Source organism: Lepidochelys olivacea (assembly GCF_965140295.1).
Source record: "Lepidochelys olivacea isolate rLepOli2 genome assembly, chromosome: 6".
NCBI lineage: Eukaryota > Metazoa > Chordata > Testudines > Cheloniidae > Lepidochelys > Lepidochelys olivacea.
Window position 1 is genome coordinate 28,074,210 of NC_140416.1, and position 267,169 is coordinate 28,341,378.

The following is a 267,169-nucleotide window of genomic DNA, read 5'->3' on the forward strand; positions in this document are numbered from 1 at the left end:
TGTTTGGCTGTGCTTTTCCATGAATTTTCTCCCTTTGTACGATGCCCGACTATAAATGGGTCCTGGCTCGCCACTGCACCTATACTATTATTTCTCCTCTACCCGGTCAGCGCTGAAGCGTCTTTATTCCTTCTACCAGCTTTTACTGACTAGTTGCACTCCCAAAGAGTTGGATGTAGTCCAAAACACTCTTCTGCCTGTGCGATACTGGGAGTATGCCTACATTGCAATAAAATACCTGCAGCTGGCCCATATCAGCCGACTTGGGCTTGCAGAGCTCAGACTTGTGGGGCTATAAAATTGCAGTGTAGACAAATTTGTCTTGAATTCACCAACTTATTCCAGTCACACACAAAAAATCTGGGGAAAAAAATCAATTTTTTTTTCATTTTGACACTTTGAAATTAAATGTTTCAGTTTTTCGATTCAAAACAAATTTGCTTGAAATTTAATTCAATTTCATGAAAAAAAATTACAGAAAGCTCAAATTAAAAACAAATATTTTCCTTCAGGTAAAAAACCTTTTGTTCAATCTGAAACAAAATTTTATTTTTTTAACTCCTCAATTCACCAAAAATTTTGGAAAATGTTTGTTTCAGTCAACCTGAAACCAATTTTTTTTTAAATTTTCAGAACAGCCACAGAGATGACCAAAAAATCAGTTATTCACACAGTTCTACTTCATGTGATTCTGGCAATGTAAATTCCACGTGTACCCATGTTAGACTGACAAAGTAGCGCAAAGTGGTGTCCGTGCACATGAGAAATGGACTTCTTTAATTTTTATTGATAGCTATTTTTGGTGCTTATATAAACATCCCTGTGGCCTTACACAGGCATAACATGTACCAGTGAATTCTGTCCCCTCTTGGATGTGACACGTTTTTCAGCAGAACAATGGCATGCAGTTTGTACCTATCCATTTTGAATGCAGCTGTTGACTTGAACACTTTATGGGACAAATTTTACTCTTAGCTACACGAATGCAAATACAGAATAACTGACATTAACTAGAGCCAAAGAAGAGAGATTTACAACAATGGGATAGAGCAGAATTTGGCCCTTTATATGCAATTTTGGATTATAAAGATAAATAACATCTTAATAGGATCCCTGTAGTAAACTCTAATATCCTATGTGTTGCTATCAAGTTAAATGGTTTACACCAGGAATGATGATTTCACCATTTAATGTGTCAGTTCAAATATGTATTTACTTTTAGTGAGGAAAGTGCCAAAGTCACTGGTATAATACAATGAAGCCTTTACAACAGACCAATCCTTACAGTGCACGGTCACGTCTTAAAGGACCGCCTCAAAAAAGTCATGGTATACTAAGCAGAAGTAATCTCCACTCATATAAGAAAAGCATCTCTGTAAAGCATCTGATTTTTGTCTGAACTTTGAGTGGTTGCTTAAAGCAGCGGTCACTGTACGTATGCTAATATTTATAAAAAACATGTTAACCTTCATCCAGGATAAATACATGGTTGACCTAAGACATCACCATGAAGATGTCAGCAAATAAACTTCTTCTGTGCTCCTACACATCTGGAAACGAGCTGGACTTTGTCATACATAGGATGAAAGGTGGAAGCATCTTTCATCAAAACTGGGACGATGATGACAATTTAGCACTTGCACAGTGCCGTTCATTCAAATCTCAAAACACTAACAAATATTAATGGATTAAGCCTCAGAACACTTCTGTGAGGTAAATTCAGGAAGTAGGGTTTCTCTTTCCTTTTTTTTTTTTTTTTTTTTGCAGAGGTCCTAGCACCAGATAGTTGCCTACCACAAATTATTCAGAACAGTATTCACAAACAACCACAAAACGTCAAAAACACAAATCTTCCTGAGTTACTATAGAGATGTAGAAGCAAAAAGACTCCCATGACATCCTGGCTGAAAAATTTCGAAGTTCAAACATTTTTGATGAAAAAATTCCCATTTTTCAGTCAATTCTACCCTCTATGTAAACATCTACAAATGGAATTTTCTTCTGCCAACTTTGAGAGAATTTTAAAATTCCACCCTACATTTTAAAGAAAAATGACAAGCTAGGAAAACAGAATAACTCAAGGTTCAGTCAGAGTTATAATCTGTTTACTAGTTTTTTTAAAAAATATGCACACATACTTTCAAACAAGTATTGGCTTGAATCACTAAAAATATGTTGGGGCTTATGCACTACGGGAATTCACGTACAACTATGGAATGCAAGGAAAACGGATTTGTGTGACATGCTAAGTTATTTGTGGATATCTAAACATTTTGTACAGAATCAGGTATATTTCTGTACATATTTTTACAAACTATCATTTTCCAGGATTTTTTAATTTCACATAATTAAAATAGGGGAAAAATGACCTGTAACTATATATTCTGTAAAGGACCACATTTTTTAAACAGCCTAAATCAACTCTCAAAAAATCTCAGAATTCAGTCTTGAAAATGTGGCTATTTGATTTCTTACATACCTTCAGTATCTAATCCTGTGCAGATATTTCCACAGTTCTGTTTATAAAAAAAAAAAAGTAGGACCAGATCTTCAACATATCAGCAAATCAGCATAACTCAATGGAGACTTGGGAATTTTGTGCCCAGAGGGTACTGTTTCTATTGTATTCAAGTTTATTTTTGCATTTTTAAGAATCAATTTTTGTGAAATGAGTGCATTAAGCTAATAAATCTTTTGGACAACTTAATAGTACTGTAATTACAAAGAAATAGTGATAAAATGTCATAACATTTAAAATCAAGGGATGAAATTCTCCCTAGTTATCATGCTGCAATCTCATCACACCAGTGTAATCAAGAAGAAAATCTGGCCCCAAATCTAACATGACAATAGTTATAATCATAATTTTCTGATTTGTTGACATGTCCATAAGTATTGCAGAAAAACGGGGGGGGAAGGAGGGGGTTGATTACTTGCTCAAACCACTGATACAAGATTGCTTTTTCTGTTCCTTTTTCTCTACATACCAGACCTTAGTTTTAAAATAAATTAATCATAAAAATAATATTGTTAGAACTACATCATTCTGCATGTGTTATTTCAATTGCTTTGGAGGCTACACTTAGTCATTTATACAAAGCTCTCTTCCATATTTGTGCACAGCAAAAAGGAATCCACAAGTCTAGGCTTTACCAACTGCTGGAAATCTGAATCCTCAAGGCCATCAGGACTCATAACTGCTAGTCTTCGTAATGCTGCCTGTCAGAAACAATGACAGTACAATTAAGGATTAGTAAATTCTTCACTTTGAGTCCATAACATATTGGTGAGCACTATAATGGTCAATACTTGAAACTGACCCCTGTGCACAGAGCCAGCATAGGACCTATGTACTAGACTGAATTGTCCACTCATCCAGTTAAATCTCCCTCTCAATTTGATTATGAAGCTGTTCTTTTGAATGCATTGACTGAATGCATGACCTTAATGCATGACCTGTTGCGACACCTTTGGCAAGTCATTTCACTTTCTGTACCTTTGTTTCCCCTCCCTATTGACAGCCAGTAGCCCACTGGGCATCAATCATTTTATGAAATATATGTATAGATATTTAAGGAGTTGTGAGACTGTACTGAATATTATGTTCTTAAGGCTGGTAACCAGGAGTTGACATGTCTCAGACAGGTTCCTTTCAAGCAGGAGGCAACAGACACTCCCGCTGCCAGGAGCCCTAGGCCCTTTTAAATTGCTTGGCCCCGGGGCAGCTGCCCCTTTTGTCTCCCCCCGCCATGCATATCAGTGGCCCTGCCGGTACATTGCTCAATGTTGGCTGTGTACTGGCCCGTACCAGTGGCCACTTTCTTACCGGTATGCCGTACTGGCCCATACCAGCTTACTTTCACCTCTGATTGTACGTCTCACGCTGGATGCCTGTTTGCATAGCAAGCCAAATGCTCATCAAGAGATTGTGAAATCTTCAAGAGAGGAAACTTACAGGATGAAATAAATAGCATGAGGAGATCCTCTTTACGAGTAAATACAATGGATTACTGTGATATATCGGGGTGCTCAGAAGTACACCCTGGATCCTTGACTCAGGAGTAAGCTAACAGCATGTTTGTCTTATGAATGGAGGATCACAGCCAATTTGGATGTAAGACACAAAGGACTTTAGGCGAGATTTCTCTACATGAGAAAAGAGTACCTACTTAATTAAGTCTAGGTTTTAGAATGCATGTTATGGTTTTGTTTTATATGTAACTATTTGTTTCCAATACTTCTACTTGCTGTCACTTGAATCTCTATCCTTAGTTAATAACTTCTACTTGTTTTCACTATAACCATATCTAAATTATGTGTGTTAAGTGGACTGGCAAACTGAGGCAATCTGTGACTACTGTGAGTATCCAGTGGACCAGGGGCAGGGCACTCCAGAGAGACACTCAGCAGGCTCAGGGGTTGGAGTGAGTCTATCACCAACAGACAGAGTGGCCAGTGGAACTGGGGAGCTGACCCCCAGCAGGCATAGACAAGGCTTCCTCACACTACAGTCAGGTGATAGAAAGGTGCCTCACAACCCTGGGTACCCCAGGAAGTGTGACAAAGCCTTATTGAAGAACCAGCCCTTGCATTTAGATGTGAACATGGCCTAGTTGGAACTCAGTCTGCTCTTGACCTCTAAGGCATTCCATAGTCATGTTTATCTCACTGAAGGTGCCCTGCCCCCATGCGCAAGAGTCTTATTCTGCACTTTGACAGTACACATTCTGGCTTCATATTTACCGAAGAAGAGAGCTGACGGTATTGAACCCTGTCCATTCAATATGTAAATACTCTGTCAGGATTCATTCTGATATACCTTAGAGGAATGAATGAAGCTAATATAGTGCTGGCATTTCCTTCTCCTGACAGGTCCTGTAAGCAGCACCTTACAGAATCAATGGCAGTGAGGAGGTCCAGTAATATCTATTACACACAAAAACTATATTAAAGAAAAGTTAAAGTTGCCAAGTAACCACTCAAAAGGGGTCTTGTAGAAAAAAATAGTATACGATCATGTAATTAAAAACCATATCATAATGCCTACACACAAGGGCGCTGTTCAAGATTGTACATGTAACTTTAAATTTTGGCATTTCCTAACTTTTAAGTACTTGACTTTGCAACCTTAAATGTTCTTTAAACATACTTTTTGTGAGTGATTTTCTGGGTTTTTAAAAAAGCAAACTGAAAATACAGAAATTCCATCATGTGGAATCATACCGGCCCCTAGAGGCATCATTAGCAGAGTTCAATCCTTTAGATCCACTGCCCAGACTTCTGGCACTTGGCTAATAAAGTAACTGATAGCAGTAGCAAGTTGTCATCCTTTACTTATACAAGCCACTAGTGGGGGACGAGACACACTTTGTGGATTTCATGGATATCTGTCAACAGCAGAGGAAGGTTCAGACTCAGGAATCTTGGGTTCGATTCCTGGTGATGGAAAGAAATGTACTCTAGTTCGTACAGAGTCTTCTGCTTCTGTTCCTCACAAGCCTGACCCAGTGTGTCCACATCCTCTCCAGCCTGCCCCCGTGCCAGTCCTGTCTCTCAACCCCCTGGGAATCCTCATCCTAGTTCCAGTCTCTTTGCCCAATCAGTACAAATTTTCCACCCCTTCAGGCTCCTCTCAAATGGTTAAGCTTTGCCTAAGTTATAAGCACCTGAAAAGAGGTCTTATGACGGAAAGTGTCAGGCAACCTTAACTATAGGCTTTGCTACCAGCTCCACTTATGATGGAGGTTTGAACTCTATCCAAAGGAAGTCAGAGCCAGGAGAAAGGATTGTCTTTGCACCATGTCCTATTCCAATGTTTGACTGTGAGTGATCTAGGAAACTGGAGGAGGTTAGAAGCCATTGGATGAGTTTTAAAATACAATGAGAATCAACCAACTCCCAGTGTGAAATTAAATAGGTCACGACTGTAACGTCACTGAGGATGAAGAGGACACAAACCCACTAGTCAAATCTTCCAGGTCTTCTCATTCCCAGGGACAGTAAGTCTGTCCATCGAGCTCCTCTGGCCAGAGCACAGCCCTTCCTCACCCTTCTGGTCCCAGCCAGGAACTGACCTGTGCAAGCCCTACGATTCCTTTTATTTGAGCCTGTTAGGCTCTGACTTCTTCAGTGCAGCCTTTCAGACAGCCCTAGAGGACCCACCTTCATTTTTCCTTTCCTGGGCAGTGTGTGTAGGAGTGCAGGGCCTCGAGCAGAGGGCCTTGAAGGGACTGGTACACCCTATCACTGTGTGCCAATCTTGATTTTAATGGGAATTAAGGTACTCAGCACTGGGCCCAAGATAGGAAGGGATGAGTCTGACATGTAATTTACAACAAACTTGTGTTACTTACACACACTGAAATCCCACTGAAACTAATAGGATTTTTGCATTTTTCAGGAGAGATAAAGGATGGCTTAAGTGCACCTACCAGACAAGCCACTAGAACAGAATCACTGTTATTTCTTTCAGTGGGTGATCTGCAGAGTTCTATAAGGCGAGGAATACCTAAAATAGTAAAAAAGAATGAAGATAAACAAGGTTTGTTGCTATCTAAAACTTGCCATTTTGACACCAAAAATCAGCCTGGTGGATTCTTTTGTTTTATCTGTCTCATTTAATACAATTATGAATGAATACAACTGCTATACAAGACGTATAGAAGGAACTCTGCACACATGCATTAGAACGAGCTGTGCTCTTTAAAATTGCCAGTTAGATAACGGCAAAGCATAAACAATACATTGTTTTTACCCTCTACTGCTCTTTTACAATGAATAGAGCTGACCTAAAAAAAAATCCTTCCTATCCATCATCCCCCAACTCCCCAAAACAGACATGTTTTTTCCTCAATTTTTAAATTTGAAAAATCTGGTACCTACTGTCTCTCTTTGCTGGAGGATCCTACTAGTCACACATGTATGAGGTTTTAAGTTGAGGAGAGAGTAGATTCTGCATCTTCAAGTGTCACAGCAACAGCTAGTCACTGTAAAAGCTCTGTATCCCCATCCCCTCCATCTCTAGCTATGTGTAGGAGGAAGCTGCACCTCAGTTTCCACTGAAAAATTAGCCATAAATTCATTTAGCACATTCTCCACATCCACTGTCAGGACAGACTGTGCAGGAAACCTCGTGGTCTGTAGAGCGCAACCATTAACAAGTGATATCAGAGAGCCTCTCTCCTTGCTAAACCAGCAAAAGCCTCTGCTGCCCTAGTCTCAGCTGGAATTCATTCTCTCCATATTTTACTGTCTGCCACTAGGTTAGCATTAAATTCTTACAGCTGAGTTTTATGGCTGCATGTGCCACTTCAGGATCTCGGCTGAGCCGTGCCAGAGTAACGGCAGATTTCTGCTGAACTCGCTCACAAGCAGTGACTTCTGCTGAATTCCCAGAAGATGATCTCTCAAAGAGCATTTCCATTAAAAGCTGAACACCTACAAAGAAGTTGTAAACTCCCATTAGTTTAATAGAGGATTTTACTCAGGATTTTACTCAGAATGTCAATAATCTGTATACTTCTGTCTATGTATTTATTGTTACCTACATCTATTATTTAATATTATTGATATATATTTTTGTTAGAACATTTACATAATTTACAAAAATATTAATTGCTTCCAATTAGAATCAGAGCTAGAAACCAAAGTTGAGAAGACAGCCCATCCAAGATCTTCCAATTCCAAAGACTCTTCTCTCATCAGTATCTCTGGTTTCTAACCAACTGCTACCATATTATACAGACATAGGAAACTATTATGCACACGTTGTATCTCACCCGTTCTCACAAGCCTAGAGGCAGCTGCCTTGGTCTTAGCTTCCAACAAGAGGGAAATATGCAGACTTTACTGTACCACTGACACACTTTGGTTAAGTAAGTCTACGTTTTACATGGACATGTGCCAGAACTAAATTGATCACTTACTTGCATCTTCTCACTGGCTAAGAGGGAAGGCTAGATGGCACAGTGTTCTAATGCATTAACATTTTAACACCCTGGTCTGGGTCCAAATAAGGTTTACTCATCACAAATGAAGTGAACATGTGTGGTCTCTCCTTAGATTATAGTGGATGTCCATGCACATCCCCAAACTGCCTCACAATTTATTGAAACCGGCAGTGTCAATTCAGCAAGGACCTGATCCTGCAAGATGCTAGGTGCCCTCCACTCCCACTGGGCTTGCTTCTCCTCTGTCACTCATTTGGCATTGGTGTAACTCCACTGACTTCCATAAAGTTCCTCCTGATTTATACCAATCTGAGTGAGAAGAGAATCAGACCTATTGTTTTCAGTGGCAGTGGAGAGTGCGCATCACTTCTCAGAAGGACTCAGCACCTTGTAGGATTTGATTCTACGAGGAGTAGACTGAAATAGTGGGTCTGTATTTAGTAACGATGAAGCTGTAATAACAAACTGTTTAGAGGATGCCTAATTGAAAATGCATGAATTTACACACAGCATGACCCTAATATATAGTGTAATCAATACACAAGAAAACCTTGTTGTAAGGCAGTTTTACTTCACACTCTCTCTCTCTCTCTCACACACACACACACACACACATGACACAAACACAAAAAAGTAAGGAAATGAAAACCTAAGCCTCCTATGTGTCCATGGACCCTCCTGAATCCAGGTTAGTTTGTGCCAATCCTCCATCAGTCAGGTCTGTGTGCACAACACTTTCAGCTATAACGTGAGAAAACTAAAAATTACCCTAAACTAATTATATTTAGCAAACAGATCATTGCATCATTTCTCCTCAGAATCCACGTCTACAAAGTTTTGTGTAAACAAAAAATGATTTTAAGAGTATTAGTCAACACTGAAAAAGTAGGCCTGCTAAATAAATGTTTCAGCCACAACTCAAATTCAAACCCTTTCTATTAAAAACATATTAAGCAAAACCAAACTAAACTTCATGGGACAGAAAAAGCTGTATGAAACTTCACTGATTAGCCATGTACTTTTAGAGAACAACAGGAATTTATACCCCATTTTAAGATCATATAATCATAAATATAGAGCTGCTACCAGGTACCACCATAAAATCAGTTAGATCTGCTATTTCCTTATCCACAGGACTGTTCTCTTGCCCTTACATTCTCCTATAATACCTTGGGGTTTTTTAACCTTTCCTCATCTGTCAAGTTTTCTAAACCATTTATCATGTGTGTTGCTCTCCTCTGGACTCTGTCCACTGTCCTTTTGTTCACATCTTTCCTAAAGTGTGATTCCCAGAACTGGACACAGTACTCCTTAGCAGAACAATTATCTTCTGTGTCTTAAATATGACACTGCACCTCAGAATGATATTAGCCTTTTTTGCAACTGCAACATGTTTTTGACTCATTCAATTTGTGCTCCACTAACAACCCCAAATCCTTTTCAACAGTAGTACTGCCTAGCCTATTCCCCCATTTTGTAATTGGGCGTTTGATTTTTCCTTCTTAACGGAAGCACTTTATTGAATTTCTTCTTGTTAAATTCAGACCAATTCTCAAGGTTGTTTTGAATTCCAATCCTGTCTTCCAACGTATTTGCAACCACTCCCAGCTTCTTGGTGTCATCTACAAATTTTATAAGCATATTCTCCATTCCATTATCCAAGTCATTAATGAAAATATTGACTAGTACTGGACCCAAGAATGACCCCTGTTGCACCCCATTAGATATCCCTCCCAGTTTGACAGCAAACCATTAACTACTTTTGAGTGGTCCTTCCACCAGTTGTGCATCCATCTTACAGTAATTAGACCACATTTCCTTAGTTTGCTTATGAGAGAATGTCATGTGGGACAGTCAAAAGCCTTACTAAAAATCCAAAGATATCAAGTCTAGTGCTTCCAACCTATCTCTAGGCCAGTAAATCTGTCATAGAAGGAAATTAAGTTGGTGTGGAATGATTTGTCCTTGACAAAGCTAAGCTGGTTATTCCTTATAACGTTATAATCCTCTAGGTGCACACAACTCGATTGTTTAATAAGTTGTTCCAGTATCTTTCCAAATATTAAAGTTAGGCAGACTGGTCTAATTCCTTGGGTCCTCTTTGTTCCTCTTTTTAAAGGCAGGCCCTATATTTGCCTTTCTCCAGTCCTCTGGGAGCTCACCCATCCTCCATGACGTCTCAAAAAAAATGCTAATAATCCTGAGACTGCTTCAGCTAGTTAAGTATTCTGACTACTTCATTTCATCAGGGCCTGCTGACTTGAATGTATCCAAATACATTTATACAAATAGCCTTTAACCCGTTCTTGCCTCATTACGTTCCTTCCCCATTTTTCTTAACATTAATTACACTGGAATATCTAGTAACAATTAACCTTTTTAGTGGAGACTGAAGCAAAACAGGCATTAAACACCCCAATCTTTTTGATATCACTTAGTAACTTTCCTTCCGCACTAAGTATACCTACCACTACGGTTACATTTTCTTCCCATGAGACCTTACCTACCAGTTCTCTGAGTTTGTTAGTCTGCTTTTATTTTTGAAATCCATTGTCCTGATTCTGCTGTGCTTTCCTTAGAATAATGAAACCTATCATTTCATGATGACTTTCACCCAAACTGCCTTCCACCTTCAGATCTGCAACCAATTCCTCCTTGTTGATCAGAATCAAATCTAAAATGTACATTTCCCAAATAATGAAGTTTTGCCAAAAATAATCGTTAAAGGGCTATGGGAAAGCATTGCTGCTGCTGTTTGTACATTTTGGAGCAGTAATGTCTTGTTATGGCATTGTACAGTTTGAATGAAACAATGCAAAATGCAGGATGCTAATGTGCAAAGTTTAATACATAGATGATGTAATCTGATTTATGAGAATCACAGGTCTTCTCAAACATCTTAAGTCTTAATTTACAGAAACAAATGTTACTATCAAAATGCTTCAGATTGCCTCAGCATACAGCTGTGGGTAATGACGTGAACTATAAATATGAAATCAGCAGGATGGCTATATATTTGAAGTCTTCTAAATCATTTTGTAGAACGGCAGCATATTTCAATTACAAGGCCATTCCGAGACCTCACTTTGTATCCCCCATCAACCTGTATTGGCCAGCAGATGCAGATTCCACTAAGAATTATAGCAAACAACAGGCTTCATTTGCATTGGATCGCATCCGTAGATCATGTTGCCCTGTGATTAACACAGGTCACCTCTCAAGCTCTCTCCTTTTCTCATGTGCATTCTATACATACAAATACAGCATTAACTTAGCTTAAATACATACCATTTCCTTGAATTATTTCTGAAGCACACTGGTCCAGCACAGACATGTTTGCTAATATTGTCACAACCTGCATTAATGAGAGAGGAGAACATAAAATATAATGTTACAATTCAGAAATGATAAATATACTCAATAAGATAGTATAACAACCGGAACAATAGAGTAGAATCAAAAACTATCCTTGTGGGCTGACATTTTATTATCACTTCTCCATACTCTGAGGTTGCTTCAACTTCACTCAGCTGTTAATAACATTCAAGAGTAGCTGGAGTGTAGTGGCACTCCAATTATGTCTCCTTTCCCCCAGCCATGCCACCAACATGTACTGGGGGTTGCCAGATGGAGGTTGTGGATGGTTGGTGGTAAGATTTGCATGCTTTATGGAAGCCTCTTTATGCTGCTAAATCATCATAAAGAGGCTGAAGGGCTACAAACAATTGGGCCTCTAGCAGTGTTCATTTGGGTACAAATCCTGAATTCCATACTCAAATTCAGACAAAACTCCCATTGAGTAACTACTAAGAACTTCAGTGTATATCCAAGCAATACTACTACTTAGAAGTCAGTTTTAATCTTCAAAGCATGATAGAAACACTGATTAATCCTCTTAACCCCTTTGGGAGGTTGGTATTTTGGGCCCTGATTCTGGAAAGCATACCTATTCAAGGACAACACATATATTTAAGTCAATGGGATTTTGCACCTGCTCAAGTGTTGTCCTGAACAGAGATGGACTTAAACACCTGCTTAAATGTTTTCCTGAATTGGTGCCATAGTCGCATTTTGCAGCTGAGGAAACAAATGAAGGATCTGATTGGCAGAGCTGCTGAGCAACTACAATAAGAGTTGTGGGTCTTCAGTGCTTCTTAATCAAGTATTCACACCCTACACATTATTACAATAATCTTTATGCAAAATATGCCTCGGGAAGCATCATTTAAAAACTGGTAACACTGATTAATATTCTTCTGTAAAGTATGTACAAAATGCATATTAAGAGTTCTGAACATAAACTGAAATTATGACTACAATGCGTTTACCAGACAAGTCTGGGGATTGAGTAAACCAGTTTCTCAAAGACAAAGGAAAAGCTTACGCCTCCTTCCAGGTGTCAAAGTTGATTAGCTTCACCTGCCAAGTGGTCATTCTTTGGCAAGGAAGAGGGGCAGGAACAGAGAGATCTGCGTTTTAGCAATCAATAACATGGAACCTGTTTTGCCACAAGACTCCATGTCTCCATCCTCACAGCTGGAATGAACTTTATCTAGGGTAACCCTCAGAAAATGCCTTTCAAAGGGTGACTGAACTATAAAACTGAGGGGCAAAAACACCCCAAGCTATCACTCCCTCCCTTTCACCTAAGAACACAAAGGAAGCAGCCCTTTGACTTTGCATGGGGATTCTGATCTGAGAGTTTGGGTCAATGTTGGTGGGAACATACGGTAAGGATTTTTTACCTTGAGCCAAATCTAACTTTTTAAAGTTTTAGCTACTAGAAAGCGTTTTATCCTTATTTCTCTTGTAATCACTTCTGACTTTAATACCTTAGACTTGCACATCCTTAAAATCTCTTTGTAGTTCAATACATTTTTTTAATCAAAACTAATCTTGTGTTGTAGTTAAACCGAACTGTTAGGGTAACTCCAGTTAAAGTAGCAAACTGTTGAATGTTGACTGTTTACAGGGACAACAGACCTCTCATATCTGAACTACCCTGGAGAGGACTGTACAGTGCAGAATACATGTTTGGGGGAAATTAGAGAACAGAGAGTGCATTGGGTCACCCTGCAAGTAGCAACCAAGGCTGGTGGAAGCCAGAGTGTGACTGGAGTGTTGCTGACAGACTGCTGGGTCAGAACTACTGGACCAGGGCTTTGGCTACACACACACACACACACACACATTCAGTCATGTGTGACCTGCATCCTGTTTGTGAGAGGCCCAGGTTGGGAGCTACAACAGCAAAGCATTGTGAAGCAGCCCTGGTTTCAGGGCAGGTGCTGACCACCCTCACTGGTATGGATTGCACCCTGAAATGTGACAGAAATTAGGGACCTGACTGGCAGAGCTGCTAAGCAATCACAGTAGGAGTTGTGGGTCTTCAGTGCTTCTCAAAATCAGGTCCAAAGCAACTTCTCTTTGGCCATACAATGACTTATCGATAGAAATTGGATTAGAACTCAGAAACAGCTAACTCCTAATCCCATACTCAATCAACTATACTATACTGGTCTTGATGATGCAGCGCTTCAGGGTCACATGCAAAGATATTGTTATTTAACATTCACATAACTCCCTGCATATCTTGCTGCATGCAAAGAACCACACATGTTGTTGACATTACTGTGTAAAGGGATTGTGAATAACCATTATTATATGTAAATTCCAAAACAAAACAAATAAATAATTGTACTAAAAGGATTTTTTGTTCTCTTTTTTCCTTATTCTAACTTGATGCTGTTGATCTGCTTGAGGAATAATGGACTGAAGGAGGACAGATTTGGCTAACAGCTTTTAGTTGTAGGATTTGTGTTCGCAAACAAACAAACTTCCTTGACAGATGTAAGCAAGCATGTGAACAAATTACCATTAATGTTGATCTCACTCTGCCATTATAGTAACAAAGGTGACTAATTTTTGGTGCTCTGACATAAAGGTCTTCCACTTTCCAAGGCAGTGTTACAGTGTCATCTCTCTGAATAAATTCATTTACTTAGGATGCAAATGAGCTGATGAATCTCTAAAGAGTGACAGGTAGAAAAATGGAAACTCAATATATGTCTAGGTATTTATTCCATGTTAATTATTAACAGAGTTTCAAGCAGCGTGTATATATTTTTTCATTCTAAATTATATCCTGTTAATGAAAATTACTTCCTCTATGCAGAGTCAGTACCCCATGTGGCTCTCTAAGTGATAGATGAATTCAATTAACCACAATTTGAATACATGCCAATTATTTCACGGCTTCAAGTTATTTTATCTAATAAGTATTTTTATATATAAAAATGTTTTGTGTATCTTTCTATACAAGAAATGATTTGAGTAAGGGGTGTATTTGGGCTCGATCAAGATAGCTCTGCTTTCCTTGATTATACAGGACTGCATATTTTTGAGAGATATTTGTGCACTGGACAAAAAGGGTTAAATTACCCCTGTGCAGAGGGTTATGCAGAGGCTTATGCATCACTCAGGCCCAACTAGAGCCTTATTTGAAGGTCTTAAGTAGTGTTAAAGGCACTTAAGCTTTAGAGTAAAGACCAAACTATGAATCTTCAACTCAACTGTTATTTCCAACTTAACATACAGACATGAAATCCAGAAGCCCACCAAAGGTCCAGACAGATGTCTGACCGCCTTTGAAAGGAAAGGCCTTTGAAAAATACTAGGTATTATACTAAATTAATTTATAACAAATAAAAAGAATGCCCCAACCCTTTATCATGAAAATTTTCCAGAAAAAAGAAAAAGCTGGAACTATCTGGGACATGCGTTAAGCATGAAGCCAGAGCACCTAGCATGGCAGGCATGCCATTGTGCAGCTGTAAGAACATGACAAAGGGGCCAGCTGAAAAAAATCTCTTCATTAAACGCTAGCCAGAGAGGGAAAACTTACAGGATTTATCATCATAGAGGACATGGTGCAGGATAGATGGATGGTGGTGCTTTGTTTATGCTCTAAGCACCATCTGACAGCATGAGAAGAATTCAAATTATTTCACTCAAAGTGAGCAGAATTTTTCAGTGGAAAAATGTGTCATACCTTTTTGTAATGTAAACTACATACACAAGCAACACAGAATACAGGTTAACTGGGAGAAGATGCTACTCTAAGTGTTTGTACTTATTCTTAAAAATCATACACTTTTTGGGATGACCAGTTTAGTACAAGTAAAACTCCTCTCTCTCATATCAAGATTCATAGAATGGAGACACGCTGTAATGCAGGCCAAAGTCCAAGGACAATGTAAACACTAAAAATGCACTTTCCAGGTGAAAACAAAATTCTATCTGTAGATGCAGCCTAATTATCATTTTGAGGAAAATGCTCTTTTTCATAGACTCATAGAAATGTAGGCTGGAAGGGACCTCAAGTAGTCAACCAGTCCAGACCCCTGCACTAAGATAGGACCAAGTAAACCCTGACAAATCCAACCTTTTCTTAAAAGCCTCCAATGATGGGGATTCCACAGTCTCCCTGGGAAGCATACTGCAGAGTTTAACTACTCTTATAGTTAGAAAGTTTTTCCTAATATCGAACCTAAATCTCCTTTGCTGCAAATTTGAAATTTGTCTGGATCCTTTAGCAACGAATGAATTCTGTGTCATAGGACAGTACAAGATTAGGATATCTATGAAAATGGAACACAGACCACATTCTCACTATCTGCCAATGCTCGAGATCTATAGGACCATTGGAAAAGTCACAGCTCAAGCCAATCAGGATTTCCAGTACTGCAGTGTAATTCCTAGACATAATATCTCTAGGAAAGCTGTCAATAAACATAGCAACCTCAACCATAAGGTGTGGGGGAAGGGTACTGGCCACAAAATACAGTCTTTGTTCATTGGCCTTAGAATACTCCCATGTCTAGAGGAAGTCACATTTCTCTGAACCTTTTTTGGATTCTCTTGATAGGAAGGACTGAGTCACTCAGAGAATCAAAGAATTGATAATGGAATAGCTATACCATTTCACCTCAGAGTCACCTGTTAAAATCCAGTGCAGTGCTGTTGTGACTGGAAATTGTTACTACCCAATGGCTATCCAGTGATATCTATGTTGAGTTCATGAAAAGGCAGCTGCATCAACAAAACCTCTACCACAATTGATAGCAATGACACCCTTATTAGCATTCTCTGCAAAGTGGCCATGAATGTTCAGGAAAGAAAACCATGTCAACTCCTAGTTGTGGGCCTTCCAGATTAAGGCTGGGGCATACTGGTGGAGCAGAGTGCAAGAGCTTGCATTATCACTCCCCAGTAAGTCGTTCTTTGGTGACTAAAGATGTAAACTCAAGTCCTCAGACAAATCTACTCATTTCTAGACCAAAGTAACTGGGTTGTGTTTTGCATAAACTTCAGGTAATAGCACCCAAGACTCTTGTCTTCCCCACCCCTTACTATAGATACAAGTTAAATTTTTAGTGATGGGCGCAACACATACATGCAAAAACATATTCACAGTTATTGCTGCAGCAGCTGAAATGTTATCTGAATTTTTAATAGATCACCAAGCATACACTTGGCATAGTATGGATTTTAGAGCAAAACTAAAAAGAACAGGAAAAAAAAAGACCAATACTCTCTCTCATTGACTCAGGAACCATTATTCTGTATCAAATTCTCTCACCATTGGGAACACTAACTCATCTTCCATAGAGTAGCGGGGGGGGGGGGTGGAGGGGGGATGAATTATTTATATACTTCCTGGTAGAGAGAAAAATCAGCAGCAGTGTTTGGATATCTGAAAAGTATCTCAAGGATTTCAAATGGAATTTATCTTTGCTCAGAATTTTTGTGGTTTTTTAGCATATCACCATTAGAGCAGTGGAGGGCTGCTACCAAGAACAACCATCTAGCTCCCAGTGAAGCTCTACCCAGTATAAACAGGTATCTGACATTCTTCACTAAGCCTTTACAATTGCACTACTTTGCCCACAAAGTAGTGGCCACAACAATAAATCATAGATTGGGGAGAGGATTTAAGACAGGTCTTTTACAATGATAATTCCTATTCCCTATGCGCTCTAAATTAAGCTGGGGAGTGGGAAGTGGCACCCAGACAGCAAAATCAGGTAAAGGGAAAGATGGTTTACAGCCACATCTCCACTGGGCCCAAGACCTGCTCCTCAGTTCCTAAATTTCAGCCAACTTCACACTTCATCAATTCCTTAGACGTATTCGAGTATCCAAACACTAGGGTTCTCATTACCATTGTTCCTACACATGATGCAAATCATATTTGTTTCTTTCTTATCAGTAGTTGGTATTTTAATGAGTAGCAGCAGTTACAGTACATGCTCAGATTTAGGGATGGGCAAAGTAGCTTGGATAAGATAAGAATCAAGCCAAACTAGAACTGAACCAACAAAAAAAAAATGTCTGGAGGTTTGAAGCCAATGGGTTACCCTGCTTTGGGATTTTCAAACACACCTCTGAATTGCCTGGGTTGGGCTGGAAGCAGAAGCACTAAAATACCCTGAGAAAGGATATTTTCATGCTGTAGCCACTCTACCTACACTAGGAATTTCTGAAAATTCCTAGAGACCCTCTTCTCAGGTGATTTCCAGCTTTTCAAATGGAACAGACTGGGATAAGAATCTGAATAAGCATCCCAGCTTCTGAAAGATTATCCAAATCTCTGAAGCGTTTTACATCTGTCTATCACTAATTTTGATTGGAAACTATTTCTGAAGGGCTCATAGTTCAGAAAGAAACTTGACTTCACGTGGCAACTTAGTATTTCAGGCCAAATTTGATTTAAATCGGTTGCACAATTTTTAAGTTCTAGAAGTAGAAAGAAAAGGAAAGAAAAAAAGTAAGAGAAAGAGGTTTTGTGGTTTAAGATTCTTTTAGATGCTCCTATAGATCAAAAACAGCTTCATGTTTCAAAATGAAATTCGGAAGCAATTAGTCCACAAATTGAATAAAGACTTTTGCATGCTTTTTTCCCTTAAAACCAATTTAAACAGTTAAAATCTTGAGGTAAGAACAGCAAGTAATCCACATGTGCTGTTAACTACTTTTCATATTGTATTGTTCTTTGCATTTATTAACAGTCTCTCTTTGGTCAAAAATTCAGTCTTTACACTGTCTCTTCTGATGTATTTCCCCCTTTTGCATTTGCTATGTATACCTCCGCTTCAACAGTTTATTTTAGCTCAAAATCACAGTGTCAGGCAACAGGAAGCTATGTGAGCCTCCACCCTGAGACATTGTCTCAAAATACTGATACAGTCATTAATTTTAGGTATCATTTAACAATTACTTCAAACATAATGGTGATGAGCACCCTAGAAATACAGATCAGACTGACAGATAAACTGATCAGCAAGTATTTGTACCACTTACATGAAATCTGAGTTGTGTCACAGGCTGTCAACTACTGAATAAGATTCTCATTTAGTTTTAATACTATGGGGCTATGCCTTGGTGCAGGGGGATCAAAATTTTACTTGTTATTTTGAAATTATAATGGTGTAGTCTATAGCACGATCATCATAGAATCGGTGAGATATAATGAACACGGAGCCCCACCATGACACTTTTACAAAGACACTTTTCTGAACAGAAATTTAAGCACTTCCCTTAAAAAGTCCTGATCCAAAGCACCTAAGTACATCAATAGTCCCATTGACTCCAATGGAATTCCTCACATGCTTAAAAGTTATGTGAGTTCATGCTTTGCCAGACTGAGGCCTAAAAGCTAATTTTCAGTGATGCTGAGCACTCAGAACTCTGGGTGCTTAGCACCACTGTAAAAAAACAGGCTCTAAACAAATGTATTAGTGACTTAGGAGGTCTACAGTGTATTTTAAAAACTCTATAGGAAGTCTCTTCTCTTTAAATCTTATATAGCTTAATAATAATAAATATATGTTTCATATCTTTACAAGTGTTGCCACATCACGTTAGTCTTATGGATTTATAAAATTAACCTCTCAATATCTCACAGCACATATACAAAATCTAATAGAAGCCATCTAAATTGACAAGGACCTCACAGATATAAGAACCAGCTAGACAGCTATGTCACCTACATTTTTTAGTTTTAATATTAATTGGCAGCATTTGTATCATTACATCTTACAGTAAACAAAAACTGCTTTCTGTACTGCAAAAAAGAGTTTTTAACTCCCCCCCCCCCCCCAAAAAAAAAGAATAGTCTAACCAACCACAACTTCTACTGAATTTGTAAAAGATGAACTCCCCCTTTTGTCTTTTTTGTGGTCTGGTTGACACTGAAATATGGAATGATATTAAATCATGTTTTCTTAGTGTCAGTGGTCCATTACAGAAATAAAACACTTCTGGGAAATCAATCTTCTGTAAAGAAAAAATTGATTGAAATTTGAGGAAACTATTAAGTTAATTAAGGGTCTTTAAAGAAATTTTCATCAGATATGTTGAATGGAGAAGCATCATCTTGAAGAAATTATATTGCAAGGAGACAAATAGCCACAATGGACTATGATAATGTGTCTTCTTTTAAATAACAAATGTTGATTTATTAGCATGTTTAACCAATAGTGAACAAAGGTATCAAATTGTATTTGCATTATAACTAGGACCAGATGGAAAATTCATTTACAGGCTAAAAAGGTAATACAAAGTGAATGTCCTCATTGTAAACCCAAAGTGTGTTAAAAGGACTAAATGGCCAGAAGGTTTATTCACTGTTTGGGAAAACTCAGTCCCAAATGGAGACTAAAGGCTACCCAGCGGAGATGATGTGTGGGACAGGCGGGGTCAGGTGCCTACTTGGCATGCTCATACAGACTGAGCATGCTCAGTAACATCTGCTGAAGCTGCTGCCCTCTCTCTGTCCCCCCACTATTGGCAGTTACTGGTCAGTTCTGCTGCCTAGAAATTCCAACTATCAGAAACAGTGAAGATGCTAGCAAGGGAAAGATGAAGAAATAGAGGGAGAGTGAACAGGCATTAGAGGGCAATAGAGGTACATTTTGGGATCCAGTGGAATAAAGGATATCCTCCCAGTTGTGCCCTGCTCTTCAATTATCAGTATCCTAGTTTTATGAGTCCTGCCCTGTAGAGGTGAAAGTCATGATCTTTGTTGTTACTAAGGTCACTGTGTTTCATAAACTTTTACTGATACTGCTGATATATGGAGAGAAATTCAAACTCAAAATGAAAATGACCAAATCATTAAACTGAGTGGCAAAGAAGATCAATATGGAACTGTTAATCTTCTTAGTTAATTACTCCTTTAAGGCTGATTCATCGCTAAGTAAAATTAATTTCTGCTACACATTCTGAGTGTGAATATTGTTTCACTTAAATGAATCAAATAAAGATAAGCCAGAGAGAGTTTGCAAAGTTCCAGACACCCGTCTCCAGGGATAAAGGCATGTCTGGCCATTTGCAAGAAGCAATATGGAGTTTTTAATTTACGTACGGAAATAAAGAAATCTAATAAACATCAAAGCAAAATCAACCTATGTCAAGGTTCCTCCCCCACTCTGAACTCTAGGGTACAGATGTGGGGACCTGCATGAAAAACCTCCTAAGCTTACCTTTACCAGCTTAGGTCAAAACTTCCCCAAGGTACAAAATATTACCCCCGTTATCCTTGGAATGGCCGCTACCACCACCAAACTAATACTGGTTACTGGGGAAGAGCTGTTTGGACGCGTCCTTCCCCCCAAAATACTTCCCAAAACCTTGCACCCCACTTCCTGGACAAGGTTTGGTAAAAAGCCTCACCAATTTGTCTAGGTGACTACAGACCCAGACCCTTGGATCTTAAGAACAATGAACAATCCTCCCAACACTTGCACCCCCCCTTTCCTGGGAAATGTTGGATAAAAAGCCTCACCAATTTGCATAGGTGACCACAAACCCAAACCCTTGGATCTGAGAACAATGAAAAAGCATTCAGTGTTTTACAAGAAGACTTTTAATAAAAAATAGAAGTAAATAGAAATAAAGAAATTCCCCCTGTAAAATCAGGATGGTATATATCTTACAGGGTAATTAGATTCAAAAACATAGAGAACCCCTCTAGGCAAAACCTTAAGTTACAAAAAAGATACACAGACAGAAATAGTTATTCTATTCAGCACAATTCTTTTCTCAGCCATTTAAAGAAATCATAATCTAACACATACCTAGCTAGATTACTTACTAAAAGTTCTAAGACTCCATTCCTGTTCTGTCCCCGGCCAAGACGACTACAGACAGACACACAAACCCTTTGTTTCTCTCCCTCCTCCCAGCTTTTGAAAGTATCTTGTCTCCTCATTGGTCATTTTGGTCAGGTGCCAGCGAGGTTACCTTTAGCTTCTTAACCCTTTACAGGTGAGAGGAGCTTTCCCCTGGCCAGGAGGGATTTCAAAGGGGTTTACCCTTCCCTTTATATTTATGACACGCCCCCCAAATCTCAGCTAGGGTGAAACACTGGCTGGGATTTCTTCCTGGAGCTCTAGGAAAACAGAGTTAATAAGACACATGCATCTCTAAATATACTACCAAGTACATAAAGACTAACAATATTTTCCACATCTCAAGGACGATTTTAACCAGTTGATTCTGGGAAACTTTCACGGGAGAGTGCATCAGCCACTTTGTTAGAAGCTCCTAAGATGTGTTGGATGTCGAAATCAAAATCTTGGAGAGCTAAACTCCACCGAAGAAGTTTTCTGTTAGTTTCTTTGACGGTGTGAAGCCACTTTAGTGCAGCATGGTCGGTTTGCAGGTGGAAACGCCGTCCCCAAACATATGGGCGTAGCTTTTCCAGAGCGTAGACAATGGCATAACATTCTTTTTCAGTGACTGACCAGTTGCTTTCCCTCTCAGACAGTTTTTTGCTGAGAAACACTACAGGATGGAATTCTTGATCAGGTCCTTTCTGCATTAAAACTGCTCCCACACCACGCTCGGATGCATCTGTGGTTACTAGGAACGGTTTGTCAAAGTCTGGGGCCCTTAGTACAGGGTCAGACATGAGTGTCGCTTTAAGCTTGTTAAAGGCCTTCTGACACTTTCCGGTCCACTGAACAGCATTTGGCTGTTTCTTTTTGGTTAGGTCTGTCAGTGGGGCAGCGATTTGGCTGTAGTGCGGTACAAATCGTCTGTAATAACCGGCCAAGCCTAAGAAGGATTGAACCTGTTTCTTTGACTTTGGGACAGGCCACTTTTGGATAGCATCCACTTTGGCCTGTAGGGGGCTGATAGTTCCTTGACCCACCTGGTGTCCAAGGTAAGTCACTCTGTTTAGGCCTATTTGACACTTCTTAGCCTTAACAGTTAGTCCTGCCTCCCTTATGCGCTCAAGGACTTTTTGTAGATGTTCCAGGTGGTCTGCCCAGGAATCCGAAAATATGGCCACATCGTCAAGGTAGGCGACTGCATATTCTCCTAATCCCGCTAGGAGACCATCTACAAGTCTTTGGAAAGTGGCGGGTGCATTTCGCAGCCCGAAAGGGAGTACATTAAATTCATACAGCCCGAGATGTGTGATGAAGGCTGACCTTTCCTTGGCAGATTCATCTAGCGGTACCTGCCAGTACCCCTTGGTTAAGTCCAAGGTAGAGATGAACTGGGCCCTTCCCAGTTTCTCTAATAGTTCATCTGTGTGTGGCATGGGATAGTTGTCTGGGCGAGTTACAGCATTTAGCTTACGGTAGTCCACGCAAAAACGTATTTCCCCATCTGGTTTGGGAACTAGAACCACTGGAGATGCCCATGCACTTTCAGAGGGGCGGATTACACCCATCTGTAACATATCCTGGATCTCCCGTTCTATAGCAGTTTTAGCTTGAGGAGACACCCGGTAAGGTTGGACCCTAATTGGGTGAGCATTACCTGTGTCAATGGAGTGGTATGCCCGTTCAGTCAGTCCTGGGGTGGCTGAGAACGTTGGCGCGTAGCTAGTGCACAGCTCCTGGATCTGCTGTCGCTGCATACGCCCAAGGGTCATGGAGAGGTTCACCTCTTCCACACCACCAGCACATTTCCCTTCGTAATAGACACCTTCAGGCCACTCAGCGTCGTCTCCTCCCTGGGCTGTAAACTGACAAACCTTTAATTCTCTGGAATAAAAGGGCTTTAGAGAATTAATATGATACACCTTAGGCTTTCGGTTGGAGGTGGGGAATGCTATGAGATAATTAACAGCTCCCAGGCGCTCCTGGACCACGAATGGCCCTTCCCACGATGCTTCCATTTTATGGGCCTGGAGCGCCTTTAAGACCATGACCTGGTCTCCTACTTTGAAGGAACGCTCTCTGGCATGTTTATCATACCAGGCTTTTTGCTCTTTTTGAGCATCCTGTAAGTTTTCTCTAGCAAGGGCTAAAGAGGTTCGGAGGGTGTTTTGTAGGTTGGTTACAAAGTCCAGAATGTTAGTTCCTGGAGAAGGTGTAAATCCCTCCCATTGCTGCTTCACCAACTGCAATGGCCCCTTAACCTCACGGCCATATACAAGTTCAAATGGGGAAAACCCTAAACTGGGATGTGGTACAGCTCTGTAGGCAAAGAGCAACTGCTGCAATACTAGGTCCCAATCATTGGAGTGCTCATTTACGAATTTACGTATCATGGCCCCCAAAGTTCCATTAAACTTCTCCACCATGCCATTTGTTTGATGATGGTAAGGAGTGGCAACCAAGTGATTTACCCCATGAGCTTCCCAAAGGTTTTTCATAGTTCCTGCCAGGAAATTAGTCCCTGCATCTGTGAGGATGTCGGAGGGCCAACCTACCCTGGCAAAAATGTCTGCTAGTGCCTGGCACACACTTTTAGCCCTGGTGTTGCTTAGAGCTACTGCTTCCGGCCATCGGGTGGCAAAATCCATGAAAGTCAGTATGTACTGCTTTCCTCTGGGTGTCTTTTTCGGAAAAGGACCCAGAATATCCACAGCTACTCGCTGAAATGGAACTTCAATGATGGGGAGTGGCTGGAGAGGAGCTTTGACCTGGTCTTGGGGTTTTCCCACTCTTTGGCACACCTCACAAGACTGGACATAGGTAGAAACATCCTTGCCCATTCCCTCCCAGTGGAATGACCCCCCCAAACGGTCTTTGGTCCTGTTCACCCCAGCATGGCCACTAGGGTGATCATGGGCTAAGCTCAAGAGCTTGGCCCGGTATTTAGTTGGAACTACCAACTGTCTCTGAGGATGCCAGTCTTCCTGGTGTCCCCCAGAAAGAGTTTCCTTGTATAAAAGTCCTCTTTCTACAACAAACCTGGATCGATTAGAAGAGCTGAGAGGCGGTGGGTTGCTCCGTGCCGCCGTCCAAGCTCTCTGGAGGCTTTCATCTGCTTCCTGTTCGGTCTGGAACTGTTCCCTTGATGCTGGAGACATCAGTTCCTCATGGGATTGTGGACCTAGGCTTGGTCCCTCTGGAAGCGATATAGGGGATGGAGCTGTTTCTGTTGACTGTGAACCGCTCTCCGCTGGTGCACTATGTTGGGATTCAGGCTCCGGCTGAGCCTCTTGTGTAGGGTTATCGGCTGCTGCCAGTTCAGGTTCGGTGGGGCCCTCTGGTGTTGAGGTTGCAAGTACTGGATTCAGTGCTGACACGGGGTCTGGTGTTGGTTGTTTGGCTGGTTCCGGTTCTGGGACTGGTTCCGTCTGGGTCTCTGGGACTGGATCCACTACTGCTGTTGCAGACATTGGCCTGGGGTCCAGGTCCATCACCTCTGACTGGGTCCTGATAGAAGTTTCCGGAACAGAGCTAGGCCTCACGGCTTGTTTAGCCTGGTTGCGGGTGACCATTCCCACCCTCTTGGCCTGCTTCACATGATTGGCCAAGTCTTCCCCCAACAGCATGGGGATGGGATAATCATCATAGACTGCAAAAGTCCACATTCCTGACCAGCCCTTGTACTGGACAGGCAACTTGGCTGTAGGCAAATTGAAAGAGTTGGACTTGAAGGGTTGAATCATCACTTGGATCTCTGGGTTGATTAAATTGGGGTCCACTAAGGAAGCATGGATAGCTGACACTTGTGCTCCGGTGTCCCTCCACGCGGTGACCTTCTTCCCGCCCACACTCACAGTTTCCCTCCGCTCCAAGGGTATCTGGGAGGTATCTGGGCCTGTGGACCTCTGGTGTGATTCCGGTGCAATGAACTGTAATCTGTTGGGGTTCTTGGGGCAGTTGGCCTTTACATGCCCCAGCTCGTTACACTTAAAACATCGTCCAGCTGACGGGTCACTGGGGCGAGGAGGGTTGCTGGAGAACGGGGTGGTGGGACGATAAGGGGTCTGGAGGGTTCTTTGGGAGGTAGGTGGGGCTTTGGGCGGCCCCCGGTAATAGGGTGTGGTCTGGGGTGGTCCCTTCTGGTCTCCGCTCCAACTGCGACCAGTTTTCTTCTTCTCTGCCACCTCCACCCATCTGGCTCCAATCTCTCCTGCCTCAATTACAGTTTTGGGTTTCCCATCTAGGATGTATCTTTCTATTTCCTCAGGAACACCCTCTAAGAATTGTTCCATTTGCATTAGGAAGGGCAAATTTACTGGAGATTCAACACTTGCTCCTGATATCCAGGCATCCCAATGTTTTACAATGTGGTAGGCATGTCGGGTAAATGACATGTCTGGTTTCCACCTTAGGGCTCTGAACCTCCGACGAGACTGCTCGGGTGTTATCCCCATTCTGACTCTCGCCTTGGATTTAAACAGTTCATACTTGTTCATGTGTTCTTTAGGCATTTCAGCTGCCACCTCAGCTAAGGGTCCACTGAGCTGCGGCCTCAGCTCTACCATGTATTGGTCAGTAGAGATGTTGTACCCAAGGCAGGCCCTTTCGAAGTTTTCTAAGAAGGCCTCAGTATCATCACCTGCCTTGTAGGTGGGGAACTTTCTGGGATGGGAAGTGGTACCTGGAGAAGGATTGCTAGGGTTTGTTGGTATATTCTGCTGGGCCTTTATCCTCTCCATCTCCTCCACATGCTTCCTCTCTTTTTCCCTCTCCTCCTCCACATGCTTCCTCTCTTTTTCCCTCTCCTCCTCCACATGCTTCCTCTCTTTTTCCCTCTCCTCCTCCACATGCTTCCTTGCCTCCATTTCCCTCTTGTGGGCAGCCTCTTGGTGTTGTTCTGCCTCCCTTTCTTGTTCCTTCTTCAGCTGCATGAGTTCTATCTGTCTTTCATGTTCCCTTTGTTTTTCCTCAGCCTGAAATTTGGCTAATTCCAGCTGTAGTCGAGCTGAGGATTTGGCCATTCTAACCTCTCTGTTTTTAACTAACTTTACACCCGAGGTTTAGAAATAAACAAACAAAACTTGGCTGTAAAATTTTGCTGTGCTGGAATAGAATACCTATTCTCTGATAGTGATTGTCAGCCTACAGAAAAAGACAATTCCCTTGTCTCTGCTCTGGGCCCAAATTAAAGCAAAAAACCTCCAACTACTTGGAAACCTGCTTACCCAGCCCAAAGAAGAAAAAAATTTCTTTTCAAACCTGTGCTCCTTGTAAAACAAAAAAAAAAAAAATCAAAATCCAAAAAAAAAACCCTGCCACTTTTGTCTCCAGGCAAATGGGTAGAGCACACACCCCCTATTTACTTTTAGGAAGAAAAGAGAAAAAAAAAAAAAACCTCTGGGTTGGAAGACTGTGAATTTCCCTGCAGGAGTTAAGTACCCTGCCTCCAGGCAAAGAAAATCTGCAATTCACAAGATAATCCCCTTTTGTCTCTGCTTGGCCACAAAGCAGAGAGAAACCAAGCTGCTTTCAGTTTCAAAGCTGCCTTCTGGACTTCCTAAAAATTCCTTTTTAAAAACTGTATTTCTAGTTCAAAAAATCTCAACTGGATCTCAAAATGATTTCAGGTTAATCCCACCACTGTGCCACCATGTCAAGGTTCCTCCCCCACTCTGAACTCTAGGGTACAGATGTGGGGACCTGCATGAAAAACCTCCTAAGCTTATAATTACCAGCTTAGGTCAAAACTTCCCCAAGGTACAAAATATTACCCCCGTTATCCTTGGAATGGCCGCTACCACCACCAAACTAATACTGGTTACTGGGGAAGAGCTGTTTGGACGCGTCCTTCCCCCCAAAATACTTCCCAAAACCTTGCACCCCACTTCCTGGACAAGGTTTGGTAAAAAGCCTCACCAATTTGTCTAGGTGACTACAGACCCAGACCCTTGGATCTTAAGAACAATGAACAATCCTCCCAACACTTGCACCCCCCCTTTCCTGGGAAATGTTGGATAAAAAGCCTCACCAATTTGCATAGGTGACCACAAACCCAAACCCTTGGATCTGAGAACAATGAAAAAGCATTCAGTGTTTTACAAGAAGACTTTTAATAAAAAATAGAAGTAAATAGAAATAAAGAAATTCCCCCTGTAAAATCAGGATGGTATATATCTTACAGGGTAATTAGATTCAAAAACATAGAGAACCCCTCTAGGCAAAACCTTAAGTTACAAAAAAGATACACAGACAGAAATAGTTATTCTATTCAGCACAATTCTTTTCTCAGCCATTTAAAGAAATCATAATCTAACACATACCTAGCTAGATTACTTACTAAAAGTTCTAAGACTCCATTCCTGTTCTGTCCCCGGCCAAGACGACTACAGACAGACACACAAACCCTTTGTTTCTCTCCCTCCTCCCAGCTTTTGAAAGTATCTTGTCTCCTCATTGGTCATTTTGGTCAGGTGCCAGCGAGGTTACCTTTAGCTTCTTAACCCTTTACAGGTGAGAGGAGCTTTCCCCTGGCCAGGAGGGATTTCAAAGGGGTTTACCCTTCCCTTTATATTTATGACAACCTACCTGGAGGCAGCAAATGGAGAGCTTCCCCTCTCCCCCGCCCTGTCAAAGGCTGACAGCAGGTATTGCTTTTGAGGTATCAGACTTATGGAGCAAGACCTTTTAGACAATTAAGAGGTGCATCAAGAGGTCCTAAGAAACCTCTAAAAAAATAGGAGTGAATTTCCTCTGGTGCCTGGTACTATATGAAGGAATATTCAATACTATATGAGCCAGCACAGAATGTTTGGTATTTAGGACACAACATAGGATGGGTTTCAGAGTAGCAGCCGTGTTAGTCTCTAAGGTGCCACCAGTACTCCTTTTCTTTTAAACATAGGATGGGGATCCCTTTCCCTTCCAGACCTAAAAGAATAGAGAAGAAGCAGGGCACAGCTGTGTGTATGACAGTCGTTTGCCTTTTATCATCTTACTGGTTAGTAAAGGGCAGTGTCACAGCAGCAGGTGGAGACAGGAGATGTTGTAGCAGATGGTCTCAGGGAGATGCGAGAGGAATTCTTCTGGGAACCATAAGACTCAGCATGAGAGATTAAGACAAAATAAACACCTGACCTCTGGAGTAAAGGAGACACTTAATACTTCTATTTACTTATAGTTTTCCACAATCTATATTAATATTTTAAAGAAATAAATGACACAGGACTAGCCTGTAACTAGGACTGGAAGACAGTGTAGAGGTGTAGAAATCCCCCTTACTTGCCCACCTAGGCAACCTGGACTTTTCGTCTGAGTGACTAGAAGTAAGCATGATGCATGCATGCTTACTTCCTCCCTGGAGAAGGTGGGCAGGGGAATGGAGTGCGGGCAATGCCAAGCCTCTCAATTGCTGGCCAGAGTAGCTGAATGAGTGGGAGTAGTAATTTATTGGTTTCTATACCAGCAGTAAATTACTACTCTGCTGGGAGCAAGAAAGTCGCAGGAGTGGAATTGTGACTCAGAGAGGGACTAGGGAATTTTCAGAGTTTATACAGCACCCATTGCCCACAGCAGTGCTTGAGGTCACCAGTTAGCCATATGTTGTGATATTTATTTACAGGGAAAAGGTGCCGTGAAATATCAAAACTCTGCAGCAGTTTGAGATCTATTATATTGTTTGAAATCTATTTTTATTGTTTCCTGCCAGACTGGAGAGAACCAGAAGGAAGAAGCACTCTTATGTATTTGTGACTGCATCATTTTAGGTCTTACAAATTTATAACTACTCTAAAACCCATAGCATATCTTTATCATTTCCAGTTTCTACAGTAGACAAGTAGCTGCACTTTCTGCATCAGTTGACAGGCAAGGGCAGAGTCAGCATGGAGTAATAACAAATAAAAATTGGATATAAATATACATATATATATAAATATAGTATAGATATAAATATAAAAAATATAGTATTTTCCATCCATAGATGCTATACACCAATGAGTAAATACTGTTTGCCCCACTTTACAGATGGTGAAAGAGAAGCACAGAGAAGTTAAATTATTTGCCCAAGGTGACATCAAACAGATGGCAGTCAGGAATAGATCCCAGGGCTGAAATTATGGCCCTAGTGAAGTCAATGGAAGTTTTACGACTGATTTCAGCAGGGCCAGGATTTTGCCCCAGGTCCTCTGACTCTGTCTAGTGCCTTATACGCTGGAACATGCTGCCTGTCTTGCATGCTTCTAACTTCCAAGTACTGGATAATGACCATTTTGGCTGAGAGAGGACCTGTGGAGTTTAAGTCTCCATTGTTTTGACTCCACTGTGCTTGCCAAAGCTGATTTTCACACACAATTATATTCTTACATAACTATATTTTGACACTCCATGAAAAACTTATCCACCTCTTTTTTCAACGTTCAAACAACATAATTTGGCATGGAAGTGCAGAGATGTGCAGGTGTATTAAAAAAGGGGGGGGAGGGGTGGCTCCTGCAGGGAAATTATGGTCTCTTATAGAAAACTAATTAGGACACCAGTAATATAATGCATTGCTAGAGTTCCCCTGACTTGTGGCCTTGCTCTTACTTTTATATCTATTATTGGCACCCACTGCCTCTTGTTTAATTTCCTAAGTATTTTGTGGAATTTAATTACCATAATTTATCATCTTTTTCTTTGTTAATAGACACCAGAGATTACCTCACCACTCACTATGCAGCAAGGCATATGAATTCGTTTTCTTAATGTGAGTCCTGTCACTACTATAAGCGACAGTGTTATGCCAGAACATTTAGTGTATTATATTATCCAGTCACAGAGCGTATTTGGACAACTCTGGGTAAAGGAACTTTCCACCCCAGATAGTACTTCGCACAGCCTAAGAAATAGTAGAAAAAGGGACATCAAAAACCAAAAGTCATAAAAGCAAGAAAGTTCAGATCTATCTGTAATTTTTATGTAGACTCTCATATTAACAGATAGTTTAAAAGATCTTCGGTACATAACTTTTACCACCCCAGTGTAGAAGGGTAGGGGCATACTACCCAGTACTTATGCACAGTGTATGACAGGATATTGGCATCCAGAGAAAATGTGGCTGATCATATGCTTAAACATAGACTTTCATATTGTCGGAAGGATTGGTCCCCTCCCTGCTTTGATCATACAAGGAACAGGAGGAAACTATGGTCCGCTGGACTGAATACAGCCTGGGAGAGTTGGGAGACCTGATTTCTATTCCTTACTATGCTACTATCTGGCTGTGTGACACTGAGCAAGTGACTTAGCCCAACATGTTAAAACATGGGTGTCTCAAGTAGGGCAGGAGCTTTTCCTTCCTACCCCAGTCCTTCTCTAGCAGAGACACTACACTAGCGGTTGTGATGCAGCAGGGCAGGGGATCTTTTGTCCTGTCTCAGCCAGGACCCCAATAAGATACCACACCATCAGAGGCAACAGTGGCAGGGGGAGACCTATGTTTCTTGCCCCCACCTTTTCTCTGACAACACCACCAAAGCCTCAGGGTGGAGATCAAGGCTTCGCAGCCTCCCTTCCCCCTTATACCATTTTATCTTGTTCTCTCTCCACGATTTTTAACGCAGTTCTGTCAAACTAAGGTGGAAGGGCACCCGGTACAGAGAACAATGCTTCACTGCCCAAATTCCTCCATCTCAAGTCCCCTGTTCTTAATAATTCTCAGGCAAACATATCCGGGGACCCATGCTGGCTTCCAAGTACAAGGCCATCTGGTCAGCAGCTTGAGAAAAAAAGCTGGTAAAGCCACCAATCTGATGATACTGAGCAGAACCTAGATGAGGAGTTCACAGGAAAGAATGAACCAGCTGATATTCAAGAAGCTCTGATTATAAAAAAGAATTTCTGATGCAGTAATAAAGGGTGACATTTTCAAGGGAGCCTAATGGAGTTAGACACTCAACTCCTACTGGCTTTTATTGGGAGCTAGGCACTTAACTTTTAGATCCGTTTGAAAAACCTCATCCTAAAGGCCTGGGTCATAATGTAACATCTGCCTCTCCTCTACTTTTGACCCTAAAATTACTGGGGGAGGGAGTTTCCCCCTAAGGGCAACACAACAGGAAAGCTTAGTAAATGGCCTGAGTGAGTAGAGGAGGAAGGGGGAAAAAATCTAGAAACTAGAGGAAGAGAGGCTATGATTTACTCAAAGCCTGCAACATCTCCAGCAAGAAGCTGCAAAAATGTGAAAACATCAGGATTATGTGGAAAACAGGAGGAACAGCTAGCTAACTGTGGGTCTCCAGGACTGAGTCAAAGGCCCTCCCCCATCCCATATACATTTGGGGAACATGGCTTACTGAGATATTAAACTTGGAATGCAAACATAACTGCTTTAAAATTGAGAGGTTCACTGCACATTAAGTCTTTGTACCCCTGGATAACGAAAGACCAAAAGCTGTTAGACTGCATTTCCACAACTTCACAGGTAAGGTGAGAATGCTAGCATCACTGAGGAGACAAGACAAGTGGGAATTCAGAAGGAACAGATTTCTTTTTTATTTTTCTCCCCATGTACAGAATGAAAGGAGTCCCTGAGCCACAAAAGTTTCAATTACACCTTCCTGTATCTGACAGTGCTAAAGATTCATGAAGACAACATGGTGCACATATTGCACAAACACAGCAGAGTACCAGTTTTCTCTGACAGGAGGAGCCTGAGGTCCCTGAACATGAAGAATCTTGATACTTACTAAACAGTCATTGGTATCTATATTAACACCAGTGCCAATTTTATAACGGTTCTTAATGAAAAGGTAGACGCTAATGCATACAAGCTCTCTTGGTCTTACTTGAGAGGTACAGTAGTTTTCTTTCTCCTTCTTAATGTAATGCTTTATCCCACTTCTAGTTTTGGGATAAGAGAAACAGGGAATTTTGTTCTGAGTGGTGGGATGGATCAACTTCTGCATAGCTCCTGATTGGATACCTGTGAACCAGTCCTTTGGGCCCCAGGAAGTGGTTTCTTCTTGGCATCCCCTGATAGTTGTGCAGAAATGCTGTTTTTTGATCTATGGAGCTTTCTTATGAGACAGGAAATAGAAATCCTTTTTTTCTTTCTTTCTTCTTTTTTTTTTTTTTTGGAGAAGTGGAGACCTGTTTTGCGCTTCAGAGACTCTTAATGCTTTAAAGCAGTGGTTCCCAAACCTGGGACGTTTGTTCAGCGAAAGCCCCTGGTGGGCCCGGCCAGTTTGTTTACCTGCCACGTCCACAGGTTCAGCCGATCACGGCTCCCACTGGCTGCAGTTCGCTATGCCCGGCCCATGGGGGCTGCGGGAAGTGGCACGGGCCAAGGGACGTACTTTGCTGCAGCCCCCGCAGTTCCTTTTCAGTTATTGCTAGAGGGAGGTTACTTCTCTAGACACTCTATCCTGTTCTTTACTAGAATTTATCCATGTAGCTTCTTGCCATTGGGGGTGATTTTAATGGCATAATGTTAACTTCATTGTATCGGTTTTATAGGTGGGGAGACTAAGGTACAGTGAGGTACATGACATGCCCAAGTTCACAAAGACTTAGTGATTCGCTCAAGACATAGGTCTGTGCACAGCTGGGAATATCATCCAGCGTTCCTGGCTCTCAGGGGTCAGACCATATGACTGGAGAATTGCTAATATAGTCTCTATTTTTAAGAAGGAGGGTGGGGAAGTGTTCCAGAAAACAACAGGACTGTTAGCTTGACTTCAATTTTATGCAAGGTCTTGGAACAAAATTTTGAAAGCAAAAGTAGTTAATGACATAGAAGTAAATGGTAATTGCGATAAAAAATAACATGGCTTTACAAAAGGTAGATCATGCAAGACCAACATGATCTGCTTTGAGAAGAGAACTGATTTTTTAGACAAAAGAAATAAAGTAGATCGAATATATCTGGATTTCAGTAAGGGATTTGATACAGGCACTTATTAGTTAAATTGGAGAAGAGGGGGATTAATATGAGAATTGAAAGCTGGAAAAGGAACCTGTTAAAGGAGAAACTACAGTGGGTCATACTGAAAGGTGAATGGTTAGGCTGGAGAGGAGTTATTAGTGGAGTTCCTCTGGGATCAGTCTTGGGACCAATCTTATTTAACATATTTATTAACGAGCAGGGCCGGCTCTAGGTTTTTTGCAGCCCCAAGCGGAATGCCACCGAAGCAACAACAAAAAAGGGGGGGGGGCTCGGAATGCCGCCCTTTGAAAAGTGCCACCCCAATCACATGCTTGGTTTGCTGGTGCCTAGCTCCGGCCCTGTTAATGAGCTTGGCACAGAAAGTGGGAGTCTGCTAATAAAATTTGCAAATGACACAAAATTGGGAGGTATTGCCAGTATGGAGGAGGACTGGAGTATCATACAAGATGATCTGGATGACCTTGAAAACTGGAGTAATAAAAATGGGGTGAAATTTAATAGTGCAAAGTCATGCACTTAGAGACGAATAAGAATTTTTGCTATAAGCTGGTGACTCAATAGTTGGAAATGACAGAGGAGGAGAAAGACCTGGGGGTTTTGGTTCATCACAGGATGATTACGAGCTGCCAATGTGATGCAGCTATGAAAAAGGCTAATGCAGTTCTAGGATGTATCAGGCGAGGTACTTCCAGTGAAGACATGGAAGTGTTAGAACCATTATATAAGGCACTAGTGAGACCTCATTTGGAATACTGTGTGCTGTTTTGGTCTCCCATGTTTAAGAAAGATTAATTCAAACTGGAACAGGTGCAAAGAAGGGCTACTAGGATGATCTGAGGAATGAAAAACCTACCTTCAGAGAGGAAATTCAAAGAGTTTGGCTTGTTTGGCCTAACCAAAAGAAGGCTGGGGGGAGATGCATTGCTCTCTATAAATACATCAGAGGGATAAATACCTCCGAGGGAAAGGAGTTATTTAAGGTAAGCGCTAATGTATACCCAAGAACAAATGGATATAAACTGTCCATCAACCAGTTTATATTCCCATCATCACAGCATCTGGGCATATGACAAATTAAAACCAAGCAACATATTCTATTAAACTGCCATAATAGAACAAACATCCCACTTACAACACTACTAATGTCACCAGTATAAGATAACCTCTTGTGTCAAACAAATGCCTATTCAGAAGCCATGGTTGAGCTCTTCCCTAAAGGCTGCATGTAGCAAGGGACAGCTGCCAATACAGTGTCACAGGGCCATTAGGTAGATGGGTCTTCCACTGATCCCCCTGAACCCATACAGATCCTTGGGGCTCTGTTGCCTGGGAAAGGGTAGGCACAAACACCATCCTCTCTAGCAGAGCAACTGGAATGAAAACTACCATGAGAACCTTCTGGAGATTTCCTCCACTTTAGCCCTCCTGTTGTGGGTTGTCCCCAGAGGAATGGTGAACCAGCCCTAAATTCCCATTGCAAATTGAGCCATTCTGACAAAGGGAAGCTAGTAAGTTCTGAATATCCAAAAGGCAACATAAGTAGCAGTAATATAAAGCCTCCAGTCCTATAGTAATTAACACGGAAAGGATCATATTGCTAAAATTGCTTGACCGCATAAACATGCTTCTATTTTTTTTAAAAAAAAAAGATAAGATCAACAGCAAATCAGGCTCACCCTAGGCACCAACCCAGAAACAGGTCCTAGCAGCATGATCTTCAGTTACACAACCTACTGCTACCTAGCAAATGTATAACGGTAAAACCCAGACACCTACTCCTTCCAGTCTATGTACCAGTCCTCCTTGAGCATTGCTGCTTCGCACCCCTGTCCTTCTTGCAACTACGAATGAGATAAATGGGTTGATGTGATCTAACCTCCTGCACATTTTCCAAGGGTCAGGCATTCAAAAGTTTCCTGTTACTTTAGTTAAGATGTCCTTTAATGGAAGTTAGCAAGTTGCAAGAGAATAGGAATGAGCTTATTGGCTAACACAATAATTGTAGGTTTCAGAGTAACACCCATGTTAGTCTGTATTCGCAAAAAGAAAAGGAGTACTTGTGGCACCTTAGAGACTAACCAATTTATTTGAGCATAAGCTTTCGTGAGCTACAGCTCACTTCATCGGATGCATACTGTGGAAAATACAGAAGATTGTAATTTAAAACTTTTAACAGCTGCACTGCTACTATGAAGAAAATGGCCAGTCTGGCTCCCAAAGTCAATAGTGACTTTACCACTGAATTCAAAGGGAGCAGAATTGTGTCCACTGGAAGGAAGAGACAGAGGACAAAGAATCAGAGCGTATATGAAAGAAAGAGCGAGAGCACACAAATTACATATAGTAAATAATGGGCATAAAGTAAGCCAAACACCACGGCCTAGATCCTCAGGGGCACCAGAGCAGTGCTTGGCATGACAGAGTAGGGAAGGGACATCTGTGGCTTTTTACATTTTACCCTACCTTTCTACCATCATTCTCAATTCTTTCTGGCGATGGCAAAATGGCCACAGGTGCAAGTCAGAGCAGCCTCAGTGATCACTTGTCTTACCCCAACGGATGATGTCTACTTTGGAGCCTCTCCAGCAGCCAGGGTCACTGGAGAACACGGGGCTCCTACTGTGCCCCTCCCATCCCAAGTACAATCTGGAACACTCCTACACTGGGTGGCAAAGGGCTGACTATGTCATCCCAATCCTGAGCTGCTGTTTTTACCCAGGTGGAAGTCACCTTTGTGCTGCTGCAGTGGCATGAAGGAGACTGACTTAATAGGGGCTGAGGATCTGGCCCCATTGCTGTATCTAGATTCCCCACAAAAGGTAGACAGCTGATGAGGTTAGTGCCTCATCCTCTACCACACTGGCTAGCAGAGCTGACAGGCTCAAAACAGGATATAATTCTGCACTCTCTTTACATGAGTAATAGTGAGTGCATCCCTGAAAATTGGGAGCTCTAAAAAGTATTTTCTCTTATTGAGGCTGAATTCATACTACAGCTCTCACTTAAACAGTACCCTTCTAGAACTACACTAATGCAGGCCAGTGACTCATGGGCACATATGAGCTCTTTGTGATTAATTATGCATAACACATTTCTTTGCATTTAACTCTTTAGATTTCTTTAATGAAAAAGAAAAAAACAACTTCACTTGTTTAAACTACTTGCTACTCATCTAGGACTTGATCCAAAGCCCATTACATGAATTAGGCACTTATTCAGCCAGTAGAACTAGTAAACTCCTTTACATCTCAATCCTACAAACACTTACATGCATGCTTAACTTCATGTAGGTGAATAATTAGGACTACATGCATGCAGAAAGTCAAGCATGCACAAAAGTGCTTGAAGGATTTGAGCCTTAAAGAGCTGCACACAGAGGTGCTATGCATTTATGTTTAAATGATGGCCTGAAGGCTTAAGGAGATTTTCTATTAAATTTTCTAATAACCATAATTTTCTTAAATCAAAACATATGTTTTTCACACTAGGCAAAGGCCCCTTTGAATATATAATCTTCACTGGGCAAATATAAAACCTCAGCCATTTTTGATAAAGTCATGTTCAAAATAACTTTGTTCAATATTGTTCAAATTACACAGAGAGAGGAAAAAGAGAAAAAATTCGGCAGAAACCAAGCATGGAAAATATGGGACCAAAAAGTTTTGAATATATCAAGAACTGGATATTAGAATTGCAACTATTGTGCCACTTTATAACAGGAACTGCCACTGACTGCTACAGTCATGTGTAAACATAACGTTTTGTTCAGAAACCACTCACCTGATCTCGAGAATATGGAGTATCCACTATCTGCTTGTCAGCACAAGCTGCTAGAAGAATTTTCATTGCATTCAAGTGAAGCAACATCTCGCAAGCCATTGTGTCAAAAAAAGTAATATTGGCAAGAGCTGCTGAAGCCAGAAGGAAAACTTCACCAGATGAGGCCTCTTGGCACAATTCTAGAAATGCAGAAAATAATTTAATTAATATAAATCAGTTACTCCTCAGCATGAAAAGATTTGTATAGGAGTTAAATATTCCTCTGAAATTAATATTAGACATTTCCACTTGCATTTTTGCAGACTGGACTGAAGCAGGTATAGATGGCAAGATAAATCTAGACTACAAGTCTCTGGGAGCATTCACTTAATTAGTGACCTAGGCTATCACACTTAACTTTCTCCATTGGATGTTGTTCAAGATAAATGTTATATTCCTAAACAAAATGAGATGCAGTCAGCAGATGGGTAAAACTAATGGATCCATGCGAATAAAATTCTGCAATTTATCTTACTGTTTCTAAAACTTTTTTATAATCTCAGACTACCCTGTATATTTTTAAATTTTGCAGACCTCTTAAAAAATGCTGCAGACACAGCTATTACCATCATAACCTCCTAAGTGCCTTTTAATTCCTGTACACATTTACTTGAACTAGGTCTGAGTCATCCAGCAATTTGATTTCAGTGCGTTTTAAAAATTAAAAATAAGAAGCGAGAGTCACTCAATTACTCAGCTATAAATATTACAAGGAAATTGATGACTGGATAGTGAAAAGGCTTTCCCAAATTTGAGTCATTCTATTCCTAAAGCTTATATTGCTTAGGCTTGGTGCATCTTATCATGCCTCATCTGATGATTTGGTGGTGGCAATAAAGGAAATAGCCCTGTCCTCAGTGACTCTGCCCTCAGGAACACAGATTCATTTTGGCATATTCCTGGCTGGCCATGATTGCTAGGCTTAAACACTGCTTGACGGGTAGCAAGCTAGCTCAACAAATGGAGTATAAATTGGAAATTGACAGCTGAGGAAGCTGGATTACCTTGCTCTTTATCCCCACATACTCATGCATTTCCCTCCCCTACCACTACCACCACCACCCCCAACACACACCCCAACACACACACTGTACCAGTTCCAGGGCAAGTGTACTATGGGCTTCTAATCTTCAGACATGATGCTGAGGCCCAGTCTTGAAAAGTACACTGAACAGTAGAAAGTATCAAATAAGGTCTAGCAGATTTCGTACTCACTGGATTGGACAAGATAGTATGATTGCCATATCTGAGATCTAAAATAACTTTCCACATCTGGCATATTAAACCAACCCCAGGGACAGGTGTCTTTCAGCTTCCTCTGCTCAACAGGCCAACGTTTTGTAAGGACTGTTCACTTACAAATTCAACAAAATCCAAAGTCCAAAATACAACAGCTCTGATTGGAGCATCCTTGGGTGGTGCCCTGTAACTCCATTTCAGGCTGGGATTGGGTAAATTAGAGGTGGAATAGACTGGGTATTGATGACATACTGGGCACAAGAAGCAGCCCCCCTCAGAATGCCTAACACCGCCTCATTACAAAAGGGCTGCTGGGTAGAAGAGAGGTGTGTAGCATAGTGTGCCACAGCTGGGGAGGATCAGAGCACAGAGGTGCCTGTAGGCATAGTAGACCTACTTTTAATTAATGGAAATTGCAAGATGACAGTCTGCAGGGTAACAGTTGATGGTTAATAATTATATTCACAGGTTGAAACATTTTATTCAGTATTAAATCAGACTGTTAACTCCAGATTTGTGAGTGTTCTGTATTTACAACATCTGGGCAGTGGTAATGGTCATTTCATCCGTACAGTGTTTGTGAATGTGGAATGCCTGGGCAGAGTGGCAGCTAGGTGGATAGATCAAGGTTGATAAAAATATGGAGTGATTCTGATGTCGGTTTCATTCTAGCCACTTGGACAGATTATGATGTACAGGCTTTTGTGAAGGAGTTGCAATGACTTCCAAGTATGGAATGTGACAGACCTGCTTAAGAGTATGTCACTTATCAGTAGCAGATAAAAGGTCCATTAGCCTAGTTGGTTGCTTGAGCTCAGTGGGATAGAGCAGAGACCTATGTATCTATTCTGCAGGTCTTGCATATACAGTTAGCTGATGATTCTGGTATCTGTAAGTGTATGTAACTATGGATTGTTAAAGTATTTATATCTCTAATATGGAGGGAGTGGAGGAAGCACTTATTTGGCAGACTCTTGTACTGGAAGAGGCTAGAAAACAGCATTAAAAACTAAAGGTTACCCTACCTAGCAATGACTAAATACAGATATGAATGATGTCTCAGACCATAATACTAGCTTCTTAATTTACAAGAATGTTATCATTAACGCCAGATAAAGGCAAACCCCAGTCACGTGCTGTAGCAAATCATTGTTGACTGGAGGATGCATTTTGGTCTTCATCATTAAGTTGTACTTGTCACCACTACATTCCACCTCTTGCGTTAGCATGCACTGATATCCTAATGAAATGGCCACTTTTTAATGCACAAGAACAAGTCATACAGTAATTTTTGTATAAAGTATCATACAGTTGTAGAAAACTAATGGGGTTGATTCTCCACTCACTTTCACCAGTTTTACACTGATAGCTCTCCACTGACTTCTGTATTGTTACTCCTGATTTATACCAGCGTAGGTGAGATGATAACCAGGCACATGGTTTTAGGCCTCAAATGGCTACTATTTTCACAAATAAATTGTATTTGAACTTTGGCTACAAGTCAAGAATGTTAGACTTGTTAGACTATCGAAGAATTTCCAACTTCAGGATTTAAAACAACTGACCTATTCCACATAGATTTCTACTGTGGAACATTATAGTGGCAAGAAAGGCAAATACTCCTTCGAGAACATTGCTAATGGAGGAAAGTTTGTCTTTAATCGTAAGTTTTTTTCTTCTTTTCCAGTGAGTCCAAGAAAGGCTTAAAACAAACCCTGTATACTTACTGACAAGTGCTGTGACAATTTCCTCCATATTCTCCAGAAAGCTGCTGAGATGCTGAGTGAAAGTGAGATGTGGAGATGTGATTTGTGCTATTACCGCTGCTGCTTCTGCACGAGTGGCTTCAGAATGGGTACTATCTGTGAGAATGTCAGCCAAGCACAATATCCCGTCGACCTGTGGGGGAGGAGGGGGGAAACAGTTGGATACAGGCTAACCAATAAAGACAAATATTTTCACAGCCAAATTAGGATTTACATGTGTGCATTGTATACTACTTATAAAACTACTGAACTGATTTGTTTTCAAAATTGGCTTGAACCTTAGGACTCAATGACATATACCAAACAAAAAGCTAATAGATTCAGCCTTTTTAAAAATTGAGGGCAACATAAAAAAAAATATGCTCAGAATGCACAGGGGTTGGGGTGGGGAAAGTGTTTCTTCCCCATCCCCAAGCTTTTATAACTCAAAATGACTGAGTTGATTTTGCTCAAACATAACAAAAATGTTTTGGCAGAGACGAAGCATGGAAAATCCTACTCTAAATAAGAATTTGTTTGTCAAAGTAAACAGATATTATGTCACAGTCTCATCTAAGTAGGGTGACCAGATGTCCCATTTTTAAAGGGACAGTCCCGTTTTTGGGGATTTTTTCTTATATAGGCGCCTATTACCCTCTACCCCCTGTCCTGTTTTTTCACAGTTGCTATCTGGTCACCCTATATCTAAGTCCCTGTTTGCGCATGTCACTTCACTCAACTTACCCAGGTTTCAGAGTAGCAGCCGTGTTAGTCTGTATTTGCAAAAAGAAAAGGAGGACTTGTGGCACCTTAGAGACTAACCAATTTATTAGAGCATAAGCTTTCGTGAGCTACAGCTCACTTCCCCAGTCTTGCAATGAGCTCCACATGGGTGGAACCTTGAGCCAATACAGGATGAAGGCCTGTCAGCCTCGAGCCATGACAGAAACAAGATTGTTGTAGACCAGCAGTTTCTGGGAAGCTAACACAAGTATAGCATAGGCACATGCTGTCTCAAACCAGAGCTATAGCTATTAGCCTCTTACAAGTTTTGAAAAGTAAAGCAAAACAAAGCAAAGATTTGTACATCCTTGTAGATCTGGAATGACTGATATCTTCAAATTATGTTCCTTTTAGCAGGCATAAACATACACACATACATACATATACACTCTGTGGAATAGTGTCTCCTGTTGCGTTTCAGTGTGTAACAGGGCATGATGTAAAACAGCCAACACAATGTGACAGCTTATATTGTAAAAAAAAAAAAAATACCTATTACCCAGATAACAACAGGTAAGAGCGATGAAAGACCTATGGACTATGTCATAATCAATGTATTTGTAGACCTGTACAATTTGTTTTCTGACTGTGCTACATATTCCTGAATAATTCACCACATTGCCATGAGGTAGGTAGATGTGCTATTAAGGCCGTTTTACATGTGTGAACACAGAAATTGTACACAATGATCCAGATTTTGCTATCCATTAATCCATGTAAAACCAGAGGAATTCCATCAATCTCAGAGTTGCACACAAATCTCAGTAATTGACAGTAGAATTAGGCCCTACAGTTAAAAAGTATTACCCCTTTGGTAAGCTTTGTTTGGAAGCTCTTCTAAAATCTAATTTTTTTCTATTTGCTTCTTCCCATGATTTCTGTTCTCTATCAGCTCATGGTAGTTGGACAGATTTTATAACTCGCTTTTACAGACCTCCGTCCAGAAGGAAGATTCAGAGGAGAACCAATTTCTTGCTCAAAATTTAAGTGGAGCTGGAATCAGCATTATAAATAGAAGGGGTAGTTTATACAATACCCTGTACTAAATATTTGATATCTCCACTTTATGGGAAAGACCCCCTCTTTAATAGTCTCCCAAATATTGTGTGTGATCCAGATGCTTGTCAGCTCCCAGTTAGACTACTGCAGATTAGTACGACTGCCCTGAAGAAGCTTGTGCAGTAGCCTGCAGCACTCCTATTAACAAACAAAGGCAGATGTAAGCACATCATGCCAATACTTGGAACTCTAATGGCTGCCTAGTCCTTCCTGCACTGAATTTAAGATTCTAGTCTACAAGGCACTTGGCTGGGTCTAAGATACCTCAAAAATCTACCTTTTCATGACCCTCTAAGGCAGCTATGATCCAGAGAGACCCTTGCACTAGACTAGCTCCCGGATAAGACTCTGATATGTTGGGCTCTAATGCTGAAAATGCTCTAAGATCTTTAAAATTCTACCAGAGGACATTAGATTGAGTCCAAGCCTGACTATCAAAGAGCTGAGTCCTGCATTTAGGCCTAAACATAAAGCCTCACCCCAGTATAGCATCTTCTGGGAACAACCCACTGTTTCTAAAATTGAAGGAGAACGATAAGGGGGGGAAGGGAAAAAAAGAAAGAAAAAACAAGTATAACCCTTCCTTTCCATCCTCCCAATCCGTATTTGTGAGAGATTGGGAGGACTCAGTTAATATCTTATGATCTTCCACTAATGTCTTCACTTCCTAGGTGATGATAAATTGTTAATTTTGGGGCAAAATGAGTCCCTGGGGGAGTCCTTTTATCGCTTTATTTTAAAATGTGTTGTGGAGCTCCTAGAGGAAATGACAGGAGCTTATTCTTATAAGCGTGTGGATAAATAGAACAAACCCACATCAAAAACAAACAAAGAGGCACACTAGCATCAAGGGAAGCTTTGGGAATTTTGCCATGTAGGGCACACTTAATGCTCTCTCTAATTATTAGGCGGTACTTGAAGACTGCACCAGAGAGGTGCCTTAGATTTTGGATGTGTTGTTCTTCTGATTAGTCCCTCAACAACCCAATTTAGCACTTTTCAGAGGTATCAAGGTGCAGAAAAGATCTGAGCATCCTGTAGCATAGTCAGGAAGAATCTAGCCCCACCAAACAATGCCAGGAATGGCTTCCTGAGTGTCCTATGAAGTTCTGAGGACTGGCCATATGTAGTAAAGCAGTCAAGGCAGAACAACCTACCTACCTTGGGCTTCTGGGGAACCTACATGGACTTGTCAAATGCATTCACCGATCAAGCAATTTAGGCTTGTGGAGCTGTCTCATTCTCTCCACCCAGTCAATGTTTCCTTAAACCTTGCGCATTTTTAATGTTCAGTCATTCATCTCTAAATGGTTTGTTTAAAGCTTCCCTTGTTCCCATTTTAGTTATTTATTAATATACAATGCCAGGTTACCTTAAATGTCCCCATGGGATATAAATTAAGTTGCATGGTAAGCAATGGCAATTTCTGTACTCTAGAAGATCTATCAGATTCCTGGGAACAGGAATTACTGCCTTGAATATCAGTCATTGGGATGTACTTTTTAAAGAGAAATATATTCAACGGGATCCCTATTAACATCAGGAAATACAACCAAGGAAATAACATCTCTTTGGGTTTTTTCCTAGTGATTACAAATGGTGTTTCGACTAGATACTCAAAATAATGACAGGAAGAGATGAATTGCTTTTCAATGTTAAATTTTTTTTGACAAGCTTTCAACATTAATCTACCTAAAGCAAGATATTTTCCTTCTAGTTATGGCAGAATTCTAAACTTGAAACTGGGGATTCACAGAACTCATTTAGCTCCAAGGTGTATTAATAGAACTCTGTCAAAAATTAGTATGTCCTCACAAATTGATTTACTAGCCAATGTGTGCTAGACATCATCATGAGCAAAAAAAACCCAACCTACTTTGTCATCCTGAAGCCTTCCAGTATCACACCTTGTTTGGGGTGAAAAAAATGCTAATAATGATAGTCAGTTGAAAACAAATTATATATATTTCAAGACATTCAAAAAATACTGCAGTAGGGACTTGCTCAAACATTAGGTAACAGGTTACACAGACTTTCACCTCTAAAGTCACTGGTTCAAACCAAACCTAGGTCAATAATGACCAAGGTCATGACCTGTTGACTGTTATTCAACTACCTATGCAGAAGGACTTCAGTGCAATTGTTAATAGAGAGGAATCCTCATTCCCAAAACTGCCATCACAACACATGGCACTAAATTGCACCCTTGCTGACAGTCTCAGCAGAAAGGCCCAGGACTGAATGGGGATGAATACCTTGAATGAGAGTGAACCTCCCAGCTGCTGCTTGTGCATACTTTATGAATAAAGGATTTGTTTCCTGTTGTTTCATTCTAATAACTTTCCTGAGCACAATGTACATTTTAAAAGAAAAATAAATTCATATACTCAAATATGTTGAGATCTTAGGTTACATATAAACAGCAAAGCCGTATGAAAATCATTTAGAAAACTGACTCAGAAGAGCTAAAATAGAACTAAATACACAACATCAATCCACATAGAACTGCTGCTTAGAATATACATATAATTACATAATTTACACTGTAAATGTATACAGATGCAATGCATGAGCATGCAGTGAACACAACTGCAAGGGAGTGTTTATTTTCACCACTGAGGAGAGAGACACAGACAGACAGACAGGACCATGCATGAGTTATCAGACATCTCCATTCATGAAGAGACAGAATTCACAGGCAAGTAGGGATTATAAAGCTATATTATCAAGAAGATCTGGCCACCTCTCAGAAAGCTGTGACAGAACTGTAGCCTCTCAATGCTGGCTTCCCTGTAATAATTGGACTAAATAATAAAGCGCCAAAAATTTGAACCATAGATGCCTAGATATCAATTTAGAGCCTACCTTTAAACACTCAGGTTTGAAAAATATGGCTATATACACATCAGAATGGCATTGTAAGGATTAATTAGTGTCTATACTATGCACTGAAGTATTATTAACCACTAATTTCTATTTTCCCTAAGTAAAATTCAGAATAAAACTCACTATAACCAGAGTTTCAAAATAATCAGTCTACCTCTTTCATGGTTCCACTTTTCAATTCTCCCCCATTGTTTCTGAACAGCCAGGCTTCCCATCATCAACTGTGGCTGTCAGGAACTGCAGCAGGATCTGTCTTTGCCCCTGCTACTGTGTGGCCTTCAAAAGGTATGTCCTTGCACCATGCAATTGCAGATGGACTCCACATACCCACAAGAGTTGCAGGGCTCTAACAGGACTCATTTTCTTTCCCCTGCCTCTCATTGCTCTGAGAGTGAGTAGAAAGGGGAATATGTAAAGTCCCTATTTCCATTTTATTGCTTTACTCAGAGCCATGGCCACAGATCTCAGAGACCCAACACTTTCTGTGCTCAAGGGCTGGCAAGTCCAGGTATCCAGAAGAATGAACCACAATCACCAGAGCCTAACTACTTATACATTGTCCTTCTATTCATTGAGCAAGTAGGTGGCATCAAGTGTGGGAATACGAACACAGTGGCTAAGGAATTTTTACGACCAGTATTTTACATTTAATTCCCATGTCTTTGCAAGGCATATACATTTTGTATCACTAAAATGCAGCAACCAAGCAGCCTGCAACACACAGTAGAGGTGGGGAAAGCAGATCAAGGGCATAAGGACAAATCTCCTACTATTACAAATCATGATATGGAGTATTTTATGTCTCCATTGCCCAGACAGCAACTTGCATCTTGGTGTCTTAACCAGAAGTTCTCCCCTACCCCCAACACAGGAAACTTCATGTAACTAAACTGATCTTCCTTGGAAACATATGCTGACTCAGCCATAACAGAAATTGAACCTGTGATTCCATTGAGTCTAAATTTTGCAAACCTAAGGATTAGACCACCAACCCATCCACAGGGGCACGATTTCCTAGGCAGTGTAATACCCCATTCCCTCCAACATACTTTAGGTCCATTTCTCCAGTGACTTGCATCTTGTATAGTCATTTACACCCATGCAAGGTAGGTGTAAAATGCTACCACTTGTCTGAGTGGAGAACTGTGATCTGAAAGAAAAAAGAAAAGGGAAAGTGCCAGAGACTCCATGAAGTCCCCTAGAGACTTCACTTCTGCTATCCATTATATGGGGGAAATGCTCAGATAGTTTTGCAGTAAAAAACCCTAAGACAGATTGCCTATTTGACTTAGTTGTCTATCAGTCTGTGTTTATACTGACTTGGTGCAGGAGCAAAGGACTATGCAAGCTACAAGACAAATGGAGAATCAACCCATAGTGTGTAAAAGATGTATCCAATTGAACGATTAGAGCTTCTGCCCAGTACTTGCTGTTTATACCTAAACGCCAGTATCAAAATATAAAGGACAAATGGCCATCCCTCGGTCTGCTAACGACTTTTGCTTTCATACTTTTGATATGCTGAGTTGCTGTAGTTGGAAAAGGGGACTTGATTTAATAGTGAAAATAATATAAGAAGGATATATCCTGGCTGGCCCATAAAAAGATACGCTTGGTATTTTAGACTCATAAAAGGCAGGTTAGTCATCTTTATTTTTTCTTTTCCAATGATGCAATAGGCCAGCAAATTTAGCCTAAGATCTGCTTGATGCAGTTTTGGCAACGATTTAAAAAAAAAAAAAAAAAGCTCCAGCAAGCAACACCATTTATAAGTGTCCAATAATAAATTTTAAAATGACAAGAGAACAATCTAATAAAAGCACTTAAACATCCAAAAAGAAACTGCTGCTCAAAGCATTTATATAATTAGCTTTTACACTGAAAGGAACTTTGGATAGCTGCCCTGTTTTCTGTTCTGGTGAGGTAATCAGATAAATGTCAAATTCACTCATCACCTTGGCAATACAAAAGAATGGGTCAGAGCCATAACACAAACAAAGGAATTCTATGAATGCAACAAGATTCTGCAGAGACTTTGCATTTGAGGAATGTTATTTGATAACCACTTTATTATATGCATTATTGATATTTCAATATTGATTATTGGAAAAGCACAGGGAGCTTGAATTTGTAAGGGCACAACCTTATTATGTAAAGTTAACTGGTGTAACAGATATGGATGGGAGACTGATTTCATGCACAGATGTCTTCTGGACAGAAATGATTCCCATTTATCACAAGAGGAGTGAAAAAAATGTAGCCTTGTCCAGTGGCGCTGGAACAATTTTTATAGCGAGGGTGCTGAGAGCCATTGAACTAAACTGTATATCTTGCATATGATGGAAACCACTTCAAGCCAGGGGGTGCAGCAGCACCCTAATTCCAGCACTTATGGCCTTGTCCTCTCATCATTTAATGTTTCTGAGAGAACAATGTTTATTGAAGATAGGGTTCTGTAAAAGCAATTGGACTGGCTCTGGTGAAATCCTGGCATTTAATGAGGTGGCTAATATGGAATGTCGGAAAAATTACATTTATGACCTCCTGATTTGGAGTATTATGTACAATGAAGTCTTAACCTTTAAAGTATTGTATCTTCTGTAGCAAGATCCTGAAGCAAAATAATCTCATCTTCACTTCAACCCATACTGGAAAACAAGAGCCCTTCTACCTTTATATCCATCCTCTACCCCACAAGTGCACTGCAACAGGCCTTTTCCAGAGAGCTGATCACCTGACACTCCCTGCCCATCCTCCACTGACACCTAATTGATTTCTACTTACAGTTCAGTTTCCATGTTGGTTTCTCCCCATTCCCTGACCTGAGCTCCCAATGTGATTCACTTTCCCCATGCTGGTTCTCAATCTGAGAAGGTGAAGGAGAAAGATCCTTAATAGGTATCAAGCACTTTCCCATAGACTCCCATAGTCAGCTCCCCTGGATATGCTAGCTAGGATATAGGTTCTGCTGGGGAGAAGCAGCAGTTTAAAGAATTTCTTCCCTATACTCCAGCAGAGGAGAGGCACAGCCTCACTGGAGGAGCTGTGCTGCCAAGGGAGGAAATGTTGTTTGACCAAAGGGTGCTCTTACTGTGAAAACGGACAAGAGGAAGGGCAGTGGGATTAGAAGCATGAAGGGGAGAGAAACAAGGGGTGTGGGGAAATGCTCCAAGTTGTGTTCCACCCTTCACAGGGTGGATGTCCCACATTTTGGGGTTGAAAGTGGAGACTGCATCCCATAGTGCAACATTGGGAGGAATGGGGAAAAAATATCAAAGTTGACTTTGAGGTGAACTTGGTTTTTCTTTCTTCCACCCTTACTATGTATTAGTGTTTAGCACCTGCAATTTGAAGCCAGAACACAATAGCTGGGAGCTACAGGTAATGAGATGAACACTATGGCAGCTGAGAAACTAAAAAGCAATGCATTCAGTATCAAGGCAGAATAGCTGAAAGCTACAGACCTGGATTACAACTCGAACATAAACCATACTGAAAAATTATTGTGGTAGGAGGGGAAGGGGGAAATGATCACATTTGCCTTTGTGCAGAAGAAAAATATGTCTCAGTCATTAGCTCCACACTCTTGTAACAGACCACACTACATTTTCAAAACTACAGTATGAAACATTAAATGAGCTTCCACTGTATTGCAACTGTTCAAAATGGAATACAGTGGTATACAATATATCCTTATTTCAATGAATGGATATTTAGGAGCATGAATCCCTGATCATCAAGATGGAACTATATCCTATAATTATAATCCTATAATGCTTCATCTTTACTGTCTATGGATTTTTTTAAACTCATCTTGCACTTTTTAAATGCAAAAGGCCTACATTTTTGCCTACAATTTCCACTTAAAAATTATGAAATTAGACAAAAAATAATTCCACCTTCCGTATAGCACTATTTCATATTTCAGCAGTTGCCAGTTTGAGCTGCTGTCCAGATCCTCAACAGGTGTCAGCTGGCATAGCTCCACTGACGTTGCGGGAGCTCTGCTTATTTACACCAGCTAAAAATCTGGTTCACCGTTATTAACCCAAGAGGATACAGAGTAAAGGCTAAATACAATTGTTACCATTAAAATACCATGCCAAGAAATTAGCACTAGGAACATAGGACTGGAAGGAACTTTCTGGGTCACCGAGTCCAGTCGCCTTCTATCATGGGCAACCTAATCATATAATCATGTTTGTAACCTTAGCAAGCCATATTTACAGCAGTGTTTGTGATATTCCATTAGTTTACCCTATTTTAAGTATAGGGAATACCATGCTAACACTATCTAGTAGTAAATAAAAGTTGCAACGACAGGGGTTCTGGAACAATTTTAATAATTTTAATTAGAGTTTAATAACTCTAAGCCCTGTATATAATGGAAACCACTACAAGCCAGGGGGTGCAGCAGCACCCCCAACACCCCTAGTTTCAGCACCTATGTGCATGGATTTTTATTGCTACAACTGAACAAAGAGGCCATGGGAATTAATTGTACATAACCCATTCTTTTTACAGTAAGGGATGGTGTGGAACTTCATTTAGGCTGATCAGCATCAATGCATATAAACCTAGGGGATTTCAAATTGCTGGCAAGTGTCATCATATTTTGTTTCAATTGGCAACTGATGATTGAGCCCATATTGTTCTCAAAACCAGCCTGGAGTTTTGAATTGTCCTCCCTCCGAAGGTGACAGCATTATTTAAGGGATATTTATTCCTCACTATGCTTAGCCAATGAAAGGTCTTGGTTTTGGGGTGTTCCCTCCCCTCCCCAAAAAAATGAAAAAAAATGAGAGAAGAGAAGATCTGCTCCACTATCTGAGGAATACTGTCATATGGTATGTCAATGAAAGATCTTAGCCTTATTGCACAGGACAAATGGACAATTGACTGAAAGCTGCCTTTAAACACACAGCATGAAATTTTGTTTCATTCAAAAAATGGCTATCCCTAATGCAGCAGGTCTTGCAATAATAGTGAGGGAAGAAACCAAAACCAACCGTTAACAGGAAGGGTCTTGTGTTTCATTTCTGATGGCAAGGGCTTTGTTGGACCCCTTCTATTATTTCATAGAAGTGTGGCATCAAAGTTTTGGGCTCATTGGGACCAAGAGGTAAAGAACAGGTTGAGTCCTAACCCTCAGATACCATAGATATACTAATCATGGCAATCAACTCATATTCCCTGGTCTTCGGTATTTAGGGATGAACTAGGCTGGTCACAGATAAAAGCACCCTGATTACTTGTAAAACATTGGGATCAACAGAAATTACGCTGTTTTAGGCCCAAGCGTACCTTCTTGTGCAGACAGGAAAGAGAAGGTCCAGCAAACTTCCACAAGGCTCATGTCAGCAGTTTCCTTCAACTCTTCTCTTCAAGGATAAAGGGCTTAGATAAGAGACAGGGTACACAGCCACACAGATCCCAAGAATCTATATGAGGAAGGGAACACACAATCTTACAGAGTGTTCTCCTCTTTACTGCTTCTCTGATTTGCCTCAGCAAACCAAATCAGGACCCATGCTGCTATTGGCCAAGCACCTTACACCTACACAACCCCTTAAGGCACAAGGCCAAAGTTAACGTGGCTTCAGGCCATGCTATTTTAAAATGCATTATCCAGTGTCACAGGAGAAGAGAATGCCAAGGAGAAAGGCATCCGTCTCTTTTTGCTACACCCCTTGCAGAGACCCAGCTCTTCAATACATCCATAGTGTGGGTGCTGTGGGTTTCAAGGAGGGCTGGGGGGACAGTGCTATGGGGCCAACGTCCACCCCACCCAGCCAGAATCCATCCTTCTTCTGCTTGATTACTATGCTATTATAGCTGGTATTAAGTGTTTGTCATATTGGATTCTTAGGTTGTATCTATAACATTGGAAGGAAAACTATTGAAGAACAGTGACTGCTCTGCATAGGGCTCAGTACTGATGGGACAACATTTTTAAATGTTTCCCAGTTTGTACTCGGGCAGTATTTTGTCAGCAGTGTACTTCCTGCTCTTTATCAGTGGCCTGGTTCTCCCCCTCTGTGTCCCTCCTAGCCAAGATGGCTGTTTAAAAACAGCAGCAACAATATGTGTCAGCTGGAACTCATGTGGGTCAGCTGTAGGGTCAGGGGCTTGTGCAATGGGGATCACTATTTTTGTCTGCGTATGATAACGTTTGGGGTTGAGATTTCCCAGACTATTTGAGGGCTGATTGAAACCAAGTCAAAAGGCTTCTATCTCATCTAGCCCTAGAGTTCTCTGGCTTAATACGCTGGTTTATTTTTAAAATTGTAGAAATCTATATTCTATTTGTAGCCATCTCTGATGTCTGCATTACAGATTCCACAAATTATGGTCCTGTTTCTTTTAAATAATGAATAAGGCTTTACATTTTATACTCTGGGTCTGCATTTCATTAAAATGAAGCCACAAAAAGAAAAAAAATGGACTGAGCAATATAAGAGGAGAGAAATGGTCACATAAGATATAATAATGCTGAACAAGTTGCTGGGACCCCGAAACCTGGGTTTAAACAAGGACTGTACATTAGCAGTTGCCATGTAGCCCTCATTTTTATTTACCCTGGGGAATCACAGTCTGAGACAAAAACTACTCTGATATACAAACAAGAGGTCTAGGCCTATGCATAGCACGGCACTCTTGGAAATGAGATGTGTTCACTGAAAAACATGTTCCAATCATCTAGTTTTAAATAAATAACGTCATAGGCACTTGATTGCATGAGGACACATTATCAAACACCTGGTGCCTGGCATTTAGAAACAAGAGCCTTATTTCAATACATTTGATTACTTTGTATTTTTTGGTTGAGTCTTTTGGAGTGACACTGGATTTTATGCTCAAAAAGTGCCTGTCAATGTATTCCCAGTAAGAAAAAAAAATTCATAGAGGACTCTTCTGGTGTATTACAATGATGAGAAGCCTTCCCCTCTCTCCACCAATCCAACCAAGAGCTGGACTCAGGGCACAATCAAAGACGCAGTGATTATCAATGAATTTAACTCTTCATATTCCCTTTTCCCTCGCAGAAAATATCTGACATACTTTTGTTGTAGCTTTAGATTGAGTACATTCAGGCTTCTGACAAGGGAATTAAACACATACATTCAAATCTTTCGTTGGGTTAGGGAGGATCCTTGGATAATTTGAAAAAATAAAGTGAGTAGTAAATAGTAGTACACCTACATGTACCAAACAAACCCACATTAAGGTCAAGTCCTCACACAGACCAAGAGAAACATATACAATTAAGTAAAAGCTGACAAATCCATCCTTAAACCAGAACATTATGCCACAGGGGTTGTGGCAGGAAGCACAAGCGATACTTTAGAATAAGCAGTGCAGGCGTATGCAAGGTATAAACACCACAGGTTGCTGCTTTACTCACTGCAAGTTTAGGGCTCCAATCCTGTAAATGTACGTGTATGGGCAGGCGATTACACAGCTCATTTTCCTGGACGTAAATTGTTCATGAACCAATCCCATTTTCTATTAACGAATGAACTATTCATAAGTATTTGCCAAACACCTCTTCAAATGTTTCCCATTTTAAGGTAGTCACTAATTTTAGTCTAAAAGTTAGCTACATCCTTTGCAAATTTGTGTCTCTCCCCCAGCTCCCACACAGACACTTTTATTGTTGAAAGTTATTTGCATCAGAATCATAAAACTCAGGTTAGAAAAAGGGTTGTTTACACTAAAGGAAGGAATCCCACAGCATCTTCAGCTTCCTGCATGAACCATAATTGGTGTCCCTCATTTTCACTCTTGTCACACATGGTGTTCCTAATTTGGGCCTTGGCAGAAGTGCTTCTAAACTGCATATCTCCCTGACTGGATGAGTTCCATCAAAAAGTTGCATCTGACAACTAGACCACTTTTTTAGTGGAGTGCATGTGCAGTAATCAGATGCAAAGTAACAATCTGATATTTTCTTTAAGTAGTAGTCAGCGAGTATATAGAGCACCCATCATTCAAAATGAGATTTTAAAAATATGCATAAGTGATATAACCCATAGTATGGGTTCAAAAACATGCCTATATTCCCTTTTTAAAGCAAAGTTTATTTTTGAATTATAAAACCACCACTAGGCATCAAGAATTAATAAAATTCTGTTTGTTCAGGTCATACCTTAAAAATGGCCTTGCAATTAATTTAGCAAATTGATTTAAATAAGTTTGGCTCCAGGCCTGAGCCTGCGCGTGCCAGGTTTCATCTGCAGAGAATTTTTACAGCTAAGTTGTAAAGACTTAAGATAATGGTTTACAGAAGAAACATTCACAGCACCTTAACCATAAAACTTCTCGTGGATAACTTTATAAAAGAGTTTGTGTTGTAATAATGACAAGGGACATGACCGCTTTATTATGACGACAACAACAATTCACTACGTAGCAAAAGGTTAGACCTCTAGCTGGTATATGTCAGTGTAACTCCATTGACTTCACTGGAGTCAGGCTGACTTAAACTAGCTGAAGAATCTTCTCTTTACGGGTAAGAAGATCCTTTTTGTCGCCTACAAATACTAGTTTATATCATGGCAGTTACACCAAAATATTTTAATTTGGTTAAAATAGAGATTCAAGCTTAAATTCAGCTGTTTACACAAGCATCCATCTGGACGAACATTTGGAGACATGCTATGAACCATCAGATGAAATTATTTCACAGCAATATCACTTAGAAATTACCTGATATTTCTCCTTTGTAGAACAAATGCTGAATATGACAGGGATGTAGTTTTTGTGTTGGAAGCAAGGATATTGCTGAGAGGCTAGAATGATGAAGTCATTATACCAGCTGAATATTTCCTCTTCCTTCCTTCAGTACTGTTTGCCTACTAACTGCTGCCCTGAGGATGCTTTCCTATATCGGAACCTTGATGGATAAGAAAACAATCAATCCATCCACTGGATCATGGTATACACACGAGAGGTCTAGTCAGGTACCTGATGAATCTGCTTATGGCTGACAAGCCCAATCTGAGAGCGACATAGCTTGTTACATGTTTCACAGATCCACATGTTGTCTGAGTTGGAATCCAAAATTACAGTATGCTGCTTTCTTGTTTCTCTATTTGCTTCCATCGGCTGGTCAAAGCTTCATGTTGAGCTGCACCTTGTGCCAGATATTCCCTCCAGATTGGACAGGATTCTGTGTGGACCTCCAAGCTGTCTACATTGCAGTTGAATGACTTCATATCATTTTTATAAAGGGCTACCTCACTTTCTAGAGCCATCATGAATCTTGCTGTACAAAAATATTCTTGGGGATATGGTCTCTTCCCATTCTTCTAACACGATTGAGCCATCACAACCTCCTCTTCTTAATAGTGGTTTCTAAATGCGTCAGTCCTGCGCACTCCAGCACCTTTACATTTGGTATTTTGTCCTCCCACTTTATTTTTAGGATCTTGCACAGGTATCTCATAGGGAAGCTGTTCAGTCTCCTGATGTGCCTAGCATATGTAGTCCACATTGCTGAACCATAAAGCAAGGAGGACAGCACACAAAAGTTTCAGATTTGCCTCTTCACCTTAGTCAATAGTTTGATGTTATTCCATACACATTTCTGAAATAGCCTGAAATTCTTAGCTGCTTTTTCAACTCTGTTAGTCAGTTCAATCTGAAAAAGTCAAGATTCCTTCAGATTGTAGAACCCAAGTAGCAAAAGCTGTTAACAACTCCAAGAGATTTACACTCCTGAGTAGTGTCAGACATTGGTTCTTTCACCACTTGGTACATGATTACAGTCTTCTTGAAACTAATTGTCAACCTGAAGCTTTTTCATGACACAGAAAAACTGCCCAAAGAGATTTTGCAGAGAAGATTCACTGTGGGCAAGACAGACTGCAGTCATCCGGAAACAGGAAATCTCTCAGAACCAGATTTTTTACCTTGGTTTTCCATCTAAACCTTACGATGTTGAACAATCCTCCAGCTAGTGTGGTGCAAAGATAAAGCCAACATTGCTGTCCTTAAATATGTGAAGAAGCAGGAATGAAAAGTAGACACTAAGGAGTACAGGGGCTATGACACACCCATTGCACCCCATTGTTGATATCAAAGGCATTTGATTCTTTGTTTTCATACACTTCAATTGCCTTCATACCATTGATGTAATGACCAAATGATGTTCAGTTTGGGGAGACAACCCAGCTTCTTCAGAACAGTAAAAAGGCCCTGTCTATTGACCATATCAAAGGCCTTCATCAGATCGCTGTACAGTGGTGTTAATTTTTCTTTACACTTCCCTTGTAGCTGCTTGACCAAAAATCTATCAATGGTAGAGTGTCCTGAGTGAAAACCACACTAACTTTCGGGATAGATTCTTTCACCTAGAGATTGCAGCGTAAGGAGCATAATGCAAGTGGTGACAACATTTCCAATGATGTTCCACTGGGAAATACCTCTATAGTTGTCTCAGTTGCTTATATTCCCCTTGTGTTTACATAATTGTATAAACCAAGCATCTTTGAAATCTTGCAGTACCACTACCTCTTCCCAACAAAGTAATGTCACTTCATGGAGCTTTTGGAGTAGTTAGTTGTTGGCACATTTGTAGATTTCAACAGGCAAGTAGTCATTACTGGATACCTTGTTTCCAGGAATAGCTTTCTACAAATTTTCTAATGCAGGCTCATTATCCAGATCCATCAGAACTTCAAAATGTGGTAATGCTTCAAGTTCTTCATGTTTGATTTCAGTGTCACTGGAGTGTAGAATTCCATAGTGTTCAGTCCAATGCTTGAGTTTTTGTTTATCGGTGAGGATATTTCTGTTTAAGTCTTTCAGTGGAGATGTTTTCTTCTTTACTAGACCAATTGCTTGTTTAATGCCTTCATACATTCTGGAGCTATCACATACATCAGCTACTTTCTGAATATCATAACAGAGTTTCAACCAAAAATCTTGGGCATACCTCCTGGCCTCCTTTTGCATTTCTCTTTGAGCCTCTCTCAAATTTTCCAGGGTTACAATGTTGGGAGATTTCTTTTAGATGGTTAGTGCTGTCCTTTTGTTCTAAACCAGTGATAGAAGGGTTCCAGAGTACTCTTCAAACCAGTCAGCATTTTTCTTACATTTTTTTGCCAAACACTGTTACAGCAGCATTGTACATGTTGGTTTTTAAGCTTTCCCAAGCCTCGGTTGCTGAGTTTTTAGGTAAAAATCTTACTTTCACAACTTCTTCATGGAATAGCTGCATCCCTCTACATCTTAGTTTGGCTGATATCAATCTGAAGGCAACTGGTAGTTTTACTATGATGGATTTTTTGGCATCGATTCTGACTTTGCAGCAGACTAAGGCATGATCACTGTCACAGTCAGCACTGTGATAAAACCTCCATGGTGCAAGACTTTTCAGGTTGCACCTGGTAAGTTCTAGATCTAATTGGTGCCAGTCTCCTGACCTTGGATGTTTCCACAATGTCTTTCTTATGTTTCTCCCAGCGAAGTTGGTGTTGGTAACACATAGATTTTGACTTGCACAGAGTTCTAACACGCGCTGGCCATTTTCATTCATTTTACCAATTCCATGTTTGCCCAGAATACCAGGCCAATTCTCAAAACTGCATCCAACTCTTGCATTAAAGTCACCAAGTATTATAATGGTCTAATTTCTGTGAGTTCTCAATCACTTCAAGCCATTGGTAGTGAATGTTCTTATCTTCATTGCTAGCTTGAAGGACAGGCACATAGACACTAAACAACATGATGAAACCATTCTGTGTGTGCACTCTGAGCATCATAGGTTCAGTAGATAGAGCATTGGAGCTTTCACAGGAAGATAGTAAGCTGTTTCTAACAGCAAAACCTATTCCCTGTTCTCTCCTTTCTCCTACTGGTTTCCCATGCCAGAATATGGTGTAACCATTCTCTTGGATAGAACCTGTATCAGAAACTCTGCTCTCAGATAATGCACCAAGGTCAGAGTCCAACAAATTTGTAGTTTAGTTGTGCCATAGTTTGGAAATCAGAGTCAGAATCAAATGCAGGGGTCAGGGTCTGAACAGTCCAACCTCCAAGTCGCTTTATTTCACTTTGGCCAGGATAGATCGGGTTGGAGCACAGCTTTTTTGGCCCACTTTTTCTAGGATGCCTTAGTAGCTGCCTCCGGTCTTTTATGCCCTTTACGGAGTCCTATGACCATCACACCAAGACCTTTGATGTGTACGCCTAGACAAAAGGATGGTGGAGTGAAGTCTGCCCTAGATCTACCATTCCCTTTAAGACCATTTAGACAGAGTCCAAAGGCCAGACCGAGTCAAGACATTCAGTGCCTCAATGGTCATAGCTTCTGTTGGTGCTGACTGCCTAATGCCTCAGCAACACGGCTTTTTTGTCAGGATGATGTCCCTTAGCCTTGCTCCAACCAAGGAATACCCACAAGGCAGTGCGGGCTAGGATTTTAAGGTGCCCTATACTCGCCTTACTCTGAAGGTTGCAACATTGTGGCACTTTATAGAAGCTACCCCACCATGAGTAGCCCCATGGCATTGCCACTAGGCCCTCCAGTCAGATGCATAACCAGGAGGGTATGGGGTCAGGCATAAGCACACGCTTAAGTGCTTTCCCAAATTGTGTCCCAAGTTTATCATCCTCTCCAGGCAGCAAGAAGCAGACATGGCTCCAAATGTGATCACAACTCTCTGATAATATGACAGTTCAGATCTGGACTCAAATCAAAATTTTGCAACTAAGGCTCATTTCGGTAAGATAGTAACAGGCAAGAACACCAAACTGGAAGCCACTCAGACTTTGGGGAAGTTCAGATAGGGATCAGAACAATAGCTCAGGATCTTCTCTGACTAAAAAATATTTCATGTAGCAATATCTTGCAATTCAGTGTTGTTTATGCTATTAGTAGTGAAATTAAAACCTCATCAACTTCATCATATTTTAGCTGATCAGCAGCATGAATCTGAGACTGAGCATGGTGTTGAGATAACCCTAAATTCTAATCCCCATTCTGCCAGTTACTCACTGCATGGCTTTATGGAAATCATTTAACTAATCCATGTCTCAGTTTACCCATTTTTAAAATGGGGATAATACTTGCTTTCCTACCTGACAGGGCATGTTGTGAGGATTAGGTAGTTAGCAGCTGTAAAGTGCTAAATACGATTACTCAATGGGAATGGGCAAACATCAACATTTCAGTTAAAATAAGTTGAAAAACATATGACTCCTTATCCAAAGTATTTTCATCTCTTGAGTCAGCAAAACTGGTCTGGAAATCTCACATAATCAGAGGTTCACTGAAAGATTTTTGTATTCCTTCCTTCTGGCCAGGTCATAATATCATAAGACCAGCCTCTCGTAGGGTATTTCTGCACTTCTCCTTACAGACTCTGAGTCCAGCGGAGTGCAGAACTATATGAAAACAAAACATACACGTTTCAAAATCTTAAATAACTTCAAACCTCAAAGTGTTTGAATGTGAGTTCCATTTGCATCCTGGCAAAGATTAAAGCCAAGTCTTAATTTAGGTCAACCAGTTCATCCATTCCTAGTTTAATGTTTAGCACTTTTTAATGAGGGGCTTTGATCCTGTAAGTTTTTTTTTTTTTGTAAGCAGAGTCTTACACCACTGTTGGTCACCTTTGAAATCAAAAAAGCTCTGCCCAGATGTATGGGTTCCAGAATGCAGAGCAGCTTGTAGGATCAGGATCTGTTTGTTTATTGTGTTCTGGAGGGGGAGAGTGATAACATTTTAGTAAAGACAGAAATGATATTAGAAATGGTTGAAAACATAGGGAAAAATTAACAAAAAAATTTAAATTAAACATTTTAAACAAAAACTTTTTACAATGAAAAAAGTTTCTGATCCGCTATAGAGCTGGATGAAAAGTGGGGAAAAATGGTAATGAAAAGTCTCAAAATAGGTTTCCAATCTTTTGTTGAAAAGTTTTGACAGAACGTTTCCAACCAGCTCTAGTTACAGTACACTCTAGTTTCAGGGAATTACAGCTGTTTGTGATTTTGTATCATTGTTTAATGGCCCAGCAGGTGGGGCTAAAACATTTACTGCCTACGTGTGTGTCTCAGACAAAGTGCAGCACATGAATGAAGGCTGAGATAATATCAGGGGGTGATATTCCCCCCATGCAGCAGGCCAGTCTTTGCACTGCTCCATCCCATTTAAGCCCTATCTTCACCCAGGGTGAATTTCACTTAGCTAAAGCACTGTAAACAGATCTCTCTCCATAACTTGTACTCCTTTCCAATGTTTCAACTATAAATATTACATTTAATAAAAAAGCACTGAAGATTTGAAATGAATAGTTTAGCGTCTGAACGAAAGCCCACTGAAGCTAATGAGAAGGTTTCCATCGCCTTGCAGAACAAGCAGTCATTTAAAAAGCAAGCAGAGTGGTAGGCAAAATCCTCCTGTCTTTTTGAAAAGTGATTTAAAAAAAAATTTCCTGCCATGGATAGTAACCAAAAAAAATTACATTTATAACTCATTGGTTCCTTAAGGATAAAGGTTGTTGAATGTTTTACTTACCATATTTCCTCAAGCATAGTTCTTACATTGGCTAATTTTTTTTTAACTTTATTGTGTGGAAGTAATTAAACTCTGTACATTCCACTGTGAATCATCATTAGTTTGACCTCTTTCTGCTTAGCATGAAGGCATCCAACGTCTAGTTCATGGGCCATCAAAATGCATGGCCGCAGCTGCCCTTGTCTTTAGCAAGGAGATCTATGCCCCACCAATATGGTTAGTTACATGCCTTTAGTGTTCCACCTCGGTCTAAACAACCTGGTTTGCCAAGGTCCACTGGCTCTGAACTGCGCCTTTGTATTAAAGATGAAGGCTGATGCAGTCTGCTCCATTTTATGCAAAATATCTGTGGCCTTTCTGCTACTTGGAAAATGTTGATGTGGCCCTTATAGGAATGTCTACACTGAGCAAGTCTCCCAGCCCTGGCAGACAGATTTGCAGTAACAAGGGTTCGAGCAGTGTGGAAGGTCAGGCTCTCAAGCCCATCTGACCTCCCCTAGGCTTGAGAACCCAAGAGGGAACATTCACATTGCTACTTTCAGGGCACTTGCGCTAGCTGGGCTCAAGCTAGTCTTTTTACCCAGACTGGGAGGCTCGCTCTGAGCTGCAGTGTTGACATACCCTAAGGGTCTGATCTTGCCCAGTGGAGCGGATGGGAGCTGATTTCAATGGGCAAAGAATCAAGCCCTAATTGAGTAAAATTTGGGTTCCCCTGTAGCAACGCTGAACATCTTCTATTCTGTAGCCACATTATTCTCTCCATGTACTGTAACTTCCATCAGCATGTATGATTACTCAGAGGTACGATTTTTTTTTTTTTGGAGGGGTGGCTCACTGAAATGTCAGATTTTCCTCACAGGCCCCCAAAAACCTGTGTGTGCCCCTAAAGACATGGATCATCTTTTTGTTCATTGTTCTAGGTGCTGTACACAGAGGTCTGTGGTTAGGGTTCCTTGGTGCTACCAGTGGTGCCAGAATGGGGTGGGGGGCCAGGAGGCCGTGGCCCCATCACTTTTAGAAGTGGAAGGGTATACCTTCCCTCTCACTTTTTATGGTCCATAAGGGTGAGCAACAGGGGAAGGAGTGGAGAGGAGCAAACAGGGATGGCCCCTCAGGGGGAGAAGGGACAGTACAAGGGTGGGGGCTTGAGAAGAAAGGGCAGCATGGCCACAGTTCAGGTGCCAGTGGCCTCCTCTTCCCCGCCCCTCCAGTTTTAGGGAGTTTCTGTCATTCCTGAGTGTTACCACAACACAAACAAACAGCAGTGGTAGTCACAGAATCCCTTGCACTCATTTCTTACTTTGTTTTCTTCTCAGTGACTCTCTTCCTGAAGATCTGTGGAACAAATTTGGCTGACATGACATAGAAAATATTGGTATCAAGACTATGCACCTCATCAGCATTTTTATTGACTGGGCGTCTGCCAGACCCAGAATTACTAGGTCTTCCTTTGCATTTGCAGCATTTGGCCATTAAACCTTCACAGATTTTGATAGGTGCCCCCCCACTTTTTCTGGCACAGCTTATGCAACTCTTGCAAATTGCATCCACAGGGTTTCAGGCCCAAAGCTAATACATACACTAATGACACTATTCAGACATCAGAAAGGTGGTCGATGGTTTTCCACACTACCTTTTTTTTAGCAGAAACATCTTTTAACTACCACTTATTGCTCTTTAAAACATCCTTTGTCTTTTCCTCACCCTCAGAAACACACAACCCTTACACACAGAAGGTGAGAGAGCTGCATACATTGATAGGGAAGGCATGATCTGGCTCTGTTTTTGCACACCTACAAAATGCTTCCCCCCCAAGAAAGTGTACTGGTGAATGCCATTATCTGCACCACACTTGCAGACTCGGGTTTGCAATTGAACAGTGGGTGCACTCGTGTTCTCCTTTTGAACATTTGGCCCAACATATGCTTTTTACAAATTGCTCAGTTTTTCCAGGGTATGGTTTTCTTTCACCCAACTTTAAAATCTTAATCTATTTAAATTACAGAGTCTTTACATGCTTCCCTGTCACACACTACCCCTTCCTCTGGGTTCAGATGGTTTTCCCATGGTAGGATTATTGGACAGAGGATGTGGAAAAAGCTAATGTAATCAATGCTTTTTTTGCCTCTGCCTTCACGAACAAGGTCAGCTCCCAGACTACTGCACTGGGCAGCACAGCATGGGGAGGAGGTGACCAACCCTCTGTGGAGAAAGAAGTGGTTCGGGACTATTTAGAAAAGCTGGACGAGCACAAATCCATGGGGCCGGATGCGTTGCATCCGAGAGTGCTAAAGGAGTTGACGGATGTGATTGCAGAGCCATTGGCCATTATCATTGAAAACTCATGGCGATCAGGGGAAGTCCTGGACGACTGAAAAAAGGCTTATGTAGTGCCCATCTTTAAAAAAGGGAAGAAGGAGGATCCTGTGAACTACAGGCCAGTCAGCTTGACCTCAGTCCCTGGAAAAATCGTGGAGCAGGTCCTCAGGAATCAATTCTGAAGCACTTAGAGGAGAGGAAAGTGATCAGGAACAGTCAGCATGGATTCACCAAGGGCAAGTCATGCCTGACTAATCTAATTGCCTTCTATGATGAGATAACTGGCTCTGTGGATGAGGGGAAAGCGGTGGACGTGTTGTTCCTTGACTTTAGCAAAGCTTTTGACACGGTCTCCCACAGTGTTCTTGCCAGCAAGTTAAAGAAGTATGGGCTGGATGAATGGACTATAAGGTGGATAGAAAGTTGGCTAGATTGTCTGGCTCAACGGGTAGTGATCAATGGCTCTGCATCTAGTTGGCAGCCGGTATCAAGTGGAGTGCCCCAAGGGTCAGTCCTGGGGCCGGTTTTGTTCAATATCTTCATTAATGATCTGGAGGATGGTGTGGATTGCACCCTCAGCAAGTTTGCAGATGACACTGAACTGGGAGGAGAGGTAGATACACTGGAGGGTAGAGATAGGATACGGAGGGACCTAGACAAATTAGAGGATTGGGCCAAAAGAAATCTGATGAGGTTCAACAAGGACAAGTGCAGAGTCCTGCACTTAGGACAGAAGAACCCCATGTACCGCTACAGACTAGGGACCGAATGGCTAGGCAGCAGTTCTGCAGAAAAGGACCTAGGGATTACAGTGAATGAGATCGTTCCCCTCTATTCGACATTGGTGAGGCCTCATCTGGAGTACTGTGTCCAGTTTTGGACCCGACACTACAAGGATGTGGAAAAAACTGGAAAACGTCCAGCAGAGGGCAACAAAAATTATTAGGGGACTGGAACCCAGGACTTATGAGGAGAGGCTGAGGGAACTGGGATTGTTTAGTCTGCGGAAGAGAAGAATGAGGGGGAATTTGATAGCTGCTTTCAACTACCTGAAAGGGGGTTCCAAAGAGGATGGAACTAGACTGTTCTCAGTGGTAGCAGATGACAGAACAAGGAGTAATGGTCTCAAGTTGCAGTGGGGGAGGTTTAGGTTGGATATTAGGAAAAACTTTTTCACTAGGAGGATAGGTAACACATTCCAGTGTTTCACCAGGGAGGTGGTGGAATCTCCCTCCTTAGAAGTTTTTAAGGTCTGGCTTGACAAAGCCCTGGTTGGGATGATTTAGTTGGGGATTGGTCCTGCTTTGAGCAGGGGGTTGGACTAGATGACCTCCTGAGGTCCCTTCCAACCCTGATATCTATGATTCTATGACTATCCAGACTGGCTTTCTTTCTGAATTGGATTTCTGGAGTTTTGTAACTTTTATGCTATCGAAAAGCTACAGCCCACTCAAAATCACTTTCTTCTCCATTATCAACATCAGCATCTTCCATAGGTTATGTCTTTTTTTCTGTGAAAAAAATCAATTATAATTATGTGAGTGTGCCTCAATTACCTGCCCTTTGTCAGGAAGTCACTTCATCCGCTTAACTGGAGTTTCGCTTCCCAATGCCTCCTCATACAAGCTGCCCTAGGTCCTGCTGTGTGGGATCTACACTGTACAAGAGGCTTTGCATACAAACACATCGACTGTCCACCATTTTGAATAGCCTGTACACAAAGGGAGTCCTTACAGCACAGTCAATGGGGTGTGTTAAAAATGAGATAAGAGCTTCTTCCCTGTTGAAAAGAGAAGTCTTACAGTGTAGGGAAATGGAATGAAGGGCGATCAGCATTCAGGATAATGGTCCTTACCCCATATGACATCAACTTTACCTATGGCACAATTACTGTGGTAAAACCAATACAAGTAAAGACTGAGACAGTGCCTTTTGATATAACTCAGTAGGCACCGACCTCTCTGAGGCACAATTCCTCAGAGAGATTCCTCAGTTGTAGGGTGGGGAGAGAAGGGGGAGAGAAGGGATATATTACAGCCCATGGAAGGATGAAATATACTCCCTACAACTCCTCCAGCTAACTCAACTGGTCAGACCATGGGGCGGGCGTGGGGGGGCGAGGGGAGAAGGAGGAGGAAGAGGAGAAATGGCCTCATCCACTCCCCACCCAGTTGCTTCTGGGTGGGAGCATCTGATGTGCAGCTACAGTTCTCTCCCAAATGCAGCGACTGTGATGTGAGCAACCCTAATGTGGGCACAGAAAAGGGCCAGTATCCTCCCGCACAACCACATTAGGAATAGTCATTGTTTGCAATAGGCTGTATAACACTTACATAGCTCTAACACACACAACTCCTTTTCTTCTTCCCCTGGGATATTTTTTAAATCTGGGATGCAATGTTGTCTTGTGGTTAGATCAGGAAACTAGGAGTCTATTCCTTGTAGACTTGGAGTCTGTCATTGACTTGTTGTGGTTCTCTTATCCTCTCTCGGCTTGATTTCTGTCTCTCCCCCCATCAGTGCTCAAGCTGTATATTGGGTATAATATTTACTCTCCTCCATATAGTGCTTTGACATCCTTTGATAAATAGCACTATATTGGTGTGATTACAAACAGTAATTTCTGCAAAAAAAATGTAAGGCCAAATTCTGCCATTCTTCCACACTTGGTAGTATCTTACAGTGAGTGCAGTCTTGCTGACTTCAGTGCGACTACTTGCAAAGTAAAATATTACTCAGTGTAAGAGTGGCAGAATATAGCACATAATAAATGGTCTTACATTTTCAGAACTACCCTACATGCTACTCCCTGAAGACCAGACAAATTCTCCCACCACCCATCACATATTAAAATTTGCTGCATCTGAAGACAGCATAAATTTGCCTAAACTTATCAGCCATGTTTTCAGACATCCTTACCAATTGCAAAGCAATTACGCTTTCCTGCATCTAGCCACTGCTGGGGTCAGCAATGTTTACATGAGAAATAATTTCCACATGCCCCTTCAGAATGAAATGTGGTAAATAAAGAGTCCTAAATCTGTTAACAGAGTGAAATGAAATTTCCTCTAACTCAGAACAACAGAAGTTGTCATGGTCAGTGATGAGCTAAGTTAACAGCTCCCACCTTCTCTCTATTCATATTTCTGTTATAAGTTTGAGGTACAGAAGTGCTGTAATTAGCCCCTCTTAGATACTCCTGGGAGGAGTATCCTTGCTATAAACTGACTGCAATGACTGGGAAATGATCAGGGCCAGGGAGGATATTACATTTAGTAAATACACGTGAAGATAACACGGTTTATGTCATGCACAGGTGAAAACATTAGGGCCCACAGTTTGTCTAGGATGCTATTCTGAGGTCACACATCCATCATACTGTTCGGAATTTGTCAGCCAGAGTTAACTACGACACAGTTAGGGAGAGTCTAGCCACTAGCAAACCCAATATGCTCAAATAAATTGGTTAGTCTCTAAGGTGCCACAAGTACTCCTTTTCTTTTTTCAAATACAGACTAACACGGCTGTTACTCTGAAACCTGTCAATAGATTTTATGTTTCTTGAAATTAGGGTGATTACTTTTGCTTTATTGATTTGTCTTTTCTGATCTTTATATACTATTCTTTCTAAACTGGACGTGGCATTAGTTTTGAATTAAATAGAAAAAAAAGGTAGGGTTTGGGAACCTGCTATTTAGTTTTAAAGGGATGTTAAGTGCCTAAACACAAAAAAGGAAAGGCCACCGTGCTAGAGCCAGAACAAAGGGATAGCAGTGCACCTCTTAAATGTAAATGTGTACTGTGCCTTTAAATGGTTTGGGGTATAGCTGGAGACAGTGGGTCAGCTCCACTGTTGTTTGGGCACTGAGGTCAGTGCAAGAGCAGAGGGGAGTCTGGTTGCACATGCCCTAGAATGAGGATACTGGTCAGGGCAACTTGAAGACTGCTTCATCTCACTAGATCATTGCTTGAAAATATAACAGCAGTAAGGAATCACTGGGGTGTAAAGATGCCCTGACCTTACCGCTTCCTGTCTCCAGCCCACCCCAGAATGCTCCAATACACCTCTCATCCTGGCTGCTGCTGCAGGAGCTATGTATGCTCTAAAGAGGCACTGGCACAAAGGGGCTATAGGGAAGGGATGGATTCTCCCTAGAGCATTTCTGAACATATATGGATAATGAGATTCAACCTGCTCATATTGAAAGAAATGGGAGTTTTCCTATTGATTTCAACAAGAGCAGGACAAGGCCTATGCTAGATAATTGATTAGTATACGAGCAATAGCACAAACTATTTTGGCTATCTAACCCTCTTTAAGGGAGAAGGATGGAGACTTTTAGAGTACTGCATTGAGATTACACACAAAGCGAGGTTAGATTGATGTACTGTTAAATATAGATTGTAATGAAATAGATACTCTAAGTTTAAATTCAACTCTTTTGAAAGAGGTTTTCTTGTTTACACAAATCTTTTTTTTTTTTAAATCAATTGAGTCCCAAAACGTTTCTTTCTGGTAAACAGATATATGACTTGGGTCAAGATGCAAAACTGTTCTGCAAGTTGGAAGATAAGAGTTGTATGTCAATAAATGAGTCACTACAGCCTTGATTCAGGAAAACACTTAAACACATGCTTAAATACTGCCTTGAACAGGGATGCTTTCCTGAACTGGGGCCTATGGTTACAAATCCAGAGTACATTTAGGGGGGGAAAAGCAGGGAGAAAGTAATTATAAACTGAGCAACTATCATAATTTCAGTCTCCACTGGGTGACACTGTTGCACAATCCAAGGTATGTGCTATGATACAGGAAACACAATTAACAAAAATGACGTGCAAAGTTTAAGTAGTTGTATTTCTGGCCGTTTGAATTTTCAAACTAATCACTCATTTACTTCATACACCCCTATAATATCACAAGACAATCATTTTAGGTAGGAATTACTCCCATCCAAAGCGAGAATAATTTCCCCTGGAGCAGCTGCAAGTGAAGGGTTTGTTCAGCAACCTTAACAATTGCTAAGACAAGTAAGACTCCTTTTCCTACTGTACACAACATTCCTTCCTGTCGGATAGAAGACTTGTCTCACATGATTTCATGGGATTCTTGCTCCACGTTTGATCATAGGCTTGATCGATGCTCACTTTTTCTACCCCTTATGATCCACCTTCTTTAAACTCTCCAAGGATGATCAACCTGCCTTGCTTCTAATATCAGCCTGTGATAATTATGTTTACTTAATGCAGGGCCAGATTTACTTCAGCAATTATGGCTAGAACCTTGCCACAAACCCACCTACTGGGCTTTAATATATTCACTCATTCACCTAGTCTGGTCCTCAATTCTTGCATCTAACTGAAAGGGCTGTACATTTATAATGCCAATGCACTGCAATGTCCATTTCTCATGAATCCTTTGAAGTTTAATGTGAAGTAAATATTAGTTTTATGGAGTGAATTTAATTTATAAAGTTGACTTAATGGCTTGTGGGTGTCAAGCACTTGATGAATATCAGGCTTCATTCAGCTGCCTCAAGTTGCAGACCCCCCAAAAAATCACCAGTCACTTTTGAAAATCTTAGCCAAAGTATAGAATACCCTCTGCTCCTTGTCATATTCCTTCAAGGTTTTTATATTCCCTATTCCCTCAACCTTTTTTGACAACTATGCATCAAGATTTATTTTTTCCACTTTGTGTCAGGGAAGCTCTTAACAGCTTGCACTATACTTATACAACATTCACACAGGAAGAAGGAGAATATTGCTGTTATATTATATGGTGATCTTACAGCTGCCTCTCTCAATTGGTGTCATTTGGCCAAATTGTTCTCTAAATTACACCAGTATAATCCTATTAATTTCAAAGAGAACTTGGTTCAGGTCCTGCAGACAGTGAAGCTATGGTACAGGAGCCTCCCTTAATAATGGCTTATCTTTTCTATCATTCACTCATCCCTCCCATGTGAGGATTGCCTTGGCTACTAGAAGACCATCAGCCACCCTCAGGCCCAGATTTGTAAAGGTATTTAGACTTTGCTACACTCAGTGTTGCAATGCCTAACCGATTTAGGAGCCTAAATCCCAGTTTCAAACATTTAACCACTTGGGAGTCTAAATCCCATCAACTGGGGCATTAAATAGCAAAGAAATTCCTACAGAGACTGACCTTCAAAGTTATCTCAATCTGCAAATCAAAACTGTTTGATAAGACTCTTATGGTTGCAATAGTTGATCAAAGATTTCTTTAAAAAGGGAGACATTGTAAGTGACTATGCCAGCATTAGGTGTGTGATACTGAGGAGGGGAGGAGAATACATAGTAGGTCTGGTGGAGAACACCATTAAAGCAGAGAAGAAGCTATGGTAGGAAAAAACTGCAATAGGAAGTGGTGGAACCCAGAACAAGGAGTTAGGGATGTGTGGTGGCTAGACCCCTAGATGACCAGCTGTATTGAATCTGAAACAAATCCCCAGTTTCTGTACAACCAGCTGAGACGTTCTAGTTTTGAGGGACATTGCCAGTCTTTGAATCCCAAGTTGGCATAAGCCTGCAGCAGCAGGAAAGCCTAACACACTGAAATACTGCTCATCTCTGTGTCTGAGAAACTCTCAAGAGGCTGTATTTATTTAAAAGAAAGCAGATGATTTTCTTGGGCCAGGCAAAACTGCTGGGCTTGTGAGGTGCTACTGTGGGCTGACCCACAGAAGACAAAAATATTTTAGTAGAAAACAAAGACAGGAACAACAAACACTACTATTCAGCCACTCTTCTTCAGACCCTGCAACAGAGTTCCATGTTCCAAGTCTCTGTCCTAGGTTCTCAAACTGTGTCTGCAGGCCACTAGTGACCCATGGAAAAGCGGACATCAGATGTATGGTTCCCTCTTTTTATTCCCAGTAGCTAAATCACATTTAAAAACAGCTACAAGATAGACAATTGCTTACATATTATTTAGTGGAATTGCTACAGGGATATTAGGTGTACATGAATGGGGGTGGAAGGCTCACGCAGTGGAAGGCTCACAGGTGGAAGGGGAATTGGTCCACAAGTCAATGTATGTACTATGAACAATTACAGAATCCCTGTGCTTCCATTAACAGCCAGCACTGAAACAACAGCTTGAGATTGGCTTCTTTATACAGCAGGGCTGAAGTCATATGGTCTTTAGTCCTACTTTTAAGGATAAAAATTTTCTGGATACTTTTCTATTCCTGCACAGTGTAGAATCTACTTGCCTTTTGACAATAATCTAAAATACTCCGTCAAAGGGATATTGTTTTAATTTCAAAATTATTTCCCTTGTATAAAAATAGGCAGACTGCCACACAGACCTTTAACCACTAAAAAACCAGCCCACCTGTTTATTCACATGTTAAGCTTTTCTCTTTTTTTCCCCTCCTATAATTTTGCATATTGGAGACTCCGTTGAGAAATGTAGGACCACTAAATATGATCTATTTCAATTCAGAACCAGTGTGGTCTGCAATGCTGCCCCCACTGTAAACTAAGACTTACAAGTCAGTAGGCATCATGGGACGATACCACTTTTAGGAGGGCCCTTGTAAATGCCACTTAGAGATTCAAGATTTAAAAAAAATAAGGGTCTAAGCCTATTTTTACAGTTACCTGTTTTTAGGGAGTAGCAGTGTCAACCTACTCTAGGGAGTAAGGGCATCCAGGATACTGGTGTTCACAGACTCTGAAGTTAGTTGAGTAGGCCCCATCCTATGCCTGGGCAACCAGTCACCCATGGGAAATTCTGCTTTCAGTTACACTGCTGAAGATTCCTTCCCTGTTCGCAGAGGTCATGGAAAGGCTTCTGGGGGGAACATCTTCTACCCCTTCCTCACTGGGCTGAAGCTAGAAGATGGTCTGCTGGATGGCAGAAAGTTTTCAACCCCCACTTTTACACTAGGCCTAAGGGAAGGCTGCAAGAGATCTCCTTCTCCTGCCATTTTCCCCTCTGAGACATGGTCTTATGCCATAATGTAGTAATCATAATTCAGTTGAGATATTTGTATCCAAGAGTTGTAACCTGGTGGAATCTCTACCCAGCTCCACACAGAAGCTACCTACTGTAATAAAAAAATCACCCCTTTCTGCGGTCCAGATGATCACCAAAAAGCAAATTCAAGACCACCACCACTTAAAGCCCCAAGCATGATCCTGGCTCCTTCTAGAGTCCCAGTGCCTGAGCCTCCTTTCCAGGCATGGCAGCTCCTTCTTGCAGAAAGCTATTCCCACCTCTTATTTTCAGGGTCACTGAGCCACATCTGGCTCAGCAGGTCAGCTCTAATAAACCTGTTCCAACTCCTACTAATGGGATGGGACAGGAAGAGGATTTTGCCATTCAGTTACCAATGTCCAAATATCACCTGAAAAGTTGGAAACCCACCCACCCCATATATAAATATGCTTCTGATTCAAATGTTAGCTTATTTGCCTATCCCTAAGTATGACAGAGGGACAGGCTGGCTGGAATCTGAGGCAGGCTCACTGGGAAATAAATGTTAAAGAAAGACAACACTGAGAAGGAAAGGAACAGTCAGAGAGCTGTAACGGTACAGGGCTGTAAAGGTAGGCAGGCTAGAGATGCATGGCAGGGTAGATCTATGAATATTTCTGTCAAATGCTTCACTTTGCGAAAACAAAGTTATTTTATGTCATTTAAAAATAGTTTAGTATTGAGATATTCTTGAAGAAACTCTTTTTAAAAAAAACCCCACACACATGAAAGTTTTAGAACGTCAGGCAAATTGCCACATCTGAGTGGTTTCCTGCAAACAAACCTGACTGAACAACCTTAAGCTGTGCACGTAAACAAGCCTCCACATCTGCTATCACCACCTGTATATTAACTTCAACCACTTTGAGAAATATGACTTTGTGCATATCCCAATGGTTGGTTGGTTGGTTGGTTGGTTGGTTAGGAGGTGTTGGTTGCTGTTGTTTCTCTTTTGCAGTGAGCTCTGAAAAAACTCTAGACCCATTGTAAGAATTAGCAGTTAGCTCAGTGTAGTCAGTCAGAACTCCCTGGAACTGAGAGGGGGGGAAAGCACTGAAGTAACTTTATACATGCACAGCACTATTAGAAGGGAAAGACAAAGCGTAAGTGTCAGTGAGATTAGTCACCTCGCTGCCCTCTGCCTCCAATACAGAATCTGTTGTGGGCGGCAGGGAATGGGGAAGAAAGATTTAATTCCTCTGTCTCTATGAGGAAGTATTTTCAATCCTTCCCACCCCACCCATTCTGGTTGCAATTGACTAATGAACATTTCAACATGTGTGTGCAGCATGCCAGCGTAGATGCTACATGCTAATGTTTCCTGATGATAGAGGGACAGAAAGTACCCAGGAGAGTTAAGAAAGCTGTTCTTTTCATAGATCTCTTTTCAATTCCTTTTCTTCCTTGTTTCTTTCCCCTGTGTGTGCGGGGGAGGGGAAATGTTTGGACTTGCTGCTCTAAATCTCCCTCTTCCTGCATTCTTTTTAAATGTCTCCATTGATTTTCATTAAACTATGCCCTCAGCTTAGAAGCTGACCAAGCTTCTCTCCCTCTCTCTCATTTTAAAAGTGAGCTTGCTTGCTAGGTGCATTTTCCGTAACTGAAATACTAATCTATCATTAGCCATGTAACCATCTGATTTCCTATATGCTTTTCATTGATCATTTATAGACCTGATTATCATTTTATGGATTACTATAAATCCCTAAATAATAAACATTGTCTGGTGACTTCAAGTTATTTTTCATCTACAATATTCTGTTAACATCCTGACTTTTGATTAATAAATCTACAGCTATTTGAAATGCTTCAAATGAAGTATTTAGTACAGTATAAAATTAATAAATAGCATGAAATACTAATTTAGCAGACTGCAAAAACTGAGCGTAACCTATAACTAGAAGTACCAATGCATTGTGTGTGCCTGTCTCCTGCACAGATCCCCAAACTGAGATTTGTGGGAGTGGCAATCCACGTTGCAATTCCAATTTTATTTTAAAGAACAAACTGTACACAATGTTAAGCATTTTACAACATATAACAGCATGAATTTCGCAAGCTTAAGTTCCATTATTGTTGTATTAAGACATATTTTCAATTTCTAAAAAAAAAAACAATTTTCAGATTGCCTGATTTGTACCTTATAAATCAAAAGTTCATACACAATTGACAAACTGCAGTGGTGCAGAACAAGAAGGCAATCAAAACATTACACCTTACAGAGTGGCCACTGAGGGGACTGCAGCAGCTCTGCTGCACAGATGAATTGCCATGGTGTAGCTACAACATCAGCTCTTTAGCTACATTATTGCCATGCTAGAGTAGACATAGCTGAACTCAAGATAGAACCATAGTGAGGCTTGCTCTGAGCAAATGCAACACCTGTGCACTGCTACAGGATGAGGTGTGTTGAGCATGGCAGGTGCTTACAATGCCAGTTTTCTAATCTAAGGTAGACTAGGCTTTACTGAACCTGGCAGAACCCAAACCAGATGAAGCTCACCTGGTTTCATTACAAAACTTTTGCACAACCTTTAATGTAGCACCCATGCTATCTACCATCACCCAATGGTGTGCTTGAACAACATGTGTCTTGCAAAACAGAGAAAAGGGTTAATGATGAATATTTGAGTTTCTTGCTTTGTGAAATTTATTACAATCCAAGGGTCCAATCCTACAAACATTTATACATGTGTCAAACTTTAGATACATGAATAATCCTATTGAATTCAATGGAGGTATTCACATGCTCAAAGCTAAGCACATGTGCAAGTGTTTGCAGAATCAGGACCTAGCTTATCTAAATGGTGATCTACTGGCAAAAAACAAATCATGCCCTATAACGGCAGGTGTTCACTAGTTTATAAGATTAGATTTAATGTCCTATTTTGCCATATCTGTCCACATAATCATCTCTAGTGGTATTCATGCTAGCACCCCTCTCCTGCTTCTAAAAATCTGTAATTGAAATTAGTTACTTAATGGAATAGGGATAATAGCAGTGGCCTCAGCCCAGGAAGGTACTATATAGGTTTCCCTACATAGATCTGGCAAAGTCCTTCAATCCTAACCTAACAGGCACTTCCCTTCCCCCCCCTCCCCCCCCCGCCCCCGACATCAATGTATCCTGGACAAGGCTGTCAAGTATGCACTGTATTTTCCTGACATGATCAAAAAGGTATTCCCATAAATCTGATTACTTTTCATCAATTATAACCAGTACTAGGATTTGAACAGATTAAAAGATTACACAAATTTACTGCCAAATTTCATCCCTTTTACCATGCTTGTAAGGTGGAAATGTTAAATGATTCAGTACGTGAATTTCACTATAATTGTAACCCAATCAGCAAACTTCATACTCTAAGTACAACACAAACTTTGCAGTTACTTAAACAGTCCTATTGTTCTTGCATGAAAACTTGTTGAATGGAGATGAATATACTAATAATGCACAGATAGTCATGTAATCACAAGATAAAAGTGTAGCCACCAAATAACGTGTATGAAGCCAAAAGGAAAAACGGCAATCCCTGGAGTCACTCTTAGACAGGATTTAATGAATTTTGCTGGGGCTTTGACAAAGATGGAATTTGCCAAAGCCAGCACATTTTTCACTGCCAATTAATTAAAACGGCCTTATTGAGAAGCACACTCCTATAAATCAGATCTGCGAGTCTAGAACTTTACATTATCTAATTGTGCCATGAACTCAGATGTTGAAATAGATTTGCCTGGCTGCCACGCAGCTTTTGGAAACATTATTCCCCCTAACTATTGCTTAATGTTCGTCTGCCATTTTGTTGCTACAACAATCTTCTCGGTGACCTATAAAATTAAACAATGGCAACTGTGACATTTATTTACCAGCTCTAGATGGAAAGGACAAAGTGTAAGCGAACTGTTTGAATTGTTTGAGCTTGTCTCATTTTCACAGAAGAGGTCATTCTCCTCACTCATGATTAGATGAACAGAAGTGTCTTTATCTGCTCCTAATTATTATTCGTAACTTCATCAAAAATTATTACAAAGCCCAGCTATCAACCGACCGAGCTAAGGAAATGGGGCCAATGCCATGTCAGCCCTATTTGCTGCAAAATAAAGAACAATGTGCAAACTAGAAATAGAAAATACAATCTGAGATGACATTTTAGCCAGAGGGCATTCATTAGGTTATGAAGAGAATGTGTGGATTAAATCCCCTTTCTCTAAAGTAACCCAATATGCAGTTGGCCCATAAACTAATGCATTCTGTCTTTTAAACATTCTTAAGGAAAGTATTTTTCTCTTTAAAGAAGTTATGTTCCCATTCATGCACTTTCCCAAAGTTTTGCTTTCACCAAAATACCATTTTTAAGCGTGAACACTGATCTCTACTTTGCAAAATGGACAATGATGTGAAAATATTTGTCAAGATGACCCATGAAAAATTGAGACCAATTATAACATTCTGACATCTGTATATGCATAAGAAATAGAACAAAGGGTTGTTTCTTAACGAGCTATAGGAGTGAATTTCATGCATATTTTGGAAGCTTCTCTACATCTCTATGAATTAATATCTAATTTTAAAGCCTTCTTTCTTAAAAACAATGTAGCTCACCTTCCCTCTTCCTAATTTAAAATGGGTGACCTACTTGGAGTAAAACTGAATTGTTGCCCATCTTTTGAACATAATTTTTTTTAAGTTTGGAAAAAAAGTAATTTAGCGGTTATATCCCTTTTAGGCACGTCTCTCTTTTCTCCTTCTGATACAAATTTAAAATGAAAATGCTGAAATATCACCTTAAAGGTTCTTATTGCCCAAGTAGAATAACAGAAATTTCATAAGGAAGCCCATTCTCATAAGATTTCTAGCCCACTATAACAGATCCAAGGTGTCTGAATAAGCATCTGAAACTACAGATGGTTTGAAACAAACCTTTGAATTGTATGAGATTTGCTCATTGCCAGTAGTAATGTAGCAAGCCACTGCTCGCTTATAATAAAAATCATTTCCTAGGGTTGCCAACTTTTTACTGTACCTTAGCTAGATGGAGCTAGTCTTTATGTTTAAACTGAAATAAGTGTCAAGAGTATTCTTTATCTAATCTCTGATTTTCGTGACGAGTTCTAGTGAGGACAACTCAGACTTATTTACAAAAAATTAAGGAATGAAAAGCTAAAGTATTGACTCGCTGTTGGGCCAGTCCTTTGCCATTGACTTCATTGGGCACAGCCTTCATCAACTTAATTGGGTGTTTATTCTCCACAGCAAGTCACATAGATCTTCACATCCAAACTTTCAAAGTTAATCTCCAATTTCTGCCTCTCACTAGAACTATGTAAAACTCGGGGGGGTTAACTGACAAGGATTCATGCAAAGTTTTTCTTCACTGGGGTCAAACCACCTGTATTTGGCTTTAATAATCTGAAACTCAAAACAACACTCAGTCAAAACCAAGTTTGAAGTTGTTTCAAAATCAATAAATAAGCATTCAGTAGCTCAAAAATATGTACAAATTCATGGTTTCAGGTTCTGCAGCAAACATTTCACACAGTCCTACCCCCATATAAAACGACCATTGTTAAAAACTCTTCTATTTTGTCTAACCTGCTGGACAATATTCTAGTCCTGCAAAGATTACTACCCATGTGTAAAGTTATAATGTGCTTCTGTCTTTCCAAGGCAGGGTCCCTACATAATATTAAATGTTAAGATTTTTCCTGACATTTAAAGGGGTTTTGCAAAGTTATTTCAGTTTCACAAAAAAAGTTTCAGTTCACAGTTGTTTTCCCATTCTTAAACTTATCTTTTTGCAGTAATTCACCATTTAAAATAATGTGTTTTCACTGAGGGACTCATAGCAATTTACAGCTCATAAATGGGCAATTGTACATAATGTACAATATTAAAAAGCTTTGTACGTACACCCCACCTTGTGCAAATGCTTTATCAAAGTAGCAAGTGTTGTCATCAGCCTCTTTCTGGAATCACTTCCATTTTAATGAATAGATTCCAGGTGTTTGGCTCCATGGGCCGTTTTAAATATTTAAAACAAATATGTACTGGTCAATGTTAATATTTGGGCAGCTGTTTGAATGAATATTTGTGAAGATCATTTGTTTTTGTTGCAGTTGCCTCAGTTCTAGATCCATGGAGAGTTGCAGCCTTTAAATGCATTATTTAATGCTTCACACAGGATAGGTATTAATTATATTAATTACATTTGTGGCCTGATCCTGCAGATCTTTTCCTCCAATGGGAGTTTTGACTAAGGATCACACAATTGAGTCTTGATGTAAGTGTTGCATTTTTACTGCAAAAATGTACAAGTACAAAAGAATCATGCCTTAGACCCCGATCCTTATAAACAAGCTATGCAGACACAGAATCCCTTTGACATTAATGTAGCGCAGGGGGCTGCATGAGTGGAAGCCATTGCAAGATCAGGGCTCAAGTGTTTCATTATGAAGTTAAATAGCCCATTTAGGCAAAGAATCCTCCGTGTTATATGAATATCTTAAATGAAACGAGGCTCATTGTCCAAGCAAGATGGCTTCACAATGAAAACATGTAGAAACACATTTTTTTCACATCTTCATTGTGAAAACGCCCATTTTAACTACACTTTGTATAAAGCAAACTTTGAATTGTGAAAAGGAAGGAAACTAAACATCATACATTTTTGCATGCCATTACACAGACCAAACATTATAATTCTGCACCGTTCTTTCCCTTAGATAATCCTCCTTATGGAGGAACCTAGCTGAAGAAAGCACATCATTGTCCTCTGAATTTTAAAAGGACACTATGAGTGATCCCAGTATTCATACTGTTCCCCACATATCACATGTACAGTATGGTCTTGTCCAAAACTCTTCTCCCGCTTCCTAGGGGTTTGTCATTAGACATCTGCATCAAATACATATCAGAAGAGGTAAGGCTGTATTCACAAACAGTTCTCCATACAGAACATTGACCAAGGTTAGTTTAACCTTCGTCCCCATCTCCCATAGAGTACCTGTTCTATGTCCTCATTATAGCTTCATTCATGTTAGAATTTCTTTATAATGTAATTATGCTACTTGAGTGTTCAAATATTTTAAAATCCATGAAAAACATCAGACTAAAGTGTACTCCCATTGCTTCTGTAAACACCACCACACTGTCTTGGTGGTTTCCCTACTTTAATAGCATTTACATCAGCCCAGACACGCTTATTCTACCACTGAATTTGTGAGGATGCATGAAATTGGAGAAATAAAAGAAAATATTTCTAACGTCTCCAGTTACTAAGCCCTATAATTGTTTCCATGAGTATACCATTCCCTGTTAGCTCAGCTCCCCACTAAATATTCCATTAGGTGGTTCTTTACAAGCATTAATGGGTTTGAAGCCTAATTGTCAAATAATGTTATTTTGTCTTGAATTATCCAATCCAAATTGTTTTGGATACAATACATCTTCAGTTTTAATGAATTTTCTGCATTAAAAGTACAGTATCAAAGTGGGCTGAAGTTCTAATGCTCTCCTTCTGGTGTTAAATGGCCTCCTTCCTATGGTCTGATGATGATGATGCACAGAACAGCAAGTTTAAATCCCAACTAGAGCTGGGCAACTTTTTTCAGCCAAAACATTTTTTCCACAGAAAAAATGCAAATTTGGCAACACCAAAATGCTTTGCAAAAATCCTGTCCATTGCACTGAACTGTTTTAGCTGGAAATTTTTTTTTTTTTGAAAATTGAAACGAAGTGTTTCCATTTTTCAGTTCAATATTACTTTGTTTTGAATTTCTCCCTCTTCTTTCTGATATGTGAAACATTCCTCCCTACAGGAACAGTTTACTAAATCCATAAACATATACACATCCTCAACAGCCACAAAATTCTAGCTGATAGAGAGATAGATGGCTGTTTTAAGGTTAGTATAGAGTAGTGGTTCTCAACCAGGGATCTGGGGCACCTTGGGGGGCTGCAAGCAGGTTTCAGGCAGGCTGCCAAGCAGGACCGGTGTTAGACTTGCTGGGGCCCAGGGCAGAAAGCCGGAGTCCCACTGCATGGAGTTGAAGCCTGAGGCCCTCAGCCCCGCCACCTGGGGCTGAAGCAGAAGCCTGAGCAACTTAGCTTAATGGTGCCCCTGTGGTATAGGGCCCTAGACAATTTCCCAGATTGCTACCCCTTAACTCTGGCCCTGGCTTTTATATGCATAAAACCAGTTATTGTGGCACAGGTGGGCCGTGGAATTTTTATAGCATGTTTGGGGAGGATCTCAGAAAGAAAGAAAAACGTTGAGAACCTCTGGTATAGGGGTCTGTCGTTTTCTTTTTCGTTTCCAATTTCCTAAGCTCCCTCAAATATGACTCAAATTCACTATCACCCAAGTATGCTCTCCTCGTAGCAGTCCTATTTTTCCACTATCAGCATGAATTAACTCTTCTGTTTCCTCATTAAATCATATCCGCCTAAATAATCATTATTGTAGATCTATCCCCTTTAGTCTCCATTAAACATTTGTTTAGTTGTCTTACTTTTCTTTAGCTTCTCCCTTTTCCAGCTACACCTCGCTTCTTTCTCCTCAGGGAAAAAAACAAAAAAACAAAAAAACCAGCTGCCTCTGCCACACATTACATCACTAACAATTGAATGTTCTTGTCACGAACCTAAATTCCGTTTAGCCAGACGGAGGAAACGAAACATCTCAACTCTGGCCCTTAATGGACAAGGCACAGATCCTGAGAAGGTGCAGATTTAGGGAGTGAAGGCCCAATTGACAAATGAGCTGGTGAATCCAATGGTAAAGATCTCAGTTAAAAATAGTCAAACCCCAGCAGAGAGTTGATTTTGTCCAAACTTGTCCTTCCCACCTCCCCTCCCCATTACAATCAGCCCATAGACATATAAGCACAAGGACAACTGCTTCTTCTTGGACTTCTGCAATGTCATCTTAATATTTGGTATGTCCTATATCAAGGGACTACATCCTGACTTTGCCAGGGAATGGCCTAAACTAGATCTAACAGGTTGTTTCCCCTCTAGCAGTTTTGTTGCCACGATTATTACAAACGTAATGGGTGAACTCTTGAGACTTCTTCCTTTGTTAGTCTGAACTAACACTTATTTCAACAAAAATGTGAGAAGTTATCATCTTCATTAAACCTAGGCTTACAGATTTAATTTTTGCTGCAGATGTGCTGTCATACTTTGCTTGAGTTCTGGGCAGTAAATTACAAGACATGTCAATGTAAAGTAGCAGTGAAATCATTTATCATTAACTTGAAGAGGCACATTATTCAACTGTAGAAGATGAGTGTTTTATGAAACACAAAGGATGAGATCATGATTTAGTGACTGGTAGAAGTGCTCATTTTCCTAAATATAGAAGTGTACTTTTGTGGGTGATGGTGGATTAAAGTATAAGCAGTCCAAATAATTTTGCGGGATAATGTTTTCATGTCAGCTATCAGTGTTAAAATGGTCTTATGACATGACTTATTGCTTATTGGTGCCTCTTCCTAACATTCAGCTATTATATTTGTCTCTATACTAATACAATTATACCCCTTATATGTCACCTCATTACTACAGAGGTGCTTTGCAGGGATGTCAGAAAAAAGGGCTTAAACATGTTTAAAGCTCTCCACATTTCAAGGATTTGGGTTATTTGGAATATGGAGATTTCTAAACAAAGACTTTAGCAAGTTCAGAGGTAATTACTTCAATAATTTCTTGACACAGCCATCAATGCATCTACTTGCCTTATGGAAATTATCCCTACTTAGACAGATCATTTGTACAGACAATTGAATGGGATAATGTTATTGCTGAAACTAATAGTGTAAACATTGAAGATGTGCTCAGTGTGGGAAAATTGAGCTCATCACCAAGCAGGGTATCAAACACAAGCCTGAACTGAATCCAAACACATTCCCAAGTTACCAATTACTAGATGAGATTAATGATTGGACTCCACTGTTCTTGTTGAACAATCACTGTAAGGAGCATTGAAGTAACAATACCTTTTCCAGCTGGTGAATCCCTTCCTCCACACAGCATATAGATGCCAGTGTTCTGAGAGTCTGGGGATAAAGGCACCTGAAACAATCCTGGCGGCAGATCTTAAAGAGAGCAACAACACCTCCTTCCTGTAAGAGGAAAGCAAACACAGATCAACAACACTAATGACGACTTTGCACTTCATTGTTCTTTTTGAAAGATCAGGGATAATAAATGTTTTTTCAGTAATTTCTCCAAATTAACTACTGCCACAACAACAAAAAAGGTGTTAAGATTGCACAGAGGAGTCAAATTGATTAGTGCTTATAAATTAGGAGATGAAAGAGTAATGTAGCCTCAGCGGGAGGTGTGCTTAAACTATTGACTTTTACCATTTACAAACACCATTTTAATTAAACTTGTCATACAAGTGAAAATTATACACAGAATTATCATTAGAATTTCCAGTCTTGGGGTGGTAGCAATATTAGCTTGAAAAATTTAGCTGGGGAAAGAAGAGGTTCTGCCAGTAAATATTGGTTTTAGGGGAAAAATAAGAAACCCACTGCAAATACTTTACAATCTTCCAAATTTCTGAGTCTCTCTCTCTCTCTCTTTCTCTCTCTCTCACTCTCACTCACACACACACACACACCATTATTGGCCTCATATGTTGCCAAAATGTTACAGGGATGCATTAGAGATTTATGTATGTGTGTATCCATACAAGTGATCATCCTTAAAACATATCCAATTTTGCCTTTATAAAAAGATAACATTATGGCACTTTTCACTACTATTCCAAAGGACTACTATTAATGTAAACACCACCTTTCAAATTCTGGGATTTCACATGAGAGGCAAGCTGTTCATTCTGAGGCCCAAATGACTGAGAAGACCTAGAGTATTAAGTCCAGCAAGGAGACAGACATCCTTGCATAATATCTAAACACATGCAAGGGTGTGAGCAGTAGTAAAAAGGAAAAAAAAAAGTTAGGAATGGTGATAGCTGTTAGAGAAGTGAGGGGGAGCAGAATCCATAAGGAAGATTGCACTTGAGGAGTGATTGGATCTGGGGAAGACTCTGATGAAATTATGTAAACCCGAACAAAGATCTGGGTTCCGGTTGGGCATTGGGCAAAGCTAGATCTTACTTTGCCTAAATAAGTTTTCCCATCCCTAACATAATCATGTATATAATCATCTCTCAGACATACAGATGGTGCTTTGGTGCAGTCAGTCTTCTCCCCAAGTCTCTTGGTCCATTCCTCACTAAGTGGATACACACACACACACAGGGGGTGAAACTATCCCAAAAGGATATTAATGAAAATATCAAATACTGACATTCTGTTAAAATAGAGACTAATGAGAGCTGCTACAGAAAAGCTTAAGAGAAAAAGGTTGACCTTGTGATTACATGCACTGGGACTTGAGAAACTAGGCTCACTTCCCAGTCCTGTTACACACTTGCTTGTGTGACCTGGGGCAAGTCACTCACTCCCTCTGTGACTTAGTATCTCCATTTTGCTGATGGGAAACTAACACCTCCTTTCTCCTACTCTGTCTGTCTTGTCTATTTACATAAGGTTGAGTGTTTCTGACTACATTTTGTACAGCTCTTGGTTGGGGTCTGTAAGTGCTATCACAAAACAAGTAAGAGTCACATCCCATATGACTCTGAATAACGTTGCAAACTCAAGAGATAAACGCTGATCCATTCACTGATTCCTAAAAATTAGTCAGAAGTATTATTAAATCCTACCCTTTATAAATCCTCAATTGGAGACAAATCCTGAGACAATCTGAGCACCTACAACTCCAATTGACTTCAGTGGGAGATGCATGCACTCTGAACACTTTAGAATTTGACTGAGTTTCTCCATTTTTCTGTGTATAGTTGACATAATGAACGACATCATTAATAAAGAGGAATAAATGTAAATATAAATTTTAAAAATCCAGACACACACTCACTTTCCATGTTTTTATCCTATTTTTATTAATTTGTTTCAAATGTTAAGGCAGTGCTTATACTACATATTGCCTTCAATTATGTAAAAGCAAAGATAATCAAGATGGAAGCATTTGAAATGTGTTCTCTCTTTTGTTGACAATAGATGAAAGAGCTTAGCCTAAAGCACTTGGAGATTCCAGGAACTAATTAAAAATAATCAAACATGAACCAAATGACATTCAGTAAAGGTAGAAATCCTCAGGCATCTTCCTAAATACGCCTGAAAGGTCCACGTATTAAGATATTTTTCAATTTCACAGAACTGTCTTTTTGGTGTGGTTTTTTTCTTTGTTTTCATTTTTGTCTTCTTTTACTACTTGTGATGCCTAGAAATACTGTGACACACAGAACTTTATTGACATGGGGGTTATGGCATGAATATGAATCAAACATTGATTTCTGGAATGAAAATAAAATACTGTACGATTTTGCAGGCTCTATATATGAAAACAATACAAACAGTAGAAGAGTTTGTTTAGAGTATCTTAAATCTAACAAAGTGACACTACTTGAAAAAACATCAGAATTTTGAAAGATGAGCTCTGAATAAATCAAGGTAGAAATTTTATACTGTGCCTTTGGCTATGCATGTGTAATTTCCACTGATATCAATGGAAGTAGTATGCATGTATTTGAGAGCAGAATTTGCTCCTACAATCATCATGACAACGTATATAAAGTATATACACAGCAGAAGCACAAAACCTACCACATAGCTCATTACTGAATCTCTAAAATTAATGAAGGCAATATACTAACAAAATTACTTTATGTTTCAATAATACCTTTCTTCCATCAAAGGATATAAAAATGCTTTTCAAATATTAATTAATTAAGCTCAAAACACACCAATGAAAAAGATACAGTAGAGTTAGTGCACTGCACTTTTTCTAACCCCAGTGCAATCAGGCATTTGATTATTTCAGATTCTAAAGTCCTTGCAGTTTGTCAGATACAAAGAGGACACACTGAACATTGCTCTTTATTGAAGATCTGTATTTCTGTACTTCAGTCTTAATAAGTGAATGTTTAGAATGGATGACACAACTAATTCCCAAACAATGGTGGCACATTTATTGCAAGCTTTCTGTGTGATAACAGCCATCCTGCTTTTGTCTAACATGGGCAGAACGTGAGTTATCGACAACTTGCTCAGCAGGATATACTATCTATTTGTTTCATAGCTATGGGCTGTATTGAGATTGAAGAGATGTAAAGTGTTGATCATAAGTAATGAATCTAGGAAAGCCAAAAAGGGAGATTTCTGCTTCTGTACTGAAGTTTGAGATAAACAAACACCAAACCCAAAAGCTCTCAGTTGCTCCTGACTTCAAGGGGAGCTGAAGACTCTCAGCACTTCCCAGGATCTTGCAAGAACAGGTATCTGCACCTTTAATACTAATTATAGAAGGATTTAGCCTGATGGAGATTAAAATACGTAATAATTAGAGATGTGTGAACTAATTCAGAGAAAACAAGGAAGTTGAGCTCACAGAGCTGTGCCTGTTTCCAAGAGCTTCTGACATATCTAAGCCCACTTTCCCCTTTCCCACCCAAATTCTTGCTTGAAACCTGAGCCAAACTAAATGTACCAAAATGTTCCGGCAATCAGAATAGCATCTTATATTGTCTTCAGTTCCTCTGAGTACTGTAGGGACTGAGCACTCTGGGGCATAATTAAGGGGCTTGAATTAGAATATCAAGCCCAGTACTGGCAGCTTCACCCTTAGCATTTCTCTCTTGTAAGGAGACTATTAGCACAGTATTAAATCACAAGCCATTAGTATTACCCCTTAATTGTTCATCTGGTAATTAGATTCACTTACAGCAAGTCTGTTTCTTGAGTGGTATTTTTCCTTTATTTATGTACTATTTATTTGTTATTGGCTTTTGTTGGTTCTTTTAGCTGTCATGAAGCAGAATTAATTTAGAAACAATCTGTTTCACGTAAACCAATTTTCCACAAGTGCTAGACTCCATGGGTAAGATTTATAACTCAGGTTGTTGAGGTCTCCCTATGATCTCAAAGCCTAATGACTGATTTTTAATGATCATTCCATGATTAATGAGTCTTGACATGGAAGGTCCAAGGGAACAAAAATATAACAGACATACTGTAATAAAGAGAAGTATTTTGTGAAAATAGCCCTGCAATGGCCAGACAATGATACAGCCAGTAACTTATGCCAGGCCCTTGCTTTAATTCTGTTTGCTTTTAAAAGTATATACACATTAGTAGGGTCTCCATCCCATTGTCACCATGGCATGTACATGTACACACATACACACAAAATGGATTATTGTCCAAAACTTACAGCCAAATCCTGGGCTTTTTCTTTATTCAGAATAACACCACCACACACAAAACTAGTTTATCTGTTCCTAGGGTTTCCCCTTACAGGACTTCCTTTCTCCCTCCCTGTCTCTCATTTGCTTTAGAGATGCTACTTTTAATACTGCTGAGTAAGCACTAAAGTGACCCAACTGATCTTCTGCCAGGCTGGGTCAAAAGAATAACTCTTTCCCACCACACAGTTTTAGAATCTGACATAATGGCATGAACACTCTAGGTTTCACAAAAAACTGAAACTATTCGTTTCTAATTAATATAATGTGCCTTCAACAGGAATAACAGGCCAGATAGGTTTTCAGTTTGGGGTTTTTTTATTTCAGAATCTTTTAAACTTTAGCAAAGTAACATATTGAAAAAAAAGAACAAAAACTCCACCAAGAATCAAACAAATCAACCTCATGCAACTAGCCATACAACCTTACCATGGTTTTAATGCCCTAGTTCTTAGATAATCTGTGAAACCTGAAATGGGGGAGAGATGGAGGTGGGGGAAGAGGGCACAGACATGGGATGGAGATAGTAGATTCTGATGCTCAGGGAAAATGAGTCTAAAAGCTGCATGAACAATTTTGTGTGTTTGTTTGTTTATTATAAATTACTATCCCTCCCCCCCCCACGCTAGCTTTCACCAGTGAATAGTGGCTTGAAATAGGGCTAACGTGAAACATCAATATCTGAGGGGTTTGTGTGTGTGTGTGGTGCTGAGATTTCACAAAAAAATACATCAATTTTCACCTTGCTACTGAAGGAAATCGTGGACTCATTTCCAGGTTCCTTTTGCCCTGCACCTCAAAAAGTCACTTATGCCACTGCACAGTGAATACAAAAGAGACATAAAAATACTGCTATTCTGATCTGGTGTGTGCTCACTGTGCACTGGTGTAAGTGACTAAACAAGATGCAGGGTGACAGAGAATCAGGCCCAATAAGTTGTAGTGCATGGGAGAAATAATGATACAACTGGGTGATGCATCCACTATCCACATTTTTTTCAAAGAAGAAACATTAAGTTGGCAACATCTAAAGGTTCTTTGAGAAAGGGAACGTTTCTACTTCACTGTTTGGAACATATTTGGCACGAATTGTGCTACTGCCATATAAATATTAGCCATAAGTGAGTGGGTAAAGAACCTTCTGACCTTAGACAAACCACTTTTTCCTCAGACTCAACCCTGGGGTCGCACAATGGTAAAGAAGCCATTTGAAAGGATGCTTCTGACCCATTTGACAGTTCCATGTTTGCTCAAATAAGGCATTTTAACATTGTTTTATGGACACCACAGAGTGGAGCTCAAATACCAATTTAGGACAAATTAAGCCTCTCATGTTGTTGCCAGTTTCTACCAGTCATTCAGATTGCACTTGTAAGCAGAGTCTGGATGAGTTCTCCCCTGATATCTAGTGGTGAGGTGTGGGAAAAGACTTCAGTAGCCGATCTCGTTTGCATGGACACACCCACCCTGCCTAGGTGCTCAGCATGATGGGACTGCTTGCCCAAATGATCACTTGTGGCTGGTGTTGGATCCCCAGTCTCCTTATTATTGGGGCAGGCGTAATAAAGGGTTGCTACCCTTCTTATGTGAACCGAGGGCAGCAGAACTGTACCTGGCATACCCCAATGGAGGGACTGACCCTCAACTGAACAGCATGCGCTAGACTGGGTTCCAAAGACCAATGAGTTGTGAGATGGTGGAGACAGGTATGTGTACCTGGCGGTGTGGGCCCCGTTTAAGAGTCCCAGACACTATTTGATCCTTCCTCTTTCCATGGTTTAATAAAAAAGCTAATTTAGACTCTATTGAGAGTCTTGTTACATGCTGCAGAGCTGAAATCACTGACACCTAGGTCTAAGTATTAGACCTACTTTGGGACAGCGTCTCTATTGCAAGAGACTGCCCATGGTAAACCAGCAGTGAGGTTCTCCCACGAGCAGCTGAAATCACTGAGAGCTGAACTCACCAAGAGCTGTGTTAAGTGTGTGTGGGAGCCCTGAAGACATCTTGATGAGCGGGTAGCTGGTGGAGAGGCATGTCAAGTGGCTAGCAGGGCAACTGGTGGAGAGACGTGGCAAGCAGCCAGCAGAGAAGCTGGTGGAGAGGGCCAGAGCAGACCCCCACAGAGGTGTGGTGTCAAGGCTGATTCCCCATTCTGGCACTTTGAGTGCAGAAGGTGGAGGCCTGCAAGGACTCTAAAAATTAATACTTGCCACTCCAGGCTTGTATTAAACTCCCAAGGTTACAGCTTTTCTCTGACCTTGGATTGGCAGATGCTGCTACCCCCTAAGGGCAAAACCCCTTTGAGAACCCAGGAAGGCGCACTTGGAAATTCCTTCCTTTCCTAAAGCCTTTCACCCGCCGTCCAGGGAAGAGCTGAGAAAGAAAAAAAAAAGGAATCAGCTGTTGCCACCAGCTAATTAAACATGTGCACAAACCTTTTATGTCACAAAAAACCAATTCTTTTCTTAAAAAAAGGTAAATTTTATTAATTAAAAAAAAGAAGAAAATACATCTGGGAACTCAGGCTTTTGCTAGATTTTAAAAAAAAAACCAACTACAAGGATCAAGAATAGCTCTTTTGAGGTCCAGCTTAAAGGTTACAAGCAAAACTAAAGCACCTGAAGTTAACACAAAGGAATCCACAAGCCATGAAGAAATAAAAGGAATAAACTTAATCGCATCTTTCTAGACATTCCCTGATTTACTTACATGTCTGGGGTTTCAAATGAGTTGTTTCTAGGTACGGCACTGAGGATTTTTCATACCTGGCCCAAGCTTCTCACAGCATAACTGCTCCCTGTCTGCCTCTCCCAAAGAACAGACAAACAGACAGACAAAAGTAAAGTCTTGTTTCAATTTTAAAAAGTTCTAGCCTTCCCATTGGAACTGTGCAGGGAAATATTCTTTGTACTCTCTACATCCTGCCTACCAACACAAGACAGGGATAATCTGTTGCAGTGTGTATTGTTTACCTTTAATATCAACATCTTGTATGCTTTGAGTGACAACATGGAGTTAGGGACTTGATCCACATCTAGCCTGAACCATGTTGGCAGCTCTGTCCTAAAATTGCACCCATTGATGTTAATAGGACATTTGCCATTAAACTTTACTGGGGGCAAGATTAGACTCCAGATGAGTCAGCATGACAACACTGTACAGGCTGGATTCATGCATGCATTTTGTAGGGATATTTGGTATTAGCAAAAGTCATTTGTTTGCTAGAATTAATATTTATTATTTAGGTGTATTTGTAATTACAGCATAAAGCTGTTTGTGTTTCATAGAAAAACTCTGCTCTTAGCAAAGTGAACAGCACATGGATCAGTTATTCACCCTTATAAAATCTCCCTCACAGTTCAACAGTTTAGGGACTGGCTTTCACAAATGCTGCTCTCACACAATTCCAGTTAAGTCAAGGGGAAATGGGGGTGCTGAGAACATCTGAAAAATCAGACCCATCAGAATGTCTAACACTCCTTCCCAAGCACAGATGAAGATGCATCTTTGTGTGTCTATGTTCACTGAGGCTACCAATGTGGCTAGCCACACTGCTACAGGTTATATTCTTGTCATTACCCAAGGTGGCTTGTCCATGAAAAGTACTTTAATGAGAGACTCCCCCCACCCCTCCACAAAAAAAAAAAAAAAAGCCCAGGGTACTGTAGGCAGTGGTGATAACATTAGGTGGTTTCCCTCTGAGTCAATATTCTTTGAACCAAGGATGAGCATCATGTAAGGGGCTGCTGTAATTGTTTGCGGAGGCCCTGACCTTCATGAAATTAAAGATTCCATAGCACTCAACCTAACATTCTGGCCATGGTAATAACACTCTACCTGCCTTCAGCTCCCCTGTGGTTTGTGTGTTGTTGCAGTGTGCTGTTAAACAGTTGTGGCATTTCACTCCCCAGTGTGCCTTCACTTCAGTGGTAGATGGAGATTCTTTTTTATATGGAGTCTGTATAGTCTTGGGCCTTTGTTAGAGGGAATCAGTGGGAGTCCCAGGAAGCATTCTGGCTGCCTCAGAATGTCTCTTAGAGCTCTGGGGATTAGAAACTAGAATGGGAGCTCTGCCACCTTTCTACAGGATGATACATGTTCTCCTCTGACCTTCACTGGTAAAGTTCTGCTGGCCAATGTGGAACCATGTGCTAAGTCTCATTCTAGTGTCAGTAACAAACTTGTACTGTCCTTGCATTCAGGAAGTGAAAGTACTTGGTCTGTGGTTTGCCTCTGCAGAAAGGCAAAAATAATAATAATAAGGAGTGGAGGAAAGACTCTCTCTCTCTCTCTCACACACATCTCCCCTTCTGTCCACCTGAGCAGGTTCAAGATCATCATCATCTTACCATTGGAAATAGAGATCAGTGAAAAACTATTTGACCAGTTTTGCTTACTTTTCTAGTCACAGCATTTATGCAAACACACAGAGATTTTCTCTACTTTCTTCACTATTTGAAATATTCAGTCATGTCCATGGCTTGCTTTCTGAGAGTATTCAAACACAAAAGCTTAAAAATCGTTTTTCCATGAGTATTTATAGTAGTAAATAGCACACAAAGGGTTGCAAATAAAGCCAAAGTGAATCCATTTAAAAACACAAACAACTATGTGAGAAATATTATTTTCACTATAGATCTATCTTACCTTTTGGTAAACTAGCATTTTATTTTCTTACATGGCACTTTAGCCCTTTTTATACATGTGCACGTATTTGTGTGCATGTGGCGGTTTAAAAATGTATATGGTATTCGTATTTACTATATATTAGGGGACATTCATGACACCTTTTTTTTTAAAGTGAACATACACAGGGCCCGATTCACTACTGCCCTGCACCTTGTGTAGTCTTTTACACCAGTGCAAATTGGGTGTCAAATGCTACCAAAACTGAAGATCATCATTTTACAGCCATTTTGCACTAGTGGAAGTAACTGCTGAGTCACACCACATCAGCCCACAATGTACATGTTTGTAACATTATACTAAATGCACCTGCATCATCTTGTTCGCATTTCTTTTCACAATTGTAGATATAAGACTGGACTTTTTAAACAAATGTTTATTTTGATAACATTAAACCCAAACCCAATATGCAATTAATGCTGTCTACAGGAGAGCTCTAAATAATTTGATAGGTTACCAAAACAAACTTGGCAACATTTCAACTATGGATTTTTAGATCAGGCCATACTAATGGTTCTGCTTCCTTAAAGGATGGACAAGCATTGGACTGAGTAATTAATTGAATACATCACAGTAACATATACAGATGTTGGGTTGCATTTGAAACCCAGCCAAATGGCTGCATTTTAGAGTGTGCAGATTTTCCTCTATAAAGCTGTGACATACTTTGCCCTCTTATCCCTTGTATAACCAATATTGATAGCTGCAGGTAATCACTTAAGTTCTAATACGCTCTGCAACGTTCATTAGAGAAACAATCTCTAGTTATAGCAGACTGAACTGAGGCAGCTAAATGACAGCAGAATTTCCAGAAGCACCGTAGAAAACCTTAAAGGTCTCATTAACAAGGAGACAGAAGGCAAAGGTGGTTTTAAGCCACCTTTCTGCTCCATAATCCCGGGACTGGCTAGAGGCCTAAAGAGGCACTTGCGCCAGCTTATAAATCTCCTGAGAGGCCATTATAACAGTAACAATCTATAGAGCACAGTGTGCTTCAGCCCATGAAACATCTTCTCCCACTCCCAGTACAATTCCTGCCTCAGGAAGTGAAAGAGAAGATCATGTCATTTGCTATGCTGGCTTGTATCAGCTGGGGATTCCCTCACATTGAGAGAATACTTGGCTGCTCATTTAGAGTAGATGTAAGGATCCTTGCACCCTCAAAATCTATCTCAGACTTCCTGTGTCTTTGGGTAGGTTATTTAGCCTTTCTGTGCCTTAACTTAGGGCAGGTCTACACTATGGGCCTAAGTTGACCTAAGTTATACAACTCCGGCTACTTAAATAATGTAGCTGGAGTCGACATACCTTGGGTGACTTACTGCGGTGTCTACACTGCACTGGGTCGACGGGAGAAACTCTCCCGTCAACTTACCTTATGCTTCTCGTTACAGTGGAGTACCAGAGTCGATAGGAGAGCGATCAGCAGTCGATTTAGCGGGTCTTCACTAGACCCACTAAATCACCACAGTGTTGATCCTCTGTAAGTGAAGACAAGCCCTTAGTTCTCTATCTGTAAAAATGGGGATAACAATACTTCCCTTCCTCACAGTGCTGTGTTGCGAGGATAAATACATTAAAAATTGTGAATCACTTTGAGATTTGCTGATGAAAAGTGCTATATGAGAGTTAGGTGTTAGTATTATTACATGCCAATAGAATCCTCTTTGTACGAAAAAGCCATTCTGCATAAAATGGGTTGTTTTCCTCCCTCCACTGGGCTCTATGCAGATGCATCTTTGCCAATTTCCAGGAGCAGAGCAGGGGGGATACTACTCTCCATTACATTTTAAAGTAAAGATGCTGCTCAATAATCATATAAATATAGTAGCACACTTGTTCTTCTTGGTATTTTGCAGAGCTATTGAGTTAAATGTTTAACTTGAGGATTTAAAGAAAGTTTATTAAGTGGTACAAGATAAGTATATTATACTAGGTTGTAAGGGAAAATGAACTGCAATGAGGCTAACAAAATAAAACTGTTTTTTTGTAAACTCTATTAGTGCCCAACCTACTGGAAGTATTTTCATTGACATCAGTGGGCTTTGGATCAAACCCTATGTTACTTGTTCATGGTTTGCCAATATTTATACAGATCCTGAAAATGTATGTTAGAGAAATTGACATCAATTAAATTATACAAATAGCATAGGATACCAACATACAATGGGCAAGCCTCCACTTTCATTGATAGACTAAACTAGTAATTGTTGTTTTTACTTTAATTTGAAGTCACACAAACTCTTTTGGTGTTCATGTATTATTTATTCGGCCATGAGTCTCTTAAAAGATATATCTTCTCCTGGGGTTATTATTTTCTTTTAGATTTGAAAACAAATTTATAAATACAGGTTTTTAGTTCTTTTGACAGCATACTGTCTTCACTCTAGTCATAAACTAGCACTCTTCCTTGAAACTCCTTTTGGGACTTCAAGTAGAGTTTAACTGCCTATACCTTACAATGCATCTTCAGTTTTAAAAACATAAACAAAATGTTTTAAGCCTACTCTTTATTGATGCTAAATGTTTCTAAAAGCTGCTAAAATGACTGACAGATAAAAATGAATTCTTCATGCGTCTACTGCCCTTTCCTGTTGAAAATGATGATCAGTTAAATTCCTACAGAGTGTCAGTTAAATTCATACATCCATCCAGAAATTCAGAGTTTTATCAATCAATATGTCTCAAAAGAACATGATGCTCCTTTTATATCTGATAAGAAATAATGTCTTGATCCAATTGAAATTTAAGTGTTGTCAATGGGCAAAAGATAATTTACTACAAAAATGCCTGGATTTATTCTTGTAATGGCTTGTGGAATTAAATAGCTAAGCAAAACACATAATAAATTTAAGATATCCACAGCTAGTTGCAGATTTAGAAATGGTAAGGAAACTAGAAACGTGAATGGTCCATTCTCCTCTTGTCCATGTCCATGTAAGTTTCATAAATATTAATAGGTGCTAGGCCTGAATATCAAGGGAACAACAGACTCCTTTATTCTCAGATATCCTTCAATTCATGGCAGAATTCCCGCTGATATCAATAGATGTTGTGTACAGACTGGGGTTGTATATGGCATATGATTTTTGAATGGCACAAAGTGAATTTTCAAAACGCTGTTCTGGAGTAAAATAAGGGTAGTTTTCACTGAAGCATAAAATTCCAGTGGACAGTAGGTTAGAAATTACAGCGGTCACTCTGATGCCTAGTACACAGTGTTTGGGGTGGTGAGGATGGGAGCGTACACTATTAAGAAGCCCATAACAACCCGTAACTCATCAAAAGCCTATCCCTAGAGAATAGACGACAAAAGGTTAGCCATACAGGAAAGCAGCCAGCCCTCTCTATCCAATTCATGCACCAATAACAAGGCTGGGTTCCAGTAAGGCCGGTTCTTCTGCGTTGTCATCATAATACAGTGATGTGATGTAATTATCCCCTTAACAAACATGCTGTGTTCTATTTGTGTTCAGACTGAATCATGGCCTATTTCAGGAGGGTTTAGAATTCCACCATTACCATTCAGCTCTTCTAGCTGCACAGATGGAAATTTAAGGGGGAAAATATTGAATTAGCGCCTCATGAAAAATTCAACCTCTACATAAATAGCTACATTACGAACACCACAATTACACTTAAAATGTCAGTACTGAGATAGGGTCACATGTTCCATGACACCTGCAATGCAACAGCATCTGTGCCATCCTCCACCCAGCTGCCACTCCCCTGTATGTCCGTCTCTTTTGATATTTTTAAATTAAAAAAAGGAAAACATGGTTTCTTAAAGTAAAAATTTATTTTTTCATTAAACTGGATTAGCTGAAATAAAAAGTTCCAGCCTGCTGCACTATAGAATTTCATATTACAACCTGTACAGTATGTTTATCATAAATGTCCAATTAGTAACTCTAAACCAACCATTCCCATAATACATGGTAATTAATCCAGTTCTAGGTTTACTACTGGATTCCTCTCTGAACAGGAAGTAGCTTCCCCAGCATTGCACCTCCAACACTTGGGAAACCTCTGGACCACTTCAACTATAAAAAAAAAAAAAAGCCAGTTAACTCTACATTGAATGAATTTGTGTGCACCTTACCTTAGCTATGATGCGGCACAATTGAGCACCCTCTTGGGTAAGGCTGAATAAACCACTGGTAGATGATTCGGTAATATATATATTATCTGATGAATTTATTTGTCTCACAAGATTCTGTGCAACACAAAAAGATAATAAACACCAGTTACTTCCAATGAAAAGAATCAAGGGGGGATAGCTGTGTTTTTTCTTTTAGGTTGGAGTAACTGAATCTAGTCAGTTTAACCAGTTTCAAAGTTACTAATCACACAGTGAAGGGAGAGAGAGAGAAAAAGACATTGTATGGGCCAAATTCTGCCCTTGTTAACACTGGGTTACCATACTTATTTCAACTGCATAGATGTAACTGAGGGTAGAATTTGCCCCTACACCTCTTTATATAGAGATCTCTATTAAGAAAATAACAACGTTTAAAATACTGAACAAAGAGCACTGCAATTATTTGGGAGAACATTATTTGATTTAGCATGGAATTATTCTATGATTTGCAAAGGGTGATTAATTTGCCTAGCTCAAAACTGACATAATGCTATGAATCTCCTATTTTTACACCAGAGTAATGCTGCAGACTACTGACCTAACAGGCCTTTTCCTCTTCTAGTTTCCACAGTTCTATTATAGGATTCTGCTAAGATCTATTAACGACCCTCAAACTATAGAGGAAGTATCATAGTCAGTGCATGGCCTTGTGACAGAAAAAACACTGATTAAGTCGCCAGTAAATGTAATTGATTAAATGCATATTTTCTTTTAAAATCGTTATCTTGGTTTTGCATGTGTACCACTGCATTTGCACAGATTAAGGGGATTGTTAGAAGAGGAGAGGCTCCATGATGCTAGATCTAATGTTGTTCTCTCCACCAGTGCATGTTATCATTACAAAGAAGAAATACAGCTTTTAAGAAAGAGAAGCTATGTATTTGGATGACCTTGTAAACTGGAGTAATAGTAATAGGATGAAATTTAATAGTGAGAAGTGTATGGTCATGCATTTAGGGATTAATAACAAGAATTTTAGTTATAAGCTAGGGATGCATCAATTAGAAGTAATAGAGGAGGAGAAGGACCTTGGAGTATTGGAGATGATTATGAGCCGCCAATGTGATATGGCCGTGAAAAAAGCTAATGCAATCTTTGGATGCATCAGGCGAGGTATTTCCAGTAGTGATAAGGAGGTGTTAGTACCGTTAGACAAGGCACTGGTGAGACCTCACCTGGAATACTGTGTGCAGTTCTGGTCTCCCATGGTTAAGAAGGATGAATTCAAACTGGAACAGGTACAGAGAAGGGCTACTAGGATGACCCGAGGAATGGAAAACCTGTGTTATGAAAGGAGCCTCAAGGAGCTTGGCTTGTTTAGCCTAACCAAAAGAAGGTTGAGGGGAGATATGATTGGTCTGTATAAAATATCAGAGGGATAAATACCGGAGAGGGAGAGGAATTATTTAAGCTCAGTACCAATGTGGACACAAGAAGAAATGGATATAAACTGGCCATCGGGAAGTTTAGACTTGAAATTAGACAAAGGTTTCTAAACATCAGAGGAATGAAGCTCTGGAATAGCCTTCCAAGGGAAGCAGTGGGGGCAAAAGACCTATCTGGCTTCAAGATTAAACTCGATAAGTTTATGGAGGAGATGGTATGATGGGATAACATGATTCTGGCAATTAATTGATCTTTAACTATTCCTGGTAAATAGGCCCAATGGCCTGTGATGGGATGGGATCTGAGTTACTACAGAGAATTCTTTCCTGGGTATCTGGCTGGTGAATCTTGCCCACATGCTCAGGGTTCAGCTGATCGCCATATTTGAGGTCGGGAAGGAATTTTCCTCCAGGGCAGATTGGCAGAGGCCCTGGGGGTTTTTCGTCTTCCTCTGCAGCGTAGAGCACGGGTCACTTGCTGGACGATTCTCTGCACCTCGAAGTCTTTAAACCACGATTTGAGGAGTTCAATAGCTCAGACATAGGTGAGAAGTTTATTGCAGGAGTGGGTGGGTGAGATTCTGTGGCCTGCATTGTGCAGGAGGTCAGACTAGATGATCATAATGGTCCCTTCTGACATTAATATCTATGAGTCTATCTTTATTTTTCTCATATCTTTGGAAGAAGTGCAGAAAAAAATCCCCACTTATAAGCTTATGAGCCAAAATTCAGTCCTCTTCTCTTCAACAGGCTGTATTTCTGTCTTTAACTTTTAGCACCACTGCCCAAAAAGTCTTCTTAGAAAGCCACAGAACCTATTGTTTTACATTTTAACATTTATCCAGACAGGGGTAAAATCCTCACAATCCATGGCAACTGTGACGGGTTGGACCCCCCTTCTGGGATGCCACGTGATGCACTGGGATTTCACTCAGCCCTCCTGCTCCTCTAGCCTGAGCTCCCTCTCCCTGTTTTGCTGAATCAGGCTCCCTAGCTGCATGCACACACACACACACGTACGTACGTAGGGAGCACCGGCTGTAGAATCACACAGAGGCTGCAAACACTTCTCTATGGGAAGGTTCAGTGAGGAATTTGCCCAGCGTGGCGTCCCTCTGGAAAGTACACCCAGGATAATATTGTCTTGCACTATATAGAAAGATCTGCACATCCCAAGCTCATAAAAATTTGCCCTCTCCCTCAATGTGAAGAGAGATATGTACAACTTCTCCCCCTACACACAGTTATAAATTGCACAAACTGGGTTGTTATAAACAAGAAATAAGTGTATTAACTATTAAAGGTAAATTTTAAGTGATTATAAGAGATAGCAAACAGAACAAAGCAGATTACTAAGCAAATAAAACAAAACACGCAAAACTAAACTTGATTCACTAAAGAAACACATTGCAAAATGTAATTTCTCACCCTAAATGTTGACTTAAGGCAGGATGCAGAGTTTCTGTAGCTTAGATTTCCAGTTATTTCTCTTTACAGACTAGACTCCTCTGTCTCAGTCTGAACTCAGCCCTTACCTTTCCCTCAGCTTAGTTCCTTTGTCTCTTCAGGTACTTTTAGCAGTCTTTCTTCTTGGTTGGGAAGGCAGTGAAGAGAGAGTCCAGATCAACCTACTCCCCAGCCTTAAATAAGATTTACATAAGGCGGGAATCTTTTGTTTCCCAGTCTTGACCTCCCCCGCCTTTTAGTGGGAAATTACTAGAAGTCCAACATGGTGTTTAATACCAGGTGACAAGTATGTCCCAGGACACTTCTCTGGAAGGAGAGAGATTAGTATCTGCACAGTTCTATGGTTCTCCTTAATGGCTTATCCAGGATGATTGCTTACTGTCTGGTGAGCATTCCCCCAAGTACACACCCATTTGTAATTGTTACATAGTCAATATTTCTAACTTTAGATACAGAAATTATACATGAATTCAAATTGGATAATCACATTCAGTAAATCATAACCTTTCCAATGATACCTTACAAGACCCATCTTGCATAAAATATATCTTAGGCCATATTCATATCATAACCATATTTCTATGAAGAATATGGGGTGTAACGTCACAGTAACGTTAATCAGGACAGAGAGATGCTGTTTGAGTTGGCAGTTCTGACCTCAACAGGCTCACCTGACTCATACTTGTGCTATACTAGCTCACAAAATTTCTAGTTTTAGCCAAGCACACAGAGACCAGGCATCCAGTCAATGGGCAGCCTCAGTAACTATCCTAATGGACTCTGAGCACTAGAACAAAAGGAATAGATCCTTTGAGTTCCGAGGAGGGACACATTTTTCAGGAGGGACTGTATAATGTACTATGCCAGGTAACATAAAACAAAAGCGAAAAGATTTTAAACAGTTTCTAAAAGTGCTTTTGTATTAGTAACCCTGAACTCTTTCCATATTTTCACCCACTCAAACACACACTGCTCTTCCATATACAATCGCTCAGAGAAATTATTTCTGCTTCCCTTAAAATTAAGTGATTCGATATTTCACACAAAGATAGTGTCCTTAACTATAAAGTGAATCCTACTTCTCTACCTTTTAGTTAAGGTAAAGAAAAAAGGAAAGTCTAAGTACAGCCTAGTTACTTCATTTGCTAAATTGAAATAATGACTTAAATTATTTACACAGCTATTTATGCTTGGAATCATTTGTGGCGTTACATATGGTTCCCATAAAACATAACTAAAGCTCAACAGCAGGCAGCTTGTTACCTCGACTTAGCTCTGCAATGCTGAAAATTGCTTCTCTAGCTTCCCATTTCCTTGGCAACAATCTGTTTTAAAACTAAGATATTAGACAGAGAGGAAGGTAACAAACAGGCCATAATGGGTTTGAATCTCTTAAGACAACAAGTTAAACTCTGCTCTAAGTTAGAGCACAGAAGCAATTTAATTTTGGCAAAGTAATCAAAGTACTATAACTATTTCCTCCATTCTCAGCCCTTCATGTTCCTTTTCTGCAGTGAAAACATAACATTTCTGGGCTGTATTAGCATCAGCTCTGAAGTGTGCACAAATACTACAATACACAGAGCATAATAGATGGTTAAGGGAATTAATAATGGCATAACGAGCAAGTCACCAGTTTAAATCTAGCCAGATTGGTACAGATTGAGTTGTTACCATTTAAAGAATGTTCCCAGGGTAAATATATATGTAATCCCAATCCAATGCCACAGTCTCAGTCCTTATATTTCCAAAAGGTGGTTAAATGATAAGTTCTATGATCATACAGTGCATTTACTGAAAAGATTATGTGCAAGTAGGGGTTTGTTCTCCAGCATCCTTTGGTCTTATGTGGGGAGGGAGAAAAATCTTCTATTTGTGAGTAAGAAGAGGCACTGCTTGTGTCTTTTTCCATCTTTCATTAACTGGTTATTTTCTGGTTTGGGGGAGGGAAAAAAAGGCTAATGAGCTTGTTTAGCTCATACACAGTTACATCACAGAATCACAGAATATCAGGGTTGGAAGGGACCTCAGGAGGTCATCTAGTCCAACCCCCTGCTCAAAGCAGAACCAATCCCAAACTAAATCATCCCAGCCAGGGATTTGTCAAGCCTGACCTTAAAAACTTCTAAGGAAGGAGATTCCACCACCTCCCTAGTTAACGCATTCCAGTGTTTCATCACCCTCCTAGTGAAAAAGTGTTTCCAAATATCCAACCTAAACGGCCCCCACTGCTCCTCGTTCTGTCATCTGCTACCCCTGAGAACAGTCTAGATCAATCCTCTTTGGAACCCCCTTTCAGGTAGTTGAAAGCAGCTATCAAATCCCCCCTCACTCTTCTCTTCCGCAGACTAAACAATCCCGGTTCCCTCAGTTCCCAGAATATCCTCATATTTTCTATACCTTATTTGGATTGAGGTAGGGGAGCCCCGCTGTGCCAGGCACTGCACAAAAACAAGACAAAAAGAAAAGGAGTACCCGTGACACCCCAGAGATCAACCAACCCACCTGAGCGCAAGCCCTCATGAGCTACAGCCCACCCCATCGAATGCATCCGATGAAGTGAGCTGTAGCCCACGAAAGCCCACGCTCAAACAAATTGGCTAGTCTCCAAGGTGCCACAAATACTCCCTTTCTTTTTGCAAATACAGACTAACACGGCTGCTACTCTGAAACCAAACACAAGACACTGGTCCCTGCCCCAAGGAGCCCCCAGTCACAGCACACCAGCTATATGTGGACAGTAGCACTGCAATGCAGCCTCTCCCAGGGGCACAGCCGCGGAGAGAGGTCGTTAGGGGGCCAGGGCAAATCCCTACTCTGCAGGCTTGGAGGGGTGTACGGCTGAAGCAGGCCTGAAAGGACCCACCCCCGTGGTGGTCCGGGGCCTCGCAGCCGATGCTGAGGCAAGACTCAGGGAAGGGGCAGCTCCAAGGCTGGGCCCGCCCCGCTGCTCATCGCGAGGCGGCAAGGGGCGCGCAGGAGCTGGGACAGGGCAGCAGGAGCACGTCGCGATTCGGGGGGGAGTAGCCCCTCCCCGGCAGAGGAGCGCAGGCGGTATCACCCACCCCGTTGTGTCCCCTCCGCCCCACTCACCTGGGGGAGGCCCCAGCCCAGCCGCCCGCATCGCCCCACCGTTCCAGCGCTCCCCTACATATTTCACTCACTAGAACTAAAGTCTAGGACCGATGTGGCCTTGTGGGGAAAACCTGCGGAGAGGAGCCAGACAGCAACTCCAGCCAGTAGGATCCAAAGCAGGGACTGTTCCCCTTGCATAAGATGGTAAAATGGGGCCCAGCTGGAGCTCCCTTCCCACCCCCAGAACTGTGCAGGAGAGACCACGGATGCTCTAGGGGCACATGGCACCTCCCCAACCTCCCATCATATGGCCCTGAGATAGAAACGGCAAAAAGGAGCTGAAGACTCCAGCTGGTAGGAGCAGAAACAGTCAATGCAGGGACCTTTGGACATTCAGAGAACTTCCCAAAGTTTTGACTGATCTGTATTGATTGGATGTTTATGACAGTCCCCTCTTCCTCCTTCCCTTAGTGTCTCTTCACCTGTCTTCCATACCTGACCCTCTTAACCCCTTCCCTATCCCTTTCATCTCCTTTCGCTTTCAATTATCTGATCTACCTCCTAAACCCACCCATCATATTTTTCACTCTGCTTGTGTGTTCTACCCTTTTTACTGGTCTGTACAGTGCCTCGCACAACGGGGCCCCATTCTTGGTTGGTCCTTAGGCACTACTGTAATAAGCATAACAACAACAACAACAGCATGAGTGGAAGCAGATCCATTGCACTGAATCATTATTTGGACACTGTCCAGAGGTCACCTCCTTAAACTGAAGAGAGCCTGACAGCGGAAGTGACCAACTCAGGCAGCCACATGATTATTTTGGGGGGAATATCAGAACCAGATCAATCAACAAAGAAAGTGAAATATACTGGTGTACTGGAAAAACTAAGTGCAGATGAAATCAGAGAAGGGTCTGATCAGTGATGGGCTATGGGAAGACTTGAATAGGTTACTTTCAGGGCCTATGAGATACTCTGTCTCAAAACAAAATTGGAACGGTTTTCAGGATGCTTGAAGCACCAACCTCAGGTTTGTAGGGACTGAGGGCTGTAAATATTTTACTTCCACCATTCAAAACAAAAAAACACTCCCCTTCAATACGATGTTTTAAAACAAATGCATTCAGCTTTTACTGACCTGTATCTCATATGTTAAGGTCAATTCTATCAACTGGCCGAAATACTGTGCGACTGTGGTTAATGTTTCATTAATACAAGATTTCATGGACTGTAATGTCCGTTTGTCTTCAGTTTGTATGCACCTGAAAAGAAATTGAAGGGAAATGAATGAGAAAAATACCCACATTAGGCATCACCGTTATCAAGCTGATTGAGCTAACCAAGCACTTTATGTTGCACAAATGTTAATAATGGAGATTCAACTGTTCAAGTCAAGGTGCAGCCTTATTATAGTTAACGTCAGAAGAGGCTTTTAGCAAAGTCTTGTCTGTCCAAGGTAAGGAAGAAGTCAAATGATAATATTATAAATTAATATCTTACAGGTTCACAATGCACTTCATAGACTGTGTGACAAATTCTGTTTTCAAGTACACTGGGATATATCCAGAGTAACTCCACCACTGTTGACTAAAGTTTAGTGTTGCTGTGCATCAAATGGCTGCTGCGATCCACCCTGAGGTGTCTGCATTTCAGTTGTAGGAATGTACGTCCTCTATTTGCAGAGCCAAATTTTTTCTCAGTAAGTTTAATTTTCCATATTTTAAATGGGAGTAGGATCAAGGCCCTAATAAGTATAAGTCAAGGTGTCCGTGTCAATGGAGTTAGTCTGGATTTAAAATGGTGTACCTGAGAGCAGAAATTAGCCCTCTATACACACAGAGCACTTACCACTACGAAAATACAGCAACCTCAAGGATTGAATGCAAGAGCCATTCTGTGCCCAACAACCCTTGGCTACAGTTTCCATGAGGAAAGATGGAGAATAACTTTTACAGATACAGGAAGAATTTGGGTAGCCAAAATATTGTTAAACAGTAACAATGTTCTCTATGCTAACAATAAGAAATATCCAAAAATTTGGGGCAGGATTACCAGGGTTAACATTCTTACTCATCTAATATGTCATTAGCTATTAGAACAGCCACAAATAGTCAGGGTCTCAGTTTTGTATCACATCTAAAAGATTGTGCCTCCATTTGTACAGTTCTTCCTAGCACTGTGGAGGGGCATTATTTTCATGCAGACAAAGACTAGAGTGAGGTCTACAGCAGTGGTTCTCAAAGCCAGTCCGCCGCTTGTTCAGGGAAAGCCTCTGCTGGGCCTGACCGGTTTGTTTACCTGCCACGTCCGCAGGTTCGGCCGATCGCAGCTCCCACTGGACATGGTTCGCTGCTCCAAGCGAATGGGGGCTGCGGGAAGCAGCGTGGGCCAAGGGATGTGCTGGCCGCCCTTCCCGCAGCCCCCATTGGGCTGGAACGACAAACCACGGCCAGTGGGAGCCACGATTGGCTGAACCTGCGGACGCGGCAGGTAAACAAACCGGTCCGGCCCAGCAGAGGCTTTCCCTGAACAAGCGGCGGACCAGCTTTGAGAACCACTGGTCTGCAGAATTATGCGCACAACTTCTTAGAGCACTTTAGTTGTCTTTGGATATCTTTTATCTGAGTATTATTGACCAGGCCCAACTCTGTTTAGCTTATAATATCCGATGAGATTATGGTTGCCAACTTTCTAATTGCACAAAACCAAACATCCTTGCCCCACCCCTTCCCCAAGGCCCTGCCCTCTGCTCACTCCATCGCTTGCTTTCCTCACCCTCATTCACTTTCACTGGGCCCGGGCAGGTGGTTGGGGTGTGGGAGGGGGTGAGGGTTCTGGCTGGGTGTGTGGGCTCCGGGGTGGGGCCAGAAATGAGGGGTTTGGGTTGCAGGAGGAGACTCAGAGCTGGGAAGAGGGTTGGGGTGCAGGGTCTGGGAGGGAGTTAGGGTGTGGGAGGAGGTTCCGACCTGGGCAAGGAGCTGGGGTGCAGATCTGGGCGGCGCTTACCTCAGGCGGCTCCCAGAAGCAGCCAACAGAGGGACCAGGGGGATTTATATAATATTCCCCCATAAAAAACTCATTTACTTGAATTAAGATTAGTAGATCATATATGCAACCAACAAAACCCAGAAAAAGCAAAGCAATAAACAGTTCAGTCATTCAACATCCCCATTGCCACTCCCTTCAGCAGTTCTTTTAACCTCACCACTTCCCATCCACCACTCATAGCCCATATAAATTGAAGCAGATGCACAAATAGCCTGATTTTTAGAAGTGCTCAGCACTTACAGCTCTGACCGAAGTCAATGAGTCTGTAGAAGATGAACAACTGACAGTATGACCTAGTGGTCAGGTGATGGTTGACAGTACATTTCCCCATTGAAGCACAGTCCTGTCCTTCAGCGCCCCCATCCCAAGGGTTTTCAGTCCTTCCCTTTAGTCAGGGGCATTCAGGGCTGGGCCTTTGAACAGTCAGTATCTTTTCCAGCTGCCCTCTCACTGGAAGTGAAGGCTCTTGTTGTATTGTCCTTTCGGAGTGGGTAGGGGAGACCAGGGGCAACTACACCCAACACCTTGGGGAGCTAAGCTGCTGCCTCCCCTGACCACTTCCTACTTTGGTCTCATTCAGCTTCCCTGTGTAAATCATTCCAATCAAGTCTCTGACCCACACACTCTGTCCTGCTTCTCCTTTGTGCGTTTGCACAGGCATGTGTTGTCAGGTCCCAGGCAGTGAGTTCCTGGGCAGTCCTTTCCCCTCAGATCAGCCATCTGTTTCCTTCCACTGCCTGCCTCCGAGCTGCTCAGCTCCCCTTTTTAAAGCCCTGCCTCCAGCTTGTGCAGGCCCTGCAGATGTGTCTGGGCAGGGCTGCCTGGGGCCCAAAGCTGTTCCTTAATTCCTTGCTCTGCAGTGTGGGGTTTGCCTACCCCATCAGAGTGTGCTCTAGGACACACATGAAGAGCAACAGTGTTCAAGAAACACATTTTCTATTTTCTGGTAATTATGTATTATGTTTTTTTCTAAAGATGAATGACAGGCTGTGTTTAAAGTAAATCAAATGAGACTATTGATTGGCGCGACTGTGCAAATAAGGAAAGTTCTGTTAGAATCAGAGCATCAGCATGAGAAGAATTCTTTCACAACTCTCACTTTAACAATGTTGTATAGTGCTTATATCAGTGACTCTAACCTAACTAATGCCAGTGAATACATATCTGTGCTTAGGGAACAGACTAACAAAAAACTTGCAGCAGTACATGAACATGTGGTATCATTGTTTTCAAACATGAACCAGGACTGCAGTTTTCAAACTTAGCTTGAAATCCTGGCCCCACTAAAGTCAATGGTAGTTTTGTTATTTATTTCAATAGAGCAAGATTTTCACCCTCAGTGCCCAAAGCCCTGAGGGTGTAAAGCATCACAATACACTAGCATTGATCCTTGTTCCATGCCAAGTTCCCTGTTCAACAACAGATCCTAATGAAAGATCAGGGTCTAAATATGGATATAACTAAGTACCTAACTTAAGGCACTGATGGCCCAATAATCAGAGGGCATTTTAATGAAAGCTGCACATACTCAATTAAACGTTCAACGAGCGTTAGTTGGATTTGCCTCCCTCATTAAAACTGTCACAGCTTGTAACCAATAGTTAAGAAGCAAAACTGACTATCCAGTTCAGAAAATTGAAGTTACCTTTCCGTGACTGCTGTAAATTCTGAACATTTTTCAATTAAAAGTTTTTCAAACTGCAGGGGGGAAAAAAGACAAAAATGTGTTTGAAATAATGTATGCAATATAGATCTTCTTTCAATAAGATTACACTTGATTACAGTAAATAGAAATAGTCAAGAAGATATTTTGTGAACATCTTTTTTTTCTTTAATTTCCCTTTTTATTGGCATCTGTGGTTAATTATAATAGAGATAAAAACTGGAGCTAAGCCAGTCCCAGTCCCATAAGAACATTTTCTACATCTTAACTGAAAATAAGACTCAATTCCAGTAGGCCACATGGAGTGAACTACTCAACATAAGTAAAAGTGGCAGAATCAGGCCCATAAAAACACTAATCCAAACATAAGACATGTTTGTTTATACACCCACAGGGAGACTGGATTGTTCTGAGATATGGAGTCTTTCTCACTGTTCAGAATGATTTGCCATTATTGTAATTAAAAAAAAAATACAAAGGTTGCCCTCACCAGATCTATCAGCTCCCAAATTCTAAAGATAGTTTATAAATTCAAATTGACAAACAAATCAATATTGAAGAAATAATCCTACCTGGTGCATTTCTTCTGAGGAATTTCTAGTGAAGCTATTGTATTCGTTTATCATTGAACGTACGTGACAATTGACTCTTACTGTCATGCTGTGAACTCTTTGCCATCTGTTCTTCTCTAGTTTTTGAGCAATCCTGGTCAACTCTGTGCTTATGATCCAAGCCCTTTTTAACAATAACTGCAAGTTATCATATGCACTATGTTGTGATGAAAGGATAAGTTCATTCTGTGCATCCTCCTCTGTGCTGATTGGTTTGGACTGAAGAATACACATACATTCACAATCCGTCATCAACTTCAAGTCCTCCATCCAACGCTGCACGGAATCCACCTGAATTAAGTGCATGCTAAAGTGTAGTAAAAAAGAAAATAATCAGATGAAAGATCTGAAACAATTTAGACATCGCTTTCATGAATAGAATATGGGGATAAAACTCCCATAAGGATGGATTTCCAAAAAAAAAAAAATCAACTAAATGAAGAATTAACTTGGCTGCATTATGAAAGTGACATGCTTCATATTCCAAATAAAGATGCTGACCACCTATAAACCACTTCCACATTAGAGACATACAGATCTCCAAAGGGGAGTATGATTTGCCTATACCCAGGCAGTAGCTGAAATCGCTATTATATTATATTCTACTTTCTTTATATTGGCTGAAATTAAGACTAGAGTCAAAAAGTTACTTTATTTTATTCGTGAAATAACTGACAGGCAGTGGTCTTCTCAGAAATTTAACCACTAGGCTGATACAGACCAATACAAGTCCATACTTGTCTTATAGCAAGTAAGAGCTGTTAGACTCTCAATCTTCATGAGACCTAAATACGCACAAAACAAAGTTTGGGGGACAGGGGGTGAGAAATACATTACTGAGAACACTGAGATCAAAAGTAAATTTGTGGAGAAGCCAGAATTAGAAGATGTATAAAAATAGGGCCCAGTCCTATGTAATGCTTAGCTCTTCCTAAGAAGGGGTAAATTCCGATTGGTAGCGCTTTGAACCTCTCTGATTCAAGGATACAATTAGGAGCAACTAGAATCAAATACTAGAGACACCTGTGAAAAGATATTGAAATACAAATATAGTGAGAAGATTTTAAAGGATTAGCTGTGCTGAAGAGTATCATTGAAGAGATGTAACATGCCAACTAAGCTTTTAAATCTTAATTTTTTTTTTGCATTTTCACCTACTTTTTACTATGATAAAACACCTGTCAGTCATTCGCTCTGAAGTGTTTTGTCAGACATGTATTTTTCAGCTAACAAAAGCCTTGCAACTAATACTAGTTTATGTCAAATATAACACAGCAACTGAGTACTCCAGTGTTCCATGTAAACTGAAGAAAGCTATCTAGAAATACCGCCAAGGGTTGCTTTGGAAGACAACTTAAAGTCAGAAAACGGACAACTACCATGAAGAACATTAAGGAAAATGTGAGAGTTTAATGGTCCTCAGAACTATAATCTTTGTGCCTCATGGGTTGCATCTGCAGACTTCCTCACTAGAGAAAAGGACATTTTCACTTAAGTTTAAATAAAGGATGCTTAGTCAGGGCATTCAGTGCAAGATTTAGGTCTCAGGAGGGATTTCTCCCCATTGGTGTAGAGTTGAGAAGCAAGGCAACCCCCACAGTATCAGAAGAGGGCTTCCAGCAATCTTTTTGAAGAGTCCCTGAGGCTAAATAACAGCCTCATACCACCAATAAACTGAACATTGAGAATGAAAGATACTTCTTTTCAGTGGTTTTGTTTTCTCGTTGCTCCAAGCAGAAGGCTTGCTAAAGCCTTCCTGCAGGTGGGAGAGGCAAATTAATCTGGCTGGGTCTTCAAGGGTGTGGACACTAACAACCTGCCTTAATTGACAGGTCTGGTTCTGCCTCCAGTAAGCTGTAAGCAGGTGTAAGACCCACTGTAATGAATATGTGGACTTTCCTGCTAGTAAATAAAAAACCTTGCTCTAAAAAACCGAACAGCTCAAGGTGAGAGGTCTTAAGTCTAAAGGAAACATTGTTGATAAAGTAAAAATAAATATGGATCATATGTGGATCGTATGCTGCTTAGAAATTGAAGCAGCTGTCCTCCCTCCCCTCAGAAAATTGTATACATTTTGCATAAAAATACACAATTCTGGGCAGCTGAATTCTATTTTAGTAATATTTGGCTGTATACATCCATCTAAATTAGGTCCTTTCAAAAGAGCCCAATAGTGGAAACTTATAAATTAAAACAATTACCATGGTGATTTTTGTGCATTTCAGAATTATGTCTTCTTAAGAGCACTGATGGACTCTCAGTAGAGGCAGAAATCTGCTGGTAACGGGAACAGCATGGAGGCCACATGGTGTAATAGCTACAGAACAAAATAATGGAAGCCAACCATAGCATCTTGTAAAACTATCTGAACCAGAGCCGATTCACTGTGTGAGTCCCTGGTGAAGCTACTTCACTTTGTGCATCAGTGAACTCAGTAGTATGGTAGAGGCAGACACATGGCTTACAATTAAAACAAGTCATTTTACACCCTGGCCAAGATTTCTTGGGCAAATAAATTACTGATCCAAAAATATTGGCCTGTTAAATAATTAATTTACAGTCTTGAATGTCACCAGTGTTTTAAATTAATTTGTTATTGTATTGAGCATGCTACTGTACAGAGTAGAGACTTGGCCTCCAACAGTATCTAACAAAAAGAGACGAGGGACTGTGATCAATGGAGGAACTGGACTTAAGTGGCATAAGAGGAACTAATGTCTAAAGGTTGTTTTAAAAGAGATTGCCTTCCTCAAATCTCCTGTCTGGAGATGTTTCTGAAAGGTTCCCACTATGAAGTTGATCCTGGTGCCACTGTACCTATGGTAACACACTAACTGGCTTCAATGGAAGCAGGATCAGGCCCTACATTTAATGGGTATGACTGATGTGCCACAAGTGCTATACCATTATATATTAGTATCACTAAGTTGTATACACATCAAAATACCTGATGAATTATTATGAACAAAATATTTTATAATGCAAATTAAAAACAACTGCTTCTTTCACTAAAGACCAGGGCAGAAGGTTAATGCTTCTGTATGAGTCATGAAATAAAACCTGAAGGGCTTCTATGTGATCTGGAAAAATGGTGGTTGAGAGTTTATATGGAGGCATAGGAAACTGAAATAAAAGATACCTACACAGTTTTGTGGTAGCAATGTGTGGGGATTGATCACAAACATGGGGGTCCCCTGATTTTACATGGAGACTGGGAGCACTGCATGTTAAGGGGCTTTCATCTACTTCACTACACACTGCCTGGACTAATGCACATGTCAGATCAGAAAACATAAATCGATAAGGGCCAGAGTCTATTCCTCATATCAAGAGATATCCTACTCTGATCTCACTGAGGTACAATGGGACTGCTGTTGTTCAGAAGCCTGTACTGTAAGTTGACCAAGGCAACAAGTGTCTACCTCAGCCTGCTTCATAAAATTGTTTATGAAATTCAGCAAAAACTGGAGATAAATCTGGTACAAACAGAATTGTTTAGGCTAAAAGCAGTGTGATAAGGGGTCCTCGAGGCGACTGGTAAAATCTTGGGTTGTTACAATAGTAAGCTGAACAATTCTAGGAGTGGAATGAAATGTTTACATTTGAAATTACCAAAATGTGTTTAGACTGGTGAATGCAAATGGCTTGAGACTGCCACACCTTCCTTGGACATTGTTTGTCGGTGGGAGCAAGTGGACTGAAAAGAGTGAGCTTCACCATTATGGCTGCCTGAGGAAAGGTTTCCTGGTGTCTAGTTTCCATTGGCACCCCCACTGTCTCCTGGAACCCCAGGATCCACCATTACACCATTGGGCCTTCAGTGTCCTGATCGATACATATGACTCCGGCCGTATCCCAACGCAAGAGGGCAAGGGGCTCACTGATATTGGCGCTAGTCAGCTTGCCTGACCAGTTCAGTGTACCCCAACTTACTAATGACATGTTCTAGATACAGTTAACATACTGATCATTAATATTATTGTGTGGTGAATGTATGAAGCTCAAATTCAAGATTACAGCTATATTGGAAATTATGTTATCAAAGTGTGTCTTCCAGGCAAGGCTGAAGGTACCCCACCCTAAACAAAGGAATGTAATTTTGTCACCTGAAAGAGGTATTTCCAGTTTACAATGAAACAATGGGAATGCAATTTTAATAGAAGGTAAAAAGGACCATGAAGCCAACAAGGGGAAGAGACAACCATTCAGCATTCACCACAGGGGAAGGAGATTGAAGAAACAAATAATTTGCATTTTAGCGAACACCAGCAAGGAAGAAACCTGCATGGAACTCCCTTCACCCCCAGACTCCATGTCACCTTCCTCACAGCTTTCACAAACTTTATTTTGGGGGGTATCTTTAAGAACAATACATATCAAAGGTTCAACAGACTATAAAAGAAAGGGGCAGGACATGTTACCTTTCACTTAAGGCAACAAAAGAACTGAGCACTTTGGACTTTGTGGGAGATCCTGACCAGAGAGGTGGTCAGCCATCTTGCTGGCAAGGTAGACTGGAAAGGAAATTAGCTTGAACAAAGGCTATAGCTTGCTTTGTTAAGTCTAGAAAGCATTTTCAATTTTATTTGCATGTAATCATTTCTAATTCGTTTATACTTGAATTCACTTAAAATCCCATCTCCTATTGCTAAGGAACGTGTTTTAATCTAAAGAAACCTAGTGCTGTGCTTGATTTAAAGTGAATGTTAACTCCAATTAATGTGTCAAGCTGCTGAGTATTGAATCTTTAAAGCAACAAACAAACCTTAATCTCTCTGAATGGTCTTGGAGGGGGCTGGACATTGCAGTGTACATGGTTTTGTGAACATTTGGGATGGGGGCATTGGGGTCATCTTGCCAGATGTAACAAGCAGGCTGCTGGAATCAGAATCACTGAGGCAGAGCTACTTAAAAGATAGCAAAAGCTTGTATGCTGGCTAGAAGTGTCCAGACAAAAGAGCTACAGTAGCAGAGCATTTTGAGGCACTCAGGAACAACAGCTCACATGTCTGGATTACCCCAGAATGTGACAATATCTTGACCAGATTAGGCCAGAGAGGCATGGTCATCACCACCAGCAGCTAAATCTTGACCACTGACTAGAATCTGAGACTTGGATCCCTGTGTGTATCCTGTTCCTTCTCTTCCTTGGTTCTTTTCTTTCCCATCTCTCTTTTTGCCTTCTCTTGAATAGCCTGGTTTAGCCGATCAAGACTGCATCCTTTGCAACACGGTTGTGACCTCGTGACTAGTGAGGCAGCTAAAAGCAATGCCCTAAGCAGCCTGATGCCAGTATAAGTTTTACAGTTCATAGTAAATGTGAACAAGGCTAACAAGACATGCTGTGCCCACATTTCTCCACCACTGACATTGCAAGTAAGATTTAGCTCCAGAGACAGAAGCTGCATTTCCTATCTTTGCGATCCTTTTCTGTCTCCTTTTGCATGTGTGTGTCTTGTTTTGGCTTCAAGAAAATGGGATCAGACTTCACCCACGACAGCTCCAGACCGTCTCAGTTAACTTTTTCTCTATTCCCCCTACCCGCAAAAAAGGACGGTAATTACCTCTTTTAATACCACCTAAAAGACTGTCAAACAGAATGTTTCCCATAAAAAGCTCACTACAGCTGAAGGGAAACTGAATAATGTTATTTAAATGAAAGCCTCAATACTTTACTTTCAAATTCTTTAGCCATTTTTCCCCTTTTTCACTGTATCTTTAACAATAGGTTTAAAAGATTTCTAGTGGTGTTTATTACACTGGTAGTATGCCAGTGATAAGTGTGGTCTAGAGGTTTGGGTCAAGTTAACTGTTTACTATTACAACGTTAAACAAGGGTTTCATAAATATCTTATGGGCCGGAGACACCTTTTAAACAACACTCCTCCATGGAGTCAACTACTATTAAAACAGAGAAAGATACCAAGATTTTTCAGAAGTGATTAGTGTCTAGAGGTGCTCTACTTTTTTTCAGTTCCAAAACTGACATTTTAATGGGATACAGTTTTCAGATGTTGAAAAATCAGGCCCCTTTAAGATGATTCCAGTTGAGCAACTCCAAGTGAGGTAGCCAAAATCTGTAGTCTCTTTCGAAAATCTTGGCCAGAGAGTGTCAGAATCTGGCCCTACAGGCCTTATCAAAAACCCACTGAAATTAAATAGGCATTGAAGACAGCAAAAAAACTGTAGTATTCCAAGACAAAAAAAAACCTTTCCTCAGAAAGAGAATCATGAGTGTGTGAAATGTCATACCAAGCAGGGCTCCTGGAGCAAAGTCACTAGGTAGTGCATAGAAATAGGGTAGTATCCCTTTAAATATGTTTATGAGCTCTCTAGTGGAGTTTACTGTGCTCTACCTTTCCAAAGCTAGCAGAAACTAGTTATAGTTAGAGCAGCACTATGTATGTATGCTTCTGCATGACCTTTCAGATTTGTGTCTATTTAGTAAACATGAGTATTTAGGACCCAGCTGTGCCCCTGGTTTCTTTATAGTATTTTTGTTGTCTCTTTTGATCTTTACACAATACTAGGGTCATTAGGAAACAATTAGATGACATGGAGAAAGATGGACACAGCCTCATAAAGCCTTTCTTCAGCCCAGAAAAGTTTTTACATACCTATCATTTTTTGGCTGTTGAATGTAAGAGCTAGCCAGCATATAATCCAGAAAACATGATCAGAATATTAGTAAATGCAAAACTTCTGAACACTTGGGTAAAATAGAGAAAATGAAAGAGCCACTGGGGTCAGGCTATAAAAAAACAAAACACTTTTAAAAAGTAAGAACAGAGGTACAGATGTGAAAAACAAATCAAATTCAAAACATTTAAATATGCAAGGATAATAAAAAGCTATTTTATGGAATATAATCACCTGAATGAAAGGTATTCTAGGAAAAGACAAAAGGAGAAGAAATGTATATTTTTAAAATGTGTACAGATCCACGTTCTAATTTTAAATAAGGATACAACGGTGTTTGTGCCCTGTTCATAACTATTATGGTTGGACAATGCACTGCAGATTTTATTTTTGTAACTATAAAGGCAACACAGGAACCTATAACAGGCATAGCTAACTGAACCTAAAGTTTCACCTACATAACAGACTTTCAAAACATGCGCTTTTTTACACAGCATAAAGGTCAGATCCTCAGCTGGGGTACATTAGTGTAGCTACACTGAAGTCAATTAGAGCTCTCTTGATTCACACCAGCTAAAGATTTGGCCCTAAATATTTATTTTGTCTCAAGAACAGAACTACATTTCCCTCAATTCTATTTCTAGTGCTGGCCAGATGGAAACTGACAAGGCACAGAGATTTTAATTCCATCAGAAATATATACCTATTTTGGGGGTTTGGTGGAAACTTAAAGAGAGCCCCACCATTTTCTTTCCTTGCTAGTCTGACCACTGGTTACATTTTGCAGCTGGCTATGTTCAGAAGCTGCTACCCTAGAAATGATTAAGGAAAGTTTGAATTAACTCTTGTAGTTTTTTCTAGCTATATACCTATCTAAGCATTTGTTCTACACTCATCACCAAAGTATGAGCACCCCTGCACTGTCATTACATAAAGTCTTGCAGTAAGAATAGAATCTGCAATTATATTAGCTAAGATAAAAATGACGTGACCGTCATCAATTCTCATGCCTCAGGGTATATGCTGATCAGCAGCTGGACTCAGGAAAAAAAAGTGTCCCCCACTGTGATGTAACAGTTCTGCACAAGCGACCAAGTACATTACATATGTATGTATGGAGAGGAGAGTCACCCCTGGAATTATGCAATATAGGTCAGTATTAGAAACAAGATACCAGAAGACAGAAATTATTGATCTGTTCTATCAGAATTCCCAGATTGCCATGTATAATACCACTGTTTTTTAATTTTAGACTTTACAGGCTGCTGCTGTTTAAGGTCTTCATTTTATTCAGCTTTGAATTGAATATTGTGTAATTGCATCACATGGTTGATTGTGGCTCTCTTATTCTTGTTACTATGTATACTTTCTCTTTCCTTTATTAGATATGAAACAAGGCGTCGTAATTGACAAAAATAATTATTTATAAAAAGTTTGATTTATAACGACATAAGCCATTTGCATGACACACAGTACAGGTTCATTTGACTTGCAATAATACATTTTTCATTTTCTGGACTATAGAATGTACTTTGACAGCTGATTAAATTTCTGTTTACTGAGTACAAATGACTGTTATTACATTTTGCACTCATAGGACAAAACCTAAAAATGACAAATAGATAAAACAGGGAATCATTCGTATTCTCCTTAACACAGAAAATAAATCATCCATTTGGAAGAGAGGAAAATTATGTAAAGCGGTGGGAATTTCAAAAGCACTCACCATCAGCCTAACTTTGTTCCCATTAAATTAAATGTTAAAACTCTGATTGATTTCAGTGAGGCAAACCTGGCCAACATTTAGGCTTTTAAAAATCCCACTGTAAATATGTAAATTGGTTGCATTTTACATCAGGGAAGGTCTTCAGCTTGCATTACTGCTAGTCCTTAAACTTATATACACTGAAATTAAAATGTCAAAATAAATTTTAAAAATAGTATTTGTAAAAAAAAAAAAAAAAAAAAAAGCCCTAGTAGCTACTTAGAGATATAGAACAGTGAACTTTTCACTTATTACTTTAAGGAAAACGTATATCCTTAAGAACACACAAGGGGCAAAATCCTGCTCATTTTCTTAACACAAGTAATCGCGCTGACTTCAATGGGACTATTCCTATGAAGACTATTCTTTAGCCCTAGTACTGGAAATCTTTATAAGACATAAGTCATTGTATCCCAACTGCATTTGATGTCACTAACCAAAAGTTGCTGCAAGGTATTGTTTGGTTATGCTTAGTACAGTTTACTTGTATGATGGGCCCTCGGGTAGATGATGTAGTCTTACCTATTGGAATCATTGAGATGTACAGTTATGACTTAGATTTTACAACATTCAGACTACTTGTTTGTGTGTATTTTTTGTTTTTGTACCTGCCCACCTTCCGTCTTAAAGCATTGTCTATAGTGTACTTCACTGTAGTATCTAAGCACTTGCCAGTCAAATTGATCCGCATAGCGGATCTCTCTAGTAGACTTCATGGAGTTTTCTGATCCCCTCTCTTCTCTGGTTACAGCAAGCTCTGTTAGGTTTTATATCTATTATAGTTTTTAATTCCACTCTGGTTGTGATAGGAAAGCTTTAATGGAGAGGAGGCTCTTAAACACTCCCTAAAATGCTCAGACTCTATTTAGTCTAATCTCCTCAGGAAGTTTATTCCATGGCCAAACACCCTTGTAGCATTCTCCAACATCTTAGGCTTCTTCTAGGCTTCATTAGCTATGTTTCCCTGAGAAAGTGTAGTCATCTCGGCGACTCATGGCTGGAGATGCAGGCATCGATGGAGAGAACTAGATTCTAACCTGCTGATGCTCTGAAAATTAAGGCCTTAGTATACCAGTCAACAGAAGCAGACTGGGAGCGAGTGGAGGGATTTGGCCACACAAGAACTCTGGGTCAGCTTGAAAGCTAGTCTCTCTCACCAATAGAAATTGGTCCAATAGAAATTATTACTTCACCCACCTTGTCTCTCTCCTAGTCTTTAAACTCAACCTGGTAGCTCATGTGAAAACTATAAACTTTTTCAGCTTCACTAGGATTTTAGCTCATATTGGTTAACTCAAGTTAGCTAACCTAGAGTTCAGAATATACTTTTTTCCTAGCAAAGACAAGGCTGAAATGGTCATTGAAATTTTCATTATGAACATTTGTGCAAATGCATCCATACAACCATTTGTGACTCCTTCTCTTTTGGGGATTATCCTTGCTAACAAAAATTCCCCTTGTGTGAATGTTCACGAAAAGCAGAAGAAAGGGCTTGAAATACCACCAAAGCAAATTCACAGGGATGGGTTTTTTGTTGTTTTTTTTTAAATCAAACGAAAGTTTAAAAAAAACCAAAACCTTTCAATATCCACCTAGCTGTAACTTCAACATGTTTGTCAACTCACTACATGGCATTATATAACTCTAAATGGGTCTAAGAGGTTTCTGTAGGAAAAAAGGTAAATTGAGATACTTTCTGGTTTTGAAGGCTGGTTATATTATTAGCATCTATGAATTATTTTTATTTTAAATGAGACACTGCTGTCCATCCTTTACATACCTATGTATGATTATATTTTTATTTGACTCAGTGTCTGCTTGCTCCTTATATCTATTAAGTCTGCTGGCCTCTATTCAGAAAAATGATTAAAAGGCAATAAAGATAAGAACCAGCTAACCTTTTCCCAAAACAACAGCACTTACTGAAAGGTTATGATGCTTTGAAATCAGATGAGTCCCTTGTGGTAAATGGTAAATACAACATTATTTAAGTTAGTCAATGACAATACCATTTACCCTTTAACACCATTGTTTAATGTGGCAGTAGGCTTAAATCACTATTAAGAGTGTGGGAAATAGCAAAGGTATGATCACTACCACAGTGTATGTCAAGACAAACCAATTTTTTTTAGTTACCAATGTTTTATTAAAGATTACAGAAAAAAATATAATGAAAGTTGTAGCCTCAGGATACTAAACCTATTGTGTGCCACAGAGAAATGGAGAGAGAGAGAGCTGAGCCAGTGCTTGAGCCTCCTGCACTGGCAGGGAATTGATTAAGTGAGAAATACCTAGATGAGCCCAGCAAACGACCCATGCCCCATGATGTAGGGGATAGGCAAAAAAACCTAAGATCCCTACCAATCTGACCTGAGAGAAAATTCCCTCCCAACTGATATGGTGATGCAGGCAAAGAGAATTCTCAGCCCTACCTCACAGCCCAGCTCAGTCCACCCAGTGTCCCACCTCCAGATCTGATACTTCAGAGGAAGGAAACAAAATCTATTCAGAATACATTCAGGAGGTGGGAGGGAGAGGAATCCTTTCCTGAACGCTGCAGATGACTGGCTGAAGTCCAGAAGCATGAGATATTAGGAACACAAGATGGGAGCCAGAAGGGATGCCCAAGGCTGTAGAGTCCTGCCTACCACCACCAGAAGCAAACCCATCACACAATCCCACTCATAAATTTGTCAAGCCCTTTCTTAAAACTGATTAAATTGTTTGCCCCCACAATTGCGACTGAGAGGCTGTACCAGAACCTCACTCCTCTGATAGTTAAAACCTTCTTCTAATTTTCAGCCTAAATTTCTTCATGGCCAGTTGATACTCATTTGTTTTTGTGCCAACACTGCCCTTTAGCTTAAAAAGCTCTTTACCCTCCCTTAACCTGCTGAAGTAGTTATAGAGTGCAATCATATCCTTCTTGGCCTTCATTTTGCAAGGCTAAACGAGCCAAGCTCTGAGGCTACAGGCTTTCCCTTCCCTTGATTGTCCTAGTAGCCCTTCTCTACACATGTTCTAGTCTGAATTCATCTTGCCGGAACATGGGTGGCCAGAATTGTATACACTATTCTAAATGAGATCTTACCACTGCCTTGTACAATGGCATTAATGCTTCTCTCTCTCTACTGGAAATTCCTCGACAGATACATCCTAGGATCACATTTACCTTTTTCGCAGCCACATCACATTGGTGGCTCAATCAACTGTGATCAACTAACACACACAGGTCTCTCCTCTGTCACTTGTAACAGCTTGTAGCTTGTAGAAGAGAGTCTTATTAGATCCTAAGTGCATGATTTTACGCTTTGTACTATTCAATTTTAACCCATGACTCAACTCATCAAGGCCATCCAGTTCTTCCTGTATAATAGGTGATGAAGCTCCCAACTTTGTATCATCAGCAAGTGATAAACTTGTGCTTATAAGTGGTTAGTGTTGTATTCTAATGCTTGGATAGTACTCATTTATAAACTAGCTAAGACATTTTCTGAACAAAAAATACTGCCATTTTCTCACTTTTATTTTGTGTTTCTAAGTTTGTAAGTGCATGGATTGCTCATGAAAATCAGGAACAAATCTACTTGATGTAGTATATTGTGACCAAGGTAGAAGTTTCCCTATATATAGCTCCACAAATCTATCTCAGTCCTAACCTGCAGCACCCTTGCTAGACTGGGGTCTTCTTTGGGCTGAGATTTCCAGCTTGGCCACTGAACCACGTGGCAGTTTTGCAACATGCACAAACAAACTGGGATGAGATCACCAGATGAATTTTCACTTGGCTCATAAATCAAATTCATCATCCTGTCATTCTGAAGGCATGTATACAATGCCAAATTGAGTTCTCTCATTTTAAAACAATACATAAAATGAAAGTATAGACACAGACAACTTCTTGGCCAGGATTCAGGAAGGACATTCATTCTTCTGTGCAAAATGTTGCTCATATGTTTATTTTGCATGGTGCAATCTGCTGTCCTTCATTCCTGATGTAGATTGCTCTTTGAAGGGAAGGACCAGGTTCTCCATTCCCCCTCCATTTGATGGCTGGTCCTAGAATAGCATACTATTCTTGCTTAGCCCTAGTAGCGGTACCTGGGTGCTTTTATGTTGGGGCCCACTGCTGTTCTATGCAAGTGACAGCCTGGGACTTCAGAATACATACAGCCCAGAGTCCTTTTATACTGTATACTTTGGGGGTCCTAAGCTTGGTCAGGCAGTCTGGAGCTCATGTATAAAGGAAGCCTCAGAACATAGGCTTTGGGTTTTTATATCTTTGCCATCTTGAGACCAGATTATTACAGTGGGTTTTATATAGGGCTGCTTGTGCAAATGAAAGATGGCCCCTGTCATAAATATAAAGGGAAGGGTAAACACCTTTAAAATCCCTCCTGGCCAGAGGAAAAACCCTTTCACCTGTAAAGGGTTAAGAAGCTAGGATAACCTCACTGGCACTTGACCAAAATGACCAATAAGGAGACAAGATACTTTCAAAGCTGGAGGGGGAGAAACAAAGGCTCTCTCTGTCTGTGTGATGCTTTTGCCGGGAACAGAAAAGGAATGGAGTCTTAGAACTCAGTAAGTAATCTAGCTAGATATGCGTTAGATTCTGTTTTGTTTAAATGGCTGATAAAATAAGCTGTGCTGAATGAAATGTAGATTCCTGTTTTTGTGTCTTTTTGGAACTTAAGGTTTTGCCTAGAGGGATTCTCTATGTTTTGAATCTGATTACCCTGTAAGGTATTTACCATCCTGATTTTACAGAGATGATTCTTTTACTTTTCTTCTATTAAAATTCTTCTTTTAAGAACCTGATTGCTTTTTCATTGTTCTTAAGATCCAAGGGTTTGGGTCTGTGTTCACCTATGCAAATTGGTGAGGATTTTTATCAAGCCTTCCCCAGGAAAGGGGGTGTAGGGTTTGGGGAGAATTTAGGGGGGAAAGACGGTTCCAAGCAGGCTCTTTCCCTGTTATATATTTGTTAGACACTTGGTGGTGGCAGCAATAAAGTCCAAGGGCAAAAGGTAAAATAGTTTGTACCTTGGGGAAGTTTTAACCTAAACTGGTAAAAATAAGCTTAGGGGGTTTTCATGCAGGTCCCCACATCTGTACCCTAGAGTTCAGGATAGGGAAGGAACCTTGACAGCCCCTCTGTTCGTCCTCCCAGTCATCAATTGATATCAGCTGATATACTGGAGCTGCCCAGTCCTAGATGTGTTCTTGGGCAGGCAAAGTGGAAGGCTGTTGACCCCAGAATCTGTTTCCCACTAGGTCCATCAGTGTCAGGGTTTGATGACATTCATGGCACACTGAAAGGCCTATTTGCTTAGTCTATTTCTGAGAGTGTGATTTTAAAGGTGGGTCTTGTGGTTGAAAATCTTTGAGTATCATTAACAGATGTGGTCACAGATAGAGGTTTATTACATGAACATAGAGGGACTGGCAAAAAAATCAGAGCTCAGCATAGGCTACTAAGTCCTACCAGCCAGCAGCTGCTCCTACCCCAAACATTATACAGGAAAGATCAGCAAGATCTGTTCTCACAGAACAGCTAGCAACAGTGTAGAGGACCATGTCACCTGACCGCCCCTATTGGTGATCAGCCAATAGCAACAGTTGGGCCAACCTCAACAAAGACAACATTCCTTAAGGTACAGAGAAAACTCCCTTTGTGTGCAGGAGGGGGAGAGAAAGGGCACAATGTTGTACAAGGTTGGAGGTTCGGACTATGGGGCTGCTCATCAGTCATATCACCAATAAGCACCCATTTAGAAACTTACAAAAGCTCCAAGAAAATGGAGCCTGTGCCTGGTTTGGGGAAAAAAAAACAAACCTTGCTACAATGCCCCCCTCTCCTGACTTTCCTTTTTATCTGCCTTCATTTGTAGCATTATAACAGCAATAATGTAATTCGTGCCTTCTTTTAAAAGCATAATGACATGAGTTATGAGTGTCAACATTCGCTCTTCACTTCTCATTTTTACTCATTTTTTGTCCTCAACCTTATGTTACTTAAGTAAAGACTGAAATACCTTAAGTAATGAAGGACTGGCCCTGTTTACAGAAAGTTAGAGAGTCTGTAGAGTTTACAGACAAGATCAGAATGGGTTTGGAGTTTCATCCCCATCTGCTGTGCAACATCCCTGACCAAGTGTATCCAATAAATAATCGAAGGAAAGCAAAGGGGGTAGCTATATAAAGATACTCTGTATTTTTGAAAGCCCTTAGAGTGCTAGCATTTAAATGGACAGGATAAACAAGAGATAACTAGCACCCCAAAAGTCCCTGAGTGTTGGTGTAGTAACCCTTAGTGAGCTGAGAACTTAACTTTAGCAGAGCAGCAACACCACTATAATAAGCTGTAGGTGCTAACTGGGCAAAGCACATGGCTAAGTTCTTTGCTGAATCAAGGCCTTATTGAAATTCAGTGGGACAATTACCATCTGTGTCTTACATACAACACTCCTGTTAACGCACCCCAGAATGATATTCGCTTTTTTTGCAGCTGCACCACATCGTTCACTCACATTCAATTTGTGATCTGCTATAATCCCCAGATACTTTTCAGCACTACCACCACCTAGCCAGTTATTCCACATTTTGTAGTTGTGCGTCTGATATTTCCTTCATAACTGAAGTACTTTGCCCCTTTCTTTACTGAATTTCATCTTGTTAACTTCAGACCAATTCTCCAGGTCCTTTTGAATTCTAATCCTGTCCTCCTAATTGCTTGCAACCCCTTTCAGCTTGTTGTTGCCCGCAAATTTTAAAAGCATATTCTCCATTTCATTATCCAAGTCATTAATGAAAATATTGACTAGTAACAGACCCAGACTGACCCTGGTGGGTCCCCATTAGATATACCCTCCCAGTCTGGCAGCAAACAATTAATAACTACTCTTTGAGAATTCAGAGTAACAGCCGTGTTAGTCTGTATTCGCAAAAAGAAAGGGAGTACTTGTGGCACCTTAGAGACTAACCAATTTATTTGAGCGTAAGCTTTCACGAAAGCTTACGCTCAAATAAATTGGTTAGTCTCTAAGGTGCCACAAGTACTCCCTTTCTTTTTACTCTTTGAGAATGTTCTTTCAAGCAGTTGTGCACTCAACTTATAACAAACTAGACCACATTTTCCTTTGTTATTTTGTCATATGGCAATGTGGCAAAGGCCTTATTAAGGATTAAGATCTATCATGTCTATTGCTTTCCCCCTATCCATTAGGCCAGTAACCCTGTCAAAGACAGAAAATAGGTTGGTTTGGCATAATTTGTTCTTCAACAGGATTCAGAATTAGAATCCACTGAGATGAGGAAACCAGTTGGTATTTACCTGGTAAAAGCAAAAGGTAAGTGGTAGAGGGGTCCCTCAAACTGCTCATTCCTCTGAAGCATTTCATTAGTGAAGACTTTTCACCTCTTTGCTATTCACAGCAGCACTGGAGTGGGGGGAAAAGAACAAATCTTGATGACAAGAGCCCTGCAGTGTGGGTGTCAACTCCTATATTCAAAAGCGAGTGGGTGTAGGGACTAATGTACTGATGTAATGAGGACAGAACCAGGTGGTCTTTATGGGGAGCCATGGCAATGTTACAAACGATAGCAAGAATGGAGGCAACAAAGATTTTTTTCCTCTTAGCGAGTAGGATGAAGCAACATATCTATTTATTCCTCTTCATTTAGAGAGAGCAGGGTTTGGGTCACTCTCAGTGAATCTCTGATACAAATGAGTTACCCATGATTCATAAGGGTATGCAGGCTCAACATTCTGTAGCACATTAAAAAGGGAACAATGATGTTTTTCAGAAAAAATATTCTGGAAGCAGTATACAAATTAAGACAATTATCCCTTGTTAATTATATATGCAGTTATAATAAATTCTGTATTACTGCCCATGAAAAGAACCTGAGAAGCAGCTAAAAGGAGCGAAGTTGTAGTGAGCACCATTGTCTTACAACAATATATCATCAGGTTCAGTGAATTAGCCTCTGACACCAAACAAACAGGTATTTTCTATGAGAACTGTATTTTGCATTAAAAACAATTACGGAATAAGTGGCTCTGGGATTTTGTGCTGTTACATGTGAAAATGAACAGCTGGAAGCAAGGGAATGTTTTATAACTTGAAATGTATTATATTTGGCAGCTTTAGCTATTGGAATCTTTTTATTTAAAATACTGTAAATAAAGACAGCAGCTTCCTTATAAACAAATCTGAAATATATCTTAAGTAAAGATAATTGACAAGTGAAAGAAGTGTAATGGTTTATTAAATGGAGATAGTAATATTTCCTTTCTCCCACCCTTTGCCTGTCTTCTCTATTGAATGTAAGATCCAAGGCAGGAACTATCTAACTATATGTTTGCAGTGTGCCTAGCTTTCACCTTGGTGGGATCTCTTGGGTCTACCCTAATGCAAACAGTAAATAAACTAATAATATTTGCTGTGATTGTATGAAGACACAGAGTGGAGACAGTTTTCAAGTTTGCGTACCTCTGGTTTAAGGTCCCCCTTTCTGCATTGAGTATGTGAATTGACAATTAAATTGTGTCTGTACAGTGCTAAGTGATTTCATACAAAGACAATTTCATAAAGTGCATACTTACGGTGTCTCTCTGATTCCAGATCAAAGATTTTTCAGTTCACAAGTAAAATGCTGTGTGTGTTTTTTCTTCAATTGCCAATCCTGCAAAGTCAATCTGGGATCTCAAAGCCAAGCTCACACATCACCACCAGATTGCGCAAGCCAAGTTCTGCCCACCTGTGCAATCCAGAGCCAAAAATTTTTTGCTGACCTATTTCTATACATGGATCAAACAAAACCCTCCAGACTCCTAACCTTACTAAATTTAGGAACATTTGCAACTGGGGGCATTAGGCCCATCTAACTTAGAACCCAGATGGCCTGGAACTTTCCAACCCAACCAAAAGAGAAGTTGCATTAAAAATCAACCCAACATATGGGTGACCCATTTGTAAAGAAGAACCATTCTAAAAAGAAACAAGATGACTGAACCTCCCTGCTCTAAAGCTAAGAAAAGAGAACTGGCTGCCTAAACCATATTTTGACGATCATATTCCAGTTCCTACAACAATATTCTAGAAGTAAATCATAATGACGGAAATAAAGTAATTTCTTCTACCTCTTATATGATAGCACTGATTTCACTAGCATTTTAGTATTCTTCTGTTGTCAGAAGGTCTGTAGGTCAATGCAATGTTTTTCAGTCCTAACGTAATGGGATGTAAAACCATATGACAAGTTAATTCAGTCAATTTCCAATAGCCAACAGTGCAGAAACTTAAATGTCCATTTGTAAGGCAGGATACAGAGGGGCAATTACACAAATATAGCAAAAGCAACAGGTACAACAGTGAAAATCTCACTGGATTTTTATTGCTCTTTAAATTTCACTTGATACTTTGTATAGGATTGGTCAATAAATTAGCATGGTGTGTTTTTATGAATCCGTAAAAACCTCATTCTATGTCTTCTACCTGTATTTTCTTGCTGTCTTCTGACAAAGATAAGTAAAATGGAATTCTGGTTTAGTTTTGCTTTCTCCCCCACCCCGTCAAACCTTAGGCAAATCTCATCTGCACACAACGATTTTTTAAAAGGCTTCATATGCCCCCGACTGCATTATTCAGATTATGCCCCAAAATGAGGTAAAGGTAGAATACATCATTAAGCAGCAATGTTACTAGTCCTACTGCTGCTGAAGAGAGGGTTAAGCAGATACACTGTTCCTCTATTCAGAGGAAGCCAATTTTGTCCCCTCCTATCCCAATACACTCATACACACACTCAGATCCTGCATCAAGCAAGAGCTAGTCCTACCTTTTGTCACACTTATATGCATCCCATCATGGGTCATCTTTTCAAGCATGCTGTGTATAAATCCCTAGCAGAATGGCATAATCCAGTGTTAACTTTGTGTTCCATTTTTTCTAAAAAAAATTTAAATGATTATGTATATATTTAGTATTAATTTTTATATATATATTGTGTGTGTGTAAAATAATGCAGTGCTCCCAAAACAAGAAGGCATGACTCTTATATCAGTAAGCCCAGGGTATATTTCTAGATGCAAAAGAAGAATAAGACTACAGAGCCCTTCATGCAGCCTGCCACAGAAAGTAACTGAAGAGAACACTAGGCCAATGAACTACTTGGTAACTCAGAACCCTCTCCCATAAGAGTATGAATCACAGCTTCTTCTTTTTTTTATTTTTTGGCACAACAAGTTTCCTCATTGTGTTTTTGCAATTTTTTCCCCGGAAATAAATGTTCACATAACTGTTTCTTTTCATTTTATTCACGCTTCTCCAAGTAAGGACCTCGTCTTTGTCGTACATTGTTCAGTTCTGGAAATATTGTCTTGCTGCACACAAGCTACACTTGTCTGCCCTGTCTTCGTACTTACAGAGAATGGTATATAAAGAACAAGGAGCATTGCAGATGCTGTCAGTTTACATTGCTCATATTATTAGAGGATACACCATCTTTGACATTCTGACATAAAAGGCTGCAATTGATGTCCTAAACCTAACATTTCTTCTCCTGTGTAAACACAGTCAATTAGCTAAACCATGACATATTTATCTGCTTGAAGTCTGAAAGCTTGTCCTAACAAGCTCCCAGGAGATACAGAGACCACTAATAATAATAGACTGATTTCATTGCTAAAGCTATAGGAGATCTAAAACCTAACTGGCTTAGATTTCTCCTGCATTTAAACAAATTTTAAGACAATTCTGGGAGCGCAATGCTGTTGTGCTCTAATCCAAGTGTGATTGGTAGCTGTGTGTAGACACAAATAAGTTAAACACTAGACATTATTCCCACAATGACTGGCAATAAGTCTCAAAGCTCTTTGTGGTATTTCCCCTTACACTCAGAACTATAGGTTTAAAAAAAAGAGCGGCAGGATGTGGCAGACATTGAGTGTGCCTGAGAGACCATATGTTTGAGAGAGTGTCATGAGTAGAGATGATCAAAAAATGCCAGTGCCACCACATCACATTCTAGGAGTTGCATGATTGCTCAGCTCAGCCACAGGGAAAGACCAGAGTGCATCACGGGAGATGTAGTCAAGCTGGGGAACAATGACCATTGCGGAGAATGGGAGAATGCGACCCAGAACTACAGCTCAGATGGACACAGATTAATGTTGACCCAAAACAAAAACAAACAAAAAAACATTGTTTGATTTTTCCCCCAATAGAAAATTCCGCTGAAAACAATCTGAGTAGAAAAATCTCAATAAAACCACATTTTCCAAAAGGAAAAAATATTTTGTTTTGAAGTTTTTTGGCTAGTCTTATTAATTATAGAACATAATGTTATCTCAGTATTTGCAGTACCTAGTAATCTCAAGGGAAAATTAACCATGATATGTGTGTGTGTGTGTGTGTGTGTGTGTATAATATATACACAACCCATATCCATATATGATGAGGTTTTTGTTATGCTGTTTAGCTTGTCCTTATAAGCCATTTATCAGCAATTGAATCCAACAGACTCTAAGTCTGTAGCAAAAGTATCATCTTTAAGAAGCTGCAAAAGGAGAGAGACAGAGACACACATACACACACAGAAATTTTCCCTGGCAGAGGGGCAGGATCAAAAACCCAAAAGAAAAGAAAGGAGAATATCGAAAAGAATGAATTCCTCAAAGAAAGAATGAAAACAGAAGAGAAAGATGGATAGTAGGAATGGAGGAAGAGTTTGATAGAGGTTGTTGGAGGGCATGGGAATCCTGTATTTCTTATACACTCACTTGTCAAAGCTCAGGGCAGCTGTTCTGGAAACACATGATTTACATTTTTGTAAGTCCCCACACAGATTTTGCTGCTTGCACAGATTGCAATTAACCTGTGCTATTACAGTATGAATGAACCTATACAGATGTATTGTACAATGTAGGGGGGGTCCTTGTCTTTAAATACAGCTGTGTTACATCAAAATAGAAAGAGGAGGAAAATATTGCAGTGATATTGCTTACTTTTGTTAATTTAAAAGAAATTGTCAAAACAACTACCTAAAGGCCTCAAATACTGATCTGGATCTATACACAAAAATCTGTGAGCATTCACTTGTAGATTGAAAGCAGTATCATCTTACAAACACTGCAGAAGCTCACAAAAATAATGAAAAAGACTGTGAGCGGGATGTATAATTACAACTCTTGTCTAGCATTACATGGGATAGTAAGTTTTATGACTCCAGCATCTGACCTCATGAAGACATGCAGCCAGATTCATCCCTGCACTGTCACCAGCACAGGGACAGGGGGGAGGAAACTTGTGCCTTCTCTACTGAGGAGCTGCTGGGGGCTGGCTCAGATCTCAAAATAAGCTAAAGTAGCCTGAACAGCTGCCTTAACATGCACCTCTGTAGCGGCAGCCCCTATGGGGCATTTCAAAGGTGTCAAATCCCCAGACATTTTAAATGGAAGCCCAAATACACGCTTATCCTAGAACCCCAAAATCGGTATAAGCTCATTTACATACCTAAATGTCAATTTAAATGCTCAAATGCCATAGCTGAAGATCCCGCTTAAGTGCTTGTGTTTGGAAATTGAGACCACAGCTTAAAATAAATGCTACCAATACAATGTTAAGACGAATACATGCTTTGACCAAAGCAATTTCAAAAAAAATGTGACTTTCACATTGCCACCATAGGTTATAGTAGGGTCATGTAGCAGTCCACTTGAAAGAACTCCGGCAGACTCTGTTTTCACATGTGACAAGATAAACAAGAAAATATACCTCATAAAAAATTAATGAGACCAGCCTCCTATTGATAATAAACCCCAGAAAGCTGCACAGTCCCTTAGCGGAGAGGGAAGTGGTTGGGGACTGATTCATGCACTTATCTTGACAGTGCCAGATTGAAAAGATTTGTTTCCAGTTCATTTCTAGCATCTTAGCCAAGAGTGACATGATGTTAAACCCTTTCCCCTCCAAAGCTGTGAGTACATTCTGGTTTAATCATTGCCTGGTTAGCTGTCAGAGCACAACAACAAACACACCCAGTGCTCAAGTGTTCAGTGTCACTGGCAGAGTTCTGATGAGTGGAGCCATTGGGATTTTTTTAAACGAGGTTGGGAAGTCACCTTTTGCACCTGCTGCCTTTTTTTTAAATAAATCCCTAAAACTAAAACTAAAAAAAAAAAAAAAAAAAAAAGATCTAAGGAAGAACTTTGATTCCTATTTCAGCATCCTTAGTTCATGCCCCATGCCCCATGCCCTGATAATAAAATTCTTGATCATGACCAGAGGCTGGAGGTTGCATATTCTTTATAACTACAGATCTAAGCACTTCAGCCAAAATTTTCAAAATTGGTGCCTAAGTTGGGCACCTTAACAAAAATATTGTGATCCCCAAAGGTGTTGAAACAACCACAACTTTTATTGACTATACTGGGAGCTATGAGTGCTCAGCACCTCTCAATATCAGGTCACTTATTTAAATGCCTAAATAATAAAAAGATTGAGGTGTCAGATTTTATGCACTCAAGTTTGAAAAATGTTTTTAGAGCTGAGCAAACAATGAAAATAAATTTGTGAATATTTCTATTTTAAAAAAAAATCACAAAATTCACTGAAAAAATTATTCATGTTTTGCTTTCCATCATTTGTTCAACTCTAGGTATAAAGGTCCACAAGTTCTCTGAAGCACCTCACTCAGGCAGCTGGACCAGAGGTCAGGCCCAGTGCTTCAGGAGATCCACATGAGACAATAGCAGTCTTAAACTGAGGCCCCCCACAAAGCTATAAAGCCAACCCTGTGAATAACTGGAATCACTGATATTAGGAAGCACTGAGAACATTTATTTTTCTTCTCATGGGGTTTTTTTGGGGGGTGGGGGAGTCAGTCCCGTCCCCCCCGCCCGAGTTTGACCCAGGACACAATAAGCTAAAACACTATGTATCAAAAATATATATCAAGATCAACCCAGGTCAAGATAACAGTCTATAAATATTTGAAGGGCATAGACATTAAGGAGGGTGAAGATTTAATCAGGGACAGTTCAGAGTAGTGAAATGAAATAAAGGGAAAAGATAGGCTGAATATCAGGAAGAAGTTCCGGATAGTAAAATCAATTAACATGTGGAATAGTCTCCAAAGGGAAGTGATGGAAGCTCTGTTAGGATATTTAAAATGAGACTGGACAAAATGTACTAAGGGGAATGTACATTTGCAAGGGGTTGAGCTGATACACTAGAAGGCATTTCTTATGTCTAGAAGTTGAAATAACAATTTTGCACTCAGCAAAGAAGAGGCTTGTTACATGTATGAACTTATTTTCCAACTAGGAAGTCACAAAAGTGCCATACTTTCAAAAGAAAGTAATTTTCTGACTCTCAGAACCTGCTCTGGTTACATGGCTAACAAATACCCTAGAGAGGGCAAACTCCCTTTCCTAAGAGAACAGCCAAGTTTTCCCCTAGCATGAAGGAATATCAAGCTAGTATAGACCTGGCACTGAGAGGCCTCTCAGAACACAGGCAGAGCACACTGTACTCCAGTGACTCCCCTGCCAGGGCCCCTCACTGGCAGGCCCAGGAATTGGAGACACCAAGACCCCACCTCTGCCCTACCACCAGCAGCATCAAGAAAAGCTCTGGTACAACTGGCGAGCTGTCCCAAACATTTAAACTTTAAAGTTTAGTATTCAAGCCTAGTGTTCAAAGATTTGTTTCTAACTGTACAAAAGCTGTTTACAAAAAAAAGTTACCCTTCACAATTGTGGGGGAAAGTACATCTTGCCTTCTGATTGTGTTTTTTTATTTATTTGACTATCTGGATACACTGGATACATTGTCTTTCCCAACCCACCAGTAAGTATCAAAATCATTTTTTTGCATTTTTCAAATACCACTTATTTCTTAAATCATGTGTTTCAAAGTGAAGTGAAGTGTTGTGTTATTTTTAAAATATGTTTATACAGGATATAACAAATCCAGAATCAAACACTTGTGCCCTACATGTGCCCCGCTGAGGTTCTCATTGACAATGAAGTTAAGATTTTTTTTTTGCTTTACAAAAAGGAGGCTTACAACAATCTAACTAGCCACTGAATCCCACATTGCTTTACAATGATGTTTTCCATCCCTCTTGCACAGAAGCTTTTTCCATATGTTAGATTTTGTTTACATGTTTTGTTCCTATCCATCAAGCATTCATTTTGCTCCTGATCTGAGTCCCATTCAAGTTAATGGAGAAACAGCAATAGTGCATATACAATTTTTCCTTTGTGCCCACCACATACACACAAACGCACATGCACACATTTGCAAAAGAAAAGAAATAGCAAACTAATAGCTAAAGCACAATGAATGCAGATACAACAGCACAAACATTTGTTTAAAACCAGGCCTCTATAATCATATATATATATATATACACCATCTTATTCAAGTCTACATATATATTCTTCATCACAGCATACCCTAAACATTGCAAGTAACAAATACAATGAAACGATACTGGTAGCTAGCCCATTTCTGCTAATATTAAACTCCTGTGTGTTATCTGGTCCATCACTCCAATTCACTAAGGGGTAATGTGAGCTGGGAGAGCCAATAGCTAACAGACACCAGGGAATTTAATGAGACTAGAAATGGGGTCAAACCAACACATTTCTTAAGGCTACTAGCCTGTTTGTGAAAAAGAGAAAAAGCAAGAAACCCATTTACAAGGTTGTGGCATTGTTCTCTCATCTCTTTCTTAACTTGCTCATTACAGGTAACTCAACAACTGATTATAAGATCCTCCTCACCATCCCCAGCCAGCAAATGAGCCAAATTAAGGGAGATCAGGCAATTATGTCAGGAAGCCATTCCCTAAGGGGAAAAATGTGAATTAAAGGCGACAAATATTCTATTTAACACAATACAGTACAAGTATTTGTAATAAATACATAGGTGAGATGACAAGTAGGACAAATCATATTAAAAATATCTCCAAAGATATCTTAAGAATCAGAGTGGAATAATGTGTGTCTTAAAAAATCACAAGGTGGAGAGCTATTCAAGTAGTCTCTCAGTTATAGTGAATGATTAAAAAAGTTTAGTGAAGTAGCTAGTTAGGTGGCAACACAGAAGAAAGGGGTAGATAATAAAGTCTGGCCCATAGATACTCAGATTCTGAGATATGCACATCACCCATTTTTCACATTTCTCAAAAGCTCCCACTCGCTGGATTGACCACTTTTAACAAAGTTTTAGGATGCTGTATGAGCAATGACAGCATTTCAAAGTAACGCAGCATATGAGATAATGCACAACATTTACTTGTTCAAACAATTACATAAACATTCAATCTCATAGCAGCCTTCTGCGGTAGGTAAATAAGCATTTTTATTGCAATTCTACAGAAGGGGAAATAGATAGAGGGAGATGAAGTAGCTTCCCTAAGCCACATAGCAAGTCAGTTCCAAACCCACAAAATAGGATCAGGAATAGTTCCTGATTTCCAATCCCATGATCCATTCACTAGACCACATTGCCTCTCTGGAAGTAGATAGCAAGTTACCTTTTCTCTTGAAAAGATGATCCTCAGGCAAGTGAACTGTCTCTTTTGTCCTCTTTTGGGCATTGGGATTCCTTCTTTAACTCAGTCTCTGTGTTCTTTTACTCAATCTGTCTAGGGAGCATGTGTCCTTAAAATGTCCTTTAGGAAGAAACTTCCTAACCCACGGTGTCCTCTCTGGGCACTGTTTTTCCTCATCTCTGGTTAGCTCAGCATGTGCAGCCATCTCCAGGATAGCGTCAACTGCTCAAACAAGGCAATGGTCCTAAAACCCAGGGTGAAATCCCAGTAGGGTGACCAGATGTCCTGATTTTATAGGGACAGTCCCGATATTGGGGGTTTTGTCTTATATACGCACCTATTTACCCTCCCTCCCCATCCTGATTTTTCACACTTGCCATCTGGTCACCTTAAATCCTGGAGCCACTGAAATTAATGGCAACATTCCAACTGACTTGATCAGGTGTGAAATCCTCTCTTTGTGATCATTCCAGGCAGCCAAGCATTATTTCAATTATATTAAGTATGAGAACAGTGTAACTAAGTTTGATAAAGGCAACAGATGAAATACAAGTCTTTATATTTAAAGAAAGAGAGAACGAACTATAGCACACAGTTTCTTGCCAGTAGAATTGTCATAAATATAAAGGGAAGGGTAAACCCCTTTGAAATCCCTCCTGGCCAGGGGAAAGCTCCTCTCACCTGTAAAGGGTTAAGAAGCTAAAGGTAACCTCGCTAGCACCTGACCAAAATGACCAATGAGGAGACAAGATACTTTCAAAAGCTGGGAGGAGGGAGAGAAACAAAGGGTCTGTGTCTGTCTGTAGTCGTCTTGGCCGGGGACAGAACAGGAATGGAGTCTTAGAACTTTTAGTAAGTAATCTAGCTAGGTATGTGTTAGATTATGATTTCTTTAAATGGCTGAGAAAAGAATTGTGCTGAATAGAATAACTATTTCTGTCTGTGTATCTTTTTTGTAACTTAAGGTTTTGCCTAGAGGGGTTCTCTATGTTTTTGAATCTAATTACCCTGTAAGATATATACCATCCTGATTTTACAGGGGGGATTTCTTTATTTCTATTTACTTCTATTTTTTATTAAAAGTCTTCTTGTAAAACACTGAATGCTTTTTCATTGTTCTCAGATCCAAGGGTTTGGGTTTGTGGTCACCTATGCAAATTGGTGAGGCTTTTTATCCAACATTTCCCAGGAAAGGGGGGGTGCAAGTGTTGGGAGGATTGTTCATTGTTCTTAAGATCCAAGGGTCTGGGTCTGTAGTCACCTAGACAAATTGGTGAGGCTTTTTACCAAACCTTGTCCAGGAAGTGGGGTGCAAGGTTTTGGGAAGTATTTTGGGGGGAAGGACGCGTCCAAACAGCTCTTCCCCAGTAACCAGTATTAGTTTGGTGGTGGTAGCGGCCATTCCAAGGATAACGGGGGTAATATTTTGTACCTTGGGGAAGTTTTGACCTAAGCTGGTAAAGATAAGCTTAGGAGGTTTTTCATGCAGGTCCCCACATCTGTACCCTAGAGTTCAGAGTGGGGGAGGAACCTTGACATGGTGGTGCAGCGGTGGGATTAACCTGAAATCATTTTGAGATCCAGTTGAGATTTTTTGAACTAGAAATACAGATTTTAAAAAGGAATTTTTAGGAAGTCCAGAAGGCAGCTTTGAAACTGAAAGCAGCTTGGTTTCTCTCTGCTTTGTGGCCAAGCAGAGACAAAAGGGGATTATCTTGTGAATTGCAGGTTTTCTTTGCCTGGAGGCAGGGTACTTAACTCCTGCAGGGAAATTCACAGTCTTCCAACCCAGAGGTTTTTTTTTTTTCTTTTCTTCCTAAAAGTAAATAGGGGGTGTGTGCTCTACCCATTTGCCTGGAGACAAAAGTGGCAGGGTTTTTTTTAGGATTTTGATTTTTTTTTGTTTTACAAGGAGCACAGGTTTGAAAATAAATTTTTTTTCTTCTTTGGGCTGGGTAAGCAGGTTTCCAAGTAGTTGGAGGTTTTTTGCTTTAATTTGGGCCCAGAGCAGAGACAAGGGAATTGTCTTTTTCTGTAGGCTGACAATCACTATCAGAGAATAGGTATTCTATTCCAGCACAGCAAAATTTTACAGCCAAGTTTTGTTTGTTTATTTCTAAACCTCGGGTGTAAAGTTAGTTAAAAACAGAGAGGTTAGAATGGCCAAATCCTCAGCTCGACTACAGCTGGAATTAGCCAAATTTCAGGCTGAGGAAAAACAAAGGGAACATGAAAGACAGATAGAACTCATGCGGCTGAAGGAGGAGGAGAAGGAAAAAGAGAGGAAGCATGTGGAGGAGATGGAGAGGATAAAGGCCCAGCAGAATATACCAACAAACCCTAGCAATCCTTCTCCAGGTACCACTTCCCATCCCAGAAAGTTCCCCACCTACAAGGCAGGTGATGATACTGAGGCCTTCTTAGAAAACTTCGAAAGGGCCTGCCTTGGGTACAACATCTCTACTGACCAATACATGGTAGAGCTGAGGCCGCAGCTCAGTGGACCCTTAGCTGAGGTGGCAGCTGAAATGCCTAAAGAACACATGAACAAGTATGAACTGTTTAAATCCAAGGCGAGAGTCAGAATGGGGATAACACCCGAGCAGTCTCGTCGGAGGTTCAGAGCCCTAAGGTGGAAACCAGACATGTCATTTACCCGACATGCCTACCACATTGTAAAACATTGGGATGCCTGGATATCAGGAGCAAGTGTTGAATCTCCAGTAAATTTGCCCTTCCTAATGCAATTGGAACAATTCTTAGAGGGTGTTCCTGAGGAAATAGAAAGATACATCCTAGATGGGAAACCCAAAACTGTAATTGAGGCAGGAGAGATTGGAGCCAGATGGGTGGAGGTGGCAGAGAAGAAGAAAACTGGTCGCAGTTGGAGCGGAGACCAGAAGGGACCACCCCAGACCACACCCTATTACCGGGGGCCGCCCAAAGCCCCACCTACCTCCCAAAGAACCCTCCAGACCCCTTATCGTCCCACCACCCCGTTCTCCAGCAACCCTCCTCGCCCCAGTGACCCGTCAGCTGGACGATGTTTTAAGTGTAACGAGCTGGGGCATGTAAAGGCCAACTGCCCCAAGAACCCCAACAGATTACAGTTCATTGCACCGGAATCACACCAGAGGTCCACAGGCCCAGATACCTCCCAGATACCCTTGGAGCGGAGGGAAACTGTGAGTGTGGGTGGGAAGAAGGTCACCGCGTGGAGGGACACCGGAGCACAAGTGTCAGCTATCCATGCTTCCTTAGTGGACCCCAATTTAATCAACCCAGAGATCCAAGTGACGATTCAACCCTTCAAGTCCAACTCTTTCAATTTGCCTACAGCCAAGTTGCCTGTCCAGTACAAGGGCTGGTCAGGAATGTGGACTTTTGCAGTCTATGATGATTATCCCATCCCCATGCTGTTGGGAGAAGACTTGGCCAATCATGTGAAGCAGGCCAAGAGGGTGGGAATGGTCACCCGCAACCAGGCTAAACAAGCCGTGAGGCCTAGCTCTGTTCCGGAAACTTCTATCAGGACCCAGTCAGAGGTGATGGACCTGGACCCCAGGCCAATGTCTGCAACAGCAGTAGTGGATCCAGTCCCAGAGACCCAGACGGAACCAGTCCCAGAACCGGAACCAGCCAAACAACCAACACCAGACCCCGTGTCAGCACTGAATCCAGTACTTGCAACCTCAACACCAGAGGGCCCCACCGAACCTGAACTGGCAGCAGCCGATAACCCTACACAAGAGGCTCAGCCGGAGCCTGAATCCCAACATAGTGCACCAGCGGAGAGCGGTTCACAGTCAACAGAAACAGCTCCATCCCCTATATCGCTTCCAGAGGGACCAAGCCTAGGTCCACAATCCCATGAGGAACTGATGTCTCCAGCATCAAGGGAACAGTTCCAGACCGAACAGGAAGCAGATGAAAGCCTCCAGAGAGCTTGGACGGCGGCACGGAGCAACCCACCGCCTCTCAGCTCTTCTAATCGATCCAGGTTTGTTGTAGAAAGAGGACTTTTATACAAGGAAACTCTTTCTGGGGGACACCAGGAAGACTGGCATCCTCAGAGACAGTTGGTAGTTCCAACTAAATACCGGGCCAAGCTCTTGAGCTTAGCCCATGATCACCCTAGTGGCCATGCTGGGGTGAACAGGACCAAAGACCGTTTGGGGGGGTCATTCCACTGGGAGGGAATGGGCAAGGATGTTTCTACCTATGTCCAGTCTTGTGAGGTGTGCCAAAGAGTGGGAAAACCCCAAGACCAGGTCAAAGCTCCTCTCCAGCCACTCCCCATCATTGAAGTTCCATTTCAGCGAGTAGCTGTGGATATTCTGGGTCCTTTTCCGAAAAAGACACCCAGAGGAAAGCAGTACATACTGACTTTCATGGATTTTGCCACCCGATGGCCGGAAGCAGTAGCTCTAAGCAACACCAGGGCTAAAAGTGTGTGCCAGGCACTAGCAGACATTTTTGCCAGGGTAGGTTGGCCCTCCGACATCCTCACAGATGCAGGGACTAATTTCCTGGCAGGAACTATGAAAAACCTTTGGGAAGCTCATGGGGTAAATCACTTGGTTGCCACTCCTTACCATCATCAAACAAATGGCATGGTGGAGAAGTTTAATGGAACTTTGGGGGCCATGATACGTAAATTCGTAAATGAGCACTCCAATGATTGGGACCTAGTATTGCAGCAGTTGCTCTTTGCCTACAGAGCTGTACCACATCCCAGTTTAGGGTTTTCCCCATTTGAACTTGTATATGGCCGTGAGGTTAAGGGGCCATTGCAGTTGGTGAAGCAGCAATGGGAGGGATTTACACCTTCTCCAGGAACTAACATTCTGGACTTTGTAACCAACCTACAAAACACCCTCCGAACCTCTTTAGCCCTTGCTAGAGAAAACTTACAGGATGCTCAAAAAGAGCAAAAAGCCTGGTATGATAAACATGCCAGAGAGCGTTCCTTCAAAGTAGGAGACCAGGTCATGGTCTTAAAGGCGCTCCAGGCCCATAAAATGGAAGCATCGTGGGAAGGGCCATTCGTGGTCCAGGAGCGCCTGGGAGCTGTTAATTATCTCATAGCATTCCCCACCTCCAACCGAAAGCCTAAGGTGTATCATATTAATTCTCTAAAGCCCTTTTATTCCAGAGAATTAAAGGTTTGTCAGTTTACAGCCCAGGGAGGAGACGACGCTGAGTGGCCTGAAGGTGTCTACTACGAAGGGAAATGTGCTGGTGGGGTGGAAGAGGTGAACCTCTCCATGACCCTTGGGCGTATGCAGCGACAGCAGATCCAGGAGCTGTGCACTAGCTACGCGCCAACGTTCTCAGCCACCCCAGGACTGACTGAACGGGCATACCACTCCATTGACACAGGTAATGCTCACCCAATTAGGGTCCAACCTTACCGGGTGTCTCCTCAAGCTAAAACTGCTATAGAACGGGAGATCCAGGATATGTTACAGATGGGTGTAATCCGCCCCTCTGAAAGTGCATGGGCATCTCCAGTGGTTCTAGTTCCCAAACCAGATGGGGAAATACGTTTTTGCGTGGACTACCGTAAGCTAAATGCTGTAACTCGCCCAGACAACTATCCCATGCCACGCACAGATGAACTATTAGAGAAACTGGGAAGGGCCCAGTTCATCTCTACCTTGGACTTAACCAAGGGGTACTGGCAGGTACCGCTAGATGAATCTGCCAAGGAAAGGTCAGCCTTCATCACACATCTCGGGCTGTATGAATTTAATGTACTCCCTTTCGGGCTGCGAAATGCACCCGCCACTTTCCAAAGACTTGTAGATGGGCTCCTAGCGGGATTAGGAGAATATGCAGTCGCCTACCTTGACGATGTGGCCATATTTTCGGATTCCTGGGCAGACCACCTGGAACATCTACAAAAAGTCCTTGAGCGCATAAGGGAGGCAGGACTAACTGTTAAGGCTAAGAAGTGTCAAATAGGCCTAAACAGAGTGACTTACCTTGGACACCAGGTGGGTCAAGGAACTATCAGCCCCCTACAGGCCAAAGTGGATGCTATCCAAAAGTGGCCTGTCCCAAAGTCAAAGAAACAGGTTCAATCCTTCTTAGGCTTGGCCGGTTATTACAGACGATTTGTACCGCACTACAGCCAAATCGCTGCCCCACTGACAGACCTAACCAAAAAGAAACAGCCAAATGCTGTTCAGTGGACCGGAAAGTGTCAGAAGACCTTTAACAAGCTTAAAGCGACACTCATGTCTGACCCTGTACTAAGGGCCCCAGACTTTGACAAACCGTTCCTAGTAACCACAGATGCATCCGAGCGTGGTGTGGGAGCAGTTTTAATGCAGAAAGGACCTGATCAAGAATTCCACCCTGTAGTGTTTCTCAGCAAAAAACTGTCTGAGAGGGAAAGCAACTGGTCAGTCACTGAAAAAGAATGTTATGCCATTGTCTACGCTCTGGAAAAGCTACGCCCATATGTTTGGGGACGGCGTTTCCACCTGCAAACCGACCATGCTGCACTAAAGTGGCTTCACACCGTCAAAGAAACTAACAAAAAACTTCTTCGGTGGAGTTTAGCTCTCCAAGATTTTGATTTCGACATCCAACACATCTCAGGAACTTCTAACAAAGTGGCTGATGCACTCTCCCGTGAAAGTTTCCCAGAATCAACTGGTTAAAATCGTCCTTGAGATGTGGAAAATATTGTTAGTCTTTATGTACTTGGTAGTATATTTAGAGATGCATGTGTCTTATTAACTCTGTTTTCCTAGAGCTCCAGGAAGAAATCCCAGCCAGTGTTTCACCCTAGCTGAGATTTGGGGGGCGTGTCATAAATATAAAGGGAAGGGTAAACCCCTTTGAAATCCCTCCTGGCCAGGGGAAAGCTCCTCTCACCTGTAAAGGGTTAAGAAGCTAAAGGTAACCTCACTAGCACCTGACCAAAATGACCAATGAGGAGACAAGATACTTTCAAAAGCTGGGAGGAGGGAGAGAAACAAAGGGTCTGTGTCTGTCTGTAGTCGTCTTGGCCGGGGACAGAACAGGAATGGAGTCTTAGAACTTTTAGTAAGTAATCTAGCTAGGTATGTGTTAGATTATGATTTCTTTAAATGGCTGAGAAAAGAATTGTGCTGAATAGAATAACTATTTCTGTCTGTGTATCTTTTTTGTAACTTAAGGTTTTGCCTAGAGGGGTTCTCTATGTTTTTGAATCTAATTACCCTGTAAGATATATACCATCCTGATTTTACAGGGGGGATTTCTTTATTTCTATTTACTTCTATTTTTTATTAAAAGTCTTCTTGTAAAACACTGAATGCTTTTTCATTGTTCTCAGATCCAAGGGTTTGGGTTTGTGGTCACCTATGCAAATTGGTGAGGCTTTTTATCCAACATTTCCCAGGAAAGGGGGGGTGCAAGTGTTGGGAGGATTGTTCATTGTTCTTAAGATCCAAGGGTCTGGGTCTGTAGTCACCTAGACAAATTGGTGAGGCTTTTTACCAAACCTTGTCCAGGAAGTGGGGTGCAAGGTTTTGGGAAGTATTTTGGGGGGAAGGACGCGTCCAAACAGCTCTTCCCCAGTAACCAGTATTAGTTTGGTGGTGGTAGCGGCCATTCCAAGGATAACGGGGGTAATATTTTGTACCTTGGGGAAGTTTTGACCTAAGCTGGTAAAGATAAGCTTAGGAGGTTTTTCATGCAGGTCCCCACATCTGTACCCTAGAGTTCAGAGTGGGGGAGGAACCTTGACAAGAATAGTTTGCATTTCTATAGCACTTGCATCTCAGAGCGCACCACAGACATTAAGCAAATCTCACAACAATCGTGTGAAATAGGTAGCTATTATCCCTGTATTACGTATGGGGAAAACAGAGCAGTTAAGTGATTTGCCCAATGTTAGATACAGTGGAAGAGAAAGGAGTAGAATCTAGGTCTGGGTGTCAAGAGTCCTGCGCTGTTAGCTAGGACCTGGATGATTTTAAAACCAATGTTGTTGAATTGCATGTTAAGCTTGGCAAAGTTGATCACTGACTAAAGTTCTATAGGAAACAAACATTCATAGCGCAACATTCTGATTTTGCATCATCAAATATTAATAATAGATAACAAAAATTACCACAAGACAACCTCAAGTTTCACAATGCAGATAGTCTGTACCTTCTTGCTACTCTTTTTGTGTTCTTCCCCCTCCTCCACCCGCAGCCCTTCATCACTTCTTGAAGAAGCAGCCCATCCTCTCTCCACACTTAACCCATTAAGACCAATGGAACATTCCCACAATCAGTGCTCACTACGCTCTGAGAGACTAGAAAATATGTGTAGACTATAGAAGAGCCACATTCATGGCCACGTATGGTTGTAGTGCTTTTGAGACTGAATATGACTGCATTTATTACAGGATTCAGAACTTAAGAGTTTGGAGCAGTGAAGCTATATAGGACAGAGAAATCACATGGTACCAATATACCAAAATCAAGCACACAATTGTCTCTAAATTTAATTCTGCGATATCCAACAGCATTTCTTCTTTCTATGCCTTCATACTCAATGTGAGAGATCTTCTTACCTATATCAAGGATATGATGGCACTGAGAAGGAAAGTGTAAATACTTACAATAATAATTATGCAGGGAAGACCAACCAGATTTGAGTTAAAAGCAAAGAATTTAAGAGGACAAAGACAACTTTGTAAAAAAAAAAATTGGAAAAAAAAGTCTACTGTGACTAACTAAATGTATCCCAAAACCATTTCCATATGCCTTTGTGTTACCAAAAACCGCACAGAATAGCTGTTATATGAAATTTATAGTGCTCTAACTACAACAGAAGCATTTGAAAGACTGAAAAAAATCAAAAGCATCTGTGTCAGGTAGTGCATCATCTATAAAATTAGACACAAACAATAATGAGAAATCCCACACATTGCGTAACCCCATACAGAGAGGTTAATGATCTGGTTGCAAAACTGTACTCTGAAAATAGCACACAGACAAGGAAAACCAATGTGAGTGGCTGATGTCTAGATACCTGATCAAGAGCCTCCCTGAGAGATGCTACTGAAAAGCAAATATGAGGGAAATGAGGGAAATGCAAATCACCACAGAGAATGTATGGATACTTCAGAAAGGTCATGAAGCTACTGAGGAAAATTTGAAGCTGTGTCTCTAAAAGTTACAGTTTGAGCCAAAGCCGGAGGATGAGGATGGCCAGAAGAGAGACTCAAGGAGACCCCTGTCATGGAAGTTTATTTAGACAAGACTAATATGTGGCTATTCAGTGTAAAAGATATGTAATACCACCCAGGAAGTTTACAGAAGGGATAAAAAAGTGTCACAACAAACATCTATATGAAAAAAGAAAATGAACTTACAGAAACCTGCCAATTAAAATACTGAATCACTTATTAAACCATGACAGGTTTCAGAGTAGCAGCCGTGTTCGTCTGTATTCGCAAAAAGAAAAGGAGGACTTGTGGCACCTTAGAGACTAAGAAATTTATTTGAGTATAAGCTTTCATGAGCTACAGCTCACTTCATCAGATGCATTCAGTGGAAAATACAGTGGGGAGATTTATATACATAGAGAACATGAAACAATGGGTGTTACCATACACACTGTAAGGAGAGGTTCTGTTTTGAAGTTTTTTTGTTGAAGAATTGCAACTTTTAGGTCTGTAATTGAGTGACCAAAGAGACTGAAGTGTTCTCCAACTGGTTTTTGAATGTTATAATTCTTGTCATCTGATTTGTGTCCATTTATTCTTTTATGTAGAGACTGTCCAGTTTGACCAATGTACATGGCAGAGGGGCATTGCTAACACATGATGGCATATATCACATTGGTGGATGTGCAGGTGAACAAGCCTCTGATAGTGTGGCTGATGTGATTAGGCCCTATGATGGTGTCCCCTGAATAGATATGTGGACACAGTTGGCAACGGGCTTTGTTGCAAGGATAGGTTCCTGGGTTAGTGGTTCTGTTGTGTGGTGTGTGGTGTGTGGTGGCTGGTGAGTATTTGCTTCAGGTTGGGGGGCTGTCTGTAAGCAAGGACTGGCCTGTCTCCCAAGATCTGTGAGAGTGATGGGTCATCCTTCAGGATACATTGTAGATCCTTGATGATGCGTTGGAGAGGTTTTAGTTGGGGGCTGAAGGTGATGGCTAGTGGCGTTCTGTTATTTTCTTTGTTGGGCCTGTCCTGTAGTAGGTGACTTCTGGGTACTCTTCTGGCTCTGTCAATCTGTTTCTTCACTTCAGCAGATGGGTATTGTAGTTGTAAGAATCCTTGATAGAGATCTTGTAGGTTGGAGAACACTTCAATCTCTTTGGTCACTCGATTACAGACCTAACAGTTGCAATTCTTCAACAAAAAAACTTCAAAAACAGACTCCAACGAGAGACTGCTGAATTGGAATTAATTTGCAAACTGGATACAATTAACAGGCTTGAATAGAGACTGGAAGTGGATGGGTCATTACACAAAATAAAACTATTTCCCCATGTTTATTCTCCCCCCCCCCCACCCACCCACTCTTCCTCAGACGTTCTTGTCAACTGCTGGAAATGGCCCACCTTGATTATCACTACAAAAGGTTTCCCCCCTCCCCTCCAGCTCTCCTGCTGGTAATAGCTCACCTTACGTGATCACTCTCCTTACAGTGTGTATGGTAACACCCATTGTTTCATGTTCTCTATATATATAAATCTCCCCACTGTATTTTCCACTGAATGCATCCAATGAAGTGAGCTGTAGCTCACGAAAGCTTATGCTCAAATAAATTTGTTAGTCTCTAAGGTGCCACAAGTACTCCTTTTCTTTTTATTAAACCATGAGGACCACAGTTTGAGAGTCACAAATTTCAGGGATAACTCTCAAAAGGATACTAGGTTCATGCTAGAAAGGAGTTTATCAAGCAAATCAAGGCTACTATTGCCTCATTGTTTGTAGGACAAAAAAGAAAAAAAAATATATTTAGAGTTCCACATTTCTGAAGGTATGTTTTGAAAACAAAATAAAATGATATGGGCCATACCAATGTTAAATTGATTACTGCAACATGCCTATGAAATTTGCTATTGTCACTGACCACAGGATTTCAGGGTAAATTCATATCTGTTATCTGAAATGAAAGTTGGTGTTTGGTTTAATTTATTTATTTATTTTTTTAAAAAAATCAATTTACCTCAAATAATCAAAAACATTGATGAATGAAAACCTGGTAAGAGGAACTGAATTAACACAAAAGAGAACCTTTACGAGAATGAAATTAATTGATGAGTGAAAAGACAAAGTTGCTAAAGCTTCAGTTTTAGCCTCTGATGATTTCAACCTTCACCAAATTAAAAGCCAGGTGTTCTTGTGATTTCTATTGTACGACACCATTTCTTAAGCTTTATCTCATATTACTTCTTAGAGCTTCCATGACATCTTATGCTACACAACTTGCTTTAAAATTACAGGGGTATAAAGTATAAAAGACAAGGTTAGGAAAAATCCTACTGTGTGGCAACTTGATACAACCGAAACTGCAGTCAGTACAAGTGAAATGTAATTATTGACTGCCCATAGGCCAAGATGCTGACCTCAACTTTAAAATGCTGAATGCAGTTACTGACTGGGACATTTGACCCATGGATGAAAATGAAAAATGGGCTCCTTGTCCAGTTTCCTTGTGAATGTCAGCCAATGGAGGATCTCTTGACATGGTCTCTACTTTGCTAAAGTTTTCCTCTGGCTTTACTCAACATGCTATATAACACATTGCAATTCCAAAAGGGTGCATATATGGGTAATTATGTAAAGCTTTAAAAAAAGCAAAAGAAAAAAAGAGCGTGATCTGGATTTAATATTTTTGTTGCAGGTGAGTTTTAAATCCTTGGAATGGAAAACATTTTATTCACTATAAATCAGGCTCCCTTTCTGTGGCTATAAAATTCTTAGTTGGAATTGTTATCATTATAAGATAAATCAACATGAAATGAAACAAGGATAAAAGGTCATTGAACGAGGTATCATTAGTTACTCCAGCCATTCTATAATTCTTGTCACCAAGAATTCTTGTCACCAAAACATAGCTGCTGTGTAACTAATATAGCATCCTCTTTTTCCTATGAAACACTATTTCTAGAATTTATTACAAAATAGGCTTTTGCAAGAACAATTTCAATTCTCCAGCAAACATTTTATTCCTGAATGGTATTTAAAACCACAGCCACAACAGAACACACAACAACAACAAAATAAAACTGTATAACAAAAATCTAACTACATCAAAAGAGAATGGGGATTATGCAGCATTTTAAAATAAAATACAATATTCAAAATACTAACTATTAGGCTGCTTTCAACTCTAATCTATTTTACTTTATACACTGTATGTATGTTTCTCAGATTTTTTTAAAAGAATTCATACAAAATGATTTTTTAAAAAAATCATTAAATACTCATTCCTGATATTTGCCAAGGGAAGACTGTATTGACTGTCAGGGATTCTGCGTTCTCATTAGCTGGACAACAACTACACATGATAACTAGCCTGTAAAATGCAGATAGCAAATACACACGAGTACTTTTGAGATAGGGAGCCCAAGTTTCAGACATGGGTGAAAATGTTAGGTACTTAAAACACTTTATTACAATAATGGGTGCTATAGAAAATTCAAAAATAATTAAGCACTTATAGTACATGGCTGAAATAGGTGTATAAGTACTTACATGCATATATGGTCCCTGATTTAGCAAAGTACTTAAGCATGTATTTGCATTTAAACATGTACATAAGTGCTTTGCTGAATATTGATAGAATTCAGCACATATCTAACACTGTTCATGTGCTTACATATTTTCTGAATCCTTGCGCATTCTTGGGAGTTAGGGGCTGGAGAGAAGTGAACAGGGCTTCAGGAATAGGATAAAGATAAAGGGGAGGGGCACAAGGAACAGAGTGATAGTGTCTCAGTGCAGATGACATGCAGAGATGGAGTAAATGGGAGAATTACAACCTCTGAAGGGAGTTGGTGGTGAGGAAAAAGAAGGGGAAAGGACAAAGATGAGGAATATCTGAATGAAATACACACCATGAGCCTGACCCTGCAAACCCCTATTTTTGTGAATAGTCCCACAAAAATTAACAGAACTACTGATGTCAGTGTGGAATACTCATTGATTAAAAGTTGTGGGGCTGGCCCCTAAGAAAGTAGTTAGCTGAATGACCTAGGAACGTCTGGAAGAAATAAGATATGAACAAAAAGTGTTGCCCAAAATTCACTGCAAAACTTCCAACAAGACTTAGTTCACTTTTATAAGGCAGAGTTTGTTTTTATTGCCATTTCATGTGTCCCAACCCTAAATAGATACTGCAGAGGCAGGATCAAAACAACGTGGAAAAAAATATAATTATTTTCAGCCTGGATGAAATGAAGAGGAACTAGAAATCCTGTGAGAGCCTATTCTTCTGGTGCTTCCCATGCAGTTTCTAATCCACAGTTAAGTACCTGATATTTTTGACATTTGTCTGAGCTGACATGAAACTCCAGCCTTTTTTAATTTGACCATCAGTACTTCTTGGATGGCTCTAATGTGTATCTGAAGTTCTCAGCTCTCCTTTGAAGGCCATATTGAAATTAACAAAGAAAATGTTCTCAAAAGTTGTAGATAAAGAGGTGTAACAAAAACCCAAAGGGCCAGATCCTCACTGGTGGTAAACTAATGTATCTGCACTAAAAACAATAGAGCTATGCTGATTTACACCAGTTGAAGATCTGTTCCAAAGAATTTTAAACAGTCAATAAAATCTGCTTCCCCTTCCATTAATCACTTCCCTGGCACTTTTGATTTCATAATCCAACTATCTCCTCTACAATCCAGGAAGCATCTTCCAGGATAGCCAAGACCTGAATTTTTAATGTTAAGAACAAGCAGAGAAAGAGTTTTATTAAAAAAAAACCCCTCTTACGCCAACAAAATAGGGCAAATTTTTGTTTTCAGGTGACCTTTAATAAAAAAATTAGTATTTTCAGTTGTTTATATATAGTCATATTAAAATACCAGAAAGTTCTGGTTTAAAAACATGGCATGGCCTAAGATATCAGTATGTGACAAAGTGCATACTTGGGATTAAACAAGATTTTTGACTCAATACCTCAGCTGGCCCCTGTCCAATATAATGCTGTGAGCAAAGATGAGTGGTTGGAACAAATACATGTCTGCTGGGAATATGGAACTAATTAAAAATAATCACTGCTAGGTGTTTGAACAGGGTGATTCATTCAAACTTTTCAGTACTGCTTTTGGAACAAAGTGTTGCTTCCTGTTTTTAGGAAGAGACATTTCAGGGTCTAAACCAACTTTAAAAACCTCACTATACCTTAAAAAAGAGAGAGAGAGAGAGAGAGAGAGAGAGAATGAATCAAGTGCTGGCCGGGAGAGTGACTGCACAGCAGACAAACAACTGTTACAATGATTAACACTCCAAATTATACCATTAGTTCCACCTGGCAGCCGGTGTAGAAACTCAGGATGTCAAAATCCCCTCTAATCTATACCATATTAGTCTCCTAAGAAGCAAAAAATGCTCCAATGCGTGGCATGTACAGATAGCACTAGTCTTCATTAGAGGCTGTAGCAGCTGGCAAACACCTGAAGTATTTGTAATTTCATTTAGCAATAGTTTCTTTTCAAAGCAAGTTTAATGCTTTGAAGGCTGGAAATATGGTGTTAGAAAATGAAGGCCTGCATTTATGCATAGAACACAAAAACAGCATGAGTAATAGCCATGAGGAAGGATGGTCTTGTAATGACGGCACTGGACTAGGAGGCAGGGCACCTCAGTTCAAATCTTAGTATACCACAGATTTTCTGGCTGACCTTGGGCAGGTCACATGATCTAATTTGGTCTCAGTTCTCCATCAGTAAACAGGGAACATAGTACTACCCTACCTTACAAGGGTGTTCCTAAATTCCCCCTAAGCTGCGTAGCCGTGCAGCTGCCTATTAAGCGCCACACAGGTGCTCAGGGCTGCTGTGAGGAGAGACATGCCTCTCCCCAAGCCCCAGACCTGCTGCGGCGCCCCTCTCCCAGCCCCAACCTGCTGTGGCTTGGGGACAGTGGCCCCTCCCCCAACCCTGACCCAGCCCAGCTGGGGGAGAGAGCTGGGGGGCTCCGCACCGTAGGCCTGGGGGGGTCCCACTACACCCCATACTCCTCATCCCCAGCCCCACCCCAGAGGCCACACCCCCAGCCAGAGCCCTCACCCCCACACACACACCCCCAACCCTATGCCCCAGCCCTGAGCCCCCTCCCACACTCTGAACCTCTCGGACCCACCCTGCCACATGAATTTTGTTATGTGCACCAATATCACCTCCACATTACCTCCATATTGGTGCGCACAACAAAATTCATTCCACACATGGGTGGGAAAAATTAGAGGGAACACTACGTAAATCCACTTTTGTGCGAGATGCTTAGATACTAAGATGGCAAGGGCAAAGGACAGAACCATTCCATTTCCCTACACCATGTGTTATGTTTGCTAAGGACAGTCAGGAATGCAGAATCAAGCATACATTGTTGGAAGGCTCATCATGTTTCTCATTTCTCAAGTCTAATGATCTCAGGAGTGAGAGAAAACTTTGTTCAACTGTGCATAGGCTGCACCAAGTTCATTAAACTATACAATTCTTAAGGCCTCTGACTTGAACAGAATTAGCAAATTCTATTCTATATAGGTTCTTATACTGCCCCCATTACCATTGTATCTCAGTAGATTTTTACCATTACTCCCATGGGTACTCACCTGGGAGAGGGAACATGTGGGTTCCAATCCCTGTTCCAGTGAAAGAATGAAGATATAAAAAAAATTAGTTTCAGTGCGCATATATAATATGATAGATATTTAGAACTGTGTGTGGACTTAAAACCAAAGGTTTCTCTCTTTGCAAAGAGATGTGGTATAGAGGCCCACTTTTCTGACTTAGGATAGGTCTAAACCACATAGTAAACCCAGGTCTGTGGCAGTCACATCTCCAGCTATGTTCTTACCAAGCTTGCTCTTGAGCATCCACACTGCACTGTAGCACAAGCCACATACCTTGTCCTGGAGGTACCTGAGTGGAAGTTTGAGCTGTTATTCCAGGCCAGCAGTAGAGCACCATCTAAGTATGCTAAGGAGATTTTTTTGGTGTATGGTGACAGACCAGCACATCTACAAATGGAGGGAGCTAATGAGCTACAGAGGCAGCCTATTAAATACACCCTGCCATGTAATGCAACCAACCATTAGACTAGATCATCATGATGGTCCCTTCTGGCCTTGAAGTGTATGAGTTCCTACTCCATGAGAGGGAGTTTGCACGCATCGTCATCCAGGATGAGGTGAAAATTAGTGGCAAAATAAGTAAGATGCTGATTTAGGATGGAGACGCATTACAGCCTCCTTACAAGTACCCTGAATTATTGCACAGACCCAGGACTAAGTACATGTGGACTTATAATCCAGGCACCACAGACTAAATATTATTTGGACTCATAATGCTGAACTCATTCTCTGCTACCATTTGGGTTCACAATGCAGACTGCCTGGGGCCCTTCAGTTGTGCTGAGGGGATGGTCCAGCATGGCTGATTTCCAAACTGCTGTAATTGGAGAAAAGGTTCATAAGTTTACTGCTCCAAACCCATTAGTCTAACAATAAGCATTCATCAAGTAAAGTTTCATGCTAACTACTTAGCTTCCCCTCCTCATTTCCCAGTATCTATCTGAAATGAATCCCACTTAGTGAGGGAGTGGAGGAAGGCTGAGGATCTGCTAGGGAAATGGCATTGCTTCTACCCTCAGTGGAAGCACACAACACCGCACAGCTTCTAATACTTTAGTTGGACATAATCAGGGTCGGCTCCAGCTTTTTTTGCCCCCCAAGTGGTGAAGGGAAAAAAAAAACAAGCCTGGTTGAGCTGCAACTGAAGAGGAAGAGAGGGACTGCAGGGCCCACTGCCGAATACCCGGATGTGCTGCCCCGATGACGGATGGAGTGCCACCCCTTTCTATTGGCCTCCCCAGGCACCTGCTTCCTTCGCTGATGCCTGGAGCCAGCCCTGGACATAATACTAACATGTGGGGGGAGGATTTCTGGGTTAACAAGAAAAAAAATACGGCAGCCAAAACATACCATTCCCAAACATTTCCTTCAAACATGGACCCAAGATGTGCTGTAGCTGCTCTGACAGCATAGCCTCATCAGCGACCAGCGTCAGTACCAGGGTTTGACTGCTTGATCCAGCAGCTGCAGGTTCTCCTCCGGCAGTATAAGCGTGCCATCCCCACCCCACAGGTTATTGTGCAGGACAGCGGTCTCTGCGCTTGCCACAGTTCCCAACACCCAATTTAATTCCTTGAAGAAGTAGGTAGAGAGGGAGTTCCCTAAAGTGTGGTTATCATCCCTGGCTTTGTGGTAGTCAGTCTACAGCTGCTTGACTTCCTCCCCAGATTACTAAACAGTCTGGTGGATCCCCCCAGGCCACCAGTCTGAGATACTTTTGTACCCAGTGTAGTTTCTGGCATTCTTGCTGAAACCAAGTGTCTTGCCCTTCTTACACCATTTTTTTAAAAACCAGAATCCGTCTGTTTTCCCCTGGCCAACCAGCAGTGCACTTGGTGTCAGACTTTTTTTTAGTTCTTCCGTAGCTAACACGTGATAGGGTTAACTACATTTCCAGCAGAGCAGTTCACGTGCAAATGAAGGGTTAAATGCCAATAGCTGTATATGAACCAGGAGGTTGCTTCTGGTTCCTAGGAATATTGGGGATGGAAGGGTCAGGATGCATAGGCCTACAGAGATAGTGTTGTTGAACTCTAGACACAAATCTGGCAACCCAGGCTTCAACTATACCCATGCTGCAAAGTGAGCAACTTAGACCCGCACTATGATAGGACTCTGGCTCAGACCCATACCCCTCAGCAGGTTGGCAGACCAGAGTCTCAAGCAGTTTCTGGCACAAGTCAAAAGACTGAATGTAGACAGAAGGGGGTGGTTGGGCTTAAACCCAAGTCTAAGCCTGGATTTACCATGTAGGGTAGACATACTCTCAAGTGTACAGCTATGATCCTCTTTGAAATATCCTGAATAAAGAATACTTTACATTATTTCACACAACCAGATCTCTTGCTACAACATAAATATCATGAGAAATTTTTTTTTGAGATAAAGATAATGTCTATACCAAACTGGTGTCTTGTAAAAGGGGAAGTATACTAGTCTTTGAGACGACACTCTTGTCGGTTCATTGGCTTTTGACCAACTGGCTCCTAGTATATACATTTGTTACTACCATTTGTAGTACATCTACAATTTTAATTTAAAGACTTCTAGCAAATATTCTGTACAAGACATACACTTATTTACATCATGAAAACACTGTATAAAAGAAATATAGAAAAATAGAATTATATAAAGGCTATATCCCAGAATCAATACAGTAAATACACGGTAGGTAAAAATATGGTTTTATGGTTAAGAAGGTGTTCTCCTCAGACATTTTTGATACCTGTCATTGTACCTGTTAACATCTGATACCTGTTAACAGAAAGCAGAGATTTCCCTAGAAATTTATTTAATTCTCTAAAATATTTCATTTAATGAAGGAACCAAAAACATGCTAATTTGAGCTAACATTTTCCAATCATCATCACCATGAAAGTAATTGTAAGTATCTTTTAAAATTCAGTAAATGCAAATGCAATCTTGTTTTAACCTTACATTATGATAATTTATAATTGTATTAACCATTTTGACATTAGGAATAAGGTCTATCCCTACATTGGTTTGTTGACCTGACCTGAAAAGTTTTGTTTAAAGTCAGTTCAGCATTAAACTGCATTTCCCAATTGTGCCACATTGCCTCATGGGAATTGTAGTTTTGGTCCCCACTCTCGCCTATGAGCTGGGTCACCTGTCCCATGGTTCAGTGTTGGCTCCCCTCTGACCAAGCTGCACGATGCATCTTGAAAGTCACATGACTGAAGGTGTGTCGTGAGACATGGACCATATGAGAGATCAGGCATTTGTTTAACTACCCCATTTGTTTTCACAAAATTATGGGTACAATTTTAGACACTGAGTTGAAGTGGCTGAAAACTCCTGGGGCCAAGTTTTCCATTCATTCAGCACAATCTATGATAATGAAGGTCTTAAAAAAAATGAATGGAAGGTTCCTCCTGTTTTTCTAGCAAGCTCAGTTTTTGGTGACTGGCATTATGTGACATACAGCCATAGATCTATTATCATCACTATGAGTTCACATAGCTTCTTTCACTAGTAATTGATACAGATTCTTTATAAATTTAATTTATATAGCTCCATTCATCTACTGTATAAAAATACAAGGGAACACCTACAGATAAACTCTAATGCAACCATGAAAAAACCCAGGTAAATAAGTTAAGATAACTGGAATAAGTTAATGCTTTAAGTCTAGATTTTAAAAAGAGCTGAGAGCCAAACTAAGCATGATTTTCTTGATGGCAGAGATCAAGTTGCTCTTACGACAGAATAGTAAAGCAGCTCCCTCAGATAAGTTATCAGAATACTGCAGATACAGAGTACATTTTAGAGAGCAGCACAAAGCTATAAATATGCATGGGGTGACCTTATTTGTATTGTTCCTTCTTAGGGCTCTGTTCCTTAGTCTAACAAAGAAAGGAAGAACATCCAACAAAGGGAGGAAGGATTGCCTTTTGGTTAAAGAGAGGACTGGGAATCAGGAAACTTGCAATCTATTCCTCATTCTGCCACAGACTTCCTCTGTGACTCTGGGCAAGTCATTTAATGGTAAACTTTTTGCATTTGGGGGACTAAATGTAGGAAAAGGTGGCCTGATTTTCAAAGGTACAGCAGTCAAGTCACTAGAGTTAAATAGCTAACTTTAGGTATCCAAATATAAAAGGATTGCCCACTGGACCTTGGTTTTCTCCTCTATAAAACAGGGATACAATATTTATCTAAGTTACAGGGCTGAAGTTTACATTTGTTCATGTTAGTAAGGTGCTTTGAGAGCTTCAAGTGCAAGACACTATAGACTGAAAATGATATTATAACATGATGTTCAGAGCCAAGATTTAAACCAATTGCAAAATGAAGATAAGCCACCTGCTCCCATGGGTGTTTGATAGATTTTTTTCTGGCCTGAGTACTCACTAACTAACTCCTGACCTTTGAATAAAACTTCTTTATTTATATAATAAAATATATTGCCCTTTATAATTCCAAAGCAAAGTACAAACATGACTAATTCCTCTCTAGGGTCACATTTCATTTTTAGAACTAAAAGCTTATTCAAACCTCGTATTAAACATTCCTGAAGTTGTAAGTTTCTGCAGTCAGGAAGGCAAAGTGCCTTCAACCCACATTGGATTTCAGGGACGCTAAGATGGGCAGCACAGAACTCACACTTCAAGAGGAGGGCAGAGGCCAACATAGCTTCAACCGCGTTGTATCCCCCAGATCCTGGCTGTTCAGTGGTCTGGAGAGGCCCCTAAATAATTTAAGGAATATACACCAAAACAAGCTGTATTGAACTGGCCATGACTATCACTCTGAAAATGGCATCTGCATGAAACATTTTTCTCTATTCCCTTAAAAGACCAGTGTTTCATATTAAACCTAATAATAGTTCTGGAAACCATTTAAAACAGCGCTAACTAAAAAAGGGATAATTTAAATTTACTTCTAAATGTTTTCTCTCATAAAACTCATATTGGTCACTATGTGTTCTTAACTTACAGAGATGGAAAATAGGTTTCTATAACAGTGGTTTTGTTTTTCTCCTTTAGTTGTTTTTTTTTGTTTTTTGTTTTTTTTTGGAGATAAACTATACACTAAGTACTGTATATATCAAACCAGATGTCAATTTGAGAAGATAGGTCTGACAGTACGCTAGAAAACCACTAGCGACTTCCCAAACCAAACTGTGATTTCCCACAAAATCATAGTGGAGAGAAAAACAGTGTAAACAATTGAAACATGACAGGAACACAGTTTAAGGGCCTGCCCTGAATTCTTGCACAATCCACATGATTAGTGACTTTAATAACAATTGAGGATGCACAACATGGTATTCTGTTATGGATAGAGGATATCAGTACTAAATTGACCATTGTGGAAACAAAATATTTTTTAAAAAGCGGTCTTACAGACTCCTAGTGGGGTGTTGGGTTATAAAGAGTTGAACTCTTTATAAAAATTTATATTTATAATTTTAAATGCCTCATAACACAATACACAGTACCACATTTCCTGCTGGTTAACACAATTCTCTCTCACACACACGAATACAAAGCCAGAATCCTGAGACAAACTAGACTAAGCTATAACAGCCTATGCAAACTAGGCTAAGCTATAACAGCCTATTTCTTATTAGTTAACTAAAAGTGTTATTCTGAAACCTGACTCAGTCGTCATTTAAATACTATTCTGTCTATATTATTCCTTTTACAAGTCCACATCAATTGTTTCACAACTCTGTTTAAAACCCACCAGTTAAAGCCATTATATTGTGGTTTTCAAATTGCAAAGATTGTTTTGCACCAACCTTGGACCTTATTGTATAGTCAACCCACATGCATGAGTAAGTAGTAGGAGCACTTTTCCCACCCCCGCCCTGTTTTTTTCCTTCCCCAATTCCAACCCCTTTCTTTCACTTTACGTATGTCTCTTTTGTTACTTTAGCATCCTTTGAAACACTCACCACTCTTTTGGTCTAGTTATGATTATGACAGACTGCAATCCACTCTCCCTCCTCCATTATTCTCTCCCTCTCCTTTTTCTTACCAGAACAAACCTTAACATTTAAAGAATCCCAAAAAACAAAAACAAAAACCACACAAGAGATCAGATATTTCTTAAAGAGTTTTACTGTTTTGGGATTCTTAAACCACCTCTATGTTTGGCTCAGCTACCACTAGAGGAGGACAGAGCACTACATTGAGTGGGTGTGGGTTATGCAAGGAATATTTGAACAAAATCATAATTTCACTTTCACTGAGGTTAGGAATGATCAATTACTTCTACAGTTGGGTTTTCAGCAGTCTAAATAGGGTACCATTCATTAGGATGACTTGCATCACTGTGAGCCACTAATCAGATTGTGATACTGTAAAGCAATTAAAATGGCTACATTATTGCTACAAATATAATCTGACATTTTTTAAAAAAACTTAATTCATGCTCTCTTTATAAGCAGCCAAGTTGTACACTCAAAACACCAAACTGCACACATGGAATAGGAGATCTACTAATAACTTTGCATGAATGAAACCCAGACTTATCCATACATACTCAGCTCTTTGAATGTATGCTTTTTTAAATCTGGAGCCACAAAACCAAATTAACATCCAAGTTTGGATGTTTTGATCCACAGAGAAACTCACTGAGCCAAACCAGAGCAACTGGACTTCAGATATAGTACTCAGTGTTTATCTTAGCTCACATGTGTATGACATCTGTAGCCTTTTATTTTATTTTAAGTGAATTTTGTAATGTGGTATTACATCACCGGTACAGGTTCAGCTCTGGTGGCTACAGTTTCAAGCTTAACAGAGTGAAAGTCACTTCTGCTACTTGCTTCAGGTTTAGAGTTTCTAGGAACACATAAAAACCAAAGATAGTGACTACACATACATTTCACAAGTTCAAGGTTTAGTCCATTTTACAAGTTTCATTAAAGTTACAATTAAAGTGATTACCGAAACATATGGAAACTCCATACAGACCTACAAGTTACAAATATACAAATTACAAATATAGTTATACTCACATCCTCCTAGATAGTGTTAGTAGGATGACCAACGAGCAAGGGTGAAAAAATTGGGATGGAAGGTGCGGGGGAGGGAATAGGCACATACATAAGGCAAAGCCTCAAATATCAGGACTGTCCCTATAAAATCAGGGCATCTGGTCACCTTAAGTGTTTGGGTCTGATGGGTCTCATGGATTGGTCATCAGTAGAGGGATGGTTCCTGTAGGAGTTTCCCACAGAGAGCTCAGTTTTCCTAATCTGGGCACCCTCTTTTTATAATGGCATTTGACTATACCTCATTAGCATTTATGCACACAGATGCCCTAACCACAGGGTGCACTATAAGAAAAGTGTGGCTACTGGGTATTTTGAAAGTAAAAATTTACTTTGTTAATTTTTTGCAATATCATCCATTGGTATATCTTTTTCCCCCATAATCTTGTGGCATAGGTCAGTCTTTGGTAATTACTTATGTCAAGCATGTCTTAACTATATGGGCTAATATGGCTAAGCTAAAAATCTTACAGGCCTCAGCCTGGAGCCCTTGCTTTTCAACCCTACTTACTTAAATACCTAATACATAATTATCCCCTCTAACTACTGATCAATCTTATATTCTATAATCCTACAATTTAACTCTATTTAGCATACAATGAGATTATATATTGTGGCAAATTGCCGGCACTACTATGATGGGACTCGCGCTTTCTCTTCTTGGGGGAGGGGTTCAGGGCACTGTTTCTTGCCCCTGAACTGAGGTATTAACTGCCTCACTAGTGTCCTAGAGGAGGGGAGTGGAGAGGGAGGGATCCAGGCCCACCCTCTACTCCAGGTCCCAGCATCTTCTTCACTTCTGTCCTAATTTCTTCCCTTTTATCTTTCGGTATCCGGTATGGTCTTATTATCACCCTTACTCCGGGCCTGGTGACAATATGACTTTGGACCAGTGTTGTAAGGCCCGGCTGTGTACAGAACACGTCCTGGTTCTGTTGGATCATATCAATGACCTCTGTTCGTTGTTCTGGAGTTAACTCCGGAGATATCTTCACCTGCCCCTGTGGGTCATCTGTCTGGGGTGGAGCTCCCCAAATGACCAGGCACGTCTCCTGGTCACGCCAGGGCTTCAGTAAGTTGATGTGGTAGATTTGCTCTGGCCTTCGGCGGTCTGGTTGTCTGACCTTATAGTCCACCTCCCCAATGGCTTTCACTATCTCACATGGTCCATGCCAGCTGGCCAGGAGTTTGCTTTCTGGTGTCGGCACTAGCACGGCTGAAATCTCCATACTTTCGCCTGACGGTTGTAATATGTCCACTGGGCCTCTTGTGCTTTTTCCAAATGTTCTCGTACTATAGGGGTTACTTGAGTTATTCACTCTCTCATCTGTGTCACGTGCTCAATGACATTCTTTCCTGGGTTAGGTTGTTCTTCCTAACCTTCCTTGGCAATATCTAAAATTCCGCGTGGGTAGCATCCATATAGTAGTTCAAAGGAAGAGAAACCAGTGGACGCCTGCGGGACTTCCCGTATAGCAAACATTAGATACGGTAGAAGGGTATCCCAGTCTTTTCCATCCTGAGCTACCACCTTCCAGATCATACTCTGAAGGGTAAGGTTAAACCACTCAACCAGTCCATCTGTTTGTGGATGGTAGACTGAGGTCCATATGGCCTGGATGCGGAGTAGGGTACATAAGTCTTTCATTAATTTTGACATGGTCCTTGGTCTGTCAGGATCTCCTTAGGGATGCCCACTCTGGCAAAAACCTGGAGTAGTTCTTTTGCTATTGCCTTGGATGTGGGGTTTCTTAAAGGACTGGCTTCAGGTGCTTTAATTGGCTTCAGGTGCTTTAATTAATTTACAGCAAACTTTCTTCCCTCTACAGGGAATAAGGCTCCCTTCTAACACTCTCCTGCTGCCCTCTGGCCATGCTGTATCATAATATATAGTGTGACAAAGTTCCTCCTCTACCTTGGTGGGTCTTGCGCTTATTGGCAGATTTGCTTGCCTTGGAGCTTCATGGCAGCCCTCAGTTTGGCCATTTTTCTGAACCCACAATCCAGGTCGACTCCTCCTGTGTCTGACCAGGAGTTGGGAGGCTTGGGGGGAACCCGGGCCCGCCCTCTACTCCGGGTTTCAGCCCGGGACCCTGTGGAATGCAGCTGTCTAGAGTGCCTCCTGGAACAGCTGTGCGACAGCTACAACTCCCTGGGCTACTTCCCCATGGCCTCCTCCCAAAACCTTCTTTATTCTCACTGTAGAACCTTCCTCCTAGTGTCTGATAATGCTTGTACTCCTCAGTCCTCCAACAGTTCGCGTTCTCACTCTCAGCTCCTAGCGCCTTTTGCTCCCAGCTCCTTACATGTGCCACAAACTGAAGTGAGCTCCTTTTTAAAACGCAGGTTCCCTGATTAGCCTGCTTTAATTGATTCTAGCAGCTTCTTGATTGGCTGCAGGTGTTCTAATCAGCCTGTCTGCCTTAATTGTTTCCAGAAAGTTCCTGATTGTTCTGGAACCTTCCCTGTTACCTTACCCAGGGAAAAGGACCTACTTAACCTGGGGCTAATATATCTGCCTTCTATCACTCTCCTGTAGCCATCTGGCCCAACCCTGTCACAACAGATATAGATATATAGATATAGATAATTAATTATAACATCACACAATAAACACACAACAAATCACATCAGCACTTACCGCTGAACAGGCAATGGAAGGGAATCTAAGTAGTCATCACCTTGACAAGCCATGCTTCTCAGTCTGTTAGTGTGCTTCTTCATAGGCCAGAAAATCTAAAATGAAATAAATAAATCAAAACAGGATAAAGTCAGACTGATATAGTACAATAGAGTGTCAATGCACTCTTCTGACATATGGTAATAATATTCAATTGTGTAGCAAAATAATCTATTAAGAACAACTCAAAGGGCCTGATTCTCCTTACACTGAGAATGCTTAGCACCATTCTGGCAGGGAATCAGGCCAGAAAGTACATAACATTGCAGAACACATAGGATTGCTGTGCTGATGAGATTCTTGTATTATTGCACAGCACAAAGTCACTTGTAAGGAACATTTTCATTATACTAGTATGGGGCCTGTGAAGTGACACAGGGCTGTTACCCAGCCACCTCCCTTCTCCCTCACAGAAATTGTATCCCGGGAACTCCCAGAGACAGCAGACTCAGATTACAATGCATCAGGCTATTGTATGAAGGATCAGCTCAGGAAGTATGTTAACACTGTTTTAGCAGCATACATAGATATGTACATTTTTATGCATTAAAGGAGGGGGGCAGGATAGGTCCCTGATGTCTAATGATAAGTGTTAACATACAAAATGCTATACTGGATGAGACCAATGTTCCATCTAGCCCAGTTTCCTGTCTTCTGTCAGTGGCCAATGCCAGCTGCTTCAAAGGGAATGAACAGAAAAGGGCAACTCAGTGGAACATTTTTTACAGTGTGGTTGCTGAAAGCCAGTGGTCCCCACCCCAAACTTTTTACCTCACCACCCCCTTTCTGCTGTCCGTTCCACGCAAACCCCAGAGCCAGGGCCAGGAGTGGGACCCTGGCTCTGGGTGGGTCTGAAGCAGACAGGGGTAAGGAGACCAAGGCTGGGACCCCACGTGTGGGGCCAGGAGCAGAGCCCCTGGTGCGGGGCCGGCGGCAGCCGGGACCCCATATGCGGACTCCAGGTGTGGGGCCATGAACAGAGCCCTCGGTGTGGGGCTGGCAGCAGCCAGGAGCTAAGCCCCTGGGCGCAAGGCCAGTGGCAGCTGGGGCCCCACATGTGAGGCTGAGAACAGAGCCCCGGGCATGGGTTCTGCACCCAGGAGTTAGGACCCCAGGTGCAGGGCCAGGAGCAGAACCCTGGACACCAGGCTGGCAGCGCCGGGACCCTGGGCACAGGGTGGCACCCCTGCACCCTTAGTTCCCACATCCTATAGGGCAATTCTCAGATGATCCATCGCCCTGTTGTCCACTTCCAGCATCTGGTTGTCAAAAGATTAGGGATACCTACAGCATGGTGTTGCATCCCTGACTATCTTGACAAATAGCCATTGATGGATCTATTTTAACTTATTTAACTTATTTATATTTTTGAGCTTCACAAATCCCAGCAATGAGTACCACAGGTTGACTGTTCATTGTGTGAAGAAATACTTTGTTTTGTTTGTTTTAAACCTACTATTAATTTCATTGGGTGACCCCTGGTTTTGTATTGTGATGTAGTAAATAACACTTCCTTATTCACTTTCTCCACATCGGTCATGATTTTATAGATCTCTATCACATCCCTCCCTTAGCTGTATCTTTTCCAACCTGGACAGTCCATTCTTCCTAATCTCGCCTCACATGGAAGCTATTCTGTACCTTTAATCTTTTTTGTTGCTTTTCTTTTCCAGTTCTAATATACCTTTTTGATATGGGGTGACTAGAACTGTACACAGTATTCAAGATGTGGGTTTACAATGGCTGTATATAGCGCATTATCTACCCTTTTCCTAATGTTTCCTACCATTGATAGCTTTTTTTTTTATTGCTGCTGCACATTGAGGTGGATAGTCCTCTGAAAACATCCAAAGGACACCAAGATCTCTTTTTTGAGTGATAACAGCTAAAATTAGATCTCCATCATTTTCTGTGTTTTGCTGGGATTATGTTTTCTAGTGTAAATTACTTTGCATTTATCAACAGTGAATTTCATCTCCCATTTTGTTGCCCAGTCACCCATTTTTGTGAAATGCTTTTGTAACTCTTCACAATCTGCTTTGTACTGAACTATCTTGAGTAATTTTAAGCATCTTCAAAACTTTGCCACCTCATTGTTTACCCCTTTTTCCAGATCATTTATTAATATGTTGAACAGCACTGGTCCCAGGATAGATCTCTGCGGGACCTCGCTGTTTATCCTTCTCCACTGCAAAAACTGACCATTTATCCCTACTCTGTGTTTCCTATCTTTTAACCAGTTACTGATACATGAGAGAACCTACCGTTTTATCCCATGAGGGCTTACTTTCCTTAAGAGCTGTTGGTGGGGGACCTTGTCAAAGGCTTTCTGAACGTCCAAGTACACTACATCCACCGGATCACCCTTGGCTACGTTTGTTGACTCCCTCAAATAATTCTAATAGATTGGTGAGGCACGATTGCCCTTTACAAAAGCCACATTGACTCTTACCCAAGAAATTATATTAATCTATGTGTGTCCAATAATGCTGTTCTTTACTATCATTTCAGTCAATTTGCCTGGTTACTGAAGTTAGGCTTACTGGCCTGTAATTGCCAGAATTGCCTTTGGAACCTTTTTAAAAAATTGGTGTCACATTAGTGATCCACCAGTCATCTGGTACAGCGGCTAATTTAAGTGAAAGGTTGCATACCATAGTTAGTAGTTCTGCCATTTCATATTTGAATTCCTTCAGAACTTTTGGGTGAATACCATCTGGTTCCAGTGACTTATTACTGGCACCTTAGAGACTAACAAATTTATTTGAGCATAAGCTTTCGTGAGCTACAGCTCACTTCATCATCTGACGAAGTGAGCTGTAGCTCATGAAAGCTTATGCTCAAATAAATTTGTTAGTCTCTAAGGTGCCACAAGTCCTCCTTTTCTTTTTGCAGATACAGACTAACACGGCTGCTACTCTGAAACCTGACTTATTACTGTTTAGCTTATCAATTTGTTCCAAAACCTTCTCAGTCGACATCTCAATCCAGGACACTTCCTTGGATTCAGACACTTCCTCACCTAAAAATAAAATTGCTCAGGAATAGGAATCTCTCTCAGATCCTCTGCAGTGAACACTGATGCAAAGAATTCATTTAAGCTTTCGACAATAGTCTTGCCTATCTTGAGAGCTCCTTTAGAACATTAAATCATCCAGTGGTCTCACAAATTGATTGGCTGGCTTCCTGCTTCTGATGTACTTTAACATTTTGTTGCTGTTGGTTTGTGTCTTTTGGTAGTTGCTACTTAAATTCTCTTTTGGCCTGACTAATTGTATTTTTCCACTTCACTATGCTCCTTTCTATTTTCCTCAGTAGATTGTATCTTCCAATTGTTAAAGAATACCTGTTTGTCTCTAACTGCCTTCTTTACTCTGTTGCTTAGCCATGGTGGCATTTTTTGGTCTACTCTTTTATTTGGGATATATGTTTAAATTTGAGCCTCTATTATAGTGTTTTTGAAAACTTTTTATGCAGTTCGCAGGCATTTCACTCACGACTGTTCCTTTTAATTTCCATTTAACTAGCTTCCTCATTTTTGAAGTTAAATGCTACTGTGATTAGCTTCTTTAGTATTCCTTCCCTCTCCACCACATTCACCACTTCTATCATATCCTGTGTGCCACTTGTGGGTTCAAGGACTAGCTGCTCCAAGAAGCATTTATTTATGTGGTTTAGAACTTTTATCTCTTCATCACATCCTAAGGTGACATATACCCAGTCAATATGGAGATAGAAAACTCAATAATGATGGATTTCAACTATTTTTATAGCCTCTCTAGTTTCCCTCAGCATTTTATAATCACCATCCTGGTCAGGCGGTTGGTAGTATATTCCTACTGCTATACTCTTATTATTCAAGCATGGAATTTCTATCCATAGAAACTCTATGGTATAGTTTGAGTCATTTAAGATTTTTACTATATTCAACATAATGCTTTCATATATAATGCCACTCCACCACCAGCATGAACTACTCTATTATATTTTGTACCCTGGTATTACCATGTCCCATTGATCATCATCATGCCTATTAGATCAATATCCTCATTTAATATCAGTTACTCAAGTTCACCCATCTTACTGTTTAGACTTCTTGCATTTGTCTACAAGCACTTATCAAATTTGTCAGTATTTACTAGTCTGCCTTCATGTGATGTAATTGACTGGGACTCTTCATTTGACCGTTTCTCTTCAGCCCCTACCTGTACTTTATAAACTTCTATCCTCTGCTCTTTATTAGGATATAGAGAATCCCCATTTATAGGTCCTCCCCTAAGGGATGTCTCTATCCAAACTACATGCTCCTCAGCACCTGTCAGCTTTCCCCCAGCCCTTAGTTTACAAACTCCTCTCCAACCTTTTTAACCTCCGACCTTTTTACATGCCGTCAATCTGCTTCCATTTTGGTTTAAGTGGAGCCCATCCTTCCTGTATAGGCTCCTCCTTTCTCAAAAGGTTCCTCAGTTCCTAATAAACCTAGATCCCTCCTCCAAACACCATCATCTCATCCACACATTGAGACTCTGTGGCTCTGCCTGTCTACCTAGCCTTGAATGCCGAACTGGAAGCGTTTCAGAGAATGTACAATGGGAATCCTGGACTTTAATCTCTTACCTAGCTGCCTAAATTTGACCTCTAGGACCTCTCTCCCACCTTTCCCTATTTCACTAGTACCTTCATGTACCACAGCCACCGGCTTCTCCCCAGCTACGTTCCTTCTAAGGTTCACGCCTAAGTGGCCGCACAAAAGAGAATGTAGGGCCATGCACCAAATTAGAGGAGCCACGCAGGTATGGCTCCAGTAATTAGGTGTCTCATAGACCCTGGAGAGGATGTGGAAGGTGAAGTAGTGGAAGAAATAAGGGGTGGGTGGGGGTCAGTGGGGTCAGGTGGGGCTGTGACTAAGTTTGGGGCGTCCCTCCCAGCCCCAGCTGTGCTGCGTGCAGCAGCCAGGGAGAGACACGACTCTCTCCCAGCCCCAGTAGCCACCTCTCTGCAGCCCCAGCTGGGCTGTGGAGACTGGGAAGAGATGAGAGTCCCAGGGTGCTGCTGCAGGGAGAGAGAGCTGGGGGAGTCCTCTCTCCACGTCGTAGCCCTGGGGCAGCCTGTACCCCAAACCCCTCATCCCTGGCCCTATCCCAGAGCCCACACCCCAGCTGGAGCCCTCACCCCCGCCCCCCCGCACTCCCAACCCTCTGCCCCAGCCTTGAGCCCTCTCTCGCACCCCAAACCCTCATCCCCAGCCCCATCCCAGACCCTGCACCCCCAGCCAGAGCCCTCACTCCCCTGTACCCCAAGCCCAATCCTCTTCTCTAGTCCTGAGCCCCCTCCCATGCTCCAAACCCCTCCCTCCCCCACCACCACATGAATTTTGTTGTGCACACCAATACGGAGGTCACACACCACTTCTATATTGGTGCACATAACAAAATTCATTCCGCACATGGGTGGGAAAAATTAGATCTGCAACCTTCACACCAGGCAGGCAATTTACTCTGTGGTTCTCTTGGTTATCACAAACCCAATTTCTAAATAATCAAATCCCCCATTACTATTACCTGTCTCTTCTAGGGTTCCCTCTCCAGGAGGGTATCCTCCATAGGAGAGGATACCATGACGTCATCTGAAAGGAGGATCCCAACTATGAGATAGTTTCCCTCTGTTCCAGTCTGATGTTCTTCTTCCCCAAGACTTTTGTCCTCCTCAACAGCACAGAGGCTGTCAGACGTGGGTGGATCACGGTACTGCATCTTGGAAAGTCTCCTCTATGTACCTCTCAGTTTCCCTTAGTGCCTCCAGTTCACCCACTCTGGCCTCAGGAGCTCGTACTTGGTTTCTGAGGACCATGAGCTGCTTGCACCAAATGCACACATTACCTGCCCACAAGGCAGGTAATTATGCATTCTGCATTCAGTGCAATAAACTGGATTGCCTCCACTCTGCTGCTGGACTTCTACCTGTATTATTTTTACTCTTGTAGCTTTTCTTTTGTTTGTTTTGGTGAGGAGCGTTTGTTGGTGTAAGTTTAGAGAATGTTAGGTGTATCTGGCTCTCTTGCGCTCTCGCTCAACTCCCTCGCAATACTCCCATTGCTGCTCCTGGTCACTAGCTCCTCTAGCCACTTAAGAGATGGCTTTTGAAATCCCTGTTCTCCCTGACTAACCCCTCTTCCCCAGTTAAGGGATCCTGAAGGGATTAGGGACCAAAACCTCGTTAAGAAGGTGTCAGCCTTGCCTAGCAGGCCAATAGGCTTGGCAAATGCCCTGCCCCGAACAGGCCACACTATCAACTAGTATTTTTATTACGTTTCTTTCCATACACATTGGTTTAGCAATTTGTAATGTTTTTCATAATTTGGGGTGGGTGGGAGGGTATGGGGGAAACGGACAGCCTAAAAAAAAAAAAGCATACTAGGGCCAATTCCTTACTGGTCTACAGCTCCTTGTGCCAAAAAAGGGAAAGCAAAAGGAACTCTATTTGCTTTTTCAATATGGAACGGATGCATTTTCTGAGATGTGCCAAGGAAGGATATGGAATTGGTGGGTTTTGGTCAGGTAGAAAACTTTTTATCCAGGGAATGTCATACATATTCACTAACTAATGCAGAACATTTGAAAGATGCCCTAGTGGAATTTTGGCAGCACATCAGCTGATTATTGGCTATCTCTGCAAATTGAGTTCAGCTGGCATTTATGAAACTTTCCACTCCCAATTGCTCTTAATTGACGTTAAGTGTGGGCCTCAACCTGTTTCCTAACAAACTGATCTCATTCCTAATGCATTTCCTTGCTTTATGCAGGATTTCTATGTCAAAATCCACAGATATTGTCCTGAGTAAATAAAAGTTATAGCCAAAGTAATGCATTCACATACTTAATCCAATACCACAGATTGTTTGGGAAACTTCCCCCCACCCTTTTTCCTGGAACTGAATTTACTTTAAAAGATGCATCTAGCAAAGGAATATACTTCAAATAGAACAGCATAAAACAATTAGCAGTTTAACTATTTTTGAATACTCTGATTTTAAAAAATTGTCAGTCTGAAGAAGTTCCATCTTAAAACAAGATTGCTTAAAGTTTAATAAATTGCCCCTACATCACTCATACATATTAAAACATATAAATCTCTTCTGAGCCATGTCTTGACTTGGGAAACAGGATTAATGAGTCTTTTTGACATTAGGGTCTCTGCCATACAACCATGAAAAGTACAGAAAAAAAAATCAAATCATATCTTTATTTAGCAATACAAAATGGAGTGTTGAGAATCCTGAGGGCAAGCTGTATATTCTGCCACCTACAATGTAGCCTGTCCAATCACAATGTGAATGGCTGTTAGCTGTGCTTTATGTCATGTCAACCCTAAGGCTGGTCAAAAATTATCCATCAAAACTAGTTTTTCCAAATGAAAATTGGATTTTCCATTCAACACATTTTTGCTGAAAGCATCTGCTCGCCCAGGAAAATTTCATCTTTTCAACAAAAAATGAAAACTCAAGAATTGGAAAGTTTTTGGTTTATGGCTAAAAATCTAAATGGCTTGGGTTTGGCCAAAAGCCAAAATGTTTCCACTCAGAAATGCCACCACAGTGCCTCCTGAGAGGAGTAGGTCAAGTGCCTCATGCATTCATTCTCCTCTACTGCTCAGGCTCCCTGATTGAACTACATCTCCCATGAAGAAACATGGTCTCACCTTTTGCTAGCTCACTACAGTGCTTCATGGGAGTCTCCATGGCTGTGGTGCATCACGGGAGATGAAGTCCAGCTGGGGAGCCTGACCCAGAGAAGAGAATGGGAGCTTGAGGCACCCAAACTACACCTCCCATGTGACACCACGGCACCATTTCCCAATCCAAATCTTTGGGGATTTGATTTCATTCAAAAGTTGCAATTTTCCATGGAAAAATATCAACAAAAAATATTTTTGAAGTGTTCCCACTTGGGGGGGATGTGGGGAGGAGGAACCACTCTGACCAGCTCTAATCAGCATTCATAAAGGAAACATCTCCTAAAATGGATGGCATTGCAAATGTCCCCAGAAATATCACCTAAAGCTATAACCAGAGAGCCTTTAGCATATCAAACATTTATACATTAAACACTCTAATCAAGACATGTTTGAACTAGAAAATGCTAAACAACAGGCACCAAAAGGGTAGAGATGCAGTGGTGCTAGCAAAAATTTACATACGCATTATCTACCATGTCAAGAAAACATGCCGTCAGGCTATTTCTCTGAAAGGCTGAAACACATTCTCAGAGCAATGTGAGCTGCCTCTGCTATGCTTGCACTGTTGATGTCAGCCTTTTCTGTAGATACACTGAGAAATTGTTTCCTCTCAGAGTTTTCAATCCAGCACTTTTCACTAACACTAAATTCAACTTAAAAATTTTACACACACACGCATGCACACACACACACACACACACACAGACACCCTGCTTCCTGGGGAGATTTTTCATAACACTCACTACTGCTAGTCTGCAAGCAATCCCTCAAGTCCAGTTTCAATGCTTTTTCCTTCCAAAAGTCCATCTGAAAGTTGCTCTTGTGAATTTTTTGATCTATTCAGAATTACCAGAAAAAAAAAGACACCACGCACATCCCACCTGTATGAAAAATCTTTGTGATATTAACAGATGTGCTGCCACTTTTTTATGTATAAGTAGTTAAAGTTTCATTAAGGCAAAATTAGAATGCTACTAGAAATAAAACCATTTTAAGTACCTAGCAGTCTTTTTGAAAGGGTCCTATAAATCCTTATATTCTTAATCTAATTGTTTTTTATTTGTCTCATTGGTCATGTTTATATTGATAATATGGTTCAATATGATAATAAGTTATCATAGTAGGAGCAAAAATTTCTAAGCACCTTAATATCTGTGAATATGACACTCGTCTGTCAACTTTGGATTCAGTGGTGCTTTAAGATTTATTAGAAACAAATGGTAGAGTTTTCTAATTTTTATTTTAAAAGTCTTTTTGCTTTATTAACCATTGTAGAACAATCTGTCCTATGGATATAATTAACTGGATGAAAATAATTTAGCCCCACTTTCATTAGTATCCTGCTACAGTGTTGTTTTTAAATAAATAAAAGATTCTTGGGGAGTCTCTCCACTTTGCTCCTACTAATACTAGAAACATTGAAAATTAGAGGTTTTACTGGAGTTACTTTACAACCACCACAGTATGGGATAACTCCTGTTGATATAATATCTGGTGATACTAAGGTCCTGGCTCAGGAAAGCACTTAAGCACGTGTTTAAGTTCAGTGACTTCAATGGGACTTAAGCATCTGCTTAAGTGCTTTCCTGAACCTAATATTAATAGCAAAGTGGAGATGCATTCCACAAATCTTGTTTTTAAATAACATCTGTAGCAGGATACTTAGGAAACATTTTACTTCATACACTCATTCAGGCTTAAATCCAAGGCCCACTGAGGCCAACAGGAGGCCTTCTATTGACTGCAACGGGCACTGGGTCAGGCAATGAGGACTGGTCAACATGCAAATTTGCACCAAAACTTAACCAGTTGTAATTTGCACCATTTGTTATTTCAGCACACATCTGGGTGTGGACATTTATTTCACAGTCAAAGTACAGGGAGTCCTCGGACTTACGAAACAATTCGTTTCTCAGAATTGCGTTGTAAGTCGAAACGATGCAAGTCAAAACCGCTTTTCCCATAGGAATCAATGGGATGAAGGGGGGATTGGTTCCTGAACCAAGACTTGATACACTATTTTCACCACAATAACCTAGATTTTTGTCCTAAATGAATTAGAGATGACTAATGTTGCAACATCAATATATTTACTGTACACTGTATTTTGTAAACAGCATTCAAACAAACCTATAAACTCACATATGCTGCTCAGAATGCCAGTAACACAGGCTCAGAAAGCCAGGGAGAACAGCACGCATGCTGAGCCTCAGCCAATCACTGTTCAAGCTTTCTGATTGGCTGAGCCTAGGGCTGGGAGCCAATCAAAAACAAGTAGCAACGCTACCTGGTAACAAGCTACCCTACTGCCTCAAAGCCAATCAGAAGCAATCCCTTCCAGCTCCAAAACAGTATAAACACAACCAGGAAGTGATTTCAAGCAAACTTTTTGCAAATTGAGCATCCTAAGGGCGAAACAGGCAGTTAATTGAAAAGCGTTGTCTGTGGCATCCGACATAAGTTGGGCATCGTAAGTCCGAGGACTCCCTGTAAAAGTAAAAGATTGACTTACTAACTTAAGCAACAATGAAATAGGACACTTGGATTTTGAAATAAGTATCCACACCCAGACTTGTGCTGAAAGAAATGGTGTGAATTACAACCGGTGTAGTTATTTCAGCACAACTGTGTGTGTAGATGCAGCTTTAGATATATTCTTGTTGTGTCATTTGCCATTCCTTTTATCATGTCCGTGACAAAGATTTTAAGACACTGTTTCCTCATGTTTATTAACAGATAGGAATATGAAGATCACAAGCCACATTTCATTCCCATCAAACACCTGTCAGCCAAAGTCTTTTCAAAGGAAAATGACTAGCATGAAAAGAAAATGATATAAACAGCACATACAAATCACCCACAAAAACTCAATCATCAATGAAAGACTTTGTGTTCTAGTCTTGTGCTTGCAGAGCGACAGGTAGCTTGTTTGCACTAAAGCATTCAGGCCCTGATATAGTGGAGAGATGCAGCCACAGAAAGCCAAATACAGCTTCCAGATTCAGGGTCACCCAGCCCACGCTTAAGTTAGAGCTGGAGCGCCAGTGGAGAAATAGGCATAGAGGAGCAAAGGTCCACCCCACCCCTAACACACTATTTCCCCTTATGCTAGGGGTTTGCGGGTGGCTAGTGTAAGAGGTAACTATGCAACCTCTACCAGTTCTATGGCAGCAGAGATTTCCCCTACACAATGGAAATTCTCTGTTAAGAATATCTGGCCATTTAGCACTGTGTAGCATCTTACACAGCACCACGTGGCTTTAGCAGACCAGAGATGTCAGCACTCTGTCTCTGACACTACAGGTAGAGCAAAAACATGACAGGAAAATTATTTTCACTCAATAACTTGCAGCACATCACAACTCCCAGTATAAGTTCTCTCCCCATCATGCAATATTTATGCCAAGGTTAGAACTAGAATTTTGCAAATGTGAATATCCCAACATAAGCTAATGTTGATAAATATAGTACATTAAGTTGATTACCATGAGATTAATCTTGTTCTAAAATAGCTGATAAGCTAGAACTAGGAATCATGGCTTTTTTGTAGTTGATTGAATTACTGTTTTGGTCCTTCAGAAGATAGATGCCAATAACTTCACCATTAACATTAGCTGATAAACAGCGGTATCCAAGAGAGAACATGGAAAAGTAAAGGCTTTCAGTATGGCAGTCTCCCAACTTGAAACACTAAGAGGTCAACTAGAAACTTAAAAAGAATCTAATAGTTTAGATTCCATTTTAGAAAAAAAGACTATAGAAATGTAATCAGGTCCTGATTTTGCCAGAAGATGGGAAATGTGCTACAGGAGATGGATCACTTGATGATTACCTGTTCTGTTCATTCCCTCTGGGGCACTTGGCATTGGTCATTGTCGGAAGACAGGATTCTGGGCTAGAGGGATCTTTGGTCTAACTCAATATGGCTATTCTTATGTCACAGTTATGGCAGAGAGTTCCTCAAACTGAAACAGTTGTGACTCATTTAGTCCTATTAATGCTGGCCTTAAGGAAGTTCTCCCCTCTCAAAAGGATGTGCTGGATAGTGGCGGTACTGAAATTGATACAATTAAGTGCACATTTCTGAAATCACAATGCCAGGACATCCGCCCTTCTGAAGACCTAAATCAGAAAGCAAGTCCATGAACTCCAGTGTCACCTGTAACCTCAACACCGTAACTTCAACATTAAAAAGAGTACTTTAAAATACAAAGCATCATTCTTTATTTTCAGAGAGAACAATTTCTTCACCCTCACTTATTAATATCCCTGGATTTGTAGGAACTAATCTCATAAATAGCCTGACCAACCTGGGGATAACAAGCCTTCATCCACAGCTGAAAGTCATTGTAGACCAGACATCATCTGATTAATCAGAATGGTTGTTCCATCATAATAAAGGAAAAATCCCAAAGCTGCCAAAGAGAGTGTCTGTCTTCCTGTTATACTGCTGAATCTTGGAATCATTAGTCACTATTCTCCTGATACACAGAAGATCTGCTAATAGAATGCCACAAAGCAAATTAAGGGCAGTATTGTGAAAGTACTTATGTACTGTTAGTTTGCGTAAGTTAGTCAGAAAGGTGGAGAAAATAGTGTCCATTCTGCCTCTATAACAATAGGTAAGATTCATCATTAGTTTTTTCTAATGTCCATTTCAAGACTCAGAGTGCTAATACTGGCTAATACTGTTCATACCAGTTTTATACTGGTGTGAATCCATTTACTTCAATGGAGTTATTCCTCATTTACACCAGTGAAAGCAAAAAACAGAATAAGTCCATTTGTGAGCCCACAAAATATGAGGAGGAATAAAGGGAGGTGGGGGAGAACAGAGTCAGGTTTACTTAGATCTTTAGCAGTATGAATTACTTTCAGAACCAATAACCAAGCTTGCACGGGCCTTGGCAACATTACAAGTCAATCTCTGCATAAAGATGAACTATTCCTGTACAATGGCAGTGTACCTTTTGGGGGCACAACACATTTCTCCCCCATCCTTTCTGCACCATGCATATTTCTTCTGGACCGCCTCTATTTCTTTCATCACATGCCTCTTGAATATCAGATCTTATACCAAACGTGTAGCAAGCATTTTTGGACTCTTCATTGATTGACACACCACTGTTCCAGTGTCAAACGGAGAAACCAACACTATCTGATGATGTTCTACACAGTTAGTTCTGTATTAGATATTTTCCTCTGAGCCTTGTTACGTGCAGTGGCACATCAAGGACTCAATGAAAGAAGAGAGGCAGAGAAAATCCAGCGCAACAGAAACCGCTCATCCTGCTAATTACACACAGGAAACAAATACCTCCAGATCCTGTACTCGGTTGAGAAGTGCCGTATCAACAAACCCAAGCATTAGAAAAATAGCAGTGAGTCAGATCCCAAAAAAGTAATAATATTGGCCTAAAAGTAATGAGGTTTTAAATAATAAACTTGGATTATTTATATTTGCCTTCTGGTTTTTGAGCCTTTACAGGGCTCTCGCTTCACATTTTCTAGTTTTTCTACTGCAGCTAAAGGTTTACCTTTTTTTAAAAAAAGGGAAAGTTGAGAGGCTCATGCAGCCTCTTGATTCCAGCCACTGGGACATTAAGAAAAGCAGTAAATATAATGAAACTCTCTATATAATTGAGATAGTTGGCAACATTGGTAAGTGAGAGTGAAGGCCCAGATTGCCTGACCCAACATAATAAACTAAGCCTATGTCTATAGATATTGCAGATGGAAAAAAGGCCTGCCATCTCATCTAGTCAGTTCCTTTGCCAGCACACAATTTTTCCCTTCCATATAGCTTCTACTAATTCACTAAGTTTAGGTTTAAATGTCTCTATAATGGGCTTTCCAGATATTAAATATATTTTAATACAGTAAAACAGGAAGGGTGTGATTTCTTTCATACTGCATCTTTTTGTCCAAGCAAAAAATGTTGAGACAAAGAGCCAGAGCCCGAACCTCAGGTACATACCCACACTTCAAAACTTCCAGTAAATTCAGCTTCTTCCCTCAGCATCTTCATTTTTAGCTCATTACTCAGAGAGATCTCATCTACTGGGAGGGGTACACACATTTATAAAATATACAGCAGTGTGTGTGGGGAGGGAGAAATGATTAGCAGCCATGTCATTAACATTTTCAGTGACAAATAATTTACTTTTGAAGTTCAGTATCAGATAAGAAATAGATTGCCACTTGCTTCTGCATTTTTTTTTAGTGCTGAATAATCACTGCATTAAAGTGTTTATTAGTTTTCATACCTATACTAATATAGGTTGTTCTCAGAAAGTGCTGAGATGTGCACCTTTTTCTAGCAACACACTGTCTTTTTGATTGATTGACTGTATAATGCTTTCCTCTTTCTATCTTAATGGAAGAATGGAAGTATGTTCATTTGACATCACCTCTTTCAATAATGATTCCCAACACTAAAGCTCAAAATGAGGGCAACCCTACTCTAGATAATGGCTTCTTACTTTGAAAGAGGTTCATGCTAAGCAGCAGGTATGTGCATGCCTTTCTCTCAGGTGAAGTTTGCAAGCTGTCCATCTTCTGACTTGGGTTATGTTTTCTGTCATAAAAATTTCCAGAGATATGGCTGGATAGCAGAATGTAGGTCTCTGAATATTGAGTGCTGTCTACCCTCAACTGACATGGAAATCCAAAGGAGCTGAGGATAAAGAGTACCTCATAGGAAACACTGAGCTGACAAGTTCAGATCCCTCACTTGTACTGGAATAATTTATGCAGAATGATTTATAGTGAGAAATAGGATCAGAAACATGGTCCCTTAAGGTTAAATAGAATATTTAGCCAGAGCTCTAAGTAGGAACCCCAAACACATGCAGCTTGTCCCCTCAGCACATGCACTCTGCCTGGAGAGAGGAGGGACCACGCTCCACTTGGAAACACTCTTCCGGACAATGTGCAATATCTGAAGTTCAGGGACTGCAATTCTCCCGGGTCATTGTGTAGGGTGCACAATAAAGGAAAGGGGAAGATGGATCCTTGCACCCTTCATGACACATATCAGTGAAAAGGCAGGGACAACCACTCAGGAGAAGCGAAGGTCTGGCACTGGAGTACGAGCCTACAGGCCTGGGTTCTATTTCCACCTCGGTCACTGAGTGACTGCACACAAGTCTGTCCACCCCTTCTCTGTTTAGGCTGTAAACTCTTTAGGTCAGGGATGGTCTCTTACATATATATGTACGGCACCTAGCCTAGTGTAGCCCAATTTCATTGAAGACCTCGAGGCGCTATTATAATATTAATAAAAATGAACAAAAACACATTAGAGGTATAAAATGTGAACAGATTTTCTTCTAGGAACCAACAGAATATTGTCCTTATAATTAAACTGACGTTACCTGTTGCTGATATGAGATTCCTAAACTGAATTATCTAAATAGCTCAATGAGTATTTGTAATATGGCTTTCTTGATGTTGTGGTAAAGTCACTTAAGCTCCCACAACTTTTTATGCAATAACAAACTTAAGAGAAACTGAGAGAGAGAAATTAAATGACTTCCCCCGAAATTACACAAGAAGCTCGTGAAAGTCAGGAACTGAAACCAAATTCTCCTGAATCTCAGTCTTCTACACCTTAGCCACAAGACTAGCCTCTTTCTCAGCATAAATATGGATGGCAAAATCAGGCCCTATGTGAACTGCTCACTACCTGCAAAGCAAAGAGGATAGGAATGCCCCTGCATCTCTCTACAGAAAGGGGATCATCCATAATTAGAAGATTTCAGCTCACTTAATACCAGCTGCTGTTCTTCACCTATGCTGTCTGAAAGACATCCTTGCTGATTACATTCAGATTCCTCTAAACACACTGAAAATGATCTGACATTTAAGATAGATTTTTAAGAGATGAAAAAATAATACTATATTAATTCAGCTCACAGTCCCCCTCCAACCCCCATGCATCACCACCACAGTCCTTATTGGAAGTATTACACCGTATTGCATGGTAAATAGTGGTGGCATTTAAAAAATATTTGCAAGCTATCATGAATATTTTCATTTTGCAGAATTAATATCCAATTGCTCCTTTTTGACATTAGCTTGAAAACTCTTGAAATTAGTCTCAGACCAAATACTGACACATCCACCTAAAACTTAATGCGGTAAGGAAGACCAGCTGGAGCATTAAAAGCAGTTTCCTGTATCAACAGAACAGATTCCAAGTATCAGAGGGGTAGCCCTGTTAGTCTGGATCTGTAAAAGCGGCAAAGAGTCCTGTGGCACCTTATAGACTAACGGACATATTGGAGCATAAGCTTTCATGGGTGAATACCCACTTCTTCAGATGCATGTTTGAATAGAACAGGTTGTTTGCATCCAGCAATAAACTCCACAGTGCCTTAGTTGTTGGTTTTATGTATTCTTCTTTTCAGTGTGGAAAAGGGAGGAAAATAAGAAAAAAAACCTGGGACTTTTTTCATAAGTTAATAAGGAAGAAAATATACAATCAGTGTCAAAAGTTACCTTCTGCTAATAAGACATTTCAGCTGAATACGGAGGAATCAGATTTAATGACAAGAGGAAACCAGTTCAATCAAGACACTGAAGTTACATGTATCGAGAGCCTCCAAAGCTCAAAAGCTTAGTTCATGGCCTAGGAAATGAATATGATAGCTGCCTTCAATCCGGACATGATGCTTTTTTTAGTTGTAAGAGGCCATCACCTGCAGTACTTCTTAGCACAAAAGATACTAGATATAGTTGAACCAAAGAATGGCAGGTTCATATGAATAAACTAGCTAGCCATTTTTTAAACCAAACACAGCTGTGTTCTCGAGTGTAGGCCTCGACATATGAGAATGCAAAAATCATGAGTCGCTCTCCTCCCCCTGCAAAAAAAAAAGGATTGGATTTTAAAAAAATCATAAGAGTTTCAAGGAGAATACTTTTTTCCTTTTTTAAAAAAATTACCTTTGGTTTCTTAGCCTTTATGCTGCACTGGGGTCATACTTGCAAGCTTTTCTCCACAACTATGAGAGCCAGAAACTTTACATTTAAAAAAAAAGTGAAAGCTCAGGTTCTTGCCTAATGAAGTTCCTCCAGGAGCTGGAGTATTAAGAAAAAAGAAAAAGAAAAAGAAAAAAAAAAGTTGCAAGACTTGTGACTAAACCATGAGAGTCCACAACATGGGGGTCATCAGGAGTTTTAGCTTTGTACATTTGCAACACCACCACTAACCCAGTGCGTTTGGACTTGGGGACTTTTAAGCCACCAAGTTCTTAACTTTAGTTTTATAAAAACTGCAGTAGAAAATGGAAGAAATGCATATGCACTCTTTCTTTATTCCTTCATTGGCTGCAGGCATTCTTACTCTGTTAATACAACAAATGGCTAGCAATGTAGATATCCCATGAAGCAGGAATGGTTATTCAGCTCCTCATTCCCTTTAAGATCCTTCCTCCTAAGGCTAAAGGAACCTAGAGAAGTTTCTGATATCTATTTCGATTAGGGCTGTCAAGCGATTGAAAAAATAAATCTATGATTAATCGTACTGTTAAACAATAGAATACCATTTATTTAAATATTTTGATGTTTTCTACATTTTCAAATATATTGAATTATAACAAAAAACAAAGTGTACACTGCTCACTTTATATTTATTTTTGATGAAAAATTATATTTCTTTTGTTTTTTTTACAATGCAGGTATTTAAATTCACCTCATACAAGTACTGTAGTGCAATCTCTTTATCATGAAAGTGCAATTTACAAATGTAGATTTTGTTGTTGTTACATAACTGCACTCAAAAACAAAATAATGCAAAACTTTAGAGCCTACAACTCCATTTAGTTCTATTTCGCATTCAGCCAATAGCTCAGACAACCAAGTTTGTTTACATTTTCAGGAGATAATGCTGCCCGCTTCATGCATTAAAGATTCATATGCCCCTTCATTCTTCAACCACCATTCCAGCGGACATACGTCCATGCTGATGATGGGTTCTGCTCGATAACAATCCAAGCAGTGCAGACCGACGCATGTTCATTTTCATCATCTGAGTCAGATGCCACCAGCAGAAGGTTGATTTTCTTTTTGTGTGGTTTGGGTTCTATAGTTTCTGCATTGGAGTGTTGCTCTTTTAAGACTTCTGAAAGCACGTTCCACACCTGGTCCCTCTCAGATTTTGGACGGCACTTCAGATTCTTAAATCTTGGATTGAGTGCTGTAGCTATCTTTAGAAATCTCACATTGGTACTGTGACAGACCCAGACCAGTGGGGTACGGGAGTCTGGTAGAAGGCAAATATACTGGCCACTGGATGAATAGCTTTTTGTTCCCTGAGTGACCAGAGCAGGGGCTGCCCTAGAGAAATCAGGAACCTGCTAGAACCAATTAAGACAGGCAAGCTCATTAAGACACCTGGAGCCAATTAAGAACTTACTAGAATCAATTATGGCAGGCAGGCTAATCAAGACACCTGGTTTAAAAAGAACTCCCATCCGTTAGTGGGAAGGAGGGGCGTGCAAGGAGCAGGGAGTGAGAAGGCATGCTGCTGGAGGACTGAAGCGTACAAGCATGATCAGGCTTCAGGAGGAAGATCCTGCGGTGAAGATAAAGAAGGTGCTGGGGGAAGGCCATGGGGAAGTAGCCCAGGGAGTTGCAGCTGTCACGCAACTGATACAGGGGACATTGTAGACAGCTGCAATCCACAGGGCCCTGGGCTGGAACCCAGTGTAGAGGGTGGACCCAGGTTCCTCCCCATCCCCTCAACTCCTGATCAGACGCAAGAGGAGTTGACCTGGTCTGTGAGAAACACCAGAAGGGACGGTCTAATTTGGAAAAGGGATCTGGCCTGTCCCCAACCCACTAGGTGGGACACAGAGACTGCGGGGATTGTTCTCTGTTTCCCCCATGCTGGCCAGTGATGAGGTTAGCTGAGTGAACGGCAGGTTTCTGCCTCTAGCAGAAGCGGCCAAACTGAGGGCTGCCGTGAACCTCTGAGGCAAGCAAATCTGCCAAAAAGCGCAGGACCCACAAAGGCAGAGGAGGAACTTTGTCACACTACCTTCTTTGCGTTTTGTCAAATCTGCAGAGAAAGTGTTCTTAAAATGAACGTGTGTTGAATCATCATCCAAGACTATTATAACATGAAATATGTGGCAGAATGTGGGTAAAGTAGAGCCGGAGACATACAAATTTAATTAACGCATTATTTTTTTTAAACGAGCATCATCAGCCTGGAAGCATGTCCTCTGGAATGGTGGCTGAAGCATGAAGGGGCATACAGCTGTTTAGCATATCTGGCACGCAAATACCTTGCAATGCTGGCTACAAAAGTCCCATGCAAATGCCTGTTCTCACTTTCTGGTGACATTGTAAATTAGTGGGTAGCATTATCTCCCATAAACGTAAACAAATTTGTTTGTCTTAGCAATTGGCTGAACGAGAAATAGGACTGAGTGGAGTTGCAGTCTCTAAAGTTTTGCATGGTTTTGTTTTTGAGTGCAGTTATGTCACAACAAAATCTACATTTGTAAGTTGCACTTTCATGACAAAGAGATTGCACTACAGTACTTGTATGAGGTGAATTGAAAAATACTATTTGTTTATCATTTTTAGAGTGCAAATATTTGTAATCAAAAATATAAAGTGAGCAGTGTACACTTTGTATTGTGTTGTAATTGAAATCCATATATTTGAAAAATGTAGAAAAACATCCAAAGATATTTAATACATTTCAATTGGTCTTCTATTGTTTAACAGTGCAATTTAAAAAAGTGAGGTTAATTTTAATCACGATTAATTTTTTTGTGTTAATCACAATTAATTGACAGCCCTAATTTCCATATTCACTTCTATAGATATAAAATGCTCATGCTGCATACTTGCAAAGAAACCAACTTTTAGTAGGGATTCTTCACTGGAGAAATTTATTTTGTCAGCAAGTTCCAACATAAATGCCCCCTAACCTTGCCTTATAGGATGCCATATTTAAATGTGAAATAGCATAATGAATGTAGTTGTACAGAAGGTTGTTGTCTTAGGTTGCAATAAAACATGACAATTCACAGCCATCCAATGGCAGGGTAAGGAAGAAAAAGCAGACAAGATTAGGGAATCCGCTTGAGAACATATGAATGTAAATGTTTGAGCCTAGAGCTAACATTTAAATGCTGTTTTTATTTCTTGGCCATTTCATTTATTAATTTAATTAACCTCTCCTTCAGTGAGGTTGTAAGCAAAACTGACATTTCCTAGCTGTTGTAACTCTACTTTGTATAATGTGTAATATGACTGCATTTATATTTTTAAGTCCCTGCCAAAGAGTTAGATCCTCAGGCACCCCACCTCCTCTGTCCTTCAAAAGGTAATGCACAGGGACCTTATCTATCAGTTCTCAGAGTTTGTTAAAGTCTGCTTTTTTGAAGTTCATTGTCTTTATTCTGCTGCTTTCACTCCATCCTCTCATTAGAATATGAAACCACCACTTCATAGTTATTTTCACTTCCACCCAATATTATGGTGGAATATTTAATAGGATAGTTTCAAGTAACAGGTCCTCACTCATAATTGTTATAAGATCATGTAAGGTTTCAGAGTAGCAGCCGTGTTAGTCTGTATCTGCAAAAAGAAAAGGAGTACGTGTGGCACCTTAGAGACTAACAAATTTATTTGAGCATGAGCTTTCATGAGAAGTGAGCTGTAGCTCACAAAAGCTCATGCTCAAATAAATTTGTTAGTCTCTAAGGTGCCACAAGTACTCCTTTTCTTTTTGAAGATCATGTAAGTTATTGTGTTGACTCTCCAGCATATCTAGATTTAAACAAAACAACAAGAACAAAAAAGCATAACCTTTGGTCCCGAGTTTAAAGACAAAAAAAATCAGAACTGCAACTGATTAAATCTAGAAGTCATTATTCCATTTTTACTCAGTCCTCACTCATGCAAAATTTCCATGGACTTAAATGTTTTTTGCCTCACTAAAAGCTTTAGGATTTGCCCCATTGTGCATATGGGACTGGTAATATTTTAAACTCCCATGGTATTTCTGGTCCTTATTGATTTTATTTTTAAACAGAAACAGACAGCTATGACCTGTAAAGGCTAGCAAGAAAGAGGATATCCTTAAACTGAAGAAAATATTAAAGTTACTGTAGTGGTAAACATAAATCAGTTCTGAGACTCTGCCATCTAACTGTCCATTAAGATAGCAAAAAACGGATTCTTCTTTTAATTAAAAAGCCCTCTAAAAGAGAGCCAAAGAAAACGGTGAGCATTACTCATGGTGCAACTACTAGTCAGAGCTTTGGACTCATGACTCATCCAATAAACGTGAAAGCAGCTCAAAAGCAGAACCTGGGGTGTTTCAGCTAAAAAAGTCACATCAACAAGGAGGCGAGGGGGAAAAAAAAGAAAGATAGTCAGCCACAGGAAACATAGGTCAATGGTTAAAGCTAGGGACCGAGAATGAGGAGTCTTCAAAGTCAAGTCCTAGTTTTGACACTATTTACTGTGTGACTTTGAGCAAGTTACTAAATAGTAATACTTGATAGTACTCAGGCATCTCTCCTAAATAATTCTATTTTCTCACTACCCAAATGACATAGTAGTATTGCATATCAGAGCTAAAAGATTAGTTCATGATCTTTTTTCCCTAAATTTCATCCATTTTTTTCCAGATCACAGGAAGTCCACGATCAGTTTAATATGATTTACTACTTATTCAAAATTGACCATGTTTTAATGCAAAAATTAGAAGCGGTTAAGAAACAGGAGATGAAAATGATCAATGGCATATGAAAACTCATTTATGACAAGCTTGAAAAAATGGATTGTTTACTGTAGAAAGGAGATTAAGAGGAGACATGATAAAAGTATATAAAATAATGAATGGTAGAAAAGTTAAATAGGAACTTCTGTTCTTGTTTTGTAACATATTAACAAGGGGACAATTAAATTAAAAGATGGGAAATTGAAAACCGATAAAAGGATATGCTTTTTCACACAGTGAGTAATTACACATGGAATTCATTACCACAGGATGTTATCGAGGCCAAGAAAGTAGTAAGATTCAAAATGGAACATGAATAAGAGTAACCCGAGTTATCACAATTAAATGATAAAAAATTGGAATGGATAGTGACTTCATGTTTCAAGGCTTAAGCCAATCTATTTATTAGAGATCAGGATGAGGCCTTTTGGTCCAAAGCCCTCAGAGCAATTCTGGCCAAATCATTCAGAATTCTGTTTGTGTCTGGCTGCTCCTGCTTAGGCTTCTTAGGAGATTGCTAAGATTTCTACATCCAGTTCTAGCTGAAAATACCACAGGAACAGCCTCTCATGGTATTTACACTGCAAACCAGATGCCTGAGTTTGGAGGGGTTGGGGAAGCCTTTCTCACTTCCCATTAAAGCAACTGCAAGTCTTGCCATTGACCTCAATAGAAGCTGAATTGGATCCAAAACTCCTTGCATGGTAAGAGTTAAATAAATTGACTGGGACCTGTCTTGTATTAGGTTCTTTCACACATACAAACACAACCTGAAACTTTGCAGATAATTAGCCTGTTAGATGCCCATAAAAGTCAAGGTAAGATTTTATTACCTACACATCTCTTCTTTCTTGGGGAATCCAGCCAATATTAGTCAGCACAAGTAGCTACTTAGAAGCAAGAATGCTTTAGCCACTGAGGAAGAAAAGTAATGAGTGAAATCCAAAACACTGTGACACCTACCAGTCATGTCATATAAATTGTACTCTTATTCAACAAAAAGCTTTGAAACAAAGATGCCATATTTAAAGTGAGTTCTGGGTTCCCTTTTGGTGAGGAAATATGTAATTTACAAGAAGAGGATTTGAAGTTTTCATAGAATATCAGGGTTGGAAGGGACCTCAGGAGGTCATCTAGTCCAACCCCCTGCTCAAAGCAGAACCAATCCCAAACTAAATCATCCCAGCCAGGGATTTGTCAAACCTGACCTTAAAAACTTCTAAGGAAGGAGATTCCACCACCTCCCTAGGTAACGCATTCCAGTGTTTCACCACCCTCCTAGTGAAAAAGGTTTTCCTAATATCCAACCTAAACCTCCCCCACTGCAACTTGAGACCATTACTCCTTCTTCTGTCATCTGCTACCACTGAGAACAATCTAGATCAATCCTCTTTGGAACCCCCTTTCAGGTAGTTGAAAGCAGCTATCAAATCCCCCCTCATTCTTCTCTTCTGCAGACTAAACAATCCCAGTTCCCTCAGCCTCTTCTCATAAGTCATGGGTTCCAATCCCCTAATCATTTTTGTTGCCCTCTGCTGGATGTTTTCCAATTTTTCCACATCCTTCTTGTAGTGTGGGGCCCAAAACTGGACACACTACTCCAGATGAGGCCTCACCAATGTGGAATAGAGGGGAACGATCATGTCCCTCGATCTGCCGGCAATGCCCCTACTTATACATCCCAAAATGCCATTGGTCTTCTTGGCAACAACGGCACACTCTTGACTCATACCCAGCTTGTCGTCCACTGTCACCCCAAGGTCCTTTTCTGCAGAACTGCTGCCAAGCTATTCGGTCCCTAGTCTGTAGCGGTGCATGGGATTCTTCCGTCCTAAGTGCAGGACTCTGCACTTGTCCTTGTTGAACCTCATCAGATTTCTTTTGGCCCAATCCTCTAATTTGTCTAGGTCCTTCCATATCCTATCCCTACCCTCCAGCATATCTACCTCTCCTCCCAGTTTAGTGTCATCTGCAAACTTGCTGAGGGTGCAATCCACACCATCTTCTAGATCATTTATGAAGTATTGAACAAAACCAGCCTGAGGACCGACCCTTGGGACACTCCACTTGACACCAGCTGCCAGCTAGACATGGAGCCATTGATCACTACCCACTGAGCCCGACAATCTAGTCAACTTTCTATCCACCTTGTAGTCCATTCATCCATAATTCTTTAACTTGCTGGCAAGAATACTGTGGGAGACCGTGTCAAAAGCTTTGCTAAAGTCAAGGAACAACACGTCCACTGCTTTCCCCTCATCCATAGAGCCAGTTATCTTGTCATAGAAGGCAATTAGATTAGTCAGGCATGACTTGCCCTTGGTGAATTCATGCTGACTGTTCCTGATCACTTTCCTCTCCTCTAAGTGCTTCAGAATTGATTCCTTGACAACCTGCTCCATGATTTTTCCAGGGACTGAGGTGAGGCTGACTGGCCTGTCATTCCCAGGATCCTCCTTCTTCCCTTTTTTAAAGATGGGCATTACATTAGCCTTTTTCCAGTCGTCCGGGACTTCCCCCGACCGCCATGAGTTTTCAAAGATAATGGCCAATGGCTCTGCAATCACATCCACCAACTCCTTTAGCACTCTCGGATGCAACGCATCTGGCCGCATGGACTTGTGCACGTCCAGCTTTTCTGAATAGTCCCGAACCACTTCTTTCTCCACAGAGGGCTGGTCACCTCATCCCCATGCTGTGCTGCCCAGTGCAGTAGTCTAGGAGCTGACCTTGTTCGTGAAGACAGAGGCAAAAAAAGCATTGAGTACATTAGCTTTTTCCACATCCTCTGTCACTAGGTTGCCTCCCTCATTCAGTAAGGGGCCCACACTTTCCTTGACTTTCTTCTTGTTGCTAACATACCTGAAGAAACCCTTCTTGTTACTCTTACCATCTATTACTAGCTGCAACTCCAGGTGTCATTTGGCCTTCCTGATTTCACTCCTGCATGCCCGAGCAATATTTTTATACTCTTCCCTGGTCATTTGTCCAATCTTCCACTTCTTGTAAGCTTCTTTTTCGTGTTTAAGATCAGCAAGGATTTCACTGTGAAGCCAAGCTGGTCGCCTGCCATATTTACTATTCTTTCTACACATTGGGATGGTTTGTCCCTGTAACCTCAAAAAGGATTCTTTAAAATACAGCCAGCTCTCCTGGACTCCTTTCCCCCTCATGTTATTCTCCTTGGGGATCCTGCCCATCAGTTCTCTGAGGGAGTCAAAGTCTGCTTTGAGTGCTTATGACTTAATTCAGCATGCTGTATTGATGGTCCTATTTAGATGATTCCATTTTCGACCATCTAACGCATTAAAGCCATGACTTACTCACATCCATTTGGCTAATGATCCCCTACTGCTCAAAATAAATAACAGCTATTTACAGTAAATTATTCAATTAGATGAAAGGAAGTGAGGTATTTATTTTATATTGCTTGACATGGCAAAACAGAATTGTGAAGGAACTAGGTGGGGATTTCAATCTTTCAGAATCAATTGTTTAATCCATAGCAGAATAAATACACTCCACAATAGTTGTCAGCATCAGATTATTATTGTAAATACTGTGTAAGACACTGAAATGTTGTGAGTTCTGTTTCTGTAATATAAATTCTACCCACTCCAAAAATAAGATGCCATAATATAAAAAGAATTCTAACAACTGTCTTAGATAATTGCTTTATTATGAACATTTTAAAATAATAAATGCATAGATGTTTCTTAAATTTTTAATGCAAGTGCCTTAGGAGTCTAAGTTCCATTTTCAAAAGTGACAGACACCTATCAGCCTACGTTTTATTGATTTTCAATGAGAATTAGACTCTTAAATGTCCTACATCACTTCTGAAAATGAGACTAATGCTAAAACATTTGGACACTTTTGAATATTTTACCCTGTGAAATAGAGAAACAAAATAAACTTCCTTTGTGAAATCTCAGAAAAGGTCAACTTTGTTTGGCTCACAAATGAAGGCGGTTCCAGGGGAAAAACCTCAGATGAAAGAAAAAAATTCTGAACAAGTTCTAGATCAATTTAGTGTTCAATAAAAGCCACAAAAGGATTGCTCCTTTGGGGTGGGATCAGGACTTTAGACACTGAGCAAGGGATGATGTCAGTCACAGCTCTTCCCCTTTTTCCTTCTTGCTCCTGGGGAGGCTGGGGATGGCGCAAGTAGACTGCAATTCCCACCATTACACACAGTGATTCAGCTATTGTGCGCAGCAAGTAGAGGGGCTAGAACCAAGGCTCTGCCTTTCCCTGCCTTCACTCCCTTCTGCAGAGAAAGTGTGTAAGTGGATGAGTAGTCCTGCCTATTCCTCTGCACCTGGATTCAAAATAGCTCATCTAGGGCTATAAGCAGGGTTTTTACTCCCTTTTGCAGACATTTAATCCAAGTAAGCATCCAACCAATGGAGCTTTGGAGGGAGGTGCAGGAAATCTGTATTTCACAATGTAACATTCACACAGAATAAATTAGGATAGCAAATGTTTGACTACTTCTGGATTTTAATATACTGATAAAGAGGAAACCATTAACAAGCCCAAACCAAGCATGCATGCTTCTGAAGGTGGAGGGCTGTAGAATGGGTTTCAAGCACTCATTTGGAAGAACACTTTGCCTTTGGCGAAACTGCCAGTGCATTTAATTTCGCTGTAGGTAGCGGGCTAAATTCAGCAACTGCATAAGCAGGCACAACTCCCTATTGACTTAATAGGAGATGCATCTGTTCATGCCAGAAAAATGAAAAGGTGTCCAGTGACTAGGGGCAACAGACCACAAAACTACTTTTGTAGCTGGCTTCATTCACCAGTCTGAGAGTGGACGCTAAAAACCACACAAAGTCTAGGCTGTTTAATTTCTCTATCCACTTAATTGTTGTTTTTTACATAGGGCCATGATGGTGGAGCACTAACATCTTTGGTGGGCATATACTCCTGCAAGTAGAGCTATTCATTTCAATGGGACTACTTGTGTGAGCAAACAGACACCAAGGTGAGTGAGGGCTCCATAGTCTGGTTATCCATATGCATATATTTAACTTAATCCTGGCTTGTGCTAAATAAGACTACTGTGAATTGTGCTAGCAGTTTGTTGTTCTGAGTAGCAGAATGAGTCCAAAACTGCTCGTCACACTGTTCACAAGATTAATGGGCTCCCAGTCTCTAACTTTGTACCCAAGAGTGTTTTGGACCTGAATGGTCCCCAAATATTTATTTTTGGTAGATAATAAACTATTCTGCCTCTTGGTTTTTCCTTCTAGGAAGGATTTCTCTCATTCTAGTCTCTAGCTCTACCGGAACCAATAAGTTCAGTTTGGAGCATTAGGCCAGAGCCTCAACTAGGTTGACCAGACAGGAAATGTGAAAAATCGGGACAGAGGGTGCTGGGGTAATAGGAGCCAATATAAGAAAGAAACCCAAAAATCGGGACTGTCCCTATAAAATCAGGACATCTGGTCACCCTAGCCTCACCTAGTGTAAGCCACCACAGCACCACTGATTTTAAAAGAGCTCTGCACATTTACATTAGCTGAGGATCTGGTGCTTGGTTACCATCTCCAGAATTTCAAAAACCCCTCATTTTCAAGTAACTCCATTACTAGACCTTAGCAAAATGCACTGTTCCTCTAATCTGTGAAGTGGCTTTCTCCAAATTACACTGTCCACACAATGTCTTCCTTGTTCTTTTTACTACCCTGAGACTAATATACCCTATATCTGCTGACATGTCCATTAGTGCATGAGGAAGTGGCTTTCAGAGTTAGCTTTTTTAAATTTGACAATCCTCTGAAGTTTTCCACAGTTACTGTTTTTAGTAAGCTACCTGCCTGAAAGGCATTGGAGTTGAACCAAATTACAAACTCACTCTTCATCTGGTAAGTTTTTCATAATATGTACATTTTTAGTGCTGTACAGAAAAACAAACACCATAGCCAAAAAACAAAAGAGCGAGAGACAGCCTTATACTTGGCTTCACATTTTTAATTATTTATTTCAAACAAAAAATTCCACACAATGATTAACTTGTTTACCTAATTTTGAAGTTGCCCCAGATGTCCAGATCTATGGGACAATTGAGGGATTAAGATTTAATTGTAAATAATTGATTTGCATATGCAAACACAGTGTTTAAAAGACTAACTACACATCACAGTTACTATATACCAGTTTTGAGAGGGAGCTGTTTATGTAGTCCTTTTTCAAACTGGACTGTGCTCACAGTATCCTAGCTACAAAGGTGTGGGGGGGAGGGGAAGTTGAGTAGTGATTCTGTGCTCTGACTCATGGAGGTTCAGCATAGAACATGCAGCCCAAAAGGAGATCAGAGAGATTTCCCTATGCTGGGCAAATAGTCAGTTGGCCAATTATTCTGCCTTTCTAGCTGTTTTCTGCCACAGAATTTCGGCTGAGAATCTAGCCAATAGTACAGCGTGTAAACATTTTCAAAAGTACAGGTATAGATTTTTTAAATGGCTATTTAGATTGGGGTTAGTCTACATCTTCTCCTGACTCAAGGGTGGGGAGGGCTGAGCTCAGTCTTTTCAGAGCATTGACAATTCCTATAGCCTATTCCCAACTTTGCCGATGATTCACTGTGTCCCTGGGCAAAGAACTTATCACTGCTATGCCTCAGTTTCTCATTGCTAAAATAGGTACATTACTTCTTATCTACCCTACTTTAGAGAGACTTAAGGCATAATTAATCAAGGTTTGTAAAATACTAATATTCTCAGTTGAAAGGTTCCATACAAGTAGAAAGTAGGATTAATTTATTTTTCCATTCCATGCGGGTATGTAACTAATGTTCATATTAACATTAGTGGAAGCAGAGGGGCTGATACACCCATGTCATCTAGAGAATAGACTCCCTTGTTGATGTTTAGCACAACCCTGCTGAATAGAATTGTCAAGCTCTGCTTGTTACTAGAAGATTTCTTTTCACAAGATTTTTAACTAAGTTGTTGTCTAGCTTTCATAACGTTGAGGCTAATGACAAAGCTCCTATATCTGTAAAATAAGATGTCTCTAATTATGCAATACTGCCTGTCCCATTTTAGGCCGTCTCCCTAATTTACTAAATGACTGGGTCTTGCTATATTTAGTTGCCAACAAACTACAGAAAGAATAACGTCAACAGAAAAAGAAAAGAAAAAGCCTAAATGGACAATGGGGCAGAATCTCAATTCCCACTAAATTGGAGCTTGTGGTTTAAAGAGCTATGCCCTAGACTGACCCGGGGTCCTCAGGATGTCAGTAGCCATCTAGTAGGGCCCTAGAACAATCAGGCAACCATTTTCCTCCTGCTAGTCCTCCCTCACTACCAGCAAATGGCCTTCTTCTCAGTCACCACTTGCTAGCACGGCCTGTCTGCACCCACTCAGCATTTACAGTGGGGAGCAATGAGTATTTGTCGGCATTGTTGGTAAGCAGCACTTAATTTGTGCCAGGCCTGAGCCCCAACACCTCTAGGCTTGGCAATATCATAGTCCAGACACCTGTGGGCTTGGCATGGCAGTTAAGTAAGTAAAAAAAATTGCTTGAGCTCCAGCACCTAATTTCTTGAGCTCGAACACCTCTTTCATTACAAATTAAGCACTGGAGGTAAGAAGGTGCCTACCTGCTCTTGATCACTTTGCAAGGAGAGAAGGCTTACAGGAAGATATCTATGTTGGAAAGAAACATGGTTCAAGTCTGAAGTGGGTGGGGGAGGGTATCTGTATTAAGAGACAAGTCTTTTATATTCTGTACTTGTACTGTAGCATCTTAGCTAGTGACTGAGCCAGTCCACTCCTATCTCAAGGCCGTGATTTTAGCAACAGTGTTAGCATATTTCAGCCACAGTTAACATGCTAAATGTCATTTAAAAACCCACACTGAAAATCCCAAACCATACTGGCCTTAAAGAAGAGCAAAATACATCCAAACCAGTATTTTAATTTCTTTTACATCCCAAAAAACTTTCCTTGTTTTTCATGCAGGTTTTTTTTAAAGTGTTTACAGGTGGATGTTATATTGCAAGTTTTAACCTTGAGCAAATTTTGACCACTAAATTAACTCCTGGAAATAAAGATAAGCCCCTCATTATTTATAGCATGTATAGATGCACCTGTCTTTTTTCCTAGGGAAAATCCATATCTTAAGCAAACATTTTAAATTTTTCATTCTGTTCTACCCCGCCACCTCCCAAAAATACCCATTTCTAGTGCATTTCAATGGTTACTATATATACACATACACATCCCTGTGTTTCCTTCCAAGTGTCCCTATGGATTGCCTTCAAAAGGTTGGCACCTATGGAATCCATAGACATTAATATTCCTATTCCATTTGGATAGTTTTCAATATCGGCCTCTCTCTAAACTGCTGGGGATCGACCTAAATAAATTATCCCATGAAGAATCCAACATTCCTAGAACTAGTCCATCTAGAACTTGGTCCATACCTGGCATCTGTTCAGTGTCTAGCATTTTAGCTGTCTGGAAGGGAATTTAATACATTTATACTGAACAGCCACTGCTTCAACTGTAAAGCTTGCCTAGTAGTTTGTAATTAACTGGAGCAGACTATCTATAGAAAGTCTTGTGCTACCTAGTAGAGAGCATTTACTGATATTCCCTCTAGCATCTGAGAAGCTGTTTGAAATATTCTAACTCAGAAGTTACTATTGATTTTAACAGAGCTGATGAGTTTGATTTAGAGAATGTAACTGAATTTCTCCTCAGACTCCCCTTATAAGAAGCAGTAGCTGTGGGGAAGGCAAGATTCAATTCCCTGCATGCCTCAGAAGCGAGTGGATACTAAGGGGAGTTGGGGCTTAGGGGGAAGAGGGATGCTGCAGGAAAGTGTGTGAAAGAGGGACTGTTGGGGCAGGGGAAGCCAGAGGCAGCATGGGAGAGTTGTGTGAGAGTAGGTGGGGGAGGAGAATCTGAGAGGGTTGTTGTGGGTGAGGAAGAGAGTCAGTCTTTGCGGGAGGTTATTGTGAGGCAACAGGAGGTCTGCAAAATTGCTGAGGTGTGTGGGAATCCGGAGCTCACTCTATCCTCTCCCCATTTTTAACGATAATTACTTGCAGTTCTGTGATTTAGCCACTAGAAGCCCATGTAGTGTGTTGAGAGTTCCACCACAGCTTAAGATGGAAGCCAGCCATCTGCTTTGTTCACAGCCTGCTGCAGTTCTCCCTTGCAAGTGTCTGTGGTTTAAGATGGACTGGGCTCCATGTATCGGGATCTCTTTTAGTCTCCTCATTTCCTGCCCCCCATTGTGTTCCTGCCCTTTGCTCCCTACCACTGGTTGCCTCCACTTCTTTGGGGAGCAGATAGAGGAGAAGCAAAGAGATTGCCTGTCTCTCTGAACTTAGTGCCGCAGTGGGCTGTGGTGTGATAGCCAACTGTAGTTTTTCCTTGTAGCTATCTGATACCACATAAAACATGAAGCTGCCCTGGGGTATAAGCAGGTATGACAGGGCTACCAAATGCACCTCAACGGCTGTTTAAAACAGTGGTGCCACTATGCCTTTGTTGTTGTCCATCCTCTCCCACAAAGGCCCCATATTGAAGCAGTTATATTGGAGTGACATCCATTCTGTTCCTGTAGCCAAAGAGAGGAGGTCACTTGAGGCTGATGCAAGTTTCTCCCTCTCACTGAAGGTTGAATATGTCATTTCCACGATTCCTCCAGGTCCTGCTGGCCCTAGGAACTCAAATCTTGAGGCGAAATCTGAAACCATGTACTATTGTGTATAACGCTGTATGTAGCCTGCAGGCCCTCTACATTATTTACATTCATTAGTACAATGTGTTTTAATTGGACAAAACATCCCTGTTTATTAAAGAATCTTAATAAATCTGAATATTTATTGTACATCAGTTTGTCAGGCTACAGCAAGATCTGGGGACAATACAAAAACAGCAGAAAGGGGTAGAAACTCATATGTGAGAGTTAAAGGGAAATTAGAAGAACTCAAAGTAGTAAGAATAGAACTGTTATATTTTTCCCCCTTCAAGGAAATTATGCATGTGTATTGAAGGTAGCAGAATCATAGAATCTGAAGATTAAAACTAATATAGTAAGTCATCTAGTCCCAACACCAATTAATGCAGGATTGTTTCCTGCAGTGTGGCACCCAGGTTTTATCCAGTATAAATTTTAGGTTATATTTTCAGGTAGGCTAAGGCCAGTGTTCCTTATTTACAGGCACAATTTGTACTTCCATTTTTGTACCCACAAGGTAAACTGTGGATACACATTTGAGTAACTGTATAACTAATTTGCACCTGCAATCAGATATACAGAGAGAGAGTCCAAAATAAAACTCTTCACATGTTTCTTCCTCTGGAAAGAGGATGAGAGAACAAACACCAGATGACAAATGTGTAGTCATGTTGCTTAAACTATTGGAATGCACTCAGATACTATGGTGATGAGTGTGGTATAACCATCTATATAGAATGGAATAGAAGAGAAAAAGCTCAACTATCAGGGATGGGGGGGGCGCATGAACCACTGGCTGGGGGAGGTTAGCCCCCAGCCCCATCCCTTCTACCCGAGGTCCTGCCCCTTCTGCACCCCTCACCAGAGCCCTCCCCCACTGCAGCCTCCAACCACCACCCCAGGCTAGCCCCCCTCACCCCAACCCCAGAGTGCCCCCAACCTCCCCCCTCCCAGCCCTGGAGCAGGTGGCATGGCCCCAGCCCCAGAGTGACGGGAGGGTGGGTGGTGTAACCGCAACCCCCCGTCTGCTCCCCCCCAGCTTCAGAGCACCAGGAGGACGAGTGGCGCAGTGCGAGCTGGGCCACCCCACAGGGAGATTGGAGTGGCTGTGTGGAGTGGAAGCGGGAGGAGGGAGTCTGGGGGCAGTGTATGGGCAGGGCCATGCCTGGCTGTTTGGGGATGCACAGCCTTCCCCAGCCTATGGTACCCACTGACCATGCCAACTACTCAGTTTTGCACCCAAAAATGATTGGTAGTTATACAACTACAGGCTACAAATGACATCACCTAAAGGAAAGCTACTCCTGAAAATGCATCCCCTAAATGTCTCAAGCTATGACGATGATTAAGTATGAAACTAGCAATTGTAATAAACTCTTCCAGATTCCTTATGTTCACAGGTACCAAGAGCTTCACATGGTGCTTGAAAATAAGGAATATCTATAAGAATTCTTATTTTATTTGTGTTTCGGCCAACTGCCTAGAAGCAGCTTGATTTTCCTTTAGTGGGTAAACACATCCTATTTCTCTTTGTCCTGTGCCCACATCTGTATATTCAAGTCAGCTTTTGGATCTCAGCAGTTATAGCTTTCATATGGTTACCATTTCTAAGGAAACCACTTCCTTAGTATTGACATATTAAGTTCATTTGTCTCATTTTGCATGGGGCTCTGGGACTGGCACCGTGCTAGGGAAAAAAAGAAATCAGACCAAAAACCTAAATAACCCATTTCTCAAGATGCTGTAAATCAAATAAGCCAAAGACCAGGGGTTAATTGTTATTTTTCAAATTACTGCAGGTTTTTCCCTTTTTCTTCTCAACATGACCATCTCAGCTGTACACAGACTGTTCTGAACTCTTGCATTTTCCATGGGTTCAAATAAAGATTTAGATTTGGTTGCGCCCTGGACTGCAGCCATCAGTGACCAATCACTGATGTAGCTGCCACTACATGCAGAGGTACAGCCTACTCTTCTTTCAAGCACAGGTAAGCTTCCCTGATGCTAGTACCCACTTTGCCTGCCTACACTATCTCGGGGTTTTATACTGCTGTCCGTCACTGTAGTATCTAAGTCCCTATTCTGGTGGGAGAATATTCTGGCACAGCTACAGCAAAAGCTAGCCAGTGATGGCTGTAATGTGGGCAAATCTCCAAAACATATGAAGCTTTAGAGTAATAAGTGGATGTTATGTCTATTCACTAGAACAAAGTAGTTCTGTTTTTATAAAAAGGTGGTCTGCTGTGTGGAGGTTGGGTTGCCAATCCAGCAACTTTCTGGGATGTAACTAATTCCAGAATCCAGCAGCCACAAAATTCTTTATTCCAGTATGTGGACTACCATAAAAAGCAGAGAAACATTTCATCTAAATGGATCCGCAGTAAGAGCGTTTGTGTCTGAAAAGTAAATCAATTGTGTTTGTGCTAAGACGATGATTGCCCAATCGGCACTCACATCCCTTTGCTTTTTGAGGCAAAAGGAGGGGCAGTAACTGAAATCCTGCACGTTGTGTGCACTTGACAATATAGATCCTTGACCTGAAAAAGCTTGGTACTGAATACATGAATTAGATTCTGATAACTGAAAACAAAAAAAAGACTTAGCTATCTCAGACCATTCCTGTTTCCTTATGCTTGCTTCGCCAGTTGTAATTCATACAGAAGTTTGTTTACTAGGTCTTTTCCATCTCTATCGAGTAGCACTGCAGGATTGCTCCAAACAATAGATTGGAATTTAAGAAGTGCCTCATTTATTCTTCAGGAGTAGGGGGGGGAAATCCTATAGGAGTTTTTTAGTTAATCAAAAAGCCATCATTAGAAAAACTAGGAATTTAGAGTTAAGCATTAAACAAACATTTGAACATATGCAATAAAAGTTTAGGTCTCTGCTAGTCCTTGGGGGCTCTTTAAAAGCCCAACAGATCATTCTGATCTTCCTAATTCACCAGTTAATAACTTCTCAAATAAGCTTCTCAAAAATCAGAATAGGTCCCATGCACGAGATCATGCAAAAATACAAATCAAAAACAGACCCATATAAATCTAAACTGAAGTTTCTAACACAAGCCTTCTCTGAGAAGACATGGTAAAAAGCATCAGAAGTATATTTTAGGTGTGATTAACACTTATGACTCAGGAAGAACAGACATCATAAATACATGATTACCAAAGTATCACAGACCACACATATAACATTTGAAGTGGAAGTGGCCTTGGAGGCCAAAATTTAAGAGAAGAAAAGAAGAGTCAGATTCCTAATGGAAGGCAAGAATCAACCCGATGGGGAGTCTACAGCTTCCAACTAATTATATTATTTTGCTAGCTACCAGCTTGCATTCAGAAATAGAAGTCAGAGCTATAAGGCTGTCCATATAATATGGACCATCTCTGGAGGTGGGTGAATTCTTAATTTTACATGTTTGTTTCAGTGTTACAAAAATGTTAGGAGTGGGCGGTTTTAAAAATCACCAAAAATTATGTCATTTATGGGCAGCACCTATGCTACTTTATACCAGCTGAGAGTCTGGCTGGTTAGCCTGGCCATAGGAAGGTTGTAATCTAAGAATACCATGGAATGTCCTGGGTTTCAAAATGCCAGGTTGCAGTTACAAGATTCTCTCAAGTTTTTTACCCTTCTGTCCTGTAACTCATTTGAAATCACTGAAAGATCAGCTCCCCTTCACTTCCTTGTCAGCCCCAAAGCATTGCTCAGGACAGACTTTCTTCAGACTTTGTAGACAAAAAATCCAGTGATGCCAGTACATGACATTGCCTCACCATTTTCTTAACATTTATTGATGCTTTCTAACTCATTTTCTGTTTTTCTTCCTGTTAAAATGCTGTCAAAAGCAATTTAAAGAAGCAACTCTCCTCATCCAGATATATATATTTTATGGGTGCATAGCCCAGCCAATTTCTATATAAAGACAGCAATTTTGAGAAAGCAAACACACTACCGGGACAAATATCTCCAACCATTCATCTATGCAGGATAAGAATCATCATACAATGACAAATCTAAATCTGGAAGAGATTGAGGAAATAGCTCCGGCTTTAAACAAGTTTCACAGAATAATTCTTTATCACTGGGGAAGAAGGTTGGTCTCATCATCAGGACACTGGCCTGGAGCTTGAGGAATCGGAGTTCAGTTCCCAACTCTGTCACAGCATTCCTGAGTGATCTTAGGCAAATCATTTAATCTCTGTGCCTCAGCTCTCCATTTGTAAAAATTAAGGTTATAATGCTTCTAGATTGTATGTTCTTTGGGGTAGAGACTCTCATTATGGGCTGGATTGTAGCCAATCCAACCTCAGTACAGATAGCAAGTAGCTGTGCTGCCCTAGAAGCAAGACAGAGACCAAATCATCTCAGAGAGAAAGTCTTCATTAGAAAATCTAATTACATTTAAACATGATCTTTAACAATCAAGTTAGCTGACTGTGAGTGATAGGGCAATTGAGACAAGGACAAGTCACGGTCAGCGTCATATCAACTAGTCATGAACACACACAGGTTCAAGTGGGGTTTGTCCACAGCTAACTGACATGATGGTCAACATGGTGTGTGTTTGACAACACTGACCACTCTGCATCAAATCAGCTAACTCAGTTGTTAAAAAACAGAGAGTTTAAACATTATTACATGTCCTAGTGAAGCTGAAGTATTGGGGAGTGTGGGTCACACATTAACAGATTAAGGCCAGAAGGGACCATTAGAGCATCTGTCTGACCTCCCCAGTTACCCCTGTACTGAGCTCAGTAACTTCTGACTGACTGAAGCATACCTTCCAAAGCAATACACTCTGACTTGTATTGTATTGTATAGGAAAGGTGTTGTGTGAAGAGACTACTGGTCAAACTTGCTATCCATTATTTCAAAGTTACTGTATTTTTTCTTGTGTTTTGTTTGCTTTCACAGTAGAGTACATACAATTTGACAGGTATGGAATTGGTAAAATGTTTTAAAAAATTAAATGGAGGAAATGCAGCATAAGTAAATTGTGTTAATCTTTAGTCTGACTTGTGGATTGTGTTTGTGACTTAAATCAATAAATTAAAAAAAAATCACTTCATCCAAAAGTAAAACATGATAAATCAGCAAAACACTGATGGCTGCTTTTGATCACAGAAGGCACTTTGGTTTTGATGTTCAATTAATATTTAATTAGTAAGTGTCACTTTCATTTCTGTCCTAGTAAAAATAATTGCTCTTAATTGAAGAAAACTTAAACAAAATATGAAGTGTAACTGTGATAGCAGGTAATATTTTTCTTGTACTAGAGACTGGGATTTCAGTCTGCTGTTGATCTCACATTGCAAAGATTGCAAGCATGTCCAGCATATGGGACTAAAAGCTAATCAGACTAAGAGATTCTTTATTTAACTAAAAAGGAACAAGTCACATTTGAATTGCCTGAAACAAAAGGTTTAATTTTATATTAAAACAAAAAAAAAAACAGTTTCCAAGAGTCAGAGAACAAAACCAGCAGAGAAGCTACCATGCTTCTCACTAGCTGCTGTCCTGCACAGTTGTTTCCAAACTAAATCGACGTATGTACAGGCTAGCACATCAGTTGCAACACTGAATTACCTTTTACAGAAAGTGTTACTGTTGTTTAGTGGATTAGGCATTGCATCCTCGCAGCAATCTGTGTTCTAAACAGGCTCAGACTGGGCCACTAAACAACCAGGCATTTACCCCGTGAGCCACTAGGACCTCAGTCAAGATGTGTTGAAACTGATGCTGTGGTTGGGAGTGCGCAATGGCTGCTTGTGAAGCAGTCAGTAGGGCTTTCAGCTGACTCTTCCCCTCACCGATTCCCTGTGCACTGGCAGGGCTGCACTGTGGAAAAAGAGGGGAGTGTAGCAACTGCCACTGCCCAGCATGCTCTCCCCAGGATGCATTATGCCTTCTATGGGCACGTTGCCTCTCTCCACAGTGCTTGAGCATTGATGGTTTCCACTCAACTCCTTAGCAGTTATTTAGCACAGAAGGTTCAAATATTTTTGCATTAGCCACGGAAGAGGGAGAACATGAAAGAGTAGCTATAAAGCTAATGTCAAGGAATAGCAGTGAGACAGTCACCATTGGCAAAGAAACAAACCTGCCAGGAAACAGGTGAATGCATTGTCACTTTGTGAAAAATTAAGAATCTTTTCTCTCCCCCTCTATGTATTTGATACAGGTTTCAAACACAACAGACAGCTTTCCATTGGCAATAGGAAGAGTAGGGAGTAGCAAATATTCCTTGGATTCAAACAAACTTCATTGCCTCCCTGCTCCCCATCCCTTAATCCTCAGCTGGATGTACCCCAGGTTGCAGGGTTTTATTTATTTATTTTAGAACTATTAATTTCCATCACAGATTTACAGAGGCTCAGGCTGGCAATACTTTGGAAATACAAGTAGCAGCATACAAAGAACAGTACTGTCCTCATTTATAGATAAGGGATCTGATGACTCTCGGTAACAATGGCCCTGCACGTGGGACACAAATGACTTTAAACCACCATTATACTCATTGTAATCTGATGCCACCCAGGGGCATGCCTAGCCCCTAGTGTAAGTTTAAGCAGTCTCAAGGTTGCTCTTACACTCTGAAGTACCATTTTAGCAAAGAAATGCAAGGCCCGATTCACCACTTTTGAATATTTATGTCAATGCAAACTACAGGCAGCTCCATAATGTGATTAAGGCAACTCATCAGATTCTGGACTCTGATTTTATGGGGCACATGAGGGAAGAAATGTGTGTGTGTGTGAGTACAACCGGCTACAGATTACTAGATCAGTGTTTAATAGATACATATTTACACATCTAATTACATGTTGTCTGTCACAGGCCCCCTTTTGGCTTCTTCACTGGACCAACCTCTGAATAGGGAATTGTTAATCTAAAGTCCATCTATCTTTGATCCAATACTTATTTAGGAAGATAGCGCCAAAAGCTGGCACAAAATCCCTTCAGCTGGCTAATATTCCTCTGCCACTGGAGAAACTACTGCATCTCTCTCTCTCTCTCACCTTCCCACCCCAAGGAGACCCTCAACCACTTTATTCATCACCTACCCCACATCTTCACAATGTAGGGAGGCTCAGAAGCTCCATCCAAACTAGCACAGAGCCTAACTCCGACCCAGTTCTTCTCCTCCCTAGTCTGTAGAGCTGCCTCATCCTTGGTCCAGTTTCCAACCTTGCAGCACAGAGGGAACATATGTTTCTCAATGTTGCAGAGTCACTCAGTGGTTATTGACATTTAATCCAACTAGTTTAGGACAATAACAAATGCCTTTTGAAAAATTCATTGCATACAGTATTTGCCATCCAATCTTTAGATGCCTTCTTCAATAATACATACACACAATGAAGGAAGTTCACAAAAGGAAAAAAGGTATTGTCACTCCGTAACAGGTTGGGTAATGTAATAGTGAAACACAAGAGGAATCAGGTACAACAGCACCTATTTTCTAGCATGACTATGCATCATTTATGAAGGTTTGTGGTTTGCTACAAGCCTCTATTTGAATACCCTTTGTTTCAGAAAAAGAACACTAAGATCAATCATTGGTAGATTTGTGGGGTTTTTCCCTTTTGCTTCATATTAAATACAAGTGAGACAGTACAATCAGTCCATAAGCTTAGTTCCTGTTCTCCCAGATTGTTCATATTCCAATTCCTTCCCTGTCCTGGAGCGCTTATAGTTTAAATAGACAAGACAGGCAAAGTGTCAGAGATAGGAAGTATCATTATCTGCATTTTATAGATAGGAAGATGAGATACAGAGGCTGGGGCCTGCACAGCCACTGTGTACCTGGGATCCTGTTTAGTTAATCCTTTTCTGGGGACTTTTTGAATTATTTTTGAAGTTCAGGAAATTGACTTTAGGGTGGTAGAGAGTAGGCAGGGGAAAAAGAGCAAGAAAGCAGGTGAAAGTTCTCCAGGCAGGGAGGCCTAGGAGAGACCCTACCCAAGAAGCAGTGGAGAGACGCTGATAGGCAGCCCTTCAGGGAGGACTCTGGGATGAGGACTGCATGAATTTGTATTTTGTTTTGAAAGCCTTTGTGTTGGACTACTGGAAAAGAGAGCTAGAACTAGAGTATTGTGTCCAATTCCGGCCACATCACCTTAGGAAAGATGTGGACAAATTGGAGAGAGCATGAAAAAAGATTTAGAAAACATGACCTACGTGGAACGGTTAAAAAACTGGGCATGTTTAGTCTTGAGAAAAGAAGACATATTTGAAGACTGCTAAGGGCTGTTCTAAAAAGGATGGTGATCATTTCTTCTCTAAGAACACTGAAGCCAAGACAAGCAGTAATGGGCTTAATGTGCAGCATGGAAGATTTAGGTTAGATATTGGGAAAAACTTTCTAACTATAAGGGTAGGTAAGTTCTGGGGTAAGCTTTGAAGGGAGGTTGTGAAATCCCGATCACTGGAGGCTTTTAAAAACAGGTTGGACAAACACTAGTCAGGGATGGTCTAGGTTTACTTGGTCCTGCCTCAGCGCAGGGGCTGGAGTTGATGGTTTCTTGAGGTCCCTTCCTACATTTCTATGATTCTATAACATGAATCCTCAGAGCTTTGGGGTGCTAGGGAACAGTGATCTTATTACATTTGTACACTGACCTGTAAAATCAACATCCATAACCAAAGATCATCTCTTATTTAAAAATAAAAATAAAAAAGCTAGTTGGATTTAAACCATCCACAAGAGTAGAAAGCTGTATAAATTAAAGGTTTAACTTTAGTTGTTCTCTTGTATGGCTTCAAGCAAAGTGAAGATTGGCATGACTTTTGCACATCCCTAGTTAAGTCTGCTGGTAAAAGGTATAGGGATTTATAATCCTCTTGTGTATTTTATATTACATCTATTTTTACTCCACTTCTTCCACATCCAAATCCATCTGTAAATGCCCTGAATTTCCCATTGATCTCCAACAATCAAGATCACAGTACATCAGAAAGCAGATACCAATGAAACACCTCTCTCTGCTTTCGATATGCCACATGCAGATTTTACATTGCCTGAAAAATTAAACAATAAACTCATGACATAAGGGAAAGGCAGGGATTACTCTTTGTTTTGCTTTCAGGTGCCACATATACATGTTTTAATTTTTATTCTCTGCAAATTCCACGAAGTCAAAGCGCAGATCAGAAAAAAATATTACAGCATGTTCTTTCCTATTTGAGAACTCACAAAGAAGCAGCATGCTGAAGTAATAGACCCAGCAAGCAGCTGGTCCAACAACAAACTTACTTACTCTAAGTTCAGCATTCAAGAATGTTGTTTAATTAGAGCAGAGGACTGGGCATCAGGAGCTGGTTTTTATCCCCAGCTGTGTCAGTGAGTATGGGCACGTCACTAAACCTGCTTTTGCTCCAGTTTACTCATTTGGTACATAACCTTCCTCAAAGGAGTACCTTACGTTTTAATTACATTTTGCCACATTCTGAGATCTTCAAATTGAAGGCACTTCAGATGGTCAAATCCTCCACTCAGACACAGGAGAATTTAGCCCAGTATAACAGTCACCATAAAGATGTCAATGTATTTCCTAACACTCACCATGCTACAGTACCTGACATACCAGTTATTTCCCCATTCTAAGTCTATGGATATGACTGTGGTAGCTCAGAGGCCGTGGTGCAGCAAGTGTTGGGAAATGTTGATTTTTTTTTAATGGATGCCACTACAATTGCAAACTACCATCAATACCTGGTGACAGGTATCAGGGGATAGCCGTATTAGTCTCTATCCACAAAATAGGCATTGCTGGCACATGATGGCATATATAACATTAGTAGACGTGCAGGTGAATGAGTCTCTGATGGTGTGGCTGATGTGGTTGGGTCCTCTGATGGTGTCGCTAGAGTAGATATGGGGACAGAGTAGGCAACGAGGTTTGCTACAGGGATTGGTTCCTGGGTTAGTGTTTCTGTGGTGTGTAGTTGCTGGTGAGTATTTGCTTCAGGTTGGGGGGCTGTCTGTAAGTGAGGTCAGACAGATCTGCACCTCTACTAATGTTATATATGGCATCATGTGCCAGCAATGCCTCTCTGCCATGTACATTGGCCAAATCGGACAGACCCTACGTAAAAGAATAAATGGACTCAAATCAGACATCAGGAATGGTAACATACAAAAGCCAGTGGGAGAACACTTCAATCTTCCTGGACATTCTATAACAGATTTGAAAGTAGCCATACTTGAACAAAAAAACTTCAGAAACAGACTTCAAAGAGAAACAGCAGAACTAAAATTCATTTGCAAATTTAATACCATTAATTTGGGCTTGAATAGGGACTGGGAGTGGCTGGCTCATTATCAAAAGCAGCTTTGCCTCTCCTGGAATTGACTCCTCCTCATCTATTGTTGGGAGTGGACTACATCTACCCTAATCAAATTGGCCCTGTCAACACTCGTTCTCCACTTGTGAGGTAACTCCCTTCTCTTCATGTGTCAGTATATTTATGTCTGCATCTGTAATTTTCACTCCATGCATCTGAAGAAGTGGGGTTTTTACCCACGAAAGCTTATGCTCAAATAAATCTGTTAGTCTTTAAGATGCCACCGGACTCCTTGTTGTTTTATCAATACCTGGGTATTCAAGAATGCTAATTAAGACCCACAGGAATCAAAGAGTTAAAAAAATGTGTTACTTCCTTTGAAATATCAATGTACTTTTGGTTTTTTTTACTAGGCATGAAATACTATGGCCTCAATGTTTTAAAACCTGTAGAACCAAGATGTGGAGAACTTAATATGTTCCTCCTTATAAATAGTCCCTCTCCCCATTAGTTGGGTTGCAGATGGTGTGATTTGAGAGAGAGGCAAGGGGAATGGACACTGAAACTAACTGTTCTTTTGGTGTGAGGTTGCCTGTAGCAGCTATTAGGGAGGCAAGCACAGCTTTTGAAGGGTCTGGCTACACTGAAGTTTTTTTTGGGTGTTTTGGGGGGTTGTTTTTTAAGACAATGTGCTCTCACCTCATGGGAATGAGCGACAGGGGATGGATCACTTGATGATTACCTGTTCTGTTCATTCCCTCTGGGGCACCTGGCATTGGCCACTGTCAGAAGACAGGATACTGGGCTAGATGGACCTTTGGTCTGACCCAGTATGGCCATTCTTATGTTCTTATTCCTCCGATGTCACAATACATATACTTTGTCACAACCATAGGACCAGTTCTGTCACCTCAACCCATACTCAGGTAGTTTAGTGCAGCAGTGTCTTGTCTGTAATCAGTAATTTACTTAAAAACACTATTATTGAATACGGTCTTTCAGCCAGTTGTGCACACACTGTATAGTAATTTAATCTAGACTACATTTCCCTAGATTTCTTAGGAGAATTTCATGTGGTATTGTGTCAAAAGCCTTACTAAAATCAAGATAGATCATGTCTACGTTCCCCCCCCTCCAACCCCCCTTCATCCACGAAGCCAGTAACCTTCACAAAGAAGAAAATTAGATGCACCCCACCGCACTTGAGTACTTTTTGTGAGTTCTGTAGTTTAACATATTTATATTTACATAGTGTATTTAATAGTTGATAAAATATAACAGTTGATAAAACCTTTAAACTAATGCAGTGCTGTATGTACAGTATATTATTCCCCCACTCCCCCCCCTTCATGGAGTCATCTCATTTTCTTCAGGCCAATTATCTATGTGCCCATTTCTTCAATTTTAGTTAGAAGACTGGGTTGGTAGGAAAAAAGTTAATGTAATACAATTAAAATTGGAAAGAACTTTCTAGCCTAGCTGATTATATTTCTAACAAAGAAAACTTGAGGCAGTGTGAAAATTCCTCAAGTACATTCCCTTTTATCAGATTTTTCACCAGCCTATTCACGATTCTTATTATTCATTAAAACTGACCAAAAAAAATTCTAGCTCTTAACTATTTTCCTGATACAATCCCTTCCTTCTCCACTCCTTCCGACTCACTGCGTTTGCTTTTATAAAAAGAACTAGAAGTTTTCAGCCTTTTCTAAAATCAGTGTGTTGGCTGCTCACAGAGCCCTTTCATTAGGAGATTACATAAATGGGTGCTTGACTCAACAGTGATGCAAAACAATTTTCTAAAAGAACAATCTATTCATGTGATAATAATTGCCTCATTTATTTTCCATAGAAATAGATCTGATTAATTTAATGTTTCTATTTTCAAGCAGATTAGATTGTGGCCGGCCTTTGGTGAATGGTAGGTGATTTCACCGAGCTAAGTAATTTTTGTTTTGTTTTAAATACTCTTTATTTACTATTATTTTGTTATGCAATTTCATGCAATCAGGTCTTTAAAATGGCAAATAAAATTATAATAAAAACAGATACAAAAGCAACAATGTAAATTGTTTAATATCTTCTAACACTAACAAAGATATCAAAGATAAAAGAGAAGATCACTTCAAATTTTCAAAACTGTCCCTGGCAGCTGCAAGAGATACCTACCTGGAGAACAATGGTACAGGGAGCCTGCATAAAGGAGTCAATAAGGTTTCTGATTCCCTCTCACTGGTGCCAAATTTGAGTCACAATCTAGCCCTGAACCATTAGTCTATTTCTTCTCTAAGCAGGTTTGTCATCCTTTCTATGGAACTAGTTTGCCAGTCATTTCCCAGGCATTCACAAACCAACCTAGCTCTGAGGGGGAGCCTCTACCAAGTATGTAGACAACATGTTTACCCCACAAAACCAACAGAAGTACGATAATAGTCTTAAATTTACAAGAATGATATCTGGATTGTGTCCTGTAGAAAAAGCAAATAATTTTGAGGAGTAATTTTGTGGGTAATTTTTTTTTTTTTAAATGTGGCCAGAACCCACTAGAAACTGTGATTCTTCTGTTTTGGATATCACAGTGGGGCGGGAGGGCCATGACATTCCATTAGCAGGACTACAATCAAAAGAGAATATTTCTTTCCCCTTTATCTAATGCAGCTTGCTTTCTGGGTCAATTTCAGATGTAATTTGCACTGGTTTGTGTGTGAAAGTTCAGTAGCTGGCAGCACACAAATAGGTTGGGTGCAGCTTGCATTTGTTACCAAATCAGTTCTTTGTCAGCAAAGGACATGATGGACCAAAGTTTTAATGGAAGATGCCCATTTGTAATTGCAAAAATGTGCATTCCATTGTAGTTTCTGAATTTGTGTACAGGTAGGAGTTTAAACACCTTGTTACATATACAGCTGGGTACATGTTTTTGCACCTAGATCTCAGGCCTCCTTATTTCAAAGTGTGATCCTATATGTGCAAATGGATTTGGAGACATGGATGCCATTCTCCCTCCTCACATTACTGCTGTTCTCCAGTCACATAAAGCAACCCAACACAAAAGACACATACTACCATAAAGAGATGCAATCCGTCATTCTAGAGTAAAACTCTATGCTCCCCTACACAGGATCTGCAAAGTACTGAATTTCCGCCCTTGTGGTGGCAAGATGTAACAAAACAGTGTTAAAGAGAGGAAGGGGGGAGGATTCTGATTTAAAAGAAAATTTCCATTGCTGAGCAAGATCGAGCCCTGTAATTTGCACTTTTCTGCGTCAGCCAGGGTGGCTGTGCCCCAGGGGAATTCCCTTTCCATCTTAAGGGCAAGAATAGAAACATAGCCTGCCCTCTCCAGGAGTGAACTGGAGGTTCCAGTGGGGCTCCGCAAGAGTCCAGCTGGAGGAAGATGCTGAAGCTCAGCCTGACTCAGGCAATTGTCTGTAATACACTTTAAAGCATACTAAGCTAAACTGCCCAAGGGCACTTTGACTGCACAGTAAGTGTCCATATGGTGAGTGCATATGACGTTTTTGTGAAGGCCACGACTATAACAGGGTTCAAAAAAGAACAAGATAAATTAATGGAGGATAGGTCCATCAATGGCTATTAGCCAGGATGGGCATAAGAACAGCCACACTGGGTGAGACCAAAGGTCCATCAAGCCCGTATCCTGTTCTCGGAAAGTGGCCCATGGCAGGTGCCCCAAAGGGAATGAACAGACAGGTTATCGTCAAGTGATCCATGCCCTGTAACCCAATCCCAGCTTCTGGTAAACCGAGGCTAGGGACACCATTCCTGCCCATCCTGGCTAATAGCCACTGATGGACCTATCTTCCATGAATCTATCTAGCTCCCTTTTGAGCCCCGTTATAGTAGGGCAGGGATGGTATCCCATGCCTCTCTTTGCCAGAAGCTGGGAGTGGGCAACAGGGGATGGATCACTTGATGATTACCCATTCTGTTCCCTCTGGGGTACCTGGCATTGGGCACTGTCAGAAGACAGCATACTGGGCTAGATGGACTTTTGGTCCGACCCAGTATGGCCATTCTTACATTCTTATGAGTTAGTGCAGAGTGTCTAGTGTGCTGTAAATTCACACTCTAGCTTGCTGCGCACTGACTTCCCTATGTAGACAAGCTCAAGTGCATACAACAATTGTGCCTGTTTTTTGGGTTTTTTTGCAAAGGCAGTAGGAGCCTTCCAAAAGGGAGACCAGTCTTCAGCCCTTTTGCAACTTTAGCCCTATATATCATAGTTATTGCATGAGCAAAGTAAGTGGACCTCTATTTCTTGAAAATTAGGGCCTTTGTGACACATTGCCAACTAACAATAAACCCAAAATGATGGGTTTCTGTTTGATGCAAAACATGCGTATGTGACAGCTTTGGAAAGCATTGCCAGCTCTTTATATTGCAAGTCTCACAATATTTGAGGTTTATCTTTAAAGCCTGAGCTCCTGAAATCATTCAATTATCTGAGCATTTCAGCTTTCATATTTTAAAAAAAGGGTTCTAACCATTGTGGTAGTGGAGAAAAGCTGGAATACAAACCCCCAAGGCAAACAGAAAGAACGTAACCAATGTTTCTTTGGTTTTTATCACATGATTTTCAAGTCCATCGCCTGATCATTTCAGGGGCCTGACTTACTGAACAATTACTGAACACTTGTGGTTAGAGTCACAGAGTTTAAGGCCTGAAAGAACCACCAGACCATCTAGTCTGACTGCCTCTCTATCACAGGCCACTAAAACAACCCAGCAACCAAAATACTGAGGGTCACAGTATCCATTGGTCTCTCCCTAATAGTTTCATTATTGCAATCAGGCAGGATTTTAAAATGTCTACGAATCCTACTTTTCAAATGTTGAGGCCAATGGGACTACTTACAGGTGTAAAATTAAGTGTGTGTGTGTGCGCTGGACTGGGGGCGAATTTAGCACAAGAATGAGGTTTGCCAAGCAGAAAAGCCATAGAAAAGCATATGCTTCAAGTGCTTCATGCACCAACTTTGTTTTCAATATCCTACCGGTTAACAACAACATAGCAGGCCAAGGGAGGGAGGACACTTAGAACCATAAGGTTAGAAGGGACCACACGGGTCATCTAGTCCAGTGGTTCTCAACCAGGAGTACGCAGAGGTCTTCCAGGGGGTACGTCAACTCATCTTATTTGCCTGGTTTTACAACAAGCTGTAGAGCCCTGCAGCAGGATTGGGATCCTGCAGGACCCACTGCCATAACAGCGGGAGCAGGATGAAAATTCAACGAACAACGCAGGAGTGGGTACTGTGGGGTGGGATTAAAAAAATCGTCCTCCTGAGCTGCAAACAGCATGAACGCCCCAGTCCGCAGCCACTGCTCTCCAGCTGCACAGTTCTGAAGGCAATGCCAGCGCCAGCAGCAGTGCAGAAGTCAGCGTGGCCTGGGACGGTATCGCCAGCCTTACTTCTGTGCTGCTGCTCACAGTAGTGCTGCCTTCAGAGCTAGGGGGCCAGAGAGTTTTAAAGTGAGGTGAAACTTAGGGTACGCAAGACAAATCAGACACCTGAAAGGTTCACAGTAGTCTGGAAAGGTTGAGAACCACTGATCTAGTCTAACCCCCTGCCAAGATGGAGGATTTGTTGTGTCTACACCATCCAAGACAGACGGCTCCCCAGCCGCCTTTTGAAAACCTCCAGTGAAGGAACTTCCACAACCTCCCTAGGCAGCCTGTTCCATTGTCCTACTGTTCTTACAGGTAGGAAGTTTTTCCTGAAATTTATTCTAAATCTCCTATGCTGTAGTTTGAACCAATTGCCTCTTGTTCTGCCCTCTGTCACAAGAGAGAACAACTTTTCTGCATCTTTTTTGGCCGTCTTTCAAGTATTTGGAGACCACTGTCAGGTCCCGCCTTAATCTCCTCTTTTCCAAACTAAACCTATAAAGTTCCTTCAGCCTTCGCTCATATGACTTGCATTCCATCCCTTTGATCATCTTTGTCACTCTCCTGTGGACCCTTTCCAGTTTCTCTACTTCTCTTCTATACATTGGTGGCCAAAATTGGACACAGTACTCCACCTGAGGCCTAACCAGCTCCAAGCAGAGGGGTCTATCACTTCCCATGACTTGCATGCTATCCTTCTGTCAATGCAACCCAAAATTGCATTTGCTTTTTATGCAACAGCATTGCATTGTTGACGTCTGTTGAGGCTGTGATCTGCCACAACTCCCAGATTCTTCTCAGCAGTGCTGTTGCCCAGCCACTTATCCCCATTCTGTATTTATGCATTTGGTTTTTCTTCCCTAAGTGTAGCACCTTACATTTGTCCTTGTTGAATTTCATTTTGTTCTCTATTGCCCAGTTCTCCAATTTATCAAGATCCCTTTGAATTTTAGCTCTATCCTCCAAACTGTTTGCAATCCCCCGCTAGCTTTGTGTCATCTGCAAATTTGTCACTGTGCTCTCTATTCCTACATCCAGGTCATTAATAAAGATGTTAAATAACACTGGACTCAGAACAGATCCCTGTGGAACCCCACTTGAGACCTCCTTCCAGTCTTGTATCATACGCTCTCCATGAGTCAAAATATGCATGGCAGGTTAAATTTTAGGCCTACCAGTCTTGATGGTGTTATTTAAAAAATGAAAAAATATATATATTGCAAAGTGTTGCTTGTTTTAAACCATCTTATCACAACTTTAGCCACTATTCAGAAAAGCTTCATAGTCAAAGACAGTTCTAACACTTATGCTTGAACATTAAGAACACGATTAACAGCTTTTGAAGTCAATGAGATTTAAACACCCACTCTCAGCTCTTACTAAGCATGGATTGGAGTACACAGTTAAGTGCTTCCCTGAATCAGCGCCTCCAGAAGCAAAATATGAGGTATTACATTGTTTATTTATACAAAATAACTGGGAATCTCACAAAAACATCTCTTGCTCCCTCCATTCCAGGTCCTCCTCATAGTTCGCATGTTGCATTGAAAAGACTGTGGCGAATCAAGACACCTGGCATTGTTTTTGAGTTTACTGACCAAACTGAAGGAAGAGAATAGCATGATTGTCCTCACTGCTCCTTGGCTGAGGAGCACTGGAAGTGGAGCTGTGCAAATAATCAACTTTTAGGGTCACTGGCTGAACTGAAAACAAATGTTTCAGATCAATTGGAAAATATTTTTGCTTTCTCATCAAAACAAACAAAAAAATTTGTTTTGCGTCAAACAAAACATTGTGTTCTGATATCAGGCATTTTAACAGTTTTTTTTATTATAAGATAAGGAAATCTGGCAACACCATTCACAAAACAGGAGTCAGAGGAGGAGGAGCCCCCCTTATAACCTAGAGACCTAGGATTAGACCACTCACCTGAGATGTGGAAAACAAGGGCTCATGTCATTAGTCCGCCTAATTCAGTGCAGGGACTTTAACTTGGGATCTTTCACATTGTAGGTGAGTGCCCGAACCACAGAGCTACATGGCATTCTGGGTGACTTGCTCTAAATGTCTCCTGCTGAAACTGTTCCACTTTGTATGAGTAATTAAATATTCATAGAAGCAGCCAAGTGAATTTACAGAGTCTTCTGCTTGACTGACAATGCAAGATCCCTTAGATAACACCTTTCATCTGTAACAATCCCAAGAAAATTCTTGGCTACGGTGACATAGATTCCAGGTTTCTGTCTGAATTTTTTACAATCCGTCTATTCTGTGTTTTGTTAAAATACACTAATAAACTAAAAAGCTATTTGACCACTGTACAAATTCCAAAAATTCCAAAGATAATTCAACTGGTCTTTAGATGTGCACCAGACCCCATAATTTTCATGCCTAATTATTTGCATACATAACCCCAAATGGGAACACACACTTGCAGCCTGTATGTGCAAATGTTAATTTTTGTGCATGGAAACATAATGGCAGGCACAAGTAAGAGAAGGGAAATGTAATTTTTAACAGTGTACAACTCATCTAAACCTGAACAGAATTTAATGGGACAAAGAAAAGGCATTTTTCTACCCTGCAGGCTTCTCTTCAGCCAAATTTCAAAAGCCAGCTTCAAACAATGGAGATGTGAGCTTCTCAAAACAAAAAGGTTGTCAGAATCTTTTGTAATGGGAAATGTTAGGCAACCTGAATATGAGGGTTGCTGCCAGCTCCCTCTATAATGTATGTATAATATCTAATACAATGGGGCCCGGATCCGCATCAAGGGCTCTAAATGCTACCATAATAGAAATAATAAATGGTATTCCCCATATTTATAATTTTAAGTAGAAAGAATATTGCTAGCAGATGTAATATCCCTTACACCAGAATGAACTTTTTAAATGCACTCACTGTAGTTACATTATTTTATATAGAGTAAAAAGTGCCATATAAATACAGAGGTACTCCAACCATAATGGGATACATATAATAAAGTGAATGCATTTAAAAAGTTCATTCTGGTTTAAGGTGGTGGTTCTCAACCAGGGGTCTGGAGCCCGCTCGGGGGTCGCAAGCAGGTTTCAGGGGTCCAGCAAGCAGGACCAATGTTAGACTTGCTGGAGCACAGGGCAGAAAGCTGAAGTCCCACTGCATGGGGCTGAAGTCCGGGGCCCTGAGCAACTTAGCTTAACAGTGCGTGCTGTGGTATGGGGTCCTGGGCAATGCCTGGCTTCCTACCCCCTAACGCTGGCCCTGGCTTTTATATGCAGAAAACCAGTTAGTGTGGCACAGGTGGGCCATGGAGTTTTTATAGCATGATTGGGGGGCCTCAGAAAAAAAAGGTTGAAAACCCCTGGTTTAAGGGATATTACATGTACTTTTACTATATATAAAACAATGTAAATAGATATGTCATAGAAAGGTCTATAAATAAATGAACTATTTAAATAAAGAAGAGTAACTATTGGCACTCCACTATTTAGGTAAAAAAAGCAAATAGTCTCTTGGCAAATTACAGTATTATGCGGCATATTGTATGAATTACTTTTAGAGGCTGAAATGCATACATTATAGGAAAACAGAGAAATGTTTTACTTTCCTATCTGGCAATTACCTCCAAGTCCATGGGGAGTGGGGAAGACTCAGTTTTCTTTAAAGGTAAACATTACAAATAGCTTTTGATTTCTGTGAGATACAGTGTGTTGCCAAACATAAAGCAAAGAATTGCATCAAATTTGCCAGTTAATTGTTTTACTTATTTCCTATCATGCCTCCCAAATACATGATTGCAAGGAGTTAGACCCAGATTTACCTGTACCCCATAATATCCAGTGTTCTCTCAAATTATTGTATTGATTATTTATTTATGTATTATAGTATTTAACAAACACTTATTCATGAAACTGAGTTTATAGAAAGTGTTATGGGATTAATTTCTTTAATAGAAATATCATTTTAAGCTTTTATTATTGTTTTTTTCTTGTGTAACAAATTTTGGCTCTTTATCTCAGTCACGGCCCACATTTGTGCTTTAGCAGGTTGAATATATAACTGGCCTGTAATCTTGTGCTGCAGCTTAGTAGTGGTACCCACCAGAGACTGCATGGCTCAGTGGTAACAGGATGTGAAGCTTTCTGTAAGTGACAGGTTTATTTACAACGCAGATCAATAGTAACCAAAGTTAGTTACTATCCGATAGCTGTTTGGTGACCATGAATCATAGAATCATAGAATATCAGGGTTGGAAGGGACCTCAGGAGGTCATCTAGTCCAACCCCCTCTCAAAGCAGGACCAATCCCCAATTAAATCATCCCAGCCAGGGCTTTGTCAAGCCTGCCCTTAAAAACTTCTAAGGAAGGAGATTCTACCACCTCCCTAGGTAACGCATTCCAGTGTTTCACCACCCTCCTAGTGAAAAAGGTTTTCCTAATATCCAACCTAAACCTCCCCCACTGCAACTTGAGACCATTACTCCTTGTCCTCTCCTCTTCTACCACTGAGAATAGTCTAGAACCATCCTCTCTGGAACCACCTCTCAGGTAGTTGAAGGCAGCTATCAAATCCCCCCTCATTCTTCTCTTCTGCAGACTAAACAATCCCAGTTCCCTCAGCCTCTCCTCATAAGTCATGTGTTCCAATCCCCTAATCATTTTTGTTGCCCTTCGCTGGACTCTCTCCAATTTATCCACATCCTTCTTGTAGTGTGGGGCCCAAAACTGGACACAGTACTCCAGATGAGGCCTCACCAATGTCGAAGAGAGGGGGACGATCACGTCCCTCGATCTGCTCGCTATGCCCCTACTTATACATCCCAAAATGCCATTGGCCTTCTTGGCAACAAGGGCACACTGCTGACTCATATCCAGCTTCTTGTCCACTGTCACCCTAGTTCCTTTTCCGCAGAACTGCTGCCTAGCCATTCGGTCCCTAGTCTGTAGCTGTGCATTGGGTTCTTCTGTCCTAAGTGCAGGACCCTGCACTTATCCTTATTGAACCTCATCAGATTTCTTTTGGCCCAATCCTCCAATTTGTCCAGGTCCCTCTGTATCCGAACCCTGCCCTCCAGCGTATCTACCACTCCTCCCACTTTAGTATCATCCGCAAATTTGCTGAGAGTGCAATCCACGCTATCCTAGCCCGACAATCTAGTCAACTTTCTATCCACCTTGTAGTCCATTCATCCATAATTCTTTAACTTGCTGGCAAGAATACTGTGGGAGACCGTGTCAAAAGCTTTGCTAAAGTCAAGAAACAATACATCCACTGCTTTCCCTTCATCCACAGAACCAGTAATCTCATCATAGAAGGCGATTAGATTATTCAGGCATGACCTTCCCTTGGTGAATCCATGCTGACTGTTCCTGATCACTTTCCCCTCATGTAAGTGCTTCAGGATTGATTCTTTGAGGACCTGCTCCATAATTTTTCCAGGGACTGAGGTGAGGCTGACTGGCCTGTCATTCCCAGGATCCTCCTTCTTCCCTTTTTTAAAGATGGGCATTACATTAGCCTTTTTCCAGTCATCCAGGACTTCCCCCGACCGCCATGAGTTTTCAAAGATAATGGCCAATGGCTCTGCAATCACAGCCGCCAATTCCTTTAGCACTCTCGGATGCAACTCGTCCGGCCCCAGGGACTTGTGCACGTCCAGCTTTTCTAAATAGTCCCTAACCACCTCTTTCTCCACAGAGGGCTGGCCATCTATTCCCCATGTTGTGATGCCCAGCGCAGCAGTCTGGGAGCTGACCTTGTTCGTGAAGACAGAGTCAAAAAAAGCATTGAGTACATTAGCTTTTTCCACATCCTCTGTCACTAGGTTGCCTCCCTCATTCATTAAGGGGCCCACACCTTCCTTGGCTTTCTTCTTGTTGCTAACATACCTGAAGAAACCCTTCTTGTTACTCTTGACATCTCTCGCTAACTGCAACTCCAAGTGCTATTTGGCCCTCCTGATTTCATTCCTACATGCCCGAGCAATATTTTTATACTCTTCCCTGGTCATATGTCCAACCTTCCACTTCTTGTAAGCTTCTTTTTTATGTTTAAGATCCGCTAGGATTTCACCGTTAAGCCAAGCTGGTCGCCTGCCATATTTACTATTCTTTCGACACATCGGGATGGTTTGTCCCTGTAACCTCAACAGGGATTCCTTGAAATACAGCCAGCTCTCCTGGGCTCCTTTCCCCTTCATGTTAGTCCCCCAGGGGATCCTACCCATCCGTTCCCTGAGGGAGTCGAAGTCTGCTTTCCTGAAGTCCGCTTTCCTGAAGTCCAGGGTCCGTATCCTGCTGCTTACCTTTCTTCCCTGTGTCAGGATCCTGTCCTCTACCAACTCATGGTCACTGCCTCCCAGATTCCCATCCACTTTTCCTTCCCCTACTAATTCTTCCCGGTTTGTGAGCAGCAGGTCAAGAAAAGCTCCCCCCTAGTTGCCTCCTCTAGCACTTGCACCAGGAAATTGTCCCCTACACTTTCCAAAAACTTCCTGGATTGTCTATGCACTGCTGTATTGCTCTCCCAGCAGATATCAGGAAAATTAAAGTCACCCATGAGAACCAGGGCGTGCGATCTAGTAGCTTCTGCGAGCTGCCGGAAGAAAGCCTCATCCACCTCATCCCCCTGGTCCGGTGGTCTATAGCAGACTCCCACCACTACATCACTCTTGTTGCTCACACTTCTAAACTTAATCCAGAGACACTCAGGTTTTTCTGCAGTTTCGTACTGGAGCTCTGAGCACTCATACTGCTCCCTTACATACAGTGCTACTCCCCCACCTTTTCTGCCCTGCCTGTCCTTCCTGAACAGTTTATAACCATCCATGACAGTACTCCAGTCATGTGAGTTATCCCACCAAGTCTCTGTTATTCCAATCACGTCATAATTCCTTGACATCACCAGGACCTCCAGTTCTCCCTGCTTGTTTTCAAGGCTTTGTGCATTCGTATATAAGCACTTGAGATAACCTGCTGATCGCCCCTCATTCTCAGTATGAGGCAGGAGCCCTCCCCTCACAGACATTCCTGCCTGTGCTTCCTCCCGGTATCCCGCTTTCCCACTTACCTCAGGGCTTTGGTCTCCTTCCCCCGGTGACCCTAGTTTAAAGCCCTCCTCACTAGGTTAGCCAGCCTGCTCACAAAGATGCTCTTCCCTCTCTTCGTAAGGTGGAGCCCGTCTCTGCCCAGCACTCCTCCTTCATGGAACACCATCCCATGGTCAAAGAATCCAGAGCCTTCTCTCCGACACCACCTGCGTAGCCATTCATTGACTTCCACGATTCGACGGTCCCTACCCAGGCCTTTTCCTTCCATGGGGAGGATGGACAAGAACACCACTTGCACCTCAAACTCCTTTATCCTTCTTCCCAGAGCCACGTAGTCTGCAGTGATCCGCTCAAGGTCATTCTTGGCAGTATCATTGGTGCCCACGTGGAGAAGCAGGAAGGGGTAGCGATCCGAGGGCTTGATGAGTCTCGGCAGTCTCTCCGTCACATTGCGAATCTTAGCCCCCGGCAAGCAGCAGACTTCTTGGTTTTCCCGGTCAGGGCGGCAGATAGATGACTCAGTCCCCCGGAGGAGAGAGTCCCCGACCACCACGAAAGGAGTTGGTGGTTCCAGTCCCATTTCTAGGGAAAAGGATGTCCCAATCATAGACTTACCAGTGCATCTGGCACTAATTAACATATTTGGTGAGAGTCTCAGAACAGACTAAAGTGCTGAATGAATGTGACAGCTCAATAGCTTCCTCATCCCAAGAGGTAGTCCCTGCAGAGCAAGGCTGAGAATGGAAATGGTCCGGTTGTGATGCCTTCAAGGCCTTCTATGACCCCTCCAGATAAATATGACCACCAGTAAGAATAGTTTAATGTGTATTATACATTTTAACTTAAGTGTCCCTTTAAAAGTCAGTAACATTTATAGTATACTGTACTGGACACTGTTCTTTTAAAAATAACTTTGAATAAACATATCACGCTGACATTTGTGAACTAGGAATATACTTTAGTTATAGCAGAAATGATATTAGGAGCATACACTGAAGCACTACCAAGAATAAAGATTTGCCCCTGACCCTGCAAGCTCAGCACACAGCTGGAAAAAAAGGAGTAAGCTGTGGGAGGGGGATATACACTCCTGATTCTGGGGCCAGCAAGGCACTGGGCTGATCTCTGATGTAAATTAGAGCAGCCTCTTAACTCCCCTAATTGACACCAACTGCTTATTGCTCTGAAGGGTTGGTCTGGGAGCTGGAGATCCTGTAGTGCAAAGCCGTCCTAAACCTCACTTGAAGGGAGGATTCTGCTTGCTGGGGTGAAGATTCGGAAATCCTCAGTGGTATAGGAGCACTATAGAGGCTTCCTCTTCCCCCAATCTTTGCACAGGGGATGTGACCAAAATATCCTCAGGTTCTTGTGATCCTCAGCTGCCACAACAGACAGGCAACCAGTGCAACATAAAGCAGCCCTGAGGCTGCTCTATGTCACATCAGGGGCTTGTCTGATGCCAGCACAAATTAGCCGCAGAATCAGAGGAAGACCCAGTGATTAACATGGTGCCAAGGTTTGCCAGGGCTGAGCCCCAGCACCTCTAGGCTTGGCAGTTCAGAGCCCCGGCACCTCTGGGCTGGCCGCATCAGTTATGAAAGGAAAAAAATTGCAAGCCCCAGCACCTCTTTCATTACAAATTAAGCACTGAGAAGAGTGGTATAAAAGTGACTTAAAACCACCTTTGCATGGCATCTCACCCTGTGAGGAGTGTTGCTTTGGTGCAGCTGAAAAGCTGGCCCAAACTGATTACCAAGTAGAGTTGCTATAAAAGTAAAACATACTTTAGCCTCATTCATATTAAACATTAAGTCTTATCTTTTTCTAGAAAAAAAAATCTTAAAATGCTCAAATATTACACTCTATTACAAAGTTTGTGATGTTTCCAGGTTTCATTTTCATATATAAAATCATAAATAAAATACAATGTAAGATGCTGTATTAAAACCATGAATGATGATAATTTCTGTCCACAAAGCATCTTTCACCTAGAAGAACCCCAAAGCACTTAACAAATGTATTTATAAACGGAACCCACCAATTAAATGCAGCCATTTGTCTGATATCACAAAATACAACAAGTGAAGTAATAAATGTATGTAACAGATTACAAAGAAAAATACACAGGCCCGATCCAGCTGACCATGAAGACCATGGCAACACCCCCATTGACCAGTGGTAGCAAGATTGGGCCCTACATTAACAGCCTACAGTTCGATTTAATAATCTTGCATTCTTTATATCTTCCTCTGCAGTTTCTTTTGGAACAGAAATTCACAGTTTATCTCTTATTTATTGTATCCCTTATCTTATTACTGGAAACACAAGAAACTTCATTACAACTAGACCCTGTTCTGTTACTCTGATCATATTTCAGTACAACTGATACATAAAAAAAAAGAGAAAAGTCTTACATAAGTCTTCATTCAAGACACTAAAATCTGCAGTTTCAGATCTATTTTATCCACTCTCAGTCACATAAAAGTAAAACATTTTGCCTAGAAGAATAATGAGAATGGTAGAAAATGACAATGTTTTCCACCAGTCCATTTAACAAATGAAACATTTACTTTCTGCTTGGTGTAAAGTGACAGCAGTCTTATTAGACCTGATACCGATCCTCCCTAGAGGATTTCAGTGAACAAGTCACACAGGTTGAGGTCAATATAGCAAATTAATTAAATGAAGAGAGGCTGGAAACAGACAGAAAATTAATTAAAAACAATAAAACACAAAAAGTAAAAGTATTCCCAGTGAAAGCCTTGCCCCGGAAATATAACATTTAATAAAATATTAAACTGCTTTGAAATCGTTTAAAGATGTTTTGGGGCTCAGGTGTGTGCAGATTTGAATCTGAGCCGTTCAGAGTTGGCCTCTCTTCACAAGCACAACATGCCACAAATATTGTACACTGTATAACTCCTATAAATGCTCAACTTGTGCTATGTTACTGCTTGACTTGCTATTAGGTAAATATATTATGTTTGCATTTGTTGCATTTAAAAGTGAAATAAGCCAGTGTCTTTTGTACAATAGAGAAATCAATGTGCTCATACTGCAATGTGATATTCTCTTATTTTTTACAAAATCAAAACTAAAAAGCTTGACACAGTTACATGCTAAGCTAGGATGCAGGGAGTTTTAATCAACACTCCCCAGAAGCCACATGTTGCTGGGTGGAGACAGTTTCTCAGCTTGCCTACACTGTCTTAAATAACCTTAGTGGCCTTTAAAGGTCTCAGGAAGAACACAGCATTGGAGGTATGAGAGGATCAATTTTCCCAGGTTCTGTTGAGACTAGAGCTTGAAGTCCTGCTTGTATGTGTCAATTAACTTGAGTTAATAAACTCAGCTGTAAATGTTAAGTCTAGAGATTCCACAGACATTTTCAGTTTACCGCAAACTGAGTAGTGATGCATATCTGTACACTTCCCCATGTGGGATTATTGGTCAAAAGGGCAGAAACTAATGAGTCCTGTCCCACAAGATCATAGAAATGTAGGACTGGAAGGGAACTTGATAGGTTATTTAGTGCAGTCTCCTGCACTGAGGCAGGACTAAGTATTATCTAGATCATCAGTGACAGGTGTTTATCTAAACCTCCATGATAGATATTCCACAACCTCCCTAGGTAATTTGCTCCAGTGCTTAACTGTCCTTACAGTTGGGAGGTATTTTTCTAATGTCTAACCTACATCTGCAATTTAAGGCCATTACTTCTTGTCCTGTTCTCAGTGGATAAGGAAAACAACTTGTCACCCTCCTCTTCAAAACAATTTTTTACATACTTGATGACCGTTATGTTCCCCACCCTCAGTATTCTCTTCTCAAGACTAAACAAACCCAGTTTTTTCAACTTACCTGTTTTCTACACCTTTAATCATTTTTGTTGTACTCCTCTGGGCTTTCTCCATTTTGCCCACATCTTTTCTGAAGTGTGGTGGCCAGAACTTGGCACAGTACTCCAGCTGAAGCCTTATCAGGGCTGAGCAAAGTAAAGAACAACATCTTGTGTCTTGCTTACAATACTCCTACTAATCATCTTAGAATAATGTTTGCTTTTTTCCCCCAACAGCATTACATTGTTGACTCATATTTGGTTTGTGATCCAACCATAACCCTAGATCCTTTTATGCAGTACTCCTTCCTAGGCAGTCATTTCTCATTTTGTATTTGTGCAATTGATTGTTCCATCTTAAGTGTAGTACTTTGCATTTGTCCTTATTGAATTTCATCCTATTTATTTCAGACACTTTCTTCAGTTTGTCAAGGTCATTTCAAATTCTAATTCTGTCCTCCAAAGCACTTGCAATCCCTCTCAGCTTGCTATCATCCACATATTTTATAAGTGTACTATGTCATTATCCAAATCATTTATGAAGATATTGAAAAGAATCAGGCCCAGGACAGAACTCTTTGGGACCTCACTCAATATGCCCTTCCAGCTTGACTATGAACCATTAATAACTACTCTGAATATAGTTTTCCAACCAGTTGTTCACACATCTTATAGTAGTTTTGTCTAGGCTATATTACCCTAGTTTGCTTATGAGAAGGTCATTTTCAGGATCTTATCCCTCTGAATGCATGGGAAAAACCTAATGACCACAGATAGGAACCAGATTTCAGGAGCATAAAGCTATCATGATGCACATAAGGTAAGCATCATAGAACATTTCATCCATGTGGCAAAGCCAGCCTGTCTATGGAATAGCCTACATACTCATATGGTCTAATTCGTGCTATTTTTAGAGTTTACTTTTAAACAGCAGCATAAATATATTTCTATGTATGAACTCTGACTGCATTTTATTTAAGGGGTTGAATATTTGTGTCTTTTTCAGACGTTATCAAAAAGAGAATCTATTTATTGTTGATAGATCTGCTTGACCCATGAGTTAAGCAGACAGGTATGGGTATAAAACTCATCCCAAGCAAATACTACACCATTGTCTCATTCCAAGACAAGACAAGTTCAACCTTAGCAGTCCTAGACAGCTTCAGGTTGTAGCAGTTGGTCAAAAACCAAATGGACATGGTACCAAGGCATCTGCAGGAAGAGTCTGTGACAAGTATTCACATTTCAAGAGAGCTGAATAGTAACTGAAATAGCCATGCCACAATTTGCATCAAGCTCAGGAGCCCTTTGACAATCTGTTATTCTCTGAATATATGAGTCCCATTCCAACCCCCTTATGGCCAGAGCAACTCACTTCAGTGATTATTAGTAATAATGGTCCTGTTAAATTAATGCTGACCTGTTACTATGACTACGAGAACCAACACAAAGCCAAATAATGAGGGAAATCTGAACGTCATTTCTGCTCTCTAATGAAAATTTGGATATAGAATTCCCCCTTCTCATCCATTCACTGTCATCCTAGCTGAAAAGCCAACTGTAGCTAAATGAATAGAGTCTGTTCACAGAACTCACAGGGCGGGATTCACAGTAAATTTTCCAGACAACTAATATATCCAGAAGTCCATTATACAATGTTAAGTTGACATTCCATGATCTACAAGCAATTGTGAAGCCAATAGTTGGATACAAAGTCACAATATGTTTATTAGGTATTTTCAAAACAATATTTTCTGTCACCGTGACTTGTGATGACCAGTTTTGTGAAAGTTGTAACATATTAAATCATTCATATTGATTTTCACTTTTTTAAATAATCTTCCTGCGTTAAGACAAAGAAGTCTCCCCACTGCAGCTAACACCAGATTCTCAGCTTCAGTCTGGTTGCCACTCACCTTGATTTCTTTTCACCAATGTCGGTGGTAGGCCTCTAGAATGTACACTTGAAAACCTTCAAAGCCTAAGATGCCAGATTTCTGTTTGGCCTATGGGAGACTGGCAGGACAAGCCTAAAAGATCTACCAAGTGAAACACTGCACAGGAAGGTGGGAGGGTGGTCATGTGCCACAAGGCTAGAATGTACAGATATGTGTACAACAGATACATGGATTGGACACTGAATGCAGTATAGTGGTCACATTGAAGCTCGGCCACATGAAGGTTGGAAGAGGTTTGGAGGTGAATGGTGTAGTTATTGTGTGTGAGAAATAATGATAGAGGATACTGAAAGCACCATATTTATCTCCTTGTGTCACTGCCTTTCTTATATTGCATGAGCCAGGTCTCTGGCAACAGCATGACATGGGCCAGCTCCAAGACTGGCAGCTATCTGTTCAAGTAAGTTCCCTAAGCCAGTGGTTCTCAACCAAGGGTACGGGGATACGCAGAAGTCTTCCACGGGTACATCAACTCATCTAGATATTTGCCTAGTTTTACAACAGGCTACATAAAAAGCATTAGCAAAGTCAGTACAAACTAAAATTTCATACAGACGACGTGTTTATACTGCTCTATATACGATACACTGAAATGTAAGTACAGTATTTATATTCTAATCAATTTATTTTAAAATTATATGGTAAAAATGAGAAAATAAGCAATTTCTCAGTAGTAGTGTGCTGTGACACTTTTGTTTTTTTATGTCTGATTTTGTAAGTAAGTAGTTTTTAAGTGAGGTGAAATTTGAGGCGTGCAAGATAAATCAGACTTCTGCAAGGGGTACAGTAGTCTGGAAAGGTTGCCCTTAGCATTCTGAAGTACATGATTGACTACACACTAGCCAATATCTTCTCTATTTGGTTATCCATCCAGCCAAATGTCCACAGCTATTACAGTGTTCAGGTTGGAAAACCTAGATACCATTTTGCACTCCATGATGTTCATGTTCTCTCTCATGTTTTTAATCTGTCACACTAGGCAGCCCTGCAGATTAAGATTTTCCTAAACCAGTCCACACACTGTCCCAGACATGAGAAAGTCTGTGGTGAAAGTCACCCAAAGAACCATTAGTAGGGAACATCAAAAGTGCAGATCCCTGTGGGGAAAGCCAAGGTATGGAATATTGAACACACAATCTGAAAAAATGAACTCTGACCAGTAGGCCAACCAATGGCTAGATAGTAAAGACAAGCCACATTTAATATCTACAGAAGAAACAATAGAAATACACTTCCACATCAGCACCTTTGATGATGCAACCAGCAGCCCTTGAAGCCACAGACCATTTTGCAGCAGCTCCATATCCAAACGCCATTCCAAGAATAGGGAAAACCATGGTAGTTATTTTAAGATACAGTGCATTGTATGAGAAACAACTGTAAGCATCACATTATATTTGCTTTGAGGTCTGTAAAGCATACCTTTACCAATACAGACCTCAGATACTGTGTCTTGAGTATATTTTGGAAAAAGCTTAATCACAGAAGAAGTGCTGCCATTTTTTGAGAAAGTTTAGGCCTCAGAAGCTTTCCCAACATAAGGATCATTTATGTTCTGTGCCTGCCTGTCTACATATTGTTCTAACAATGTTTCATTGCAGAATTGTCTCCTTGAAGACAATAATCCAAAACTCACCATAAGAAGCTGATGGACTAGGGGTAAAACAGCATATTAAGGTAAGGTAGAAGAGTGAAGGAAGATCTGTTCCAGGGCCTGGACCTTGCTCAATCCTAACTCAATTGCTGGACTAGTTAAAATACTCAAAAGGAAGTTAATAGAAATGGTTCTTAGTGTCCACACTCTTAAGGCCTGATCCAATACCCATTGACTTTAACAGTCTTTAAGCCAAGTCCTCAATGCCCAAGATGCAGAATGAGGTTTTTCTTAAAGTTTTCTGGAAATCTCTGGTTCTGCTGGGAGCTTCTGTGGTTTATTAATTGGTTCTTCCCAGCCCCAACAGCCATTCATCCCCATACAGAGTTTTGCTCTCGCCACCGTTCTATGCCAAAGGGAAGGAAAAAACCTACTCCCCTGACTAACTCTGACCCTGGGCCTGAAGGCCCAGAGTTAATTTTTACAATCTGCTATCGGCTTGTTTAGTGACTTCTGATCCACAACAGTCTATTTACACATTAAACCCAAAGGGTACTAACATCTCCATCTTTAACCTCACCTCCCTCCAGACACACATGTAAAGGTCAAGGATAATCTAGCCGTCAGGCATTTTCCCAAAGCTTATATTTTCATTTTATTGCCTTATTTAAACAATATGTTCCAAATCCTGAGCATGTGTAAGTCAATACAACTCCACTGACTTCACCAGAGCTATGCCAATTTACACTACCTGAGGATTTGGCCCTATAAAAGCCTCTGTATATTTCTCCTATTGCCAATCAATTTCTTCTCTTAGTGGCATTTACCGATTGTGATGTTTTGATGACTGATTATTATTATAATTTCACTGTCTGTGCAGCATCCTGAATGCTTTGGCAGGGAAGAACTTATTATTAAGTATGGCACAATTTGAGCTAGTGACATGGATTTCAGTTCAGTTGTTCTGTAGATGATAGAGTGAGTGACATGCTATGCTAGGAATGCCCCTTTTGAGCCAAATCATGTCCCATTTAGAGCTCCATCTTCTCAAACATACTGGGGACAAGGATCTGGAATTAAGCATGTTTATAGTACATTTTAAAAACCCTGAAAATCATCAGTTAAGCAATTTGTCCCATCCCATACCTCAGTCGTTTCTAAGAGATAAGCACAGAAATATGTGCCTCTTACACGTGTTTCAGTTTCTTCTCCTGAGTTTTACTACCTGGCTTTTACATGAGCAGAGGAGAAGTTACGCTCAGGCACATAACTAGATACAGCACTAGTTGCCATATGTAACCATGGAAACCTACAAAGGAATGTCTTCAAACAGTCACAGAATGTGCTGTTAATCATTTCAAATAAGCTAGAATCTCAGTTCCACTTCTGCTAACAAAAAAACCCACACAGGATACCAAGGAATAAGCATTTGTTTGGGATATTTTTCCCTTGTTAGAACATTACATCCACATTAGAACTTTTCTGAATCACTGACGGCAAGATTTCCTTTCCTTAAAATCATCTATTTCCAACCACAATTAACTCATTCCAGATACTCAAGAGTGAAGTAGTAAATCATTTCATGAAAGTCTGAAGTGTCCAATTACAAAACTAAGATTTATGAATCATATCATTTATGGTATACTCATCAATAAAAATATCAATAAGGTCCAGACATTTTAGGATAAGATAGGTGGGTTAGCATAGCTTTGTATAGTCACCTGAAAAACAGGCCCATGATTTGATAAGATTGAAATAAGACAGCAACACTGCGTTTCTATAACTCATTCAAAGATCTCAAAGTTCTTTACAAACATTACTAAATTAAGCCTCACAACTTCTATGTCACATAATTATCACTCTTCTTTTACAGATGGGAAAGGGATGCACAGAGTTATTTACTTCATGTCATAGCAGTCTCCAGCAGGGCAGGCACCAGGAACCAGAATTCCTCACTCCCAGACTACATCCAAATCAGCCACGTTCAGAACTGCTGAACCCAAATCCAACTTTTTCAGCTAGTTCACCAGACATTTTTTTTCATCATGATATTGTGATGCAAACAGGCCCAGCCCAGAAGGGCCCTGCATTTCAAAGGCCCATCCCCAAAGCATATAAGAAAGGCTGAATTTGCAAAACTTTGTGGGCAAAAACAAACTCATCAATTGTCCAGATTCATCTATGCTAATTTAAACCTCCACTGATTATATTTTGAACAATATTCTGCGTTTGGATATATCCATGTTTAAGACAGACAGAGACATGCATGTTTAACCAAAGGCACTATCTGGCTTTATATGCTTATGAAGTAGTGTTGCGGTAGAGAGAGGCTTGCAAACAGCTGAGACATAAGTCTGAAAGCCGAGCTGTTCCACTCAGATCTATCCAAATATAAATGAATTAGTTTGAATAAGATAAGAACCAACACAAGTCTCTCTTTTTAAGGGCATAATCCAGCTAATATTAGTACCTGTCCAGCCCAAGCTCCACAGACTTCACTTACCTGCTGAGGCTACTCACAATAATAGGCTAGAAATGCCTTCTTTCCAGAGACCATTGAACACAGAATAAAGAAGTAAGATGTTTCCAACACTGGGACCGCATTATCTGTCCAACCTGCTAAGTGCAGAGCCAGTGAACTTCCCCAGAATGTCCACTCACTGCCGTCTCCGGCTCCATGGATTGCCCAGACTCATGGAGCACTCTCTATGGGGCCCAAGTAACCAGGGATGTTGCTGTGGAGGGTGTAATCCACTTCAAGGAGACCCTCTGCCTTTGCTCCAAAGGTTATGACTCTGCCCAAAAAATTACAATAGTTCACTCTCCATTACAAGTCCTTACAATAGATCTTCACTTGGTTTGAATGAATATGGAGTAAAAATTATTATGAAGTCACCAGGAGTTTTACCTCAGGAGCTGGACCCACATCATTACCACAAACAGATAATATATATGCCATAAAATAGATCAGATAGTGTTTACAGATGCTGTAAATAGAGCATTATTTTATCATACAAGTGATTACAAGTACTTCCAAATTTATCCATTCCCTTACCCCAAAAATGAATACTGTATGCCTGATTATGTCTGGCCGTGACATGGGTGTGCAGTGGTGGAGAAAAGGTAAAAAGGCACCTGCCATTCCCTGTACAAGGGCTAGGGATAATCATGTTATTGAACCTCAAGGGAACCTTTTTCCTTAATGCATGCCTGGTCAGGATGTATTGGTTAAAGTGGCAGGGTGGGCCATGCCCTCCTTACCATCAACATACACACCAATATTGCTGCCTGGGGGTGGATAGTAGAATAGGGTGCACAATCCTTGTGCCCTGGGGAGCTCTGGGAGAGATTTTACCTCCTTAGGTATAATCCATTCTCGAACTTCCTCAAGGGCAGTGCAATTCTGCTCCCCTTCCTCCCGCCGCGTCCCCCCCCCCACCTCCACCACACTGCAGGACAGTGACGAAAGGCCACAGTTTGACTCTATAAGAATATTAGCACCTTAAATATCCTAGAAAATAACCCAAGAGGTGTAAGCTTGAAGGGACACACTATGCAGAATTTTTCTGGAAGTCTTGTTGCCAATCGAAAGTTATTCTTCATTCCTGTCCAAGTTCTATTTGGAAAAGCAGAACAGGGGGGCAAGGCAAAGGTATTTTACATTACCTTTATGCTTCCTGGGAGCCGATCTAACTTGCATCTGGCTGCCTATGGCTGTTCCAGCAGCCAGAATAGCCAGAAAACAGTAGGCTTCTAGCCATGCTCTCTTTTCAACAGGAGCAGCTCCTATGATGGGGGATACCAAGGGGCAATAACACAGTGCCACCACACTGACTCTGGTAGTACCTGAGGATTCCCCATGCATCAGGGGAATTCTTCGTGAGCCAGTTCTATCTATTTTATGGCCCCTTTGTGCTGGCAGAGCCACAAAGGGACTATAGGAGAATGAAGAATTGGGCCCATTCACTACACTTTAGATATTGTGCCTAAGTGCATGCACAAAAATGTGGCAAAGAGAAAACTGAAGAAACTTGAGGTGGGGGCATTCACATAATTAGTTTTGCCAGGTGGCAAATTTAGAATGCCCTGCCTTCCAAGACCCCATTTATTCTCAGTCCCGAGGAATGCATGTATTTCCACTCTATTTACCTAGTAAATACTTAGGCTTGTAGATGATTCCTATACAGGCAAATTTATGGGAAAGAATTTTCTGTGATTATACTATCTTGTGTGTGCTTTCTACGCAATATTCATCAAGCCCATTTTATATCCTGTTTCTCCACCAGAGTTCTCTACCATGTACCAAGCATGTCATTTTTAGCATTCATATGGATGAATGAAAAGTAAAAATTCATGGCAATGGTTGTAAAAAAAAAAAAATCAAAGACTGAGCAAGCTGACCATTTGATTTTCCATTGAAATAAAATGTGCCAATGGAAGTTCTGCACCAGTTACTTAATATTGTCTTCTGAACATAGCACCTCATCATCCAGCTTTACCTTGGGACAGTACTCTCATACAACTTTACCTTATACAGTGCTACCACATGTGAAAAGCCATAAGGCAAGAAAGATATATAAAAGAGCAAAACAAAACTTAGAGTTCAAAGTAATGAGAACAGATTAAAAATATATATAAAATCTATAAAACTGAAATAGAGCATCATGTCATGTACTATTCATTCAGTCCTACTGAGTTCCATAAAAAATGTAAAAAGAAAAGGAGGACTTGTGGCACCTTAGAGACTAACCAATTTATTTGAGCATAAGCTTTTGTGAGCTACAGCTCACTTCATCTGATGCATAAAAGTGCATCAGATGAAGTGAGCTGTAGCTCACGAAAGCTTATGCTCAAATAAATTGGTTAGTCTCTAAGGTGCCACAAGTCCTCCTTTTCTTTTTGCAAATACAGACTAACACGGCTGCTACTCTGAAACCTGTCATTATAAAAAATGTAGGTTTCAGAGTAGCTGCCTGTAGCTTGTTTTTCTTTTTACAGGTGAAACACAAATCCATTCCCCCAACAAGATGTGTAAAACTTTCAGTTAGACTTTCAGTATGAAAAATAAAATTAAATATCAAAGGAACAGGCACATGGCCTGATCCTGAAAAGACTTTACAAGTGAGTAACTTCACTCATGTAGATAGTCCATTGATTCTAGTGGGACTAGTCATCCATGCTTACCCCTATTCATAAGTCTTTTAAAGAGCAGGCCCAAAAACTGTATTTAAAATTATAAATGTCCTTAGAATATTTATTGCCAAAAAAAAAAAAACCAACGTTTCTCTTATTATTCTAGTGCCTAATGACCTTGGCTCAAATCTGTGTGCCTCAGTTAGCTTAAAAAATAAATAAATAAATAAATAAATAAGGCTGTTTTCATAAGAATGTCTCCAACTCAGGAGACTCTCAGTACTAAGACATTTTCCAACCCCATCTGGATTTGAACCACATGAAACAAAAAAATATAAAGCTAGATATTGCATTACTGGTTTTTTTCATTCAGTAAGTCTGTGGAAACTGCCACATATACAACTAAGGAAAAGTATTCATCCAAGTAATAGCTTTCCAGGAGGAAATATTTTCATCAGTGTATGCAGATTTTATAGCTATAAACGTAAGAATCAGATCCTCAGCTAGTATTGACTTCAGAGATACGACACGTTACACAAGTTGAGGATGTGACTCACAATATATTATGAACTAGTGATATATACATATATGATGAATAAGATACAAATATAGGAATACAAATCTTGTGCAGAGGAGAAAGAAGAAATCTTATGGAGTAATCCACTAGTAAATATCTAAGTTTTTTCTAATTTATACTCATAGCTTATTAAAATTCTGGTGCTTAACGTAGTGTAAGTTTCTTTGATAGAAAAATTCTATTTTTAAATAGCATTACATTTAACATACTGATTGCTATTAAATCCCCAACAACAATTAATGTAGTCCAGACAACTCAGAAGGCTATTTACAAATACTGTCATGGCACAGTAATTGTTTACTTTAGTTTTCATCATGTGGATACAAACCAATACAGTTTTCTATTTTGTTTCACTTAAATTGCCATTTATCTGTTTTGTTTCTTATGGTCCCACAGAACTTAGCAGGAAGCTGATAATCCACTGTATAGCACTGAAGGGAGGAATCTAATGTACTGCAACTGAAGTTTTCATAAGAAGTTTATGTACTGTATACTTAAACTCAGCTATGTATTAACTTAATTTTTCTAAACACTGAAAGACTGCAAATTATAGTTACAGAGCGAACATTGAAACAATTCTAAGACTGCCTAGGCAAACAGTAAGGTTTTATTTCCCTACTAAAATTGTACACAAAAGAGTAAAAAGTGCTACTTCAATACTTCAAATCAAAGCCAAAAAAGTTAATACTCACTGGTTTGAGACAGTATATTCAGTAAATCGGAAGAACAGCAGAGATATTTTTTTATTTTTTTGCAGAAAACAAAAGTTGCAGAAGAAGCAGGCAAAAATAACCAAACTGCTGCAAACTAGTGTAAATCCTCTGTGTCTCACTCCCTCCATTCATCTACTTGAATATTGCTAAAGACTTAGAGGACGTTAAAAAAAGTGCTTTCAGCAAAGACTACATCCTCTTGTCAGTCAAATGCTGCATAGTTTCAGCTAGGCGTCCATCCAGAAAGACGTGGAATTATTCTATTTTTGTCTCCCATTGCAGTGGAAACATTTTTACAGATTTGTGGTGAGGACTTAATTTTTATAGTGGTCAGCTAGTGGGGGAAATGTAATTAAAGACCCTGTTAAACTTAAGTCTGCCCAAAGAGGAGGAGCTGAATACATTTGGAGATAACTAATAACCCTACTACAAAAAAGTCTGACACAGAAGTACAATAAAAACTTTCACCCAAGCTAAGAATCCAGATGTACTTTACCAAAAGAAAACTGTAAGCACTTTTTAATAACAGCAAGGTTGTCATGAACAATGTGACTATGATATATTTTCAGTGAATGTGGACCTAAATTTTAAAAGTGAAATAATTTTGGTAAAAAAAATTTTTTGTATGTTTTTACAGAGAAACTTAAATATTTTTATTACCACCCATGCTATGCCTGGTATGTTACTGCTTTTATTCAACACAGGTGTTTCCTTTATAAGTGCTTCACATTTCACCTACCGGTAACTTATAAAATAAACCTTCTAAATCTCTGACTTTGTAAAATTCTACATATGGAAATACATCTTGGATATGACATACTTTGTTCTATTGCATTTAAGTTTTTATTATACTGATATGAAAGTACAGTAGTTTCCTGTGTACATACTCTCTAGAAGCTAATACTATACATTTATATATAGTATCTGGAGGGCTCACCAAACTAGTAAAGATATATGACCTTCCCCTCTAGGCAGCCATTTCAAATCCATCCCAGTGCCCCAATCCTATAGCAGAATCTACCAGTTTGAACTACTATCCAGGTCTTTATCATTTTCTCCTCTCTGCTCTCTCTGACATCCTCATCCATTAATCTCTTTTTTCCCATTATTCTGATTATGTCAACCCCTTTTTGAATTCTTCCATTGACTCCCTCTTTCCATCATAGACAGGTCAAGCTTCTTACCTTCACAGCTCTGCCTCTCCCTATCTATGCTGGTTTCTTATTGAGTCATCACTCTGCTTCACTAATAAGGCTGGTTTTATCTTCCCACTTGGCCTCTTCTCCCACAATCATCTCTGTGCTGTCTTCCATACTACCCCTTAGGCATGGAAAGCCATTCCTAAATTAGTCTGTAAGGCCACCACCTTCTCTTTCATAACCTTCCTTGGGATATATTCAAGAAATTAGCCAACTGATAACAAATAGGTTAATGAGCTTTCAGGCACAGCTGATGAGTATTTATTTATATTCTTTACTGGCCCTAAAAAGATGAGTGCCAATCATCACCCTTGGATGTTATTGCTTGTGCTCTCTCCCTTCACCTGTTTCAGCCCCTCATATACTGAATACTTTGGGGCAGTAGCTGTTTCGCATTAGGTGTTTTTACAGTGCCCAGCACAAGGGGTCTCCAATTAGGCTGGAACTTTTGCACGCTACTGCATTACCAATAGAAATAACAACAGAAATATTTCTTTAAGATCTCATTTCTTCTTTAAATTTCAGTTATCATACAATGTGGGATGGCATTTAATGACCATGATGGGTGAAGAGACTCATATTTTAATATTGGGGGATCAAAGAGAGGAATTATGACAGACTGTGCATTCATACACACAACCTGAAAAGGTGTCATCATTTATACTGTCCTCAACACAATGTTATCAAAGCACCAGCAGTGGGAATGATTGCTGGACACTCATATTTTGCCCCTTTTGAAACATTTTAGGAATACTGATCTGCAGGTTCTCCTGGCTAGGGTGTGGTTTTGCATGTTCTCTTGTGTATTCCCCCTGCCCTAGAAATGAAAGTTACACACAGCTCCCATTCAGATCATTCCCATTCCCATGGAACTACTCATTACCAAAGAATGGGTGTGTAGCAGGGTCCCTTAACCCTTGCTGTCAGGATGCAGCTATGCCTCAGTTTTTTCATTGGTCAGTGGTTTTCCTCTTGGTGACTATGCAGTTTAATATAGATTTTTATGCCTTGGTTGCAAGGTCCACAAATAGTCCTTCCCCCCTTGGTGGTGGGGAATTAACCATTCGAAACAGATGTATCAGCACACTACCTCAGGGTGGCTCTACTGAGGCATATGTGAGCCCGACATGCCCACCCTCTGTGACAGGTTGGATCACAGAAACCATGTGTCTAGACTACCTCTGAGCCCATTTTCCCTGCCAGCTTGGAACTTCAGTACCTTGCCTTGTTTGAGCCAGACACGCTTGCCTGCTGCAAACACAGATCCAAGTCTGAACCACGTCCCCCACAAGCTGCAGGCTTAACTGAAAACAGCTTAAGAAGTGTTCCTGTCTCCAGCACTCAGATACTCATCTCCCAATGGGATCCAAACCCAAATAAATCCATTTTACCCTGTATAAAGCTTATATTTTATTAAATATAAAAAGTAGGATTTAATCCAAGTAATAATGGACAGAACAAAGTAAATTACCGAACAAAATAAAATAAAACACGCAAGTCTAATCTAAACACGCACATCTAATACGGAAGGAAACTAAATACAGGTAAATCTCACCCTCAGAGATGTTCCAATAAGCTTCTTTGACAGACTAGCCTCCTTCTAGACTGGGTCCAGCAATCACTCACACCCCTATAGTTACTGTCCTTTGTTCCAGTTTCTTTCAGACATCATTTGGGGTGGAGAGGCTATCTCTTGAGCCAGCTGAAGACAAAATGGAGGGGTTTCCCTGCAGCTTATATAGCCTCCTTTTTCTGGGGGGAAACCCCTCTCTCCCCTTGTGTAGAATTACAGCTACAAGATGGAGTTTTGGAGTCACATGGGCAAGTCACGTGTCCATGCATGACTCAGTTCTTTACAGGCTGATGCCATGTTAGCCCGAACGTTCCCAGGAAAGCTCAGATATGGATTGGTGTCTATCAAGGTCCATTGTTGGCCAAGTACTCCCAATTACTTGAATAACCCCTTCAGACTATGTTGGCCAAATCTGCCTTAGGTGCTTTCTACAGCAAACACTTTAAATACAAGCATAGAGCCAACGCTCATAATTTCAGATATAAAAATGATACATGCATACAAATAGGATGAATACATTCAGTAGAACATAACCTTTGCAAAGATATGTACATGGCATATGTAGCATAAAACATATTCCAGTTATGTAATATTTACATTCATAAGCATATTTCTATAAAGCATTATGGGGTGTAATATCACACCCTTTACTACCAATTCTAGCTCTGAGTCCCTAAGCAATGAGTAGTCATAGAATCATAGAACCATAGGGTTAGAAGGGACCACAAGGGTCATCTAGTCTAACCCTCTGCCAAGGTGAAGGCTTTGTTGTGTCTAAACCATTCAAGACACTTGGCTATCCAGCCTCCTTTTGAAAACCTCCAGTGACAGTTTCCACAACCTCCCTAGGCAGTCTGTTCCATTGTCCTACTGTTCTTACAGTTAGGAAGTTTTTCCTGAGATTTAATCTAAATCTGCTGTGCTGTAGTTTGAACCAACTGCCTCTTGTCCTGCCCTCTGTGGCAAGAAAGAACAACTTTTCTCAGTCTTTTTTATGGCAGCCTTTCAAGTATCATGTCCCTCCTCAATCCCCTCTTTTCCAAACTAAACATACACAGCTCCTTCAGTCTTTGCTCATATGGCTTGCATTCCATCCCTTCGATCATCTTTGTCCATCGACTCCAGCTTCAGAGTTGCCTGCTTCACTCTTCCCACTCCCCATCCATTGCTATTTTCTATACTTGCTTGCCTGTTGCCCTCTTAGGCCTTCTTCCATCCTTCTCCTCCCATTCCATCTCAGTTGGGACTACCACCACTGGCCCTTCCTATACCTCAATCACTGGAGAGCCCTGTCACCAAGCTGCTGCTCTCGCCCACACTAGGAGATGGCTGCACCTTGTATCCCACTTCCCAGTAGGCCTTACCATGCACTGCTACAATTCTGATCAATCCCTCTGGGAATTGCAACCCAGAGAATGGGTCAGTCCTCAGGCACAGACAGTAACAGCAGTGTGAGGCCTTGGAGACTTCCTTACAGGGCAGTACACCTGTTATAGGACACTTATGTGTACACCTGCATCAGAAGTCATTTTATTTTCTTCATGCTTCCCAGATTCTGATGCCATTTTCAAAGGTGATGTAGGATGAACTGTACAATATGGAATACTGTAACTGATACTATTGCAACAATTTAAAAAATAACATTTTTACTTCATTCACACCCATTATACTGACTGACTCTGGAAAGATATGCATTTGGCCATAGTCAGCTGGAGGGACAGTCAATGCTACTCCCAAAGTATGCAAATAAATAGCTAGAGCAACATATGACAAGTTTGAACAGAAGTGAACAGACTACCTAGTCATCCAACTGCTGTTACTACTTGACTGAAATTCCATGCACCTTCACTGGAACCCATGCCCTCTCTCTGTATTAAAGAATTCAGTATAGACAACAATCTATAAAAACGCCTTATTGTGAAAAGCCCGTGTAGCCTATAGGGATGGTGCTTGCTTTTGTTAAATAGAAATGTGCTGTAAGTAGGACCTAAATTTGGGCTTGATAATAATAAGACCTGTGAATTAAGTGAAGTGAGACAATTCAGTGGCAAGCTAGAGATAAGTTAGGACATAAACTCAGGTCATGTTGTAAACATGTTTTGGTTTTAAGTGTTGAAGGGAAATTTTTGGATGTTTTAGAATACTGGTTACCACAAAATTTGCACTGACACAAATTATAGTTAGAATGATGTTCAATATTAATAACCAATAAAGAAGAAGAAGAAGATATTTGGGGTTTGGGATATGGAAGATTAAATATGGGAGCAGAAATATAGATATGGTAAAAGGCAAGCTTAACTAATTAGGAGTATTATTATAATTGACTATAAAAAGGATAGTAAACTAATTTTAGATTTGCATGCTCCTTTAGATTTGCATGCCATTAGAAAAAGGATTGTATACTCGTTCTTCTCATCCATGCACTGATCAACCCTGGATGCACCATTTCATCTCAGAATGCGAGTATAAATTCTGTGTAATGTCTGTTTGCTTTAAACTAATTATTTTATTTTAAATAGAGTCTCTAATTCTATCACTCATTGTGTCATTCACAGTCCTCCACTAACTTAAATTATCTGGAACCACCCCAGAGGCTCAATCCTTAAAGAGTTCTGTTTGGTTCTGTTCCTTATCTTTACACTATTAATTGGGAACACAAAATAAATTAGGTTACACCCTAAAAGCCATCACTCTGACAGAGTGTAGCACTCAAGAAAATTCCCCATCTAGGACCTAATTTGGAAAGTACTATGCCTGCTTCCCAATTTTAATGAAGGCAGTGAGTTCAGAAATGTTAAGAAAGCTAGTAAAGCCATGTGTAGTCCTCAGGATCTGGCCCCATGTAACCATTCAGTCTCTTTTATTCCCCTCACATCTATACAAATGACAGACAACAGTTACCTTGAATCCCAAATGTTAGTTTGATACCACTATAGATATAACCTGAAATCATCTGTAGAAGTGCACGTCTACATGTTTATCAAGTGAGGAAGAGTGGGGGGCGTAACTGTATTAAAAAAATCCATTTGTTTTTGTTCCTTTTAAAACAACTAAATGATACCACATGTAGAAATTACATGTTTCCAACATTAAATGCATTTAGAGAGACACACCCAATGTTATTTTTTAAAGCAGTTTAGTCTCAAGAAAATAAGTCCCACATATAATTAGACAAGTCAACGTACATTGAACAACATTCTTCTTTCTAACTTAGCAACCTTCTCTTAGTTCTAAATCATATCTTTGCAGACCATTAATCTAGTAAATTACAGGTTTTGGTTAAAATCGACTCATTTTGTTTCTCAGAAATTTAAGGCCTTCAGACTCTGTAGACAGTTCCCTACAAAGGTTTCTTGCAGTAAAAGTTGCATAGCATTTCAGTTCCTAAAGTTTCCCCAGTTTTAGATTTATTTATTCACAGTTTGTCTCGTCTTTGCACATTGTAACTGACTGAATTATCCTGTCCTCTTTCTTCAACTACGCTAGGCAGAACAAAGAACAGTGCAATGCCTTTTACAACCACATGGATTTCACTTCACTCTCTTCATCCTTCTCTCTGAACTACCCAGTCTGTGCTCTATCTTCCCCTTCCTGGATCAAAGTACAGCTCACAAACAGTAGTTCATTTTAAAAAATAGTAACCTCCCTGGAGGGCCAAATTTATTGAAGCCAGCAGTGTAAATGCTATGGTATTAAGAATGTTACACTTTTAAACATTAATAAAGCATATTAATAGTAAGTTCTTTATCCTCTAATGGTTTGCATTTTCCCAGTTGTTACTCCAGAGTTTGACCTTTGCACTTCCTAGGGTTTCTAGGTACATGGATGTTGGAATGACCCTAAGGTCATTCCATTAGTCATTGCCTAAGGCTGTGAGATGTGGCTGCAAAGACAAAAGGTCATTCTCTGTTTTGGAAGGTGGAGCTCTGAACTTCTGCGCGAAGCTATGACTAGCTGAAGCTTACAGCAGGTTCTCATTCTTATGTAATGATTAGATAAGACTAATATAGTTGTTTAATTAAATAAGAGTTCTGTCTTAAAAAGAAAAAGAACACAATTGCTGGGAAGAGAGTTGGAATAAGTCCCACACATTTCGTGATATTTTGGCACTTCTCCTTCTGATCTAGAAGCTGGAAATGTAGAGGCACCTAGAAATGAAAAACAAGAAAAAAATATTATCTAGATTTACTGGAACCTCAGAGAAACTTTGGTTGAAAGCTTTTGGACAAATGCCTGCTTGATTCATATTTTATTTTATCTGATTTGCTCAACCCTGCTTACAAGCATGAGAGCTACTCTGCCAGCTAAACATTTTCAACAACATTGGTGGGAACAATTTTTTAAAACATACATTTTGCCGAATTAGAATCGGCCTGAATAAGAATTATAATGCAATAGTTGGAACAAGTTAAAAAATAAAAACATAGAAGTAAAATCAAAATACAAAGCAGATTTCTATAGCTGAGATTTCCTCGGAGTCTCTCTCTCTTGCTCTGTTTAGAATTCATTCTAGTAAAAAGAGTGCATTGTAGCTGACAGTGTGACTCAGATTTACTTGAGCTTCTTTCAGACACTGATGATGCCTCTGAGCCTTTCCCATTAATCTAGAGTTTTGCCACACTGTAAGTGTTCTATAGGTTTTAAAGGTTCCAAGATCCTTCCTGCTTTAAAGATAAACGAATGCTTCACTCCTCAAACACTGCAATTCTGCAATTACTCTGAGGATATTAGAAATGTGTGCTTGTGAGGAAAGGTGTAATTATGTCCTTATGTGAATGGAATCATTCAGAGAGTTTCCACTAAGAGACAATTTCAGCTATAGGCCCTTAGGTGTCTAGCATATCATTAACAAATACTCAGGACCTCTAATTGGTCTAGTAGTTGCTTGGATGATGATTGTCTATTGCCATCATTGCATTAGTAATTATTTTTATTATTGTTATTATTTTATTATTTATTTGAATAGCATCTCAGACATGCTAGGTGGTATAAAATAAGATAAATAGCTTTCCCCAAAGAGCTTACAATCAAAATAGACAAGTGTGGGGGAAGGGGAAAGATGAAGAACAATTTTTTTAAAATTCTTTCCTCTTATATATTTATATTTTTGGTTTTTCTCTCTTTCCGAATTTACTTTTAGCACTTTTATTTTTAATATGACCTCATTTATTTTATTTAACATTTTCTCATTTTTCATCTCCTGTTTAACCCTGTGCTATTCCAAACCCTCAACTATACTAACCATTTCCATTACAAAAAGATTGCTACCCTAATGTCCATTGAAGTCAATGGGACTACTCACAGTGCATAAAGCTAAGCACACGAGTAAGTCCTTGCAGAACTGGGCCCTTAGAGTATGTCTACACTGTATTTTAAAACCCTCAGCAGCAAATCTCAGTGCCTGTGTCAACACCCTCAGGCTCCCACTATGGCACTACAAACAATTATGTAGATGTTGCAGCTTGAATTGAAGCTCGAACTCTGAAGCCCAAGGAGGGGGGTGAGCTTCAGAGTCTGAGTTCCAGCCCAAGCTGCAATGTCTACACTGGTGATTTTAGCACCATATCGTGAGCCTTGCAAGCCTGAAGTTATCAGCTCGGGTTCTAAGAATTGCTGCTGTGGGTTTTAAAACACAGTGTAGTCTGCAGTTTAGTCTGCTTCCAACTCCTATTATTTTGATTTGCTCTTCATTTCAGCCTTGTCACCAGTAGCTTCCTATCTCTTCATACTAATTGCTTTCCTGCGATTGCCCCCTGATTTGCTCATTCCAACATTTTTTGTTTTTAAATTGTCTGGACAAACAACCAGGAGGATTGTTATACTGGTGTTGTAAACCATGTTGCTGGTTCACTTTCCCCATGTCTTTCCTTTCATTTTTATTGCTTTCCACAGAGCCTTTCCCATTCTAATGTCATTGGACAGAAGGCCAGATTTCCCACAAGGCAATGCTCAAGCAGACTTTAGAAGCACTCTGGCCCTGTTCCTCAAAGGTATTTAGGAACCTAACTCCCATTGAAATCACTGGGAATTAAGCAATTACATACTTATGAGGATCTGGTCCTCTGGGCTTAATCTTGCACCACTGAAGTCAATAGGAGCTTTAGCATTGATTTGAAGAGGCTCATGATCAAGCCCTAGCTTCTTCCTAGCTGCAATGGCTCACAGCCTGATCCCCATTTTGAGCCCTGATCTACATATTTATTTAAGTACAGCACTGAAATCACATATTTCTTCTTTCAGCTGTCTAGCACAACTTGACACAGACTTCAACTGACTACTACAGGAGTGGGGATGCCGATCGTGTCGGAAATCTCTGAGTCACATTCAAATAATCAGAAACTCAATTTAATCTGCACTGGCCTCAGAACTGGATAGACCTGAATTTGAATTATTAGGAGCCAGGATGGATGAAACCTGTGGAGACACTTAAGCAAAACTATTTGGGGTCTTTAATGAAATATGCACTGACATATTTTTACTCCTCCTTTGATATAACTGATCTATAACTTAGAGGCATGCAATTTTATACATGAATATGGGTACTGAAGGGATTGTTTTAATAACCATTTCTGAGCCTTTGTCCTACACAAAGCACAATTTTTCCAAAATATTCAGAAAGGCTGAGAACCCCAATAGGAACCAGGTTTTCAAAACAGTGTTCCCATTTAGGGACCTAGATAAGGCATCAGACCTCAAAAGTTTTGCAGCATTGTTCTCAATGAGAGCTGCTGAGTGCTAAGCGTTTTGGAAATCTGGCCTCATCTTTGGACACCGATCATATTTGAAAATCTGTCCCTATGTGTTTTGAAACATCTTAAATCAGATTTATGCAGCATATAGAGTCTTTGGATCATTTTTTGGAATAGTCAAAATATGTTTCAGAGATATAAGCTACAGGGAATTGTTCTGATCCTAACTAGAGCTCAGGGGTCAATTTCAAGGCCAACTAAGATAATGGCTTTGGGTTCTCCAGTACTGTAATGGCATATCTCCAGTACTGTAAAGTCAAAGTTGTTCTTATAGGATTTCCACTATTTTGGGCTGAAATCTCCTGAGAACAGATATTGGCTACATCCAAGCCAGAACTGAAAAATGCTACAAAACTGAAATTACCCCTGTTGACGTCAGTTTTAATACAGCAAAAGGACATAGTGGAACCCACTAACTGAATCTAATTATGCAATAGTGCCAAAGCCCCTGGAATCCCTCCACATATAAACTGAGAACCTCTAAACTAGAATATCTTCATCAGAAAACAAAACTGAGACTGACCTCCAAAATAAATAATCTAGATGACCGGGTAGCTCATGTGGAGAAACATCTGGATCAAATAGAGCAGAGCACACAGAAGCAAGAGGAAGCAGCCAATGAGTGGCAAAAGTTCAGAACAGCAGTTACTAGACATTGAATTATTTCAGGCCAAAAGCCTGGGATTGCAGAAAATCAGCTGTGGTCCACAAACATCAAGATTTTGGGAAATCCTCTGCGTAAGAAAGATCTTGACCTCAGAGCTTTTCTAGACCAAATGATTTCTACCCCATTCCCCCCACTGAATCTCACTGTGATCCCTTTTATGCTGTGAAGAGCTATGGAATGATCCCTATTAGGGATGAACTGAAGAAAATAAAGTGTGAAACACAATCATTATAACTATCTCCAATTCCAGAGCTAGGGAGAATCCGAACTGCAGCCAGAAAAAGACATCTCTCATTTCAAGAAAACAATATATCCATTTTTCCAGACCTCAGCCCAGCAACACAATCCCATAGAAAGAAATAACAAAGGTGAAATGCACATTTGCTGAGGAAAATGCGGAAACAGCAGTCTGATACCCCCACAAAACTCATGGCACTGTACAAAATTAAAACCTATATTTTTGGGATCTAACAGTGATCTGCAAATAAAATTGAGAAGGAAAATACATACAGAGAAGGAGTGGAATAATAAGATGGACATATGCTTAGAACTATATCATGTACCGAGTAGGGTTTTGGCTCCTTAAGCAGTGTCTCTGATTCTGTTGTAAAGTATTATTGTACTCAAGGGCACTTAAGCATCCTAAAATGGTTTATTTTCCATTTCAAAATGATAATCTATTAAACAAAAGGACCAAACATATTAATAATCTGAATCACTTAACAATAAAGGCACATCTGAAACTTGTTCCCAATGAGTTGTGGACAGAACTAGAGCTTTGCGAAAGCCCACACCAACAACCACCACCGGAATGAAGCCAGGCACTAAAAGTGAATGATACCAGCTGAACAGGACTGAACTGAATATTTGATTTTTTTCCTTTGGCGGGAAATATACCTGTGTCTTTGAGTGTGCATTTACATAGATCCCAACAGCTTTGCAGCAGCTGCCATCGTGTTGAGGTTGGTTTGGTTTTTTTCTTTTTTCTTCTTCTCCCTTTCTGTTGCAGCTAAAAATGAGGGAGGACCTGGAAAAACACAGAACAGTAAAGAACACAAGCTCTCCCTCCTGCTCTCCGAAATAAAAGGGCAACTTTCTTTACAGAGACAAAAGAGTTCTCACCTGTTCAGCAATGACCTCTGTTCTACACTCTATCTGATAAGAAAACATCCCTCCCTGTCCCAGCTTTTCACTTTGGTCCAGCATTATCAGCTGTTGGATACTAATAAAATCAAATGCTATTCTTTATTTCCTTTATCTTTCTATTTCTATGACCTGTTGAACTGACTTTGTCTATGGGATTTGCCTTCTGCTCACAAGATCACAAGCTGACCATTTGACTTGAAGACTCTCCAATCCCCACGTGGCATGTTTGCAGTAATGACAGCCCACTGGGCCTGAAAACACATGGCTGTCCCCACCAAAGTTATCTCTGCCATGAGTGGGCATCAGCCTTCAGACTTGGGATGAGGTTGTAATGATCTAAGGTTTGTCATTTGGTTTATGAAGGGACTTATTGCCCCCACTGAAACTTGGACTTGGATTTTGGATTTGTCAAGATGGGAAGATTCAGCTTTACCTCCATTCTTTTATGAGAAGCCATCTTTCTCACTGTAATGCTTCCTTGGAAAATACAGACCTAAATCTGTGCTCAGACATCATTGTCAAGGCAGGCCATAGGACTTGGAACACTATACCTGTCCCCAACATCCATTTCAGTCCATCATTCTCCATTTCTAACAAAATCCTTCAGATTTTTTATTTCAAAGATGTTTTGTTTTATGGCCACTGTTGGCTGATGTTTAGAACTTTCACATTCCCTAATCCTTCTTTTCTTCTTTTTTCTATTGGCCTCCTTCCTTCATTTTCAATTTGTTTGAAATGTAATAATGTCATTTACTATTTATTATTATTATACTGCAGTAGTGCCTACATTATCTTTTTCTTATGTCATACATGTCCTTGAGCAAATTCACAAGACAATGCGGGAAAGGGCTTTGCAGGTAAAATTATGTAATAGTAGGCAGTTGCTTTAAGGAACAAATCCTTTTATTTTTCTATCTTTATCTGTGACACGTATCAGGAAGCTCCATCTTACAGCATAGGCCCTGATTCAGGAAAGCCCATACACGTGTGCTTCACTTTAAGCACCTGCTTAAGTCCCTCCCTATTCAGCAAAGCACTTAAACATATCCTTCACTTGTCTCCAAGTGGATTTAAGCGTGTGTCTCAGTGCTTTTCTGAATCTGGTCCATAGTTTCTAACTACATAATTGTTACTCACCGAAAATGTTCCTGTACATTCCATTTATTTATTCATTTGTATAAGTACTTATTTGAGAAAAAGTTCAGAGTATACAGCACATTATTTGTTGCATCGTTGCTGTCTTCAGGTGTATTCCCTAAAACATATTCATTCATAATCATTACTGCATAATTCAGAACCTGATCAATAATTCACTAGAGATTTATTACTTTACCAGTTTCTTGTTTTGTTTACTTGAATGTCATCCTTACACATTTCACACAATATGCAGCACCACATGAAGGCTCCAATCCAGCAAACCCTTCTTCACATGAGTATTCCTATTGACTGCAATGGGACTTCTTATAGGGCTATAGGTTACTTACATGACTAAGGGTTTGTAGGAACACACCCCAGCTGTTCTGAAGCCCTTTCTCGGTGAAAATATCTATTACCTCCTTGGATATTTTACTTGAGTAAAGGCTGCAGGATCAGGGCCTCTATATTGTAGAGCTGAGTGTGACTGTATATCCAGTTATTCTGATATGGAGCAATTTTTTAAATTATTTTTTCTATAACATATGGGAGATATGTATCTTGTCTACACTGCATTCTGACTTGACCCTGAGATACACAGAGCACCATTAATTCTTATTGTCTGAATGGAAACTGAGAGTGTTTTGAGTACTGGCTCAGCATAAATCAGGCCCAACCATGTAATTATAACTAAAGTTGTGAGAAATTTGTCAGTTCCAGTTGGTAAGCACTGGTGGAAATCTTTTATTTGATTTCAGTTCCTATGAGCTCAATCCATAGATTTCACTTTGCGACACAGGTTCAAACGAACTCAAAAACTCAACATGAAATTGTGTTTTTCATCAATCCCAGTTCATTTGAAAGGTTTGTGATCTTTAGTAAACCTTTTGATGAATCTTCAGTTGATTAACACTGAATTGGAACCCAAGGCCTGGTGATTTTTGTGCAGCTTTATAATAAAATTTTCACACCGCTCTGTTTGTAATATTTATGGTGAGCTCCAAGAACTTTGTTTTAGAGACATAGACAGTATATATAAATGGTTATTCTAGTTGGTAATAGGGTTTGTAGGATCATAAATGTGTTTGTCTTTCACAGAGCAGGTAGATGCTATTGTTTGCATTTTTAAATTATTATACTCTAAGGTGTATATTTTTTTAACTTGAATTACATTAAAACCTATGAAAATTCTTGTGTAGATTTTGTCATTAATAAAATAGCTCTCTACGGTAGTACTAGTTAATACAAACCACAAACTTTTTTATTTATATAATATTTTGCGTTAGATATATATTAGTGTCTCAATTTAGATTGAAATCTCTACAGATTGCTGCTTTTAATCTTGACTAACTCTACACAAAACTAATCAAAATTCAAAAAGATATTTCCATATTTCAGTAGCTGCTCTTTGGAAAGAGGACAAAATCAGTCTGAACTGTATTATGTTAAGTGGTAAGTGGCATATTGTATAAAAACAACAGAAAATTACTCCAAATGGCTGCCTCAAATATCTTGATAACTAAATTCTACATACAGACATTCTATGTCTCCTATGCCCTCTAGCTTCTAGAGGTTGTATTTTCCAACTGCTCCATTTCTTAAATTTAACATACTTGACTACAGTTACATAGTTTTAATTTCCAATTGACCATAACTTACAGTGAAATAAAGTAAAATAACATCCCCAGGCTTCTCAAGTATAAAATTGTCCCAAGACTGAAGTATAGTGTTGGCACAGCTTCCACACAGCCATGAAACTCTGGGGTTGGCTCCCAGGAAGCTACCAGCATCTCCCTTTGGCTCTTAGGCACAGGGGTGGCCACTGGGATTCCACACACTGGCCCCAATCCCGAGCGCCAGCTCTGCAGCTCCCATTGGCCGGGAACTGTGGCCAATAGGAGCTGAAGGGGCAGTGCCTGCAGGCAGGGGCAGCGTGCGGAGCCCCTGGCCGCCCTTGTGCCTAGGAGCCAGAGGGAGCTGTCGCCGCTTCCGGGAGCCACCTCAGATAAGTGCCGCCCAGAGCCTGCACTGCTCACCCCTTCCTGCACCCCAACCCCCTGCCCCAGCCTTGAGCCCCCTCCTGCACCCAAACTCCCTCCCAGAGCCTGCACCCCACACCCCAACCCAACACCAGCCCGCGCCGCTTCCCGCAGCTCCCATTGGCCACGAATGGCAAACCACAGCTGCTGGAAGCTGCGGGCTGCCGTGCCTGAGAATGGTCAATGTAAACAAACTGTCTCATGGCTCACCAGTGAATTAGCCGGACCCGCTGCGTGTGGCTCGCAGGCCACAGGTTGCCCACCACTGATATGTACATAGACACAAAGTCAATTAATGCAATGCCAAATTGCCTTCCTGCACCGATGTGACAAGATAGTATTAGGAAAAATCTATTGAATATAATTACTCTGTACAAAAATAAAATAGAAACATGAAAAAATAAGTAAATAGAAAACTGCTCCCAAAAGTCAATGGGCTAGAGTAAAATCGTATTTTGTGATTACAGTAGAATCTCAGAGTTGTGAACATCTTGGGAATGGAGGTTGTTCGTAACTCCGAAATGTTTGTAACTCTGAACAATACATTACGGTTGTTCTTTCAAATTTTAGAACTGAAATTGACTTAATACAGCTTTGAAACTTTACTATGCAGAAGAAAAATGCTGCTTTTAACCATCTTAATTTAAATGAAAAACAGAAACCGTTTCCGTACCTTGTCAAATCTTTTTTTTTAAACTTTCCCTTTATATTTGTCATAGTTTATGTTTAACACAGTACCATACTGTATTTGCTTTTTTCCTTTTTTTTTCTTTGTTTTGTCTCTGCTGCTGCCTGATTACGTACTTGTGGTTCCAAAGGAGGTGTGTGGTTAACCAGTCACTTTATAACTCTGGTGCTTGTAACTCTGAGGTTCTGTTGTAGCCCAGTGCTAGTCCAATGTTCTACAGTGTGGTGATCTAAATTAGAATATTTTGCTCATGGGCTACAATGTGCTGGAGAAAAAAGGATCCTGCAGGAGGACCACATCCTGAGTTTGTTGTGACTCCACTGGCACATATGGAAGTGGCATTAATACACTCTCCAGAATCATGTCTTGCCCTTTTCAGCCAGCCCTTTTCAGCCAACAAACTTTGAGAGAGGGAAGCAAAAGAGAAAAATAGTGGATGCTACTTGGGACTTCAATGTTGTAGACAGGGATATAGCCTGGCAGACCCAGTGATCAGAGCAGTGGTGGTCAGGCTTCATAGTCAAAGCAGGAGCCAGGAACTGGAGGTCAGAGCCAGAGTCAGAAATCAAGGCAAAGGTCAGAGCCAGAGTCAGCAGTATCGAGGACCAGTCATCCTGGTGGCAGTTTATATAGTACCATAGTTACTGTTCCAACATTTGGTTTGTTCTTTGTGCCTGACTTTTTGACTGGGGGTGATAAGTAGAGGAGAGATTGGACCAAATGACCAACAACCAAAGGACTTCACGCCAGAAACAAGAGATAAATTGTGCACCACAATCAGAGACAATGCACTCTGGCAGACCATGGAGGCAGATAACTTGAGCCAGGCAGTTTCCTGGGAGGAAGGCAGGCCAATGCAGGGGATGGAATGTGCCACGTTTGTGAGGTGGTACAACATTCTTAAACCTCATAACTTTCTGGGTGCACCCTCCTCCCACAAAGGCCTGCTTGCCCTGGTTCAATCAACCTCAGCTCAGGAAATCATTAATAGGGAACCGCACAATGGGATAACCTATGTGAAAGGATGCATATACATTCCTCCTGGACCGCCAAGAATCTTGGCCCTGCAAGTATGCCATGCCTTGCCTCAAAGGCCTTTTGGGCCCCTGGACACCAGAGGAACTCTGTATTTTGGGGGAATAGGGCAGTGATGGGGGCAGTGCACTCCAACAACCTTGGGATAAATAGCTGATAGAAATTCACAAATCCCAGGAAGCACTGTTGTTCTTGGATCTTCGGTGGAGCTGCGCAGTACCCTCCGGGGATAGGATGAACCTAAAAATTCAATGTAGGCCTGACTGAAAACACACTTCTCCAGCTTAGTGTAGCAGCCATATTGGCATCGCCTTTCAAGGACAGAACAGACATCCATGGTGTGTTGCTCAGCACTGTCTGAAAAAATAAGTATGTTGTCCAGGTAACCAACACTTTATTGGTCCAGAATATCTCAGAACAGGTCATCAATAAAAATGTTAAAACATGGCAGGGGCATTGATTAAACTGAAAGGCATCATGAGGTATTCAAAATGTCCATAGCAGGTTCAAAGGACTGTCTTCCACTCATCCCCGGGTCTAATACATATAGATTATATGCTCTGCAGAGGTCCAATTTTGTTTATACCCAGACAGCCCCCATGCAGTCCAATAGTTCAGGAATTAGAGATACCTGTTCCCAATACTGACCTGATTCAGTGCTCGATAGCTTCCCACTTTGCATGGACTTCTATCTGGCTTGTTAACAAAGAGGACGAGTGCCACAGCAGGCAAGATGGACTTGTGAATAAAACCCTTGGCCAGGTGCTCCTGCAGTTAGGCGCGTAGGGTGGCCAGTTTGGGTTCAGACATGGCATGCATGTGACCAAATAGAATTTTCACTCCCCACTGTAGTTCAGTTGGGTAGTCACAATCCATATGCAGGGGTAGGATGTTTGCATTCTTTTCTCTTTTTTTTTAATAATCATAGGCAAAGTCACTGTGCTGGGATGGAAGCAGAGGTTCAGGATCAGCAGGTGAGTCTGTTGGACCAACTACCCAGGCTTGCAACTGTTCGGGCTCTGCTATTCACATTCTACTTGCTGGGATCAGGCAGTGCTGCTGGAAGAAAAGCTGACCTTTAGTTTGTGCCAGTGAATGAGAAGGTTATGGAGAGTCAACCAATAAATACCCAGGATCAAGGGAAAATGTGGGAGGCAAAAGATACTGAACTGCAGCATCTCTCAGTGTCATTGATTAGTGACCCACAGGGGTATGGTCTCTATGGCCATTGGTCCAAAGAATAAGGGGGACCCATCAATCATCTCTAATAGGTCTGTCACCGGCTTGGGCCTTAGAGGAATCTGCAGGGTTTGGGCCACATCCAGTTTGATAAAGTTATCCACTGCACCCAAATCAGTGAGGGCCTGCTGCAGAGGGATTAGAAGGGAGCACTCTGGGACATGCAGCTCAACCAGTACTTGCAAATGGGGTGTTGAGCAATGGCATTCAGCACGTGTTCCAGATAGGACCTATCATGACCAGGTTGTGAGCAGTCTGACCTAGTGGTGAGAGCAGGAGTCAGACCAGGTCTGATGCCCGGAGGTCAGAGTCCAAGACAGGTCAGAGGGCAAACCAGGAGTTGGGTGGTAGGCAGGGTCAAGTTACCAGGAGATCATAAGTAGGAGCAGGTATCACAATAGAAGCAGTCCAAAGCAGGGAGACCCCAGTTGCTTGCACAAATTCCTATTCCTGTGCTGGGTTTATATAGAAGCTGTGAGCCAAACGAATTCCAGTAATAGGAGTCTTCTATCAGAGTTCAGCTCCTATTCTGATACTTGTTAGCAAGTCTCTGGGTGGCAGGTTGGCGCTTACTTGCTCCAAAGATCCCTGTGGATGAGGGTTCAAGACCTGCACTCCCTGACAAGACTGTGGCTGCAGATACCAGGGAACATTTTGTCCAGATGCTCAGGCTAGCCCTCTTTATTGGGCCCAAGCTGGCTCTTTTTCCTGGATCTCTTCAGTCTGGGTTCCTCATGGTGCAATCAGAGATAGCGTGACCATGGTCACCTCAGTAGAAGCACAGGTTAAAACATCACCAGCACTTCCTTTCCTCGGGGGTGAGTGGCCAGGAGCAAGGTCACCCTACATTGGTTCAACTTCCTGAATGGTGGGTATGACTCCAATGGCACCCATCTTCTTTCTTTCCACCATTCACGCAGCTGATTGTCGATCGAGATGACAAGATGGATGAAAGCACCCCAATCTGTCAGGGTCTCAACACTAGCCAACTCATCCTGTCCCTCATCCCACATGCCCCATTTGAACTGGAACAGCTGGGCTGCCTCATACCACTCCATGTTTGATGTGTGATGGTAGAAGTGTGCTGCATAGGCGGCAGCTATGCCTGACCCCTTTCAGAACTTCCACAAGGCAGCCTTTGCAGAGGGAGCACAGTTGGAGGTCTCCAAAGATAGTTGATATTGCCCACTGGAAAGCGTCCCATCTAGACAGCACTGGACTGTGGCCCCTAGCATGGGGAAGGCCCAGGCCAATGCCTCTCCAGTCATCAGGCTGACTACCAGGCCTACCTTGACTTGGTTGGACGAGTATGTCTGAAGGCGAAGCAAGAACAAGAACAAGGCACTGGTTCATGAGACCTCATGAGGCCTCAATATTTGAACAATCCTCACTGAAGTGCTCTGGGAGGGAGACAAACAAGTCTGGGCTCAAAAGCCAGTAGGGCCCAAAGTGCAATGTTTTCTGCACAGGGTTGCTGGACTTGCCCTTGCAGTGCCTGATTCTCAGTGACTAGCTGTGCAATCCATGCCGGCATGGCTTGGTTGTCTGTCTGGAAGCAGGTCACTTGCTCATGATGCACCAGCCCTCCTTGAGGTAGGGGGAGCTCTGCTGGGTCCATACCCCACTGGACCCCATTCAGAGGGGTTGGTTTTCCTAGGAAGCTGTTGTAGATCTGGATATAGGCAGTCATGCCTAGTGGTCAGAGCAGTGTGGTCAGAGCAGGAGTTAGGACTCAGGAACCAGAGGTCAGAGACAGAGTTGGGAATCAATCCAAAGTTCAGAGCCAGAGCCAGAAATCAAGCCAAGGGTCAGAGCCAAAGACAGTAACCAGGGGTAGGGCATAAAAGCAGGGATCTGAATCAAGGAAGGAGGGCAGGAATCAGGAACAAGGCAAGGCTCAGGAGCCAGGTAAGTAGGCAGGGTCTGATGTGTCAACCAACCAGGAATTCATCTCGTTTCTCAGACAGCTTCCTGTGCCTCCTTCTGGCTTAAATAGTGAGTCTGAGCCAACTGGAGATGTCCAGATGTCTCCTCCAATTCGGCCCTTCATGGGCGGTGCCTGTGAGCAAGGGTCCATCAGCTTACAAAAGTCCCTGCTGGTACCAGAAAGCTGCTGGATTTTGGCTGTGGTCTGAGAACTGCCTGGGGAACTGGAGACCCATATTCAAGACCTGTGATCCCTTAGCCAAGCAAGGTTCAGAGTTCTTCCCAGGTAAGGAAATGATCATGTAATACATAATTTGGAAATAAAAGCTATTTACTTTCTGAAATAGAATATTACAATGCAGGGACATCTTCCTTGGTGAACTTTAAAAGGTTCAAGGGAAATACAAACATATAGACAAATTAAAAATAAAGGACAATTTTTTTTTGCTGAACTAGGAAAGAATGGATTGTATTTTATAACAATAATGAGAGGGTAAATATGCAGACTAAATATATAAATAAATACCCAAACCCTGTCAACAAAGACCAAATGGGCCTGATTTTCCAAAGCAATGAGCACCAGAACTCAGACTGAAGCCACGGGAAGCTGTAAGTGGTCAGCACCTTTGAAAATCATGCACATAATGCATCCTCAACCATGTCTAGAAATCCTATGATTCTACGATAATTAAATATATCCATCTGGAGAGGAACAAAAATATTCTCAGATCTAAATTACCCAGCAGGGTTTAAAAATTACCCACTTCCTGCAGATATTCAATCAGCTAATTATACATGACAATGCTGAATTAAATAACCAATACCAAAATTTACTACTGTCCGCAAAAGGCTGCTTTTTGGCAAGGTTCTGTGACAGCAGCAATAACATTAGCTCTGCTCATTTCTTACACAGCAGACTACGGAAGCTTTCAGGAAGATTAATTCAACTCTACCAACAAAAGAGAAGAAAAGAGATTTAAATAACTGGACAGAGTTACTGCGTAAATCTACCTGCATTATTTTAAAATTATGTCTAGTTACTACATTTTCAGTGAAGTTGAATCCCAGGGCTTGGTCTTTCACAGCACAGGTGCAGACTGTCACATGTGTAAGAACAATGTAAAAAGTGATAAGCATAGCCAGGGACAGAAGGGAAACATGCCCTGTAATAATGAAAGTACTGTTTTACAGCCACCATTACCCTACCTGTAGAGGTCAAGCCAAAGAAGCAGCACATAATTAAGCACCATATTTGCATGCTCAGGATCACCGTCTCCTCTGATATACTCATTCTCTGTCCACACCCTGGTGCTTTTTCATTTTGTACTCTGGAGAGCCAGAGATTTACTCTGAGTCAGTGCAGAGGACTGCGCCTAGTGCACAACATAACCTTTCTCATGCCCACATGTTGCTTTGATTCACATTTGCACTGGAGCTCAATACCACCACACAATGACGTACAAAATGAAGGCCCAAGAAGTCTGCAATAACAGCGAGATGTGTCGTGAGCAACTATACACGTCACCTCACAAAGGCTTTGGTTATGCAAATTTAAAATAACCATTTGTTAAAGAAAAACAGTTTTGACAGTTTATTAAAACATTAGAACCAAAATGGTTTATATATCCTCTTCAACATTAATACAAACACTTGTATATGACTAATCTGTATTATGTTGCCTGATTGAATACTAAATAACTTAGATAGGATGCTGCCCATAAAGTATAAGCCATTTATACTGCACTAACATTTTATTTTCTGTCCACTTTCAGCCCTGCTTAGAATGGCAGTGTAATTAAAAAATGAAAAGGTAGTACAATGGAAACTGCACATTCCCTTATTAAATGCTAATTTCTAAATATATTTTGTATAGTATACAGTCTGCACCTGTGCTGTGAAAGACCAAGCTCTGGGATTAATTTTTTTAAAAAAGCTAAGGACTTTTGGCAATTTCATCAACAGAGACAGTCATGAAAAATGAAACAAGATTTTTTTCTCCAGTTGCTCATGAAGTCAAATAATCAAAATTATCCACAAACTCTTGATCAATACTGTATTCCTTGTACACCCAAAAATGGATTGAATACACTGAACATTTGGGTGCAAAAGGAGCAGGATAAGCCCCTAAGTTTAAAAAAAACCCTGCATTAGTTTCCTGACATGTAGTTTTGTCTCCCTTGAATGGGAACCTGCTGTTCCATCAGGCTTAAAATGTGTAGGTATTGTTCACCTCTTGCAAGTCAAAAAAGCACTTTCTTCCCCCTGCCCCGACCCCAGCAATGCTTTTTGGTGCCATTGCCCTCTAATGCATTATACTGACATTGCTCCCTGAGTTACCATAAGAGAGAGAAAAAAGTAGAAGAAGCAGATTTGAACTGAGATATCAGACTAAATATTGCTCCCTTAGAAAAAGAAGTGAGAAATAAAAATATACCATCTCTTTTTTTTCCAACCAGAACACTCAAGTAGAAATACCCTAAAGTTATTGAATTGAAGAAGATATCTAAAGTCTCCAACCTGAAATTAGCTCTGCACATGGAAAGGTTAAGCATGGAACTGGATGAAGTTTGACAAAACTTTTTAACATCATGAAGAACCTGGAGTAGAAACCTGAACCTCTCTTTTCATATTCCTAAGAAAAGATTTGCTACACAACCTTGGCTTTTCACCCATTCCTGAAGGACAGGAAGAGGCTTTTGAAAGTATGTGGGTAAGCCAGGCCTGAGAAGTTTGAGAGCTTATGTATTAGAAAGGGTACCGCCACAGGCTGAGAAGAAATTCTTGACTCTTTTTCTAGAAGAAGGTGGGACTAAGCTAGCAGGACTTCACTTTCTTGTGTAAAATTTCTGTCTGGCTCTGGCAGCCTCTGGCTGATAGTGAGGAAGAATTTCCTAACCCTTGTGGATTGAAAGGGACAGAACAATTGGTAGTTTTCGTATGGCTGGAATTTATGGTTGCAGTAAAATTACATGAAGCTCTCTTGAATGCCTCTCAATAATGGATGACTGGGCATATCTTTATTTGGGTCTGTTAATCCTTAGGGGCTTTTACTAGGAACTTGTCACAAGAGTTTCACCTTGTCAAAATGTGCCTGAGCCAGACTGCCTCTGGAAATCTGTATATCGCGAGCCTGGAGCCACGTATTTGAGCCAGGGTATTGCAGAGAACAGATATAGTGGACAATCTGGTGCTGTGACAGAAGGGAGAAATCACAGAGAAACCCTGACATAATCTAAATAGAATACAGCTTCCTTTAGTCAACCTCTTATTATTTTGGGGGGAACTTTTTTCTGAGACTACAAAAAGGAGCAGAGAATGGACAGTGCCATTTGACCTGATACCATATATGTTGTATATAAAGCATATGCAGCATATGAACAAATGGAAGAAGATTCAAAGCCTCTTTCAAAAAAATGTTAATCCTGTGGTCCACAAAGTTCTTTGGGGAACCTATCCATTAGCTGGGAGAAAAATCTTTTTGCTTGAGAATGATCCTAAGACAAGTCAATGGTCAAGACAGAAAAAAAACCTGGTGGCAATATTAGATGTGACTTGGTACAGTTTCATAGAGACGGTTATTGATGGAACTTTACTTGTCATGGTTGGATCACTCAGAATCACAAGTAGGCTTATGAGATTCTGACATGAGAAAACAGTTCTGCTTTTTCCTACACCTCATCTTGAGGGCATCCTGGGTGTGAGACACTGCCTGGATGATTTGACTATCTTCATATTGGAATAGATCAATTCAAACTAAATTTCAATGCATTCTGTGACTCAGAGTGCTCAGAGCAGGAAGAAAATTCCCTTTCATCAGCTGAGGACTGGAGCAGATGCTTGTTACAGCAAAGAGAATCCTCAGTTTGGTTCTTTGGGGATGGGGTTTATGGCGCTGGCATTGAGAGTCCTGAAAGGAAGTAGTGTCCTATCCTTGGTGCTTAGACTAGGATGAAGGGGAAATAGAAGCTATCTAAGGAGACAAGGAGAAACCATGACTTAGAGCATGGTTTAGATTTGTGGACAATTGGCTGAAAACAATGTGAAGTGAGTAAAGATTGACTGAATGGAGCAGGAATCTTAAAGCACTTAGGAAGGAGGGAAGGGGTACTTGAGATGATCATCTTCTGATTCAAACAAGCTATTCAGGTGGTGGTGGATCACTTGCAGCTTGAAAGGATCTGTCTCTGGAAAGGGAGTGCATAGGGGAACCTGGAAAAGAAATCTTGCAGGGACTGAGGTAGGAAAAGGAGACTGGTGTTAAGCCCTTCCTTGGGACATTGTGAGTAGTAAGAACCATTCAATACAGTAGCTTGAAGAATCCGTCCAACACAACCCACACTTCTTCCTGCACTGACTAATGTGAGGCTTACTGGTTTGGTGTTGCAGCAGGAGGGCAAGAAAGAACAGAACCAAGAGTGAAGAGAAATGACCGAGGAAGGGGCACTGCCAACATGGGGAGCTGAATGCAGGAACTTGTGCCTTTTGATGCTGACCACTGGGCCCTGATCAACAGCAGAAGCACTGAAGTGGCTGAGGATTTACTGCTGGGCTAAAGGAGTCCCCAGACTTCATCAAAATCCTCTACTGAACACTCTGTCTCTTCCAGGGGAAGGCTAAACTGGGAAGGAGATGAAGAATTTGCCAAAAGTATCTGAGGAAAAGAGCTCTCAGAAAGCTACTAAGGAAACTCCTCCCTCACCATATAGAAGCAGAACACTGTGGATCAACATCAGTGCAGTTAACCAGGCCTGCCTGTAAAGGGCACTGGCAGGAATACTGCACTAGAAAAAAAAGGAGAGCAATATCTTGCCTGCCTCTGAGAATTTGAAACAGTGGAAAAGCTCAAGCAACAGATTCCCATGAGAAAGATAAACACTGAATTTGCTATTAGTGCTATTTCTCCACTGGTCATTTAAATAAGTATATTCTTTGTTGAAACAAGACTGTACACATGCAAAGTATTTTCATTTATCTGGACCAGTACAACTATCTGTTGCTGTGAAATAAATATTGTTCATTTGAAGCTAAAAAAGAAAACAAAACCAGACTAATTTATTTTCTATTCTAGTTTCTTTGGTAAACTTATGGAAAAAATTAAAGTACATGCTAAAATGATTTTTCTTACTACTAATCTACTAATCTGAGCCCGCGTCTCTTTAAGAGATTAGTTTTTTCACATTAATGTCTTATTAACAAACTTCACCTTTCCGCCTAACTCCAGCAGTTGTCCAGGTTCAATACACATGTCACATTTCTAAAGCAGTAGGACATAATCCTAGTGTTGTTAACCAATGTTATATCTCAATAAAATGTATTCTAATGTTCAAAGCTATTTATGAGCTATTACTGAGTATATAATGACAGATGTGCTCCTCTGTATTGTTGAAGTAAGAGGACCAAAGATATCATTGTAGATTAATATAGGTTAATCTTCTTAGAAACTGTATACACCTGAATTCTAGGCATTGCAGAATTCTAGATTATTGTGGTAACAAATGCAGTTTGTGTTTAGCTAAGAAAAAAGTATCAAGCACTGCATGTAGAGAAAAAATTATTTATATTGAAGTTAATTTCAAACATAGTATGTAGTATGAAATTCGCCACAGCCCTCCATACCACTTAAATCCCACCAGAGATGGTTGTGTGGGAATCATACAATCTTAAAGCTGCTCTAATTTACCCCAAAAAGCCATAAACGTAGCCAAGGATTGGCATGATATAGGAGTGTCCCCACCACGTAGCCTTTCCTCCAATCATGCCCCTTTTCCCTACCCTTGCCACAGTGGTGCAAGAGCCCTAATGACCGCTCCGCACCATGAGATGATCGTCTCTTCAGTGGAATGATGCTCCCTGGACTGGTGAAGCTGATTTTAGAGTCCGATTGCACTGGCAGTGCAGTGCAGAGCAAAACAGACTCAGAGGCTATGTCTACACTGCACACTTGCTGCACACTGCGGCAAGGAAAGACTGGGGGGGGGTGGAGGGGGGATGGAGACAGTGGGGAAAGGTTCTCCCTGCTGCCTCCCATCTGCGAAAGCCTTTCACTGCTGCTGAAGTCTTTCCCTGAAGCAGGAAAGGCTCCAGCTGCAGAAAACTGGCAGAGCCTTTCCCCCCTGTCAGAGTTTTTTCCTGCAGTGGGGAAAGGCTCCAGCAGCAGGGAGACAGCAGGACACTACGCTGCTAAAAATAGCAGTGTATATATGGGGGCACTGCTTGGGCAAGTGAAAAGCTGTGTACGACACAGACCCATAAGCTTCAGATGTCTCTTTACTCGCCTAAGCAGTGCCTCACCACCTACACTGCTATTTATACTGAACCTAGGTGGACTAGCCATGTATCTACTGTACACACCGCTATAACAAGTGCGCAGTGTAGGGAAGGGTAAACCCAGAGTATCTAGCCCAGCCAGTATATTGAAAAGTCAGCAATTTCCTTCTGTAGGAGAAAGGACCCGTGTTGGTTAAAAGGTGTCCTCCTTGGTTTTAAAACCACCCATGGATTTTCTCCAATTTCCTTTTACTCCATTCTCTGTTCTTCAGCTCCTCTATAGACAGTCTCAGACACTGGTTAATCAAAGAAACTGCTTCTTTTCAGTTCCTTCAGTCTGTAATTGCCATCCTGAATCTCTTTCTCTAATTTCTTCTCTCTCTCTCATTTCAATCTCAGCTGAACACATCTTTTCTCTTTTGTCCATCCCCCTACTATTTAACTCTGTAAACCATTTTGGAATATAGATTGTATGAAAGAGGCTATACAAAACTTTTGTCTTGGTCTATACATTATGACATTTGTTACTACCAGGAACTGTGGGGGGTTATTCTGTTGAATCATTTTGTAATTATTTTTGAGCTACTGGTTCATGAGTTTGTAAAAGGGAAAATGTTTTCTCTATTCTGAACATTCAAACTTTAGTTCTCAAGAACCACTCTAGAGCCTGTAGTTATATAAGACATAGGAAGTACCATATGGGAGCAGGCCAATGATCCTTCTAATCTGGTATCCACATTTGATTAATGCCAGATGTTTAAAAAACAACTATGCAATAAACTAACAATAAAATTGGTTTAAATGAAAGATCAGTTTCTCAATCCAAATGTATCTAAAATACTTTTTTTAATTTTGCTTAAATTCACAAATGATACAATACTGAAGTGTTTTTAAACATACTGTACAATCATGTTAGTTAAATGTTTTACATCAAGGCACAGCACACCATATTTTACAGATATGCCTTGACAGGCAGCAATTTAGTGTAATCCCCGAGATTTGGCAGAATTGCCCAGATACAATAGCATGGGTCAGATTTCACATATATGCTAGGAGATAAATAAATAATAGATGCTATCACATTTTATTTGAAATAGAATTGCATATAAAAAGAATATACAATAATTTAATTTGAATAATTAGATTGTTTTGTACTATACATAACAGAAGTGCTTTCATTTGTTTTTAACAAAACATTTTTATATATTAGAAGGATGCAAAAAATGAGTCTTCTGTTTGGCCTTCTTGATTTATGGAGAAGAGTTGCTTTCGTTAGAAACAAAAGGGAGTTACATTTCAGTTTCATGGCAATCTGAAAGAAAGAAATCCAAAATTATAAAAATATTGATACTGAAATATTACTTTTAGTATAACGCAAGAATATCCATTGATTGAAACTATTATTTGAACCAACCAGCTTTGTTTTACAAGGTGATCTAGCATTCATTACAACTGATTATTTAAACTTTTCACTTTCCTTTGAAAAAAAGAGACCTTACAATACATGTTCTACTTAAATGTATAACTGGATTTGTAACACATTTGGATTAACTATTACTGTTTCTTTCTAGGATCTAGACACCATAAATCTATTTTCCATCCAAACAAGAATTCTACGTAAGATATTAGCAATGGTAACATTACCAAGGGAAGTAAAGATTCTCCATTTATTGCAGGGTGTTTACCATATTCCAGGCGTCATTCAGATGTTTATATTTGAGCATTTCTTCTTCGCCTCCCAAAAGCTTTAGATCCCACATTGGTAGGTACAAAGTTGTTCTTGCCTACTCCTCCTGACCTGCTCAGGAAGTCTGCCAGACGATGGGTCACACAGGTTGCTGTGTTACATGCCCTTTTCTGTGCTGTTACACTGCTTTTCAAAATAAAAAACATATATTTTACATAGAGAGAATGTAAAGAATACTTTGTTTATATCAATAAGGTGTGATTCTACCTGGAAAAGTACCTCTATAAAAATGGTATTGTGAAGTTCCATATTTATTGTGTTTCAAGGATTTATATATTGTTCACTCAGTTTATAAGTTAAAAAATACTTTTCTTTTTCTAGCTACCAGGTGCTACAGACTCAACTCAGGTTGTGAAAGTCAAACTGGGCTCTTTCTTTCTTGCACATCATCACCAATAGTTAAGGTTGCATAGACAAAATTATCTCCTCAATAATATTTGATAAACTCCATTCCCACCAGCAAATATTAATTTATGAAATATTAAATATGAAATTTAACAGACAACTGTTGATAATGCATAAGGAGTAAAAGAATTTAGCTAAGTCTCACCTGAGTTGGTTCTGTGGTGCTGATGGAGTATAGTAGCAAAAAACCTATTTTAGGTACTCAGATCAGCAGCTATGTCCGAACACACAAAAGCAGTGAAATCCTGGCTCCACTGAAGTCAATGGGAGTTTTGTCATTGACTTCAATGGAGCAAGGATTTCATCCAGGAACTAAATCTATAGAGTAAGAAGTTGCCAGGGATTTTTTAGTAATTTTTCAGAGTTGAACTGCACATAGTCATTTTCCTTCTTCCATATATCTGATTGCACTATTTAAACAGCTTTCTTCTTTATTTAGGCCTTCACTGAACAAAACATTAAGCATTTTAGCAATCCCACTGACTTCAATGGGACTACTCACTTGCTTAGAATTAAGCACATGCTTATGTGTATTGCTGGACTGGGGCCTTAGAGTACATACTTCTATAGTCTTTGTTCAAGCTAATCTTCTATTGAACTCAATGAGAATGTTTCCCGAGTTAGGACTATAGACAAATCCAGAGACAGTACCATAGAAAACATCCCTGGTAACATGACAATTGTTTTCTGAACAGTTCCCATATTATGAGATATATGCTGTACAGACAAAAAAAAAAGTTAGAGGCACAAAAGTAGCACTAAATCTGTTGTATTAAAGTAAAAGGGTTAACAGAAAACAAGATTTTAAATTACCCAGATATGAAAGCCCCCCCTTTTTCAGTCTTTTAATATACAAGTCTACCTCACAGGTTATTTCTAAAACTGATACATGTAAAAAAAAATCCAGTTATTCATAGTAATATATCACTGTAAAGAAGCTTCATGTAAATTATTTAAAGGAAAATGAAAAAGGAATATTAAAGTTCTTACCTGGATGAGTTCAATGAGAACAGTTTTAAACCTGGATTACATTTCTAGTGTTTTCACACTAGTTAATACATGCATTGCTTGATGCTTAGCCATTTCAAAAGTTCATACAAATTGTTTTACTAAGATTGTGTGTGTGACTGATTATGTATGCACACATACATATAGAAAGCATTAAAAGGGTCTAGGAGTTCTCCCAGTGTATATGAACATGGTCAAATTGTTCAGCTATTCTGGAATTAAATTATTATACAACTTTTGTATTGTTCTGCTCTTCTCTAGTTCTGAAAAGATTTCTAAAACTTTTCTGGCTTTGTCTATTCCAAACACAATTAATCAAAACAGACCTAATCCTCATAGAAAAATAGGTTTATTGAACAAGTGCATGAGCAGGCATGAAAGAAGAGTTTATCTGTACATGTAATAGCTAGAAATGAAAAGCTTTGTTTAGATTTTTTTTAAAATAAATGTCTAAGAAAATCAGTTGAAGTCTCAAGGCAGTGCTGTTCATTCTTTTTTAATTTATTTGGGGTTTTTTTTTCTAACTTGGTATGTGTGTTGTGTTCTTTATTGTCCTAACTTTAAGTCCATCTCAAACATTCTCTGTCGAAAACAGAATCAAAATAACATAGCAGAGTTAGCAATCAAGGTTAGATCCACATGCATCAAGTTAAAAAAAAAAAGGGAGAAGGGTGGAAATAAGCATGTCTAGTTGTTTCCCAGGGATTCCCCATAGTTTGCATAGCGTTCATTTTCCAGGTCATTCAGCACATTCCTTTTCTTGCCAGGAGTTCCAGCCCCGACGTCAGTACGAGGGTAAGTTTGCAATTTGTGCAATTCTTGAGACAGTTTGCCCAGCACACAAGTACTCAGACTGGCGCAGCGTTTGGAAATAGGTCTATCCAGGCTGCAGGGGGAAAAAAACATGCCAAAAAAGTAATATAAATCATGCACATTCATGCATTACATTCCTAGATAAATAAGTATAATTAGGAGACAAAAAGAAAAGGATAAAATCCCCTCACACTCATTTCATGCGGGGGGGGGGGCACACTTGAAATCAGAGGGAGAACAGAGTTCCATCATGAACAAAATGAATATTGTTTACTTGATCAAGCAAACTGATTAGATTTTGGGATGCTGGTAGTCAAAGGAGAGCGGGGTTGTCTTCCAATGTACTAGACATGCTGTTCAGTCTCTCATTCATCAACATGCTTTGCAATAGGAATTCATTAAGGTTAATGCAAATGTACTTGCATGCCTTGGCTCTGAGGGAGAGGGTGGCGCTGCGTGCACTATTAGGATGCCCCGCTTCAGCCAGTGGCCTTCCATGCCTCACGACAGCATCATGCACTATCGCGACAGAGAATCCAGGAGCGATCGAACAGCCCTCAATATTGCCACCGGGAAAACGTACCGCTTGCTGCCATATTTTAATACAACCCCCTCCTTGAAGTTCAACTCACCCTCCAATGGTTTTTTTTATTTATTTATTTTCTCTCGGTTGTAAAAAAAAAGATAAAAGCAGGTTAACTATGTGGAAACCATCCACCTGATACTGACACTGGAAAACATCTCTGCAGTACCATCCCTTCCCAAGTATTGTACAAGGTCATCCGCAGTCCCAAGGGAGAGGAAAATCTTAGCCTGCCCGAGCGTCTGCTGAGGTGGCTCTTGCTGAGAAATCAAATGGACACACAGAGTGGTCCTGCTTCCCCAGCATCTGTGCATATCCCCGGGGCTGTAGCCCTTACCTATTCTCCTCAGTCGCTTGTTCCAGTTCTTCCGCGGTCATCTGAACAAATTCTTTCACCAACGCATTTAATAATCGCCGAGCTTCGTAATCACTGAGTGTCACTCGATCTGTTATAGACTCTAAGCCAGGTCTAGGTGGAGACAAGCGAGACAGCATGAATACAAGGATAACTGCTGCAGAGACTTTTGCCTCTGTGCACTTAGGCAGCTGAGTTCTTTTAGACACTATTCAACACAGTTGAGCGTGTCTTTGTCACTAGTGTCCATATGTATACCAAACTGAAGACAAAGACTACTCGTTCCCTCACACACTAGGTAAGTAATCTATTGCATGTTAAAATATGAGCATTACAAAAAAATAGTATTAGGAGATCTAAGTTTTCTCCTTTACTTTGATCCACTTCCTATATGCAGCCATAACGAAAACTAAATGTCTCCATTCCGTTCAGATTCAGTGCTCCGAAACTCATGAGTTTCCACCGCTCTCTGCTTCTTACCTGAGTGGGGTTGCCTGGAAGCGATCCATCTGGCACATAACCAAGGCATAAACAGCAAGGAAAGATGAAATCTTCAGCATAACCATAATGTCCTCTCTACAACAAAGATTCAGATCAAACAATGGCCATTTTCCAACCTCCTCAATCTTATCAGATCTACTAAAGATGCAGTCTTTCTCTAGGCACACTTGGTAATAGGTTAGCAAAAAGAAAAGGAGTACTTGTGGCACCTTAGAGACTAACCAATTTATTTGAGCATGAGCTTTCGTGACACGAAAGTTCATGCTCAAATAAATTGGTTAGTCTCTAAGGTGCCACAAGTCCTCCTTTTCTTTTTGCGAATACAGACTAACACGGCTGTTACTCTGAAACTTGGTAATAGGTTGTTATTGTTAATTTGCTTTGGTCTCTTGCTTTAGTTTTCTCAAATAATTTTCAGAATTTTTGTATATGACCAAATTGTAATTTTTGGAGTATTTTCAGAGTTAGGATTACTATCAAGATGTAACTAAAATGGGATTTAAATTAATGTAGATCTGTCTATAAACTGATGGGAAACGTGTCTCTTCTCCTCTGTAGTTGAAGCACTACACATAATTTCATGCATTTAATGTGTCGGATCTGAACTGGACAAAATGGCACTTCAGGTACAGTAAATCTTATGAAAAAGCATGAAAGCTAAAGCTAGTGTTATTTTTAAAATATGAAATATGACCACTATTTTTATGTATTCTCATTTTTGCAGAATATTAATACATTTTAATCGTTTTAATGTTTAATTTAAAAATTAAAAATAATTCTGTTTGTGTAGAAATCAGTACATTATATTAAAGAGTGCTCACTTCCTGGTACAGTTTACATACTAGTCTTCCAACTCAAATACAAATTAGATAAAATTATAAAAACAGGTCCATTCAATTAATTTAAATTTTAAAAATCCCAAAATTATGACCAAAGATAAATAAATCCGATGAATTCAAGTCAAGACAGCAGAAAGATTAAAAAAATCATATCTTGAAGAATTCCTCTCTCTGACACACAGCTTTAATTAATATCTCTAGATTAACTTAACCTTTTCACTCATAAATTAGAACACCTATTACTACCTACAGCATATATTGCTAGATAACATACAATGAAGGTTGTCATTCTTTACACTTTTACCATTTTATAACAGATTTTGTGAAAAACTCAAAATGATTACAAAAGAAATCAAGCTATGCAGCCCAATAATGTAGAGATTAGGGTGTTTTTTCCATACAAAATATAATATACTACGCGGTATCGGTTGCTTTCAATTATTCTAAGGGGATTATGTATTCCTTCTTTTACCTTGGTATTTTTTATTTTTATTTTGTTTTATTTTATTTTGAGGAATCCAGTAACGTGTAATTTAGAAGACCATACGAAATCTAGCTAATTACAAATTATGCGTTCTCTGAATGCACAGAGAAAAATCAAAACAGAGAAAGGCAACACAAACTATAACTGGGCACCAGTTAAAGACCTTCCTGGGTACAGGTACAGCTTCAAGCACTGCAAATTCTGCTGCACTGAAGTAAGCTCACCAACTCTAGATTTAAGAAAAGAAAAAGAAAAAGCAAGGAAGAGCATGCTTACCTTGAAATGCAAAGCTTCTTAAGAAACAGTAAAGGCTTCCTCAATATATGTTTCTAAATCGTGATGCTGTTCAATGCCTAAGTACCCCCCTTTTATATCTACCGCCAGGGTGAAAGTGTGTAGGCGTTTGACCGGCACTGGCCAGCCAATCATAAGATCTGTTGGCAAAATGTAGCCAATCCACAACCGGGCACGAAACCCACTGCTCTCCAATTACGTCATCTTCCAGTCACTGAGTATTCCATTCACAAAATTTGCTAGTCAGTTGGCTACATCTGATAGGTTTATTTGCACTGAGGTCACTGAACGAAAAAAAGACGGATCGCATCAGACGATTAATGACAAGTAAGGGAAATCGTCTCGAGTCATTAATAATGTACAGTCCGCCCCTTACCCTCACAAAAAGTACCATATCTTTTTAATGAAAAATTCAAAGGACAGGTTATTTACTTATTAGAAGCGACATCTACTGCAAAAAATACCGCATTGCAGACAGAAAAAAGGACCTTGACAACGGCGGATTATCATTATTTTTATAGTCTGCAAATGAGTGGCTATAGTAATGTAACTTCATACATGGGAAACTGTATTTAGTATTTTTACACATATTTTCTAATAGTACAGTTTTTTGTTTTGTAACAAATTAAAACATGAATGCAGCAGTTATTTCACTATTTTCCTGATGAATGGGAATTGCTATGTTACTAAATAAGTTTAATTATATCACGTTAAGAGTATAGTATCCGGAGCAAATAAATCTGTTATTCTCCACATATTAGAAAAGTTTTTCCTTTGGTACCTTGAAGCCCGATACTGCAAACCTTTACTCACTTGGGTAGTTCCCCTGACTTCAAAGGGACTAAATTTTGAGGTTCCAGCCTGTGGATTGCCAGGTTACGCATTTTCCCATAGTTCCTGGTATCTAGTGTCCATTTGCATTTGGCCAAGTATATGAGGAAAGGGGAAATTTAAAATAACTGAAAATAAATACCAAAACATTCATGGAAAGCCCCAAAGCCCATTGAAATTAATGTGAATCTTCACTCTGATTTCAATGTACTTTAGATCAGGCCTTTTGTCTATAATGAACAAAAATGACTCCCCTTCCTCTGTCAACCAAGAAGAGCAATTTCCATTTTTCCTCTCTTCTACAACTATCGACCATGCTGAAGTCTTTCCACATAGCATACCTCGCATTCTTTATTGTTAATGTAAACTAAATTCCGAGTTAAAGGTCAAGCATCTTGTAAAATAATTCTCTCTCTCTGGCTATTATATTCACTTTTCATAGGGTTTGAGAAACAAGAATAACATTAGTCTCCGGAGTCATCTGAAGATTAGCAAAAAGAAAAGGAGTACTTGTGGCACCTTAGAGACTAATAAATTTATTTGAGCATAAGCTTTCGTGAGCTACAACTCACTTCATCGGATGCATTAGCGCAACCTAGTGGGGTAGGCAGTTGTTTGGAAAGCAGGTCTGAAGAGAGATGCTGGTTAAGACGGAAGGGATTGGAGTCTACTTTTCTTCTTTACAGGGACTTCTATTCAGAGTCAGTACTTAAATTGTGACCATTTACTCGTCTCTGTTTCTCCTTTGAACAGCACGGATTTAAACTGGTCTTTGGTATGCATTCTTTGAAATCCGTTTACATCCACTGAATCGAACGCAATTCTTGTTCACAGTATGAATTTGAATTCCCGTGCAGGAAAAAAAAATAAAAATAACTGCACTGTCTTCTGTGACACACAATTATGACTCATAGTTTATTTAATATAAACCCAGGGGAAACTGCATACTGAACTACTATGTTACCAACGGTAGCACCTGATATTGAGAAATAATGTAAGAACCCATCTCTATTCCGCAGCAAATTGTCCGCAGAAAGTGTACGAACAGTGGGACAGGCTCGACCATCGTCTCTTAGAGGGGGGATTGCTAGCAGATGTTGTAGCCGGCGTGATTCAATCATTTCGTGCTACGAGCCCTGTCTTTATTGATTGCCATAAATACTATTATAGTGGCAGCTTCCTTTCTGCAGCCTGCTTGGAGCAGCTGGGAGTGTTTGGAGTTTGCCTCCCATCCGCGGCTCCCCCCCACCCCCTCGTCCAGAGTTGAAGTGGCCACGTTCCGGCAGCTGCCAAGCTGCTTCCCTTTCCTGGGCACTTTAGAGATACAAGAGCTACATCCGCAGTGGAGAAGCCTCTGCCCGAGCCAACCGGCTCAAGCTATAGGGTCAAATGAATCACTCTCAAAGGGTCTCTTAGTCACTGTCTAGAGGCGTGGTAGACGTGTCTCGAGTTTGCACACCTGCTCCATTACAGGATGGTTGGATTTACTGTATGTTTGTAAAGCTGTTTTGCACACACACATTGACACAAACACATCCAAAGGAAAAGATCGGACAGCAAGTAGTTTTTCCTGTGGAAAATATCAATAAGGTGTGTACTTTCTCGGTGGGTCTTTTCTTCGTGTCAGAAAAGCTCTTTATAAAGGGCAGAAATAGGTTCTGCCAACAACAACAAATGGGGATAAACCACTTTCTGTTTGCATCACCATAATAAGCATTGCATTTTCTTCTCACTTTAGTTAAGTTTCCATTGTGCTCTTGAGAATATTCCTGGGGGTAAGTATAATGCTTTTCTTTTACTCTGCTTTCCAAAGTGGGCGCGTGCGAAGCCATCCAAGTACCGGATTTCAAATACATTCTGTTAATAACACTGATTCATAGGAGAGGGAATAGAATTACTCCTTAACGAGAAACAGAGCATACCAGTCTGTAGCTCGTCGCGGACCCGGGGTTCAAGAGTAAACCCTAATGTTTTGCAAGCAGATTGTTCCCCTCTCATTCATCTGCTGAAGGGGAGCCTTTGCACAAGCCATGAGGTCCATTTGGCTGCCTTTCTGGCAGTGTGCGTTTGGCAGGGATCCGGGAGTTGATTCCTGTATAACGGTGATACGGGGAGTCTGGAGGGACAGTGAGAAGGGTGGTTACCGAGAAATCCCCCTCTGGGAGCGCTGGAGAGGGAGAAAAGAATTGCATCAGGCTGATTGCTTCTCTGTGCTTTAAAGCAGAAAAAGCCTTTTTATTGCACCCCGGAGACTTACACTGAAAACCTTTTCAGCCTTTCATAAGCATTTCAATTTGTTTGTAGAGATGATACTCTGCAGACATATAATATGAACTGATCACCCATGGACATAATTACTAAGGTAGAAGCCAAACTATTTCTCTCCTAACCCAGGCAGCTTTGGACCCTGCGAAATTCCGAAGAAGACCCACTGCCTCTGACATCAAGCAGATGGAAGGGAAAAACCTACAGAAGGGTTGCTGAGTCCTGCTTCTACACAAAGCCATCATACCATGTGACCACAATAATAAAGCTTGCAAGAATGATCTCAAAAACTGAAAGAGACTATTCCTGTACGGAAATATTATCCAATACATATTCGATATACACCCATATATAATCATGATTTCTCCATTTACTTAAAAGAATCATATATAGATATATTAATTCTTATTTCATTGTTTCTCATTGTTGGAAACTACAGTCTACATGTGCTTGAACATCAGATGTGTGACTTTTTTATTTTAGGTTTAATTGATATTTGATAATGAAACTTTACATTAACACTCTACTGCAACCTTCCATTTCTGAAAAACTGGTGAAATTACATAATCATTTTACAGAATATGGCTAACAACACTTTAAAATGGGTAATTCGGTTCCCAAATCCTCATTTAAGAGATTAAAATTGTAATTCATGAGGGGAGCAGCTGCGCGGAGCGCTTTTAAAAATCAGGCCACTCATTTAGCTGCCTAAATTTGGATTTACGAGCCTAACTTTCTATAATTTGACCTATACACAAAATATGATTACAGGGATTGCTCCTGTTGTAGTAAAAATATTTATGTCCCTATTGATAGAGTTTGAAGCAACAAGATGAATGCAAAATATATGCTGGTTTTGTTCATGTTATATTTAGTTCTAAAGCATAAATATACTTGATCATAGTGAAAACATGTTAAAAGATGCGCACAATTCACTGGCTACCTAAAAAAGGCATTGCTGATTTTTTTTTCTATCATTTTTGGTTTTCCATTACAAACTTCTTCGGTTCACTTTAGTAATAATGGTTGCGTAATACATCCATTTATAAGCCGCACACCTTGGATGATTGTAAATCAGCCTCAGGTTTCCTCAGATGACCAGGAATTCATGTCTTTCTAAACTCTCTAAAATTTTCCCTGGGTTCAGGATTTAATGACAGTTACAGGTCAGAGGGGGCTTCGATGGTTTATTTTATTTTCAGGCTTCCGACTTCAAGTGCCGTACCGCAGTAAATGGCTTTATATAAATGCACAACTATGCTGTAGATGTTGTTATTTAACTGTAAATTACCTTGGGTTTATAATTTCCCCAAGATATCTCCATATTTATATATAGAATTTCGACTTTGCAGTTTTTGATGAAAGTGTCCAAATATATTTAAGTTTTATTCCTCTTCTTACACGAGGTATACTAACATTTTACCACACCTGTACGTGCAATCTTACATGCGCACCGAATTAATGTCATGTAAGAAAACTAATCTAAAAGAATTATCATAATTTCAAGGGATACAGAAATTAGTGGACTGCAGACTACCACTTGGACTATTTCAAAGCTTTGCTAAGGATTTTCAGGGCTGCCACAGGGATGAAATTCTTGCGTTTTTTTACAAGAAGGTTCACCATCCTCCCGGGAACTGTTGACCCTGCGTTTATATGGATTTCATCTACAGAAACAAGGAACAACTTATCTGCAATTGAAATAATTTTCTAAAAGAAAATGTAGGACACTCACCAAACTCATCTGAATTTATGCCAGCACAATGATAGCACAGATCACTTTGCTAAAAGCCATAACGAATTTAAAGATCAATCTGCAGAAATGAGAGTATCTTAACCTGAAATGCAGAATTGTGACTTGCATTTCAGTAGACTCCCTTGGGAACAGTTTTTGAAGTTTTATTTATTTTTTATTATTATGCTTTTTCCTTCTACCAGATTAATGGAAGTTTGATTTTAAATAACCCATTCAGAATGCTTATTTTCACCAAGGCAATTTCTAACACTCTATTGGAAGACTGAATTAATGTGTTTTGCCTCTTTGGTATCCTTATTTCTGGAAATTAGAAATAATTGTCTTTGAAGCAGAGACAGGATGAGGTAATCTCTTTCATTGGACCAACTTCTTGTCTTTAAAGCAGTCTGTCATTATGTACAGTTAATTCTTTGCTTCACAGTCATTACTTTAGTCTTTTCAACATGGCCTGTACAGTTATTCACATTACAATAACATATATTTGCTTAAAGAAATCCAGCTTTCCACATCCACATTAATATTTTCTCTCAAACATATAGATAGAGCTGGGTTCATTGTAGCATAATTAAAAAGCTACATTCTGATTGTTTTTGTTAGAGATGCAAATCTAGAAAGCAATTTTCTCTTCAATGAACAGATTTTCTATTTAATTCATTTATTTATGTTCATAGGGAGAAGCCTAGGTTTCTCATTAACAGGACTTGCCCTGTCTAGACTCGGGGCAAAGTCCTGTTTAAAATTGTTAATGTTAAAAAGTTTTAGCTGACACTTTTTAAAACTTAACCATTTTCCCTACTCTAGACATTCCCATTGTGTCTTCTGATCCTGGTTAGCCCTGCTAAACACCACCAGCTGAAATGATATTAAACAAAATAATAATGTTTACACTGTGTGTTTAGTATGATGTTAGTTAACGTGTTCTAACACAAAGTAATTTTCCAACATAGAAAAGCATATAAACTGCACAAAGGAGTTGCACATGAAGGAAACACAGGGAGAACAGTCACTCTCCACAGTGGCTCCACAGAGAACACCACAGACACACACAATAGGCATGCGCTGAGATGGTGCCATAGCTCCACATTTATCATACAGATCCAGTGACCTGTGAGGAATTGAATTCATGCCTCACCCTCTCCATGCACAGAATGCAGGGGTGCACAGAGTCTAACTGAGCCTTTTGCAGGTAGAATAAATTACATCATATGAGTGTGTCTATAGAATTAAACAGTCCCTTTCTATAAAGGGAAGCCTACAGAACATAGGAATTGCTATACTGGATCAGAACCATGGTCCATCTAGTCCAGTATCCCGCCTCCAACAGTGGCCAGCACCAGATGCTTCAGGAAAAGTGCAAAAAACCTTACAGAAGGTAGATGTGGGATAAGTAGCCTTCCAAGTAGGTCTCATCCTAATACCCAATGGACATTGGCTTAAACTCTGAAAATGAGGTATTATATATTTCCCATTTTTTTTGTTAGCATTAACTATAATTCTGTACGTTCTTAACCATATAAATGTCAAATCTCTTTTTAAGTACTGCTTGTCCAGTCCAGTTGAAGGGCCAGATTCAGAACAGGTGTAAGTGGGCATCAAGTCTGTAAAAGTAAATAGAGTTTCACCTACTTACAACCAGATCTCAATTTGGCCATTAAATGAGCATCTGCCCTGCAAAATTTCTTAAAGTTTCCTGAGCTACATAATCACTAAGGTTGACCACAGTGTAGAAGTATTTTCTTTCTAACTGCCATGGAAAGCTGAATCATGCATTCTTTAGCCACTGCTTGCTCAAGAGCTCAATCTGTGAGTCCAACAAGTCCACTAACCCGTTGGTCTCTTGAGAATGCATAAATGAGTCAATGAGCATGTGAGCAGGTTGGATTTTTCCCAGATGTTTACATTTTTTTTCTAGGCCAATATATTAACACTGTTGAGAATTATATTTTTAAAATATATGCTACATTCTGCCTTGTTCTTGAAATGGTGGAGAAAACGATAAGCATAAGAAGAATGAAGATCTTTCTACCTGATTGAGAGAGAATGCACTTTTATGTGTAGTTAACTCATACAAATTTATAGAACTTTATAAAATTAACACAGATACTACAGGGATAAGGGGAGTGGCCACATAGGTTAGACAGATTAATTAGATACATTTGGAGTGTGGCCTCCCTATCTAATCTATAATAGTCTTCCTAGCTGTTTCTGTCACCCAGAGAAAGGAAGCAAAGGGGTACACAGGGCTTGCAAACCTCCTCCCCCTGGGGAAAAAATACAGAGATAGAGATCAGGAAGAAAAGGGAGGTTCGCATAGGGCTTTCCATTGATAAAAGGGGACTTTACCCATCACAATGACTAACAGGGCAGGTCTGGTGACTAACAGCACTGACGTAACTCAAATGGGTTATATAGTTGTGGCAAGAGGATGGTATAATGGGCAATGAATGTTTGGTACTGTTTTTTTATGACAAACTATGAACTTTCTATGGCTTGTATGTCTCAGAAGACCATGACATCATGAACTGAAATTGGGTCCGTATTTGTTTATAGTCATCAGGTAATTGGTTCATCTCTCCCTTAATACAACTCCTTCACTCCAAAGAAAATACATCTGCAGATTATCGAATGGTAATCTAAATTTAAGAAATAAGGTGTGTATATGTTTATATGTGTATGAGTCACATTAAGATATGATCGTGCTTTGGATGTATTGTTAGGCTTAAGGCTGAAGGCAAAGTGCTGGAAATACACAGTAAGTGATTATATTCCAGGAGGACACACACCATCGGGTGTTGTAATGTGGTGATCAGATAGCTCTTCGTAAATATTACAAAACAAATTATAAGGCTGAATATCTTTCATTCTTCAAACCTAAATAAAAATGATTCTGATATTAAAACAATGTAAATGAATGGCACGCTGTTTTTAAAAACAAAAACAAGTACTCTTGTCTAGCATATTATCATCACCATACATTTTTTAAACTGAATGTTTTTAAAATATAACTTTCTTTTCACTGGCTTGCATTTTTTCACAATGGAAAGAAGCTAGCCAGTTTCACTTCAATTTCCCATGCAAACACAAAGCTACAATAAGCTGGTTGCAAGCATTAGAGTAATTTTTTTGTGGGGTTTTTTTTTGTTTTGTTTAAAAGACTGTTTACATTGGATTATTTTTAACTTAATGGAAACATTTCCTTTGGTCTTGGCTTTTGTAAAAGCTTGTTTTTATAAAATCTAAATTTGAGAACAAATTTAACTTAACACATTCTTTTAAGAAATATAAAAATTTTAAAAGTAGGGGGTCAGATTCTAGTCTGCACTGAGATCTGGTTAGCACAGGAGACAGGGACAAACTGTCAGGGAGGCATTTATGGTTCCCTGATTCTCAGCCCTCCACAGTTCCAGTCCCATCCCTACTGTTGGTTTGAGCAAGCCCTAGGCCCTAACTCATGTCAGCTGGCAATGGGCCCCATCAGGATCTCCTGTCAGCTGTAAATTACCAAATCCATGGCATGCCCTCCTCTGTCCCAAGCCATACCTCTGAGATAGAGAGGGAGAGTGACATAGGAGGTGGTTATACTGGCCCTATACCAGCTGAGGGCTCACCCAACAAGGCGAATGCTCAGCTCACCAAATATGACTAGTATATGGCCCCTTTACACCTCTGGAGCAGCATAAAGGGGACAGATTGATGAGAGAAAATCTGGTCCAGAAACTTTACCTTAATTTAAATTCAGTAGATATCTTTAATTTTACACATTCTGCATTTGAGATAGGGGGTGAATATCCTTCTCCATTTCTATTTGAAAAGTTAGATCAGAATGGACAATTAATCTTGTTATGCATATGCATGCACGCACACACACACAGAGGACTTGATTGCTTGCACGAGTGAGAGTCACATGATTGTGCCCTATACACTAATGGAATGTCAGCAAAAGTCAGGTGGAGAAACTACAGACTAGGTCTTCAGTTTCAGCCAAGGTATGCTCAGCTGAAGAAGGAAGAGGCTACACAACCTTTCTGCCTTCCCACTCCCAGCAATCAGCAGGAGCTGATTTGGTACTGATAGCCCAATAGGAGCCATTCAATTGACCCAGGATCACAAGAGCACAAGATGCTCAGACCACACCCACTTACATCCTTACCTGCTCTGATATGCCCTCTACACTGGGTGGACTGGGAGCAGTTAGCCAGCCCCAGTTGGCTTTTTAAGACTGCTTTTCATCTCAGTTGTGTTGCCAGAGTGTTGCAAAAGAGACAATGCAGGGCTAAAAACCTAGTCTAGTCTTTTCCATCAAGCTTCCATAGAAGATCTCTTTCCTTGTACAGTATTTCTGATAAAGAGTAAGTCAAGGTGAGGGCTACACATCTGGAACAAAAGTATTAGTAAGTATTGTACTCATTTGACTGGAGTGTTGGAAACTCTCATGATTTAATTGCAACTCTTGTGATATTTGCTGTTTTACTTAACCCCCCTCTGGTGGAAACAAGTGACTCCTTGAAAATCTCATTTTTTAAAGTAAATTTCTAACTCTCATGGTTGAAGAGGAAAGCTTCAAAATGTAATCCAAGTGTACCCTGAAGGCTCAAAAGCAAACAAAAAGATCCCAAAATTGAGTATTTTAAAAAAATCTCAATTAATTTTTAAGCCAATCTCATAATTTTGGGGGCCTGATGCATGATTTTTTAACATTTAGGGTTGGCAATACTGTGGCTGAGAAAGTGCAAATTTTCAGCTTCTGAATAACAAGCTGGCAAGAGAAAGTATGAGATACTACTTTTTCCTGTTTAACATATCTACAAAGTACCATAGCTCTTGCAGGTTTAGCTAGCCAGAGACTGTAATTTAGAAACTGGTAATTATTGTGTTTTTATGGGTGTGTTAAGAAAGTGTTATTTAACTCCCATAGATAAAATCTTGTGTTTGCCAACAGATTTATTAAATGAGTTTCTCATATTTCATTTTGCTGAGTAATTAGCATGTGTACCTCATGCACAGTTTCTACAGATCTCTCTCTTTCAAAGGAAAAGGAATGAGGAAATTTTTTTCTAACATTATTTTTCTAGGATATAAAAATGTTTTCTTGTAGAGTATGCTATTTATAAATTATGGTATGAATGGACTAGACAAGAGCACTAGTATATATCATTCGGGAAACAATCCTGGAGTTTCAGGGAGAAAACTCTAACCTGTTATAACTTTTCCAACTTATTTGTGTGGTGAGAAGTGTGAAATCACCAAATATTGTAGAGAAAATTCAGGAAAGTACTTGTGAGCACTGGCACTATATACTTAATGTTTATTTTTGTCCACCCAAAGATTCAAGTTAATAAAAGAAATTCCATCTCTGTGCATGGAGGTTCAGTACAAACTACTCTGGAATTTCCATGTAGGGAAATGGCCTGAATTCAATTTTGGGATAGCTGCAGAAGATACTTAAGCAATGAAAGACAAGGCAGTTTGTAGTTTTCACATGAGTTAGTAAGACAAAGTAACAGCCGTGTTAGTCTGTATTCGCAAAAAGAAAAGGAGTACTTGTGGCACCTTAGAGACTAACCAACTTATTTGAGCATAAGCTTTCGTGAGCTACAGCTCACTTCATCGGATGCATACTGTGGAAACGCTTCCTCAGCTCTCGTCCCCTAACGCCCCTACTCTACTTGCGCTATATTGATGACATCTACATCATCTGGACCCATGGAAAAGAAGCCCTTGAGGAATTCCACCATGATTTCAACAATTCCCATCCCACCATCAACCTCAGCCTGGTCCAGTCCACACAAGAGATCCACTTCCTGGACACTACAGTGCTCATAAACAATAGTCACATAAACACCACCCTATACCGGAAACCTACTGACCGCTATTCCTACCGACATGCCTCCAGCTTTCACCCTGACCACACCACACGATCCATCGTCTACAGCCAAGCTCTGCGATACAACCGCATTTGCTCCAACCCCTCAGACAGAGACAAACACCTACAAGATCTCTATCAAGCATTCTTACAACTACAATCCCCACCTGCGGAAGTGAAGAAACAGATTGATAGAGCCAGAAGAGTTCCCAGAAGTCACCTACTACAGGACAGGCCTAACAAAGAAAATAACAGAACGCCACTAGCCATCACCTTCAGCCCCCAACTAAAACCCCTCCAACGCATTATTAAGGATCTACAACCTATCCTGAAGGATGACCCAACACTCTCACAAATCTTGGGAGACAGGCCAGTCCTTGCCTACAGGCAGCCCCCCAACCTGAAGCAAAAACTCACCAGCAACCACATACCACACAACAGAACCACTAACCCAGGAACCTATCCTTGCAACAAAGCCTGTTGCCAACTGTGCCCACATATCTATTCAGGGGACACCATCACAGGGCCTAATAAGATCAGCCACACTATCAGAGGCTCGTTCACCTGCACATCCACCAATGTGATATATGCCATCATGTGCCAGCAATGCCCCTCTGCCATGTACATTGGTCAAACTGGACAGTCTCTACGTAAAAGAATAAATGGACACAAATCAGATGTCAAGAATTATAACATTCATAAACCAGTCGGAGAACACTTCAATCTCTCTGGTCACACGATTACAGACATGAAAGTTGCTATATTACAACAAAAAAACTTCAAATCCAGACTCCAGCAAGAAACTGTTGAATTGGAATTCATTTGCAAATTGGATACAATTAACTTAGGCTTGAATAGAGACTGGGAGTGGCTAAGTCATTATGCAAGGTAACCTATTTCCCCTTGTTTTTTCCTACCCCCTTCCCCCAACGTTCTTGTTAAACCCTGGATTTGTGCTGGAAATGGCCCACCTTGATTATCATACACATTGTAAGGAGAGTGATCACTTTAGATAAGCTATTACCAGCAGGAGAGTGGGGTGGGAGGAGGTATTTGTTCATGCTTTGTGTGTATATAAAAAGATCTTCTACACTTTCCACAGTATGAATCCGATGAAGTGAGCTGTAGCTCACGAAAGCTTATGCTCAAATAAATTGGTTAGTCTCTAAGGTGCCACAAGTACTTCTTTTCTTTTTAAGACAAAGTAAAGACTATGGGAGATCCTAGGGTTTACCTTGTCCTGCTAACTCATATGAAAACGACAAACTAACTTGTTTTCAACAGGATTTTTGTTCATGTTAATTAACTCAAAACAACTAACTAGAGTTATGAACGTATCTCTTTTCCCTAGTGAAAACAAGATCTATGTGTATAGTTCTTTACCATATTTTTATTTCAGTTTGTGGAATTTTGATTTCATATTTACTTCTTGCCTCCACTTTAATACTTGCCTCTTCCTGCTACCCTACGAAAATGAATTTAAAATAACCCTTCTGCATATTGCAAATAGTTTGGCTGATAAAAAGTGGAAAATATGTGAAATCCCTGGAAAGCTCTGCCAGCTGAATTCAGTGTTATTGAGCAGCACAAGCAGCGTTGTTGACTTTTTTGAAAATGTAACGCAATTAAGACTGGAGTCTTTGCAGACAGCCTAGAGCTACAATAAGGTAAGGGT

At 40.5% G+C, this 267,169-nt stretch overlaps 2 protein-coding genes and 1 long non-coding RNA gene across 5 annotated transcripts; 1 reads left to right on the forward strand and 2 right to left on the reverse strand.

Annotated features, from left to right (window-relative positions):
* Nucleotides 1-3,034: 3,034 nt before the first annotated feature.
* On the reverse strand, nt 3,035-222,127 carry INSC (INSC spindle orientation adaptor protein). Its single transcript, XM_084632660.1, has 14 exons — nt 222,068-222,127; nt 154,311-154,405; nt 144,622-144,651; nt 103,818-104,163; nt 103,228-103,280; nt 99,673-99,796; nt 92,566-92,679; nt 79,435-79,560; nt 39,836-40,007; nt 36,831-37,009; nt 11,238-11,304; nt 7,282-7,437; nt 6,432-6,508; nt 3,035-3,219 (listed from the first exon to the last, which is right to left on the reverse strand). Exons 2-14 carry the CDS (start codon nt 154,391-154,393, stop codon nt 3,091-3,093), a joined length of 1,656 nt encoding a protein of 551 aa, XP_084488786.1. The 5' UTR covers nt 154,394-154,405; nt 222,068-222,127; the 3' UTR covers nt 3,035-3,090.
* A 26,800-nt stretch (nt 222,128-248,927) lies between these two features.
* CALCB (calcitonin related polypeptide beta) lies at nt 248,928-254,863 on the reverse strand. 3 transcript variants are annotated; one of them, XM_084629837.1, is made up of 5 exons: nt 254,762-254,863; nt 253,142-253,237; nt 252,644-252,775; nt 249,436-249,620; nt 248,928-249,062 (listed from the first exon to the last, which is right to left on the reverse strand). In XM_084629837.1, the coding sequence occupies exons 2-4, from the start codon at nt 253,225-253,227 to the stop codon at nt 249,461-249,463; spliced, it is 378 nt and encodes a 125-aa protein (XP_084485963.1). In that variant the 5' UTR covers nt 253,228-253,237; nt 254,762-254,863; the 3' UTR covers nt 248,928-249,062; nt 249,436-249,460. The 3 variants fall into 3 exon arrangements, with proteins under 3 accessions (XP_084485963.1, XP_084485962.1, XP_084485961.1); XM_084629836.1 differs by having other exon boundaries at nt 249,436-249,623; XM_084629835.1 differs by lacking the exons at nt 248,928-249,062; nt 249,436-249,620 and adding an exon at nt 251,352-251,796.
* A 2,072-nt stretch (nt 254,864-256,935) lies between these two features.
* LOC311521608 lies at nt 256,936-258,725 on the forward strand. The gene is made up of 3 exons (XR_014711931.1): nt 256,936-257,200; nt 257,349-257,385; nt 258,005-258,725. It is a non-coding gene; the product is annotated as an uncharacterized lncRNA (long non-coding RNA).
* The last annotated feature ends 8,444 nt before the right edge of the window (nt 258,726-267,169 follow it).

Excerpts from the sequence above, each read along its gene's own strand:
- INSC (XM_084632660.1), bottom strand. The coding sequence starts at position 154,393 with ATGAAGAAGCACACTAACAGACTGAGAAGCATGGCTTGTCAAGGTGAT. Across the intron at positions 144,652-154,310 it reads CTTCCATTGCCTGTTCAGCG|GGATTGGAACCCACATGTTC; the intron begins GTAAGTGCTGAT and ends TCACTGGAACAG. Across the intron at positions 6,509-7,281 it reads TGCAGCCATAAAACTCAGCT|GTATTCCTCGCCTTATAGAA; the intron begins GTAAGAATTTAA and ends TTACTATTTTAG.
- CALCB (XM_084629835.1), bottom strand. The coding sequence starts at position 253,227 with ATGGTTATGCTGAAGATTTCATCTTTCCTTGCTGTTTATGCCTTGGTT. Across the intron at positions 252,776-253,141 it reads TTCCAGGCAACCCCACTCAG|ACCTGGCTTAGAGTCTATAA; the intron begins GTAAGAAGCAGA and ends GTCTCCACCTAG. Across the intron at positions 251,797-252,643 it reads CAAGCGACTGAGGAGAATAG|CCTGGATAGACCTATTTCCA; the intron begins GTAAGGGCTACA and ends TTCCCCCTGCAG.